The sequence below is a fragment of the Lagenorhynchus albirostris genome, chromosome 10 (genome assembly GCF_949774975.1).
Source record: "Lagenorhynchus albirostris chromosome 10, mLagAlb1.1, whole genome shotgun sequence".
In the NCBI taxonomy this organism is placed as follows: Eukaryota; Metazoa; Chordata; class Mammalia; order Artiodactyla; family Delphinidae; genus Lagenorhynchus; species Lagenorhynchus albirostris.
Window position 1 is genome coordinate 43,430,302 of NC_083104.1, and position 229,229 is coordinate 43,659,530.

Genomic DNA, 229,229 nt, shown 5'->3' on the forward strand with positions numbered 1-229,229 from the left:
AAAAAATCAGAAAGGGAAATTAATGAAACAACCCGATTTACCATTGCATCAAAAATATAAAATATCTATGAATAAACCCACCTAAGGAGGCATAAGACCTGTACTCCAAAAACTATAAGAAGCTGATGAAAGAAACAGAAGATGACACAAAGAAATGGAAAGACACACTGTGTTCTTGGATTGGAAGAATAAACATTGCCAAAATGACCATACTACCCCAGGAAACCTACAGGTGCAATGCGACCCCTATCAGATTATCAGTGGCATTTTCCACAGAAGTAGAACAAAAAATTTAAAAATATGTATGGAAACACAAAAGACCCTGAACAGCCACAGCAATCTTGAGAAAGAAAAACGGAGCTGGAGGAATCAGGCTTCCTGACTTCAGACTATACTACAAAGCTACAGTCATCAAAACAGTATGGTACTGGCCCAAAAACGGAAATATAGCTCAATGGGACAGTATAGAAAATCCAGAGATAAACCCACACACATACGGTCAACTAATCTATGACAAAGGAGACAAGAATATACAATGGAGAAAAGACACTCTCTTCAATAAGTGGTGCTGGGAAAACTGGACAGCTACATGTAAAAGAATGAAATTACAACATTCTCTAACAGCATACACAAAAGTAAACTCAAAATGGATTAAAGACCTAAATGTAAGACCAGATACTATAAAAATCTTAAAGAAAAACATAGGCAGAACACTCTCTGACACAAACTGCAGCAAGATGTTTTTCTGTTTGTTTGTTTTTTTGCGGTATGCGGGCCCTCTCACTGTTCTGGCCTCTCCCGTTGCGGAGCACAGGCTCTGGACACGCAGGCTCAGCGGCCATGGCTCACGGGACCAGCCGCTCCACGGCATCTGGGATCTTCCCGGACTAGGGCACGAACCCGTGTCCCCTGCATCGGCAGGAGGACTCTCAACCACTGCGCCATCAGGGAGGCCCGCAAGATCTTTTTTGATCCACCTCCTAGAGTAATGAAAATAAAAACAAAAATAAACAAGTGGGACCTAATTAAACTTTTTTAAAAAAAATTTTTGGCTGCATTGGGTCTTCATTGCTGTGTGGGGGCTTTCTCTAGTTGTGGAGAGCGGGGGCTACTCTTAGTTGTGGTGTGCGGGCTTCTCATTGCGGTGGCTTCTCTTGTTGCAGAGCATGGACTCTAGAGCACAGGCTCAGTAGTTGTGACACATGGGCTCAGTGTGGCTCACCGGCTCTAGCATGCAGGCTCAGTAGTTGTGGCACACAGGCTTAGTTGCTCAGCGACATGTGGGATCTTTCTGGACCAGGGCTCGAACCCATGTCCCCTGCATTGGCAGGCGGATTCTTAACCACTGTGCCACCCAGGAAGCCTGGACCTAATTAAACTTAAAAGCTTTTGCACAGCAAAGGAAACCATAAACAAAATGAAATGACAATCCACAGAATGGGAGAAAATATTTTCATATGAAGCAACCGACAAGGGATTAATCTCAAAACTATACAAACAGCTCATGCAGCTCAATATCAAAAAAAAACCAAACAACCCAATCAAAAAAATGGAAGATCTAAATAGACATTTCTTCAAAGAAGACATACAGATGGCCAAGAGGCACATGAAAAGATGCTCAACATCACTAATTATTAGAGAAATGCAGATCAAAACTGCAATGAGTTATCACCTCACACTGGTCAGAACGGCCATCATCAAAAAGCTACAAACAGTAAATGCTGGAGAGGGTGTGGAGAAAAGGAAACCCTCCTACACTGTTGCTGGGAATGTAAATTGGTACAGTCACTCTGGAGAACAGTATATAGGTTCTTTAAAAACTAAAAATAGAACTACCATAGGATCTAGCAATCCCACTCCTGGGCATATATCCAGAGAAAACCATAATTCGAAAAGATACATGCACCCCAATGTTCACTTCAGTACTATTTACAATAGCCATGACATGGAAGCAACCTAAATGTCCATCAATGGAGGAATGGATAAAGAAGATGTGGTATATTACTCAGTCATAAAAAAGAACAAAATAATGCCATTTGCAGTGGCATGGATGGACCTAGACATTATCATACTGAGTGAAGTAAGTCAGACAGAGAATGACAAATATCATATGATATTGCTTATATGTGGAATATAAAAAAATGGCACAAATGAACCTATTTACAAAACAGAAATAGAGTCACAGATGTAAAAAGCAAACTTACCGTTACCAAGGGTAAAAGGGGGGAAGGGATAAATTGGGAGATTGGGATTGACATATACACACTATTATATACAAAATAGCTAACTAATAAGAACCAACTGTATAGCACAGGGAACTCTATTCAATACTCTGTAATAACCTATATGGGAAGAGAATCTTAAAAAGAGTGGAGATATACATATATGTATAACTGAATCACTTTGCTGTACACCTGAAACTAACACAACATTGTAAATAAACTATATTTCAAAAAAATTTTTTAAATGGATTAAAGACCTAAATGTAAGACCATATACTATAAAACTCCTAACGAAAAACATAAGCAGGACACTCTTTGACATAAATCTCAGCAATATCTTTCTGGATCCATCTCCTAGAGTAATGGAAACAAGAACAAAAATAAACAAAATGGGACCTAATTAAACTTAAAAGCTTTTGTGCAGCAAAGGAAACCATAAACAAAATGAAAAGAAAACCTACAGAATGGGAGAAAATATTTGCAAATGATGCAATGGAGAAGGGATTAATCTCCAAAACATACAAACAGCTCATATAGCTCAGTATCAAAAAAACAAACAACTCAATCAAAAAATGGGCAGAAGGGGCTTCCCTGGTGGCGCAGTGGTTGAGAGTCTGCCTGCCGATGCAGGGGACATGGGTTCGTGCCCCAGTCTGGGAAGATTCCACATTCCGCGGAGCAGCTAGGCCCGTGAGCCATGGCTGCTGAGCCTGCGCGTCTGGAGCCTGTGCTCCGCAACGGGAGAGGCCACAACAGTGAGAGGCCCGCATATCGCAAAAAAAAAAACCAACAAACAAACAAACAAAAAAAACTACAAAAGAGCTACCATATGATCCAACAATCCCACTCCTGAGCATATATCCAGAGAAAACCATAATTCAAAAAGACACATGTACCCCAATGTTCATTGCAGCACTATTTACAGTAGTCAAGACATGGAAGCAACCTAAATGTCCATCAACAGATGAATGGATAAAGAAGATGTGGTATACACTCACATGCATACAATACACAATGGAATATTACTCAGTCATAAAAAAGAATGAAATAATGCCATTTGCAGCAATATGAATGGACCTAGAGACTATCATACTAAGTAAATCAGACAAAGACAAATATCATATGATATCGCTTACATGTGGAGTCTAAAAACATGATACACATGAACTTATTGACAAAATAGAAAGAGACACACGGACATAGAAAACAAACTTATGGTTAACAAAGGGGAAAGGGGGGTGGGGGAGAGTGATAAATTAGGAGGTTGGGATTAACATATACACACTACTATATATAAAATAGATAACCAACAAGGGCCTACTGCATAGCACAGGGAACTATACCCAATATTTTATAATAATCTATAAGGGAAAAGAATCTGAAAAGGAAAAGGAATCTGTATGTATAACTGAATCACTGTGCTGTATACCTGAAACTAAAACAATGTTGTAAATCAACTATACTTCAATAAAAAAGTTTTTTAAAAAAACTATCGCTGGAAGATACCGAAGAAAAAACAAAAGCAGAAGTTCTGGAGGGGAATAGACCCCTATGGGAAGAAAGTCACTAGGTGAGTTTCCTTTTTGTGTGTGTGTGTGGCTTTGGTCCTTTGGTCAACCTCTGTCCCTCCCAAGCAGGACAGCTAAAACCTGGGTAGAATCCAGTGGATCTTCTAATTTGAAGAACAAGAACTAGTTTGAGGCAGTTTAACTAAAATCACTTGTAACCCCACTAGTACACACTGGCAATCATCTCACACAGAGAAAGAATTGTATTTCATACACCTGTCCTCACAGGTACAAGGATGGGAACGTGTACCTGAGATCGTTCAAGGACAAAGGACTGACCTCAGGCAGCACATGGAGGCTGTACAATGACTGTTCCCTTCCTTTCTCCTCTTCCTTCTCAAGGAACACAAACAATGGTCTCAAGAGTCCACATTTCACACCCCCAGTTCTCTTTTGGCCCCTTCTCTGAGCTCAGATAGTCTAATAAAACTTAAAAGAAGGGCATCTGTCTGTGATGATGGTCCCATAAATATTACTGAGCGGAGAACCTTCAAATACCAAAGAAATCTTAAATTCAAGGTGTTGCTAGAAAAAAACAGAGTAGGACAAAGTCACTTTGGAGGGATACTTAATATTCAAAGGAAAGAGAAACTTGTAACCACTAAAGGAATTAGGCAGCAAATTCTTCTTTCATCCAGAAACAGGGCTGGGACTGATAGGATTAAGGCAACTAGCTTTGGGCCATCCTTGGGAGATTTAAAGTGGTCCCTGGTCCTGGCCACCATCACAACCAGGCCTTCATGATTCTATCTTCCTTGCTTATTTTTATGCATTTGTCTATTTTAACAGTGTGGGTTTAAGAAGCTGCCTTGTCCCACCTTCATGGTGGCTCATTCTTAGCAGTAAAAGGCACAGCTCTCGTCTGGCAAGGCCTTTGTCAGGAAAGCTTTTGGGAAAAGTGGACAAGTCTAGCTGATCTCAGCCTGACATGGGGAAACCCTGCCCAGGAGCTTGGTTTGGGGGGTTAGGACATCTCAGGGCCTTCATAGGCTCACATCATCCCTTTGTTCCAAATCACTGAGGTCAGGCTTGGTCTTCAGTGTTCCAGCCATAAGCACGCAGCCTGTGGGTGAGAACTGGCTGGGCAGTTGGCAAGGCCTTTTGAGCACTCACCCTTAGCCAGTGCTGGGAAGAGCCCGTGTTAGATGAAAGCAGTGGGCTTATAAGCAGCTCTTTACAGGAAACTACCCTTGGTAGGAAGCCCCTTTTCCTGGCACTTTAGCAAAGCTGTATTGGAACTAACTTTTAAACCAGGCACCCCCACGATCTACTCATCTCCAGCCCAAGCATACCTTTCAGATCCTTCAATCACACACAATACCTGGCCTAACTTGTAATTAATAGATGACCAGATCTCTTCCCTAGCTTCCCTTTCAGTAATCTCCCAAACTGTGTGAATAAGGCAACATCTAGGGACTTCCCTGGTGTTGCAGTGGTTAAGAATCCGCCTGCCAATGCAGGGGACACGGGTTCGAGCCCTGGTTTGGGAAGATCCCACATGCCACGGAGCAACTAAGCCCATGCGCCACAACTACTGAGCCCACGTGCCACAACCACTGAAGCCTGCACGCCTAGAGCCCGTGCTCTGCAACAAGAGAAGCCACCGCAATGAGAAGGCAGCACATTGCAATGAAAAGTAGCCCCCCACTTGCTGCAACTAGAGAAAGCCTGTGTGCAGCAACGAAGACCCAATGCAGCCAAAAATAAGTTAATTAATTTTAAAAAACACAAAAGAGCTTTTTAAAAAAATAAAACATCTAGAGGGGGAATTCCCTGGCGGTCCAGTGATTAGCGCATTCACTGCCAAGGGCCCGGGTTCCATCCCTGGTCAGGGAACTAAGATCCCATAAGCCTCGAAGTGTGGCCAAAAGAGAAAAAAAGAGAAAAAAAGAGATAACATCTAAAGGAAGATCACGAGGAGTCGACAAGCCTACACACAGTGGGGGGATGGCGACGACTCTGACCCCCTACCTCAACGATTAACTGAGATTACTTCCCTGTTTTCCTTTAAAAAGTTTCGTGAAAAGGGAACCCTCCTGCACGGTTGGTGGGAATGTAAATTGATACAGCCACTGTGGAGAACAGTATGGAGAGTCCTCAAAAAACTAAAGACAGAACTACCATATGACCCACCAATCCCACTACTGGGCATATACCCTGAGAAAACCATAATTCAAAAAGAGTCATGTACCACAGTGTTCACTGCAGCTCTATTTACAATAGCCAGGACACAGAAGCAACCTAAATGTCCATCAACAGATGAATGGATAAAGAAGATGTGGCACATATATACAATGGAATATTACTCAGCCATAAAAAGGAACGAAATTGAGTTATTTGTAGTGAGGTGGATGGACCTAGAGTCTGTCATACAGAGTGAAGTAAGTCAGACAGAGAAAAACAAATACCTTATGCTAATGCATATATATGGAATCTAGAAAAATGTTACTGATGAACCTAGTGGTAGGGCAGGAATAAAGATGCAGACGTTGAGAACGGACTTGAGGACACAGGGTGGGAAGGGGAGGCTGGGACGCAGTGAGCAAGTAGCACTGGCATATATACACTACCAAATGTAAAATAGCTAGCTAGTGGGAAGCAGCTGCATAGCACAGGGAGAGCAGCTCGGTGCTTTGTGACCACCTAGAGGGGTGGGATAGGGAGGGTGGGAGGGAGACGCAAGAGGGAGGAGATATGGGGATATATGTATGCATATAGCTCATTCACTTTGTTGTACAGCAGAAATCAACACAACACTGTAAAGCGATTATACTCCAATAAAGATATATTAAAAAAAAAGCTTCATGGCTGAGCAGAATCTTGGGAGGTGGTTTTTGGGGGACACTGAGTCCACCATCTCCCCAGATTGCTGGCATTCTGATTAAAGGCACCTTTCTTCTCTACCATTTATGAGTATGTAATTGATTTTGTAAGCGGCGAGCTGCGGGACCCGATTTCTTTGGCAACAGGCTCAGTTTTCTCTTAGGAACTCACTTTTTAGAGGAGGGGGGATAGCAAAGTATGCAGTGGTGAAATGGTACACTTTATTCTCTTTAGGGCACAAATCCTGGGCTCTTTTTCTTAGAAAAGCAAGCTCAGGAGCACTGCAGCGAGGGAATTAGTGTAAAATTAATTTCCCCTTAGTTGACTTCTCAATGCAAAGTCAAAGGTGAAGACCATTTTCCAAGACCTCACCTTGATTCCTCCTCCAGCTTCATTTTCAGTCTTCAGAAGTCCCTGGGCTGAGTGCATCAGCCTGAGAGAAGGCTGGCCCTGAGTCAGCCCTGGGGTGGCTTGAAGGAGAGCACTGACCCATGGAGAGGAGGAGATGGGGAAACTGGACTTCTGCAGCTCTATCCAGCACATGCTGTATGATGACCTCTTCCAAATTCCCTAAGGTTATCTTCTTGGGTCAACGTCACGTGTTACCGAGCCCAAGTCTGTACTGCTCTTACTGACACGTTCTTGATATTGAAGCCCACGCTGTCCCCAGGAAGGGCTTTACTCAAAGCTTCATGGTGCATTTCAACAGACTTTACTTCAGCTGTAACACTGACTGGAGCAAAGGTGATCACCATGCCAGGTTTGAGAACACCAGTCTCCACTCGACCCACAGGGACAGTACAAATACCACCAATGGTGTAGACGTCCTGGAGGGGCAGACACAAGGAATACACTGGCTGGTATTTTGACAAGTCAATCTATGGGAGAAGGGATCCTCTTGCCTCAGAGAAGGCTGTTTTAGATGAGGTGTCCCAGCATCCCTTTTTAATGGGATTCATACTGGCCATGTCTTTTGGCCTTACCTGGGATGCTGTTAGCACACACTTCTGGTCTTACCTCTTTGTAGACCTCGGGGGGTCGGGGGAAAGAGCTCTGTCTCCTTTCCTGGGGTTTTCATGAGTGCCATCTGTAGGCTTCAAGCCTGTTCTGGTGGGACTCTGATGTCAAGCTGTTCTGGTGAAAAACTTCGGGTGAAGTCTATCAGAAAGTTAATCAGCTCATTCCTCCACTGTCAATTTACCCAAGGCTCCTGTGGGAAATTAGGTGCCTCAAGTCCAAGGGCGCCCCTGGGCCTCTTCTTTAGAGTCTTCCTCCCCACCATATGAGAGGCTCTTGTCTTATTGTTTTTCTTATGTTTTAGCCTAGGGCAATCTGTTTTCCTTCCCCAATGGTGACTTACAGCCAAAAATTTGGCATTCCATTTTCCGTCTTCTTTCTTCTGTTGTTCCCTGTCGAACACTTGAAAAGCAACATCTACCAAGAAGGGTTCATTCCAAATGCACTATCTAATCTTTGCAACTTTCTTCTGATGTTTCAGGCACTTTGCTCCCCTCCCAAAAAGGTCAAATTTACCATTCTAATATACTCAGGGGCCTCGGGATATGCATTAGTATGACATCTGTAGGCCTGATAAATCCCTTCCAAAAATTCAGAGAGGTATTCATTTGTTTTGCTGAATCTCTTGAATTTTGTTCAAATTCTTGATTTGGTTCCCTTTTCAAAGCCCGTCCAAGATGCAATAACATGTTAATGCTCTAATAAGGGCACCTCCCTCATTGGGGCCACAATTTGGTTCAGCTGTGGGTGCTGCCAACTGGGCTTCAGGTGTAGAGGATCCTCCCTACAAGGAGGGTTGTGATATTTCCAGTTAAAAAGTCTGAGAAACTCAGCTGGCTGGTCGTTTGCATTTAGCCCCCTATATGAGGCAATAGCAATGAAAACTGCCCTGCCCTGGGAGTGGCTCCTGGACCAAGCCGGGTGCCCTTTCGGGTCTTAGATGGTGATACCAGACCAAGTCCCCGTACTCCAGAAAATAACACAGGATTTTCTAATTGATCCTTATAAGGAGGGACAGTCCTGAGCCCCAATGTCGGGAATTGGGGCTGGATAGGAACGGAAGGTGGTGGAAGGGGTGGATATATTGGCATAGCGGCCAGAGTGGCTGGGACAGCGAGCTCACCTGGAGGAGTGAAGGTTTGAAGCAACATATCCTCACTTTCATTCCCTTCCTTTTCTTATTTTCCTTGATGTAATAGCACAAGTGCTTGCACATAAAGGATTTCATCATTCTCCCCCACTTCCTCACAAAATAGCTAGAGAGTCACTCAAAAGCCACAGTAAAACCATAAATAGCAATTGATCACCTCTAACCATTAAAAGGATGCCTTTTTGCTTTGGTGTCAACCAACCTGGTGACAAGGCAATTGAAAAGAAACTTTGTCACTGCACTGATGTACAACAATTTAAGATAATTACTAAAATTATGACTGATATCATTTACCAGGATATACTAGCATCTTAGGAATTCCATATAATTTCTAGAATGTGTATATTAATAACATTTACCCACATGGTATGATCTAAAAAGTGTTATCACCACCTATTTGACACTGCTTATCACATAATTTAACATATTAAACGCCTAATTAGTATTTCTCTCTTGAGGATGGAGAGAAAATAAATAATTTGAGGTGTTCCAGGGACCCTTTGGAAAAACCTCAAAGTTAGCTAGAGGTCAAATGAACTTCATTTGGAATTCGATTTTTGGGAAGTTTGTCAAAATATAAAAAAGTTTAAACCAGTGGTAATAAAAGATCTTAATGGCAAATACAAATCACTTAAATTCACAATTACCAAAAGTGGTTCAACGATTACCAAAAGTGGTTCAACATTTTAAGAGAACTTTGTCCTCTTTGAGAAACAGATTCAGGTTCTGTACCATTTGACCTTTGACATTCATTTTCTTAATTAAATTCAATCTAATCTTAGCTAGTCCTGACCATGCATAAAACCCTTTCAGTGTTCTTCCTCCGCAAACCTTCCACAATTTTCTGTATCCGTACTAATCTGTCCCTCACTTTCTTTTCCATTCAGAAACAACTAGCTCGGGCTTCCCTGGTGGCGCAGTGGTTGAGAGTCCGCCTGCCGATGCAGTGGACGTGGGTTCGTGCCCCGGTCCGGGAGGATCCCTCATGCCGCGGAGCGGCTGGGCCCGTGAGCCATGGCCGCTGAGCCTGCGCGTCTGGAGCCTGTGCTCCACAATGGGAGAGGCCACAACAGTGAGAGGCCCGTGTACCACAAAAAAAAAAAAAAAAAAGAAAGAAACAACCAGCTCGAGGACAAAACCACCTTTTTCCCTTTAACAAAATACATTTTCATTCCTCATACCTTCTTTGCTGAAAACACACATCCTACCTCTTTGCATAATGAAATGTTTCCCTCATCATTTTACTCTCAGTGAAAACCAAGAGGCAAGTAATTGTAAACTGTTATCATACCAGTATCTCCTGATTGACAAACTTATGCTTTCCTCTTCCTCCCTGCCCAGCAACTAATGTTTGAATATTTTATCCTATTTGAAATGACCCAGATATTCAATGAATTCTCTTCATTGAACTTAGTTTAAAAATTTCAAGTTGTGAAAATCTGGAGAGACTATTTTAGATAGACATTTCCAAAGCATAAGTATTCCTAGAGAGTTTACCTAAAACTCTTACCTCATTTACCTCTATTTTGTTTATTTAAAAGCTTTGTCATATTGTTATTTTTCTTGCTGACAAACTTTGTAACAGGAATAAGGTCTTATTTAACTTCCAGTAAACCTAGGCACAATAAAAGTATTATACTTAATGTTGATTACTCAAAAGACATGTCTGTATTAATCACACCAACAAGCTTAAGCCAACTTTAATACCAGATATTAATGCAATACTGAATATTTCCTAGATCACGTGAACCCAAAAGTCTTTCTGGTCGGTCTCCTCCATATTTGAACATGAATATAAGCACTTAATTTCCTTCAAGCCAATCAAACAGAGCCCCCACCCCCACCCCAAATCAATTGTGGCAATGTCGCACATTTACAACTCACGTACAAACTCAAACACAGGGACCTCTCAGTTCCCATTCCAAAATTTCAGCCATGAATCAGGTACAACAATATAAAATCCATCAGTTACAAAAGAGGTTGGATTCAAATTGGGTTTCTGGCAGATGGGACAAATCAAGGTCACGTGTCTAGATGGCTCAACCCTTTTTACTAATATTTATGGAAAAGGCACTTCTGTTTCTATCTGTAGCATTTGGTGATTTGGGGAACCAAGTGGAACCTTTCTCTTCTTCCTGGGAATGTCCCACTTTTAGCCAAGAACAGACAGGGTGTTTTGTTCCTTTCCTCCATTTGACATCAGTAAAAATTTTAAATATCAAAAAACTGATTTGATATCAATTTTAAATATCAAAAAACTCTAAATGGAGAAACAGTACCAAGCAAAATGAAATGAAAAAACCCAAAGGACAAACAGAAAATCCTAAATGAACCCTCAGGTTTGGTCTTCGGGTTTTACATATACCAAGGACACAGGAGGCCACAAATGACAGAATTAACACAGCAAGGGTAGCAGCGCATGGTGCACAGCGTCCCAAGGTAACCCTGCCTAAACCCCTTGTGCAGATCCTAACAGGTACTCTGGCCACACACGGTTACAATAAAATATCATCTTCCTCTCACCCATGGGTTCATGGCTGTAATCAGATCACTTACCCAAAATGTGCCTCACAGCACTTCAGGGATAGTTGAAACATTCCCCATTTTTAAAGACAGAAGTTCAACAGAAACAAAACACAAACTGCACACACAAATGCTAGCATACAAACAAACAAACAAACCAGTTCACAAATCAGGGAAAAGTCCAACAACTCTTTCCTCTCTCCAACAGGGCACCCCAAACAAACTGACTTATTCTGGGGAAAAAGCCTCAAACAGAGAGGAAATGCAACTATCTCCAACAGGGTACCTCAAACAAGTTGGCTTATTCCGGAGAAAGAGCCCCAAACGTAAGGGAAATAAAATTCCCAGCTGTACACAGGGGAACGACTTACCCTACTGTATCGAGCCCATCAGTTCCCAAATGTCGATTCCTTCCTCCAACTGCCAAGCGCTGGGGTAGCTGGTGCTGCTGGTGCTGCTTTGGGGAATTTTGAAGGGTAGATCCTCAGGACAAGTGGTCCCGGCAGCTGTTAGGGCCTTATCTGAATATTTCCAAACCAGGGCCAGCTAGCCACGAGTAGCAAGGCTCCTGGCTGGCTGGCTGGCCAACACTTGTTTCCAAGTCCAAGCTCCTACTGCTTGCTGCAGGGCAAGCCAATAAATCAAGAGACGAGTTGCTGGGGCAAAGAATGGCGACTTTGGTAGGGAAGCCAAAAGACCGAGAAGATGGTGGACTTGTGTCCCCAAAAAACATCTTGACTGAGTTGGAACTCAGGTTTCTTTCAACTAAAAGGAGAGGGAGTCGAGTCAAATGCTTCCTGCCTCCCGTCAGCCTCCGGTGGGGATGTGTTACTTTCTTCCTCCCTGCAGTCATTCACAGGTGGGCCTGGTCAGGATGATTCCTGTGAGCTAAACAAGGGTATTTTAGCTTAATGCTTGTTACCTACCTGGGAGACAGGGTTCCCAGAGATGGGCCAGAATGTTTAATTTAAGCTTATAGGCAACATCCCTTTACTGATTAACTTGTATAGAATACAAAGGTTTTTCCCTATTACACAGGGACTAGGGCAAGGAAGCACACTGCAACAACTGTGGATGAGGAAGGAGAACTGTTAAAGTGTGTCCAGTGGGACAGAGGGACTTATTAAGTTGTAGATTCTCATCCTGCACTCCCAAAGATTCCCAGCGATTACCAGGACTCACCATTTCCAAAAGATTCTCCAGGTGATTCAGATGCAGGGGGGCCTGTGTAAAAGTTTTTTGGGGAAACATTTCTTTAGAAACGCTACTGGGGTTCCCTCCAGGCTTGTTGTCTAGAGTGACAGAATCAGGATAAGAGATGGGAGTGGGGGGGTGGAGAGAACAAAGGGATTTGAGTAGCATATAAGTCATCTGTTGCTACATAACAATCTATCTCAAATCAACAGCACTTATTTAGCTCGAGTCCACTGGGCGATTCTTTTCACCTGTGCTAGCTCAGCCAAGCTGCCATGGATTTACTCACATGTCCGGGGTCAGGTGGCCAGTGGGCTGGATGATTCAAGATGGCCTCTCTCTCAGCTGGGTCTTTGGGGGTCCTGGACCATGTCATCTAGCAGAATAGTCAGGGTTTGCGCACATGGAGGCAGATTCCAGGAGTTAACAAGAGATTTTCAAGTTTCCTCTTGCCTCACCTTTGATATCTTCTTCTTGGCCAAAACAAGTCACCTGTCCAAGCCCAGCCTCAGGAGGTGAGGGTTCCCCAAATCGTGGATATAGGAAGGCATGAGCAAACACAGGGGCCGAAGTCTACCCCATGGAGGAATGAGAAGACCCAAAAGACAACTAATTATAAAATAAAAATAAATAGGAGGTTCCTGAGATTGAGTGGGGCAGGTGATCTCGACCCTGACTTCAGAAGGAAAGAGTACTGGCCAAGGCACCTGGAGCCCAGCTCCGCTGGAGTGAGGGTTTGGAGGAAGAGCTAGGGGAGCCTAAAGTCAGGGAACCTCCCTCTCCCAGTCCTCCACAGCCTCTAAAACTGGAGCCTGGACTCAAACAGGTCTGAAAGAGTCACAGTAAGACGGGAAACTGGGTCCAGTCCAGGATCCCTCGCTGCTCCTGTGGGTGCAGGGCTGAGGCCGCTGGGGCTTCTGGGCTCTCAGCAGGTGCGGCCCCGAACCCGGGAGCCAGCTGAACTCCCTGCGGGCCCGACTCTCCCAGGAACAGTCGAGGGGCCTCGGCCTCCTCCGTCCACCAGACCTACCCCTCGCTGGAGGCCGCTACCCGCAGCCGGCCTGGAGGACGCTCAGGAGCGCCCTGGCTCTTGCTTATCTCCTGGTCTCGGTCTTTCTGCGGCTGGCGGGCAGGCGGACTCCCTGTCGTATTCCCTCACTCCAGGTCCTGGTCTAACAGGGCGCCTACTCCTTGGCTTCCTGGTTCCGTTTGCCTCAGCTCTCTACCCTGGACATAGGCGGGACCTCTCTCTGCAACTATGGGCAACTCCAAGGGCCTCAGCCAATCCCCAACTGTCCCAGCCAATCAACAAGGGCCCCAGCCAATCAACAAGGGATGCACCAATTCCCCCCACCCCCCCCATGGCTCTAGCCAATCAACAACGGCCACAGCCAATCAACAACAGCTCTAGCCAATCCACAACGGCCCCAGCCAATCCACAACGGCCCCAACCAAACCCTAAGGCCTGCTTCTGGCCCCCAGTGACTCTCAACGACCCTGGATCTTAACCTTTTTTTCTGGCGGGGTGGGTGCTGATGCTGGGCGGGCTCCTTAGAGGAGGCAGTGTTGAGGGGGCTGGAAGCTGACAAGTGAAGACGGTCTTCAGGGTGTCGTGTCGTAAGCTAAGGATAAGGACGACGTGATATCCTGGAGGGGTGCCTGGAGAAGGTCGTGACTTTGGAAACCTTTCTGGTCACTAGTGTGCGGCTGGACCTTAGAAGCAGAGGAGCGGTTGAAGAGAGACACGAATGGGTAGGAAAGTAGAGGCTAGATCGTGAGGCCTCCATGTCTGGAAAGAAGAGGGCTGAGGGGTGCCATCAGATGTGTGATGTAGAAGGAAGTTCTGGGAACACTGAGGGCAATGGACAAAGTTCTCGGGCAAGTATGTGACAGGAAGCTGGCCAGGAGATTGTGTGGGTGACCTAGGTAGAGGGGAGCACGACCTGGGCTAGGGATGGTCCTTACGGTGGAGAGTGGCCGACTTTTTTTTTTTTTTAAAGCTATAAACAAGAAGTATGAATATATGTCACAGACCAATCATTCTGATGGGGTTGGGCTGGGAGGACATCCAGCCAAGGGTGAAGATGGCTGAGTTTAGTAGCTGGCTTATCCCCTGCCCTTAGCTGAGATGGGGAGGCAGGGGTAAAGGAAGTCGGGGGTATGCTGGAGAGAAAGGGGTGTGTACAGTTCAATTTGAGAGATGCTTCATTTGTAAACAGAGATACTCTGGGCTCACCCAAGATTCACAGGGAGAGGGCCAGTGTGTGGACAGGGCATCAGAAATGGGCTGGATTCATCAACATAAATGTGGAGCCACAGAACTAGATGAGATCTGAGAGAGGTGAGCTCAGAAATTAGTGGGCAGCCCCATCCCAGGGCCAGGTAGAGGGAGAGAAACTTCGTCGGAGTCTGAGGAGGTCAGGGGAGAGAAAATGAAGAAAATCCTAAGTAAAGTTGTCTTAAAGGCTGATGAAAAAACCATCAAGTTTGGAACAAACATTTGGCAACACTCATGGAAACTGAAATGTGATCCCACTTTTCCGTATCTACCAGGAAGTAGGAGGCATGTAACAGCAGAGGTGGAGGGGAGGGCAGCAGTCTACTCCCACTGGCAACAGGAGTGCGTGGTGTAGACTATAAAAAGTCACCTCACTTAAAGCCTTTCCGCTAATTATCATCATGAGAAAGAAATTCTAGAAGTCCTTGATAAACTGCTTCTCTCCACTGTAGCCAACTGCTGCCATATACCCCTCCAGCTTGGCCTGGCACTGGGTACCAGCATTATTGCAGCAGCATTTATAATAGAGGAACTTGGGGGAAAACCTTCATGTCCATCCGTAGGGGAAAGGCAGAATCACAGATGATATCTACATGTGATGACACAGGACATCCAGCAGTTAAAAGGAATTCACATACCTGTACATCTGAATAGATGCTAAAAACACTGCTGAAAAAGCCAAAAGTGCACAAATATATTCATGTTGACCCCTACTAAGAGGCAGTACCTCACATGTATTAAGGAATAAACATACAAATCTGAATGTGTAATGAAAGGACTGGAGATCCTCCACGTAGCAGTTACTACTGAGAAGGACTTGAGGGCTCTGAGGTTGGGAGTGGTATTAAAGAGGACTTGACCTTGGAGTTAAAAAGAAAGAAAAAAGACAAATGTAAGTTACTGGTATAATTAAGTGATACAACTGAAAGTAAACAATTTTTTTCTAAGTACTTATGAAGAATAATGGCCTAAGCCTCTTACTCCACTGTTTAGAAGTTTAGATCGCTGTTTGATCCTCCCTTGTGTTGTCCTTTGCCTTTATCTTGTGGATAATTGCAAATTCATACCAATCAGGTATTGTGAACAGCAAGCAGAAATGATAAGTTCTGAAATATTTGAAAGCTGGGACTCATTGCACCAAAAAAAATCCATAACAGTATTTTTTATGCTTATTAAATGAGGGTGGATATATTTTAGATAGTCTGCTAATTTCTGGACTGTTCGATTTTGTAATTATTTTTGTTAACATAATAAAGACCTTTTGGTCTGGCATGACTAAATGCGCTAGTTAGGATTTTGCTCTGAGTTTTGCAGGCTGGAATCTGGATCGTATAATCAAAGGCAGGTTTTTCATCTGAAAGCATGTTGAAATGCTTTGGCTAATAAAGATATCCCTCAATAGGATGGGTTGCATTTTCTTTATCCCATAACTCAGTATTCTTTACAAGGTTCTCCAGCAAAGCAGCCCCTCCCCTTTAGCCGGGGAGGAAAAGAGGAGCTTGCACTCAAATCTAACAGGGTCTGGGAAAGTAGCCCAAATAAAGAAGAATATTAATTCTTTAAAAGCTCTTGTTTCTTTATAAAAATAAGAAAATTTACTCCATAATACATCTGAGTAAAATTGACACTGCATGCAAATGCATCATTTTATTCCTGAAATCCCAAATACCCCTGGGGTCCTCTTATGCTCCACCGCAATAAACACAGCACGAACGTATTCTGGAAACTGTGTGTAGAATCCTAACATTGTTTGAGAATTTACAAAACATAGCTTAAACATCTTATTTAAAATCAGGGATAGGAGAAACTTTCTTTTTATGTAACTTCATCTTAAACAATACTAAATAGAGGAGAAATTCAATGTTTTTTTTCCCCCAAATTCACTGAATTTGCAGAAAAGATTAGCGGGTGAATTTGAAACAGAAGCAAAATCCTGTGACAATTTGTATTTTTGAAATAACAAACTACCAGCTGAGTTCTTTCCTACAATGCCAATTTGGATTACTGAATATCAACAGTAATCACTAATGAATTATCATGTTAGCTATGGAATTACTATTAAATTGTTAGGTGTGATAATAGCATTTAAAAAGTCATAATTTGTTAGAGATACATACAGTACATAGTGCAGATTTGTGGGTGAAATAATATGATGGCTGAGATTTGATTTTAAAACTTCTGATCCACCCCCAGCAAAAAAAAAAAGTGTATGTGGGAGGGGAGAGGGTGCGTGAGGATTAGGTATAAATGAAACAAGAAAGGCAAATGTTGATAGTTACTGAAACTAGGTAAAAAAATACGAAAATTCCCCTCCTAATCTTGTGTACCTTTAAAATTCTTCATAATAAAGACAAACTACCAAGTTATGTTGAACACTGTCATTCACTAAAATTTCCTAAGAAAAAAAATAGAATTAACCAATATCATATATTTAAATAAAAATACTGACCATAAAATACAGCCTGCACAGTGGGTTTCCTGAAATATTCTGTTTTCAACCAAAGTATTTGTGGGATCTTGCTTTTCAGCCTTTTGGGTGCTTTTTAAAATCAACCACTGCAATTAAATAATATTCAAAATGGTAATAATTTGTGAAGACATTAGAATCCCATGTCATAAAATGATTATGATTGCGACTTGCTGGGCTCAAATCTGTACAAAGGCTGATGGCACTTGTAATTAGAATGCAAAATCACACTTTGTATGATTAACAAAGACACTGCAGATGCAGAGAGATGCAACAAGTTCCTTATTTGCAAGCCTGGATGCCCGGCCTTTCAGTGTTCAGTTCTTCCAATCACTGCTTCCAGGAGACCAAGTCTATAGCCTCACATGTGAGGACTTAACTGCTTTACTTGTATCACTGGAATTGGACATGCACTTATTTGTAATCTCCAAATGGTCAAGCATAAAGTTATTTTCCTTTAATAATCAAAACGAACATTACATATTTACATACATATGCTATATATTTACATATATACTATACAATTTAGTATATACTGTATGTATAATCTGTTCATATTATTTTAAAAAAGAGTATTTTTTGACGCTAATAAACTAAAACTGAGTGGCTGGGTAATACTTTCATAGGGAGATGTCCTGAGTTTCAGCAACTGTTAATGGACTTGCTAAAGCAGAAGCTGCTAATAGGAACAAGGCATCTGATTTGGCAGCAAACACTTGCCTAAATCATGCCAGACTTCAGGATGACCTGGGGCTAGGTTAGGGTTCCGGATGGGGAAATCTGACTTCCCATACAAGGTAGATACAGACCCCAAGTTCGATGAGGCCCCCAATTATATGAACAAATAAAGGGCAAGGCTCACAGGAAGACTGTCCTGTGGTCTAGCCTTAGATTGGGTCCCACCAGGAGCAGACCCAGGGACAAGGAGTCTAGTACAAGTAAGTTATTGGGGAGGTGATGGCAGGGGGCCCCCACAAGTAGGGGAGCGGGGAAGGGAGACGGAGCTGGGCACCTCACTGAGCAGGCAACTGGGGCTGCAGCCACTGGGAACTGAGAGGCAGCGCAGAAAACGAGTATCTCAGCAGAAGGGTGATGGCGCAGGGGAATAACAAGTTTCTCGGGTTTAACGATAACTGTGATTTGCTGAAACTTCAAAGACAAGTTTTCAGTGCTCCATTCTTTGAATATTTTACTTAAGGAGTTCTAATTCATTTTGAACAGAACGCAACCAAAATTTAAAGTAATTCATTTACGAAAGTGAGTAGGGACACAGTTTGATTTATAAAGTAGTTTTTCAAAGGCTCAAACTTTTCTAAAATCTGATGATTAGCAGCAAATTTCAAATGAAAAATGAGCAAACTGAAAAGGGCCGTCATTTGATCTTCACAGAATGCTCTGTAAATGCACGTCCTGTAGCTGCACCTGTTTAACTACCATTCTAGGACGCAGTCTTCTTAAAATACTTACTTTTGAAGTGGACACTGATGCTTTGTCAGCGGATTTCTCTCATTTTTGGGGGGTGTGGGAAGATCAACGACATCACCACAGAGCCTACAGTGGTATGTAAATTCTTATATACATTTTGTGCAAGTTACAGATTCATCACCACCTTTCTGGAGAAAATGAGATTCAATGCTTAGTTTTCTATTAAACCTTGGCTTTCATTTATTTGAGCTCTTTGTCATCAAAAACTTTACTGCAAAATGCAAAAACCATTGCCAAATAGTTAAATAGTTGCATATTTATATCATACAGAGAAATCTAAAAACCACTGTAGCAAAAGCCATCAGACTGCTCTTTGTCACTGTGCATCTGGCTGGTACTCAAGTCTCCCGCCAGAGGCAGCGGCTTGGAGTACTTCTCTCACCATCTGAGATAAGTAGGTATTGACTGTTCCCAGGTCCTCGAGTCCCAGCTCACTATACTTTCAGCAAGTGTCCTGATGCTGTTCTTGAAAGGGAGGTGTTAGTTAAGCTGCTGTTTCTGGAAAGAGTAGAGAAAAGAGAGATAGTTACTGGGATCATCTTTCAGACTTAAGCACGTCTAAGCGAGAGTTCCTTTCGCTGCACGCGTGTCTCACACGCCAGCAGGAGAGATCATGGCAGAATCGGATGTACACGGTGGAGGCCTACCAAACTCGTCCTGGCTTATTCCAATGTAGGGATTAAAAATAATATTTTGTTACAAAATAAAAATTTCACACACATGATAAACCAGAAGGGACACAGGGAAAGGAGACACAAACTACTCCTGCCCAGGCCCATGGGGATGTTTGCTCACCTGTCAGGCATGTCATCCGGCTACAGCTGCTTGTGAGCCTTGGTGGAGTGAGGAAGGTGTTTGGCTAACACCTCACCATTTCTGCCAGGCTGCAATCTAGAAAAATCCCATTCCCAAGCCAGTAATAATAAGTACTCCTTATTCCATACATTTTATCTCCATCCTCCTGGCAGTGATGACTTTCTGCTGTTTCTTCCGGCTCGGCCTGGCCACATCCCGTGTATATAGCCAGGCAGATACAACCTATTATAGCCATGTTCCCAAGATAAATGATAACTGGTCCTCAAGTAAGAGGGCTTGCCAGCACCTCTTAAGACAGACATTTGATAAAAAGGACATTTGATTCTTTTCAGGGGTGAAATATTTCAGAAGAAAGAAAATGACACTGTCCCAGAACTTTCAAAGATATCACAGGCGCATTTGGTTTGTGGACTTTGTCACACACAGTTCATCCTATATTCAGCTGGTAATTGGAGTGACCATCCGTATCAGCTAATTGGCTTTATCCAAAGGAAAAATAAAACTTCCTGTATCTTTATGAGAGGAGCTTGGGGCGCCATCTTCCTTGGTGATGATATTTCAAGAGTCGGCTCCCAGGTCCCCGAGGAAGACACTCCTGAGCTGGAAAGCTGGCAAGAGGCTTAGTGAGCTTTTAAAACGATTCATATACATTTTGAAGAGACAGAGAAAGAACGTATATTTACACATTTTCTAAAGTAAATTCTCTAAGAAGAAGGGGTGGGGAGAGTCCTTTATTTTCAACAAGTAGAATTAAGTCTCTTAAAAAATCTGGGACTTCCCTGGCAGTCCAGTGGTTAACACTCCACGCTTCCACTACGCGGGCCTCTCACTGTTGCGGCCTCTCCCGTTGCGGAGCACAGGCTCCGGACGCGCAGGCTCAGCGGCCATGGCTCACGGGCCCAGCCGCTCCGCGGCATGTGGGATCTTTCCGGACCGGGGCACGAACCCGTGTCCCCTGCATTGGCAGGCGGACTCTCAACCACTGCACCACCAGGGAAGCCCCTTGTTTTTAATTTGTATTTATCCTTACACAAGTAATGTAGGCAGCCTCCTCAAGGAACGCAAGCTGGGAAAGGTAAGGGAACATTGTCTTCCCTAGGGTCTCCAAAGGAATGGAGAACTCTGAAATGCCTTCCAGAACTGTAAGATAATAGATTTGTGTTGCTTTAAACCACTAAGTTTGAGGCACTTTGTTACATTAGGATTAGGAAACTAATAAACTCCTAATCATATGATAAGAAAAGAAATACTATGTATACAGAATAGATCACTATTATATTTTATATATTTAGAATCTATACTAATATATATATATATAACATGCTAACATAGTATATATGAAAATCACTTCAGAAATATATTTGACATTTTTGTGATTGCTAGTGTTTTCATCATCGACTCTGTCTGCTGAAGTAGATCACAGAGTTTTAGGTGAGATACATTTAATTTAAAAATTGATGTATTAAAGTTATATAACACGAAAAAATTTGGTTTTTTTTTTAACATCTTTATTGGAGTATAATTGCTTTACAATGTTGTGTTAGTTTCTGCTGTATAACAAAGTGATTCAGCTATATGTATACATATATCCCCATAACCCCTCCCTCTTGCGTCTCCCTCCCACCCTCCCTATCCCACCCCTCTAGGTGGACACAAAGCACCGAGCTGATCTCCCTGTGCTACGCCGCTGCTTCCCACTAGCTAGCTATTTTACATTTGGTAGTGTATATATGTCCATGCCCCTCTCACTGTTTAAGTTTTATGACATGAATATTTATTACACATAGGAGTCAGTTCCAACCATGTTGCCTCTCTTCCATTCCCCGTGGAGACCAGCTTCCATCACCTAGAAATTGTTTAGCTGCTAGTTACAGAGGTCTCAAATAACTGTGCCTTAATTAAGATGGGGACATATTTTTCACTCTTTTAAAGTGACTTCCAGAGCTAGGCAACCTGGAGATTGTTTGGAGGCTCTGTCTGGCTGCTTTCAGTGTTGCAGGGTCCTCCTTTGTTGTTTTTGGGGGTGTTTTTTTGTTGTTGTTGCTGTTGTTTTGTTGCTGTGTTGTTGAACTGAGCGGCTTGTGGGATCTTAGTTCCCTGACAGGGGACTGAACCGGGCCCTCAGCAGTGAGAGGGCGGAGTCCTAAGCACTGAACCGCCAGGGAAGTCCCCAAGGTCCTCCTCTTTGCGCTCTGCTGCCTTGGTTTTTATTCCCACGGTTGTAAGATGGCCACTGTGGCTCCATTTGAAATACCTCAAGTTACAGGCAGGAGGAGGGGGAAAAGGGAAGGGGCAAGGGCGCCTGCCAGCTGAGCAAGTCCCCGTAAAGAGCCCCCCGAAGCCCACCAAGGTGTCTGCTTCCACAACAGGGGACCACCACGGGTGGCAAGGCTGGGATGTGTAGGTTCTTTTAACAGCTGAGCACATGGCTGCTCCGATATTAGAGGGGTTCTGTGACAAAGAAGGAAAGGTGGAGGAGGTCTTGGGGGGCAATTAGTGGTTTGTGGTACAGGGTTCCTCCCAGGTAGCCCAGGACATTTCAGATGCTCTGCCCTGCCCGCCAGCTGTCACACCCAGGTGGGACTGATGTGTCTGGATCAAGGGTTTAGAACAATTCTTGTCTGTTAGTTTTTTGTGCTGTTCTCTGTGTTTTTCATACTGCTGCTCTAGGAGGAAACCTAGGGCTCTTCAGAGTCGCTTCAGGGGTTCCACAGATAATACACATTTTTCTAGTAAAAGTAAAGACAACGTTGTGTGGCACACCTCTCTCATTTTTGTGTTTTATATCAGAAATTCTTGAGCATCTCGGTTCAAGGAGCTTTTAGGGTTTCTGTAATTTTTTCACAGCACCCATAGGCCAAAAGAAATCCCTAACAGTTCTTTTTATGAAACAGTTAGGCCCAAATAACTTCATAAGAATTTATGTTCTAACAACGAAGCAGCAATTTGAAAAATACACATAAATTGAAAAGAACAGTAATATTTTTATTTTATTCTTAGATAACCACAGTTACCTACTAACAGGCTTTGTGCAGGAATCATATTGTGACAATGCCATTCTCATTTCCTGTTCCACATGATTGTCCTGCAGTACTTGCTTTTTATCAAGCAAATATCTAAAAACCCACCTTTATAAAGAATATGACATCATCTAAAAAAACACAGTACAGGGAATTCCCCAGCAGTCCAGTGGTTAGGACTCCGCACTTCCACTGCAGGGGTCGCAGGTTTGATCCCAGGTTGGGGAACTAAGATCCCGAAAGCCACGCAGCGTGGCCAGAAACAAAAAACACCACAGTGTACTGTTAAAATGGTGAACTATCTCAAGCTGATGGGCCATGGGGTGTTGGACAGAGGTCTGTTGAGTTTTTCTTGACATTTTAAATGTTCCATGGCACACTGTGAGCCTGCTGTGCACACCAGGGATTCCTGCAGTGTTTGAGAACCATGGGTTTTATACATAGAAGTGCTCTGTGACGTGTTACCTGGGATCCTGCAGTGGCCCATCACAGCTTGTTGGCTTGGGAGGAGCAAACCCTGAATAAAGGGCACACCGTGGAGGGGTGAACAGGACGTGGCCACGAATGCACCCGTGTGCAAATAAATCTTTACTTTCCAAACAAACTTATTGTACTTTCTAATACAACTCTAAACCTGGACACTCACTCCATTTGCCCTTGTCACTGTGAAGATATGGACAGCACTGTGTGAGAGAAGAAAATGCCACCCAATGACAGGACTCAGACAAAACCAGAGGAGTTAAGTCCCCACCATTATTTTACTTGGAGTGAATGAGGCTCTTCTTTACAAACAACAGCTGCTTGTGACAAATGTTCAATATATGGGTTTGACCAAGGACAGAATTTCATTCTGCGATTTCTTTTTATGAAGTGGAGAGATGTTGCTCTTCTCTTTACTTCAAGTACTGTGTGAAATTCTCTCAGGTGCTGAATGAGTTCAAGGTGTGGTATGTCAGGCTCCCAGCTCTTACCTCCCTCAAAGTTATGGTGAAATAACTACTGCACACGATCTGTGAAGAATGACTGAACGTTTTCCCCTCACATAGCACTTTAAAAGTAACTGTCCATTTAATTTTTTTTTTCTTTTGGTGGTGCCGTGGGCTTGCGGAATCCTAGTTCCCCCACCAGGGATCGAACCCGTGCCCCGTGCAGTGGAAGCCTGGAGTCCCAACCACTGGACCGCCAGGGAATTCCCAATAATGGTCCATTTAATCCCCTCTCTGGGATTCAGGGCACACTCAGCCAAATTTACTGGAAATGTAAACCCACTGGTAACTGGCCTCACCAGGCACTGAACTTTGAGAACAATTTCAATCAGCGGGGACCCTTTTAATTAAAAAGAAATCTTGCAGAAGTCTTGTCATACTCTTAGCCCTCTTTGAGAATTCTGCCCAGTGGAATTGATGAGGCAGGCACTGCTGAGAGGAGGGGGAACCTGAGAGGGAGCAGACGAGGACGGTGGGACGGAGGATTACCACAGTGAGACGGTCTTCTCCCTGGAGAGCGAGACTGGCACTGGTCCCGTCTCACCCTAGGACAGGATGCAGATCTTTCTCACACCAGACCACACCAGCCGAGAAGCTGAACTTGACATAAAAGGAAGAGAGTCAATGGGAACTTTGGGTAAAAACTTCAATGAAGGTTATATTAAATACAGGCTGTTTTCAGTTTAGTCACATGTGTGCTGTCTACACTTTATTATGGATTTCAGATTAACAGGATCAGGAATCAGATTTTTAGTTTGTGAAGGGGCAACACATTAGAGAAGGTAGCTTCTATTATAGAGATCTTACTGTGTGTCAGGCAGTGTGATGGGCATTATTATTACTTTTTTTTTAAACTGAGCCTGATAATGAATTCCAATCTATTAACTCAAATGGTGACAGATCACCCAGGATCTGTGCTTTTCTCAAGGCACTTTCATGATGAAGGGGAGCAGAATATAACACTCTAAAATGTGTCACCTTGGGGCTTCCCTGGTGGCGCAGTGGTTGAGAGTCCGCCTGCCGATTCGGGGGACACGGGTTCGTGCCCCGGTCCGGGAAGATCCCACATGCCGCGGAGCGGCTGGGCCCGTGAGCCATGGCCGCTGAGCCTGCGCGTCCGGAGCCTGTGCTCCGCAACGGGAGAGGCCACAACAGTGAGAAGCCCGCGTACCGCAAAAAAAAAAAAAAAAAAAAAAAAAAAAAGTGCCACTTTGGCTTGTGAGTTATTTTGACAACATAATGATAGGTGCTTGGTAGCTTGGTAAGCATAGAACTAAAACAAAGATAGTTCTCTTTTTTCAAAGATTATTTCCATTAATAATAATTAATATTATTAATAATTAATATAATAGTTGAGTCCTTCACTTCACTCTTGTCTCTGGATAACTGACATCAGGATTTAGAATCAAAGGGTTCCACCACTGCAACATGCTGACATCTGACAAAGACCCTCCTGGACCAACTTTAGTCAGGCCAACTCTGAACCCTCTTCCCAACTAGGCCTTGACCTTGGGACCTCAATGTCTGTCTTTGTATCACTTAGTTTTTTTTTTTTTTTTTGCGGTATGCGGGCCTCTCACTGTTGTGGCCTCTCCCATTGTGGAGCACAGGCTCTGGACGCGCAGGCTCAGTGGCCATGGCTCACGGGCCCAGCTGCTCCGCGGCATGTGGGATCTTCCCAGACCGGGGCACGAACCCGTGTCTCCTGCATCAGCAGGCAGACTCTCAACCACTGCGCCACCAGGGAAGCCCTGTATCACTTAGTTTTAACAAGAATCTTGCTAAGTCATCTTAGCAAGAATCCCCCACCCTCAATATCAGATCATTCTCAATATCTGGTCCAATTCCTCATCCCTCACCATCCACCAGATGATGTCTGGTCACCCTGGCCTGATTTCAGCAAGAATCCTATCAAGTCAGTTTAGCTAGAAATCCCCTCCTTACCACTGATATTTCCTCTTAGTAATTTTCCATCCACCAGCTCCTCCTCCTCCAGCGTGCTCCTTGGCTATTAATCCCCACGTGTCCATACTGTATTTGGAATTGAGCCCAGTTTTATAGTGAGATCTCTTTTTTCCTATTATAATAGCTCCTGAATAAAATCTGTTTTTAACACTTTAATTACTATTCAGCTTTGGTCTTCTTTAACACATCACAACAATATATTCTTATTCTGAATCTCTCCTTTTGCTAGAATCCTTGCATATTGCTACCCTGTGTCCACCCTTTCCTTTTCTAATGGTAATATTACAAGGGATAAAATCGCTGGGTTAGGTCCAGAAAGTTGAACAGCAGAAGAATGTCTTGTATAGAGTTGAGTTTTAACACAGCAAGTTGGATAAAACCCAGTCCCTTAAGTATGGAACATAATGTACATTTACACAGGTCACCACTGGCCAGAACACAATTGTAACTGAGCCCAAGCACAGTAGAAAGAGAGAGAGAGAAAGGGAGGGAGGGAGAGGGAGGGGGAGGGGGGGAGAGAGAGAGAGAGATTCGGTGGGGTTGTGGAGCTTGGGAACACACAGAGGCTTTGTCTGAATGGCTGGCAGCTCAGAGGGTGTCTATTCCTCTGATTACCATTGAAAGCTGGGGACTGTATAGCTCAGAATCTGTGAGATCCAGGTCAAAGTCTTAGAGGAGACAGATTTGCTCTCAAAGTGAGGATTGAAGGGCAAAAAATGAAGAAACCATTTGGTTTCTCTCAGATTTGATCAATTCATTATTATTTACCTTGCAATAATTAAATGGTCTTATAGCTATTTATAAAGGTCATTTTTTTTCATATTTCTACAGGAAAAATAGGATTGTTGTCATTAATCTGAACATCTCTTGGCCTTTTAAATTTTAATAAAAAACAACATTTACAACACATATTTTGGTACATAATTTTGTTAGGTAAACAACAATTGTCTGATTGTGGATATGAGTTCATGCACATTTAACTTTCTAGGAAGAATATGGAGATGTCCTTCTCTCACCAGTGTCTTTCCTAAGGTAACGTTTTTCTGTGGATGATTCACTCACTTTGTACTAACTTTCAGTGATTCCCCCTAACACGATGCTCGCCACACCCTCTAACCCCTTTTATGCTTGACTCTCTATGTGCTGATATAAACTAGTATTATGTTTCACTGCTACAGTATGGATTTATTTTTAGAGTGATGAAAATGTTACGGAATTAGATAGTGGCGATGCCTCCATAACCCTGTGAATTTATTAAAAGTCCCTAAATTTTACACTGTAAAATTGTGAATATTATGGTATGCAAATTATATTTCAATAAAAAGCAATTACTTCTTTTTCTTTTTTTGGTTAAAAGTGGCAGGTTAACTACACGTGCTTATTTTATCTACTTTTATCTCCCCCCAAATTACTAAAATTATAGTAGTAAAATATTTTTAAAGGTAAAGAATTAAAAACAATTTTTACTCCCACAGGGGCAGTAGAGAATTTTCAAAAAGGTTTTAACCCATCAAAGAAAAGGAGACACCAAAACATGAGTGATTATAACACAAGTTGGGGGGTAGAAATGAGTGGAGGGCAGTAAATGGCTTGGCCGACTGGAGGAAGTTCCATTTTAATAGCTGGCAGGGGCCATGCCCGAGAAAAGCATGTCAAAAGGATGTGTCAAAAGACCAAGCGTCTACAGGCTTGGGGGACCAGGTATAGTGGAAAGCAGGATTAGGTGTGGGGAAGGTGCACATTCTGAACAAATTTCCAACTTCACTGCACAGCTTGCCCTAGTTCCTGGAAGTTTATTATGGAGAAATTTCTAGACTCAGAAACTGTGGAGAGCAGTGTGATGGGCAGGGCTTAGAAAAGGAAACATCCACATACTCACGTGGGTCCCTTGCCCACCCTGATCACAGAATATCAATAGTAAGATATTCAAACTCCTCCACCTTCCCTACCCTGCCAGGCTGGAAAATGGATTGCTCTTTCTTGAAGAAACTGAATGACCCCAGGGGAAAACCCTCCAGCTACTTGGATTTTGAGGTCTGCCCATGTGAAGGCCAGCATGGCTGCCCATTCCACCACTCATCAACAAGCCTCGGGCTTGTACTTGGAGTCATAGTCCTGTGACCATCCAGTGTTCAGGACCACCAGAGCCCATGCTCTGAACCACCTCACTCCACGTAGCCCTCAAGCACATCCACGGCAGCACAAGCAAAGCCCTGGCTTCATCGTAGGAGTGAATCAGCCAGCACACATTTATAACTCGTTAACTTGCTACTCAGAGAAAGACGTTAGCGTACAATGAGATTTCTACTGGCTGTTTGTAGTCTCACTGGATGCCTTTTCAGGGTTCCCTAGGTGATTCTTTTTTGCATACAATGAGACGAGAGTCTAAAAGGAAACTTGATGGCAATGTTGGCATTTTTACCTCACCGTCAAGCAAGGCGTTCTGGGAATTCAAGAGGCAAGGCTGCTGTTGGTTGGATTAGTTTCAGAAGTGTCCTTCCCTCTTTCAAATCATTAGCGTGTAGTTCTGCATATACAAAATGAAGTTTTGCAGAAGCACAGGGTTATAGGACCCATGAAATTTAACAGAGTCACAGAGCTATAGGACTCAATAGTGTGATCCCCAAATTTTAGGACAATGGTAAGAAAATGCAAATGTCTAAGACTGAAGCCAATATTATCATGTTAATTGAATGAGATTCATCATTTACAGAAATCATGTACCAAAAGTGGTGATTTTTTAAAAGTTTTCATATATTTGAATGCAAAGGGTAATTGTCACAGAATCTTCCAAATCCAATCTCAATTGTGACTAGACTGGGGTAGTCTTGCTATGAGGGTATGTGTATATGAGGGTAGGCGTGTGTGAATGTTAGTCTTGGGGGCATGTGTATGTAGGTGTGTTAGCGAGGAGAGTGTGGATGGGTATTTAATCTGCGTAGAGTATGGAAATAGAAGCCTAAAAATAAAGATCTGTCAGTGTGACTCCAACTCTGTTCATGGCTTGTGGGTTCGGCATGTGGTGTGTGGTGTGGCATATAGTATGGTGGGGTGAGATGGTTGCTGTGGTGGGGTGGTTCATTGGTGGAAGGGTGTGTGGTTTGCTGGGGTGAGTTGGTGTGGACTGAGCTTTAGTGAGGGGCTTGACATGGGGTGTTAATTATGTGGGCTGTGGGAGGTGGAAGACCAGAATATGCGAGTGTGTGTGGGGATAGTGTGTAGATATGGTGTGTGTGTGCATGTAGATATGGTGTGTGTGTGTGTGATACAGTTGTAGCTTAGCTTAGCTTTTGTTTAGATTTTCTTTTGCTCTTTGTTTTGGTCTTTGTTTTTGTCTTTGTTTGACCTTTGTTTTGTCTTTGTTTCATTCTTTGTTTCAACTTTCTTTGGCTTTTGTTTGGTCTTTCTTTAGCCTTTTGTTTAAACCTTGTGTGGCCTTTTTGTAGTCTTTGTGCAGCTTTTGTTTTCAAGTGGATCTTGGCTGAGAACTCATCAAAAACACCTTGTGTAATGAAAACCCCGGATATATAATCTGTCCCTATATATTCTGCATGCATTGAGGTAGCCTCAACCCCCCCAGGGACCTGGTGCAGACGTGGAACCTGTTTCACACAACTGCTACTTGAAGGTAAGGTGATGCCACTGGTTTTCATCTCCCTTCATGTTCTGCTTCATCTTCAGGTGGCAAGTGCACATTTTTGTATGGGCTGTTTCTTTATATCCCAGGGGAAACGAGGTAACAACAGTCAAGAGTGGGAGGAGATAGAAGAATGGAGGAGATAAGCACAGAGGACACCAAGGTTATTCCACTGCGGGCAGAGGGCCTTCCTGGAAGGTTCTGGCTAGTGTTCGGGATTGTCTGAGACTCAGGAGAGTCTCCGAACCTTAATCCAAGTTCTCCTGGGTTTAAAGTCTCATGTTACTGGAGCTAGATCAATAGCATTTACTGGCTTTTTCTTCTTTCCCCCTATTTCTTCTTTTATTGCTTGTCATAATTTGAAAAAGAGTTTTTCTTCCTATGTAGGAAGAGTTTCTTTCCTCATACAGCCGGGTTTATGTGTGGGGAGTACTAGTGGAACAACAAAGCCTAAATCTTGCTAGAATTTCGATCCCTGTAGACTCGCAGCCTTCAATGGAAGGACGCTAATGCTTTGTCTTGTACAGAATTTCCTGAAAATCACAGAGTTTTTCAATGTTGTGGTTGACAGAAAAAGGAATGAAAAGATTATGTGTCAGGGGAATAAAGTAATGAACCTGGCTAGAATACTAGGAGGAAAATGGGGGAAAGTATTTTGAATGCTTTGTGAATAAAACATGAGAGAGAACAGACCGCCGTCAGATGTGCAGCTATGCCATTTTACGTTCATCTAGAAAAACAGGAGAATGCCTTGGTGGGTGGATTTAAAAATTTTGTCGGATTTACAAAAAAATTACCAACAGTACAAAAATTTCAGATGTACCCCCATCAGCCAAATGTTGACATTTTACCATATTTGCTTTATCACTCTCTCTCTGTATGCACATTTATATATTTTTTTCTGAGACTTTTGAGACTATATTACAGACATGATCCAAATCAGAAAACTAACATTGAGAAAATGGTGTCGTCTAATCTACAGACATCTAGATTTCATCAATTGTCCCAGGAGTTGATCCGGGATCACCCATCACCTTTAGTTGTCACGTCTTTTTAATGTCCCTTAATCTGGAAGGGTCCTGAGACAGTCTTTCTCCTTCATGATCTTGACCGTTTTGAAGAGTATAGGCCCGTCATTTTGTTAAATGCCCTCCATTTGGGTTTGGTCTGATGTCTTCTCATGATTAGGTCAGGAGTATGCAGTTTTGGAAGGCAAATTCATTCTTGAATTGTACAAGCTTAAATTGTACAAATTTGAATTGTACAAGCTTGAATTGTACAAGCTTGAATTGTACAAATTTTTAATTCGAGGTCCTATTCATCTAATGGTAACTAGGATTTTAAATGAGTACCTAAAATTTTACAAGAAAATACAAAAAAATTAAAAATCCAGAGCTTTTACATGTAATTCTCAAGTATTCACCAAAAGTGTATGTGTTGTCTTTGAATTATAAATGGTTCTTACAAGGATATGTACATGAACTTGATAGGCATGTAGTGAAGTATTTATCAAGATTCTTCATGTGTGTTGGATTCATGTCTACTGCTCTATGAGTATTCATTTCGTCAATGTGATCATTCTTTTCTAAGTAAAAGCATCTGCTAAAAACAGAGTTCAATCAAGAGCTGTCCTGATTAGCAACTTTGGGTTCACTGACGTTTAGCATGTTGACAGGGTATCTGGTAGAGAAAGAACTTTCATTTTGTTTGTTTGTAAGTGGGAAAACTTCTGTTTGGAGGTATCTGGCAGCTATCATTCCAGAAGTGGAGACTTTGATTTCCTAGCACACTTCCTTTGTTTGGGGAGTATTACTAAACTGCATTCCTTAGATAAGCAAATATAAAGCATCCATTTTTTTTTTTCTCAGAGGAAACTTTGAAGTCATCATAAATCTGAACGTGGGGCAATTGATTAAACTTGATATACGACCTCTGTGGTCAAGTGAATGTATTATGGTTTTAACAGAACTGTTCCCTGGATGAGGTAGATAACTATTTTCTTTTCTAAACATGGAGTTCGATTAGAAGTTTGGGGTTCTGCACGTGGTGCAATTTGATGTTGAGGAACTCAGCTTTCGGGAAATGTAGCATTACTTATTATGATTGTTTTATCTGGGCCATCGAAGTCACTCTGGAGGTTGAGGAAGTATTTTGACTTAAAGGGTTATGTGTTCCCATGATGAACATTTTCCTTTATCTTCCTATCTTGTAATTTTATTGTATGCTGAACACGGTAGGTAGTAGACTGTAGAGCTTCTGGATTATGCTAAATTACTGGAGGATCACCTTGATCCTGTCCAGGCTTGGTTTTAGGCCTTGTTAGGGCAGACTTACTTCATCTTTGCTCTTTCTCCTAGGCGTATAAGACCTCTTTGTTTAAACAACACTTCCAAGATCTGAGATGTATTAGGAAAGAAGGGACAGATGGTATGAATAGTCACATAAACCTCCGTAGTGCATGAGAAACCAATATTGATATTTTCTAGAAGTTCTCAATGTGATGCCTTGTCAAAGCGGATCCTTCATTGAGTTTATAGTGCAAAAACTACATCATGATCCTTCCTAGGGCTGTGATTGTGAAGCTTGGTGATTAAGACACTTGATTTAACTACAACCTCAGTAATCAAAACACTAAATTAACCAGAACGCATTCTACTGCTTCAATTTTAGGGAAAAAAGAAGCCAATGATACCAAGAAAAGCTCATAACAGAGATCTATTCACCAGATGTGTATGGATGAAAATACAGGTACAAATGAATCTATTTTACTCTTTTGGATCGGCATCTAAATTCCGGTATAATGATTACTAGTATTCAGAATGTCAAAGTAGAATGTAGAATCAGCAAAAGATGGAGCAATCAAACTTTCAATAAGAGTTACACGCTTTAAAAGACTATTCCAGGTGTCTTTCAGTATTCTAGGTTTGGGGTATAGAAATATGAGAAAAACACTTCCTTGCATCAATCGGAGGGACTATGACCTAAGCCACCATTTGTCCACCTTTGACGAACCCATGTACCACAGTGTGTAGTCAAATGGAAAAGGAGACTTCATCCCCTGTAGCCTCAAACTCTACTCAGGAGATTCCTTCCATCTCATTATCTTAACTGAATCCAGCCAGTCTTCTGAGAACAAGGCTTCATCTGTCAGCCTCTCAAGTGAAGGCCATTTTACACTCCAAGTAGCTCCAGATCTGAGAGTGGGGCAATGTTCTCCCCATTGCCACATTCAGGCCACTGCTCCTTCACTCTCTAGTTATTCCTCCCTAATTTGAAGCTTGTGCTCCATTCCCTGTGTCAGTCTGCATCTGACTTCCCAGTCACTCCTCCTCTTTCACTGATAATTTCATAACCAGACTCCGTACTCCCCCACTCCCTCTCCACTTCAGCTCCATCCATCGACTTAGAGGACTTTAGGGTCCATGTGACTAAACTATCACTACTCCAGTGAATTATCCACTCTGTCTCATCCATCCACCGTCGTGCTGTGGAACTTAGCAATACTCGAAACTACTCAATCTCTGAATCAAACAGTGCAAACATCTAGCATCTCATTCACAACCTTCCTTTTTTCAACTTTATTTGTTAAGTGCCCCACTACGACTATTCTTTCACTAGGTGCTTCTGATTGACTTGCCCCTTCACCTCCCCATCCATTTATGAATCTACTCACCCATCCATTCAACAATTCATTCACCCATCCATTCATCAATCACTCATTTCTACCTTTTATTTTCTTCCTATTATGAATAGATGCTTGGGTTTATCACTTCAATTTTTCTCCTGCAAATTCTCTGGCAAACTCCAATCCTAGATGAACCTATATGTCTTCTCCATGTCTCCACCCAGGCTGCTAAGAACATCTGGAGAAAAACACAATGAAGCAGACTGGTACCACTGCAAATTAACGATCAGTGACCTCAACTAGGCCATCAAAAATACCCAGTAGCTTGGTCTAAAAATTTATGCAAAATCTATTTTAAGCCCATTCTATTCTTCTTAAATCTCCAACTCTCTCTCAGCTGATAACCTTGCCTCTGTTTCACTGGAAAAATGGAAGCTATTAGTTGGGAACTTCATACAGCCAGTGTTTTCCCTCTTCCAACAAAAGCCAACCCTTCTACATGTGCTCCGAACTCTATCTCCTTGGGTTTCACTCAAGAACATTAATTACTTTACCTCTTTCTTATTTTATTTCAATCTCTCCCTCTCTATTAGACCCTTTTCCATCAGCATTTATGCACGCTCTCATCTGTCTCATTACAACAAAAAATAAAGCAACAAATGAACAAATCACCATTCCCCACCTCCACCCCCCCCCCAAAAAAAAGCCCCCTGGAAACCACAGGCTTCTCTATCTTCCACCAATCTCCTCCCCTTTACTCTCAAATTTCTGGCCTAAGTTGCCTATAGTTTTCTCTTTCCAATTCCTCAGCCCCGTTTCCCTCCACAAACCCTCTAATCTAATTTGTTTCAACCACTCCATGGAGGCAATTCTTGTTAAATTCACCAAATATTTCCACATCACTTAAGCTAATGTACTTTTTATAGTCTTCATATCACACCACCTCTCAGAATCATTCTACAACTTTGACCACTCCCTATGTTGAAATAATCCTTCCTCTGGCTTCTATGATACCACATGCTCCAGTTTCCCTCCTTCCTCTCTGATTCTTCTCTTTTTCCTTTGCCAATCACTGTTCCTCCACCTAAACTGCAAATGTGGGAGTGCCCCAGGACATAGTCATATCCTCTTCTCATTCCACGTTCTGCCACCTGGGCAATCCCTTCCACCCCACGGCTTCAATTGCCACCTATACTCCAACAACTTTCGAATTCTATCTCCTGCCCACACTTCTCTGAACTCTCCACTTGATGTCTTTATCTAGATGGCCCTCAAACACCTCAACTCGAATGCATCTAAAACTGAACTCATGATTTAGCCTCTTCCTTCAAAGCTTCTCCTCCAATGGATGCTTCCACCACCGACGTAGTTGCTCAAACTATATACCTTGGAGTCACCTTTGACGACTCTTGCTTCTTTGAGGAGGTGAATGATTTCAGTAAAATATGGTAAATACAAATTGCAAAATGGAACAAAGATAAGTGGCATTTCATCAAACTGAGGAAGTCTACCGGTATCACTGCTATTGGCTGACTCGGTGGCCTAGGACACAAAATTTGGGAAAAGGTGTGGATGACAATCAGTGCTTATTTCAGCTCATCTCTAGCCTGGTCTCTTTGTCTCCCTGAGACTGACGACCTTGGAGAACACAAAGGCAGAACCCGAGGCAGATTAGAAGCTCTCACAATAGCTGTCAGTGGAGCAATGAATCAGTCCATCGGGTAATTTAGGTTCTCTTCTTTAGTACCCGCCCCTATGACTGTAGGCCAAATTAACATTTAGGTTTTTCTATAAGACAATGCAAATCTGGAAGATTGATTTCCTTCTCCATCATTCAGGAAGAAATTATAAGAGAGAGGATTTGTGTAACCTACATATGTGGGCATTCCAGAATCCCATCATTTTCACAGAGAAAGAGAAACATAATTTCCTTATTTCTTACATCACAAACACTGGATTAAGAAAGACAAATAACTTAATTTTTCGCACCTTGAAAAAATAACAAAATAATAAGATGGTCTCTGTGGAGAGATCATTTTATGTTAAAACCTTAATTCTTAGCATAGCCCTGCTGGGAATCTGACAAAAGCATCTGGAGTCCTACATGATATCCCAGGGGACAGAAGCCCCTGGGAATTTTAAAGACACTTTCAAATCAATCACGCTTAATACTCATTCATCTAGTAGAAGAAGCAGCAGAACCCTGAGGATTCAGACAGAAATCCTTCCCTCAGAGAGTTCAAACTCAGGTCACAGACCTACAGCCAATTATTATAACATAGTGGGATGTGTTCACCAACAGAAGTATGTACAAATTATAGCCCAGAGGAGGGGTGGATCCTTTGACAAGGTGAGACCTTAGCTGGGTTGTTCAGAATGAATAGTTTACTACACAACCATGATGGGGAAAAGGCATTCCAGGAAAAGGAAACAGTATGTTCAGGGGCATATCTTTTGATCATGGGATGATGCTTCTGTCCTAAAGCAGTTGCGGGGGGCGGGGGGAGGTGGGAGACAAAGGGGAAAGGTGGACAGGGACCAAATCATGGGGAGTCTTATGTGCCATATTATTAAAGAAGCAAGGACTTTGCTCTGTAACTGGGAAGAGTCTCCGTGGTTTTGCGTAGGGAATATGGATAGATGAGGAGACAGACTCATGTTTTTGGTTCCTTCTCCTGGACTCTCTTGTCCCCTGTCTGTAGAAAAGTATGGGATTATTCATTCACCTACAATCCTAGTGTAAGTTCTCTTGATAAGCTAAAACCATGTATTTTGAAATTTTAGATGTAAGAAAATGAAGAACACTGTGTTATTAAAATTACATTCAGAAAATTACTGTACTCCTTACATGTTTATCGAGCTCTGCTATAATAAGCAAGGTTTTCACTCCTAAAACATTTTCTAAATATATTATCTTTGTGCTAAGGATACCAACCTTCGGTCACACTTGTTTCCTTCCCTACAATAGCCGAGGGTTAGGCAGAGTTTGTTCAATCAGAAAGGGCTTTTGCATGGGTCTGTGAGATAGTTATCTGTGCGCAGTGTGGTCCTTGGACCACTTTAATTTGTCTTTATCACCTGGAAACAAAGCAAAGCAATGAGGGCTTTGTTTTGTCTTGCCAAATGAGTTGCCAACTTCAAGACAACAGTATCCTCTTATGCTATTATGTTTTCATAGCTTCAGCAGCTCCCCAAATCAGTGCTGGAGCTTGGCAAGATGACGCTCTCTGTGGAAAAGCACTCTCATTCAAAATAAATATCTGTATGAAGCTTTCCATTACCGGGGGGAACTGGTTTCCCAACAAGAATGTACTGTGCAACATTCAATTAGTCGTAAACAATTTGGTTGCCAAGGAGACAAATGAATAAATGAGTACAAATGGATAAAGCCACCCTTAGAGACATCCTGTGGACCAATCAACACGGAAGCCATTGTCTTTTACTGTGTAAATCTACTCTCAGGGGAAAGCATTAGCCCCTGACCTGAGAGAGAATTAGCAAGGTTTAAGAAGCTATTCAAGATCTCTAAGGGAGGTGGTGAATGTGAAATGAATTTGCTCCTCAGTGATAGTGGTTTTCACAGCAGAGGATTTGGGGCTGTGCAGCCTTTGGTAGGATGTGGTAGGGCTACGTGAAAGAAGCCTGGGCCTGCAGTGGAACTTTTGAAGCCTCAGTTTTTTATTCCAGAAACAGCTCCTCAACAAAGCACCCAAGTGCATTCCTCACCTGCAGCAAGCGTGCCCTGTGGCAGCCTGGGACAGTGCCTTGAGCACTGAATGCACCAGCCCCTGTGCCCCTCCCTGCGCTCTGATCGGCTGCCTTTCCCCCTCCTTCAGCAACGTTATCCCCTCACCCCCTTTTCAGGCCAGTCAGAAGGGGCGTGAATTGACATTCCCTTGCTGCTATTGTCTCTTTCCTTGAGTTCTACAGAATTAAATGTATTTGTATATGATTACTAGCTTTTAAAGATTCGTCTCTTTCTATTATTTGCCCATTTAAAAATATTTGTAGCTTGTTTTTTCTTAAACATTCTGATTATTAAAACTTTATACTTCTATGTATTCTACATTTTCTTCTCTACTGGCACAGGTCTTTTAACTTGTAACCACAGTGGTATCTTTTATTCTATAAAATCATAATCTTTGCTTCCCTCCTCTTCACGTGTGCTGAGTTAGAAGCTGCATACTGTCAGGATTAGGAATACAGACTAGCCTACCTTGGTTGGAATCCTGGGGCTCCCATGTTCTAGCTCTGTGTCCTTGGGTGGGTTATCTGACTTCTCTGTATCTCAGCTTACTCATTTGCAAAGCGGGGCTATTGTGAGGTCGTGAGAATTAAGTGAGTTAAATACATAAAGCCCTTGAATAGTGTTTGGCTTCCATCTCATGACATGTTTGCTATCATTTTTCTTGTTGGGGTCTTTTGTCTACTTCATTTTGTCTCCCTTTTGAGTAGTTAAACCATTTTCCATTTACAAAAAAAATGCCCCCTCTGTTATGAACCATGCTTCTATACATATGTGGGTCTGTTTCTGGGCTCTCTATTCTGTTCCATTGATTTATTGGTCTATTCTCAAGCCAATACTCTACTGTCTTAATTAGTATAGTTTATGATGAGCGTTGATACTTGGTAGGGCAAAACCCTATTCTTATTCAAAACTGTCTTGGCTCGTCTTGGTCCTTTATACTTCCATAAGAACCATGAAATCATCTTGTTAATTACATGAAAATCTGATATATTTATTGGAATTGCATTAAATTTGTAGATTAAGAGATAGCATACTTAGGATATTGGCTATTTCTTTTGCAGCCTTCAAAAGGATTTGCAAATTTCTTCATGAAAGTCTTGCGATTCCTTTATCAGATATACTTCTACCTGTAGGTGTCCTATGGTTTTGTAGTCAGTGTGAATGGCTTCTTTTACTTTTACATTTTCAAATTGGATCCTCTTGACCTACAGAAATGATTTTGATTTTGGCGCATTGATCTTGGGTCCAGAAATCTCACTGGACTTTCTTTAAGTTCTAACAGCTTGTGGAGTCTCACGGTTTTTTGTTTTGTTTTATTTTGTATTTTGTACCAGTTAGGATTTCGGGTGCCATGTTGAATAGTAATGACAGCATCCTTCTTGGGGTGTCTGATTTGGATGAAAATGTTTCTAAGATTTCACCAGCAGTAAGCTGTGATTGTGGATATTTTGGTAGCTAGCTCTTTATAATGTTAAGGACATCCCTTTCCCTTACCACTATGCTAAGGGTACTTATCAAGAATGGGAATTGAATTTTTTCCCCACAAGAATTTACACATATAATTACTGCTTTATTTCTAGGTATCTAAAGATTTTTGTTGCTACTGTGAATAAATTTTTTTCTAGTTATCCTTTTCCATTTCTTATACTCTCTTTCTCCCTGGCTGTTCTCCTGTGTTCCCTTGGCTGTAAATCTCATCTGTATGTCAAATACACTTAAATTTATTTCTCATCCTCTCTCTCTCTCGAAATCTCCTGACCCATGTGGCCAATTACTTCCTTTCACAGCTGCTTGGAGGCTTCATAAGTTTCTCAAACTGAACACACCTCAGACTAAATATTTGACTCTTCCCTTTCCCCATCCCTAAACCTGTTCCCATCTTAGCAAAATGATTCATCATCTACCTTAATTTCTCTTGGAGAAATCCTGTTTGTCCTTCCTTCCTGCCTACGTTCAATCTATCTGCATGTCCTGTTCATTGCCGGGCTTCCTTTCCTGCTCACTCTCTACTCTGACCTTTAGCAATTTTGAGGAGCTGAGAGGACACCTGGACCAGAATAGGAGGCTGCTGGGTAGGGGCCCTGATGACTGGTGGCTTTGGTGGGTCAAGTGGTCAGCAGTAACATGTGTCATTCATGCCAAGGGGCCGGTGAGACCAGACAAGGTACCTAGGGCAGAGTCTGGCAGAGAAGGACACCACAAAGACCAGCCACTCCTTCCCTCATTGCCACGAGGACTCTTGGCTTCCCCATACTCTTTTCCACCTTGAGAAGGCATAGAGGGAGGTAAGGAATAGTCCTGATAAGGAGCTGAACTTTAACTGACTACTTATTAGCAAGAAACAGTTTATGCCAGAAACAATCGAGGCAGTATGAATTGAGAGGTTCTCCTGCCCTGTCCCTTCTCCTTTCTTGTAGTATTGTATCAATTATACAATTATAAAGCAATGAAAAAGTTATGTGATTTTTTTTTGGTACAACTGAGCTGAATTTTAATAAATCTGAAATTTCTTGCTTTATTAACTTAAAAATTTTTTCCCAAGTATATATTAAACCACCCCTTCCTTAATCCATGTAACGTATTAAGAGATCTTGGGACTGATCACTGTCCTCCTTTGGAGTTTTGATCTCTGAAGCCAGAATATTGTTCTCACAGAGGGTTCAGGCCTTAGGTAGTCGGTTGCCTCCTGTCCTTCCCATGTTGAGTTCTCTAATCACAAGACAAGGGCAGCCTTTGCTCATGGTTCTGAGGGATCTGATTGACAAGAATTGGAGAAATGTACTGTCTTCCAAATACTGACCTGCATCCACCCTTCACTTGGTAGAGCCTGTACCCATTTCCATGTCTGAGTTCCCGTGACCCCATGGAGATGTAGCATGGCAACTTACAACTTGCACTGTCTTTCTTTCCAGAGGACCACCTGGGACTAAGGGCCACATGCTGCTTCTATTAAATAATTACCCCACACCCCAACTGCCTTTTAAAAAAGATGGTAGAAAGGAAGTAAGTCTGGATGGAAGGAAGAAAATCCGTTTTATGTTCACGGTTCTCATTTCCACCTGCAGTCTCCTTAGGGAATAGTGAGAGTGTGTTTAAAGATACCTATGACATTGGTAGGTACGTAGAGATGCTAGTGCCATCTCTAGAATATGTAATTGATTTACGCTTGCTAATTAATTTGCATGAATTAAAAAGTTATAGTGGGCTCACAACCAATCAGAATGGCCATTATTAAGAAGTCTACAAATAATAAATGCTGGAGAGGGTGTGGAGAACATGGAACCCTCTTGCACTGTTGGTGGGAATGTAAATTGGTGCAGCCACTGTGGAAAACAGTATGGAGGTTCCTCAAAAAACTAAAAATAGAATTACCAAATGATCCAGCAATCCCACTCCTGGGCACATACCCAGACAAAACTATAATTCAAAAAGATACGTGCACTCCAATGTTCATAAGCAGCACTATTTACAATAGCCAAGACATGGAAACAACCTAAATGCCCATTGACAGATGAATGGATAAAGAAGATGTGGTACCTATATACAATGGAATATTACTCAGCCATAAAAAAGAACGAAATAATGCCATTTGCAGCAACATGGGTGGACCTAGAGATTATTATACTAAGTGAAGTAAGTGAGAAAGAGAAAGACCATATGATATCACTTACATGTGGAATCTAAAATATGACACAAATGAACTTATCTACGAAATGGAAACAGACTCACAGAAATAGAGAACAGACTTGTGGTTGCCAAGGGGGCGGCAGTGAGGGAGGGAAGGATTGGGAGTTTGGGATTAGCAGATGCAAACTATGGTATACAGGATAGATAAACAACAAGGTCCTATTGTATAGCATAGGGAACTATATTCAATATCCTGTGATAAACCATAATGGAAAAGAATATGAAAAAGAATATATACGTATAACAATCACTTTGCTGTACAGCAGAAATTAACACTATAGTATAGTATAGTAAATATAGTATAGTAAATTAACTATACTTCAATAAAATTAATTTAAAAAAAAAAGAAACGAAAAAGTGTAGTGGGTTCACAAAGCCTCTTATTTTTTCCTAAAGAGCCCAGTTTTATAACTTTCAAGATCAGTTAGAAAAGTCCCTTCCTGTGTTGCCTTTTTCATTCATCAGACTCTGTTGCCTGAGTTAGTGGGACTGCTAAAGAGCATCTGGGGACAGGCAGCGACAGGCTGAGGGCTCCTGCAGCCATTGTGAGAGGCATCCTTTGTTCATGCTCTCGTTACTCAAGCATCTACTGAACACCTGTTCTGAATTAGGCGTCAAACAAAGCTCTGAGGGCAGAACACTTAAGGGCAACCCTACAGGTTCCAGATGCTCTCTTAGAATTATATACAGCACACAAGGCCAGGGCACAAAAGAGGGAGGAGTGATCATTTCTCCTTGGGGGAAGGGAAGGCTCTGGAAAGTCTCCCCAGGAAGTGACTTGGCTTTGGGCTGAGCCCCAAGGTGTTAGAAGCATTTGCTGTGTAACTGTTGGTGGGAAGGAAGTAGGCGGAAGGAGCCCTAAGGCTCAAGGTCCAAAGGCTGAAATAATCCTGCCTCTTGGGGGCCAGGAAAAGCTGGGTTGGGACTCTCTCACCAGGGGAGAGTCCCTCCTTGAATAAAAGCCTTATTATTGAAAAAAAGTTATCTTCCCCATGGACTTTTGCCTGCATCTCCTTGGCCAGAATGTGGTCACATAGGGAGTTGTATATATTTAACTGGGCATATCATGCTGCCAAACAAAATCAGGGTTTGTTATTGAAGGGCAGGGCAGGTATTGGGTAGTCAGTAATCATACTGGCGATTATGAGTTTTCTATTATTATTATTATCATTACTATATGACTTTGGTGAGTTTACATAACTTCTTCAGGTTTCAATTTCCTCATCTCTAACATGTGGACAGTAGGGACTACCTGGAGGGTTATATTGAGAATTAAAAATGACAGATATAAAGCATCTGGAGCATAGTAGGTGCACAATAAATAGTGAGAGGAGGTTCTTGTTCTCCCTTTGGTTCCTCTCCTTCACTTCCTTTTTCTCCTTCTTCAAATACCTGCCTCACTTTCCCCTCCTCTGTAGTTTTAGAGTATATGGAGACATCTGGAAAGCCTAGAAGAAATTATACTTTACAGTTTCAAGTTCAGTCACTTTTCTTCTCCTCATCCTGATAGACAGTTTATAATGATATTTGCTTTGCAATTAGGTAGTATAGTTTGTGAAAACATCATGTAGTGTTTATAATGATTTGTTTTTAGCCACGAAAGTAAATAATGATGTCTTTACTTCATTAAGCATTTAATTAATGCTTAAATTAAATGTCATGTGAGATACATAAAACGTGTGTCTGAAGAAGTCAGTAGAATTAGGTCAAATGAATTTGAATGAATTCTTAGTGAAAGGAAAATGGAGTTTATGAAGCAAGTTATTTGTATTTGGTAGTGCTAGGTTCTTCACCTACTTTATTTTATTTAATACTATCAAAGCCCCTATGAGTTAAATGTTATTATTATTTTTTATTCCCCTCTGTTATGGACTGAATTCTTGTGTCTCCCAAAATTCATATGTTGAAATCTAATCCCCAGTGTGATGGTAGTTGGAGGTGGGACCTTTGGGAGGTGATTAGGTTATGAGGGTGGAGACCTCATGAATGGGATTAGTGCCCTTATTACAGAGACCCCAGAGAGCTCCCTCGCTCATTCCACCATCTATGAACCATGAAGTGGGCTCTCACCAGACACAGAATCTGCCAACACCTTCATCTGGGACTCCACAGCCTCCAGACTATGAGAAATAAATTTCTGTTATTCACAAGCTGCCCAATTTATGGTATTTTTTATAGCACCCAAACTGAGGCAGACACCCTCTTTTAGGTGAGAAAACTGAGTATATTAATTCAGAATTGTATTTGACTGTTTGTAGCTGAAATAATAGTGGTTTAAACAAGGTGTAAGTTTGTTTCTCCTGTAAAACGTGGTCAGTGTTCAAGGATCCAGGCCTAGAAACTCTGTCATCAAGGATTCAGGCTCCTCCAGCTTTGTGCTCCACCAAGTGGCTTTATCTGCAAGGTTGAGCTATGATCCAAAAATAAATCACTAGATTGTAGTTTGTGCCCAAGAATAAACTGCTAGATTGTAGCTTGTTCACATTCTTATCTTCCGTAGATAATTCCAAATTGTTTCTGGAAATACACAGTCTTTCAAAGCACACATGGAACATTTAAAAACGTTAACTGTGAAACATGAAGCTCAACCAATATCAGAGTCATTATCATACAGACCACTCTCTGACCAGAATGCCTTAAAATCAGAAGTCAATGTAATAAAAATAACTTCATACACTTGGAAATTTTACAACAGATTTTTAAAAGTAATTGATGAATCAAAGAAGAACTCATTCATATTTAAAATGAAAATTTTATATTAATATTGTGGTATTCAGCTGAAGTCGTATGAAAAAGTTATAGTCATAAATGCATATGTGAGAAGAGTTTGTCTCAAGAATACGTAAAAAGCACAAGAACATAAGCCTAAAGAAAACTGAAAAGAAGAAATAATAAATGCACTCAGAAATTAATGGACTAGGAAAAAAAAGAACAAAGACAAGCAGGAAACCCAAGAGCTTGTTTTTGAAAAGAATTGTAAAGTGGATAAGTTCTGGCAAGATTAATCAAGAAAATGAGAGAAGATGCAAATATATGATATAAACCATAAAGGGGGCTGCAACTATAAATTTATCACAGATTTTAAAAGCTATAGGAAAATGCTATGAGTGACATTATGTCTACAGCTATAAAACTTTATTTAAAAAATGAATGATTTTTCCAAGTATATAATTTGAAAAGTATGTAAGGTATGGTCTGACTTTTTATTAACTATATATTTACATGTAAATATTCTCAAGGCAAAAAATACGTTCAAATATTTTTATGTGGTTAACTATGAGATAAGAATTTTTATCATTTTCCTTCATCCAAGTTTTTAAATTCTCAACAGTGAATAAGGTCTTAAAACCTACTAAGGACTGGTGAGGGAGGGACAGAGGAAGCACCCATGGGTCACACTCCCCTCAGGACCCTGCCTGAGTTTACAGTGCAGCCCCCCCACTGTGAGCCTCGGTGCTCTGGCAGGAGGTGCTGGCCACCGTACTGTCCTGATGTCTCCACACGCCATCCTCTACCATTCCTTTCTTCAGGGAGCTGTTTCCCCAACTTTCAGTCTTTTTCACCCTGGGACATGGACCCATGCATTTCTGCAGCCTTATTCCAATCTTGGACCCAACTCCTGTTCCCCAAAGTCCAGGCTGGTCCCATCGCCTGGACACCTGCTCCCTAGAGAGGAGGGCTGAGCACAGGGAACTCAGACCATGTTGAGCCTGGTCAGACGGCACCAGATGCTGGAGTCACAGGGACCTGGGTTCAAATCCCTGTTCGCCTCTTACCGGCTCTTTGAACTTGGTCATATTCCTTACTTATCTCATCTTTAGTTTGTTGATGATAATGCCATATTAGAAAAATGAGGTAAAGTATATAAAACAACCACCATATAATAGGGCATCAGGAAGTGTGAATTATTTCTTCTGCCGTTAGTTATTTGCCTGTAGTTACAACTAATTTACTAGGAAGCCTGGTATGGTGGGAAAGGATGGCTCGTGTGTATGTTGCTATGGCTCAGCATGTGGACCTTAGCATTTCTAAACTGGGGCATGGTGTGGGGCAGAGTTGGAGGGGAGTATATATAACCAACTACAATGTACCCCAAACTAAACGCGGTACTTCTGCTACCACAGGCAATAGTAGCCAGAGCCTTTCCACTGACTGTTAACATTTTACTAAAGGAAGAGGGGAAATGCTATGTTAAAGCTGGGTGAATTTTCAGTTGGTTAATCTAGAAGAATGTCAGGGGTCCAGGGCAGAGAACTGCTTTTCCATTAGGGACACATGTGGTGAGTAACAAGCGGTTAGGCTGCTCCCTGCTGGACACAGTGGGCAAAGGCGGAGAGTAAGGAGAGTTGCCAGGGAATACTTTGAGAACTTTCCCCTGACATGCTGGGGAAGAGATGGCTGGGAGGGGGTCTAGATAGGCATAGAGTGGGCCCAGGCATCTTGTCAGGTGGGTGGGAATTGAGAATTCAGTCAGAGCAGAAATTTAGAGTCACAGGAGACTTAAAATCTCCCTCTTACCCCATGCCGGTCATTCATAAAAATTTGGGGCAAGTGCTAGATTTTCTGTTATTTGTGATGAGTGCCTGAACAATCTGGGGAAAGATGACCCCAGAAGGCTGGAGGAATGAGGGATGTCTGAGTTGCCTGTGAAACTGAGTAACATCATCTCCACGTGCCGGGAGGCTAAAGAAATGACTCCTGCTGCTTAGTCCTGGAGTGTTTCATTTCATTATTTCCCACGGGAGCAGAAACTTGAGCTGGACTTTGCCACATGTGCAGGGTTTGGTAGGGCTTCGGCAGATCTTTAGGGTCGTAATTGCAATGAATCAGATCCTAAAAATCAATTTTAGTTTCTCATTGGTCTAAAAATGCTTGTTTGTACAAAGCGTTTTTTTATTTGTTTGTTTTTTTTATATATATATATACTGCTGACCATCTCCTCCTCCTGCAAATTTGCAGATTTCTCTTCTTAGAGTCTGCTACTCCTCCCACCTCCCTGGCTGCCCCTGCTGCTCCTTCTTCCCTAGCTCTTCTTCCTGGAGCTTGAAGGTAGGCCCACTACTCCTCCTGGGAACCTTCCCTGGCCTGGCTCCTCACTCAGCTCACACCCAGTACATCCACTCCCAAGGTTGTGCCTCTTCCATGAGGTGAAGGACCCTCGAGCCGACAGCTCTAGCTCCTGAGTTTCGGATGCCCATTTCCACATGGATGTCATGAGTGCCTTAAATTCATGATATCCCAGACCAATGAGATGATCTCCCTCCCTCTCATCTATTCAGACTCCTGATCAGCTGATGGCATGACCACACTCCCAGTCACAAGGGCTAGATCCTTCGCAGTGATGGGTAGCTCCTGTGTTACCTCATCACCTGTGTCCTGGCACTGTCACCTCTCCCACACTGCCCTGAAGACCGGGTGGGCTCTCAGGTGGACTGCAATTCACCCTTCTGTATCTTTGCTTAGGAATCAACTGTTCCCAGTCCTCCACAAACCCTTATCTCTGCTGTCCAAATCTCAGGGCCAGATGTTTCTACCCATGTTTTACCTGCTTCCCCAGCCCAATGTATCGCCCCGCTCTTGTGGACTCTCCGTGCCATTGTCTCAGCACATTCTCACGTTCCACAGCATCCCTTCCTTGTATTGCACTTACTAACATTTATGCAACATTCCTCCATCTACAAGATGTCAGCAGGATGTTTAGCTGATCCATCCCCTCAGTCTCCTCAGAGACTTGTACGTGTTTGGGGTCAATAGGTAGGTTTTGTGGCCATGAGTACACCATGCGCATCCTTGCCCATCTTCCCAGCTGGTGGATACTTTTCTTGAGGATGGGACTAAACATGATTCAGCTTTGCATCCCCTACAGAGCCTGAGCACTGTGTCTGGTACAACCTAAACATATCATAAATGCTGAAGTGGATGCTTGAAGGTAACCCTATTAATAATTTAGTATTTATTGTACCTTGAAGAACTCTAACATTAAAAGTTTTGGATAAAGCAGATGAGCCTATAAGAGAAACTGAGACAGAAGGGCTAGAGATGGAGGAGGGAATCTAGGAGAACATGGAGTGACAGAACAGGGAAGCATTTACATGGAGAGAGAGATCGAGCAAGAAGACGCTGGTCTGGCAGCATGGAGGTCTTTATGAGAAACACGTGTCTTTGGGAGGTAGGAACAGAAGCCTGATTGGAGTGCACTGAGGGGGAGGAGACGTAGAAATGGAGAAAGAGAGTGTTGATAACTTCTCAAGAACATTGCCTATAAAAGTTAGGAGTTATAGAGAGGAAAAGAGACATGAAAGTGAGATTCAGAGAGGATTCTCTTTCAAAATGGGATATTTATGAGTATGATTAAGAGCTTCTGAAGTAGGGAGGACTTTCTGAACTCAAATATAAAACCCTGAGTAAGAACTAGGAAACTTAATTACATAAAAATTAATTTTTTGCATGATAAAAGCAGGTGAAACATTGGGAAACAGCATTTGCAACATAACAGGTGTAACACATAATATGGACTCTACAGACTGAGGTGCAAAAGGTTGTATTTTCTTCTCATAACTACACTCAACTTGCTCCTCAGCCCTCACTTCTATCTGTAGCAGAAGACAACCCTATCAAAAAACAAAAAAGTTACACAACATTATAAATCAACTATACTTCAATAAAAAACAATAGAAACCAACCAACCAACAAAAAATCAAAATATCCCCTCAGAGTAACTTAGTTGTTTTTAATGTATTCATCCTTAAAACCCAGATCATCTTCTCTGTCTTCAAAGAATCCATCCCCTTTTCATGGTTTCCTTTATCTTTATACATACTTCTGTTGGTCGATGTCACCGTGTCTTGTAATTGTATACTGCACGTCTGTGTGTACAACTTGACCTTGAGTTTGTTGAGGGGGGGACATTCTCAGTGGCCGGTATATGCACATTACCTGTGTATATTTGTAGACTCTTGTTGGTTAATAGTCATTTAAGTACCCTGTGTGCTTCAGTGTTTTGGAGTGTTAGGTAGGACTATCTCTGCATGTGTCACGTTTCCACAAAGGATGTTGTAGTAATTAAGTTTTTACCCCCCTTTCAGAATATTTCAAGAATCAAAACTCTCTAGTCTCTCCTCTTCCTCCTCTTACTTTTCCTTTTTAACTGAGGTAAACAGTAAAATGCACAAAAATTAAGTGTAGAGCTCACTGAATTTTTACATATGTATACACCTGTGTAGTCATCTCCCAGATCAAGATCCAGAACATTTTCCGCCCCCAGCAGGCTCCCTCCTGCCTTTTCTTAGTCAGACCCCACCTCTTCCAAATACAACTATGTTCTGATTCCTAGCACCATGTACTAGACTAGTTTTGCCTGTTTTTGAACCTCATATAAATTGAATCATATAGCGTGTATTCCTTTGTGTTTGGCTTCTTTTGTTCGACATTATGTTTGTGAGATTCAAACATGTTGACCTGTGTCTTACAGTCTGTTCTTTCTCATTCTGGTGTAGTATTTCATTGTATGAATAGAGATTATGCTTTCAATAACAAAGCTTTCTTGGTTTTTTAGAGAAACGGCCATTCCTAAATCTAGAATATTATTTTGCCATAGATGTGTTTGGCTTTGTAATATTTTTTCCTGTCCTAAGTGGGTGGCTAATAAATAAGGGAAAAAAGAGTCCATTTTCAGAAAACATGATTTAAAAATAAAAATTAAACTCTTCCCTTATATTGCCTAGGTACAAACTCTTAGGTGTAAGATAGGCTACAGGGATGTATTTGTACAACACGGGGAATATAGCCAATATTTTGTAATAACTGTAAACGGAGTGTAACCTTTAAAAATTGTATGTAAATTTTAAAAAAAGAACAAACTCCTAATTGAGTTCATTTCCATAGAGCTGGGCAGGAAATTGACCTTCCAGATTCAGGATGGAGGATAGCCCTGAATGTTAACTTGGACCATGGGAGTAGCAGGGAGTGGGTTCCTTGAGTAGAAAGCTCCCTCACATGAATGTGCTGTTTTATGTCTCCCCACCTCCCCCCGCATCACTGATTTCCAGTGAGATGAGTCAGAAAGTGGTTAAGGAGGGCCCCAGACTCTCCAAGAACCAGAAGTTCTCGGAGCACTTCAGCATACATTGCTGCCCGCCGTTCACCTTCCTCAACTCCAAACGCGAGATTGTGGACCGCAAGTATAGCATCTGTAAAAGTGGCTGCTTCTACCAGAAGAAAGAGGAGGACTGGATCTGCTGTGCCTGCCAGAAGACCAGGTGAGTGGTCTGCGCTGCCACCTGGCGCCTGGGCTGGGCGTTGGCCTCTGTCTCTCAGCTCTGAGTTCCCCCTTCCTGCTCTACTCTGCGATGCTGGGGCTGAGGCTCTGCAAACTGCGCTTCCCCCAATCCCCTGACAGTCGGCTCCCCCGTTAGGCTCAGGCATTGGAAGGTACTGGAGGGAGACTGGAAGGTGGGGCGGGGGGAGGAGCAGGGCTGCCTTCCTATTTCCAGCTCCTGTCAGCATCCCTTAAAGCAACAGAGGAGAGCCATTGCTCCAGCCTCCAGCTTCTTTTGGCCCTCTCAGCACCAGCCGCCGCGCAACGTCCCCTCAGAGGCCCAAGCGCCAGCCAGCTGCACCCCCCGCGGTGGTCAGAGCACCAGCCAAGCCACGGTCCCCTCCGAGGTCCGAACGTCAGCCACGCCCCCGCCCAGAAGTCCGACCTCCACCAGCCAAGCAGCGTTCCCCTCAGAAGGCCAAGAAGCAGCCGCGCAGCAGCCCCCAGAAAGGGCCAGGCACCAGCCGTGGGGGGTCCCCCAACAAAGCCTCTAGGTTCTGGTAACACCACCTCTTCCCTTTTGCTCCCCAGCCCTAAGGTTAGTAGCTGCTTCCTGTGTTTACTAACAATAGGTTATCTCAGTGGCCCTCCTTCAGCCTCACCAAACCTGTGTAATCAGTTCCCTGCATTAAATCCCCTTGTTTGAAACACCTAGTGTGGCTTCTGTTTTCCACATAGCCACTGTTGGTACAATACTTCAGATGGCAGCACCAGTTGCTTCCTTTGTCTAGTAGGACTGGAAGTGATTAATTTATAAATTCAGAGTATGGACCACAGTAACAGATTGAATAAATGAGGTCCTCGATTCCTGTCCCTCAGAGAGAGAAGGAATGGTGGCTCTAAGGAGTATCTGTGTATGTGCAAAAGGAGAGGTTCAGCCAGTTCATCCACCCCTCCTCCCAACACACTTCATCTGATGTTAACTTCAGTGGCAAGATCATTCATTCAACAATCTTGACTGCATATGTATAGAGTTCCACATACTATGCTGGGGGATGGGAACGTGGCCAGAACAAGCCAGGTTGTTTGTGATCCACCAGAACCAAACAAGAGAATAGTTAGTCACAGTGTAGGGTTAAACGCTCTAATACTCTCATAATCAGTATGTGCATTGGGCTATGGAAGCCTGGAGAATGATTCTGCCTGTCTGGGGCTTCGAAGAAGTTAGGTTAGAATAAGTAGAGGATAAAAGGGGATGATGCCTGTAGAGAGAATAAGTGAGCCAAACAGCATATGTTCATCAGCTCCATCTTGGGAAGGTCAGCCTGTTTTTTTTTGTTTTTTTAAATAGACTTTACTTTTCAGAGCAGTTTTAGGTTCATATCATAGTTGAGCAGAAGGTACAGAGACTTCCCTTATACTCTCTGTCCACACACACGGCAGGCCAACTCTTTAGTCCTTTTAGTATTTGAAAATGAACCTGTTTTATAAGTTAACAATGGATATAAACTGTATTTGGGATTCTCATAAATACTCTGATGCTCAGAACCTGCATAGCACATAATAGTGCATGCATGTCTCATGATGTTTACAGATTTAGTATGTAGAAGAATCAACTGGGGAGCATGTTAAAATGCTCCCAGAGAACCTAATTCCTTGGGTCACTTGTGAGGTTCTAGGGATCTGCACTGTCAACAAGCAACCAACCCACCCCCAGTGTAGATCAGGTGAGGTTAATTTGGGAAGGAAGTAACAGACTGGTGAGTGACTGGTAAGTCACTAAAACTGTAATAGGAAGTTGTGCGTCAAGTTACCTGGTTGTTAATGTATGCCTTCCTGAGGGGCCTGAGTAATAAGGTCCTAGGACAGGTGAGCTTTGAAATATGGAAGTGGTTAGGAAATGTACAGAGCAGAGGAAATTAATTGTATATGAGGCATGACATCTATGGTGGTGGCTTCAAGCCCACAATCTCCAGTGAGCTATGTGATGGCTATTTGGGTGGCCGGGAGTTGAATGAACCAGGACATGGAAAGGAGATGGAAGACAATGAAAGCCAATTTCATCTGAGCCACAGATTTGTCTGGATTCAGCCTTGCTGAATTCACTTAAACTCAAGAGATATTTTAGTGTTGGTGTATTTTGACTCCCTCAGTTAACCATCCTCGGTGGGTATCAGGGAAGACACCTCTATAGTCTGTCACTGCCTCCTCAGCTGTCGTCCCTTCCCTGGGACCAAGGGACCTGACAGGCTCCATTCATAATGTCCCACGACATCACAGATGCACCATCTGAGCCCTTCCTACGATACTCATTCTCCCTTCTCAGGTTCCCCAAGGTCCTAAGGTAATGCATTAGAGACATTGCTTCGCCATGCTGTATGCGCTATGCATACATACTCTATTGACACTAAGTGACTGTCCTAAATCAAAGGGGTGGGAGGAAGATTAATGGGAAGAAATTCACTCTCAAGCAGAGCTACTAAATTACATGTGAAGAAAGGGTCAAAAAAGTTTTCCTGAAGCAGGCTTGCTTTCTGAAATGGTGCCATTCTTGAGGTCTGACCCTTTGAGGTCAAACAATTTTGACAAAGGACTTTTGTGTCCTTAGTAATTCCCTTGGATACATCTTTTCAAAAACCAGTGAATATTTAAATCTTAGGATCCAATAGGTATGATTCCTTGCATCCTGATTGAACATGCCAGCATTCTCATATTTGATGGAAAGAAACCATGGCATCTCCCTTTTAGTTTGTTTTACTCTCAGTTCTTCAAGGTTTTAGTATTTCACAGGTCATCCCGGCCTTTAGGGTTAAGACGTGTTTCCGGAGCTGAGACTCTTCTGGCTCCTTTGTGCTCTGCTTTCAGGAGCTAAGATCTGTGGTTTTCTGAAAACTTCTGTGGCTGCGGCTTTGAGTGACTAATTTGGGGCCAGTCACACATATGTGAGCAGTACTGTGTGTGCCTTTGATGTGTTCTTTCACAGCGTTGTCTTGTACAAACTGCGCCCTGCACACAAGAAGCCTGGAGGCCCAATCTATTTCCACATGTATTTTCAAGCCTGGTCATCGAGACCACGTGTACAGCACTGCACCAAACTCTGGGCAATCAGGGGGAATGATGTATGCCCCTGGTCCCGCTGCTCAGATGGTATTTATGAGTGGCCCATCTCTCAGTGATGCTGCTGTTCCCCTGAGTAACAACCCTGAGCTCGGGAGTTAGCCCACAGTCAGTGGTCGCACCTGTATATAGTTTTCGGTTTGTTGGCAATGACCAGGACTGCCAAAGGAAAATGCAATTATAAACATTTACATACTTGACAAGCTAGGATTTACTTCAGAAGAGTGCCAACCCATGAGCAATTACTGTGAGGGGTCCGAGAGTATGCACTAACAGACCCAGGCTCCGGGGCCAGCTGCTAAGTTTCAGGCTCTTAGATAGAGGTAGTCTGCCTGCTTTTCAGGTCTGCACACCCAAACTTATTCCAGACACTTTCTATGATGCGACTTGTCCTCCTTTTGTCTTCCTGATGCCAAGAGGTACATTCTGCATTTTCACCTTCCAGAAAACCAGAGAGAACTCTCTTTCTTTGTGCAGGATTGGGTAAACTAGCCCTTCCACTTCCCTTGATTTTTCCATCTTGGTCTTCTTTATGAGTCCTTCCTTTTCTGGCAACACTTCACCTTGGGATCCTCTAGGGTTTTATTCTGAGCCCTCTCCTTGATTTTGCCTTCTGTTTTTTTTTTTTTTAATTATTTATTTTTAAAATTTTTATTAGAGTATACTTGATTTACAATGTTGCATTTGTTTCTGCTGCACAGCAAAGTGAATCAGTTATACATATACATATATCCCCTCTTTTTTAGATTCTTTTCCCATATAGGCCATTACAGAGTCTCTTATGGTTTTATGGGTTTTTTCAGTTGTAAATATATATACACATTTTTAATATTCTTTTCCATTATGGTTTATAACAGGATATTCAGTATAGTTCCCTATGCTATACAGTAGGATCTTGTTGTTTATCCATTCTAAATGTAATAGTTTGCATCTACCAACCCCAACTCCCAGTCCCTCCCTCTCCCTTCCCCCCTCCGCCTTGGCAACCACAAGTCTATTCTCTATGTCTATGAGTCTGTTTATGTTTTGTAGATAGGTTTGTTTGTGCCGTATTTTAGATGCCACATTAAGTGATATCATATGATATTTGTATCTCCCTTTCTGACTTACTTCACTTAGTATGATACTCTCTAGTTGCATCCATGTTGCTGCAAATGGCATTATTTCATTCTTTTTTTATGGCTGAGTAGTATTCCATTGTATATATGCACCACATCTTCTTTATCCATTCATCTGTCGATGGGCATTAGGTTGTTTCCATGTTTTGGCTATTGTGAACAGTGCTGCTATGAACATAGGGGTGCATGTATCTTTCTGAAGTATAATTTTGTCCAGGTATATTCCCAGGGATGGGATTGCTGGATCATATGGTAATTCTATTTTTAGTTTTCTGAGGAACCTCCATACTGTTTTCCATAGTGGCTGTACCAACTTAACATTCCCACCAACAGTGTAGGAGTGTTCCCTTTTCTCCACATCTTCTCCAGCATTTGTTATTTGTAGACTTTTCTTATGGTTTTAAACGTGACCGGCATGGTGATGACCTTTAAACCTTATTCCAGCCCTGGCATTAAACTCATATATGGGCTTGATTGCCCAGCAGATCAACATGGATGTTATCAAACTCAACTCATCTCCACTTGACTTCTTTCCCATGAACACTCGCTCTTCCTCTTATCAACAACCTCAGCAAATAACACCACAGCCCCTCTAATCAGCCCTACTGGAAACCTAAGCCCCACCCTGACTTCCAACCTCTTGAGATACACACATGCCTGCCAATTCTACTTTCTAGAATTTTTTTTGTTTTTTTACCATAACTTAAAGTACATTAAGAGCTGATGGGAAAGGGTGCAGAAGTGAGGGTGAGATTGGAAACAAAGGAGAGGGGATGGAGATCGTGGATAGAGTGAGAGAAGTAAGGCTCCTTCATAGTACGTGTGGAGGGACAGGCCACTGATGGGAACAGGAAAAGCCGTTTGGTTTTGCAAAATAGAGACCCATTAAATGGTCGTTAAGGGGACTTCCCTGGCAGTCCAGTGGTTAAGACTCTGTGCTTCCAGTGCAGGGGGTGTGGGTTCGATCCCTGGTTGGGGAACTAAGATCCCACATGCCTCGCAGCCAAAAAAATACATAAATAATTAAAAAAATTTTAAAACATTTAAAAAAGGATGAAGGCAAGTCATACCCCGAGGATGAAAGAGCTGGAGGTCTGAGAAGGTTAGGGTAGGTTTAGAACAGGCCGTGAGGCTGTGCTGAAGGCTTGCTGAGCTCTGCCTGATGGAGCTGCATATGAACCATCTGTTCTTTCAAAGTTTATTCTCCAATGAGGGAAACAAATTGCCGTCTCTGAAATCACCAGTGGAATCATCCAACTCCACATCAACCGTCTGCTTTTCTTCCAGCTTGCTTTGTTAAGTGTGCCCACAGCAACTGTTCTTAAACTTCACCAGGTGCTTCTGGTACTCTGAGCCCTGGCTTTTCCTTCTCCATCCATCAGATTCCTTTTTTCTTCCCTGGTATTTTGATTTAAAAAATGTTTCAAGTTATCATCATTTATTTATTAATTTAAATTATTTCCTTATGAATTATTCAATTTATTTAAAGTAAAAAAACAAATCGAAACAGTTTACCAATTTCTCTCCCCCTGCACCCCTGCCTCTGTTCTCTGTATCTATGAGCTTGTTTTTCATTTGTTTGTTTATTTAGATTCCAGATATAGAAGAGATCCTATGGTGTTTATCTTTCCCTGGCTTATGTTACTTAGCACAATGCCCTCGAGGTCCATCCATGTTGTTGCAGATGGCAAGGTTCCATTCTTTTTTATGGATGAATAATAGTTCGTTGTATGTGTGTGTGTGTGTATATATATATATATATATATATATATATATATACACACACATATATATCTATATCTATCTCACAGTTTCTTTATTCACTTGTCCACTGATGGACACTTGTTTCCATATCTTGGCTATTATAAATAATGCTGAAATGAACATGAGGGTGCATATATCTTTTAAAGTTAATGTTTTCATTTTCTTTGCATAAATACACAGGAGTGGAATTGCTGGACCATATGGTAGTTCTATTTTTAATTTTTTGAGGAACCTCCATACTGTTTTTCACAGTGGCTGCACCAATTTACATTCCCCTCAACAGAGCACAAGGGTTTTCTTTTCTCTACATCCTCACCAACACTTACTATTTCTTGTCTTTCTGATAATAGACATTTTAACAGGTGTGAGGTGATATCTCATTGTGGTTTTGATTTGCATTTCCCTGATGATTAGTGATGTTGAGCATCTTTTCATGTACCAGTTGACCATATGTGTCTTCTTTGGAAAAATGTCTATTCAGACTCGTTCTTTCTTCACTTTCCTCCCTCTCCAAATTAGAAACCATGGCCCAACATTTTAATCTCTCTCAAAAATACCTTACATTCCCCTACCCTTTGAATATCTATCTCATATTCTTGGGAAAACCTCCAGCCTTGTATGAAGCCAACCATCTGCCTTCACCCTGTTTCCAGGCAGTTTTGAGCATTACTGGGAAAAAACACACAGCAGGGCAGTAGGAGTTGGGTGGAAAGCAGGATTACGGTGATTATATCACTAAGCGCTGTTTTCTTTTGGGAAGTCATAGTTCAGTTACCTGCATTCGGATAAAGGAGAAAGCCACAGACCATGACACAAAAAGTGTCACGTATGTTTGTGTAATACACAAGGCACATACATACACACACACGCACGCATACATATATCAGGTTTACATGCATGCAGTAGAATTCAACATTTTCAGCAAACAGTTCTATGCACAGAGTCATGTAACCACCACCGCAATCAAAATATAGAATACTTTCATCAACTTCCAAATTTCCCTCATACTTCCCCTTTGAAGTCAGTCCCCAAGCTCCTGACAACCACTGATCTGTTTTCTGTCCCTATAGTTTTGTCTTGTCTAGAATGTCACATAAATGGAATCATACAGTATGTACCCTTTTGAGTCTGGCTTCTTTCACTTAGCATAATGCATTTGAGATCGAACCACGTTGTTGTTGCATGAATCAGTAGTTCTTTCACTTTTATTGCTGAGTAGTATTCCACTGTATGCACGAACCTATCAGAATTTTCCATTCACGAGTTGAAGGATATTTAGGTTGTTTCCAGTTTTTGGTAATTATGAATAAAGCTTCTGTAAACATTCATGTGATTGTAAGTTTGCTTTTCTTTGAGTAAATAACTAGAACTGGTATTGCTGGGACATATGGAAGGTGTATGTTTAAATAAATATAAAACTGCTAAATTGTTCTCCAAAGTGGTTGCACTACTAGCAAAGTGGTTGTATTCCTACTAGCAAAGTGGGATGCTCTGAATTCTTGTCAGCATTTGGTACTGTCAGCTTTAAAAATTTAACCATTCTAATATTGTGTGTTGTGGTACCTCACTGTAGTTTTAATTTTGTTTTTTTCTGTTGACTAATGATGTTCTTTTAATGAGCTTATATATCATCCACCAAAGACATTTATTGGTGAAGTGTGTGCTCAATCTTTTGCCCACTTAAAAAAGTGGGTTATTTAATTATTATTGTGTTTTGAGAGTTTAAAAATATATATCTGGATATAAGTCCTTTATCAAACACATGTTTTGCAAGTATTTTCTCCCAGCCTGTGGTTTGCTTTCTCATTTTCTTAATAGTGTCTTGTGAAGAACCAAAGTTTTAAACTTTGGCAAAGTTCAATTTATCAATTTTTTCTTTTATATATCATGTTTTTTGTATTGTATGTGTGCTTTTTGGATTGTATGGAAGAGTTCTTTGCCTAACCCAAGATCACAAAGATTTTCTCCTGGAAATTTGAAATTTTAAGTTTCACATTTATGTTATCTATTTTGAGTTAATTTTTTGGTAAATGGTGTGAGATATGGATTGAGGTTCCATTTTTTTTTGCATATGGATATCTAATAGTTCCAGCACAACTTGTTGAAAAGATTCTCCACTGAATTACTTTTGCAATTTTGTCAAAAATCAGTTGACCATAATGTGTGAGTTTATTTCTGGACTTTCTATTCTGTTTCACTAATTTATATATCTTTTCTTTCATCAACTTGATTACTATAGCCTTACAGTAAGTGTTAAAATCAGTTTAGTGTAAATTCTCCAACACGGTTTTTTATTTTTGAAATTGTCTTTGGCTCTTCTAGTTCCTCCACTTTTCCATAGAAATCTTAGTGTCAGTGTGTGAATTTCGACAATATATCCTGGTGAGATTGAATGGGATTATGTCAAGTTTATAAGTCAGCATGGGGAGAACTGTACATGCTATATCTCCCCATTCATTTAAGTGCTTTTTGTTTTGCAGTTTTCAGCATACAGATCACATACATATTTTGTTTGCTTTATACTTAAGCATTTCATGCTTTTAGGTACTATTAAAAATAGTACTTTTTCAATTTCAGTTGTTCACTGCCAATATATAAAAACATATTGATCATGTACCCTGTGATCTTGCTAAACTCGCTTATTCTAGCTTTTTTTGGGGGTAGACTCTGGGATTTTCTACACTGATAATCATGTTGTCTGTAAATAGAGACAGTTTTATTTTTTCATTTCTGATCTGTATGTCTAGTTTTTGTATATGGTTTAAGCTGCTATTTCACTTAGAACATTTTCTTTTTAGAAAAATATTTTAACAATATTAAGTCCTCGCCAAATTGGCTTTTTGAATCATTAAAAGGAGTTAGAGCGGCTTCCCTCGTGGTCCAGTGGTTACGACTCGAGCTTCCACAGCAGGGGGCACGGACTCGATCCCTGGTCAGGGAACTAAGATCCCATATGCTGTGCGGTGCAGCCAAAATATATTAAAAAAAAAAAAAAAGAAAGAAAGAAAGAGAAAAAGGAAACAAAAGCAATAATTACTGTACATAAAAACAGAAGATATTTTAAAGAATATCTTTCCTAGGCTCAGGCCGGAAAAAAAAAATTATCATATTATTTTGGCCAGATATTTCCAGAATTGAGAAGTTTCCAGAATTGAGATTTTAAGGCTGAGTTTAGCAGAAGAGTAATAACCGCAAAGGTAGTCTATAAATTTATAATTCTATTAACTGAGCATGGAGAAAGAGCACATCACTTAGCAACGCTGGGGATTTTTATGTTTCTCTTTGTAAACCAGATTGAAAAAGAGGACCAAGCCGACCCCTCGGAAGAAGTGATGGAGGAGTTTCAAGTGAATGGACGGCCTCAGCTCCCGGACTCACTGCTTCTCAACCCACGTGCCCTGGGACAGGTTATCTGGCTTTGAATATGATGCAGGGGCACACACCTGCTGATGCGGCCACAGCCGATGCCCATAGTCCCCATGGCGCGGGGGCCACCGGGCAGCCTGCCTGGAGGTGAGAGGGGACACGTCTGTGTGTTATACTCCAGGCGGTGGGTCCTAGCAGCAGCCCTCAGGCTCCAGAGCTCTTTTGGTCTCAGCTACAGACCTTTCTCCCCCAGGATGTGCACAGGCCTCCAGGATCTTTGGCTCAGGATGGCTCCAGTGCCAGCCCATGTGTTGTCTTCCAACCTCTAGTCCCCTCCATCCCGCATCCTGTTGCCTAGTCTGACTTTTAACCTTTGACCTCTTTCTTTGTAATTAATCCTCTACCTGGGTTCCTCTCTCCCCCTGTGTCCTTTGGTTTCCATTTGACCTCCTTAATCAGTCCTCTGTACTAGCTCACAGTCTGAGGCACAGCTGGCTTTGGGGAAGATCCAAGTTCTTTTGTAATAAGATATTAGGCTACCAAATGGTCCAGAGATGCAAGGAGATTCCCAGGGAGGGTAGGAGCTGTCTAACTCCACATGTCAGAGGCAGTGGATGTGCTGTGTCAGGAGCTGAGAGGAAAGTCATGAGGAAGGAGCTCTCTCCCACTCCCAGGCCCCTGTCTCCAGCCTCACACAGGGATTTGGGAGTGTCTCCAACTGATCCTCACCCCGGTGAGAGCAAACCCTCTTACCAACCCATCTGGACAGTCTCAACTCCAGAACTAATTGCTTTGCAAAATGTGTAACCCTGGGTGAGTAATTTGGGCTCACGCACAATGCCCTGCCCACTTCCCCTCTCCTGAGGGCTCCTGGAGACAAGGCTGCAAAGATGGCCCCTGTGTCCCACCCTCCCCACCTCAAGACACAGGCAATGGCCCCAGAGCACTTACAGAGAACCAGAGGGCTGCTCTGAGAGTTGCTGTTTACAGGCCATAGAGCCCCAAATTCCTGAGAAGGGCTGAGGCCTGGTTCCCCTCCCCCTCCCCACTCTCCCTGGCTCAGCCCCTTTACATACTGTAGAGGAATCAGGAAAACTAGGAGAGGAACTTGGCCTTGGGGAGAGGATAACTAGGTCAAGGAAGGAGCGAGTTAGGCCAGTTAAGCCGTCCAAGACTTCCCTCCCTGCGTCTGAGTACATTCTGTGGTGGTGGGGTCTGAAGCCAATTATAATGGACCAGGGTTGGGGGTTGACTTCTCATCTCTTCTTTTTTTTTTTTTTTTTTTTTGCGGTACGCGGGCCTCTCACTGCTGTGGCCTCTCCCGTTGCGGAGCACAGGCTCTGGATGCGCAGGCTCAGCGGCCATGGCTCACGGGCCCAGCCGCTCCGCAGCATGTGGGATCTTCCCGGACCGGGGCACGAACCCGTATCCCCTGCATCGGCAGGCGGACTCTTAACCACTGCGCCACCAGGGAAGCCCTCATCTCTTCTTTTTGATTTGCTCCCACTATCTACAGTCCCAGGCTCTGGAAAAGGACTTTGATCTTGAGTATGGGCTCTCGATCAGGGTCACAGGAACTAAACCTCCACTCCACTCTGGTTCTACCACACCCCCTATACACACATACATGCTGGGGGTCATTGCCCCCAGGTTAGACAGAGGACCCATAGATCACCTGTGTTCCTGTGGATTGGGGTGTGTGTGTGTGTGTGTGTGTGTGTGTGTGTGTGTTTGGGAACTTGGCTTTGGGAGAATATCTTTGGGCTCATTTTGTCTCCCAGGCACAAATACTGGAGAGCCCCTCCAAGTCCAGGACCCTGACCACTGAAGCTGATCATGAGAAGACTGAACTCTAACACACTCCCTTCAGGGGCTGACCTTGACTTTGGGTTCCACTGTGTAGCCAGCAGTGGCCTCGTAGGAGCCCCTCTTGGGCTACTTTCCCTATCCAGCTCAGAGTTGAGGGATCAAAGGAGAGGGGTGAGGGGATCCGTCTCTCTTCAGGCTCCAGCGGGGTCCATTCCAGAAGCTCTTCCAGCTTGTTTTAAGCTGGCTGATTTGCTTATTGGCTTCTAAAGTTGGATTTGAAGGGTGGAGGAGGCGGGCAACAGACCCTCCTCCACTCCTCCAACACTTCTACTCAGGAGGCCCGTGGAGGGGAGGTGGAGCCAGGCCCCAACCCAAAAGGGTACAAAGCTCATTGTTCTTCCAGACTTGGTCCACTTTACTTGTGGCTCAGAAGCCCTTTCCCTACCCAGCAAGAGCACACTCTCTTGCCTCTTTCTGGTCTCTCCTTTTGTACATGTAAACGATATGTTGTCATATCTATTCAGTGCTTGTGCCAACCTCAGGGCTCCGTTCTTGCTGTTTATTCTACCTGTGACATTCTGGCCCAAGATCTTTGTACTCGTGCCTTCAGCTCAAATATCATTTCAGAGAGGCTTCCTTTGGAACTCAGTGTGGTTTCCATAGTTACTCTCTATCCCATCACTCTAGCACTTATCACCTTATGGAATTATCTTGTTCATACGTTTCATTGTTTATGGCTTGGGTCCCCATCTCCTCCTAATGTAAACTCCACAGTTGCCAACACCTGTTTACTGCCACATTCTAAGTTCCCAGCACTAGTCAGAACTCAATAAATGCTTGTTGACTGAATGGATGTTTGTTTGTTATTTTTTAAATAGGAATAATTTTCCAAAAGTTTAGATACTTTTGAGAAGTCAAAGGTGTCTATTGTGTTTAGCAACAAGGAATCTCGTAGGGCGACGACCTTGAAGGGCGACCTTGTAGGGCATCCTCCCTGGGAGTCAATGGGAGGTGAGGAGAGGAATTCGTGTAGATGCAACTCCCTCAACTAAGCTCGACCATGAAGGAAGGCAGAGGATGGGGCAATAGCTGGAATGCTCCATGAACCCAGTTGATACTTGGGCCTGTTGAATGCTACTGGGAAAGAGGCAGTGGAGTGGGTGTAAGAGGCGGAGGAGGAGATAACTGATGGAGTCAGGGACTGAGGAGGTTGGCGGGAGGGATCTGGGACACAGGTAAGGAGATCAGGCATGGAACAGGGGTTCCTTCTCATTGGAAAACAGGGAAGGAGGAAAGGAGAGCACAGATTCTTGTGGGTTTGCAGGAGCCTGAGGCAGTTCCTGCCTGTGGCTTTGATTTTCTTTTGAAGTAGGAGGTGAAGTGGCCTGTTCATAAATGGGAGTGGCAGTGGTGGCGGTGCGGCAGGGGTCAGAGATATGAGGACAGTGGAGAGGGTTATAAAGAAACCAATTTATCTAAGGTCTTTGAAATCTTCTTAAAAAAACCTGTCTCCAGATGACTTTCATTAATTAATTAATTAATTTACGGCTCAAGGCAATATGGTGCCACTAAGTCGTTGCCTACAACTTCACATTTAAATGTAAATCTAAGATCTAAATCTGAGACCCACATAGTCTCAGATGGAAGATGTAAGAGTTGGAGGAAAAAAAGGCAGAGTCTAATCTTCCCAAGGAATACAGAATCATGAGGAAGCTTTCACTGTGGGAAGCTGCAAAAATGCTGACAGATCACAGCGAGATGGGGCTGTGCTGTGAGAAAGTAATTTGCTGAGCGTCCATCTGGGCTGCTGTTCGTTCTAACACCAGAGAAATGTGGAAAGTCATTCTCCCAGGAGAGCGTCTTGCCTGACTCCATAGCACATGTCTCGGCCCCATTAATAACATCACTAACAGGTACTTACTATCTCTGCTGAAATAAAATGAAGTGTTTTTAACAGACAAAGATGATGCTGTTGACCCAATAGTAGGGTGTATATTTGCAATTTGGAGGGATTTTGCATACTCACTCTTCTTATTTGTAACACAGGTACACACTTGCAAGAATGCTGGTTAAGAATACTGATAAAAATTTCTTTCTATTGAGTATCAACTGTTATCTATCTCATACCACATAGTGTTTTATGTTTGTAAATGGAAGAAGTTGGTTATGGCCTCCGTGGCCATTGAAACCATGACCTTGACCTTATTGCTATTGTGTTGTGACCTAGAAGTTGCCAAACTGAGCTTGGTGGAGCCCTGGGGCACTCGGAGATGCCACCTTATGAGATGAGACGGATATGGAGCTGACAGGCTACCTCCATGTCAACTAAGGCAGCTTTCAGGGTCTATGTTGACTTCTAATTTTATATAGATAAAGGGTTCCACTGGGGTAAAGGAGCCCAACAAAATCCACTTTCACGGCTGAGAGCAAAAATTTTGGGGTGTGTGTGCCATGTGGCTTATGGGATCTCAGTTCCCTGACCAGGGGATTGAACCCGTGCCCTGGCAGTGAAAGTGCCAAGTCCTAACCACTGGACCACCAGGGAATGCCCAAACATGGAGAGAATACTTATGTTAGTAATTTTCTAAGTGATTTCTTGAAGAGTGTATTCTTTGGCATCACATTGCAGGTTTGGGTTTAGTTGATGGGTATTTCAGTGACTACTTATTTCCTCTTAGGCAACAGTTCACCTACCACCAAGCTGAGTGTTTTGACTTTTGATCAAGGTTTATGCAAAGTATGGATGAGCAAAAGAACATAGATTAGCAAACAGTCATGATAATTATTCCTACACTTTTCCTTTTAAGCAAATTTATGAAAAAGTGTTATATTCAGCATATATTATATTAAAACCCATCTCTGTCGCGCAAGCTACGTTAACTGTATAAACTACGTTAGTACATAAAACAGGTTTGAGGAGAGTGGAGAAAGTGAGAGACATCAGCTCAAGTGGTGGTCATACTTTATAGTAAATCAAATACCTATCAGATTTGAGTCATTTGGTTCAAAAAGATCTCTTAACAACAAAACTAAGTTCTAAGAGCGTTAACCTAATTACCAAAGTAACATTCACATTGGATTTTGAAACACCTGAACTATCCCAAGGGTCCATTCATAACCTGAGGCTGGAAGCCTGGGGGAGCAGGTAGTGATATCTGGAGAAGCTCCTCTCTAGAACCCAAAGGTTGTATGTATTTTGTAGAGGGAGGAAGGTAGATAATCTCAAGTAATTAGGGTCAAGAAAGAAGGTACTTTCTTAGGGCAAGAGGATCTATGTTTCTAAAGTTTTCTTGAGCAAGGAGCTGTAAGCTCACCAGGAAGAAAGGTTGGGAATGTGTGGGTCCATGTTTGAGAAGATGGCTGATGGCAGTGTTAGTGGTTTATATTTATGACAGATATTCCTGATAAAGATAGGAAGTTAGTGGCATCACCATTAGCTAAGCCAGCCCTCCCTGGAGAAAGTAAGAGCTCTTAGGGCCATTCTTTGTTAATGAAACCACACCAAGGCCAATATTAGAGGCAGATATTTTAACAGATCCTGAAAATAGTCCTTTGGTCCAGGTGGTGGTCCATGTATAGCCCTGTGTTGACCTCCAGGCAAGTCTGTTTGATGAATGGTGAAGTGGAGATATCTCGATTGTGTCCACCATCAAGGAAGGTTGGGTAGTCTGTCATTCAGAGGGTGTGGGATTCAGTAGACATTCTGGCAGTTTTTCATCAAGTCATGTTTGCAGATCAGAGGGTAAAGTTTTCCTGACACCTCATAGGTCCCTCTACCCAGGTGGCAGCCCATTCACAACGCATTCACTTGTAGGCATGCCTCTTCCATAGCAAGAAGGATGTGAAGGGCACAGTGGGGTCGAGGGCCCCAGTACTCCCAGGGAGTGTGCTCAGGGAGCCAGCCTGTCTCCCAGGACCTCTCACTGATGGGATTTACTTCGTGATCTTCCTGGATCTGGTTTATTTCTGAAATCTCTGAAGTACACCAACCTTTGGGTTTGCTATCTGCGATTTCTATCTCTGGAAGGCAGCATCTCTCTTCTCTCCAGGAAGAAATCTTGATGCATCAAAAAGAAAAAGCCTGGTGTCTTGGGCTTTTTTTCCCCACAGGGTGATCCAACAGATCTTTACATAATCTATCTTCACCATAATTTCTCTTCTGTTTCTTGAACTCTCTGTGAATATCCCCTTCTGCAGCTGACAGCTTCTGTTCTTTCTCTTCTGGCTTATAAGTTTTCTGAGTCAGACCCCTTAACAGAATCTTAGTTTTTTGCTGATGGAGATCATTAAGAATCTCTACTGCCAGCTGCAAAATTTTGCATTTATTTTCAACTAGAGCTTTGGCTGCAAGCAGTGAAAAAAAAGAATCATTTTCCAACGTTTTTCTTCCAGCTGATGCCTTGCTGACACCTCATTATTCAGCTTGGAATGTAAATGGTGTCTGTTTTCTTCAACTTTTGTTAATGTGGATTTTGGTCGCATTTGACTTTCCTGACTTTTCTTTCATCTTCTTACTGTGGTAATCTGCCAACCAAATCTTTATTTTTAAAATGATCCTGCTCATTTCATTCCCTATGATTTTCCTCCTCTGATGCAAAGATCATGATTAAATGGTTTTAGCTGCATAGCGTATTTATTGAGAACTTCAACTCCATTATTTTTCTAAGCCATAGCTTCTTCCTGAGACTTGAGATCGCTCACCGATCCTAGTGGGTAGGGCTGGGAACACAAAAAAAGCTAGGGGCAGAAGGGGACCACTCTGCCCCCATTGAACTGCTACCCTTCCTCTCCTTCTAGCTCCTGTCTTCCTTCCGTCTCTTTCCCTCACCCATCTGTTTTCTCACAGCTTAAGTTCACAGAAGATCTTGGTGTTTAGATTTCTAGCAGAGCTACTAACAATTTTATGTATTTTTATTACTCTGTGTTTCACACTGTCTTTGCTGCCTTCTCCAGATCTTGTTCTTAGCTGCTAACTGAGATTCCACCCAAACCAGCACCACTATGATACATGCAGGTCCCCACGGTCAGGTGACCAAGAATGACCCTGACAGGGGTGCTGACCCACATCCAGGTGCATTCTGGCTCCAGGCCTCTCCAATCCCAATTTTCTTCGCTTCCGCAAGTGGCCTGGTACAAAGGTACCATCATGTCACGCAGATGCGTTCTCTTGAGTTAGGATGGTTGCGTCATTGCTGAATCTACCTCTGTAACTTGCTTTCACCTACAGTTTTAATTTGCTGCTACTTTCATTGACTCAGGTCTCCAAAAGTCCTCAAATACTTGAATGCAGCTTCTCACGTGATACCTTCCCTTTTCTTCTGGTGTTAGTTTCCCTTCAGTGAGCTTTTGAAGTCCTCATAAGAGAATCTCTGGAGTCCTACTGAAGAGCTGGGAGTATTTAGCACCAAACATGTGTGTGTGTGTGTGTGTGTGTGTGTGTGTGTGTGTGTGTGTGTGTGTGAGAGAGAGAGAGAGACAGAGAGAGAGAGAGAGAGAGAGAGAGATTCTTCCCTTTTTGTGGCTTCTTTCCTTCTGCTGCTTCATGTGCTCTGGGGGAGGTTGGCTCCCTTCCTTCCATCCTTGATTCCCTGTCACCCCTGCACGCAAGATCACATGCAGATGGGAGGTACTGAGCTCCTGGCAGGGTAAACCCAGCGGTGCTCCTTGCCCAAACAGCACGAAGGTTTGGTTGGCATGTCATTCCAATATCCTCTCTCTTTCGACTTGTGAATGGAAAAGCATTAGTGTACATGTATCACCCAACAAAGCTTTATAAAGCTGCTTCTTAAGGCAGCTCTGTTTTCTGAACACTTCTAACCCCTACTGGGATATAACTGATTTAGAACAGGGTTATACAGTGACTTTCTCATACAGGGAATTCATTATGCCAATGAAATTGTTTAACCCAGGACATTATTTACACAGGGGAAAAAAATCAGGGGTGTGTGTGTGTGTGTGTGTGTGTGTATTTTCCCTTCCTAAATAGAGAACTCATTTTGTCTCAAAATCTAAGGCCCCCATTTAAAATTTTTAGAGGACTACCTGACCTTTGCTCTCCACCCATGTGTTTTAGGAGCTCTCCTCTCACATGGGACCCTGGAGCAGTAAGCACTTTTTAATTTATATCTAAGAGATCAAAACAAAAGGGTCTGTCCTCAAGTTCATGGACAAGTCTTCTCATCACCAGTGTCACTGGCCAACAAGGTCAATATTTTCTGACTGAGTAAATAATGAAAATATACTGAAGAGAAAATTATTTAGAGATTTATTGAGTAGTGTGTAAGTAAAGACTCAGAAATGAGAATTCCAACCATCAGGCAGAGGGCCCAGATGACAACGTCAGGTGCTCAAGGTCACACAACTATTCCAGAGGATAGCTGAGCACACCTAAGGGTACGCTACCACCTCCTCCATCCATATGGGGCTGGATGCCTAGATTCACAGGGGCATTTAGTACAGCCTGGGTCGGCTAGCGCTTGCGTTATTGGTTGATGGGCTCATGGGTGGGAGGGTGTAGGGACGGGTCTGGGCCAAGGGCACAGATCAGGGCACCTCTCACACTCTCCACAGAAGTGGGAGTTGACTATGGCAGCTATCACTTTACCATTGTTAGGAAAGGTGGTGTGTGCAGTGATTCAGAGTGAGGGAGCTGAAACACACCTGTGGTCAAACCCCTGTCTGTTATTGGTTGTGTGAACTTGGATAAGTGACGAAAGCTCTTTAGGCTTCATTTTATAGATAAGGACAATTAAGTAGGAAGAACATGCAAGGAATGAGCGTAGAGCTGGCATGTACAAAGTACTCACTCAGTAAAACAGGGAAACATGACACTCATTCTCATAGTCATAGTTCTCTTCACTACTTGTATTTACCTCATGTACTTATTTGCATACTTATCCCCTGTCTTTACCCCTAGAACGCTGTCCTCATAAGGTCAAGGACCGTGGTTTCATACCCCTGCGTTGTTTCTCATTCCCCTCGATTACATGATATGGACAACTGTCATTTTCTGGGATTTATGGAAACAGCTTTGAAAGCATGGCCTTGAATCTCCTTTTGGCCCCTTTTTAAACCTTCATTTCCACTATGCTATTGATTTGGCAGAGTGTGGATGTGGTCTACTTTCCACTCTGCTGTGGTGAGCAGACTCTACCTAGAAATGTGCCATGTTTGCAATTCCTTTTTAAAAGATAATAATAATAGTAAGAAAAGCATCATCATTAAAATAAGTATGTCATTGTCTTTCTTAAGGTGCGCTTAGTAACAGCTTGTACACAAAAGGTCCCCTATGCTGTATGACTTCCTGTAAGACACTTCCTCCTAAAACTTTCAGGCTGCTCTCATCCTCCAGCTCATTTACTCAGGGATTACATCTGTGTCTTAGAGAAAAATGTGATTATTTTCCATACCCTGGCCCTAGTGAGGAATAAATCATTTCATCTGAGGAGCTGCAGCTGCAGACTCTATGCCAGGGGAAGACTAAATGTGAACTCATGCAATCCACTCAGAAAGACGAAATGGGCAGAGTCCTTCCTCTGTTGCAGGGTCCTCTGCCTTCATTTGTCAGAGTATCTAGAAGTAGATAATGATATAATGTCAGGATCCCACAAGGATCCTTGCCACTATTCCAGAGGGTAACTCTCATGATCAAGGTATTCGATTTTACTTAAGCTTTCAGAAAATAATAATCTATTGAACTGAAATTCTTTGATTTTTCAAATATTTTTTTCCTCTGCCCTGAGCAATATTTCTGAGTATTCCTATTTAAGCTTTATCTGCAATGAGTATTTATAAAATAAGATTTCATTTGAATATGCTAACCTCTCAGTATAATACACATCTTGATTTTTAAAAAATTAATTAGCTGATTTCTAAACATACACTCAATTTCTTGATATTTCCTATCTTGCTGTCTACATTTGGCTATTTTGCAAACATATAATACCTTCACATAAGAGTGAATATAGGGGGTTTCCCTGGTGGTGCAGTGGTTGAGAGTCTGCCTGCTGATGCAGGGGACACGGGTTTGTGCCCCGGTCTGGGAGGATCCCACATGCCACGGAGCGGCTGGGCCCGTGAGCCATGGCTGCTGAGCCTGCGCGTCCGGAGCGTGTGCTCTGCAACGGGAGAGCCCACAACAGTGAGAGGCCCGCGTACCGCAAAAAAAAAAAAAAAAAAAAAAAGAGTGAATATAGTAAATTAATACGTTTTCCAATTGTTGGCATTGAAAGTAGTAGGTCAAAGAAAGTTTCAGGAAAATGGGCAAAAATCCCTGGATTCTGGAAAGGGCAATTATAACAAAAACTGGGCTCAGACATGGTTTTGTTTCTCATTAGCTGTATGACTTTGGTCAAGTCATTTGACCCATCTGTGTTGTAATTTCTTTATTTGTGAAAGTGAAAGGATGACGCCTACCTCACCTTCCCTTTCTCACAGGGCTACTGTGCAGACCAAAGAAGATAAACTTTTTGAATCTAAAAGATTTAGCACACTTAGATGGAAATAAATTTTCAGAGAGGCTTTTGTAAAGGAGGCTAGTTGACAGAGGTCAGCTAACCACTTTGTAGTCATCTAGAACTCTAGGAACCTGACTGCTGTGATGACTACTGTGATCAGATAGAGTCTAGGCAGTCTATTTATTGATATAGAACAAGGTCTGGAGCCAAACTGGGCTGAGAAAAGGATATATTGGTCCCCATCTCTGGACCTAGAACCATGTATGCACTAGGGCTAAGCAAATTGAACAAAGCTCCCTGAGGTGGGGCAGGCTTTGGGAACATGAAATATTTGGTTAACCAAAGAACTCTGCCTTGCCAAGTGGTATTTACAATCCTGGGGTAGAGCCAAACGGCTCTGGACAAAGGAAGGGAACAATCATATGACCAGAAGGCATGAGGTTCTAGGATTTTCCCAGCTTCAGACACCTACCCTCAGTATGTATTTCTGAAGAAGGTGGGGGAGGTCAATTGAGGATGCACAGACACAACCACTGGGAGAATAACACAGAGTTTTAGTTTGACAGGTTTTTTTTCCCTCCCAACAGCATTTTGAAGATATTGTCCTATTGTCTCCTGACCTCTGTAATTGCCAATGAGAAATGCGTTGCCAGTCTGCTGGTCCTTCCATTGTAAGTAAGCTGTATTTTCCCTTTGGCTGATTTTGAGATTTTTAGTTTTGTCTTTGGTATTCTGAAGTTTCACTATGACATCACTAAGTATGGATTTATTTTTATTTATTTTGCTCAGGACTCAAATTTCTTCAACCTGAAGATATGTGTCTTTCTTCAGGGATGTGCAGAAAAAAGATATTGTTGTACAACCACCATAATGGCAAAAATTAAAAATTATCAAGTTTTGGCAAGGATGTGGGAAAAATTCTCATAAGCTACTTATGAGAATTTATAAACTATTACAACATTTCTGGGCTGCAATCTCGGGGTACTAGCAAAACAAGATATATCCAAGAAATATAATCCAAGAAATATCTATCGTCTTGGAAATCAAAAAGAAGATATGAAATAATTCCTGGTTTGAAGAAAGAACAGAATTAAAAGCTATATGGAAATGGTCAACAGTATTAGCCAGACACAAACATGCTTGGGGAGGTAAGGGAGACTACTCATTAACCCGGGGTCTCTCCAAGGTTACAAGTCTTAGAAAACAAAGATACTTGTTCAGAGTCAATTTTTTATCTGGGTTGTACTGTGGTTTCTGCTCGTTTCTGACATGGCAAAAGGGGGAAGAGTTAGAATGTACCCCTCCCTCTCTCCCAACTTTCCTTTGGTAACAGGTAAGAAAGCACAGTAGAAGATAATGGAACGTAGTAGAATGTGGAGGGATGTAAAATGGACAGTATTAGGTGGAGGGAAACTCAGAGCACAGGAGAGCGAGGGCATCGGGGCCGGCATTCTGCTGGGAGCTGGGGCGGCCAAGCACAGGCAGATGCCTGAAGCACCAACCAGGCCATGGATCTGTGTCCTTGAGAGAGCACAGCCAGACCTAGCCAAGCTTAAAGGGCAAGTGAGAATCTGGGGGCAAAGCCAGGGGAAGTCCTGCTCGAGGTGTGGGGCTGGGTGAGAGGGAGTGCCAGAAGTAGGGAGGAAGCATGCTAGACTCAGATGGGCTGTAGCTCAGATCGCCATACTCCCGGAAAGAGGAAGCAGGACGAGTACTGTCCCAAGGCAGCTGGAGGGACAGAGTGTCCTGGCTTCCTCACTTGGGGAGGCCACTTCTCTGTGGAAGTGGCAATAACAAGGCAGGGAATCAAACTACACAGAGCCTTCAAGTAGAAATGTTCCCTGCCTAAATTCAGGTGCTAAATGAACAACAAAAAGAGAACCTCTACCATGAACAGTTTCCAACGATGAGATACCTGAGGCCATTACATTCCTGGGAATAACACCAGGGGTGCCATGACAGACCACCTGAAAGAACAAATTAGTGGGCCAGCCCCACTCAGACCCAATGAGGAAACTTCACATTCCTTTAGCTCGTTTTAGATTTTGGTAAAGCCAGACCCCATGCTCCAAGTTTGCTGGGTTCTATCCTCCATATCGTCCAGATGATACACAGTTACTACAGAATGTGACATCGAGGAGAGAGCATGGTGTGTATTAATTCATGTAAAAAATTGGATATCACACAGAAATGTTAATAACTAGAAATTACTGAATTCTCTATGTTGTCTGTTGTGGAAATAAAGGCCTCTGGGGAATGGATCAAAAATATCTGGAAGTTACTTGAAACTGGTGAATAACTAAATGGAATTATAACTAAAATGTATTATAACCCAATTGTACTTTTTGTCTTTCAAGGGTTGGCTCCAGGGAGCACTACGCAGTGAATATTACAAAAATTACATAAAGCTCCGAAAGCTACTTTATGTAAATTTCTTGAGTGGGCATTCTCAACCATGTTTGGCATATTATTCTGATAATTCTATATCAGAATATAGAATTGTATAGTATATCAATTGATTTTTTGTTCTGACATTTTGACCGGTTTTGATAAAACTGAGGTGTGTACCCAGAGTTGTCCTGATATATGCTTAAAAACCAGCCCTCTGGGTGGAAAGTCCTGGTTGATAGTGTTTGCCTATTTCCATGGTGTAAATACTTCCATTATGGCTGATTGTAAGCTACAAACGTGATATCACTGAGTGCAGAATTGGGAAGAGATGTGCAAAGTTGACCCTTGTGAGTCGGTACAGGACACTGTATATACCTATGGGCCTGTATGAAACTACAATTTTTTACTAAAAATGTTGCCCTGTAAATATATGAAGGCACTATTGAAAGAAAAAATATAAAGAGAAAATAAATTCCAATTGGGAGCTCAAATGGAAAAAATTGACAGAGGATTTTTTAAACTTTGTATTCTACGTTTTATTATTATCTTTTATTAAGCAAACAAGCCATCTATGTGTCACCCTGAGTGTTCCAAAATCTTAGTTTCTTTGGTGTTCCCCTAGATGGAGGCTAGGGTCTCTCTCCTTTCAGATACTGGTGCTAAGACGATGCTGACCAAAGAATCGATGGGACCTGCTCACCATGAAGCTAGTTTCAGGATGGCTGAGCTGAGGGTGGAGACAGAAGAAAAGATGTGGAGGCTTCTGAATTTGGGGAGGCAACACTGATATTCAGACTTCTGGTTTGGTATGATAATATATTGCTTTTAAGAAATTAATACTCATGGAAACAAGAAAAATCAGTTGTTCAAAAATTGAAAAAAAAAGAAGAATGGATTGGTAACCTCTTCTGTTAGAGCAAGCCAAGAAGAACTTATTAAAATTGAGATGAATTGGAAATATCAATGGACATATTTTTAAAGGAGGCTTTATCTGTTCCGTCCCTACAGTGATTTATGCTGTTGGATATTTTTGCTGCCATCTGCCAAATTCCAGTTGGAATGTGGGACAAGCTTATTTGTGGAACTAGTGCTTGTGGGTTCTAAAACTATTCTCCAATGAAAGGAACAAATGCCCTTGGAGGATAGTTGACTCCATATTTCTGGGCAGGGAAAAAAAAAAATCAGGATTAGTTTGTAGATTCTAGATGTTGAAAGAAAACAAGGTTGCATTAAGGTATCAGAGAGTCATAAATCCATAATGATGCAAAAGAGAAGATAAAACAGAATTGCCTGAAAAACACACTCTCTGAAATTGTTTACTGAAAAGGCTGTGTATCAATTAATAAAAATTATGTGAAGCCTACACTTAAGTTTTTCTAAGCAACCGTTTGCTTTTGTTTTTTGTTTTTGCGGTACGCGGGCCTCTCACTGCTGCGCCACCAGGGAAGCCCTCTCCGGTAGTTTTTTGACACTGCCCTCCTTCTTCTTGGTTTTTGCTATCACCATCTGAACTCTGGGTGGCCTAACCCAGCTTTCCCTCCAGGTCCTGGGCAGTGGCTTCTTGATACTGAGAATCTGGACCATCTCTGCTTTGGCTTTGCTCCTCTACCTGAATTCTATTACATATGGGCTTCCATGCTGCCCTCCCAAGATACACACACAACATACTGATCATCTCTCATCATGTGCTCAGTCTCTCTCTCTGTATTCTTACATATAACAGAGGGCGTTTTGCCCCAGTGAATTCTTCACTAACATTATTTTTACACAGAATGGATCCTATAGTTTCTCATAAGAGCCGGTGACATTTTGGAGTCAGAAATATCCTCATGCACAGTTGTCATCTGAGTCTATAAGACAATGAAGGTTGTAAAACCACTCCCTTCATCCAGACCTGCAGAACAAGTACAGACATTAGACTTTATATAGTCCAACATGGCTAATTTATAGGTGAAAAATGGAGTCCCTGAGAGGGTAAATGATCTGCCCTGAGTGTCTAAGAGAAACTGTGATGAAGGCACACACCCAGACCCACTGTTCAAAACTCTTTCCATCGTGAAGAGCAATTTAGTAAGTGACATCATTCTGGAGGCTATGAGGACAGAGTTGAGCAGGGAGAGACCAGCAGGAAGAACATACAGGAGGCTGTTTAAAAGTCCAGAAAGTAGTTGAGGGAATGGACTCTAATGTCAAAAACACAGAATATATCTGTAAGAGTAAATCACCTCACCAGCAAATGACACAAAGACCCATCTGCCCATCCCTACACTCCCCAGGGACCAGGCATTCCTAGCTGAGGCAATACTGTATATGGTCATGCAGAGGCAGGAAGGTGGTCTCTGAGTGATTAGCATGGATGAGGTTTAGGAGGCATGAAGAAGCAAAGCAGGAGATAAGGCCACTTCCGTAGAATTAGGACTTCCCTGCAAAGTCTGGAAATGTTCATTGTACCTAAGAACTCAGCCCAGAAGAGGATCCAACACATGGTGGAAATATTGAAAGCCCAGTAATAAAAGGAATGCAAACACAATCACCCACGGCTTCTGTCTGTGAATGAGGAGCCATACGTAACACACGGGGCAGAACCATGGAGAACCATGATGGAAGCCACGAGGAGGCCCTGGAGTAAGGTGTCCCCAGACCATGGGCAAACCATAGAGCAGTACTGCTAATGCAGAGGAACTCAGGGAGCAGCCCCTAGAGTGCCATGGTACGCCCAGTAGACCGAGCACACACAGAGTCTTAATGATACCTTACAGCACCAGAATCAACTCACCACACGCTGGACATAATTAAATGTTTAATCACAACCAACAATGCTTCCAAGTGTGGTTTCTGGAATAAACTAAATTGTTCACATGCCCACCAGCCATTCACCCATCAGCACACACTGTACAAACACCATTTCCCTCCTTCCACTGACATGTGTTAAAGATTTATTGAGCTATGCCCTATCAGGTATTTCATAAGATACCACATTACCTTATTTATTCATAATGTAGCAATTTAAAATAGCATTTTAGATGAGAAAAGAGTAAAGTTCAGAGACTCACCCAAAAGTCACATAGCTGATATTTAGAGGATCTGAGATTTTGACACCCATGCAAGTTCTATTCCCCATCTCTCTTCTCCTGGTCAATCTCAATGAACTGACTGGCATCCCCCCAGGAGGCCTTAGGGGTGTCTTCCCTCGGGACAGGCGATTCCTGCTGTTGCTGCTCTCTCTCCCCCATGTAAGGGGCCAGGAAGCTCCTACATGCTGTCTGGCCAGTGGTGGCCACTGGTGATGAGTCACGGGGTGTTGTAGGATAGTGGGATGACCCAGCTACTCCCCACTTCAGATCCAGGTAGGCCAAGACTAAAAGCCACAGGCCACAGCTTCAGATGGGAGTATCTGTATTGAGGAGACCCTGGTGCTAAGCCCCTTCTGGCCAGGCTCCTGGTTTGCACTGGATCCTGATCCCCACAAGGCGTACTCCACCATCCTCTGCTTCGTATGCATGAAAAATAGTCATCATTTCCTGAAGGCTTACTATGTGCCAGGCACTGATCTAAGCCTTTCAGATATACTTAATTTTCACAATGACCCTTTGAAATACATAGCTTTATTACCCAAGTTTTGTAGAAGGAGAAATAAATCAGCCTGGAAACATTAACAAGTTGCCCAAGATTCCATAATTAGTCAGGAGTGAAGCTGGGATATGAACACAGCAGCCTGGATTCTGGCTTTCTTGACTTGCATATTGACCTGCCATCCCCTGGGGTTCTTGATTTTGCCAACTTGACCAACTCCAGACACTGAGCTCTTCTTCCTGGTTTCAACTCAATGACTCACAAACAACGTGGGCTCCTCAGTCTCCATTTGTGATCCTGTGGTTTTTGAACTGATGATGCCCTGCAGCTGGACACTTCCCGTCTCCGAAGTTTCCTGAGGCTCACTGGCAACACTGCCAAAGTGTTCTGGGCTTAACCCTTTGGAGGATTAACTAATCCCTTGTTCCAGCTGAGACCTACTCCAATGTTGAAAAGAAGGACTAACTAGTTCTAAAGCCAGGAATGCCCTGAATTGCTGTTTGCTGGGTGAATGTCTGTCTAGACTATTTCCCATCTGTTAAAAGCCCTGCCAAAATCCAAATAGAAAATATGGGTTTACTGTGCTTTGTGTCGATCGCATGTATTATTTAGGCTATACTAGGCTGAAGTAACAAACACTGATTGATGGATCAAAGACAATCAAAATTTGTGCCTCGGCTCAGGTGACAGTCCTGGGCAGGTGTGTGGATTGGCTGGACCCCTCTCCCCCACATAGGCATTAAAGGACCTAGGATGAGAGAGGCCCTGCCATCCTCAGAACAGGGCTTCCAAGGTCACTACTGTCCTGTTCTTCCCAGTGAAGTGGAAGGAGGAAAGAGTATGGAAGAATGCAAAGGAAGGGTTTCATGGACTATGGCCACAAATGGCACATACAACTTCTGTTCACATACCCTTGGCTGAAAATCAAACTGCAAGGGAGGTCAGGGAGTGCAATCCAGTTGTGTGCCCAAGAAGAAGAAAAACAGATTTTGGTGAACAATAAACTGTTCCTGTCACTCTACTTCTGATAAGTAATAGTCTGCACATTCATATTTTGACTTTCTTCTTCAGTTTGCTCTTCTGCATTTTCCTGAATTCAGTTTTTATTTCTATATTTACTTTTCTACTTTACTGTGTTTTTTCTTTAAGTCTTCTACGGAAGGTGGCAGAAAATAATTTTTTTTTTTTTTTTTTTTTTTTTGCAGTACACGGGCCTCTCCCACTGCGGAGCACAGGCTCCGGATACGCACGCTCTGCGGCCATGGCTCACGGGCCTAGCTGCTCCGCGGCATGTGGGATCTTCCCAGACTGGGGCACGAACCCGTGTGCCCTGCATCGGCAGGTGGACTCTCAACCACTGCGCCACCAGGGAAGCCCAGAAAAGAAATTTTAAAAAATGAATGTAGTAGAATGTAAATCAATGAAGTTAGAACACCCGCTCTCATCATACACAAAAATAAACTCAAAATGACTTAAAGACTTAAACATAAGACATGACACCATAAAACTCCTAGAAGAGATCATAGGCAAAACATTCTCTGACATAAATCGTACCAATGTTTTCTTAGGTCAGTCTCCCAAGGCAATAGAAGTAAAAACAAAAATAAACAAATGGGAACTAATCAAACTTACAAGCTTTTGCACAGCAAAGGAAACCATAAAAAATCCATAAAGACAACCTACAGAATAGGAGAAAAGATTTGCCAGCAATGTGACTGACAAGGGCTTAATTTCCAAAATATACAAACAGCTCATATAACCCAACAACAAAAAAAACAAACAACCCAATAGAAAAATGGGCAGAAGACCTAAATAGACAGTTCACCAAAGAAGAAATACAAATGGCCAATAGGCACGTGAAAAGATGTTCAACATCGCTAATTATTAGAGAATTGCAAATCAAAGCTACAATGAGGTATCACCTCACATGGGCTAGAATGGCCATCATTAAAAACTCTACAAATAATAAATGCTGGAGAGGATGTGGAGAAAAGGGAACCCTTCTATACTGTTGGTGAAAATGTAAATTGGTGCAGCTACTATGGAGAACAGTATGTAGGTTCCTCAGAAAACTAAAAATAGAATTACCATATGATCCAGCAATCCCACTCCTGGGTACATATCCAGACAAAACTCTAATCCAAAAAGATACATGCTGTCCCTAGTTCACAGCAGCACTATTCACAATAGCCAAGACATGGAAACAATCTAAATGTCCATTGACAGATGAAGGGATAGAGAAGATGTGGTACATATATATAATGGAATACTACTCAGCCATAAAAAAGAATGAAATAATGCCATTTGCAGCAACATGGATGCAACTAGAGATTATCATACTAAGTGAAGTAAGTCAGACAGAGAAAGACAAACACCATATGATATCACTTACATGTGGAATCTAAAACATGACACAAATGAACCTATCTACAAAACAGAAATGGACTCACGGACATAGAGAACAGACTTGTGGTTGCCAAGCGGAAGGGGGTTGGGGGAGGGATGGAGTGAGAGGTTGGGGTTAACAGGCATAAGCAATTATATACACAATGGATAAACAACAAGGTCCTACTGTATAGCACAGAGAATTCAGTATCCTATGATAAACCATAATGGAAAAGAATATAAAAAAAGAATGTGTGTGTGTGTGTGTGTGTGTGTGTGTGTGTGTATGCATAACTGAATCACTTTGCTGTACAGCAGAAATTAACACAACATTGTAAATCAACTATACTTCAATAATAATAAGAATATATATATAAATATAAATGAATGTAGTAGAAAATGACAGAGTATAAAATGATTTCTCTTATATACATAGATGGGAAAGAAAAGGGGAAGATAGCTAGTTTTTGCTTTTGTTTTTGTTCCTAAGGAAAGGCCTACATTTGGGTAACATTTGCCAAGATTTTACAGATCTTAGGTCATACCCTGGACACAGTTCCCTTCTACACAGATATTCCCTTAATTGTAATATGGGTAACCGGATTCCCTTCTTGTGGTTATGCACATTATAGATGTAGATGACTGAAGAATGCCAGTACATCCATGCTTATCTGGAATTCTAGTTACGATTTTTTTCATGAAGACAGAGCAAATAAAAATCATTATATTTATAAATATTTTGTATAAAAAGAACATTAAATGTAGGGTCTTTGTGACAGCTTTAAGTATTATTCATCACTAATTAATATATTCTATTCTGCCTTCAGACTTGAATAAAGATTTCTGGACTTGAATTTCATTAATAAGATGTCAAATTAATTATTAGGAATTCACATAAGGGAATAATGTATAATACTTGGAAAATGAATGAAAGCTTTATTCATTATTATTGAATAATCTCCAAGACATATAAATGAAGAAAGCAAGGTCCAGGGAAACCGAGATGATATAGAAGCCTAGTTTAAAGAGTAAGTCCTGGTTTTTATTTGTAACAATTCCTGCTCATTTTCAGATTTAGGGGAATGGTAACATGGGTAGATGGTGGATCATTTTTACTTCCTTCCCAATGATAAAGTCAATACTTTTGTGACAGCCACATAATTGGGTTTCCACTCAGGGATTTCTGGGAGAGAAAGGATCAAAATAAACCTCTTTGAAAAAAAAAACACCTGAAATTCCAGTATGAACCTGTCTGTGTGAGACAGTAAGTAATCTTCTTCTCTTGTGTATCATAAGAGCCTGGGATTGTTTACATTCTGCTCTAGGCTACTGAACCAAGTCAGCCAGAAAATAGCCATTGAAGAGCATGTTTTGGACTGAAAATCATCAACAGCCTCTGTGATTAGTGAAATAACTGGAGAGGCTGTCTTACTGGTTTGTGGCAGAGAATGACTCAGAGTGACATTGTGGTTATAATGGAAAAGGCACAATATTAAAGGTCAGTTCTATCTGCGGGGATCAGGGCATCAGTTCTATCTGTGTATTGAGCTCAGGATATTGGCTCTGTCTCTCAGCATGGCAGTGAGGATCCCATCAAATGAGGTAGTAAATACGATATGTAAAATGCAAGATCAATAGAGTTGATATTACTTTTACTGAATATATTTATATTTAATATTATTTTATATGATATTTTTAAAAAAATCAGTGGTCACAGATCTCAGTTTTCTTGTGTTCTTTACTGTCAGCATGACTTGACAACTAATTAGTCAAAACCACCCATGAAGGTAGGCAGACTTATGCTTCAAGGAGAACTACCCCACACTGTAACTGACTGTGTAATAGCAGTATTTTTTTCATGTTTTTTTTCAAAGTGCCTTGAAATCAATTGTGTTAGTCAGAGTTCGCCAGAGAAACAGAACCAATAGATTGTGTGTGTGTGTGTGTGTGTGTGTGTGTGTGTAATATATATATGGAATTGGCTTGCCTGATTATAGAAGCTGAGATCTGCAGCTGTGAGCTGAGACCCAAGATTGCTGATGGTGTATCTAGTCTGAGTCTGAAGGCCTGACAATCAAGAGAACTGATATTGTGGGTTTCAATCCCAAAGCTGCCATGTTCAAGACCCAGGAAGAGCCCATGTTTCAGTTCCACACCAAAGGCAGGAAAAACTGATGCCCCAGCTCAAGAGTCAGGCAGGAGGAGTTCCTCCTGAGAGACTGTCAGCCTTTTTATTCTCTCCAGGCCTTCAACTGATTGGATGAGGCCTACCCACCCTAGGGAGGGAAATCCACTTTACTCAGTTTACTGATTCAAATGTTAATCTCATCTAAAACACACTCACAGACATACCCAAAATAATGTTTGACCAAATATCTGGGCATCCTGTGGCCCAGTCAAGCTGACATATAAAATTAATTATCACAACAGGTAAGTCTTGTTTTAAAATCATCTAGTTGCAAAGGTAAATAATGACTCATTAAACTATAATTTTTAAAGTCCTCTTTAAAAACTATAGTTTTTAAAGTTCTAAAAGAACAGGGGTTATTTCATTTCCCCCAGACTTTGTTCTCCAAATAAATAGCCATTAGAGGGAGCTCTGGTTGCAGCATAGAAACAAAATTATCCTCCATGAATTGATAATGTTAACTTGAAACTGTTTCCAGGTTTTAATGGAGAGACAGAGAATATGTATATATATATATATATATATATATATATATATATATATAAAACGCAAAACAACACTAAACTAAGAGGTATTAAGTATGCTTTAGCATCACGATTTTGTATATCTGAACGGAGTGAGACCAGACTTGCTTCATGGAGTGCAAGAGACGAAATGATACAGCGACAAAGCTGGGTGGAATGACATAGGCTCTGAGCTTGAGTTCCAGCCATGCCACGGAAGCAGCTGAGTGCCCTTGAGTCAGTTGCTTCCCATCTCTCCTGGCCTATTTCCTCCCCTGAACAATGAATATGACAGAGATTAGTGTTTATCACACATTGGTATCTGTGGATGGGAGAAATTAAAAAAATTTTCTTTTCCCAAAAGATAACCTTGAAAATGTTATGTTCTTAAAAGCTGATGCTCTTGAAAGAATTATCTTAAGCATACTCTCAGTCATATGGATGATACACTCACAGTCAACCCAGCTTCTGCCATGCAGTTTATGAGCTATGTTGACATTATGTGGGTACCAAGCGATCCCTGTCTTGAAGTGACAGCACTGAACTTTTAATCTGTTGCTAAGTCTCTTCTGGATGACTTTAGGTTGGTGCTGTCAAAATGACAACAGTTGACTTATCACCATTGTACCGATAAAGACAGATTTTCTCTTTCGCAGAGATAATATTGAAATTGAAATACTCTATGACAATGCAATTGAAAGCACTGTCATAGAATAATATTTTAGAGTCATAAGTCATCTTGCAAACCGAAAAGGAACCCTCCTACACGTTGGTGGGAATGTAAATTGGTGCAGCTGTTACGGAGAATAGTATGGAGGTTCCTTAAAAAACTAAAAACAGAGTTACCATATGATCCTGCAATCCCACTCCTGGGCATATATCTGGAGAAAATTATAATTCGAAAAGACACATGCACCCCAACATTCACCGCGGCACTATTTCCAATAGCCAAGACATGGAAGCAACCTAGATGTCCATTGACAGATGAATGGATATAGAAGATGTGGTGTGTATATATGTATATATAAAATGGAATATTGCTCAGCCATAAAAAAAGAATGAAAATGGAGGTATTTTAGACTGAGGAGCACATATGTATTTTTTCTTGATGGATTTTTTTTTTTTTTTTGGTACATTGACAGGAACTCATGATTTCACATCACTACTTCTGAAGACCCTGTTGGGAATGAGAGAGGAAGCATTGGCTCTGCACAGATATGTACACATGCATGTACCCACACATACATGCAAAAGTACTGAACAAGTTGTTACCCCCATCTTATCCAAACTTCCCTTTCTCACCAGTATGTACAGCCTACTGCTGTGAGGAGGTAAAAGGAAGAGAATGATGGAGAAAGAAAGAGACAGGGGAGGCAGGAAGGGAAAAGGAGCAGCAAGGCGTGGACCTGGGAGCAGCGGGCACTCCGTCTGAAGTGAAGAGAAACACAGGATACTGTGGCCTCCCTTTGTCTTCACTCCACATATTAATTAAAACTGACAGACATGGCCAAATGCAAGTTTCTGAGCATCCGGTGCCTGTACTGAGCTTGAGGGTGTGTTTCATGTATTAAACCCACAACCACAAAGCCTTCGACTTTGAAGTTCTGCAGAGCTACACGAAACCCTCTGTTCTCCCCTATTGTTACCCTTTGTGGATAAACAGGGGCTGAAGCACGAGTAGCCTTTGGCTTTCTTCTCCGTTGGGCGTAAGCCTGTTCAGCCACAGTTTGATGGTTATTATTAATGTATCTCATCTAATCTAAGATTCCTTCAACTGTAAGTCATACCATTATTTTATGTGCCACTAAAAAAGAGAATAAAAAACTACTGTCAAGTACGCTAGGACACAGCCTTAACAATGTTGCCACTCAATGCATGGATGGGGCACAAGAGCTTGCTGGTGCTTCGAAATGCCTTTTATCTGTTCTGAGGGACTTGGCAATCTCTCCTGCCTTTGGTCACACTGTGCTGGTGGGCAATAAGCCATCCTTGTGCATTTATCTCAGTAACAAGATGTACCTCCATTTCTTCTACCTGAGGGTTTCTAAAGCACTTGGTTATTGCTTTGAAAGAAATATGAGATTGCAATCATTCCTTTAACAAAAATACCGGCTTCATTAATATAAAATATATACTCCACTGCTCCATTTCCATGCCTTTCTGCGAACACAATGACTTTTTCGCTTGCCAAATTACAGCGAAATCTTTCTGAAGATATTTTCAATAACAAATTCAACATTTGTAGCTCTGACAATGCATATAACTCAGTTGAAGTGACAACATCAGGAACAGCCCTGGCCAAGTTTGTTCATGATAACTACAATGATTCTAGCTGCCAGACTGTGAATTGTGAGACACATCCTGATTTCACAAATGTTAAACTATGAAGAAAAAACCACATGTTTTAGAAGCAAAGAAATACCTTAGATCTGCTTCATTTTAACAGTTATGCTTTTCCTCCTTGAGCACTTTCTCCAGCAGCTCTGCCTTCCACCAAGAGCCCTCTCACGTGGCCAATGTGTGCCTGCACCCCTGAGACTCAGCATCGGTTCAGGGGACGGTAGGTGCTGGGGCAGCCTCCTGCCCTCGGCGGCAGCATCGCTGGCATGACTGCACATGCCGCTGTCACTGACCTTCATGGTGGGGATACAGAGCTGTCTTGTTCTGGGCACACAGAGCAGCAAGAAAAAGAATCCTCCTTATGGAGGTTTAAGAAAAGGGGAATTATTTGTGAGGCCTTAACAGGCAACTGCACAGGCTTCCAAGGGCTGAAAATAAAGTCAGCCAGGCTCATGGGACAGAGGTCTCTAACTCTTGGCCCATAAGTTCTCCCATTTCTGCTTCTGATTCCTCCATGTAATAGACACTCAGTAAATGCTTGAAGGACTGTGGCTCTGGCTCACCATGGCAGCAGCATGGGCCCGACGCTCCATGGCACAGGGTCTAGTCACAGCGTCTGGGCTTTGTAATTCACATTCTCAATAGAGAAACCTACGACTCAGCCCAGCCCATGGATTTGCTCTCCCCACCATCTTTCCCCACCACGGGGTCAGATGTTCATCTCTGGTCAGCTCTGGCCAACCTCAGGCTATCCCTTCAGTAGGAACTGTGGGAGGGGTCACTTCTCCCCACCACCAAATGCTGTGGGCAGAGAAGTAACAACTGGCTGACCTGGTACAGGATTCGTGCAGCTTTTAATCTTTCATCAGAACCCCTGAAAGATGCTGCATGGGCCTAGCTCAGTACTCTGTTAAATCATCTCAAGGCAAAACTCAGCTTCCATAGAAGCTGAACTGTGGTGACCAGGTCACATCTGGCTGAGAAGCTATGATAAAGGAAGAGAAGAAGGGACATGGGTCTTATTCTATTACTGTTTTCAGTGATGCCACTTCTTGTTTAATGTAGACCTACATAAACCTATCAAGCATGGATGCTTTCCCTATGAACCTAAAAGGCATCTAAGGTTACAGCCTACCCCACCTGCCAGAGCCTCCATATGGAATTCTGTGATCCCAGAAGTGATAAACAGTGGCAAAGTGAGGGTGGGATGGATATGGGGAGTGGAGAGGTACTTCCATGGGTTTCTTCCATGGACATGGGTATGTCGGTGGGTAGGTGACTTTACAGCAGAATATTTCTCTTTAAGGATTTATCACAGGGTTTCTTTCAATGAGCACATTTATAGGGTGAGTCCTGTCACAGGCTGATTGCAGCTTCCACCCAGCACTGGCATTGCCTGAGGGCAGATGTACTGGTAGAGTAAATAGGACACCAGCCTCACAGTAAGAAGTCACCTCTATCATAGAACAGCGCTACGACCTTGGTTATTGTCCTGGCTGAGGCCACACTTCCAACCCCCTCTCCATACAATGTGGGGAGATGGTGGCTTCTTGCCCAGCTGCCAGGATCCCCGCTTACAAAGAATGCTGTGCTGGGGAAACGAAGGTCCTCACACTATTACCAGCGCTATTTAAATGTGCTTGGCCGAGGGCCTTGCCCATTATAGGATTTCTGCCTCGGTGCCCAAGGCATTCTCTGCCCAAAGATTCTGGTACTGACAGTACATTTTGTTGCTGGCAGAGGCAGAAGAAACCAAGCAGGCTCTCTTTGGCCCAAAAGACCTGAGAGTCCTGGGTTTCCTGCAGATGTTCACTCTAGAGAAACACCACATTCCAAGTCAACTTCCAGATGTTCACCAGCTGGGCCAGTGTGATCAGAAATGCAGAGACAGCCAACCACAGATGTGTCTCCAACAGCCCTGCCGTGAGTTTCTGGGTCCAGAGGGACACAGGGTCCCCTGCTGTGGGCAGATTCCTCCTAGCTGGGCCACTGGATACAAGTTTTCTATCAGGCAGTGGCTGAGCTCATGAAAGGAAGCAAATGACGGGATTTATCACCAGCTACTCCTTCCAGTGGTGGAGAATTCTCAGGTCAGGCCCTTTCTGACTCTATAGAATGTTTCTCCGAGGAGGTGGGGAGGCAACGGTTTAGAGGATGCTGTGAGGGGCATTAAGGGGCCCCTCACTCATCCTCACTTATTTCTCTAAACCTCATCTTGTTCAGAAAGGAGATTTGAGGGCAGTTATAGAAATATGAGCGACACAAAAGAATAAAAAGAAAAAATTGTTTAAAAGAAAGAATAAAAGTAAAAGAAAATCAGAGTGAAGGAAAACGACAGTGAGAAAAAAAGTGAAGGCTGATGGGGCAACACCAGAGCACAGTGTGTTTTCTCTGATGACTTGGTAAAAATTGCCAATCACGGGCATTTAATGCCTCACCTTTGCGGGAGGACACGGATGCTCCCTACCCCGGCCCCAGGGATGGGCAGAGTTCAGTTCTGGTTGAGGCTGGGTTGTTCTCCCTTCCCCCTTACTTTCTTGTTTTTTTTTTTTTTTTTTTGCGGTACGCGGGCCTCTCACTGTTGTGGCCTCTCCCGTTGCGGAGCACAGGCTCCGGACGTGCAGGCTCAGCGGCCATGGCTCACGGGCCCAGCCACTCCGCAGCATGTGGGATCTTCCCAGACCGGGGCACGAACCCGTGTCCCCTGCATCGGCAGGCGGACTCTCAACCACTGCGCCACCAGGGAAGCCCCCCCCTTACTTTCTGGCCTCTCTTCTCCCCCAGGGGTAAGCAGACTGCTGCTGCCACCCGCCGGAAGCTGCCTCAGGTAAACTTTCAGAATAAAAGGATGAGGGTCAGGGTCAGGGGGTTAACCCCGATCTAGAAGCCCAGATCCTATTAGGGGCCCTGGTGAGGAGAGAAGTGGGAGAGCCTGGTCCCAGCTAATCTGCTCCCCGGTTTCTGCAGCAGCACATTGGGGTCCCTTCTCCGACAAGGCTGTGGCTCCTGGGGTCCCAGGGTCGGGGAGGGCGTGGAGGTGGCCCAGTAAAGGCTGACCTCTATAAAGCAACGCGACTTTCTAGCTGCGTAACACTCAGCCAGTTGGTCAGTCTTCTCAAACCTAGGATAGCGATCTTTAGAGTGAAATAAGTTAACGGGTGTTAACTCGTTTACACAGGCCTAGTGAATTAGTTGAATAAGATCCTGAATACAGAAACTCCTGGTTGATTGGAAACTTAGCCTCTCGGTACTAGAAGGAGAGAGAGACAAGGGATCTCCCAGGGAAGCCATGTGACATAAGAGTTAATGGCTGGAGTGCAGGAGGCAGGGCCCTTTCACTTACTTTGGGCAAGTTTCCAAACTTCCTTTAGTCTCAGTTTCCTCCTCTGAAAAATGGGAATAATCATAATTACTTCCATTATGATTTCTGTGGGGATTCAATGGCCCGGTTTAGGAAAGGTGTTTAGAACTCCAATTGTTACAGTAAGTGCTCAAAGAACATAAACTATTGCTATTACAATCACTGACATTCATAAGGGAGGAAATCATTAATTCTCCATGGTGCTGGAGGATGTTGTATACCGCACACCCCCCCCCCCCCCGCCCGCCCCGGCAACTCCCCGCACAGAGAGAAGATACACTGTTCTCAGAAGCAGAGCGTGGAAAGCCAGGTTCACAGAACTGGCAAGAGTTTTTGTTGGAAACTGATCTAATAGTACTCATAATTCACTTTCACTCATTCAGGAGACAGTTGTGGCTGAAGAAAAGAGTAATAAAGTAGAAAACATCTATCTGATGAGTTTGCCCTGTGTCTTGGCCAGCTCTCTGATTATCTACTCTTTCTGCGGAGCTGCTTCATTTACTTGGTGGTGATGGGATCCTGGGAAGTTTCCACAAAGCAGCACGACAGCTCTGGAGGTAATGGAGGGAAGAATTAGGGCTGAACACCCTTTTCTGAAGATGAATGGTACGTGCAAACACAGAAGTTGAACCAGCTCTGTCTTAGAGGTTGAAGCAGAGAAAGCCTGGATTATCCTACATCTTTAAAGAAGTGGGTGGGACTGCATTAAGAAATAGATAAGGCTGATTTATAATTCACATTAATTTTTTTTTCCCTAGAAGATGCTTAGTTTAAGAATGCTGAGGGGGAATTATTCTGTTGAGAAGATTAAACAGCTTTCCTATAATCTCATTTACACTATTCCAGCGCTCAGCAAACGATTTCTTCATGTAAAGGCATTTGCTGGATGCCGTGGTGAGGGGGATATAAAAAAAAAGTGTCGTGGCCCTACCCTTAAGGCAAACTTCTTCTTGGGCTACTTTTAAATTATCTTTAGTAGGCTTAAAATTAGACTACCTGCTCACTCTTCTTTGAAAGATGATGGGTAAAGGAGGGCCTCTTCCTGTCGCTAGGAGTAAAACCAGGTCATTTTGAGCTGCACGAATCAACAGGAGAAGGAAAGTGAGTCGACTTCATGTGTGTGTGTGTCTGTGTGTATAGTGTGTGAGTGTGAGGTTCACTACCATGTACAGGGCCTAGCACACAGTGGGCTGGCTCTCAGTGAATGTTTGCTGAATGACTGAACACTGTGTGTGGACAGGAATTTCTGCATCCCTGGGAGCATGTATGCTTTTCCCTGGGAGGTGTGACAGGGTCTGCAAAGAACTGGGAAGATGGGACAGGATTTAGACAGCAGCCAAGGTTGTCTAGCAGTTCAGGGCCAAGGGACTCAGAAAAGATCCTGCAGTCAAGGTGAGAAGGAGGAAAGGTTCAGAGTCCAACTGCCCTGACTTGGGGTTCCAGCTTTGTTACTTATGAGCTGTGCGACCTGGTCACCTGGCCTTTCTGAAAAGGAGGCTGGTGACAGGTGGACTTCCTGGAGGAGGATGGGCCCCTTTTTCCTAGGCAGGTGTCTTCAATGCGCAGCAGAGCCCAGGATTCCCTTGGCTGGAGCGGAAGAGATTCAGGGCTAGGAGTGTGCTGAGGGGGGCAGAAGCGGCCCATGCATGCTGTGAGCTGGCCCAGCTTCCCATAAGGAAAGGGGGCATGCTTCCAGAGGGACAAGTATTATACAAAGGGCTCTCAGTTTCTCAGGCAGCTGGAAGCCTGGGGTTTGTGGGAGGTTTGAGTGGGGCCAGGTGGAGAAGAAGGGATGCTGGCAGGTGCTGCCTGGAAAAGTTTTAAATTCCACAAGGACAGAACTGAACATTTGTCTCCCCACCTTCCCCAGAGCCCAAGTCAGGAAAGGAGAACAATATTATTCTGGCTCAAAATATGAAGTCATCTTACATCCCTTCCTCTCCTCACCTCCCATGTCAGACACCCAGTCACCAAGGCCCATCACCTCCACTTCCTAGAGCCTGCTAGAACTATCTACTTCTCCTCTGCTGTACCATTGCCACAGTCCACGGTCCCCACGGAATACAGTCTCCAGGCACGGGAAACGTGACTTATCTTTTTAAGAAACCTCTTCCCTACGTCGGCTGTTTCATGGTCCCCGTCATTCATAGAATTCTGACCTGCGTGAATGGGCCCTGCCTCCTGTCCGGATGCTCTACCCCACTTCACTGAGCAAAGAGTTCCAGAAACAGAGACAATATCCTCTTCTAGACGAGCTTTGTAATAAAACCAGGTGTCTCCCTTCATGTTACAAACAAGAGCCTCTGGTGAAAGCTTACTATAGTCAAGGCACTGGCACATAGTGCTCTATGCCTTATCTTATTTCATCCTCACTACAACACTGAACTTTAGGGACTTCTACCGCTCCCATTTACAGATGGAGATGCAGGCGGAAGTTACATAATGTTACCCACATCAGTTCACTAGTCAGTGACGGCGTCAAACCAGCCAGCCTGACTCCACAAAGGGAAATTGTGCCTTCCCTCCTGTCTTGAATTGATCACCTTCGATGGCTGGTCCATGAGCACATATTTGACTGACACATTAACCAATTTGTCTCTTGAAGCAAACCTGGGAAGCGGGGAAGTCAGGGAATATTATCCTTATTTTTCAGAAAGGCAAAGTGAACTCAGATATAATCTCTAAATAGTAACCACGACGATGATAATAATGACATTATGACGAGTGGCTAACACGCACTGCAGAGCACGCTGGCCTTGCCAGGGCAACACTCCATGTGGACCATGTGTGCAATAACTAAGGTCACACGGGTACTCACCCAGGAGAGGAGCCTGGCTAGATTGCAAGGGGACTGTCCAGGGGCAGAAGACAGGGGCAGAGAAGACCCAGAGCCCACAGTTCTTACACCCAGAGGCGACCTGGGAGGACAGGAGGGAGTGTAATAACAAGGGCTGACTGGCCATACTGACAGTACAAAGTATCACGCATACAAGCCCCAGCATCTCCCAAATGGTCCTCGCTTGTCAGGTGGGAGTTCTGATGTCTGGCTTGGGTTGTTTGTCCTCTTGTTTACAGACAGTGCTATAAGTCTGGGGAATCACCACCTGCACGTTGGGCTGTGGTGACCAACATCTCTCCTCTTCTCTGGGAAACTTCTACACTTAGTAATTCCTTTAATGTTTGGTCTCAGGACCCCTTTATACTCTAACAAGTTATTAAGGACCCTAAAAAGAGATTGTTGATATGGGCTATTTCCACTGATATTTACCATGTTAGAAATAAACAGCAAAAAACATAAAAAATATGTATTAATTCATTTAAAAATAATAACCCCTTATATGTTAACATAAATGCTATCTTTTTATAATAAATAACTGTATTTTCCAAAACAAAAACTACTTTACTAAGAAGATAGGCCCTTTTATATTCATGAACTACTGTTGGTGCCAGGATGCAGAGTTTGGCTTTAATAGTTTGTGATTGTGCAGGAATTCTACTGAAAGCATTTCAGACCTCCTTTTTTCTCAGCACTTAGATTATATTTAGATACATTTTAATGGATTTCTTTGGATGCTCAATGCCAGCATCTACACTTCCAATTAATTGTGTCAACTCTGCAGTTCCTGCAGGCTAACAGAGTTACCTGCAAAATGTGCTTTGGCCCGTTGTAATTAATAACGTGACCTTCTGAAACGGGAACCAAAAGCTTCTGGAGCAGGAAAATTGTTCACCTGAGTTCAGTGGATGGTGGCCAGAGCCAGGCCTGAGCTGCAGCGTCTGTCAGTAGTGAGGCTGAAAGTCAGAGCACCTAAGAGAGACGTGTGAGAGCAAATGCAAGAGGAGAAGGAGAAAGCAAGGAAATCCATAAGTCAGGAGTGATGTTTATGTTTCAGGAAGCTCGCGAACATACCAAATGACAAAATAAATGCGGTGGTGGTCTTTGGAATATGCTTTGAGGAAGCCTCTTCTGATCATTATTGGGCTAACCTGGAGTCCTTCCCTAAGCCGCCCAGCCTCCGCGAGTCTTCCGTTGAGGCAGGTCTGTGCCACAGAGCTGTTCTCCACTGACTTCTGCCTGACTGGGGCGCCTGCGTCCTGTGCCCCCTGCCACTCTTCTTCCCCCACGGAGTTCCCTGAGCATACACACTTTTCCTCACTCATCTTTTTAAAATACTATTTTATTGGGCTTCCCTGGTGGCACAGTGGTTAAGAATCCACCTACCAGTGCAGGGGACACGGGTTTGAGTCCTGGTCCGGGAAGATCCCACATGCCACGGAGCAACTAGGCCCGGGCGCCACAGCTACTGAGCCTGTGCTCTAGCCTGCGAGCCACAACTACTGAGCCTGTGTGCCACAACTACTGAGGCCTGCGCGCCTAGAGCCCGTGCACCACAACGACGAGTAGCCCCTGCTTGCCACAACTAGAGAAAGCCTGCGCGCAGCAACAAAGACCCGACACAGCCAAAAATAAATACATAAAATAAATAAATTTATATATAAGAAAACTATTTTATTATTTTTATTTGTAATTGTGGTAAAATACATACACATAAAATTTACCATCTTAACCATTTTTAAGTGGCATTAAGTATACAGTCACGTTGCTGTGCAACCATCACCACCACCATCCATCTTCAGAACTCGTTCCATCTTGTAAACCTGAAACTCTGTACCCATTAGGCAATAGCTCTCTGTTTCCCCCTCCCCTCCAGCCCCTGACTACCACCACTCTACTTTCTGTCCCTATGAATCTGACTCCTCTAGGTTCCTCATATAAGTGGAATCATACAGTGTTTGTCCTTTCGTGACTGGCTTATTTCACTCAGCATAACGTCCTCAAGGTTCATCCACGCTGTAGTACGAGTCAGAATTTCCTTCCTTTTTAAGGCTGAGTAATATTCCATTGTATGGATACACCACACTTTGTTTATCCATTTATCTGTCAGTGGACACTAGGGTTGCTTCTACCTTTTGACTATCGTGCATAATGTTGCTGTGAACACAGCTGTACAAATATCTCTTCGAGTCTCTGATTTCAATTCTTTTGGGTATATAAGCAGAAGTGGAATTGCTGGATCATACGGTAATTGTACTTTTAATTTTTTTAGGCATTGTTTTTCATAGCACTGCATATTTTACATCCCCACTAGCAGTGCACAAGCATTCCAATTTCACCACATCCTTGCCAACACTTTTTATTTTCTGGGGCTTTTTTGATAGTAAGTAGTCATCCTAAAGGATTCTCACTCATCTTTGAATCCTCCACAACAGGACATGATACAGTGCATGGCCCAAGGGATGACCACAGGGATTGGCTTTTAAATGGAATGCCCTTTTGTTTCAATAACATGTTGAACTAAGTCTCCCTCTGACCAGCCTGCTCAACTTCACCAAAGGCATCTTTGTCACTGCACAGTGGTGACCTTTATCAGTGATGAGAGACCTTTGCACCTGAAGACAGTACCTCTCAACACTTCCTGTTCATACATGGGAAGATGTGACATTGTAAAAATGTATATCTTTCCCAAAACAATCTGTAAAATCATGTTGGATCTTGATACCATAATATAAAATTCATCTAAAAAATAAGTTTATGAGAAAAGACAAAAAAATCCTGGCAAGGAAGAATGGGGGACACAGGGAGATTATATTTTGCAGTTATTTAAATACGTTAACACCATGTGCACGGGAATCAGAGCGTTGCTGCCCACTTGATGCAGACATTTCTGTTCATTTCCCCTTCCTTGCTGTGGCCTGAGGTTTACTATGACAAATGCACATCACAGCACTGCTATCAGCTTTGCCCTCAGGGCAACTTCGTTCCTTCAGTTTATTCACTACTTTCTGCTCCCAGCTCTGGTTCTGACTCAGAGTTTTTTCTCTCAGCTCTGGTTCTGACTCAGAGTTTGTTACCCTTTCTTTAGGAAGGAGGGTTCCTTGGAGATTTTCCCTACTTCCTGTAAGCACAGCAATCCCCAAAGTAAATTCCCTTTAAGATCTAGGTGTTCTGAAGCAAATGGGGGGCAATCAGCAAAGTATCAATTATGTCATTGTGCTAAAAATAGATTCATTTGAGGAACTCACATAATACTTTGAACGTTATAAATATCTTGCCTTAGTGGAACCAAGGTGGACAGACACAATGGCTGGGCAGTGGCAGTGCCCTGACCAGACTTCAAGCCCCTAGTGCCCAGCAAATCCCCCTTTCAGATGCTAAGATGTCACATTGCCTTTGTCCAGTGGTTTGTGACTTGATGACCAGTGTTTTGTGATCGGGGAGGCCAACTAGGTCTCTAGAAAAACACAGAATAAGGAATGACCTCATCATTAGCCCCTCTACCTTTGTATTGCTGGACCAACCAGCTCTTCTTTTTATAGATTTTTAAAAAATAAATTTTTTAATTTTATTTTATTTTTGGCTGCGTTGGGTCTTCGTTGCTGCGCGCGGGCTTTCTCTAGTTGCGGCAAGTGGGGGCTACTGTTCGTTGCGGTGCGTGGGCTTCTCATTGCGGTGGCTTCTCTTGTTGCGGAGCACAGGCTCTAGGCGCGTGGGCTTCAGTAGTTGTGGCACACAGCTTCAGCAGTTGTGGCTCACGGGCTCTGGAGCACAGGCTCAGTAGTTGTGGCACACGGGCTTAGTTGCTCTGCGGCATGTGGGACCTTCCCAGACCAGGGCTCAAACCCGTGTTCCCTGCATTGGCAGGCGGATTCTTAACCACTGTGCCATCAGGGAAGTCGTATAGATTTTTAACAGAGGATCCTTCTAGGCTTCTAGACAAGCCAGAATTCCTGTGTTGTGTTTATTGAAAGCTAACTTCACCCCGCCCTGGCTTTACTGAGATATAATTTACACATAACACTGTGTAAGTTTAAGGTATACAATGTGTTGTGAAATCCAAGCTTTTTGTTGTTGTTTTTTGTTTTATTTTATTTTTGGCTGCATTGGGTCTTCGTTGCTCTGCGTGGGTTTTTCTCTAGTTGTGGCGAGCGGAGGCTAATCTTCTTTGCGGTGCGCAGGCTTCTCACTGCGGTGGCTTCTCTTGTTGCGGAGCATGGGCATGGGCTTCCATAGTTGTGGCTCTCAGGCTCTAGAGCGTAGGCTTAGTAGTTGTGGTGCATGGGCTTGGTTGCTCCACGGCATCTTCCCGGACCAGGGCTTGAACCCGTGTCCCCTGCACTGGGAGGCGGACTCCTAACCACTGCACCACCAGGGAAGCCCAATCCAAGTATTTTTAATGCTGAACAATGAGGAGCGGGAACAACCAGACAGACTCCTGCTGTCACCTACACCCTCAAGTTCTTCCCTCTGTGGACAGTGGGCCACGCAGGCAAGTGGAAAATTCCAAGACCTGTTCCTCCCCCAGAGCCAGTTAAGGCTCAGCTAAACCTGGGCTGGGAATCAGGACACCTGGATTCTGGTCCAGCTCATCCTGCAAATACCACTTTTGAACATTTGCAGAAATCTACTGCCCTACCTGGATCTTAAAGCATCTGGATCTTAGAGTTGACTTCATCACAGTATTTAAAGAGATATTGTGAAGATTAAATGGCTACTTCAGAAATGTTATTCAAATGGAACACAGTAGTAGCAGTGGCATCAAACTCTCACTGAACACCTAAGATACTTAGGTGTTAGCACAATGGGACAGCTGTATAATCAGCCTAGGTGGAGAGACTGGATTCATAAATAAAAGCTAAATAACTGTGTGAGGAAGTACATGACAAGTGCTAAGTGCTCTCAGCTATGCTCTACCAGGTTTAATCCTCCTGCTTCCCTAGTACCAGCTTTCCACCCTGGTTCCTTGCCTCAGAGTTCATCAAGCCTTAATTGGAAATAGAAATGCAGCCTCTTGCCTGAGTCGCAGGGTGACAACAAACCAAGATAAATTAGAGTGAAGCTTGCATGATCTTGAGCTTCTCCTGCTAACGAAGCAAATGCAAGCTGGAAATCTGCAGCCAATTTAAAGAGATGGTCCCTGTCACGGTCTGTAGCCACAGGGTAAGGTTGCCGGCTTTTATATTTGTGGCAGCATCAAGCTCCCAAGTGTCTATTTCAGCTTCCTCATCAACCCTTTTTAAAATTTGACTAGGAATAACAACCGTCACACCAAATATTTCCCATGTCACATCACGCAGAATATAAGGAAGCATTAGAGAGTGCAGCCCCACAAATTCAACCCACTTATAATGCAGGTTGCTAATAAGATATGACAGACAGATTAAATTTGTTCATAAACCCCCAGACTCATTTTAGACCATGTTTTGCCCAAACACTCACTATTCTTTTGACATATTAAGGGATATGGGGTGAGTTGAACTTCATTTTTCTTCTATGCATTGCCCCCAAATTGGCCAGAGGTGAGGGATGAGGAAGAGAAGGCAAGGACATAGATATAGAATTAACAGAATTATTAGCATTAATAAGTGAATTTTTAGAATTAGTACATGAATTTTGAAAGTCCTTGAGCTACAAGGGCAATATATAAGTACCAACTGTATTTCTTTATACAAACAACATAGAAAATAAAATTTAAATTTTATTTTACAAGTACAATTGCATAAAATGCATCAGAGATTTGGGAATAAATATAATGAAAGTTGTTCAAGACCTCCACAGTGAAAACTAAAAATCAGGACAGGAGACTTTAAAGACTATCTATAAAAATAGAGGGAATATACAATGTTCATGAAATAGAGCAATCAATATTGCAAAAATATCAGTTCTCCCCAAACTGAAGTACAGATTCAATGAAACCAGAGTCAAATCTCAGAAGAATGTTTCTTGGGGGAAACTGACAGGTAGATATTAAGGAAATGCAAAAGGCAAGAATAGCCAAGCCAATACTGAAGAACAAAGTTGGAGGATATTGAGACTTAATTTACAATTGCATTAATTAATGCAAATTTGGGTAAATAGATCAATGGAACAGAATGGGGAGTCTGGAAAGAGATCCACACAAATGCTTCATTTGACTGTCACAAAGATAACACTGCTGTGCAGTTGCGGGAGGAGGTTCTTTTCAATAAATGGTGTAAAATTCCCTACTTCACACTATTCACAAAACCCAATTCCAGATAGATTACTGATTTAAATGTGAATATTAAGTCATTAAAGCTTCTAGGAGATAGCATAGGAGAATATCTTCATGACTTTAGGGTAGGCAAAGCTTTCTTCAATGGGACACAAAAAGCATGAATACTTAAGGAAAAGGTTGATAAGTTGGAATTCATTAAAGGTAAGAACTTTTAGAGAAAAGCCCTTCTCTAATCTTCCCTCCTCCTTAAAAGAAATAAAAATTAAAAACTTTTGGTCATCAAAACCCCATTAAGGATGTGAAAAAGTACGCACAGAGCAGGAGAAAATATTTGCAATCCATATGTTAATAACATAAAGAACTTCCACAGCAATGAAAAAGGTAACTCAATAGAAAAATGGGCACTTTACATAAAAGGATATACAATACATGAAATATGCTCAACATCAGGGAAATGCAAATTAATCATCGGGGAAATGCAAATTAAAACCACAAGAAGAGGGCTTCCCTGGTGGCGCAGTGGTTGAGAGTCCGCCTGCCAATGCAGGGGACACGGGTTCGTGCCCCGGTCCGGGAAGATCCCACATGCCGCGGAGCGGCTCGGCCCGTGAGCCATGGCCGCTGAGCCTGCGCGTCCGGAGCCTGTGCTCCGCAATGGGAGAGGCCACAGCAGTGAGAGGCCTGTGTACCGCAAAAAAAGAAAACAAAAAAAACCAAAAAAAAAACACAAGGAGAATCCAAACTCTGACCCAGTAATTCCACTATTAGGTATATATATCCCACAGAAGTACCTCTTCTTCCTAGCATCTCTCCCACATTTTCCAGCTCCTAGGGCCCCCTTTTTCCAGTTCCTCTGGCCCGAGAGACAGACCTGCCTGTGACTTGGGCTGCCTTCTGAGCAAAGCAGTGAGAGAAAAGAGAGAGGAAGAAAAATAACCAGCATCCTCCCTGCTTAAGAAGATGGATGTTCTCTAGGGGCAGGGCTGGGAGAGAGAGAGAGAGAGAAAACAAAAACAACACAGGGCTTTCCCCCTGCAGCAGTATGGAAGCGTGGAAACTATAGAATGCATAGAAAGTGATTAGATGGTATACAGGTATAGCATAAACCAGGACAAAAATAAAATCTATAATTGAACATTAAATTTCTTTGTTGCTTCCTGACCAAAAAAAAGAAAAAAGAAAAGGTGAGGGGTGATGACTGCATTGGATTGAATGTTTGGATTCTCTGACTATATCTAAAACTTTGGTTAAAAATTTTCCCATTTTTAAGAACTGTCTTTTTTTATCCTCCAGCAATGGTTTCTGAGCTGGCAGCCAGCTTCCCAGAGAGCCTGGGGCTGCCACAGTGTGGCCAGTGTTGCAGGGAGTAGACCATTTGGCCTCTGAAATACCTGCTTCTGGTCAGCATCAGCTCCAGGTAACACAGGGGAAGCTGAAAACAGATTCACAGGTGTCTCCAAGGGTCCAAGAATCAGAGAACAGGCCAGATATCTGTTCTTTGTTCTATTCATTCATTCAGTATGTGCTTATTAGGTGACCCATGTGTGCCTGGAACTAAGATATTGATTGAACTGCACACTTATTCATTATTCTACTTCCTTAAATTCACACACCCTTTGCTCCCAGACCTGGAATGAGTGCTGACCTTGTAGCCCTTGTCTGAGTGTCCTAAGACCATGGGGTCAAGGAATTGGCACTGGGACCCAAACACCAAACCTGACACTGTAGGCAGCAAAGGAAAAAGCCACATTTGGGACCATCTTCAGGGGGAACTAGCCACTTAGCTAAGTGACCCCAGGTAAGCACTTCACCTCTCTGAATCTCATTCTTCTTGTCTACAAAATGGTGTAAACACAGTGACTTCCTCAGAGGGTTATTGTGAGATTAAATGATATAAGTCTATAAAGTGGATACCAGACAGAGCCGAATCTTTACTCAACCAAAGTGATGCTTTCCCATTTCGTCTCTCCCTCCCCTCCCACAGTCTCTCATCTGCTTTGGCCATCTCCCTCCAGGACCTTGAGACACCTGGCTCCGGAGGACATGCCCTTCTCCCCAGGGGAGCCCTCCTCTGCCTCTGAGAAACATGGGAAAAGCAGGCAGCTCATTCTCTGCACCATCAGCCCTGTCTGGTGAGGACTTCACGAATTTTAAAAATGAGGAAGAAATGTCATAAATGTGTATGTACCTCAAAAAGCTCTAAGGCAGCTCTCCTCAAACTTTAAAGTTCACTCAGACTGCTTGGGAACTTGTAAAATGCAGGTGTGATTCAGTTGGTCTAGGGTGGGGCCTGGGAGTCTGCATTTTTACCAGGCAATGCTGATGCTGCTGGTCATGGATTACACTCCAAACGGTTCTCTCTATGTCAAAGCACACAGACCCAAGCTTCCATGCCCAGTAGCTGCCTGTGTCCCCATGAGCCAGCCCCTTCCCACTCTGCCCTCTCCTGCTCACCCCTCCAGAAGGCAAGCTCTGAGGATGGTCCCTTCTCCTCCCAGGCCAGGCCCAACCACCCTTGGCACTGGTGACCATTGGTTCTTCCCTTCCCTGGGCTGTGGGCTGCTCAGGGCCAATTATCCCGAAGAGTAACCCTACAGTAGCCTCTGCAAGACCTCTGCCCAGGAGCACCAGCAGCCGAGCCCTGAGCCCTGCCTCAGTGAGCTGTCCTTTCCCCCTCTGCCCTGGGCACAGAGCAGAGGAGCTGGGCCTCCAGGGAGCAGAGCTTGCTTTCCAATTTTGGAGAGTCCCCTTAACCCCCTGATCTTTTAGCTTTTCAAGCTCTATCACTTACTGACTATGCGACTTTAGACTGTTACCTCCCTTTTCTGAACCTGAGGATCCTCATTTGTAAAATTAGGAATAAAACTACACACCTGTGTTCATAGCAACACTCTTTCACAATATCCAATAGGTCACCCAAGTGTCCACTGATGGATGAATGAATAAGCAAAATGTAATATATATGTGTGTGTGTGTGTGTGTGTGTGTGTGTGTGTGTATAGTTGACCCTTGCACAGGTCATGCACAGGTCCACTTACACACGGATTTTTATCAACAGTGAATAATACAGTACTACATGATCTGTGGTTGGTTGAATCCATGAATGTGGACCTGTGGAGATGGAGGAAACTTGGTTGAGGCCAACTATAAGTTACATGTGTGTTTTCTTACCCTCTCTTCACTCCTTCTGACAGCTTCATGCTCAGAACTTCTTTATAGATCCAGAAAAAAAAAAAACCCACAAAAACAGTCAGCTGGAAGGTGCTTGTATATGCTCTTTCAAATTCTGAGTTGGACATGAAATTCCCAGTGTGCACCAGCCCCACGCTTAAATGGGAAGTGGACCACTGACCGTCAGAATCAGTGCCAAAGATTTTAGGAACTTAAATCAGTCACCAAGGACTAAGTTTGTCACTACTCTGCAGCCATTTATACAGCCATTATTCTTGTCAAGATGACTAGTGAGTTGACCCATGAGCAGCTTAGGGGCTGAATGGCAGCCAAATACCCAAGTGATATACTTAGGAGAAGCTCCAAAATCACCAACCAACTCCAGCTCACGGAAGCAGGTGAACCTACACTCGGGTGACTTTGGCTGGAGTGACAGGCTAAGACATAAAGAGCGTGTGCTTTGAAATCAGGCCCACCTGGGCTTAAATTGAACTTTGTTACTCACTAGCTGTGTGAAGATGGACAAGTTACTTAACCTTGCTGAGCTGAGTTTCCTTAAATGTAAACTGGAGAAAATACTGGCATCTATGTTTGTGGGTAAAGTGTGTAGCAGATCTCCCAAGACAGGGAAAATGCTGAATAAGCCTGACACCACGTGGGTACTCGAGATCTGGGAGCTACTGCTGACGCTGTGTAGGATGAGTGGTAAGAAGGCTTCCAAGGAAGGTGATTCAGAAGTAGGGGAAAGATGAATATAGATGCATCTAATCTTGTCTGGAAATTTGCTTCCTTGCACAGTCCTCTCCTCGATAGGCTGGGGCATGGCATCCTCCAAAGCCTTGAACGTTCTCCTTGGAATGCCCTTTCTGCACTGCTTAGTGGCCACTATTACATTTTAAACAGCCATATTGATTTTTCCTTCCCTTTACCAGCAAAATCCTCCAGGCTCTGTTGACAGACCAAAGCACATGCTCTACTTCTTTCAAGCTCTCTTCAAGGGCAGGGCACTGCATCAGCTCTTTACGCCTGGACTTCTGGAGAAAGCAGGTTGGGGATGCTGAAAGATCTCTTCAGATCACCTGTCCATTCCTGGCCAGAGCAGGCAAATCAGAATCACGCAAGACAGGGATAGTTGGAATTGACTTGGGGAGATGTGTAGGCTCTTTTTTATATATTTTTTCATGGTAAGGCAAGGGAGTCGGATGAAATTCCAGAGCTCTGGCTCACCTGTCTTTTCCCTTCAGACAGGCATTGTGTTTCCACACTCACTACTCTAGCTTGTGAGGGCAGGCGGCTGCTGCCAGCTCTTGCTGATACAACGCCCAGGATGCTAGATGCTGACTCCTCACCTTCAATGCTTGTGACTCAGCCTGAGTGCAGACATGTAGAAGGTGGCAGCAGGGCCATGTTGTGAGGACTGACCCTGGTGGTCTTGCCTGATGCCTCCCTCTGCATGTTTGCTAGAAACACCTGCCCACTGGATAATGTCCACTGGGAGTGATGGAGAGAAGAGCCCTCCAGTGTCCTCACAGCCAGAGTTTTCCAGAGAAACAGAACTAATATATATATGGTGACTTTGTATCTATAAAGCAATTTACTGTAAGGAAGTGGCTCATGCCATTATAGCCAGTGACAAGTTCCAAGGTCTACAGGGTGAGTCATCAAGTTGGAGACCCAGGACAGCCAATGTAGTTCCAGTAGGAGTCTGAAGGCCTGAGAACCAGGAGGACCATCCAAGGGCTGGTAGGATCGAAGCCCAGGAAGAAGTTTCCATTTGTGTCCAAAGGCAGAAAGACTGATGTCCCAGTTGAAAAGCAGTCAGGTAGGAGGAATTCTCTCTTATTCATGAGATGGTCAGCCTTTTTGTTCCATTCAGGTTTCAGCTGATTGGATGACGTCCACCCACATTCAGGAGGGCAATCTGCTTTTATTCAGTCTACCGGTTCAAATGTTAATCTCATCCAAACACCCTCACAGAAACACCCAGAATAATGTTTGACCAAATATCTGGGCACCCTGCGGCCTAGTCAAGGTGACACATAAAATTAACCATCACATCAAACAATTCATGTTTGTTGTGATTATGACATTCTGAAACACTGATAATACACACCCAACCAGTCTGGCTACAAAAATATCAACTCTTATTTCCTTTCATTTTCAAGGAACTAAATACTGAAGCCAGAGGGAAGAAGCAGCTTCCACTTGAACCCTATCACATGAAATTTTAGGATTTAGCATTTCCTTGGGACAATATAGAGGATGGTATACTGAAAAGAGCTTGGATTTATGGTGACATGACATAGATCCAAATCCCAGCCCTGACACTTGCTGGCTATATCACTTCGGGCAAATGACTTAACATCTCTGGATCTTGGTTTTCTCATCTGTAAAACAGGATGACACAACCTCCCACCCACACTGTTCTGTAAAAAATGAGATAAGGTAAAAGAGTGTCTGAAAGATGATCAACCAAGCCAACACCTTCATAACATGACATTGAAATGGAGGAAAATTCCGTTGTGAGACCAGAGCACAGAGGGTGTGTTGATTTAGTCCCAACATAACTGCTACATGGTAGACACTAAAGAAATATTGAATGAATAAATGTATACATGAATTTCAGGCCCCACCAACTGTGAGCTCTTAAAAAGCAGGTACCAGGGGCTTCCCTGGTGGCGCAGTGGTTGGGAGTCCGCCTGCCGATGCAGGGGACACGGGTTCGTGCCCCGGTCCGGGAGGATCCCACATGCTGCGGAGCGGCTGGGCCCGTGAGCCGTGGCCGCTGAGCCTGCGCGTCCGGAGCCTGTGCTCCGCGGCGGGAGAGGCCGCAGCGGTGAGAGGCCCGCGTACCGCGAGAAAAAAAAAAGCTGATACCAATTTTTGTCTTCCTACGTTTAACACAATGCTGTGTTCACATATTAAGCTCCCAAAAATGTATTAGGATAGGTTATTAAAGCTTGAAATTCAAAAAACAAAGGGTTTGTTCATAAGCAATTCAAATCTGGGAGATTGACTACTTTATAAAAATGTGAAACTATTAGATATTCATTTTTTGTGTCATTCCTCTTAGTGTGTCAGAGATTAAAATCACACTTAATAGCTTTTTGTTATGTTCACACCATCCAGCCACATTTTCAGTTCAATAATCCACCCACTACTGAAGCCATTACTTCTCACTTGGGAGAAGAGAATAATTCTCTTTCACTCAAAGAGGGCACGGTGGTCTATTTTACTCCCTCCAATATCACCTATAAAATAATTTCTGATTTTCTAGTTTTCATTTTAATGTGGCCTTTTTCAGTAATGAATAAAAATGTGTTCATCAACTAATCTCAGTGAATTTTCTTTCCGAAAATGAATGCCAGGGCTCTATGCAGAGACTTCCTTGTTATGTTAACGAAAGAAAAAAGGCTGAGTCACCAGGCTTATGATTCATTGACTTAGCAGGACAGTGAGTCAGTTGGGCCCTGACTGGAGATTGTAAGCATAACAAGGGAGCCAGGTAGATCTGGGCCCCTCGATGTGCGAATATGGAACAAGGGAGCAGGTCTACAAGGGGCAAAACATTTCAATATACATTTCTCCAAAAATTATATATAAGTGGCCAATAAGCACATGGAAAGATGCTCACTATTATTAGCTATTAGGGAAATTCAAATCAAAATCACAATGAGATACTACTTCACACTCACTAGAATGGTTAGTTATAATCAAGAAGTCAGATAAGAGCAAGTATTGACAAGGATGTGGAGAAACTGGAATGCTTATATATCACTGGGGTGAATGTAAAATGGTGTAGTCATCTTGGAAATGGTCCGGCAGTTCCTCAAATGGTTAAACATAGAGTTAAAATAGCAATGCCATGCCTAGATATTTACCCAAGAGAATTGAAAACAGATGTCCACATTAACACTGGTACCTGAATGTTCATAGTGGCATTATTCATAATAGCCAAAAAACCGGAACAATCAAATGCCCATCAACTGATGAATGGATAAGTAAAACGTGATATCCACACGATGGTATATCATACAGCGATAAAAAGAAATGAAATACTGATACATACTACACATGGATAAATCTTGAAAATGTTACAATAAGTGAAAGAAGCCAGTCACAAAGGGCTAGAGGTTATATAATCAGGTTTATATGAAATGCCCAGAATAGGCAAGTTTATAGAGATAGAAAGTAGATTAGCAATTGTCTAGGGCTGAGGGGGATGACAGTCATGACAACTCATGTTCACACAACCTGTACATGAATGTTTATAACGGCCCTTTTTTTCTTTTATTTCTTTTTGGCTGCGCTGCACGACTTGCAGGCTCCTTGTTCCCTGACCAAGGACTGAACTCAGGCCCTCAGCAGTGAAAGCGCGGAGCCCTAACCACTGGACAGCCAGGGAATTCCCTTCAGCTTTATTCTTAATTGCCCCAAACTGGAAACAACACAAATGTCCTTCAGCTGAGGAATGAATAAAAAAACTGTGGTACAGCCATGCACAGGAATACTATTAGGCAATAATAAGAAGAGAATATTAATATGTGCAACAACAAGGACGAATCTGAAATTCATTAGGCTAAGTGAAAGCAGCAAGACTCAAAGGCTACATACTGTATGAATCCATTTCCATGACATTCTTGGACAGGCAAAACTATAGGGACAAAACACAGATCAGTGGTTTCCAGGAACTGGGAGTAGGGGGAAAGGTTGACTACAAAAGGGCACAAAGGAATTAAAATTTTAACTGTTCTATATGTTGATTGCAGTGATGGTCACATGCATTTGTCATGTATTTGTCAAGGATGAATTTGTCAAAAGTCACAGAATTTTATACTAAAAAGGGTGACTTTACCTGTTTGTAAATCTTTTCTCAATAAAAAATTTTTTTAAAGATAAGTATTAAAAAACTACTAAACATGCTAAAGTAATATAAGGGACCCTTATTTTTGTTTACCATTTTGTTGAAAATATTTGCCAAATATGTAAAAACATGAAAACATACTTATGATATAATAGCATATAAGGTAATCAAGTGATTATATTACATAGTTATAGTATAAATACAAATCTTGTATTTAAAAATTCTCAAGTATTAGGGATGAAAAGACAGAAAAAATTAGCCAACATGTCAATAGTAGTCATTTATGACTGGGGTGGGGGAACCATGGATGATTTTTCTAGCTTATAAGTTATATGTAATAAGTATGTATTGTTTTTCTGTAAAGAAAATGACAGATCACATTTATGAAAAAGGATTTGTGGGAGTCAGAATAATCCTTCCCAAATATAAATATGTGCTCAGAGTATATGTATATTGGTCTAAAAAAGATGTTTATTAAACAAGCCGCTATTCTTTGTGGCTTAAGTTTACTTTTCAGCAGAATGAGAGGAATTCGTATGAAATTTTTGCTACTGCTCCCCTTGAAGGCAAAATAAACAAGCAACAGCTAATTCAGAGTGGGTGGAAAAGGGAGTTTGTAAAAACAGAAGCATTCATTTGCACATCTGATTTAATTCACATTCTCAATCAAATATTTTCTAGTTTCATGTTTCGCTTTCCAGTAAAACAGTAAAGCTAAGCAACATGTTAATATGAGCCACACTCTCTCACCCACCAAATCTATAGCAATATGCCCCATAAACGAAGATCCACCAGCCCGGTTCTGTTTCCATAGCACTGACCAATAGTAAGCTATTTGTGACCAGACTTACAAAGCAGCCTCTTATTATCAAAGACCTCACTGATACCATCTAGTCCTGAAGGAAAATGGATCCTAACTCTCCCGTCTAACCTCACAGGGGCCCCCAGTGCTGCTGCATCACCTATGGGATTAAAGGATGGTTTGAGCTGAACAAGAAACAAGAACATCCTGAGTATTTTTGAAAGATATTTTCTCTGAGCCAATATGTGCTTTATGACCCAATGAGGGAGAGACTGCAGGACTACTGTAACGTAAACAAACTGTCAGGAGGTGGCAGGGCTATGAAATCAGATAGATCTGAGGTCACTCTGGCTTCTACCTCAAATTGGTGGTAACACATAATTTTTTAACTTCTTTGAGCCCCAATATTCTCATAGGTAGCAAGGGAGATGATAAGGCCTATCTTTGAAAATTATGGGGATTAAGTGGGGGTAAATGAAAAGTGCCTGATATGTAGTAGGCACTTAGTAAAACGTTATTTCTTTTCCATGGAGGTCCAGGATGTTCTGTGAAAAATCATAAGGAAGCCTAGCTAACTGTTCTAGACAGAACAATAAGAGTGTCTGTGTGTGTGTGTGTGCGTCCGTGTGTGTGTGTCTGTTTGTGTGTGTTAGGACTAGTGGGCAGAAAGAATCATGTACAATGGTGTGAATATATAATTAGAGGTGGAAACTGAAACCTACAAGACCTGGGAGAGAGGCTTCCAGACTCCTAGTGTAAAAGTTATGAAGAAAGAGAAACAATTAGTCAACCCATTTGAAAAGGTTGGCCAAACCTAATTATAGGATCATAATATATTCTAATTGAAAGATATTTTCTTTTTTCTTTTTTTAAAATTTTTGGCTGCGCCGAGCGGCATGCAGCATCTTAGTCCCCCGACCAGGAATCGAACCCGCCCCCCCTTGCACTGGAAGCACAGAGTCTTAACCACTGGATGCCAGGGAGGTCCTGAAAGATATTTTCAAATTATTTGTGTCCAATTTTCTCGTTTTTCAGGCAAAACAACAACAACAAAACACACCAAGGTTCAGAGGAAATAAAGGAACTTCTCAAAGTCACACAAACTGTGGGGAGCAAAAATGGGACTAGAACATTCCCAGTCCCATTTTTCTGGGGAGGTAGGGCTCTCCTCATCCTCTGAGAAACTGCTGGCCCTTCTTTGAAATGCCTCTGCAAACAGGTCTGTGCTAGATGCTGGGCGAGGCAAGGTATATGCCCACCTCTCAGTGCCATGCCAGGAAGGAGAAGACAGGAAGATGGGGAGAGGGGACCACAAGCTGGAAGATGGCACAACCACAACTGCCAAGTCATTAGGAGCTGGAACTAAGCACACGTGCACACATTCGTGCATAGATGTTTACATTACTTGGGGTTGCAGCAGATTGCTATTTGTCATGGAAGGTTCCACGGAAAAGATGTATACCCTGCTCAGCAAGGAGAATATGGGTCTTGAGGAAATCACTGAAGTGGGTGAGTGATGACACTTGATGGAAACTAAAGAGATATGCGAGGATTGCAAGCATTCTGGGAGGGTTTATCAGGCCATGTGACCTGAGGAAAGTCACATGACAACCCTCTCTTCACCTTCCTTATGGATTATGTTGTCTTCACCAACACGGGACTACAGTTGAGGTCATGGGCATGCCAATGGATAAATAATTTAGAGCTGCTCATTGCATATCCAGGACTCAGAGACCTTTTCCAGCTTCTTCCCTCTCCTGGGGAAATTCTAGGTCTTCTTAAGGAAGGTATCTGAGTGTTTCACATAGAATTTGAAGCCAATGTCTCTGCTGCACTGTGTATCAGGTGCCTCATTCCTAAAAGGATGAAACTAATAGAGAGGGCTTCATATTACCCTGAGATATTAGACTTTGAGCTGTGTGTAGGGTCACAATGGGACTTTAGGTTGTCTCTCTGGCAGAAGAGGTTTTGGATGTTCTCTAAGCAAAAAGAAGAATAAACTGGGTATTTGATAGACTGCCAGACTGTGGTAGTGACCACTAAGTGTTCACCAAAATGTCTTTCATTTTTTCCCCAGGGTATACAATGAAACTACATTTCCCAGACTCCCTTGCAATTAGGCATGCTCACATGACTAGTTCTAGCCAACAGAAGATGAGAAGAAATTATGTATGTTATGGCTAAATGTAGAAGGATCTAAGGATCTGCCTGAGGGTGGAGCTACATGATGGAAAGATCATGAATCAATATATCACTGAACTACATGAGCAAGAAGTTATCTTGTACTGTATTACACTACTAAGATTTGGAGGTTGAGCTGTTATAGCACTTAGCCTGCCCTACTTATATTTCATCAGTCCTAAAATGCATATATTTCCATATTGTAATACTTCATCTTAGACTTGATGACATACAGTCATATGACAATGCTAAAAGAAGCTTATCAATATGCTCGCATTCACACAGCTAGTGTGATGCTGATACTCCAAGTCTCCTCAATATTGGACCAGAAGTTACTACAGTTGACTAACTCACAGCTCATGGTCACAGTGCATGGAACCATGGAATGTTATTCTTAGCATTCCGAATACTAACTATCTGGATTCTGTGACCGAGGTAGGGATCAAAGCTTGAACATCAGCTAGATTTGGGAGTGGTGGAGGGGAGGCGAGGTAAACCTGGTAAACCACTGAGAGCCCAATTGTGTCCAGAAAAGGGGAAGGCTCTTCTTTGAAGAACTGAGCTCAATTTCAAGTCCTGTCAGAATACAGAACAGAGATGCCTCAGCCTCTAGCGTTAGCGTGTGTTCCCGTCAAACTGCCTTTGGATGTTAGATCTGCCATCTGTACCATGGTGTCTGGTTGCCAGGGTTACAATGCTCTCCTTGAACAGAAAATCAAATAGTTTCCTAGAACCCGCAGGTAAAGGTCAGAGCGGGCAGAGCATGCTTCGTTTCTTGGTATATAAACAGAAAAATACGCTGTATGGAAAGCAAGTACTTTAGATTCCTCCTTTGAGGCCAAGCCGGTAAAGATGATCTGGGTGGAAACTTCAGAGATGAGCTATATATAAAAGAGCATCTTGATAATGCAAAAGAAAATCCATAGCTGGACACTGGAAATGAATGCTGAAAAATTGAACCCAAGATCCCATGTCTTTAAGGGGTCATGGTCTCACATGAATCACCCCACGTTCTCTACTCTCAGCTACCCCGTTTCCTCTCCCAACTTTTAGAGCGAATAAGTCCGTATGGCTGAGGAATAGGAAACACTACCTAAGTAGTGATGGAGCAGTGGAAGAAGTACATTTCCCAGATCCTATATGTGACTTAAATGTGGTTTGATTCTCTGCCTTTTCAGGGCTCAGACAGACTCAGCGGTAGCAGAGTGAAGGGGAGGGGGATATTCTCTGGCCAGGATAATTTAGTTTTGCAGTCCATGCTTGAAGAGACAGAGCACCTCTGGCTAGAGGAGTAACAGACTTTTTAAAGACTCTTAGAGAAAGGGGAAGAGAGTTACCAGCTGTCCTAGGCTTGTTGCTTTTTATTTTTCTTATTGTAATTTTTACTACCGTTGATGCTTCTAATAATTTTGCTACTACTTCTGCTTCTAATACTATTAGTATTTATGACCCCTAGCTCTTCTAAAATAATTTCCAGTGAAAGTATTATAATTGTAATATATGCAAGTGTAACTGTACAGAAACATATAAAATGAAGTTCCCTTCTACATATCTTGATACCCAAGAACTATTCCTTATCAGTGATCAATCTAAAACATTTCTTGTGTTACTTCAGAAATATTCTATGTTCACATATAGACATATAAATATATTTGGACAGATGTGGGATTTAATATATACTGTTTCTCAACATATTTTTATCACTTAGCACTGTGTCTTGGATATATTTCCTTGTTAGCTCCTGTAGAGCTATATATATGTGAGATACAAATTTGCAACATGGTTCAGTAGAAAGAGCATGAGCTATAATTAAGGATATTTGAAAAGATTTGGCTAAAGGATGACAATAGCTTCATTCGTTACAATAGCAATAGTTTTGCAACAACCCAAATGTCCATTAAAAGGAAATTCACCATAGTATCATCATAGAAAAATATATAGCAAAACAGCCTTTTTGTTTGATATTAAATTTTAATTACATGACGCAAAAGAGTTCTTAACCAGATTTGGGACAATTTTTCTTTCTCGTGCTTGATATTTGTAATTGATTCTTTCCTATAACAGCTTGTTCAAGCTTCATGTTTCAAAAATTCTTATCACTCTGAAGATATGAATTGAACATACTTTATTTATTTATTTATTTATCTGCGGTACGTGGGCCTCTCACTGTTGTGGCCTCTCCCGTTGCGGAGCACAGGCTCCGGACGCGCAGGCCATGGCTCACAGGCCCAGCCGCTCCGCGGTATGTGGGATCTTCCCGGACCGGGGCATGAACCCGTGTCCCCTGCATCGGCAGGCGGACTCTCAGCCACTGCGCCACCAGGGAAGCCCTGAACATACTTTAAATTCTTATTCTGTATGATCCTCTAATTTGGTCTCCCTTAGTATAGTTCATTCAGTCTGCTTTTCTTAAAGAGTACTTATATTCCTTAGATGCTGGGTTATTTTGTTTTATGAATTAACTTGGCTTGATCCAGGAAGAAAAATATAATTAGCCTAAAAACCTTAACTTGAGCAACTCTTAAACAACGTTATTAGCTGAGTTAAGAAATGGGGTGGGAACATCTCAGGATGGAGAGGGAAGGAGTAGGTGTTGCAATCTGGGTTTAACTAACCCTTGCAAGTGTCTTTTCCAAATTTCTCAGGTGACCATTACCCTCATGGTACCTCTGTCCAGGAGCTTTCACTCTTTCTTGTAAGAGGTTCAACCACTGGATCAGGGATGAAGGAACTGTGAGTAGGGGATGCTTAGAGGCGTGCCAATCTGCTCGCCACCGTTACTATCAGCTCTGCCACCCCTAGCCAGGTGCAGCACTAGGGTGACCTTTGCGTGTGTAAATGAGATCATTAACTCCCTGACTTGAAATCCTAGTACAGCTTACCATTATACTGGACTAAAACCAAAGTCTTTCTCATGACCTGCAAGGACTTGCATGATCTGACTCCTGCCCATCTGCCTTATCTTCCTCTTCCCAATCTCCAGGAATTCCCATCAGTCCAACCCAACTGGAAGCCAGAAGACAAGAAAATCTATTAAGGTAATCCACAGAAGTCAGCATTCTGGTGAAGAGAGGAAAATGGCAGGGGTGAAAAGTGGCTCTGAAGGGGAATGAAAGGGATCCCACATGATAATCCCCAAAAGTTAAGAGGCACGGGCCTATGGGGCCAGTGGTTACTTAAGCTGGAAATCTAGGACTTTCTTGAGGAGCCATGCCTTACCTTCCCGCAAAGGATTACGGTCATCTAGTGTGAGGAGAGAATGTATTTGGGGAGGGGTGCAGGGATGCTGACACTCCCCCCAGTAGACTCTCTTCTCTCGAAACTTCCACCCCATGAAAATCAGAAAATGCCTAAATAAAGTGAGGGGGATATTTTCATTCCCTCTAGGACAGGCATCTTGGGAAACCTTAAGAGTCAATGAGCCTGCTCCATCCAAGGTAAGCAGTTTAGTCTGTAAGTGGAGCAAGCTCATAACATCACTGAAACCTTAATCAAGGTCCTCTTGATCATCAAGATTCATGATTTAAAAAAATTTATTTATAAGTTGAACATTTTCCAAGCAATCCATGCAGAATTCTATTTTTTTTTTACAAGAATAGAATGTAGTTTCTCTGCTTAAGATGTATGAGTGTGTGTACAAGTGTGAGTGTGTGTGAGTATAAGGAGGTTAGCTGGGGTTTTGCCCGCTCTTCTCCCTTTCCTTATCTCAGCAGCACCTAGACAGCAGATTGGAAAATAGTAAGAGAATTTCTGATATAGTCCAACTTCACTGCATGGACAGGAAGCCCAGTCCTAAGACTTCAGTCCAAGATCATGCAGGCACTAGAGTTTTGAATCTCCTTAACACTTGGTCTAGGGCTCTATCAGGCTCCCTACCCTGCTTCCCATATGGTCTCTGGTACACTCACAAGTACATCATTAAGCAGATCCAAAGCATCTTAGATTTGGGAAACGTATCACATGGAGTGATGGGGTTAGAACAGGCAATAGAACAGATTGGGGGAAGGAGTGTGGTGCATGTCAAAAGAAAAAAACAAAGACATGGAGCAAATATTAAACCCAAAATGTATTTTCTGTTGACTTTTTTTTCTCAAAGCTGCCAAATACTTATGATTAGGGATGAGTAAGTCTTAATGCCACCATTTTATCAACTCATTAATCAAGAGGAAAGGCTTCTCATTCTCACAGATGTTAAGGATGAAATATTCTCAAAGCATGCAAGCCATAGATGACAGGTACTCCAGCAGGCTGAAGTATTTTTGGAAGCAGTGGAAGTCAGTGAAAACTGACCTGGTTACTAGAGTCAGTTGGAGTGCAAAGCTATTTTGATGGTTACCACAGGAAGCAGCTGCTACTGAAGAAATCATTGCCCTATCTGTTAAAATAATCTAATTGGGTATTGGCTGTTGGGCTTTTTTAAGTTTCCATAGAATAGAAGACTGAAGATCTTACTAAAGCTGTTCTGAGAAAAAGGCCAACCTACCTTTGAAATTTAAAGCACAAACCAAGTTGTCCACACAATGAACTTTTGGGACATTCTCTTATTGTGTCTCCACGCTTTTGAATTTCCAAGTTTGGCCTCCACACCTACCACTTCTGATGTGTCTGCATTTTATTTTCTAGAAAACCTCTAAATATTTACTGACACTTATTATCAAAAGTAAACATTTAAAGGAAACAGTCATTGCAGGGCTGCTGCATTGGATTCTAGACACTTGACTGCTCCCAATTGTGCCTTAGTGATTGGGAGAGCTTGGGGTATTGTTATTGAAAGATGGACACTAAGTCTTGTTCCAAACTTAAACCATCTGTGTCTATCAACCAGTGCCCAATCATCTTCACCGTTTGTTGTTTCTCTTACATAAAGTTAAGTCTAAGTTCTTGAGTTTGTCATCTTCCCACTCAAAGCCTATTTATCCTCTATATTTTTAGATAAATTTTAGAAGCAACCCAACCTGACGATATACTAAATATTTCAAAATGAGAACACTCATGCTCCCTCTGAGTTTTAAGTGCTTACTGAAAATCCAACAAATCAAGCAAGTCCCTGCGACTAAACTAGACCACCTAACAGAGAGTCACAGCTTTCCCTCTGCAAATTATTTACATCAACATAAAAATCATTGGTGTGTGATCCAGACTCTCTAGCTATGATTCATCAAGAATGAACTTTAGTTAACATTAAATGCCACACTACCTTTGGAAAACTAGGACATTCAATCCAGATTCTACTTAGAGTTTTAATGCAAGAAACAGAACATTTTCTTCCATCGTCAGAGTGTCTAAGAACTCTAGAAATGAGTTTTTGTTCAAAAACACTACGGTTACAAAAGGCAGAATCTGAGGGTATCTTTGCCTATGACCAGAGCATGTCAGATAAAAGAATAAGGCACCATCAACTAATAAGTGTTTGTGAGACAAAGATTCCACCCTAAGAATTTTCATTTCTGGTAACAGTGCTTATGTGGTTCAGACCAACCTCTCACCAAGAACAACTAGAAAAATAGCAGAAAGCATTTTTAAAGCTGTTTGGAGGCATCAGAGAATTAAGAAGATAGTGAAGAATTGTAGCTCCAGGAACTGGGAGGAGGACAGAACACAGAGAAATGAACCCAGCATTTGGGGCCACTTTTCCGTAGGGTTAGTTCATGGGAGGAGAGCCTGTTAGTAATTTTTCAGCTGATCTGAGTGCAATGGGTTAGAGCTGCTCACCCGACGTCTTTCTCACTCAGTCTCCTTCTGATTCCTTTGGAGAGCTTCCTGTCCATTCCCTGTACAACTAGTGGGGATTTTAATCATGACTTCCAGTAGGATAGGCGTATGGCCCAAACTGGAGGCAATCAAACAATATGCCACCAGGAGAAAAGTATTAAGATAAATAATATGGTTGAGAACTGAAATTTGAAATCCAACCCTTAGAAGTAGCTAGGAGAAGGGTAATAGGAAAGAAGTCAGTCAGCCAACGTGTGACCAATACGCTTAAGAGTGGGTGGTGTCATGGAACCCAGGAGAAGGCAGTGTTTCGTGAAAACCATGGAGGTCAACTATGCCAGATGCTACTGAGTGGTCAGGATGACAACTGAAAGGTATCCATTATATATGGCAGTGTGGAGGATGTTGGTGATTTTTGTCAGAAGAAATTTCAGGAAAGTAGTAGGGGAGAAGCCAGATTGGAGAGGGAAGGAGAGACACCAGGTAGTGAGGAAACGGAAACACTGAGTAGACAATTATTTTGTGGTTTGGCTTTGAAGGAGGTAGAAATATGGCCACATCTGGAAGTAGATAAGGAGTCAAAGGAGTGTTTGTTTTGTTTGCTTAAGATGAAAGACATTCAGGCATGCTTGTATGAACTCTCTGAAGTCGACTCGATTTTTATTAAATGTGAAACCACCTTTTGTCCTACCTTTAAGTTCTTCTCTATTTTGTTCTCTACGACGAACTTCTTGGTATCAGATGTTGACAAAAAATAAGTCTATAAGTCATGCATTTGGATGTAAATATTCGGGATCTTTAGAATTGTCATGAGATGGACCCCAGGTCTTCTAATCCGATCACAACGTGCCTTGCTAAGGTCTTATACCTAGGTAATGGCAGGATCTCCTCCTTGAAGACTAGCAAAGCCAGACATAGAACTTCAACTTCACTGCTGAATCCAATGGCTTGCAGGGCTCAGGTTCACTCTCAGAGCTGTCATAATTATATAAAGAAAACAGTCTGAAGTCCTCCTTTTACCAGTCTCCTGAGAGTATGACACGCGTGAGCTTGTTCTTGAGACCATGGTCATCTTTGGGATACTGATAACATTGAGTCTCTGGACTGTAAATCTGGGGGTTGGACCTTAAAACTGGGCAATATCACTGATGTACATTATGAGCCCTTAATTCATCAGTTGGAATCCTCAGCTAGCATGCCTATTTGAGGGAGGGGAGTGCTCAACATTTAATATTCTTATTTCTTAATTAAATAATTGGTTCAATGTGGTTCTTTCAGCTCTAAGTTCTAACTCAGAATCTAGACAAAGTTGGCGGCAAAGCAGTCAGTATATGATGCTATTTAGGAGCCCTTTTAGCAGGGAAGTGCCAAGAAAGAGCAAAATGTGTGAGCAAGAAAACAAAAATAAAACCTAAGGGTAAATTAAGATGAAGTAATCGAAGCTTTTCAAAAACTTGTATTTAAAAAAGAGCAAATGGATGAATATCTCAAGCAATGTCAAATATCAGATTCTGCCTACATGGTTGAATATATCATAAAGACCTTATACAGCAAAAGCAAAATTACAACTTTATCATCTCCTCAAAAACTTACTTCCCAAGTTCCTGTCATGGTCTGAAAACTTTTCCACAGACACAAAATTACTTGAAATAGACTGATGCCCTCATCCCAAGCAAGCCACCTGATGCAAGTATAGCTAAGACTTTACAAAAACAAGTAGTACTTTCAGCAGGATGTTAAACATCGGGCTCAAGACTTGAAAATCTATGAAACTACTAGACTGCTATTTCTGAGAGTGCTAGGCTACTGAGTACATTTGGCACGCAGGCCGGCGGTGGGGAGCAGGGAATAATTCTATATTTGAGCAAGGCGTATTTCTTGGAAAAAAAAATCAGCTTTTTAGGATTTCCTATTTTCTTTTGAATTATCCAGGTTATTGTGTTTTTTTCCTCAAAAATTTTCCCCTCAAAAAAAGATGCAAATAAGCTTGCATGTGCACACACACACATACACACAGTATATGAATTTATTTCTAGAGCGATCAACAATGCAAATTCTTGTAGTTTTCTTTTCTTAATAATACAAATCTTGATGAAAGACTGGGGAACATTAAGTTGATAAGATTGGACCACTTTCATCATGGGAATGGCAGTGATTTGTCCTCACTGGAATAACTTCTGTTTAGAGAATGGACTTGCCTTCTCTGCTGGCACCAGCACCACCATCCATGGACTCACTGAGTACCTCAGAACCCATCAGATATCCCTCACAACACAGCTTCTGTCTGAGCAACCTGTTTCACAGCATAAAAGTTATGACACTTTGCTCTCACCTTTGGAGTTCTCTGGACTCACCGTCTACTTCATCACCAAGAAGGAGCTGTCCACTTAAAGTGGTTGTGTTGCTAACTGGGAAACCTGCATGGTTGGGGTGCTGTCTTCCAGAATGTGGTATATCTTCTCAACCTGCAACTGACACACAGAGTTTGAGAACAAAGTAACACAGTAGTAGTGATCCCTCTCATCATTACACTTAATAACCCACTGGCAGAGTCTTTGCTTCCCATTCCAGAACCTTGGGTTCTGTTGATCTGAAGGTCTTCATTCCCAAGGGAGGGATGCTTTCACCAGGGGACACAGAATGGCCCCATTAAATCTGAAACACAGGCTATCCCCTGATCAGGTTGGGTTCCTCATGCCATTGAAACAACAGGCAAAACAGTCATTGAAACAGGGCTGATAACGGTCTGGGGTGATTGGTTCTGATGAGCTAGAGGAAACTGGATGAGGTTTCCTGATGAGGTTACTTTATGGATTGCCTTACCATCTCAGTTTAGCTTCTCAGCTTTTCTATCACCCGTGTAAAACTTCCTGCATTAGGGATTTCCCTGGTGGTGCAGTGGTTAAGAATCCGCCTGTCAATGCAGGGACACATGTTCAATCCCTGGCCTGGGAAGATCCCACATGCTGCGAAGCAACTAAGACCGTGTGCCACAACTACTAGCCTGCCCTCTAGAGCCCGTGTGCCACAACTACTGAGCCCCCGTGCCACAACTACTGAAGCCTGTGCACCTAGAGCCCTTGCTCCACAAGAGAAGCCATCGCGATGAGAAGCCCGTGCACCACAATGAAGAGTAGCCCCTGATTGCCACAACTAGAGAAAGCCCGCGCGCAGCAATGAAGACCCAATGCAGCCAAAAATAATAATAATAAAAATAAAATTTAAAAAAACTTCCTGCATTAAATTTCCTGTTTCAAATATTTAGAGTGCTTCCTTAGGACCTTGATTGGTATAGTTTTGGGTAGCAGGAGTGGTCCCAGGAAAATTCCCTCAAGAAGGGATTCTAGGGATTGAGTTCTTATCAGTTTGAGCACAGTTTCAGGGTTGTCCTACTTTACACATGAAAAACGAGTTACTGGTACCCTTGGTATCTCGCCTTCTTCCTCTGAGTAGAACCTCTATATATTATCTGGGCTCATGGCCACCCAGAATAACCATTAGCCCTGACCAGCCTGACTTGCACCAGGTTTAGCCAGGTGACAAAGTTCTGGCCAATAGAATATAAACGGAAGTAGTATGTGAAACTTCCTGGAGCCATCTTTAAATGGAGCAGCTTGCACTTCCCTTCCCCCTTGCTCCTTTCTGCTGACTGGAATGCAGACATAAAGATATCTTGGATTATCCCTTAGGACAGCAGAAGTGAAAACTTGAAGGAGCCTTGGTCTCTGATGAATTTGAAGAACCTTCTTATCAGCCCAAAGGTTGGACAGAACCAATGACATGGTCAGTGGCCCCAGGGAGACCAGAGGCTCTTGCCCAGAGATAAGCAAGATCCGATACCTTAACTGGAGTGTATACGGACCCAGAATATAGGGTGTAAAGAGGCATCTCCTCTCCCATAGAAGGTAGATTCCTAAGTTTCCCCATTTGCCAAGTTGAGAAAAAGGAGATAGAAGGGAAGAACTTCTGTGATAAAGAGAGGATCTTCAAATTCCTTGAATATCTACCCTCCAAAGATTCAGGGATCCAAAGGAAATGGTTTAAACCAGAAGAGACTGAGAAACCATCCACTGGAAGATTTAGGGTTTGTTTATTTGTTTGTTTGGTTTTCATTGCAACCCAGTGGGTGGGGACTTAAGGACAATATTAGATCAGTCATGGGAAATAAAGAATCAACATCTTCTTTGAATATGTGGAATATAGTGGGTATGAACATTTGATCAAACTGAGTTTCATATGGCTAGCCTGGCAGAATGCTGGAGTCATCGTTAGGGAAGAATCATGCATGTTAAAGCCAGCAAGTCCACAGATCATAGTATGGTTAAAGCCATCAAGCAGATCATGGATGTCATTTCTTTTATCAGGAAATCCTATGTGGTAAGAAAAAGCCCACAGTGATGAAACAACAGAGAATCTGATGAGCTTTACACATAGAAGAATAATTCATGGGCTTCCCTGGTGGTGCAGTGGTTGTGAGTCTGCCTGCCGGTGCAGGGGACACGGGTTCGTGCCCCGGTCCGGGAAGATCCCACATGCCGCGGAGCGGCTAGGCCCGTGAGCCATGGTTGCTGGGCCCGTGCGTCCGGAGCCTGTGCTCTGCAATGGGAGAGGCCACAACAGTGAGAGGCCTGCGTACCGCAAAAAAAAAAAAAAAAAAAAAGAATAATTCAGATACCCTGTAGGGAACTCTGCCAATACCAGGGCAAGAAGACATCTGTAAGCAAGTTGTAGAAACTTCAGAAAATGCAGCCCAGTCCCCAATAAAACCAAGACCTTAAACCTTGGTGACAAATGTCAGTCTTCCCACACTGGAGCCCACGTTCCATGAAGGCAGTGACCGTGCCTGCTATTGTGTGCCCAGTGCTCAGAACAGGGCCTGGTACCTAGTAGCTGTTCAATAAATATTTGATAAAAAATGGGTACATAACTTTTTCCTTATTTTCAAAACTTTCTACCATAAGGAGATGGTGCATTTCTATTCAGAAGGAAAAGATTATTAAAAACTTCTTCAGAAATATGAAGTATAGTACTTTAAAATATTCCCTACTGATACCTCGTAAAGAAAATACTAGAGGACGGTGGAGTAAAAGCTACATACGTTGGAGGAAGAAAGTTGTGACTTAAGCAGGGGAAGCAGTGGGGGGCTCAAGGGCTTCTCAGGTTGGCATCAAGAGCCAGGGGCCCATGACTGCAACAGAGGTGAGGTGGGGGAACCAGAGGCAAGGACGGGCACTGTAGTCTCGTACTGGCTTATATTTTCTCCCAAATATTTGGCGTGGTCACTAGCGGCAAAACACTGTTCTGGGCATTTCATCTCTGCATCTCCTTTAATCCTCATAGCAACCCTTTTGGTAGGAAGAGTCCCATTTAGCATGATCAGAGAGATTAAACAATTTTCCCAAAGCCACACAGCTGGAGGTACACAGAGTGAGATCTGGACCAAGACTGTTTCATCTGCAAGCTTGGGTTTACATCTCCAGCCTCACCTGGAACACATTCTCAAGGGAGTGCTCACTGGCGATCTCTGCTCCTCACTTATCCCTGGATCCCTCTTCTCAGGGTCAGCTCAGTGCAGCGAGAGGCTCTCAGCCTTCCCTTTCGTTAACACCAGCCCTATCTTCAGAAAAAGCCTGGATGTCACTGCCTCCAAGTAGTTCTCTTTGATCACCCCTAACCGTGCTCTGGCACAGCCCTGTCACAATTGCGATGCTACATTCCATTGTGTGGTTATTTCATTAACCTGTCTTCCCCACTACGTGGAGACAATATTTGTTTTCACTCTCCATTGTCATCCTAGTGTCTAGAACAGTGTCTGGCACGTAGCAAATATTGATAGGTATTTGTTGAATGAATAAAGTAATGTTTTGAGTGTGAGAATCTGCTGCGGGGGTCATTTCTACAGTCCCTTTATTGATTGATTTCCTAGGACAGTGCACTAGGACACCCCTGTGTGACTTTTGATATGGGCCTCTGTTGAACGGAGGCCTGGGCTAGACAAAAGGGAATCAGGGCATAATGTTGATCAAATTCTTTTTAAAAATGTAGTATACAGTTAATTTTTCTTCCAAGATTCTGACACAGTTACTCTGCTCTGAGGACGATGCATTATTAACGAAATTCTTAAGACACAGAGAAAAATGAAATCATTCCTTATTAAAATTAAATTACTGAAGTGAAATATTGGAAAGTTTCATTATCAAACATAGATCTTTGGAGATTAGTTTATACTTTATAATCTAGTAAAATAGCTTACAAACTTTATACATTCCTTGTCTATCAATAACTCAATCTTGGGAAAACAAGATATTTGTGCTCTAAAAGACTCACACTCCTATGAATTGAATCAACTATAAACATCTTAAACTTTTAATGTTCAAAAGAAATATACTGCAAACCATATGTCTGATAAGGGACTTGTATCCAGAACATATAAAGAACTCTTGCAACTCAATAGTAAAAAAAGACAATTAACCCACTTCAAAAATGGGCAAAGCAACTGTTTACAATAGCCAAGACATGGAAACAGCCTAAATGTCCATTGACAGATAAATGGATAAAGATGTGATATATATATATAATGGAATATTACTCAGCCATAAAAAGAATGAAATAATGTCATTTGCAGCAACATCGAGGGACCTAGAGACTGTCATACTAAGCGAAGTAAGTCAGAAAGAGAAAGACAAATACCATATGATATCACTTATATGTAGAATCTAAAATATAACACAAATGAACTTATCTATGAAACAGAAACAGACTCACAGACACAGAGAACAGACTTGGTTGCCAAGGGGGAGAGGGGGCTGGGGGAGGATGGATTGGGAGTTTGGGATTAGCAGATGCAAGCTAGTATATACAGGATGGATAAACAACAAGGTCCTACTGTATAGCACAGGGAACTAAATTCAATATCCTGTGATAAACCATAATGGAAAAGAATATGAAAAAGAATATGTATATGCATAACTGAATATATATATATATGCATAACAGAAGAAATTAACATGACATTGTAAATCAACTATACTTCAATAAAATAAAAAAATGGGCAAAGCATTTGAATAGATATTTCTCCAAAAAAGCTATAAGAATAGCCAATAAGTACATGAAAAGATGTTCAACACTATTAACCATCAGGAAAATGAAATCAAAACCACAGTGAGATGCCACTTCACACACACTTGGATGGCTATAATCAAAAAGACAGATAGGGCTTCCCTGGTGGCGCAGTGGTTGAGAGTCCACCTGCCAATGCAGGGGACACAGGTTCGTGCCCCGGTCCGGGAGGATCCTATGTGCTGCAGAGTGGCTGGGCCTGTGAGCCATGGCCACTGAGCCTGTGTGTCCGGAGCCTGTGCTCCGCAATGGGAGAGGCCACAACAGTGAGAGGCCCGCGTACCGCAAAAAAAAAAAAAAAAAAAAAGACAGATAATAACAAGTGTTGGTGACAATGTGAAGAAATTGAAATCTTCAACTGTTGGTGGGAACATAAAATGGTGCAGAACAACTTCAGAAAACAGTTTGGCGGTTCCTCACATAGTTCAACAGAGTTATCATATTACCTAGCAATTCCACTCCTAGATTTATACCCAAGAGAAATGAAAACAATGTGTCCACACAAAGACTCATCCAGGATGTTCATAGTGGTATTATTCACAATAGTAACAAAGTGGGAACAATCCGATGTCCATCAACTGAGGAATGAATACATGAAATGTGGTATGTCCATGTAATGGAATACTATTCAGCAAAAAATAGGAATGAAGGGCTGACACATGCTACAACGTGAATGAACCGTGAAAACATGATGCTCAGTGAAGAAGCCAGGCACAGCAGGCCAAATATTGTAGGATTCCATTTATATGATATGTCCAGAATAGACAAATCTATGGTGACAGAAAGTAGATTAGTGGTTGTTAGGGACTAGGGTTTGGGAGAATTAGGAGTGACTGCCAGAGGGTGCAGCACAATGAAAACCAGGGCAGTTCCCAGAAATCCATATGGATGACAGGTGGGCAGGGGTCCCAGACAAGAGAGTTTCTGTCACACGGTCACATATCAATTTCTTCCAGATTTTCAACTTTATTTCTATGTTTATTACTATGTTTAGTCACCGACAAAGTCTATTTTTATTTTTTAAAATATTTCTTTATTTATTTGGCTGTGTCGGGTCTTTGTTGCCGTGCACAGGCTCTTCACTGCAGCACACGGGCTTCTCTCTAGTTCTGGCATGCAGGTTTTCTCTTCTCTAGTTGTGGCACACGGGCTCCAGAGCGCGTGGGCTCTGTACTTTGCAACAAGTGGGCTCTCTATCTGAGGCGCAAAAGCTCAATAGTTGTGGCACACGGGGTTAGTTGCCCCACGGCATGTAGGATCTTAGTTCCCTGACCAGGGATGGAACCTGCGCTCCTTGCATTAGAAGGTGGATTCTTTACCTCTGGACCACCAGGGAAGTCCCAACAAAGTCTACTTCTTATACGACTGTTAAGAAATGCTGTATATTTAGGTGGGCTTTTTCTGCAATCGTAGGTTCTGGCAGTACTGACTACTCACTATGTTCTGGCAGTACTTCTTTGTAGCTAAGAGGACAGACTCTGGAGCAACATGAACTGGGTTAACACCCAGCCCCATCACTTGCTATGTGACCCTTGGGCAAGCTGTGTGAGCTGGGATGAGTTATGCAAATGTGCCCTGGCTGTTTCTTCAGCTGCAAAATGGGAATAGTAATATGCACTGATGTCTTAGGGCTGTTGTGTAGTGCTTAGAGCAGTGTTGGTGTATGATGAGTGTTAACTATTTTTCTTTCTTTGTTAATTATAACAGAATTTAGTCCTGTTTATTATTGTTTTCCCTGCCCCCAGGGAAACCTAATTTATCAGTTCTATTTTATTATGTTCACTTCAAAAAAATTAATAGACTTTACTTTTTATAGCATTTTAGGCTTACAGAAAAATTTAACATTAAGTACAGTTTCCACATCTGCTGCCCCCTCCCAACACAAACGTAGTTTTGCTTTTAAATATTAACATCTTGCATTTGTATGGTGCATTTGATATAACTAATGAGCCAATACTGATAGATTATTAAATAAAGTCCGTAGTTTATATCAGAGCTCATTTTTAATACTGTATAATCTCTGGGTTTTGACAAATGTATAACGTCACATATCCACGATTACAATATCACATAGAATAGTTTCACTGTCCTACAAATCTCCCGTGCTTCACCTATTCATCCCTCCCTCTCCTGATCCACTAGCAACCACTGATCTTTTTACTGCCTCCAGAGTTTTGCTTTTTCCAGAATGTCATAGAGCTGGAATCATTCAGTACTTAGTGTTTTCAGATTGTCTTCTTTCACTTTCACTTAGTAATATCTATTTAACTTTTCTCCATGTCTTTTTGTACTTTGATAGTTCATTTCCTTTTATCACTGAATATTACTTGATTTTTTTTGGATGTACCAGTTTGTGCATTCACCTAAAAAAAGTATATCTTGGTTGCTTCCAAGTTTTGGCAATTATGAATAAATCTGCTATAAACATTCATGTGCAAGTGATTGTGTGGACATATATTTTTAGCTTATTTAGGTAAATGCCAAGGAACATGATTGCTGGATAGTAATGGTAAGAGTATGTTTAGTTTTCTAAGAAACTACCAATCTGTCTTCCAAAGTGGCCATTATGAATTCCCACTAACAATGAATGAGAGTTCCTCCACATCCTCACCAGCATTTGGTATTGTCAGTGTTTTGAATTTTGGCCATTTTAATAGGTGTGTAGTGGTATCTAACTGTAGTCTTAATTTGTAATTCCCTAATGACATATGATATTGAACATCTTTTCATGTGCTTATTTGCCATCTGTATATCTTCTCTGGTGAGGTGTCTGTTCAGACCTCTTGCCCATTTTTAAATTGGGTTGTTCATTTTTTTTATTGTTGAGTTTCAAGTATTCTTTGTATATTTGGATATCAGTCCCTTATTAGACATGTGTTTTGCAAAGATTTTTCTCCCCCTCTCTGGCTTGTATTTTCTTTTCTTTTTCCTTTTTAACATCTTTATTGGAGTATAATTGCTTTACAATGGTGTGTTAGTTTCTGCTTTATAACGAAGTGAATCAGCTATATATATACATATATCCCCATATCTCCTCCTCTTGCGTCTCCCTCCCACCCTCCCTATCTCATCCCTCTAGGTGGTCACAAAGCACTGAGCTGATCTTCCTGTGCTATGCGGCTGCTTCCCACTAGCTATCTATTTTACATTTGGTAGTGTATATATGTCCATGCCACTCTCTCACTTCGTCCCAGCTGACACTTCCCCCTCCCCGTGTCCTCAAGTCCATTCTCTACATCTGCGTCTTTATTCCTGCCCTGCCCCTAGGTTCTTCATAACCATTTTTTTGCGGGGGGGGGGATTCCATATATATGTGTTTCTGGCTTGTATTTTCATTCTCTTAGTGTATTTGTTTTTTAAAATTCCTTAATAACTTCTTTAACCTTGATGGAATCCTCCTGCTCTTTTTCAGATGTGTTTTGTTTATTCTAACTTCATGAGCCAAATGTTTATTAACTTAATTTTTATTTGCTTTTGTTTGAACATGAAAATACACATTTTCTGTAGTTTCTTCTTGGTGCACTGTTGGCTGAATCCTATATACTTTTTTTTAATAACTAGGGTTTTTTTTTGGTTTTGGTTTTTTTAAATTATAGCACATTGGTTGAGTGCTTTCTGAAAATTGTGCATGTTTCCACAACCATTTTAATTTTTTAATTATTTTTTAAAATTTATTTATTTTTGGCTGCGTTGGGTCTTCATTGCTGTGTGCAGGCTTTCTCTAGTTGTGGCAAGCGGGGGCTACTCTTCGTTGTGGTATGCAGGCTTCTCATTGTGGTGGCTTCTCTTGTTGAGGAGCATGGGCTCTAGGTGCACAGGTTTCAGTAGTTGTGGCACACAGTCTCAGTAGCTGTGGCTCGTGGGCTCTAGAGCGCAGGCTTCAGTAGTTGTGGTGCACGGGCTTAATTGCTCCGCAGCATGTGGGATATTCCCGGACCAGGGCTCGAACCCGTGTCTCCTGCATGGGCAGGTAGATTCTTAACCACTGCACCCCCAGGGAAGCCCAATAACTAGGGTATTTTAAATAAGGATGAAAAGTGATAGATACACAGGCATTTAAAAAATAGTGAAGTAAGATTAAAAATGAAGACGTGCTACATGATGAACAGTTACTGAAATTAAATGATAGGGGATTGCCAGTTCCAGATATGATGCAGCGACTTGCAACAGACTGATGCTCTCCTAAGATTGACCAGTGTAGCTGGATAAAATACAAAATTTCATCTGTTTGGAGACCACAGAGAACTGCTGAGCAAACAGGACTCAGGGTCAGGATTCTGGAGGAACGGAATTACAGATTGGTGAGCAAACATTCTAGAACTACTCTGCCTTCAGGGAATTTGCCAATTCTTGGCACTGATTGAGGTAGAAGGCAAAGAAAGATAGAGAGCCACTGTTTACAGGCAGAGAACCAAGTAGAAATTCTAGCAATCTCAGAGACCTGGGGACAAAAAGTGGAGTTTGGGACTGCCCAAATAGCCACAAGACCCCAGAAAGAGAAGCTGGGACTTCGAAGTGAGTCTGATGCTGTCAGTTTTCCTGGAGGCATTTGTCAATTTTTAAACTGCAGGGAAGAAATATAAGACACTGGGAAGAAAGACAAAGGGCAAAGCAGAATTTTCTCCCCTTTCATAGTACTGAGAAAATTAAAAATTGAGGTTAGAACTGGCCATGAGAGAGAGGACCAATTAACAATCCAGGAGCTCAATTAGAAACCCCAAAGGACCACACGGCAGAAGCAGAGGGAACCAGAGGTAGACTAACTTGTGCCCAAAGTGCAACCCAACCTTGAATTACCTCAGTCCCTGACTGGATTAAGGTAATTCATCACCTCATGACTTTCTGAAATGTGCATCCAATCATTTACCTCACCTGCTCACGACCACCCAGTGAAGCCCATTTCACAGAGAATCGCATCCTGACTTACAAGGCTCCACATCATCTCTCTTTTTCCCTTACCAGAGGAGTGGTTGAGCATTTTTAGGGAAAGAAAACACCATTCAGAGTTTCTACAGTTTGACACACAATATATAGCACTCAATAAGAAATTAAAAAGTCTTCCTAAGAAACTGGACCAAGAGAAAAACAAAAATTAGAAGCAGATGCCCAGAAGAGATAACATTGGAGCTATCAGAGAGGAACATTAAAATTTGTATGAATAATATGTTCAAGAAAAGAGAATTTCACAAGAGAAATGGAATATATAAACAAGAATCAAATAGAAATGCCAGAATTAAAAATTATTGAAATTGTCCTATGACCCAAGAATTCTACTAAATATACACTGAGGAGAAATTTGTCCACGTATTCACCAAAGATATGTATAAGAATATTTTTAGAAGCTTCAGTTCATAATATTCCCAAACTGGAAAGTACCAAAGTGTCCATCAATCGGTGAATGAATAGACAAGCTGTACAACGGAACACTACTCAGCTATATAAAGGGAAGAACTATTGATACACCCAAAACTAAACCCTTCTTTCCATATTCCCTCTTCTCCTCTGTCAAGCCTGCCCCTCCCACTGTTTTGCTCAGAGTAAAATTCATATAGTCAACCTTGACTACTCTGCCTCTTGCACATACAGCAAATAAAGTTGGCTCTGCTTTCCAAATGTGCTTCTTTCAAAGTACCAGCTCCTTTCATGACTCCCAGCCCTACCACACCTACATAAACCATGAGCATTTCTCTCCTAGAGCCTTCAGGTGGGCTGCAGGCATCTGTACTTTCTTATCTACCACCCCCAGATGTGGGCCTTCTGAAATGCACATCCAATCATTTACCTCACCTGCTCACGACCACCCAGTGATGCCCACCTCACAGAGAAATGCATCCTGACTTACAAGGCTCCACATCGTCTCTCTCTTTTCCTTGCCAAGCTTCAGATCCACAGGCTTCCTTAACCCCAGACTCCCTCTCAGGAATTTTCCTTGTTCTCTGTGACCTTCTCCTCAGAATTGCCATTGACTGAGAACCTCCTCACCTGTAAATGCCCCGGATGTTGATTCCCCACCCTGTGGGGGGCGGGGGACAAAGATTGACGGGAGGCTACAAAACACTGCTTGTCTTGAGGTGGGGGCAATGCTGGGGTGAAATACACGCTCCAGAGCTGGCAATCAGGCTGTGGCTGGACTTTACCTGGAGACACGTCCCTGCTCAGCCATTTCCCCTGCCTCTTCTTGCTTCCCTCCTTCGCCTTCTCCTAAGAACACTCCCCCACCTATATGGGAAAACAATCTTAAAAAAAAAGAGTGGATACGTATATGTATAACTGATTCACTTTGCTGTGTACCTGAAACTAACACAACATTGTAAATCAACTATACTCCAATTAAAAAAACAAAAGGACACTCCCACAAGAAACCATGTACATCAAATTCTTATCTCAGACTCTGCTTCTAGTTAGCCTAACCTAAGACACACAGCTACTGCAGAAGAAACTGCAGTGATTTGGCTAGAGAAATAGGCTTCAGTAGCCAATTTCCTGTACTATTTGTGTGGACATTGCCCATTCCATACAAAATGTCCAATTGGGGTTCACAGGTTTTGGAATCCCAAAACCCCAAATCTGCAATAAACCTACTAGTTAGTTAACAACATTTAAACAGAAATCGATGTATCATAGGTAAGGGATGAACTCTCAGAAGTAACTGCAACCAGGACAAAAGCCTTGGCATACTGTCAACTTGGAAAGTTAAAAATTCTGGAAACTAAGTCAAAAGAGAGAATACCTAGATAAAAGGTCCATAAATCTTAGGGTAGAAGTTCTCCCTTTACCCAAAGAGTAAGGAGTAGTTTTTTAAAGCACTTCCTTTGAGTAAGTCTACACTGAAAGAGGCTTAATGGAAAAATTCTAGGGACATTCACAGAAAGATAGACAAGATGAAAAGGCAGAGGGCTATGTACCAGATGAAAGAACAAGATAAAACCCCAGAAAAACAACTAAATGAAATGGAGATAGGCAATCTTCCAGAAAAAGAATTCAGAATAATGATAGTGAAGATGATCCAGGACCTTGGAAAAAGAATGGAGGCAAAGATGGAGAAGATGCAAGAAATGTTTAACAAAGACTTAGAAGAATTAAAGAACAAACAGAGATGAACAATACAATAACTGAAATGAAAAACACACTAGAAGGGATCAATAGCAGAATAACTGAGGCAGAAGAACAGATAAGTGACCTGGAAGACAGAATAGTGGAATTCACTGCTGCAGAACAGAATAAAGAAAAAAGAATGAAAAGAAATGAAGACAGCCTAAGAGACCTCTGGGACAACATTTAAAGCAACAACATTCACATTATAGGGGTCCCAGAAGGAGAAGAGACAGAGAAAGGACCCAAGAAAATATCTGAAGAGATTATAGTTGAAAACTTCCTTAACACGGGAAAGGAAATAGCCACCCAGGTCCACGAAGCGCAGAGAGTCCCATACAGTATAAATCAAAGGAGGAACACACCAACACACATAGTAATCAAATTGGCAAAAATTAAAGACAAAGAAAAATTATTGAAAACAGCAAGGGAAAAATGACAAATAACATACAAGGGAACCCCATAAAGTTTACATCTGATTTCTCAGAAGAAATTCTACAAGCCAGAAGGGAATGGCATGATATATTTAAAGTGATGAAAGGGAAGAACCGACAACCAAGATTACTCTTCCCAGCAAGGATCTCATTCAGATTCAATGGAGAAATCAAAAGCTTTACCAACAAGCAAAAGCTAAGAGAATTCAGCACCACCAAACCAGCTCTACAACAAATGCTAAAGGAACTTCTCTAAGTGGGAAACACAAGAGAAGAAAAGGACCTACAAAAAGAACTCCAAAACAATTGAGAAAATGGTAACAGGAACATACATATCGATAATTACCTTAAACGTGAATGTATGAAATGCTCCAACCAAAAGACACAGGCTTGCTGAATGGATACAAAAACAAGACCCATATATATGCTGTCTACAAGAGACCCACTTCAGACCTAGGGACACATACAGACTGAAAGTGAAGAGATGGAAAAAGATATTCCATGCAAATGGAAATCAAAAGAAAGCTGGAGTAGCAACACTCATATCAGATAAAAGAGACTTTAAAATAAACAATGTTACAGGAGACAAGGAAGGACATTACGAAATGATCAATCCAAGAAGAAGATATAACAATTATAAATATATATGCACCCAACACAGGAGCACCTCAATACATAAGGCAACTGCTAACAGCTATAAAAGAGGAAATCGAGAGTAACACAAGAATAGTGGAGGACTTTAACACCTCACTTACACCAATGGACAGATCATCGAAACAGAAAATTAATAAGGAAACACAAGCTTTAAATGACACAATAGACCAGATAGATTTAATTGATATTTATTGGACATTCCATCCAAAAACAGCAGATTACACTTTCTTCTCAAGTGCATATGGAACATTCTCCAGGATAGATCACATCTTGGGTCTGGGTCACAAATCAAGCCTCAGTAAATTTAAGAAAATTGAAACCATATCAAGCATCTTTTCTGAACACAACGCTTCGAGATTAGAAATCAATTACAGGGGAAAAAAAAGTAAAAAACACAAACACATGGAGGCTAAACAGTACATTACTAAATAACCAAGAGATCATTGAAGAAATCAAAGAGGAAATCAAAAAATACCTAGAGACAAATGACAATGAAAACACGACAATCAAAACCTATGGGATGGGCTTCCCTGGTGGCACGGTGGTTGAGACCGCCTGCCGATGCAGGGGACGGGGCTTCGTGCCCCGGTCTGGGAGGATCCCGCATGCCACGGAGCGGCTGGGCCCATGAGCCGTGGCCGCTGGGCCTGTGCGTCCGGAGCTTGTGCTCCGTGATGGGAGAGGCCACAGCAGTGAGAGGCCCACGTACAACAAAAAACAAAACAAAACAAAAAAAACCTATGGGATGCAGCAAAACCAGTTCTAAGAGGGAAATTCAGAGCAATACAAGCCTACCCCAAGAAACAAGAAAAATCTCAAATAAACAATCTAACCTTACACCTAAAGGAACTAGAGAAAGAAGAAAAAGCAAACCCCAAAGTTAGCAGAAGGAAAGAAGTCATAAAAATCAGAGCAGAAATAAATGAAATAGAAACAAAGAAAACAATAGCAAAGATCAATAAAACTAAAAGCTGGTTCTTGGAGAAGATAAACAAAATTGATAAATCATTAGCCAGACTCATCAAGAAAAAGAGGGAGAGGACTCAAGTCAATAAAATTAGAAATGAAAAAGGAGAAGTTACAACAGACACCACAGAAATACAAAGAATCCTAAGAGACTACTACAAGCAACTCTACGCCAATAAAATAACAACCTGGAAGAAATGGACAAATTCTTAGAAAGGTATAACCTCCCAAGACTGAACCAGGAAGAAACAGAAAATATGAACAGACCAATCACAAGTAATGAAATTGAAACTCTGATTAAAAATCTTCCAACAAACAAAAGTCCAGGACCAGATGGCTTCACAGGTGAATTCTATCAAACATTTAAAGAAGAGCTAACACCCATCCTTCTCAGACTCTTCCAAGAAATTGCAGAGGAAGGAAAACTCCCAAACTCATTCTATGAGGCCACCATCACCCTGATACCAAAACCAGACAAAGATAGTACAAAAAAGAAAATTACAGACCAATATCACTGATGAATATAGATGCAAAAATCCTCAACAAAATACTAGCAAACAGAATCCAGCAACACATTAAAAGGATCATACACCATGATCAAGTGGGATTTATCTCAGAGATGCAAGGGTTCTTCAATATACGCAAATCAAACAATGTGATACACCATATTAACAAACTGAAGAATAAAAACCATATGATCCTCTCAATAGATGCAGAAAAAGCTTTTGACAAAATTCAACACCTATTTATGAGAAAAACTCTCCAGAATGTTGGCATAGAGGGAACCTACTTCAACATAATAAAGGCCATATACAATAAACCCACAGCAAACATCATTCTCAATGGTGAAAAACTGAAAGCATTTCCTCTAAGATCAGGAACAAGAAAAGGATGTCCACTCTCACCACTCTTATTCAACATAGTTTTGGAAGTCCTAGCCACAGCAATCAGAGAAGAAAAAGAAATAAAAGGAATACAAATTGGAAAAGAAGAAGTAAAACTGTCACTGTTTGCAGATGACATGATACTATACATAGAGAATCCTAAAGATGCCAGCAGAAAACTACTAGAGCTAATCAATGAATTTGGTAAAGTTGCAGAGTACAAAATTAATGCACGGAAATCTCTTGCATTCCTATACACTAATGATGAACAACCTGAAAGAGAAATTAAGGAATCACTCCCATTTACCACTGCAACAAAAAGAATAAAATACCTAGGATTAAACCTACCTAGGGAAACAAAAGACCTGTATGCAGAAAACTATAAGACACTGATGAAAGAATTAAAGGTGATATAAACAAATGGAGAGATATACCATGTTCTTGGATTGGAAGAATCAGTATTGTGAAAATGACTATACTACCCAAAGCAATCTACAGATTCAGTGCAATCCCTATCAAATTACCAATGGCATTTTTTACAGAACAAGAACAAAAAATCTTAAAATTTGTATGGAGACACAAAAGACCCCAAATAGCCAAAGCAGTCTTGAGGGAAAAAAATGGAGCTGGAGGAATCAGACTCCCTGACTTCAGACTATACTACAAAGCTACAGTAATCAAGACAATATGGTACTGGCACAGAAACAGAAATATAGATCAATGGAACAGGATAGAAAGCCCAGAGATAAACCCACGCACATATGGTCAACTAATCTATGACAAAGGAAGCGAGGATATACAATGGAGAAAGGCCAGTCTCTTCAATAAGTGGTGCTGGGAAAACTGGACAGCTACATGTAAAAGAACGAAATTAGAACACTCCCTAACACCATACACAAAAATAAACCCTAAATGGATTAGAGACCTAAATGTAAGAGAAGGCACTATAAAACTCTTAGAGGAAATCATAGGAAGGACACTCTTTGACATAAATCATAGCAAGATCTTTTTTGACCCACCTCCTAGAATAATGGAAATAAAAACAAAAATAAACAAATGGGACCTAATGAAACTTAAAAGCTTTTGCACAGCAAAGGAAACCATACACAAGACGATAAGACAACTGTCAGAATGGGAGAAAATATTTGCAAATGAATCAACGGACAAAGGATTAATCTCCAAAATATATAAACAGCTCATGCAGCTCAATATTAAAAAAACAAACAACCCAATCCAAAAATGGGCAGAAGACCTAAACAGACATTTCTCCAAAGAAGACATACAGATGGCCAAGAAGCACATGAAAAGCTGCTCAACATTGCTAATTATTAGAGAAATGCAAATCAAAACTACAATGAGGTATCACCTCACACCAGTTAGAATGGGCATCATCAGAAGATCTACAAACAACAAACGCTGGAGTGGGTGTGGAGAAAAGAGAACCCTCTTGCACTGCTGGTGGGAATGTAAATTGATACAGCCACTATGGAGAACAGTATGGAGGTTCCTTAAAGAACTAAAAATAGAATTACCATATGACCCAGCAATCCCACTACTGGGCATATACCCAGAGAAATCCATAATTCAGAAAGACACATGCACCCCAATGTTCATTGCAGCACTATTTACAATAGCCAGGTCATGAAAGCAACCTAAATGCCCATCGACAGACGAATGGATAAAGAAGATGTGGTACATATATACAATGGAATATTACTCAGCCATAAAAAGGAACGAAACTGGGTCATTTGTAGAGACATGGATGGATCTAGAGGCTGTCATACAGAGTGAAGTAAGTCATAAAGAGAAAAACAAATATTGTATATTAATGCATATATATGGAATGTAGAAAATGGTACAGATGAACCGGTTTGCAGAGCAGAAATTGAGACACAGAAGTAGAGAAAAAACGTATGTTCACCAAGCGGGGAAAGCGGCGGCGGGGGGGGTGAGGGTGGTGGTGTGATGAAATGGGAGATTGGGATTGACATGTATACACTGATGTGTATAAAATGGATGACTAATAAGAAAATAAATAAATAAATAGTAAAAAAAAAAAAAAAAGAACTAAAAAAAGGAAAAGTTCTAGGGAAAAGGCCAAATGTTCCCAGAGGAAAGGTACAAGGCCTGTCTAGATCCCATCCCTGCGAAGTGGGGGTTTAATCTCTCAGGCCACTGTCTGGTGAGGAAGTGTCCACCAGCCAAGGGCAATGTGGGGAGCTCACCCATGTAAGCCATTGGCTGCAGCACCTCCATTCATTGGGGATGGGTGTGCCAGGTGGTAAAGGGAATTAAGGGGGTCAGCAACAGAGCCCACCATACCTGCCTCCATTAAAAGCTGTTCAGACCGTGGGATATGAATCTCTGAAAGAATCATTGGAAACCAATTTCTTACATGTCAGTAAAAGGTAAATCAAGCATTCAGGACCCCTGCCCTTGACCTCTCTGGGGTGGATATGTGTTTGGAGACTTTTCCTTGCAAATATCCAATTCTTTCTTCTTGGGTTTCCCATGACCAGAGTTGTTCCCCATCACCCCCAAACTGGGGCTATCATAAACTCCTTACTCTTATCACCCAAAGTATTACTTCTCACACAAGCATATTCAGAGGACTGTCCTCATGGAGGGCCTCTGGAGCCCCCAGGCTAAGCTGACTGTCCTCCCATGCTTATCTCATAACCTTCTCAGTCATGGTGATATACACTATCCCAGAGGTTTGCTATAAATCATAACTTGAGCTGAACTTCCTGATGAGTCATATATCAGTTCCTCCACTCTCCTTCTTTTAGTTTAATTTTATTTGACTCCAAGTAATACACTTATACAGATTTAAAGGTCAGTGTCCTCAGGGAAGAGTCTTCCAGTCTCCTTCCTGAGATGCACATGTTTGACACCAGAGTTCCTGTATCAGACAGGGAACAAGGTCTATGAAGCGTCACCACCCAGAATGCAAGCTTGACTCCTTTGTACAACATCTCTCCCCATCCTCAGCTGTGCAGATCTCCAGAAGGCTAATTAATCTCCCTTCTCCTGCGAGCCTGTCCCTGGGCTGCCTGGGGTAGGGAGACTGATCTGAGAGTGGGTTCTAGCAGCTTCACATTCGAACGATCAGCAAATCCTTTTCAGCTTTACCCTACAGACCCTCTCCTCTCCCATTAGAGGTAACTGGTGTCTCTAATTCCTGCATCTTCCTTGGGTTCTGTGCTGGCAGTTCATCACTTATTTCTTGTTACCTTCACCACCTGCAGTCCCAGGTTTAAGATTTACCTGGTTGGCTAAGCCAGTTAACAGGTAACCATTTCACGTTCAGCCTTTCAAAATTCATAGAAATTTGTGTAATCTCTGGTTTTATTTGGCTGAACTCCTGTTCTCTTTGTTCTTCTGAATTCATGGCCTTTTTATTCTTTAACTCTCACTTTAATGGGGTTCATAAAAGAATAGATATACACGCTTGGGTGCAGCCTGCTGTATTTCTGCTGCAGACTTTTCAGAATTTTGTCTATTAGTTGGCCTTCCTCTGTCGGATTCTTGCTCAAATCGGTAATACATATCCAGAGGGCCTGAGGTGTATTACAGAAAAGATACGATTTTATTTTTTTACTTTCAAACAAAAACCCAGGGAGAAAGAAGGGGCAAAGTCTGGGGTGGGGAGAGGCCAACTAATTTCTACCACATTTCCAAGTCAGCATCTTTTTCTGGTGTTCTAGAAACATTGTTTGGGCTGACAGCGCCCCACCTCCCTGTCCCAGGAACTGAACTTTAAATAGGCTCTTTCAAAAGCCATTAGAGCGGGGTTTTCGGCTATCCTAGACCTTCCTATGTTCAAAGCTGAGCTGTTAAAGATTGCTTCTGTTAATTTGTGCTGTGAACACTATCCTTGCTCTTTAAACTTACAGAGAGGTTATTCAGAAATAGAGATAATCTGTCATTTCTTTGTGGTCATAAAAAAACACACAAGTCCTGCCAAAGAGCACCCTTTGACTGAACTTGCCTGAGTCCAGCATCTAGACTACAATTTTTCTTGAAAATACGGTCTTATTTCCAACTTGGTTGCTTTCTAATTATGAAGTGTAAGCCCATGGATAACCATTAGGGGGTGCAAGAATTTTAATGTAAGGTCCTCCTAAAGGCCGCTAATCAGACCTTTTTCATTTAATGGGCAAAGTGGACTTTTTCTTACGATTTTTAGAAAAACTTTTCAAACCACCATACATGTAAATATTTTTTGTCAGATTACCAAATTCCAAGAGAGTAAGAAAGAAAAACTAATAAATAGACTACCAGTCCATGTTTTAATATGAAACCTATTTACTCATTCATTCAACAAATATTTATTAAGCACGTACTACACACCAGGCACTGCACCAGACATTGGGGATTCAGCAACGAACATGCATTCATGTATGCCTCATGAGTATTCAACTTGCTTTCTCTCTTCAATATTGCTTATCTGTAAGAATTCTTAATTCATTCACAGACTTTTTGCAGATGACATCAGAATATTTTAGGAGAAATTTTGGCTAAAGATCAGAAGAGAATCATTTTGCTTAGCTAGGTATCAAATGAACTAACAGGTACCTTTAAGGTCATGAGGAGAAGATTTAGAACTTTAAAGACATCAAGCAGAAGATGTTTTAGACAAAATTCAATACTTTCCCTATTCGAGATACAATGGGTAGAAATTTGACGATGCCTTCCATTTTTTCTCCATTCTCCGCTGGTGACACAGCCATCCTTTAATTGTTTCAAGGGGCAATTGTATCTAGGGATCACCCTACCCCCCGTCTTAGGAGGAGACAAAAAGTACATCTACCATGAAGCACCGCGGACACAAATTAGTCAGTGCTTCTCCCCCAAGATAACCTGCATCCCTCTTTTGTGTCCAGGATGACTGATAGTGATAACATCTTTTCCAGGTTCTCCTTTTACATTTGACGCTTTGTCTACTCTCTAAAGGGGTATTTCAAAGTAGCAAGTGAGCAAAAATTTTATGTGGTGGTGCAAGAACTTCGCATTCATTCTTTCATTCTCTGCCTTTGTCCTAATGTAAAATTAATCTCAAGGAAATGGAGCGACCTAGGCATTGCTGTATGCTGCTCTCCTGTTGACAATTTACCATCTCATATGTTCACAGATCAGGACACTCTTAGCCTATGGCAAATGGTCCAGAAGCCCTCTGGGCCTGACCAGGAAGGGCTGTGCTGGGATCCCAGACATATGCTCATCTTTGTATCTGCTTTGGTGGGAAATAGGGCAATGTCTCTTATTAATTCTACCACTGGAAAGAAACTGATTAACTTTCTCAGTTCCGGTGCAAACATAACTATAAATAAATAAATAATCAGATGCTAATCCTAGAATCAGCAAATGTGACCAGGGGAGTGGAGCTATGGACAGATCTTGGATGGGAACCGCATGGCAGTGGTGGAGGAGCAGTTCCCAGAAACAGGGGCATGTTCTCAGAAGAAGGGGCAGGCTCTGAAGACAAGGCAATAAATAGCCATTGTGGCAAAGTTCACTGTCCCTTTTTACTACGAAATTAATTCTGGCTTTTGGATACAGAGCTATTTTAGGCATGATTGATACGGAAAAAACGTTGACCTTTTTTCTGATTCAACAGCAACAGGCAAAAAATTTCAAGAATGGGTACTATTTAAATTATACTGTGAAATCATTGGAATCATCTCATATAGTACACTATAACAAGATAAAATGTCATCAAATATCACTGATTCCAGCAAACCTCAAAAATTAGTCTTTCATCTAGCAAAGACGAAACTTTGCACAATTCCTGGTAAAAGACACACTTTCCCTGACCCCACTAAATATCTCATTTCCAAACCCCTTACATTCTCAGCTTTGATATCTGAGGACAAGTGGCAGCAGAATTGAAGCTTATTTTTAATTGCCCCATCTATAGAAAGAAGGGTGATCTCTAGAGAAACACAGTTTGAATGTATCTGAATTTAGCACCTTTAAGTTATCAGTGGCAAACAGGCAGATCCTGCATCTGGCAGGGGAAAGATTTTCAAGTATGAAATTGAATTGGTTCTTGCAGTCTGCAAGAGCCCTAAATATAAAACTCTGGGAGAGGCATAAAAGTATTTGTGGCTGCTTTGTTTGAGGAATTGGTTTTTGCTTTGTTTTTATGAAAAGATTCATCCTTTAATTAACAAATGTGAAAAGGAATTTTTAAAAAATTTAATTTCACATTCAAAGTTAAATTAAAATGGTTTAATTCATATATCCAAAGATTAGAGCTAGACTTCATTCTCAAAGATTGTTGCATAATACCTACTTAGAAAATTTTTTTTATTGAGGCTGAACATACATCTCAAGCATGCAGTTGGATGAATTTTTGTATTGTTGTGTCTATATCTGTGTGGCACTATCCAGATCAAGATATAGGACATCTCAAACGTCACAGAAGACCTCTTCATGCTCCTATATGGTCCCACCCCTACCCATGATCCCTGAGGTAACTATTATTCCAATCTTTATGACCATTTGAATTTCATTAAAATGTAAAAATTCAGTATATACTCTTTTATGTTTGGATTCTTTCACTCAGTATTATTCCTCTGAGATTCACCCATGTTGTTTCATGTAGCAATGATTCATTTGTTCTCATACTCAATATTATTTCTTTGTATGAATAGACCACAACTTCATTACCCATCTATCATCTTTTGGTAGATGTATGCCCTCCTTTTTCTCACATATACCCTAGCAGTGGACTTGTTGAGTCACTGGGAAGGCAGTTGGTTAGCTTGACTAGATAATGCCAGTTAGTTAATTACCCAACATGATTGCACCAATCACACTGCAGCAAGGAGAGTTCCAGTTGTTGCACATTCATAACACCTCTTGGTTATAATCAGCCTCTTTAATTTTAGCCATTCTGGTGAGCACAGAGTGCTTGCTCACTCTGGACATTTGGAAACAACTCAAATGTCCTTAAATGGGCAAACAGTTAAACAAACCATGGTAGTGCCCTACAATGGAATGCTACTCAGTAGTCAAAGGGAACAGGGTGGTATCTTACTGTGGTTTTACTTTGCATTTTCCTGATTCCTACCAATGTTATTCTTCTTTTCCTATGCTCCCATACTTATACTAAAGTCTTAGATGGAGGGCTAAAAAGTCAACAAAATGCAAAAGCTCAACAACATTACAGCCACAATATCCAGCACACAATAGAAATTTTTGAGACACACAAAGAGGCAGGAAAATGTAAGCAATAATCAGGACGGGAAAAAGTCAATAGAAACACACACATAGAAAATATATATTCTGGAATTAGCTGACAAGGACTTTAAAAGTTTATATAAATAAATTCAGGGATATAAAGAAAAAGACACACAATATTGTAAGTCAACTATACTTCAATTAAAAAAAAGAAAAAGACAGACTGAATGAGCGAACAGATGGGTAATCTCAGTGAAGAGATGGAAACTATTTTTAAAAAGAACTAAATAGACATTCTAGAACTGAAAAATACAATATCTGAAATTAAAAATTCACTAGATGAGCTTAACATAGAGTGGATGCTGGAAGAGAAACAATCAGTGAACTTGAAAAAAGATCAATAGACACTATGAAAATTGAACAGAAAGAAAAAATATTTAAAAAAGAAATAATCTTCAGCAACTTGAGGGACAACATCTAATGGTCTGATATATAACTAATTAGAATCCTAGAAGGATAGGAAGGAGATTGGGCAGAAAAAAATGTTTGAAAAATTTCTAGTTTTGATTAAAAAAAATCATTTCAGAGATTCAAGAAGCTCAACAAACTCAAGCAGGTTACACACAAAGAAAATCACACCCAGACACATCGTGTTCAAACTGATGAAAACCAAGAAAAAGAGTAAGTCTTGAAAGAAGCAGAGGCAAAATACACATTATATACATGGAATAATGATAAGAATCTCTACTTATTTCTTATCAAACACAATGCTACCAGAAGCCAATGTAACAGCACCTTTAACTTGCTGAAAGAATAAAACGGTCAACTTAAAACTATATATCTAGCATAAGGACCTTTTAAAAATAAAGTAGACTTTACAGATCAACAAAAGCTGAGGGAATTTATTGCCAGCAGATCTGCACTAAAGGAAGTCCTTCAGCCAGAAGGGAAAAAATTAAATAATACCAGAGATAAACCTGGATTTACACAAAGGAACAAAGATTACTAGAAATGGTAAATATGTGGGTAAATAGAATTTTTTTCTCATTCATAATACTAAAAGGCAAATAATAATAATAATGTATTGCAGGGTACACAACTTCTGTAGAAATAAAATGGGTGACTAGAAGGGGGTGGTCAATGAAAACATTTTGTTGTAAAATTCTTAGATTAGATGTGAAGAATTATGATATTAAAGCAAGGTATACTCTGAGTAGTTACAGATATGCAAACACGAGCCATAAGAAAGGCAAAGTCTCTATATTAATATTAAAGTAGACTTCAAGACAAGAGGGATCTTTCAGTTCATAAACGGCATAACCATCCTCAATCATTATACATCTATTAAAAGCAATTCAATATACATGAAGCCAAAACCGACAGGACAAAAAAGAAAAAGAAATAGACAAATCCATAACGATAGTTGTAGATTTTATGACTCCTATGTAGTTATTGTTAGAACAATTAAGTTAAAAAGTAATGTATAGGGCTTCCCTGGTGGCGCAGTGGTTGAGAGTCCGCCTGCCAATGCAGGGGACACGGGTTCGTGCCCCGGTCTGGGAAGATCCCACATGCCGCGGAGCGGCTGGGCTCGTGAGCTATGGCCGCTGAGCCTGCACGTCCGGAGCCTGTGCCCCGCAACGGAAGAGGCCACAACCGTGAGAGGCCCGCGTACCGAAAAAGAAAAAAAAAAAAAAAAAAAGTAATGTATAGAGGACTTGCAATACTATCAAATAATTTAGCCAACTTGATATTTAGAGAAAACTTCACCTAACAACTGAAGAATACACCATCCTTTAAAGGGCACAGGGGACATTCACCAAGATACTAGGCCCAGAAAAAGTCTCAATAAATTTAAAGGTATTGAAATCATACAGAATACATTCTCTGATGACAATGGAATTAAATTAAAAATTAATAACAAAATGATACGTGAAAAATATCCAAGTATTTGGAAATTAAACAACATACTTCCATATGACCCACAGGTCAAAGAAATAATCTAAAAGGAAACTGTAGGGGCTTCCCTGGTATCACAGTAGTTAAGAATCTGCCTGCCAATGCAGGGGGCACGGGTTTGAGCCCTGGTCCGGGAAGATCCCACATGCCACGGAGCAACTAAGCCTGTGCACCACAACTACTGAGCCTGCGCTCTAGAGCCCGCGAGCCACAACTACTGAGCCCATGTGCAACAACTACTGAAGGCCCCATGCCTAGAAGTCGTGCTCCGCAACAAGAGAAGTCACCGCGAAATACCATAGAAGGAAACCTTCAAGATGGCGGAAGAGTAAGACGTAGAGATCACCTTCCTCCCCACAAATACATCAGAAATACATCTACGTGTGGAACAACTCCTACAGAACACCTACTGAACGCTGGCAGAAGACCTCAGACCTCCCAAAAGGCAAGAAACTCCCCACATACATGGGTAGGGCAAAAGAAAAAAGAAAAAACAGAGACAAAAGAATAGGGACGGGACCTGCACCAGTGGGAGACAGCTGTTAAGGAGGAAAAGTTTCCACACACTAGGAAGCCCCTTCATTGGCGGAGACGGGGGGTTGCCAGGGCAAAGCTTCGGAGCCACGGAGGAGAGCACAGCAACAGGGGTGCGGAGGGCAAAGCGGAGAGATTCCTGCACAGAGGATCAGTGCCGACTGGCACTTACCAGCCTGAGAGGCCTGTCTGCTCACCCCCCGGGGTGGGTGGGGCTGGGAGCTGAGGCTTGGGCTTCGGAGGTCAGATCTCAGGGAGAGGACTGGGGTTGGCTCCGTGAACACAGCCTGAAGGGGGCTAGTGCTCCACAGCTAGCTGGGAGGGAGTCCGGGAAAAAGTCTGGAACTGCTGAAGAGGCAAGAGACTTTTTCTTGCCTCTTTGATTCCTGGTGTGCGAGGAGAGGGGATTAAGAGCACGGCCTAAACGAGCTCCAGAGATGGGTGCGAGCCGCAGCTATCAGCGCGGAGCCCAGAGATGGGCACGAGACGCTAAGGCTGCTACTGCAGCCACCAAGAAGCCTGTGTGCAAGCACAGGTCACTATCCACACTGTCCCTCCCGGGAGCCTGTACAGCCCGCCACTGCCAGGGTCCCGTGATCCAGGGACAACTTCCCCAGGAGAACGCATGGTGCCTCAGGCTGGTGCAACGTCACGCTGGCCCCTGCTGCTGCAGGCTCACCCAGCATCCATACCCCTCCCTCCCTCAGGCCTGAGTGAGTCAGAGCCCCCGAATCAGCGGCTCTTTTAAGCCCGTCCTGTCTGAGCAAAGAACAGACACCCTGTGGTGACCTACACGCAGAGGCGGGGCCACATCCAAAGCTGAACCCCAGGAGCTGTGTGAACAAAGAAGAGAAAGGGAAATCTCTCCCAGCAGCCTCAGGAGCAGCGGATTGAATCTCCACCATCAACTTGATGTACCCTGCATCTGTGGAATACCTGAATAGACAACGAATCATCCCAAATTGAGGCGGTTGACTTTGGGAGCAACAATATATATATATTTTTCCTTTTTCTCCTTTTCTGAGTGTGTATGTGTATGCTTCTCTGTGATTTTGTCTGTATAGCTTTGCTTTTACCATTTGTCCCAGAGTTCCATCTGTCTGGATTTTTTTTGGTTTGTTTTGTTTTTTCAGTACAGTTTTTAGCGTTTGTTATCATTGGTGGACTTGTTTTTTGGTTTGGTTGCTCTCTTCTTTCTTTCTTTTTTTATTACTTTTTAATTTAAAAAATTTTTAATAATTATTTTTTATTTTAATAACTTAATTTTATTTTTTCTTTCTTTCTTTCTTTTTTTCTCCCTTTTATTCTGAGCTGTGTGGATGACAGGGTCTTGGTGCTCCGGCTGGGTGTCAGGCCTGTGCTTCTGAGGTGGAAGACCCAAGTTCAGGACATTGGAAAACCAAAGACCTCCCAGCTCCATGTAATATCAAATGGCGAAAATCTCCCAGAGATCTCCATCTCAATGCCAAGACCCAGATCCACTCAACGACCAGCAAGCTACAGTGCTGGTCACCCTATGCCAAACAACTAGCAAGACAGGAACACAACCCCACCCATTAGCAGAGAGGCTGCCTAAAATCATAATAAGGTCACAGACACCCCAAAACGCACGACCAGACACGGACCTGCCCACCAGAAAGACAAGACCCAGCCTCATCCACTAGAACACAGGCACTAGTCCCCTCCACCAGGAAGCCTACACAAGCCACTGAACCAAGCTTAGCCACTGGGGGCAGACACCAAAAACAAGGGGAACTACGAACATGCAGCCTGTGAAAAGGAGACCCCAAACGCAGTAAGTTAAGCAAAATGAGAAGACAGAGAAATACACAGCAGATGAAGGAGCAAGGTAAAAACCCACCAGACCTAACAAATGAAGAGGAAATACGTAGTCTACCTGAAAAAGAATTCAGAATAATGATAGTAAAGATGATCCAAAATCTTGGAAATAGAATAGAGAAAATGCAAGAAACATTTAACAGGGGCCTACAAGAACTAAAGAGGAAACAAGCAATGATGAAAAACACAATAAATGAAATTTAAAATACTCTGGAAGGGATTAATAGCAGAATAACTGAGGCAGAAGAATGGATAAGTGACCTGGAAGATAAAATAGTGGAAATAACTACTGCAGAGCAGAATAAAGAAAAAAGAATGAAAAGAACTGAGGACAGTCTCAGAGACCTCTGGGACAACATTAAATGCACCAACATTCAAATTAAAGTGGTCCCAGAAGAAGAAGAGAAAAAGAAAGGGACTGAGAAAATATTTGAAGAGATTATAGTTGAAAACTTCCCTAATATGGGAAAGGAAATAGTTAATCAAGTCCAGGAAGCACAGAGAGTCCCATACAGGATAAATCCAAGGAGAAACACGCCAAGACACATATTAATCAAACTATCAAAAATTAAATACAAAGAAAACATATTAAAAGCAGCAAGGGAAAAACAACAAGTAACACACAAGGGAATCCCCATAAGGTTAACAGCTGATCTTTCAGCAGAAACTCTGCAAGCCAGAAGGGAGTGGCAGGACATATTTAAAATGATGAAAGGGAAAAAAACTATAACCAAGATTACTCTACCCAGTAAGGATCTCATTCAGATTCGAAGGAGAAATTAAAACCTTTACAGACAAGCAAAATTTAAGAGAATTCAGCTCCACCAAACCAGCTTTAGGACAAATGCTAAAGGAACTTCTCTAGGCTGGAAACACAAGAGAAGGAAAAGACCTATAATAACAAACCCAAAACAATTAAGAAAATGGTAATAGGAACATACATATTGATGACTACCTTAAATGTAAATGGATTAAATGCTCCAACCAAAAGACATAGACTGGCTGAATGGATACAAAAACAAGACCCGTATATATGCTGTCTACAAGAGACCCACTTCAGACTTAGGGACATATACAGACTGAAAGTGAGGGGATGGAAAAAGTTATTCCATGCAAATGGATATCAAAAGAAAGCTGGAGTAGCAATTCTCATATCAGACAACATAGGCTTTAAAACAAAGACTATTACAAGGGACAAACAAGGACACTGCATAATGATCGATCCAAGAAGATATAACAACTGAAAATATTTATGCACCCAACAGAGGAGCACCTCAATACATATGGCAAATGCTAACAGCCATAAAAGGGGAAATCGAAAGTAACACAATCATAGTTGAGGACTTTAACACCCGACTTTCACCAATGGACAGATAATTTTTTAATGTGGAAATGAATATTGTATAAATAGTAAAAGGCTTACAACCTAAGCATTTTAAGCTTTGTTGGTCAGTTAAACTTCAGAGATATTTTGTTGCCTAGCATTTAAGTTTCAGAGGATAAATAAGAATCACCTACATTCAAAATAGCTCAACAACTTTCCGAAAACTCCTGAAAAAGACAGGCAATGGGTGTGAACAGGACAGGTAATATAGGTAATAGGTTGAAAGACCTGTATCTAGAAAAGGTGATGAAATGTTATTGTTTTTTATTCTTCATGTAAGTTACAGGTAGTGACAGTTTTGAGAGACTATCCTGTTTTTGAATGTACTTAAGTCTGTTATTATTATAACAAATAATAATGAAAATAAATAAGGAAACACAAGCTTTAAATGATACATTAAACAAGATGGACTTAATTGATATTTACATGACATTCCATCCAAAATCAACAGAATACACTTTCTTCTCAAGTGCTCATGGAACATTTTCCAGGATAGATCATATCTTGGGTCACAAATCAAGCCTTGGTAAATTTTAAAAAATTGAAATCATATCAAGTAACTATCCTGACCACAACGCTATGAGACTAGATATCAATTACAAGAAAAAATCTGTAAAAAATACAAACACATGGAGGCTAAACAATACATTATTTAAAAACTGAAGAAATCAAAGAGGAAATAAAAAAATGCCTAGAAAAAAATGATAATGAAAACACGATGACCCAAACCTATGGGATGCTGCAAAAGCAGCTCTAAAAGGGAAGTTTACAGCAATACAATCCTACCTTAAGAAACAAGAAATATCTCAAATAAACAACCTAACCTTACACCTAAAGCAATTAGAGAAAGAAGAACGAAAAAACTCCAAAGTGAGCAATAGGAAAGAAATCATAAAGATCAGATCAGAAACAAATGAAAAAGAAATGATGGAAACAATAGAAAAGATCAATAAAACTAAAAGGTGGTTCTTTGAGAAGATAAACAAAATTGATAAACCATTAGCCAGACTCATCAAGATAAAAAGGGAGAAGACTCAAATCAACAGAATTAGAAATGAAAAAGGAGAAGTAACAACTGACACTGCAGAAATACAAAGGATCATGAGAGATTACTACAAGCAACTATATGCCAATAAAATGGACAACTTGGAAGAAATGGACAAATTTTTAGAAAAGCACAACCTTCCAAGACTGAACCTGGAAGAAATAGAAAATATAAGCAGACCAATCTCAAGCACTGAAATTGAAACTATGATAAAAAATCTTCCAACAAACAAAAGCCCAGAACCAGATGGCTTCACAGGCAAATTCTATCAAACATTTAGAGAAGAGCTAACACCGATCCTTCTCAAACTCTTCCAAAATATAGCAGAGGGAACACTCTCAAACTCATTCTACGAGGCCACCATTACCCTGATACCAAAACCAGGCAAAGATGTCACAAAGAAAGAAAACTACAGGCCAGTATCACTGATGAACATAGATGCAAAAATCCTCAACAAAATACGAGCAAACAGAATCCAACAGCACATTAAAAGAATCATACACCATGATCAAGTGGGGTTTATTCCAGGAATGCAAGGATTCTTCAAGATATGCAAATCAATCAATGTGATAAACCACATTCACAAATTGAAGAATAAAAAACATGATCATCTCAATAGATGCAGAAAAAGCTTTTGACAAAATTCAACACCCATTTATGAGAAAAACCCTCCAGAAAGTAAGCATAGAGGGAACTTACCTCAACATAATAAAGGCCATATATGACAAACTCACAGCCAGCATCGCCCTCAATGGTGAAAAACTGAAACCATTTCCTCAAAGATCAGGAACAAGACAAGGTTGCCCACTCTCACCACTATTAGTCAACATTGTTTTGGAAGTTTTAGCCAGAGCAATCAGAGAGGGAAAGGAAATAAAACGAATCCAAATGGGAAAAGAAGAAGTAAAGCTGTCACTGTTTGCAGATGACATGATACTATATATACAGTATCCTAAATATGCTACCAGAAAACTACTAGAGCTAATCAATGACAGCTACATGTAAAAGAATGCAATTAGACCACTCCTTAACACCATACACAAAAATAAACTCAAAATGGATTAAAGACCTAAATGTAAGGTTAGATACTATAAAACTCTTAGAGGAAAACACAGGCAGAACACTCTATGACATAAATCATAGCAAGATCCTTTTTGACCCACCTCCTAGGGAAATGGAAGTAAAAACAAAAATAAACAAATGGGACCTAATGAAACTCAAAACTTTTGCACAGCAAAGGAAACCATAAACAAGACCAAAAGACAACCCTCAGAATGGGAGAAAATACTTGCAAATGCAGCAACTGACAAAGGATTAATCTCCAAAATTTATAAGCAGCTCATGCAGCTCAATATCAAAAAAACAAAAAACCCAATCCAAAAATGGGCAGAAGACCTAAACAGACATTTTTCCAAAGACAATATACAGATTGGTATCAAACACATGAAAGAATGCTCAACATCATTAATCATTAGAGAAATGCAAATCAAAACCACAATGAGGTATCACCACACACCGGTAAGAATGACCATCATCAAAAAATTTACAAACAACAAATGCTGGAGAGGGTGTGGAGAAAAGGGAGCTCTCTTTCACTGTTGGTGGGAATGTAAATTGATACAGCCACTATGGAGAACACTATGGAGGTTCCTTAAAAAACTACAAATAGAACTACCATACGACGCAGCAATCCCACTACTGGGCATATACCCTGAGAAAATCATAATTCAAAAAGAGTCATGTACCACAATGTTCATTGCAACATTATTTACAATTGCCAGGACATGGAGGTAACCTAAGTGTCCATCGACAGATGAATGGATAAAGATGTGACACATATACACAATAGAATATTAATCAGCTATAAAAAGAAACAAAATTGAGTTATTTGTGGTGAGGTGGATGGACCTAGAGTCTGTCATACAGAGTGAAGTAAGTCAGAAAGAGAAAAAGAAATACCGTATGCTAACACATATATATGGAATCTAAAAAAAAAAAAAAAGATCATGAAGAACCTAGGGGCAGGATGGGAATAAAGATGCAGACCTACTAGAGAATGAACTTGAGGACATGGCGGGGGGAAGGGTAAGCCGGGACAAAGTGAGAGAGTGGCATGGACATATATACACTACAAATGTAAAATCGATAGCTAGTGGGAAGCAGCCACATAGCACAGGGAGATCAGCTTGGTGCTTTGTGACTACCTAGAGGTGTGGGATAGAGAGGGTGTGAGGGAGGGAGATGCAAGAGGGAAGAGATATGGAGATATATGTATATGTATAGCTGATTCACTTTGTTATAAAGCAGAAACTAACACACCATTGTAAAGCAATTATACTCCAACAAAGATGCTAAAAAAAAAAAAGAGAAGCCACCGCAATGAGAAGCCCGCGCATCCCAACGAACAGTAGCCCCCACTTGCTGTAACTAGAGAAAGCCCGTGCACAGCAACGAAAACCCAACACAGCCAAAAATAATAAATTTAAATAAAATAAAAATAAAATAAAAATAAAAAATAAATAAATTAAAAAAAAAGGAAATTGCAAAAGAGTTGAAAATTAAAATCCAATATATCCGGTAAACAACAAAGATTTACTATATAGCGTGGGGAACTGTAGTCAATATCTTGTAATAAACTATAATGGAAAAGAATAGAAAAAAGAATATAAATATATACATATTTATATACATATATGTGTGTGTATAACTGAATCACTTTGCTGTACACCTGAAATTGACACAATATTGTAAATCAACTATATTTCAAAAAAAAAATCAGCTGAAGAAGTCCTCACATGGGAATTTATAGCTCGAAATGCTTATATTAGAGAAGAATGTTATAAAATCAAGGATGTTGAGTTTCATCTCTTCTAAAGAAAGGTAGAAAATAAGAGCAATTAGATTTTTAAAAAAGCAAAAGAAAATGAATAATATAGAGCAGAAACCATTGAAATAGAAGACAGCCAAACAATAGAGGAGATCAGAGAAACCAAAAGTGGAAAGATCCATAAAATTGATAAAGCCTAATCTAAATGGACCGCTAGCTGAGAGGAAGAGCAAGAATGAGGGACGGAGGGAGGGGGAGAGAGAGAGAGAGCGCACAAATTACCAGTATCAGAAATAAAAGAGGAGATATAGCTATAGAACTTACAGATAATAAAGCATTAATAAGGAAACTATGAATTTCTTTATGCCAATAAATTACTTAGATGAAAAGGATAATTCCTTGAAAGACAGAATTACCAATAATGACACCAAAAGAAATTAAAAGTCTGAATAGCCCTGTGTCTATATTAAAGATATCGAAATCAAAATTAAAAAGGAATTTCTCAGAAAGAAAACTCCAGACCAAGATGGCTTTCCTAGTGACTCCTAGCAAACATTTGAGGAAGAAATAATACCAATATTGAACAGCTCTTTAAGAAAATAGAAAAGAAGAGGACACTTCCCAATTCATGCTTGAGGCCAGCATCACCCTTAGAACCACACCAGATAAAGATGTTTTTAAGAAAAGAAAAAAAAAAATTAAGAGGCTGGAGGTACTGGGCTAAGGTAGTGTGATGGCTTTTTGATGTGTCAACTTTTTGAGGCTCTAGTCCCCAGTTGTTCAAACAAACAGTAATCTAGGTTTGGGATCTTGAAGATGCAATTAAAGTCCCTAATCAGTTGTCTTTAAGTAAGGAGGATTATCTGGATAGTCTGGTTCAGCCTGACTTAATCAGTTGGAAGTCCTTAAAAGCAGGACTGAGGTTTCTGAGAGAGAGCTAGAGAGGAAAAAAATTCTGCCTGTGGGCAGTAGCTTCAGCCCACACCAGTGGAGTTCCAGCCTCCTCCTGCTCAACCTCCCCTGGTTGAATCCTACTGCTACAGGAAGGGCAGTATTAGACGTTAGAAAAATTCACAGAGCCAATTATGCTAGGCCTTAAAGGCCTTGTTAACAAGAAGGGATTTTGTAAGTTAATTGGATATGAGTAGTTGTACAATCTAAGAGTTTTCTCAAAAGTTTGCTTAATTAATACCAACTTCTGCCCATTGAACTAGAGAAACAGATATCACAATGTTGGTGGGTTCAATAAAGAGAAACCATAATCACTTTATCTGTGGAATTATATCCCAGGGAAATAATTAAAATTAAAAAATATTTTCTACTGCTGCATAATAAGTTATCGCAAACTTAACAGCTTCAAAAATGTCACCCGGTTTTCCCTGGTGGTGCAGTGGTTGAGAGTCCTCCTGCCAATGCAGAGGACACAGGTTCATGCCCCGGTCCGGGAAGATCCCACATGCCGCGGAGCGGCTAGGCCCGTGAGCCATGGCCGCTGAGCCTGCGCGTCCGGAGCCTGTGCTCCGCAACGGGAGAGGCCACAGCAGTGAGAGGCCCGCGTACCGCAAAAAAAAAAAAAAAAAAAAAAAAGTATTTGCTAGATAAATATTAAAAAACAACAACAACAAATGGGCTTCTACTGTCTTTACCCTTTTGGGGTTTCTGCCCATGCGAGGCAAAATTTTCAAAATAATTGAGTGGAAGTGGACTGAACTTGGCAAACACATGCCATCAGTTGAGGCCAGACTCCCTGATCATTTCAAGGCTGTGTGAAGCCGCCTTACAGAGGCAGGGCTGGTGGGGAGCCGCGTTCCACAAGGAAGGCGGAGGGGTGGAGGGACTAACCTCTCCAGGGCTCCCTCCGCTGTGGCTCTGCCTCCCCCTGACTGTTCTCTTCACTTCTGAGTCACTGATTGTGAGTGACAGCTGGAGTAAATACAAAGTCCTTCCCTTCTCTCTTGGGTCTGCCGTCCAAACTCCCTTCCCCTCTGGCTTCCAGGTGCGGGTCCTAGTTGCTGACTGATCCTTCCAGGCTTTGGACAACCTTCCTTCACACTTCAGGCATCAGGCTTCATTTCACCTGCTTTCCCCAGCAGACCTCCCCCATTGGAGGGGGAGCGGGGGAGCAGGGCCCGAAGCTTGCCTTCACACTTCAGAGAGTTTGGTAAGTGAGTTTTTCTTCCCAACAGTAAAAGCACTGGGATAAAGGGACCGTGTTTATTTGAAGCTTGTAATTCAGACATCCATCTTCTTGTTGAATCTGTGTTTTAAATTTTCTCAGAAACCACAGAATAAGCTAAACTTCTTAGGAAGTCCCCAGACTGCTTTCAAACAGTACAAGTTGGGAAACGAAGGTTCCATGATGTTTGCTCCCCGTAGCAACCTGCCAGTTTCTGCTCCCCATGGTTCCCCAATTCATCCTTTAACCCTCTTTTCTCCATTTCATAAGAATATTTTTAAGCTTAAAAAAAACCTCTCTCCCTTCTGTTCCTGCATGTCAGAGAGAGCTCTGAGGAGCAAAGTAAATTTTCCTGCTTCTGATATCTACAGTAATTGGAACAAATGTGGGTGGGCTGAGAAGGAGATCTTGATGACACAGAAAGGCATAGGGTTTTTTGTTTTCTTTTCTTTTTTTCCAACTCCAGGGTCCCGTCGCTGACTTTCAATCAACACTGTTCTGCACCTGTTCACAAATGTAGGCCGGGCATTTAGGTCCACCACAATTGAGGTATTTTGTTTGAAAACTTCCTGAAATCTCCGTTAATCTTGACAGCGAGTCTCTGAGCTAAGTGTAACATCTCTGAACCTAAGATTCTCCAGGCTGGTGACTTACCCCATTTTTCAAATAAGAAGCAGGCCAGTAGAAGGGCCAGAACATAATTACTGAAAAAAAAAAATCCATGAAATGAGAAGACCTATGACAAATGAAGACAGACATTTCCTAGAGAATATAAGAGAAAAAAATGCAAAGAAGGTTCAATTGTTAAATGTCAAATTGCAAAGCTTTCTTTCCATTTGTCCAAAACAAAAGGAAAAAAGAGAATATGTCTTTATTGCAACCAATTTGAAAAACAGTTTGACAGTTTCAAGTGTTAAACATATGTTTACCATGCAACCCAGCCAATCCTGGATATTTACCCCAAATTAACAAAAGCATATGTCCACACAGGGACTTGAAGATGAATGTTCACAGCGGCTTTATCTGTCACAGCCACAAACTGGAAACAGTCCAAATGTCCAGCAGCAGGTGAATGAATAAGCAAACTGTGGTTCATAATACAATGGAAAGCTACTCAACAATAAAAAAGATGAACAATTGATATACACAATGACATGGAGTAAAAAAATCCTTCTGGTAAATGAAAGAAGTCAGAAAAAAAGAGAATACAGGGACTTCCCTGGTGGTCCAGTGGTTAAGGATCAGCCTTCCAATGCAGGGGATGCAGGTTCAATCCCTGGTCAGGGAACTAAGAGCCTACATGCTGTGGGGCAACTAAGCCTGTGGGCCACAACTAGAGAGAAGCCCACGCCCCGCAGCAGAGGATCCTGCATGCTGTGATGATGATCCCACAGCAGCCAAAAATAAATAAATATTTTTTAAAAAGAGAATACATACTGTATGATAGCATTTTTATAAAATATAAACTATACTGATAGAAAGCAGATGACTTGCTGCTGGGGGAAGAAGTATGAATTACAAAGGGCATGAGGGAACTTTGGGGACATTTACCTTGATCGTGACAATTATTTTATGGATGTCATCAAACTGTACATTTTAAATACATGCCCTTTTTTGTATCAGTTGTACCTCAATAAAGCTGTAAAAAACATGGCAGTGATTCTTTCCTTCTATTTGAAATGAAAAGAAAAAAGAGTATGCCTATGTGCTCAAGAACTTTGAGATAATTTTGAAGCTTGTAATGAACAGTGGCATAGACTCTTTTCCTCTGAATGTTTGGCACTGTTAGAAAAATAATTTCTACTGTTCAGGCTCTCAGATAGTACATAATTATCTGATTGGGTGGTATTGAGCTTGGAATGAACTTTATGGCTTCGTGTCCTATGTTTTCATGGATGATGTACTTGTAGAATAGGAGATATCTTTCTATTCCTACTACAGATATTCCTGACTTGGTCCATGGAATAGGATTTGTCAACATTCCTACTAATCAGGAAGAGGTGGGGAAAAGCTTTTGCCCTTACCCCCTCTCCATGGCAGGAGAAGTAACTTATCTCATGGATGAGATAAAAAGTGTTCTTCTTTCTGGCTGACCAGCATGGAGGCAGGCTATTTTCTTCCCTCTCCCTATCCTCTAGGTGGTAAATACACCTAGGTTGGGCCTCTTGTCCATCTGATGTGATGGGGCTTGAGATACACCCAGATCCTTCATCCATGTGACTGGAGGAGTAACCTCTGTGGACAGAACTCTCCCACTGTGTGGTGGCAAGGTCTAGACTTGAGTTGAGGTGGAAAGAGGTCATTGAAAGCTGAGTTTGTCTTCAAGTCTGAGTCATAGTCTACAATCTGGCTGATAATAAAGTGGATACTATGATTCAATTCCAACCTCTAAATTGGTTCAGAATCCATAGAGGAGGGAGTTGTGACTAACCAGATGATGGGATCATATCAGGTGGTACTGCTACTGCAATAGCATTCTGCATGGAAGGGAATGATAGGTGTGTTGTCATATTCCCAATGGGAGGAAGACTCTTTCTATAGATAACATAAAAAGCAAAGGACTCAATTATACTCCAATAAAGATGTCAAAAAAAAAATAATATAAAATTATACTTTTAATTATAAAAAAAGTAAAGGACTTCCAGTCATAAAATAAATAAGTCATGGGAGTGTAATGTACAGCATGGTGACTGTAGTAAATAATACTGTATTGTATATTTGAAAGCTGCTAAAAGAATATATTTAAAAAATTCTCATCACAAGAAGAAAATTTATAATTATGTAATGTGCTGTGGAGGTGAGCACAAAAATTTGTAACTATGTATGGTGATGGATGTTAACTAGACTTACTGTGGTGATCAGTTTGCAATATATAAAAATATATAATTGTTATGTTGTACACATGAAACTAATATTATATGTCAATTATATCTCAATTTTAAAAAAGAATGAAAAAAGAGTTACTAAAAAAGTAAAGGAAGGGACTTCCCTGATGGTCCACTGGTTAAGAAACCATCTTGCAATGCAGGGGACGCCAGTTCAATCCCTGGTCGGGGAACTAAGATCCCACATCCCGCAGGGCAACTAAGCCTGCGCGCTGCTTAGCCCACGTGCCACAACTACAGAGCCCACGTTCCCTGGAGCCTACACGCCACAACTAGAGAGAAGCCCGCACACCACAAGGAAGAGCCCATGCACCGCAAGATCCCGTGTGCCGCAACTAAGACTCAAAACAGCCAAAAAAAAAAAAAAAAAAAAGTAAAGGAAGACACAGGTGAATTTTTTTGTCACATTACTAAGTTAAACAGAGTTTCTCTCATCTGGCATTTTAATATATCAATTATAAAAAGCATTACACCTTTAAATCAATATATTCAAGGAAGAGATTAATCACACTTCTAAGCTTAGAATGTCAATGCTACTTGAGAGTATGCTATACAATTTTAATATGTGAAGGTATTTTTGTTGTCATTCAGTTGCTAAATTATCAGAATAATTTGGAAGAAGGAGTTGAGGATTTTGAGGAAGCATTATTGTATAATGTTTAAATGATTAAACCACTTATTAGATGATTTTTCCTGAATATTTTGTGATTTCAGTTCTTTAAAATGGAAAAATCTAAGGCCCCCCAAAATTAAAAAGGGAAATACTTAAAGCCACCCAAAGATCCTTTTTACCTTGTCACACACCTCTCCATTAATTTCTGAACTTATCATGGCTGAGGAAGGGTTGGAAAATTTTTGCACAGGTAGAGCCAGAGAATAGAGATATCATGTGCACAGACACAGAGAAATGGTGCTGAAGAAATGCAGTAATAAATAAGAACTGACTGTTGAGATATGGACTCAGAGTAAAGAAAAGACAGGTGTGATAGCCCCATGGAATGATATGTCCTCCATCACACCACATTTTCATGTCATGGTTCACTCATGAGGGAGCTGAGGGACTAACAATCTCAATGAAGTATCTGCCCCAGATGGGGCAGCTTTGTGAACAGTTTCCACCATACATTTGCAGGAGTTCTCTTGTCTTCTCCTATCATCTGCCACTGAGAACCAGAACTGCCGCAAGAGACCTCATCTCCCACCATCCTCATCGATTCTCCATCCCTTTAACCATCTTTATTTTTAAACCAGCTCATCCAATACCTATGTTTGCTTGTTTTAAAGGGACATGGGAAGGTCTCTCCAGGTGCAGTGGGGAGGGATTCCAAATTCTTGGGTTGGACAGGTACCATCAAAATGGTTTACAGTGCAATAGTCTATGCCTCATACTTTCTGTATACTTCTAGTAAAACTGTCTGCTGTCCTAGAGCAAAGAGCCTGGAGAGTTTATTGGACTTCCTCAAAAGCAACAGAGTTGGGATAACAGAACCTCCATGAGGAAAATGAGGTTACGTAAGTTGCCTTTTCCAAAGAAGAGAAAGCTAGATCCAGCCAAGATTTGAACCCAGCTGTGTCTGAGATCAGAACCATACTCTTTAACCACTGCTTTCAAACGATCTCCCTTCTAAGGAACAGTCTGTCATTACCAGCCCTAAGTAGGTCAATATACTGCATTTGTTTCTTACAGATCTTCACGTTTTCATAGTGAGCCTGGCCGTCCATGGCACTCTTTGATCCTTCTCCTTTAGGAGTGATTCCTAGGGCCAAAGCCCTTCTAGTCTTCTAGGTTCAGTAATTATCTCAGGTGTAACTCATAACTCAAGAAAGATGCCAGGAGAAGAGATTGGTTCAAGATGGCAGAGTAGAAGGACGTGGTCTCACTCCCTCTTGTGAGAGCACCGGAATCACAACTAACTGCTGAACAATCATTGACAGGAAGACACTGAAACTCACCAAAAAAGATACCCCACATCAAAAGACAAAGGAGAAGCCACAATGAGATGGTAGAGGGGTGCAATTACAATAAAATCAAATCCCATAACTGCTGGGTGGGTGACTCACAAACTGGAGAAAAATTATACCACAGAAGTCCACCCACCGGAGTGAAGGTTCTGAGCCCCACGTCAGACTTCCCAACCTGGGGGTTCGGCAATGGGAGGAGGAATTCCTAGAGAATCAGACTTTGAAGGCTAGTGGGATTTGACTGCAGAACTTTGACAAGTCTGGGGGAAACAGAGACTCCACTATTGGAGGGCACACACAAAGTAGTGTGCACATCAAGACCCAGGGGGAAGGAGCAGTGACCCCATAGGAGACTGAACCAGACCTACCTACTTGCTAGTGTTGGAGGGTGTCCTGCAGAGGCATGGGGGAGGGTGGCTGTGTCTCACCATGATGATAAGGACACTGGCAGCAGGAATTCTGGGAAGTACTCCTTGGCGTGAGCCCTCTCAGAGTCCACCATTAACCCCACCAAAGAGCCTGCAGGCTCCAGTGCTGGGTTGCCTCAGGCCAAACAATCAACAGCAAGGGAACTCAGACCCACCCATCAGCAGACAAGTGGATTAAAGTTTTACTGAACTCTGCCCACCAGAGCAACAGCCAGCTCTACCCACCACCAGTCTCTCCCATCAAGAAACTTGCACAAGCCTCTTAGATAGCCTCATCCACCAGAGGGCAGACAGCAGAAGCAAGAGGAACTACAATCCTGCAGCCTGTGGAACAAAAACCACATTCACAGAAAGACAAAATGAAAAGGCAGAGGGCTACGTACCAGATGAAGGAACAAGATAAAACCCCAGAAAAACAACTAAATGAAGTGGAGATAGGCAACCTTCCAGAAAAAGAATTCAGAATAATGATAGTAAAGATGACTCAGGACCTCAGAAAACAAATGGAGGCAAAGATGGAGAAGATGCAAGAAATGTTTAACAAAGACCTAGAAGAATTAAAGAACAAACAGAGATGAACAATACAATAACTGAAATGAAAACTACACTAGAAGGAATCAATAACTAGAAGGAAGGAATAACTGAAGCAGAAGAACTGATAGGTGACCTGGAAGACAGAATGGTGCAATTCACTGCTGCAGAACAAAATAAAGAAAAAAGAATGAAAAGAAATGAAGACAGCCTAAGAGACTTCTGGGACAACATTAAACGCAACAACATTCGCATTATAGGGGTCCCAGAAGGAGAAGAGACAGAGAAAGGACCCAAGAAAATATCTGAAGAGATTATAGTGGAAAACTTCCCTAACATGGGAAAGGAAATAGCCACTGAAGTCCATGAAGCGCAGAGAGTCCCGTACAGGATAAACCCAAGGAGAAACATGCCGAGACACATAATAATCAAATTGGCAAAAATTAAAGACAAAGAAAATTATTGAAAACAGCAAGGGAAAAACGACAAATAACATAGAAGGGAACTCACATAAGGTTAACAGCTGATTTCTCAGCAGAAACTCTACAAGCCAGAAGGGAGTGGCATGACATATTTAAAGTGATGAAAGGGAAGAACCGACAACCAAGATTACTCTAGCTGGCAAGTATCTCATTCAGATTCGATGGAGAAATCAAAAGCTTTATAGAGAAGCAAAAGCTAAGAGAATTCAGCACCACCAGACCAGCTCTACAACAAATGCTAAAGGAACTTCTCTAAGTGGGAAACACAAGAGAAGAAAAGGACCTACAAAAAAACCCCAAAAAACAATTAAGAAACCCCAAAAAACAATTAGTAGGAAAATACATATCGATAATTACCTTAAATGTGAATGGATGAAATGCTCCAAGCAAAAGATACAGGCTTGCTGAATGCATACAAAAACAAGACCCATATATATGCTGTCTACAAGAGACCCACTTTAGACCTAGTGACACACACAGACTGAAAGTGAGGGGATGGAAAAAGATATTCTATGCAAATGGAAATCAAAAGAAAGCTGGAGTAGCAATTCTCATATCAGATAAAATAGATTTTAAAATAAACAATGTTACAAGAGACAAGGAAGGACACTACATAATGATCAAGGGATCAATCCAAGAAGAAGATATAAGAATTATAAATATATATGCACCCAACATAGGAGCACCTCAATACATAAGGCAACTGCTAACAGCTCTAAAAGAGGAAATCTAGAGTAACACAAGAATAGTGGGAGGCTTTAACACCTCACTCACACCAATGGACAGATCATTGAAACAGAAAATTAATAAGGAAACACAAGCTTTAAATGACACAATAGACCAGATAGATTTAATTGATATTTATAGGACATTCCATCCAAAACCAGTAGATTACACTTTTTTCTCAAGTGCACATGGAACATTCTCCAGGATAGATCACATCTTGGGTCACAAATCAAGCCTCAGTAAATTTAAGAAAACTGAAATCATATCAAGCATCTTTTCTGACCACAATGCTATGAGATTAGAAATCAATTACAGGGGAAAAAAAGTAAAAATCACAAACACATGGAGGCTAAACATTACATTACTAAATAACCAAGAGATCACTGAAGAAATCAAAGAGGAATCAAAAAATACCTAAGGACAAATGACAATGAAAACGCGATGAGCCAAAACCTATGGGATGCAGCAAAAGCAGTTCTAAGAGGGAAGTATAGAGCAATACAAGCCTACCTCAAGAAATAAGAAAAATCTCAAATAAACAATCTAACCTTACACCTAAGGAACTAGAGAAAGAAGAACAAGCAAAACGCAAAGTTAGCAGAAGGAAAGAAACCATAAAGATCAGAGCAGAAATAAATGAAATAGAAACAAAGAAAACAATAGCAAAGATCAATAAAACTAAAAGCTGATTCTTTGAGAATATAAACAAAATTGATAAATCATTAGCCAGACTCATCAAGAAAAAGAGGGAGAGGACTAAAATCAATAAAATTAGAAATGAAAAAGGAGAAGTACAACAGACACCACAGAAATACAAAGCATCCTGAGACTACTACAAGCAACTCTACGCCAATAAAATAACAACCTGGAAGAAATGGACAAATTCTTAGAAAGGTATAATCTTCCAAGGCTGAACCAGGAAGAAACAGAAAATAGACCAATCACAAGCACTGAATTGAAACTGATTTAAAAATCTTCCAACAAATAGAAGTCCAGGACCAGATGGCTTCATAGGTGAAATCTATCAATCATTTAGAGAAGAGCTAACACTCATCCTTCTCAGACTCTTCCATGAAATTGCAGAGGAAGGAAAACTCCCAAACTCATTCTATGAGGCCACCATCACCCTGATACCAAAACCAGACAAGGATACTACAAAAAAAGAAAATTACAGACCAATATTACTGATGAATATAGATGCAAAGATCCTCAACAAAATACTAGCAAACAATCTAACAACACATTAAAAGGATCATACACCATGATCAACTGGGATTTATCCCAGGGATGCAAGGATTCTTTAATATATGCAAATCAAGCAATGTGATACATCATATTAAAAAAGTGAAGAATAAAAACCATATGATCATCTCAATAGATGTAGAAAAAGCTTTTGACAAAATTCAACACCCATTTATGATAAAAACTCTCCAGAAAGTGGGCATAGAGGGAACCCACCTCAACATAATAAAGTTCATATATGACAAACCCACAGTAAACATCATTCTCAGTGGTTGGTGAAAAACTGAAAGCATTTCCTCTAAGATCAGGAAAAAGAAAAGGGTGTCCACTCTCACCACTCTTATTCAACATAGTTTTGGAAGTCCTAGCCACAGCAATCAGAGAAGAAAAAGAAATAAAAGGAATACAAATTGGAAAAGAAGACGTAAAACTGTCACTGTTTGCAGATGACATGATACTATACATAGAGAATCCTAAAGATACCACCAGAAAACTACTAGAGCTAATCAATGAATTTGATAAAGTTGCAGGATACAAAATTAATGCACAGAAATCTCTTGCATTCCTATACATTAAGGATGAACAATCTGAAAGAGAAATTAAGGAATCACTCCCATTTACCATTGCAACAAAAAGAATAAAATACCTAGGAATAAACCTACCTAAGGAGACAAAAGACCTGTATGCAGAAAACTATAAGACACTGATGGAAGAAATTAAAGATGATACAAAGAGATGGAGATATATACCATGTTCTTGGATTGGAAGAATCAATATTGTGAAAATGACTATACTACCCAAAGCAATCTACAGATTCAATGCAATCCCTATCAAATTACCAATGGCATTTTTTACAGAACAAGAACAAAAAATCTTAAAATTTGTATGGAGACACAAAAGACCCCAAATAGCCAAAGCAGTCTTGAGGGAAAAAAATGGAGCTGGAGGAATCAGACTCCTTGACTTCAGACTATACTACAAAGCTACAGTAATCAAGACGATATAGTACTGGCACAGAAACAGAAATATAGATCAATGGAGCAGGATAGAAAGCCCAGAGATAAACCCACGCACCTATGGTCAACTAATCTATGACAAAGGAGGCGAGGATATACAATGGAAAAAGGACAGTCTCTTCAATAAGTGGTGCTGGGAAAACTGGACAGCTACATGTAAAAGAACGAAATTAGAACACTCCCTAACACCATACACAAAAATAAACTCAAAATGGATTCAAGACCTAAATGTAAGACCGGACACTATAAAACTCTTAGACGAAAACATAGGAAGAACACCCTTGGACATAAATCACAGCAAGATCTTTTTTGATCCACCTCCTAGAATAATGAAAATAAAAACAAAAATAAACAAATGGGACCTAATGAAACTTAAAAACTTTTGCACAGCAAAGGAAGCCATAAACAAGACGGAAAAACAAGCCTCAGAATGGCAGAAAATATATGCAAATGAATCAACAAAGGATTAATCTCCAAATAGAAAAACAGCTCATGCAGCTCAATATTTAAAAAACAAACAACCCAATCCAAAAATGGGCAGAAGACCTAAATAGACATTTCTCCAAAGAAGACATACAGATAGTCAAGAAGCACATGAAAAGCGCTCAAAATCACTAATTATTAGAGAAGTGCAAATCAAAACTACAATGAGGTGCTTCCCTGGTGGTGCAGTGGTTGAGAGTCCGCCTGCCGATGCAGGGGACACGGGTTCGTGCCCCGGTCCGGGAGGATCCCACATGCCGCAGAGCGGCTGGGCCCGTGAGCCGTGGCCGCTGAGCCTGCGCGTCCGGAGCCTGTGCTCTGCAACGGGAGAGGCCACAGCAGTGACAGGCCCGCGTGCCGCAAAAAAAAAAAAAAAAAAAACAAACTACAATGAGGTATCACCTCACATCAGTTAGAATGGGCATCATCAGAAAATCTACAAACAACAAATGCTGGAGAGGGTGTGGAGAAAAGGGAACCCTCTTGCACTGCTGGTGGGAATGGAATTTGATACAGCCACTATGGAGAACAGTATGGAGGTTCCTTAAAAAACTAAAAATAGAACTACCATACGATCCAGCAATCCCACTACTGGGCATATACCCTGAGAAAACCGTAATTCAAAAAGAGTCTTGTACCACAATGTTCATTGCAACATTATTTACAATTGCCAGGACATGGAAGCAACCTAAGTGTCCATTGACAGATAAATGGATAAAGAAGATGTGACACATATACACAATGGAATATTAATCAGCCACAGAAAGAAACGAAATTGAGTTATTTGTAGTGAGGTGGATGGACCTAGAGTCTGTCATACAGAGTGAAGTAAGTCAGAAAGAGAAAAACAAATATTGTATATTAATGCATATATGTGGAACCTAGAAAAGTGGTACAGATGAACCGGTTTGCAGGGCAGAAATTGAGACACAGATGTAGAGAACAAACATATGGACACCAAGGGGGTAAAGCGGCGGGGGTGGTGGTGGTGGTGTGATGAATTGGGCAATTGGGATTGACATATATACACTCATATGTATAAAATGGATAAGCAATAAGAACCTGCTGTATAAAAAATAAATAAAATTCAAAAAAAGAAAAAAGAAAAGAAAGATGCCAGGAGCCCTGCACTTTCAATTCTTAGTGTAACTTATGTGCTGGTGCTCCCACTTCCATTTGCCATGTGTACCCAGCCTCTGGTCTTACCCGAGGCCAATCCTGCAACAGTATTTATTTCTTTGCTTGTATAATTCCCAATACCAAATTCCATCCACAAATGTAGATTTGACTAGAGATTTTGTAAGAGAGGCAGAAGAGGTAGTTTATGTTGCACTACAGATAGCATTTCATTCAAAAATTCTGGGATATCTTCTAATTCTCTCTTCTTGGACTTGCAGCCATCTACCTTCCAGGCTTCTAACCATCTCTTCTCGGTTCATTTGTGGAGCAATTTAGCTCTCTCCCTGCTTTCATATCCAAGTTTACATACCTCCACAAAACCATTGAGAATATTGTCAAGTGGATCAAATGCTATTGTGTCTAAGGACTGTTGTTTGAACTGAGCCAAGTAAATGATTCTTAATCAATGAATAGCCAACCATTTAAAGACAGTGAGATACTGTAAATATTTAATGTAGAAGGAAGCAAGGTAATAGAACCACCTGAAACCCATCTTGTGCAGGAGAGATGAGAGGAGAGATGGTTAGGTTTTCTGAAGAGCCACTCCTGAAATCTTTACAATGAATATGCCTTTTGTTCTCATGGAACCATTTGTTCCTGGGGAGGCTTCCTCGCCTGAAAAGTGAGGAGGCTGGAGAAGACCTTTTTTGACAAATCATTCATCTTCATGAGGCCAAGACAGGGACCACTGGGCTGAAATTCATGTGTCCAATCCCAGAGACATAGTGGGAAAGTCAAGGCCTCCCCAGGAGAGGGCTCAAGCGCAGCCCAAACTTGGGTGTAAAAGCCAGTATTGCACTTATTTCCAAACTAGTTTTTGTTTTTTGGGTTTTTTAAATAAATTTCTTTATTTTATTTATTTTTGGCTGCATTGGGTCTTGGTTGCTGCATGCGGGCTTTTTCTAGTTGCGGCGAGCGGGGGCTACTCTCCGTTGCGGTGCACGGGCTTCTCATTGCGGTGGCTTCTCTTGTTGCGGAGCACGGGCTCTAGGCACACGGGCTTCAGGAGTTGTGGCATGCAGCCTCAGTAGTTGTAGCTCACTGGCTCTAGAGCACAGGCTCAGCAGTTGTGGTACATGGGCTTCGTTGCTCTGCAGCATGTGGGATCTTCCCAGGCCAGGGCTCAAACCCGTGTGCCCTGCCTGCATTGGCAGGTGGATTCCCAACAACTGTGCCACCAGGGAAGCCCTCCAAACTAGTTTTTAAGCAGCTAAGACATTTTGTCCAGCAAGGCAAAACAAAGATAATGTGGACTAGAGTCAAAGAACTCCATCCATGTAGACACACATTCTGGTATCTTTTTGTCTTTATCAACACTACCTCCTGCCATGCTGATGTGGAGAAGAACAGGGTACCTTTTGTGAGGCTTTGCACAGAACTATAGAGAGTACAGTAAGCTTCCTAACACCCTGCTGTCTCCCTTCATGGTCTCTCCTAGACTCCCAGTACCTCAATCCACTTTTCTCTCTAGCCTGAGAGAATTATAGAAGAGGCTCAGTCCTAGGATTGTGGTCATTCAAGATGTGGTGTTTGTAATGGAGAAGCAACTACAATGGAGGAATGTATTTGCTTCCAGCCATTCTATGTCCAAATGTTGACAAACTGCTTCTGCCAGCTACTGAAGATCCTTGGGTTGTGCTATATAAACAAGAATTAGCTCTCCTCCCTCTGACCCAGGATAAGAACCTGAGAATCTGCATTACTCACAAACTTCAGTAGCTAATTTTTATGCAATTTAAAATGTGATAACCATTCTGATACAGAGGAGGATTATAGATGGAAGCTATCATAGAATATATTGGGAAGGGTGAGGGGGTGGTGTTTGTTATGAGTGGGCCAAGGGTGGTTCGGCAGCCTAGGATGCCGTTTAAGAGCTGAGAAATTCAATGATCAAATTTTGGTGGTTCCTCTAGCACTTTCCTATCCATTGTCCCCACTCCTCAATCTCCGTTTTGGGTTGACATACATTTGGCTGGCTGCAAAGCAAGACTGGCAAAGGTCTGTTACTGTCCCTCTGTCTCCCTCTTTCCCTTAGACACAGAGCTGCTGAGATGAGCTGGTTCATAGTCCCTTGAAAGGACTAGTGATGACACATTTGCATTAACATCTGTCCATTTGTTTCCAGACACAGTCTGGGTGGCGTCATTTAAGTAGAAACTGCACACTGGTAGCTTCCTAATTATCTTCTGCACCTATGTGTAGTCTTTGCAGCTGTTCTGGGGTCTCAGGGGGCTTCCACGAGGCCCTTACAGGTTCCCTGCCCACCTGTCAGCCTCTCCATCCCTACTTGACAGTAGGACTCAGCTGTAGCCAGAGCACAGAGGTCAGGGCTTGAGCTGGCCTCTACCTGCTCCATAATCATAGCCAGAAATGGAGAACACTGTCTTGAGTGAGTAAGCTTGGCTTTGCTGAGGCTCACTGAGGCTCCCCACCTAGGGAATCCCGAGACCTTTTCCCTGGGAAGAAGAGAGGAGACAGCAAAGATAGCTGATGTGCTCCTTAGAAGTAGAGCTGAGTCAGAACTTTGAGTGGCTTGGCTCCTGGGGTCACACCCAATGAGAACTCAGACCAGACTTGGTAGCTGTGGGGAAGGAGGGGTTAACATCTGTTTCAAGGCTTTCTCCTGTCTTGTTAACTTTGTATGACCTCCTTTCAAGCTGAAGTGGGGAATGGTTTTCATCTTGCAATAGACTCTGAGAGGCAGCCCTTTGGAGCACATTCTGGCTGGTGCCCTGCTAGGTGGGGTCTGCCCTCAGGAAAAAGGAAAAGCATGTTCTCTTTAGGGAACAAGGTCAGGCTCTTTGAGCACAATCATTCCCAAGATCTTAGACTCAAAGGTAAGCTTCTCTGATCCCTACTAATAGGATTCATGAAGGACTGATGGATGTAGGGAGAAGGGAAGGGCGATAATAACCCAGGGAGCTTAACCTCTTGGTCACCAGTGGAATGAGAAGTGTTAGAAAATTCTCCATATTTATAGAGTGGGGCATGTTATCAGATACGTGCTCATCTGTCTTGAGTTGGGTTTCCTAGAATAGAGCCTGCGAGAGACTCAAGGTTATGGGATTTATTGAGGGTAAGTTCTTCAAGAAAAACCTGTAAGTAAGGGAAGGAGCTAGGAAAGGGAAGGGGGAAGAGCTGAGGAAGGACGAAGTCTCAGCGTGATCAATGGCAAGGAATACCCGCTATCCCCCAGGTTTGATTCCACTTCCTGATGATGCTCCACTCCTGCTTCAACCCCTGTCTACAACCTTCACTGGGTGCTGGAGATGGACCAGGTCCTGGAGATGGACAGTGCCCCTGTCTTGAAGGGCTCAAAGTGGTCATCAATGCCTATAGGCAAACAAGTATCTATGCTATTACACTTTTCACTATCACTTTTCAAGTATCTATGTTATTACACTTTTCTATGTTACTTCCATACCTTGTACCGGGAAGTGCATTATTTCTAGTCAATCAGTCTCTGCTCTTGGGCACACCAGTTTACAAATACATTTCACACCTAGTTTTCTAATGGTTCTGAAATAACATTCCCCCCAAATTTTGTTCTGGGCTAAAATGATGGGTCATTATTTCCATAAAAAGAGCTGCGAATTTTGTTTTCCACTTCAAAATCCACTTATATTTTTAGGCGAGTTTCTTTTAATTTGATGTTTTAAAAATGATTAACATATTGAGGTTTGTGCATTTGTAACTAAAGGTTAACTTCACTTCAATTAAGGTGATAAAATCAATGTGTTTATGCCATAATTCAGAACATGGTAGTAAAGTTAATTTTATTTTAAAATTAAAATTGAAAGCTTTAAATTATGTCATCTATTTGTTTAGTGTGTATATTTAAGTGTACATATAAAGGTATATAATTAATGAACAAAGGAAGCTTATGAATAATGAAGAAGAGAGAACTAGGAGCTTAAAACTGATGTTTGGAGTATTCAGTTGGCTCTTACTAACAGGGGGTAAAGAGTTGTTCTCCACATTTTGTGCGACCTGCCCAGAGAACAGAGGTTCCTCATCTCCTCAGAAAAACCCTCACTTGAAAGCTGGATAACTTTGTGTCTTGGTGATGACATGTGTCATGCTTTGGAATTATTTTATAAGCAAACAACGTAAGTTCCTTGCTTCTAAAAGAGCTAGAGCTTCTAGGTTACCTTCTGCTATGTCTATTTGAAACTCTTTTATTACCATTCTGGTTAATAAAGGAGCCAGGCTATAAGCATATTTTATCCTCAGGCCCCTATGCTCCTATCATAATCAAGTGGCCAATCTCCGGCGAAGACTCTTTAACGTTGTGCCTACTTAACAGGATGGATTGGAAGGCCCTGGAGATTTGTTAAGGCTCTCCATGGCCATAATATCTTCTTACCTTCAGGATAATTTGGTCTGATCTGTATAAAATAGTCATGTATACATATGTTTTATCCATGAAAGGATTCTATCATCCTCTACTTTAAAATCGTGTTTGTCACTAACAAAGTAGAGTCATTTCATTTTGTCATCAACAACTGGATTCTCCGCTCTCCTTTCATTTTGCCTGAAGGTCTGTTATAAGCTACAGGCCAGAAACTAGGTCTTCCTAAAGTAACAACAACAAAGGACAGGATGGGAGCATCGGTAGGAAGGACTGCACCAAATGTGATAATCTGACAATTATCGATACTGTTGCAGGTTTCCCAGAGAAGCTAACCTCACCACTGTGAGAAGTTGTGTCAGACTGTGCCAGGGACATCAGTCAGAGCTTCCAGGACTCTTGAAACCCAGAAGTAGATGACATTATGAAAGCAGACAGCAGATCCAAGGTTGGATGAAACAAGAATTGATTATGTAGACAGAATGAAATAGATGAGAAAAGTATTATTGTATTTGTTGGCATTGTCTTTAGTGTTCTGTTTTTCAGGGGCATACAAAGAAGCCCCTTTTCTGTATTCTTGGGACGTCTTTAACCCTCGAAATAGCTGGCTGGAGTTGTGTAAACTGGAATGAAACTGAATGATGCCTCATCCCAACTGACTCCTCAGAATTCATGAAAGACATTCTAAGGGAAATCTTAATATAGATACAAGCTAAAGAATCACAGGAGAATGTAAGGACAATGATGCCCCTGGTAACTGGAATGCAGATGAATGTTTGCTTAGTTAATAATAATAGCACCTATCTTACAGTGTTCTTGTGAGGATGAGACCAATAATCTGTGAAAAGAGTTTACGACAGTGCCTGGCCTGAAGTAATTCTCAATAAATATTATTTTTTAAGGTTATTATCACTGATATAATTGCGTTTGATTCTCATAGTAACTCTGTGAGATAGGGCTGTAAAAATGAGGAGACGACTGGCAGAATGGAGTAAGAAGGGATGTTTCTTCCATAAGCATGCATAGATGCTGGTCATAGCTCAGTCACTGGCTGCTTCTAGAACACAGGGGACAGGTGTCCTCTGTGCTTATGCAAGGCACAACATGCACAACTGTACATGGTGGTCCTAGTTTAGAAGCTGACATTGGGTAAATATCTGAAGGTGATGAAGTAGCAAATCTTGCAGATACTTTAGAGAAGAGCATGCCAGGCAGTGAGAACAGCATGGGCAAAGACCTCAGACAGGAACATATCCGGTGAGATTGAGGAGTGGCCAGGAGGCTAGTATGGTAAAGGCGTTTGAACGAGAGGGAGAGTAGATGGTGACGAGATACGGAGTCGTACGGTGTCCTGACCATTTGGCTCCCGCAGGTCTGGTGGGGGGCCTTTGGCTTTTACCCCAAGTGAGATGAGAGCCATTGGAGGGTTGTGAGCAGAGGGGTGATGTGACACTAAAAGCTCACTCAGGCTCTTGTGGTAAGGGGTCAGTATAGAAGCAGGGAGATCAGTTAGGAGGCTAGTGCAAAGGCCATCTCGATGTTACAGGCACAGGATACAGCAACAAATAAAACCAGGCCAGTCTTCATGTTGGGAGATACGGGCGGTAAGACAAAGAAGCAGGTTGAAAAGCAGTATGTCATGAAGACGAGTGGGTAGAGGGTGATGGAAGATGTCTGTGGCAGGTCAACAACGCTCCCGCCATTAACTGCTAAAACAGCCAGAGACAAACACTAAAGACATGTTTTTGAAGGCTTCTGAATGCAACCAAAACTGGGGGCAGAATCCTGAAGCTGGAATCACAGAGAGATATATTCATCAGCTGCTTTTACCCTTGGGCACTGGCCAAAGTGTCAGACAAGAGGTCCCATTAAAATGTAAGCCAGATCATGTCATTCCTTTGGTCCACACCTTCCCATAAATACTCATCTAATTCAGCGTAAAGCTAACGTCTTTTCGATAACTACAGGTCCTGCAATTGGCCCCCCTTTATTAGCTCTCTATTTCCTATTATGATTTCCCTTTGCGCCTTCTGCTTCAGCCACCTGAATGTTTTGCTGCTCCTCAAACCTCCCAAGCACATGTGTGTCTCAGGGCCTTTGCACACCATGCATTTTAGCTGGAATGCACTTCTTCCGGAGATTAGCACTCCTATCTCCTTGTCCTCCTTTCTCATTGCTACCTTTTCAATGATTCCTTCCCTGACACACTACTCAAGATTACAACACTCCCTTATATTTTTTCTCCATAGCATTAATCACCATAGTCTTTATTACATACTTACTTATTGGTTTTGATTACTCTTTCCTCTCCCCACAAAGCAAGCTAAGAGGGAATTTATTTTTATGTTTTGCTCACATTACCTAAAACAGGGACCGGCCCCTTGCAGGGCCTTGATAAATATATGTTGCAGAAGTAACTGAATCAATGACCTACATACCACCAACACTGCTAAGTTTCAACCATATAGAGTTAAATTAATTTGAAATTGAAGGAGATGACAGAAGCTGACACAAAACTCTCCTCCTTAGGAAGTTCAGTGTTATGGGAGAAGATTCCAGCAAACCTCACTAATAATCCCTTAGATTTTAAAGTTAAAGCCTGAAGACATGGATGAACTGTAGGAAAGTCAGCAATAACCTTTGCCTGCTATAGATCAATTCAAAAGGGCTCAGAAGGAAAAGAACGTGGTCAGGCTGTTTTTCTGACTTGGTTTCCAAATGGGAGCTTGATCTAGCTTCTAGATGTGAGAGAAAGCCTCCTACCCTGGAATGAAATAATCTGCAGAAAGAAGTCTCAGTAAACAACCTATCAAGAGCCATTTTCACACACGTAGACAAAACAAAAAAGTGATGGAAAATGTAAAATTTTCTTCAGTCTCATCAAACAGTCCACAAGCCTTTTGAATTTGTCATTCATCTTTTCTCCCATGTGACCTGTTCACCTAAAAGTAGGCCATCTATTGTCAGTCCTAAATCACACCTCCCTATTGGACATGGGATTTCACCAGCATATACTAAGCGTTCACTAAATTTTAGTTGAATGAGGCTAAAGGCACAGCACACAGAACAAATGCATGTACTCAATGGTGATATTCAAAATATTTAACCATGGGGCTTCCCCGGTGGCGCAGTGGTTGAGAGTCCGCCTGCCGATGCAGGGGACGTGGGTTCGTGCCCCGGTCCGGGAAGATCCCACATGCCGCGGAGCGGCTGGGCCCGTGAGCCATGGCCGCTGAGCCTGCGCGTTCGGAGCCTGTGCTCCACAACGGGAGAGGCCACAGCAGCGAGAGGCCCGCGTACCGCAAAAAAAAAAAAAGAAAAAAGAAAAAAAAAAAAATTTAACCATGCACATGGCTCAGAAAGAACAACCCCCATAAACAACCAGTACAGCTATAGCAGAGAATACTGGTTGAAAATCAGCCACACGTTTATCACCTCTCTCTCCCACCCCCAACATAGATTCAAACACCACTGTATGAGACACTGTATCTAATTGTGACAATGTCCTTGACCCTTCGGTCTTCAGCCTTTCTTATTTCCTAATGCATTCATTCACTTAGAAAAAGTAAACTGAGTCACCTATAAAGTCCTGCCTTTCTAGGATGTAGGCTTCTTAATGTTTTGCTGACTTCTGAGTAAAAATTTTTCATCACTAGATATTAACTGTTTAAGTTCAGTACAAATATACCCAGGTTCTAGGCCAATAAACCAAAGGAGATTTGTATGCCTACCCAGTCTGATCTTTTCATTATCTCAGCAAAAGTAATTTCGCATACAAGTAACTTACTAATAATTTCTACTTTTATTATTCAAAGAGCTCTTATAAGTACATGTGTCTCTTCAATGATATAAAACTTCCTTTTCTTCAAGATTAAATATAAAACTTTAATTAAAATACTCAAGGCAATAAAGTCAAATTCTAATCCCTTTAAGTAGTCAATGAAATGGAATTGAAAGAGAGAGGAATGGTGGATTGATTTTCAATGATCCATTCAATCTTTTAAAATTTTTCATTATCTTCCAAAAAATAAGTTATCTGAGATAATAAGTTTCTTCTTTACAGGAGGCAAAATTTTCCAATGAAACTGTTATTATTCACTCAATCAATATTAAAATAATCAGCTACAGGGAATGGTGCATCTACAAAATAAATGCCCGCTTTGGACACATCATCTTTTTGTAGACTGTTTCTGTGCAATTTTATTTTATGTATGTCTATCTCATCTCAGCATTCATTATGGAAGCAGAGACAATTTTCTAATTTTACTGACTTCAATACACCAGCAGCAGCAACCGTGCAGGTGTATAACTTCACCATTTGTTCTACAATATTTTAACACACACCATCCATACCTCCAATTTCCTTCCCTATGTCCATAAAAAGTTGTTTGATCCAGCTGTCATGAAAAGTGTTAAAGTTCATTTGAAACTACATATATAGGGGACTTCCCTGGTGGTCCAGTGGCTAAGACTCCATGCTCCCAGTGCAGGGAGCCTGGGTTCTATCCCTGGTCAGGGAAGTAGATCCCGCATGCCGCAACTAAAGATCCCACACAGGGCAACGAAGATCCCACGTGCCGCAACTAAGACCCGGCACAGCCAAATAAATAAAGATAAAAAAAAAAAAAAGAAACTACATATATATGTACAATGGTAGGTTTCTCTCCATCACCACAATTATGCTATTACATATCTTGTGTACTGTGAAAAATAAATCAAACAATTGTGTCTCTTCTTGCACAAAGTTGCCAGCTCTTTCCTTTATAAGATGAGAAGACTTTTAAAAATTAATATGTGGCTATTAAAAATTATAGCCAACAGGAGAACCATCATCTTGAAGATTAGAAGACAGAATAGTTTTTGAAAAAATGACTTACTATAGACAATAGAACAAAACTTAAAAAACCGTCATGCTAAAAAAAAAAATACAAAAAACCAAAAACCCACAACTGTCATGCTTTATGGAACAAAAGGAGAAGGCATGAAATGGAGGTGACTGTACCTTATTCATGAACACATATTAGAGTATTTGCCACATAGTAGTCACTAAATAAATATTTGTCAATTTAGTAGTTGAAGAAAATTTTTCTGAAATCACACCAGGATATGTGTATCAACACTAAACACATCTTGGGTAAATTTTTTTTTTTTTGTATTTAAAGAATGAAAGATCGGTAGATAAATAAATGAGAAAGGGAGGAAGAAAGAGTGTTCTATAAGCACTGAGTAAAGGAAAAAAAATTAGGAATGGAAATTAGACTGGGCTCAGATTTCTCTGGAAATACTAAATTCTAAAGGACAATGAGGAAACCTCTAAAGAGTTTAAGAAAAAGTTGTAACCTCTCCCAAATTTATATCCTGCCAAACTTTTATGTCTAAAGGCAACAGAAAAATATTTCAAGCATTTTATTCTTATAATCATCTTGAAATATTACATAAATATTTCATACCAGCAGTCTTCAATATCACATACACTTACCTCAGGAATACACAAAATTTTTCAAGGAGATAAATGGGCACAGATGGTTTTATAGGAATCAATTCCTAGATCCTGAACATATGTATTGTTTATCAAAACTAGTTCACTTGGTTCTTCTTTCTAAACTACCATTTAATAATCACTCCTTTCCTACTTGATAGAAGAAAGATCAACCTCTTACCCACCCAGAAAATTACTATTCTACAGGATTGCTTTTCATGTAAATATCTCTGGAACAATTCAGAATAATAGTATCAGGACTGAGAAAGTGCATGACTCTGAAGACTTAGTAAAAAACACTTTTGCAAATAAGGGAAGTAGCATCTGTTGTCTTTAATAAATTGAATGTTAAGCTGATGGATCATTTAAAAAATTATTTCATACTAGTGAATGTGATTTTTGGCTTCTAACACAGGACTCTAAAGAACTGAGTAACAACGTTATAGAAAATACTTTCTATTCCTATCTAATTAAACATTAGTTTGCATTTCCTCAGCTTTTATATAAATGTACTCTTTTTAGTCCGACTTCTTTCAGTCAGCATAATACCTTTGAAATTCACGTCTGTTGTTGCTTACATCAACAGTATTTTTTGTTAATGAATGGTCTTCAATTATATGGATATACTACAGTTTACTTATCCACTCAGGTATTGATGTACATTTAGGTTGTTCTGGCTATTACAAATAAAGCTGCTATGAACATTTGTGTACAAGTTTTTGCATGAACACACATTCTAATAAGTATGTAATATGTAATAATGATTTTCTTTTGCATGAATATCTAGGAGTGGAATAAGTAGATCATATGGTAGGTGTATATTTAATGTTTTAAGAAGCTGACAAACTATTTTTCAAAGAGGTTGTGCCATTTTACATTCCACCAGCATTGTATGAGAATTCCAATTCTGCCATGTCATCACCAATACATTGTAAGTGGAAGCTTAAGCAGTGTTTAGAGAAAATTTTATAGCTTAAGTGCTTATACTAGAAAAAGAAAGTCCTAAAATCAGTAATCTACCCTGCCAATGTAAGAAACTAGAAAACAAAGAGAAAATTATATCCAAAGCAAGCAGAAAGAAGGAGTTAATAAAGATAAGAGCAGAAACCAGTGAAATTAAAAATACAGTAAAGTCAATAAAACCAAAGGCTGCTACTTCATAAGCATTAATAAAATTGGTAAATCAGATGTACTAAAGAAAAAAGAAGATACAAATTAACAATAGAAGGAAAAAAGAGGGGCCATCACTACAGATCTGACAGACACTAAATAGATGCTAAATTCATCTGTGATAAACATAATTAGATAATAAGGGAACCAAAAAGATAAGGGAATATCACAAAAAACAACGTCCACAAATTTAACAACTTAGATGAAATGAATCAATTCCTTGAAAGACATAAACTATCAAAATTCACTCAAGAAGAAGTGTAGATAACTTGAATATTGCTATATCTATTAAAGAAATTGAATTCATAGTTGTTGTTGTTTTAAAGTAATAAAGAATCTTCCAGGCCTAGAAGATTTCACTGGCAAATTCTATCAAATATTTAAGGAAGAAATAATACTGATTCTACACAATCACTTTAAGAAAACAGAATGAAAGAAAATACTTCTCAAAGACATAAGAAAGAAAACTACAGACCAATATCACTCATGAATATAGATACACCCCCAAATTAGCAATTCAAATTCAGCTATATATAAAAAGGATAATACATCACAACCAAGTGGAATTTATCATGGGAATGAAAGGTTCGTTCAACATTTTAAGAAGAATCAATATAATTTACCATATTAACAGACTAAAGAGAAAAGTAATATGATCATTTCAGCAGATGCAGAATTTGATGCTTCCATCTCAATAATACCTAACAGTGGGCTCAGGTCGATGTACTTCTCAGAGCAAAAAGAACCAGTCATCTGGTTGATACTTACATGGCTAGAGGTGAGCTGTGCTTGCTTATGTGTTCTAAGGAATAAATACTGCATGGGTATAAGGACATCACCCAGATAATAATCTTTCCAAATAAAGCTCCTTGAGCCCTCTGTTAAGGATGGAGGCAAGGAGGGGGAAAGGTGGGAAGGCAGATGCCCATTTCAACAAAATATTTCTGACTTTGACATCAGCATTTTATAAAGATACAAGTCTTAGAAGAAATAAATAAGGGAGGAGGAAATTGGAATACCTCAGGGGCCTTCAAACTTCTTTTGATAATGCTTTAATGAGATTTGTGAATCTCATTTTGTGACTTAAATAAAAGTCTTTCTGCTGAGAAGTTGAACAATGCTTTTTTAGACTTTCTCTTCTGTTACGAGACTGTTATGAGAGGGCACCGATGAGTTCTAAACATTTTTCTTGATGAAATTCCTTCTCTTTTCTTTGGAATGTTTTCCCCTCTAGCCTCAGGACTACATGCTCTTACTTTAGCCTTTGAGACAACAGTAGCAGAGTGTTTTCTAGTAACACCTGGAGCAGGGCTCACAGTGGATCCATTCTAATAATAAGGGCTTGAAACTAATTGTAGTTATACATTCCACTCATTTACCCATTGCTACCAACGAAATCCAAAGTTGTTATGGTTCACAGGGACCTAAAACTCCAGCTCCTTCTCCTGTAGCTCTGCCCCTTGCTCTCTAAGCTCCAGCACAATTTCAGTTTCTCAAATTCATAAATCCTTTGTAAAACCTATGCCTTCAGACATGTTCCCTCTGTTCGAAGTGCTCTTCCCCTTACTCCCCACCTGGTTAACCCCTCCTCATGCTTCAAGTCAGCTTAAATGTCTCGTCCTGAACACGTTCCAGTCCATCTAGGAATTGTTCTCCATTACACTTCCTCTTAGCACCTCATACTATTTCTTTATTGTACGCAGCATGACTTGTTGTTCCATATCCATTTCCTTGGCATCCTTCTCCCACTAGGTTGTAAATTCCATGCAGGCAGGAGCAATATTCACTTTATATACCATTGTGTTTCCAATGCATAAACAATTCCTACCACATAGTAAGTGCTCAGTAAATCTGTATTGAGTAGATGCTGAATAGACTATCACTATCCTTCTGTACTCTAATACTTGATCAAAAGTGAATACCCCAGTTTTTAAGCCTCCTCAAAATGTTACTATAAAAATATGTTACTATAATTAATTTTAACAGCATAGCATGCCTATTAACATTACATGCACTACTAGAATGCTAAAAAAAATATTGTTGCCTGAAAGAACAAGGCACAGTTTTGAATGTGAAGATAGATGGGAGCGTTAGAAACTCAAGCAGCTTTACCACCTGTTTCATCCGGCATTATCACCGTGGGCTACAACCACATGTGATCAGGTAGCTTAGAGTAAAAACAGTTTTGTAACAATTTCCAATAAATTCCTTTACTTTTCTGTACTCTCCCCAACCATTTCTTCATAAATGCTCATGAAATGGAAAAAAGTTAATAATTTGATTTTTTTTAGTGGACTCCTAAGGTGTGCTTGACTCAATGATAACGATCAGCAAAGAGAATCCAAGAAGTGTGTAATATGGATTGTCTCCTCAACCACTAAATATAGGATCATATGTTTGTGTTCATTTGTTATCTCATTGTTTTCCATTTCAAATAGCATCCCACAGTTGGGGTTAACAAGATTGAAATAACCAGTCTATCCTTCCACTGACAGCCCAGTCACACATCTAAATATAGGATCAACCACTAAATATAGGATCATATGTTTGTGTTCATTTGTTATCTCATTGTTTTCCATTTCAAATAGCATCCCACAGTTAACAAGATTGAAATAACCAGTCTATCCTTCCACTGACAGCCCAGTCACACATCTCTACTTCCATTTTTTAGTTGCTAGACAACTACTGTGTCTAGCTACAGGTGTGACAGTGATAAAGAAATTAATAATGTTGACATTATTGCTCCTAGCCTAATGTTTTCTTTAATTAATTGGTTGTCAGACACAGCAAATACTATTTCAATGCCCTAAGACATCCATAATGGGGACAGCAAGCTCTAAGAGACTCAGAATCCATGAGCTAAATGGGACTTTATTTGAGATCAGCCCGAACTATAACAACAGCATTATAACTTCAATATAAAGACACAGAGTTTGATAAATAACTTGGGAGACATTAGTTCATAATTTTAAATTAGAATGGTTCCAGGAACTCTGAGAATCAAGTTATCCTAGCTAAAATGTATCGGTCTTTCTCTCTTCTTTTAAGAAACCAGTGGCATAATGAGTATTTCCAGCATCCAAGGCATCTTCCTAACCAATAAAAAGTAAAGGGGCAGGGAAATGAATTAAGTTCCTCTCCAGTCTCATTGAGAAATCAGGAAGGGGATTGGCATGAGACCACAAGTAGAAGAAAAACCATCAAAAGCCTGCATGATGCCAGGACCCACAGAATTGGAAAAATCAGCAACTATGGCTAAGAGTGAAAAGATAGTGACAAAAAGGCATCTGGTCACAGGGAGGATCAAACCGAGTGATACAGTAGAATTCTATGCCCATGGGCAGGTAAGCATCTGAATGGGGTCCCATATGTGTGAGGTGAGTGTGTTTTGCAAGCTTTCACACAGAAATTCCAGTGGGTACATATACATATAGATATGTATATAGATAAAAGATTTTCACATATTGAGGTATGGGGAAGTCATACAGGCTTATACATGAGTTAACCTGAATTTTATACTAAATAAAACAGCCAGTTCGTGACCTATTGAGACAGGCTGGGACCTGGGACCCTTTGCTGGGACCTGGGCCCCTTTGCTGCAGTGCTGCAGTGCTTGCACCTGGACACACCTCTCCTCGAGCAACAGAATACAAAGAAACCGTATGGGACTAAAAATAACTGCATGCATGCACAGTTGGGGCAAATTGTTGACCCAAAAGATGCAAAGAGACCAAAAAACCCAACTGCCACTTTTGAAGATCCTGGAGCAAAAACGGGGTGTCAGGAGCAAAAGCAGGGTACTGCGCATATGCCCCCTGCGCTCAGTACCACCTAAGGGGTGGGTCAACCACCTAAGCCACCCCTCTGGCCCAACCACTAGACACACCCCTACCCTCACCCCACACCCCTTTGGGGAGCAAGCAAGCAAGCAAGGGAACCTGTTGTTTGTTCTCACTGCCCCTGCTGCAGCAAGGGCCCCAATAAAGCCTTGCCTGAATTCTTGTCTGGTCTCTAGTCAATTTCTATTGCTTGGGGAAGGCCAAGAACACTGGTCCGTAACACTATCAAACATACATTGTACATCTTCTTTAATTATTAAGAAAAGGGCACACTGATGAGAAGTAAAGGATGTCCATGTTAAAAATAAAGATTAGGACTGCGTGGTTGTCAGACACGGGTGGCTTAGTGGTTAAGAATCCGCCTGCCAATGCAGAAGACACGGGTTCAAGCCATGGTCTGGGAAGATCCCACATGCTGCGGAGCAACTAAGCCCATGCACCACAACTACTGAGCCTGCGCTCTAGAGCCTGCGAGCCACAATGAAGAGTAGCCCCCAGTCACTGCAACTAGAGAAAGCCTGCGTGCAGCAATGAAGACCCAACGCAAACAAAAATAAATAAATTTATTTTTTTTTAATTTAGAAAAAAAAAGAAAGATTAAATGCCTCCTTTCCTGGGACACAATGCTGGTACTCCTTCAAGGATAAGACTCCCTTCCCAGGTGCCAAAGTCATACTGACTCACTGTGTATGTGCTGCCTTCTGGGCTGTAGTCCTCAGCCTGCCTCAAATAAAACTCCTTTCTATTCCTATTATAGATTGTTTATTGATTATTTCCATTGACAATATACATATATATACACAGACACATACTCTGCCATATATCAATATATAGCATATGTGTATATATATATATGATATCATATACCAATACATATATTGAGATAGGGAGAGAGAGAGAGAGAAGTATTTTCTGTTATTTAAATACTGCTTGCCCAATGTTTCAAATAATCTTCAAAGTGTTGGGAAAGGGAGTTGTGGTACCTGGCAACAGTCTATGAAAATCATTATTTTCTCTTTCATTCTCTCCTTTTCTAGAGTAACATCAAACTTATTCACTTATTAATACAGCACAATTCTGCCCACAACCCTAGCCCCTGAGTCTTCCCCTCTTTTCCGATCCAGTTCCCTAAGTGGAATTCCAGAAATAACTATGGTTATAATTGTTGTAAATTATACAGCTGAGTTATATCACTTCCAACAAGTGACATTTAAGAATATTCAGAGTTCTTTATGCTCATTCTTAGGAGAAAGAAAGCCATGCATTAGGCTGGTGTAGTTGATTTTGGGGTCGCCTGTCCCAGATCCCCTTTATGGAGTGGACCCATCTCCCAGCTGCTGTGAATGTCGGCTGCTCATGGCTCTCAGCTGTGCCTCTCTCTGGAGAAGAAGTCCTTTTGGCCAAAGGGACCTTGCTCTGGAAATGCCTGGAAGGCTGTGCCCTCTCTCCAGGGATAGGCACCCATCCCCTCATGACTGATTGATGCATGATTAAACGACTAACTTGTTGAAACTAGAGGAGAAGGCTGAGCAGGACGATACAGGAACTATCAAAAAGACTTTGCTTCTTTCCCAGGGGTGATCCTTTATGGCTTAACTGCCCAAAGAAGTAAAGTGTAATGTCTGCACCAACGCCACGTCCACCATGGGGAGAGGGCATACAACTGGCTGAGCAGGAGACACAGAATCTAAGAGCTAAAAAACCCTGAAAATGGCAAGAAAAGCCATTTCTGGGGGAAATCAATAGCCAGCAGCCAGAACTTTGGAGACAGCACTTAAGGATACAATCCTCCGTAGGAAGAGCAAGGATGGAGATTCAGGGCTTAAAAATGCATTTGGAACAACTGTAGAAGCAGAATTCAAATTAGCTGCAATTGGTAGTAAGACCCTTTACACAAAAATATCAGTAATAAAAAGTAACAGTAGCTATTGTTTTTTAAATTAAATTAAATTTTTTTTATACAGCAGGTTCTTATTAGTTATCTATTTTATACATATTAGTGTATATATGTCAATCCCAAACAATAGCTATTGTTGATTGAGCACCTGCCAAGTACCGGGCTTGGTGCCAGCTTCTTTACATTTATTCATCATAATCCCTGCAACAAATCTGTAAGGCTGGAATAAGGCCAACACCCATCTCTGCACAATGCTTTGTTGCCTCTTATTTCATTACAAACTCTCAGTAGGAAAGAGTAGTGTGGAACAGGCAAAAAAAAAAAAAAAAAAGAGAAAGGGAACCCATAGTGTAGTAGGGAAGAAGAACAAATCTGACTCCATATTGGATCTGTCTCTTTAACTTTTGTATTCTATCGCTTTTGCTACTAGTTAAGAATGTTGCCTATAGCCTGAAATATATAGGATAACCCATTCTCAAGGCTCTGACCTCTAAAGGTCACTTTTCCATTCGTATAGAGATAAAAGGTTGCAGAACAGAGAATAACACTTGTCTTGTTGGAGGTTTATAGGAACTTGTGACCAGACTTATGTGGCCAGCTGCAAGAGCAAAGGATTCCTACACCAACACGTTTGCAGCAACCAACCTCACCCCTTCCCCTTTCAGTATAAAAGAAGCCTGAATTCTAACTCAGGGAAGATGGTTCTTTGGGACACTAATCCACCATCTTCTCGGTTGGCTGGCTTTCTGAATAAAGTCTCTATTCCTTGTCCCAGCAACTCATCTCTTGATTTATTGGTCTGTCCTGCAGGTAACAGGACTCGGTAACAATAGCATCATTTCATTCTCCTTAGCACACAGCACAGTGCCTGGCACATAGTAGTCACTCAATAAGTATTTGTGGAATGAATGAAGAAGAGGAATTTATATATTAATACCAAAATTTTAATAATGGTTAACTTTGGAGGGTGGGGCTGGGAGTTGCATTTTCCTGTGGGTTTCCCCAAGATTTCTGCATTAAATTTATACTTTTGTAAATTGGAAAATTATGAGCATATATAACTATATGCAATGTTTCAATATTTTGAAAATTGTGATCAATTTAATTCTTAAATGAAGAGGTTTTTTTGTTTGTTTTTGTACATAGAAAATCTTATTTAGATTTCCCACAGATCACTTTAGGCTGTGATTTATTAGTACGCATAAATCCAAGGTTGTATAAATGCCTCTTAGAAATCAACTTTTAGCACCAATGACAGCATCTGCAGAATGCCACTGTGAAGGTGGCTCTGAATCCCACATAGAGAGAGGGCTGCTGGAGAAGGGAGCCACTGTTCAGGGCACCTCTTTTGTTCCCTGAAAAGGGAACTTCTACTTTCATCTATGGCCATACAGATCTTAAAAAAGAGAGAGTCCTAAACATGTTCCTTAAATCACCAGTTGGGGAAGGAAAAAGTTTTCCTCTACCCTTCCTAGGTTCTTCTGGCTGGTCTAAGAATTAAACTGATGTGAGATAAATTAACAGGAGAAAATAAAATTTAATTACACACTTACAGGGTTCCCATAAGAAAAATGAAAAAAGGACGATTCAGTCAATTGAGACTTATATGCCATCTGGGAGAAAAAGAGGGGGTAGGGGCTTGGACTTCAAAGGGGAGGAAGGCAATTCACATGGAGATGTAAAAGTAAATGTTTGGTAAACAAATGTTTGCTATGCTATGCAGAGAGGACACAGAGAGGACTCTGGTCTCTACACCCTGCTAAGGTGCCCCTAACACACCTGGTCCATATTCTCTGGAGATATTTCTGGCTATAGTGCTTTCCCAGACCAGACCCATTATCTAAATTCTTTTAGGCAGTTAAGGGGGAGGTAAAAAGAAAGACTTCCTGTGTTTTCCATTTACTAAAAATAATCAGCCTAGAATAATCCTCATGCCAAAGAGATACATTTTGGGGTTCCCCTACATCCGTAACAGCCAGCAATGAACAAAGGAAACCCCAGCAAATACAATGGCAGACAAATACAAACATTAGGATGCCAAGAAATCTGCTTAAAATATGCCTGAGTGTTACGGCATAACTCTGGAATTATGCCCTAAAATTCTATCCTTAGGTGGGATAATAAAAATGCTCTAGAATGTCAGTTTCTTTCCCCCAGTGAACCACTTTCTGATAAGCAATTTGATCCTCTGCTAGCTGATCTTGACCCAGAAACTGTTTGAACTGCACTCCTATTTTACAGATGGAGAAACTGAGGCTCAATATAAAAACAACAACAAAAAACCAAAGAGAAGAAACTGAGGCTCAGAGAACTTGAGCCCTTTGCCAAGGAGCACAGCTAGTCGAAAGCAAGTCTGAAAGAAGACTGCAGGTTTCCTGATTATCTAATATTTCCATGGTACCCACTACAGAGGAGGGTTTGTCCTGGTTCTTCTGGACATTTCACAGTCCAGAAGTCACTCCACACCCCCCTCTCATCCAGGTCCTCTTCATCCACACCATCACCACCTGCTTCCTGGAAGAATTCAGCATCTGGCCCATCTTTCCTTGTAGCCCCTTCCCCATCCTCAGCTGACATTTCTCCTGCCTTTAGCCTATAGGGGTGGAGGTGCTCCTTGCCTAAGGGGCTCTGTTCCACAAGCTCTGTGGACAGGCCCAGCCCTCTGAATGCCACTTTTCTCTGACCCCTCTTGGCAAGTAGCTCCTTTGTGGATGCTGCTCCTTGCAGGATGGATGCTTTCTTTTAGCTGTAGTTTAATGAAGGTCAGAGTAGGTTCTAGCCAAGCAGCCTAGGTCAGGAGCTTAGAAACAAAGCAGCTACTTACACTTGAGGCTTGCCCTGCTCTCAGCCCAGCTTTTCTGACAAGACAGCATTTTATATTTTTTGCCTCATTTGTAGCTGTGTGGCCCTGTCCCCTTACCGCATTCACGAGATCCTGTCTCTAGGATCTGCCAGCTTCCCCGTTTCCTATGCGTTTGGGGCTTTTCTTTGCTGGGCCTCCTGGATAAGGGTTCCTGCCTCTTAACTCCCCCTGCTGGTTGCTGATTACATATTAGGTTAAACCACGTGATCCGTATTTGCTACCTACAAAAATGTCAATTTCATTTGGTTTAACTTAATATAGGAAAGTCCTACATGAACACCAAGACACTGTTGAACTGTACCTGGGTGAAATTTGGAAGCAAGGTTATCTTTCTGGTGTTGTACTTTCATTTTTGCAGAGCCTGACCTTTCTAGTCACATTCATACTGTATTGTCATACGTGTGACTGCGCATGTGTGTGTGTGTGTGTGTATAAACACATGTGTCTTGATATCTGTTTATTTTATTTTCACTGACTAACCTTTAACATGGGAACATATTTGTTTGTAATTAAAAACAAAGCTAAGGCCCTAGGTCCTGCCTCTCAGCAGACACGGAGGGCTCCTGTTCACAGCTGTGCCCTCGGTGGGTAGATTTCAGCAGGGACCACAATATTTGGATGTCCTGAAGTGGACACGGCAATGTCGTTCTGCCATAGGCTTGGTTCCCCGCCAAGGGAGCAGCTGAGCTCCAGAACAGAGGTGCCAGCACATCTGTCTGCTTGGGAGGGAGTTTTGGCTCAGTCACCACAGAAGGTCTCAAAGTGAGGCTGGAGCAATTTGCAATTAGATATTCTCATTTGCATTTTTCTTACTAACAGCTATTTAGAGAAGAGCTTTAGAATGCTGGCTGATGATTCTGGGAGCTGGGTCTGCTTCTATCCACAGACCTGCAGGCAGAAGGGATTTCAGCCGTGCTAACACTTAAATACTTAAGGGAAAACACTTAAAATGCAGCTATTCCACCTCACTTTTTGTGTTAGTGATAGTGTATCTGTTCTCAAGACTGTTTACTATAGCAGACACAGGATTCCTCCACATTATCTAGATGATCTTATACAAGGCATTCAACCTTTCTAAGTTTCAGTTTTCTTATCTGTAAAATGGGATAATAATGTGTTCCTTATAGGATTATTGTGAGGGCTACTTAGATAATGTTTACTTTCTAGTGGAGCAAGCAGACAGCAAACCATGATTCAACTGGTAAGTGTTTAGTCCTTGTGATGCTGATGAAAAGGAAAATTCAAGGTACCAGAGAATGACTAATAGGGATATGGGTTGGTCGGGGCTACCACGGGAGGCTTTACATCTTGGGGAAGCTGTATTGAAGAACGATGTCATTATTATATCTAGTTAGGAAAAGACAAAATATAAGCATCTTGAGATGATTGCAAAAATTTAGATCTGGAATGTATGGTTTGGGGTAAAGGAAGCAGGTGAGACACAGTGACTATCAATAGGCACGTTCTTATTCTCTTAGTGTTTCTAAATGTGCTTGATTAAGGAAACTCAAGGAACTGAATAAATTGGAAGGAGGTTCTTATGTCTGGTGCAGGGTTCTCAACAACGGCACCGTTGACATCTTGGGTGGGATACATCTTTGCTGTGGGGACCTGTCCTGTGCATTGCAGAATGTTTAGCAGCGTCCCTGGCATCTACCCACCACCCCCAGTCATGATATCCCCAAATGTCTCCAGACATTGCCAAATATCCCCTGGTGGGCAAAATCACCCCCAATTGAGAATCGCTGCTCTAGTGAATTCATCTTAGAATTACATAGCATTTGGGGCTTCCCTGGTGGCACAGTGGTTGAGAGTCCGCCTGCCGATGCAGGGGACACGGGTTCGTGCCCCGGTCCGGGAAGATCCCACGTGCCGCGGAGTGGCTGGGCCCGTGAGCCATGGCCACTGAGCCTGCGTGTCCGGAGCCTGTGCTCCGCAACGGGAGAGACCACAACAGTGAGAGGCCCTCGTAAAGCAAAAAAAAAAAGAAAGAAAAAGAAAAAAAAAGAATTACATAGCATTTGCAGTATATAAATTAGTAATAAATAGTCCCCCATCTTTGAGGACATGGGAGAAAATATAAAAACAAAAACACAGTCAGCCTGAGCCTTGATCAGAGTCTGGGTGGGTCATTTGGGATGATGAATTCTGCCTGAGACCTGACTGCGCTGCCCTGTTGTCAGTGTCATAAGCTGGAACTAGCTTGCCCAGAAGCCCCATCCCTGAGTGGCTCCAGGTAAGCCTGGTCAAGAGAGGGACCTGTACAAAATTTGGGAGGCAGGTGAAGCACTGGCCATGACTCTCAGGACTTCAGGGTCTGTTACAGTGATGGACAGTTGCACTGCTGACTCCAGCTTATCCTCATTCTCCTCCACTCCTTGTCCAGTTCTTCCCAACAGCTGGTCCTGCTGACCACCAGCAACCCCACCTCCCCACCAGAAATGTGACTATGGAAGTGCAGAGGTGGGAGCCTCACAGTGACAACTTTCTGGGACAGTTCTGTTTGGGTAACTAACTGGATGTACTTGGCTTCTCAGAGTTCCCTGCAAGCTCTGACTTGTCCGTCAGACGAGTGCTTCAGGAGGTCAGTTAGGGCTTACCCTCTAACCCCATATCCCTCTTCCAGAACTGCACTTCCCCATCTCCTCCCACAACTGGGTAACATCAAATTTCTATCAAAAATCCAACCCCTTATCCCATAACACTCATAGTTAATTGAGTGATTGAATGCTGATAATCTCTCTCTCTCCTTAGCCTTGCTCAGAACCTGAATTTCAGAAGCAACTGCCGTCTAAGCCATTGTTAGTCACATTCATCCCCAGGGAGGAAGCTGAGGACGTGAATCATCACCCAGAACAGAGGCGGAGAGAAGCAGGACAAGCAGTCAACTTCCTTCCTAATTCAAAGGGTCCTAATAAATTTATCTCTACTATGCCTGTTCCAAGAGCTCAATTTGTTTTGTCTGCACTGGAAGATTGTAGACCAGAGGAAAATTAACTCTTTGTAGGCTGAAAGAAGAAGGCTTTCCTGTGAGCGTCCTCAGGTTTAGGATTTGAGCTGGGGTGATAAGTTCAGCCGAGCAGGGCCTCCACATCCCGACTGAAAGTGGTGACCACACTGCATCCTTGACATTGCCTGTGTCTTAGTTCAGGTTCCCCAGAAGCAGACCCAGAGATAAGGATTTGAGGCAAGCTGTTCACTTGAGAGATGTTGCCAGGAGACCCTGAGGGAGGCATGGGGAAGTGAGGCAGGGCAGGGCAGGCAGCTAATAAAGGATTTGTTATCCAGCTAGTGACCACATGGGTAACTGGAGCTCAATTCCATTGGGGAGCTCTGGAAACCAGTATAGAACACACTGAATTATCCCAACTGGGGCTGATGACTCTTGGGGAGGAATTCTTGTCATATACTTCTGACCTGCTCTGCACATAGGCAGAAGATCCTAGCTGCCAGAGATACAGATGCTGGGAGCTGGACATTGGCCAGTGTGCACTAAAATGGTGAGGCCCAAGAGCATATGCAAAGAGGCAATGACAGCATCTATTACTCCCTGCAACACCAGAATTTGTGCATAAGACTCAATACTCAGACAGAAACCAGATCTCAGAAGAGACGAGCAGCAAAAAATTAAAAAGGGTGTGTCCTGGGTCTTGCCTCTAATCTCAGGAAGAGGTTGATAGCACTGTCTCTGAATCTTAAGCCTTGCAAACTGGAGTCTTCCCTACTCACATTCCTCTGGTCAATTTAGAACAATGTGGAACATACTCCATTTATTTGCTCAGTTTATTTATTTCCTATTCTTCCTGGCTTTACATCATCGTCAGACTTGATGGTCATTCCTGTTTCCTCTTCCTTTGGTTCCACTGAACCAAATAGAGGAAAGAGGTCTGAGGATACTGGAAGTGGCCTTTTGGTGTGGAATTTAGCTTCTTAGGAAAACTGATCACACAACATTCTGATCTCCAGGAGGGCCCGCCTCAACCTGTACCATGCACATAAGGGCACGCCATAGAGAAATGGTCCCCTAGTTCCCTTCTCCATACTGTGAGTTGGCTATTTGATAGAAAGGACAAAGAGCTTACAGGAGTATCTTTGCACATTCCTCTCCTGCAGGAAGTGCCTTTCGCCTTTGAGGGTCTTTCATGCTACATGGTTGAGATAGGCCAGGGCAGGGTTCTGGGAAGCCGATGGTTGACTTTGGCACCTGAGGACTTGCTCGGGTGGAGCTTTTAATGGAGGAGGGCCAAGGGTCTTGGAGGTTCCTGTGTGGCCCAGGGTCACTCTAGAGCATAACAATGTATAAAGGGATCCACGGGAAGGACCAAAATAAGAATGAAATGTGCCTATGACTGGAGTGTCACTTGTCATGGAATTCAAAGGAGAGAGAGTGAGGGAGGTATGAGAGAAGGAAGAAGGGGAAGGAAAAGAGGGAGAAAGAAAGAATGAAGTGATGGACGATAGTGTTTTCTGCTGTGCAGTCTGTCAGATGGTGTCATCTTAATTTTGAGATGACATCCCTGAAGCTCAGGGAGGTCAAGTGACTTTCCCAAGGTGACATAGCTAGTCAGTGGCAACACTGAGATTCAAACCTGCTCTGACTTACTCCCAAACCAATGCGTGTTCCACTTTGCACACCAACACAAGCATTATACTTGGCTGGAAGCTGGATGGGGTGCAGCTCTAGCAGAGGTGAGAAGAACCCAATAAATGCAGCTACCCAAGTGTTACTCACTACCTCTTCATTCACATTATTAACAATAACTGAGTAATACATAACATTTGAGAAATTACTGTGTGCTATAATACTCTGCATGACACTTAATCTTCAGAACAGCCTGACAGCACATTAAAGAATTACTTGGGGAGCTGTTATTTTTTTGTTTTTTATTTTTTAGGCCGTGCTGTGCGGCATGTAGGATCTTAGTTCCCTGAACAGGGATCGAACCTGTGTCCCCTGCTTTGGGAGCTTGGAGTCTTAACCACTGGACCGCCAGGGAAGTCCCCTTGGGGAGCTTTTAAACATATGAACACCAGGGGGTCCCACCTTAAACTGTTGTATATTAGACTCACTTGGGGTTGGAACAGAACATTACTGTATTTTAAAAGTCAGCAGATACTTGTGATGAACAACCAGGGTGAAGAACTATTGCTTAGAACAGTAATTCCCGGACTCTAACATGCATAGGAATGCCCTGGAGGGCCGATTAAACAGACTTCTGGGCTTCACTCTCAGAATTTATGATCCAGTGAGGTAGGGACTATAATTTCATATTTTGAACAAATTCCCAAGTGACACTGACACTGCTGGTCTGGGGACCTCCCTTTAAGAACCACTGATTTAGAACAACTTTGAGGATGGTGTTAGAGTGATTTCCACTTTACACATTAATCAACTGAGGCTTGGTGATGACCAAGCCAGAACTCGCTCTCAGGTCTGTGATCTATGCCCTTAAAAATCTATGCTCTGGGGCTTCCCTGGTGGCGCAATGCTTGAGAGTCCGCCTGCCGATGCAGGGGACACGGGTCTGTGCGCCGGTCAGGGAAGATCCCACATGCCGCGGAGCGGCTGGGCCCGGGAGCCATGGCCGCTGAGCCTGCGCATCCGGAGCCTGTGCTCCGCAACAGGAGAGGCCACAACAGTGAGAGGCCCGCGTAGCGCAAAAAAAAAAAAAAAAGTCTATGCTCTGTTTGCCTCATCTTGTACACAAGTTGATCGGGCCTGACTTTACCAAATGCTTCACTAGAGAGCAGTTATGGATGAATCCCAGCATTGTGTAAAAGTCTGCTGCATTAAATCAGTTCCAAACTCTTGCCTGCTAGCAGTGAGGAAGAAGCATTAGAGATTATGAAGCTAATTTAACTTCATTAATCAGGATAACATTAATTGCTCCAGTCTTCTTAATGAAGGACCGCTAATGCATGCAAAACACTTCATCCAAGACAACTTCCAAGCGCCTCCTCCCGGGCCTGTGCTCAGAGACCAAACTCTTCCAGATAAATGTTCTCTCCTGAATGGACTCAGCTCTCTGTACTGCCTGCCTAGGCAGCTAGGACGTCCCTTAGAAAGTACAACTCCTGTTCCAGGTAATCCCTGGAGCAAGCCTCAGATCCCACAGTGACGGAGGGCTTTGGCCTACATGGCACTCAGGATGGTCTCCCGGGTCCATTTAAATCCTTTGTAAATATTAGAAGGTAAAGCCAAAGAGCACCATAAGCAAAATGATTACAAATTCAGTTTCCTCCAGCATTTTTTTATTGCCATAAAGGTGAATTTCAAGACCTCAGATATCTAAGTGATTGCACTTTCAACTTTAATCAATTTACGATTTCACTTCTAAGACAGACTGAGGGCCTCCAAGATTCTTGGAGGAGGCCAGCCTCCTGTTTGTGTGCTCTCCCTCCCACATCCTCCTTCCATACAGGCTTTCTCCTTAGAATAGTGGTCTTTTCATTTAGAAAAGGGGTATGGAGCTGAGAAATGCCTTGATAAGAGTATTCCCTGACTCTGCTCCTTCCTTCCATTTTGTCCTTGCTCCATGATTTTTTTTTTTTTTTTCTTGAGAGCCATACAACCAAGAAGCTGACAATAAACACAGGAAACAGTCTTGTGTAGATTCTCTAAAAGCAGAGCCTGAGACGGACTGCTGAGCAAATGATTGAGGGGCTCTTTTCAATTTCCCTAAGAATAAGGAAATCAGGCAGGAGAGGGAAAGAGAGTGGGAGTCAAAGTGTGACTTCAGCTGAAGTCTAACCTCAGCCTGATCCCACAAAGAGCTCTGGAGCATGAGTTATATCAGGATATTCCTTCCTTGAAGCAAGGGGGACAGCCTTTTGTACTTTGTATCAGTCAGTGATGGGCTGTGGGTCATTGATGGGAAGGGCATAATATCCCAGGCATTTCCAAAAAGTGATTCCCAACAGACCAAGGGCAAATCTCAGGATACAGAGGCAGCTGTCTAACACTCACGGAAGCTGGTGACAGGTGCAACTGCCAGATAAAGGGGATCTGGGCACCAACGGCATCTACCATAGGAACTTTGCAGAATCAAGGTGACTCTTCCTCATGTGTATGTGTAGCAAGCGCAACTGGGAAGTAGGTGATGTTTTCCTTCTGTCGCCTTTCTTCAGGACTTGCTGGAGCCCTTGCTGGAGGGAAAGCAGTGGCTTTCCCCCTCTCTGTATTCATACCTCTGCTGTAGTCCTTAGGTATGTTAACATGTTTTATTGTCAGTGTCCGTCTCCACATTGACAGCAGGAGCTCCTTGTGAGCTGGAACCCTGACCCACTCATTTTGTATCCTGAGAAGGAGGGCAGCACCAGGCACAGGCAGGGGCCCCCTAGTTTGCTAATAGCATGACCCAAAGCTTTCCTGTCCCTCCTCTTCATTCACACCTCTCAGTTCAGTTCCATCAGGGCCACTTTCAGTGAAAGAGACAACAACCAAGACCTTAAGAATGCCCATCTCTGGAGCTTGAAAAGTGCTTAATGTAATTGCAACTGTGTAGAAATAAAATAAAGACAGATGGTCTCTGTAAACAGATGACAATGCACAGAAGGTTTAGTCATTCTTGAACTCATTTTGGTCCAAAGAAAGACCCACTTAATGGCTCTGTAAAGCAAGAGCAACAACCTGTACAGATATAAACAAGAAGGGACAGACCATTCTTCAAGGTATTAACAGGTATTTGGAGAGACAGCATTTGCTATAAGGAGTAAGAGCAGCAAAACAACTTAGGAATAGAAGCTTGTTGCGCAAAGCTGGTAATCTGTAAGGAGGCACCACCCTGGCATTATTCTGATATGTAGAAATTGGTTTTTTCAAGTATATTACAAAACAACATCCTCTAGTTAAACTAAAGATCTCCCCTTTCCATTCATAAGCATGAAGAATTATCACTGCGGTACAATATTCATAAGCAAAAAATAACTTGTGCAAAAGTGATGCAAATATTACTTCAAAAGAAGAAAAGATTGCATCGCGAGGGCAGATTAAATACATGGTTTTGCTTAAAATCCCCCCAAAATTACCAAAAAAAAAAAAAGCAACAAAATCAAGTTCTTGATTTTGAGCAAGAAAAGCTCCATCTAGACACAGTGTTTCTAATTAAAAGATTATGTGAATGCTGAAGGGGATTCTCTCATTACGTAGCCACTTAGCCATTGTGATGTTCTCTTCTAAGATATGTGGAAGCTGGGTTTTGTGCCTGAACCTAGTACCATTTTTGTGGTCTAGGAGGTCTTCATCAGAAGGTGGTTTCCCTGGACCAAAGGCAGATCCTCTCGTCCTGCCCTGGCCAGTACCACAGCAACTTCAGCAGCTAGAGCACTGTACTAGAAGGAAAACGCCTCCTAGCACTTGCGGATATCAGGGCTCTTTTGGTAGGTCTCCACTCCCGCCCACTTTTCCTGGACTCCATTCCCTTTTTGATGGTTGGTGGTGAGTAGGAGGAGGAAGCTGCAGTTTGGGGGGATTTATAAAGAGAATTGCTAACAGATATGATGGAGATGGGGTTGAGGAACTCTGAACACCTCCAACAAGCCATGGAAGGATGATTCCTGGTTTTTTTGATTGTTAGGATTCCTGGGTTTCTAACCCAAGGACTGGCCCTGGAAGGAAAGCATGTATGTCTAACACGCCCCTCAACATGTGCTCTCATTGCAGTGGCTTCTCTTGTTGCGAAGCACAGGCTCTAGGCGCGCAGGCTTCAGTAGTCATGGCTCGCGGGCTTAGGTTCTCCGCGGCATGTGGGATTCCCCGATCAGGGCTCGAACCTGTGTCCCCTGCATTGGCAGGCAGATTCTTAACCACTGCACCACCAGTGAAGTCCCTGATTAGTTTTGACATATGTGTATATCAACCTGGGAAGTTCCCTCATGCCCCTCCCACACATTCCCTATATCCCCCTCTCCCAGAGGCAACCACTATTCTGATTTCTTTCACCATAGACTACTTTGGTCTGTTCTTAGCTTCATATAAATGGATGCTTTTTTGTGTCTGGCTTTTTGCATTCAACATAATTCACTGAGATTTATCTTTGTTTCTGCATGTATCAGTAGCACGTCCTTTTTATTGCTGGGTGGTATTCCATTGTATGAAAATTCCTGTCCTTTTGAGCATAAGCATTTCTACTTTTCTTGAGTAAATATTTAGGCATGGAATTGTTGGATAATAGAACAGGTGTATGGAAATCACTTCTTGTTCCAAAAGAAAGATGGGTGTCATTGACAGTGATTTAAAACTTACTTGACATCTGAACTTCCCTGGTGGTGCAGTGGTTAAGAATCCACCTGCCAATGCAGGGGACACAAGTTTGATCCCTGGTCTGGGAAGATCCCACATACTGTGGTGCAACTAAGCCTGTGCGCCACAACTACTGAGCCTGCATGCCTAAAGCCCATGCTCCGCAACAAGAGAAGCCACTGCAATGAGAAGCCCACACACCGCAGTGAAGAGCAGCCCCCGCTGGCAGCAACTAGAGAAAGCTCCTGGGCAGCAATGAAGACCCAATGCAGCCAAAAATAAATAAATTTTTAAAAATAAATAAAAATGTTTTAAATCTTAAAAAAAATAAAAATAAAAATTACCGACATCGAAAGCCATGTGTTACAGAAACCTAGCCTCTTCTCATAATCAAATTTAACTATGGGCATGAGCTGAGTTGAACTATAGCCAGCACCTCCCTGTTCAACAGGAATAGTAGCCATATAAGGAGAGCAATCAGAAATAGCTAACTACCACCTCCAGAGAGAGATTCCCTGGCTGTGGTATACCTTTAGAACATGAAGAATTAGAAAAGGGGATTGAGAGAGTAAGGTTTACTCTAGGGGATACTAAACATGGTACTCTGGCTGAAACCATTTCATGCAGCAATGTAGCTCTTTGCTGAAAGGGTTAAGGAATTTCCTGTGGCCCAGCATGCCTTGGCTATGGGCAGGGGCAGTACTGGATCATGAGGACCCTTATCTGTCAAGCCAAACAATTTCAATGTTATGTTAAGGCAACAGAAAGCCATTGATGGTTTATAAGCTAGAAAGTAAGAGGATCAAATTTAGGTTATAGAATGATCTTTCTTATCATGGGCTGGACAATAGATTTACAAAGGAGATGCGTTGGAGGCAGGGATAATAGCTGAGAAGATGGCGGGGCTGGGGGCTGTCATCTACATGAGAGTCAGGAGTGTCTGAAACCAGGGTAGACGCAGTGAGGACGGGGAGGAGGAGCCTGAATCATAGAGTGTGAAGGAGACCGAATCTCCCCTGAAAGTAGGGCTGCTGAGGCTGAGAAAAACAAGGCGGTAGGAATGACACTCTTGATTTCTGACTTGGCTATTTAAGGGGATGCAGTGCCATTTGCTGCTTCCAGAAACAAAGGAGAAACAGGGCTTTTGCAGTGATGGAGGCATAGACAGGAGTTGAGTTTTGGGCATGTTCAGTGGAGATGTGCCCTGTGGGACAACCAAGTGCAAGTGCACAGGAGACAGTTGATATTCTGGTCTTTATCTCAGTAGCAGACCAGGCTTCATGGATGTGCAACCTATACAGTCACACAGGGCCCTGTGCTCTGAAGAACCCCTTGCTGGGCATAATGTTCTGTTGTCACCATCTTGAAATTCATGATCATTTTAGAGCAAGGGACCACACATTTATATTTTGCACTGGGCCCCACAAATTCTGTAGCTGGTCCTACCCCGTATAGTGATCCATTCTGGGGATGAGTTTGTGAGTAACCAGCATACACAGCCAATGGAGTAAAGAAGAGTATACATAATTTGAAGTGAGAAGAGAAGAATCTAGGGGTGTCCCCTGAAGAAAGATATATTTAAAGGATGGGTGAAAAGAACTGTAAAAAAGATATCAGAGGAGAAAGAAGCCATGGATCCCATGGACACAGCATCTAAGAAGGTGGACAAGTACAGGCACATTACAGAACCCAGAGAAAATTACAAACAGATTTTTTACTTTTTCTCAATGCTATACACTGGTCTGTATGGAGACCTCTATCAAACATGTGAGTCCCTTTTCTCTGTTTTTCCTCCCTCTTCTCTCCTCTTCCCAGGACTCACCTGTCTTTTCTACACCTCTGCTCTTCCTCCGGGAGCTTGATTGTGAAGTAGCCACATGAGGTTCTGCAACTGTGACAGCAGTTCTTGATGATGGAAACCTGGGGTGGCAGGAGAGTAAGGGGCAGGGGTGAAAGGGAAATTGTAGCTCTAGGTCATTCAGATTCTTGAGACTTGTATAACGATGCACTTGTCACTCATGCCAAAAGCAAACAAAACTGCCTGGAATTGATATCTAATCATATCCCGTCATAGCTAATATTGGTTGAATGCTTACTACATGCTGGCCACTCATCTAAGATCTTTACAATGCGGTATTTCCCTCAGCTCTCACTCAAACAGGGAAGGTACTATTAGTCCCCAAGTAAACCGCTCTGAAGCATAGAAAAAGCGATGACTTCCAAACTCTTTTTCTGAAGCCAACAAAGCTCAGATAGAAAAACCTGACAAAGAGCACATGCAAGAAGGAAGGAAGGAAGGAAGGAAGCAAGGAAGGAAGCAAGGAAGGAAGGAAGGAAGGAAGGAAGAAGAGGGAGGGAGGGAGGAAGGAGTAGACCAATCTCACTTATAAGTAGTGGCAAAATATTACAGGCAGGAAAAATTTAAGAATCATCATCACTGTTGTTATATAACAAAGACATGTAATATAACTAATATCTAATACAATTAGACAAGAGAAAGAACACTAGGTATAGATATCAGAAAGGCACAGGCAAACATATTACTATGTGTTAATGATATAATTTCATATTGGAAAGTTTAAGAGACTCCCTTGTATTTTACAAATCAATGATTATATTTTTTCCTTGAAGGCATTTTTCTTTATGATCTAGATTTCCCTTCAATTTCCTTCATTTAAGCTTTACAGTCACAGTGGCTTTTCATTGCTACAGTCGGGTCTTCTGAGCTAAACAGTGGAGGCAACAGTGAGCTCTCAGCTAAAGGGCTGCACGGCAGGAACACTGGTGACCGTGTTCAGAGGTGGGTACCTGGAGCCTGGGGTTAACTGAGCCACTCTCCCCTTTGCAAACTATTTCTGTGATTGATGGATATTTTAGATGAATCTGCATATTAGTAAAATACAGTGCTGCCACCTGTGTCCCTTTCTGTAATCAGAGCAAACAATGCATTTTCTCTGCTATGAGAAAAAAAAAAAGGAGAAACCATATAATAGCTTCCTTTGCTGTGATTTGAGTCATAATTGTCAACTCCCTAATACATTAAACTGTAAAGATTTTGAAGGCAATATGCGTCTCAGCTGGGAAGCCTAATGTAGGAATAAACAGAAGGAGTGTGGGATGGAAAGGAAGGAAATAATCATGCAGACTATCTTCAACTCTCAAAAAAATTTTTTTTGAAAGTAAGCGTTGCCACAACAGGAAATATTAGAGTTATTCCAAATGCCCATTAAACATATCATCAACCTGTCTGAACAAAGCTGGGATTGCTTCCTGGGAAGCAGTAATATTTCCAAAAAGAAAAAGGAAAATATTATTTTTGCCAGTCAATGCAAATATTGAGAAATACAAACTAATTACAAACAAAAGAGAAAAGATCATAAGAAAGATGGAAGGTATCAGGGTGCTAGTGAATTTTCCTAGTTCCTCTACTCGTTGGCTTCATGAGCCTAGAAGAGTTACTTAACCTCTCTGAACCCATGCTTTTACATTTTTAAAATGGAATTACTACGAATAATGTAGTGGTAGAATATTATTAACATGAATAAAGCAAATGAAACAAAAAGTGTACATATAGTATGCTTCTTTTATGTGAGAGAAATAATGAAATAAGACACTAAATAAGCACCTGTTTATTTTTGCAAAAGGAAACACAAGAAGGATAAACCAAAAACAAATGAGATAGCTTACCTAAAGGAGGTGTGTGGAAAAGGGTGGAAGGGTTGGGGGACATGAACTGACACTCCTCTGAGTATTTGGGTTTTATATAGTTTTGACTTTTGGAACCACGGTCGTGTTTTTATATAAACAAAAAGTTTAAAACTCAACAAGCGTGAGGAGGGAAACCTTAAATTGAAATACAAACAAAACCAAATGTATTTAACTATACTTCAAACAAACAACATAACCAAACTGAAAGGGAAAAGAAAAAGAACTGACCCATGTGACTTTGAACACAGTATTTTGACTATACATCCTCAGACTAAACTAAAAAAGAACTTTAAACAAACATTGAGCTCTAGTTAGTAAGAACCCAGTCCCACAGTGTGGTGTGTCAGCAATTCTAAAACAACTCTTTATACATTCTAAGATTAAGAAAATAAGTAAACATATTAGGGATGGGGAAGCTAAAATCAAATTGGTGGTTCTGGATTGGAATTGAAAATATCAGCATAAACTCATGGTTTCTAACATAGTGATAGATAGGTGATAGATAGGTGATAGATAGATGTGTGTACATTTACATGTACAAACATATATTTCACAGCTCTGTCCACTGGGAGTCTAGAAGCTATGACACAGCAATAGCAATGAGTACATCCAATGCCCAGACTTTAGTTTCTAAATAAACTAAACATCTAATAAAAGAAACCAGAATTCCTTGGAGAACTGGCTGATTCCACGACTGGGGCTAGGAAAGTACAAGGTGAGCTTTGAACATTATGTTGTGCCAGGAAGCAAGAAAGTGCTCAAAGACTGATAGTCACGCTAAAATGACGTGAGAACTGACTCAAAGGTACACACTTGGCCAAATACAGGACAATCTGAGTACCAAATAGAATAATGACAGTACGTAATGGATTGGAACACACTGAATTAGAAAAGAATCCATGAGTCTACAGCAATAGCCAAAAATAGAGACAGGGGAGGGAACCTCTTCTTTACAAAAGAAGACTGGCTAATAGATGTAGAAGGAAAAGTAGAATTGGGGGCTGGGGGTTGTGGAAATACCATTTTGCAACCTCACTGTAATAACTGATTCAGCCAAGAATTATCAATGGATATGAACATCATTAAGGGAAAAGTTCTTGGGAAACAGAATATTCAAATGGTTTCAAATTGTCTCCCTGCAAACTACTCAGTTGCAAAGGGAAAAAACTGTTTTCACAATGGGGGATACACAGAAACTACTTTTGCTTAAGAAAGTACCTTGATCAAATATTATATGTAAAGAAGAAGGAACAAGAGAGAGAGGCCTGCTCTCTCATTTAACACACAAGATTATAATATAGACCTTTGTCACTGCGATAATACAAGACATAGAGATAAGAGATATAAATGTTTTTCTGAAAAGATTAAACTCTATATGTACATGATATGACTATGTGCTTATTTCAAGAGAATCAAATGAAAAACTATTTTAACCAATAAGAGAATTCAGTAAGGTAGCCAGAAACATAATCAACAATCTAAAAATGCTATCATTTTCTATACATCAGAAAATGTAATAGAGAAAAAGACTGATTCACACACACACACAAAAAAACTATAACAAAAACAAATGACACTCAGAATATGTGCAAGACTCATATGAAGGAAACTATTCAATTATCCAAAAGACACAGACTATCATGACCCTGATGGGACAACTCAGTAATGTAAAGTTAACTGTTCTTTCCAGGTTAATCCATGATTTAACCCAATGCAAAGCAAAATCAATGTTCATCAAAATCCTCAAAGTATTTAAGTTTTTTTTAAAGTTTATCAGATGACAAAATTAGCAAAAATTACCTACATATTTTTGAACTGCTTTATTGCTATGAAATTTACAAACATAAAGTTTACCTGTTAAAGTGCACAATTCAGTGGTTTTTAGTAAATTTATAGAGCTATGAAACCATGGGAATGTAAACTGATGCATTTTTAGACAGCAATGTGGCAACATCTATCAAGATTTTAACTTGGGATATTCTTTATTGAACAATTCAACAATTGGGAAAACATTCTAGAGAAATGCTCTCACTCATGCACAAGGGTATATGTACAAGGATGCTAATTGTAAGTTTGGTTCAGAAAATGGTAAACAATCTAAATACCCGCAAAAAGGGAAATATTATTCAGAAAATTGAAATCTGTCTAAAAAGGGAAAATTTTAAATGAATAAGTGAATGAATATATGAACTAACACACAAGTCTTAAAAGTAGGGAAGAGATAGGTAGATGGAAGATAGATAGGTAGCTAGGTAGATAGGGAAGGATATGCTTACTGTCTTCTCTTCCTTTAACATGATTATTGTCCCTGTAATTTCAGAAATATAAGCAACAACCAAGGGAGACAAGTAATGCAAATAATGTACTTTTTTCCTGTTGACTTATTTGCCAAGGTTTCTATATTTTGAGATCCTTGGTTCATAAATCTAATTCTTTGTAAATATCTGAACTTTATTAACTCCAGGAAGACCAGTACCTTCTTGTCTTTAACCATCTTGAAATAGAAAGAATATATTATTATTTTCACCTTAAATGAAATCAAGATGCTCTGCATTCTGAGTGAGTAATGCTGGACGAAAGCCAATGCTTTTGTGTGGTCCTTTGGTGTTTTTCATGGGTGTGTCTTTGTGTGTGTATCGTGTTTTGTGTGTGTGTCTATGAGTGTCTGTGCGTCTGTGTGTGTTTTAAAGAGGTGCTGGTTCTCACCAGTCCAGGAATTGTACAAATCCCCTGCTATCCTTCTCTTCCTGGTCCCCTCTCTCCACCCATGGCAGCTGCATTGACATATGAATGTATTTGTTCTGCCCATATGTCAACACTGATTGTTTTGAGCAGACATGTGTCAAACTCTATCAGGGGCAAAGGAGAAAGACTGTTCTCAGGTGACACCTACACCCACTATCCAGGCTAGCCCCTGATCAAAATATTTCATTCTCCCTATAAATCCGAAAAACAAGCTTTGTAAGATTACGTATCTCACTTAAAGGTTCAAAAGATATGGCTGTTAAAACCATATGAGGAGGCTTCCGGGAAGATGGAGGAAGAGTAAGACGCGGAGATCACCTTCCTCCCCACAGATACACCAGAAATACATCTATACGTGGAACAACTCCTACAGAACACCTAGTGAACGCTGGCAGAAGACCTCAGACCTCCCAAAAGGCAAGAAACTCCCCATGTACCTGGGTAGGGCAAAAGAAAAAAGAGACAAAAGGATAGGGATGTGACCTGCACCAGTGGCAGGGAGCTGTGAAGGAGGAAAGGTTTCCACACACTAGGAAGCCCCTTCGCAGGTGGAGACTGCGGGTGGTGGAGGGGGAAGCTTCGGAGACGCGGAGGAGAGCACAGCAACTGGGGTGCGGAGGGGAAAGCGGAAAGATTGCCGCACAGAGGATCAGGGCCGACCGGCACTCACCAGCCCAAGAGGCTTGTGTGCTCACCCGCCGGGGCGGGCGGGGCTGGGAGCTGAGGCTCGGGCTTCGGTCGGAGCGCAGGGAGAGGACTGGGGTTGGCAGCGTGAACCCATCCTGCAGGGGGTTAGTGCGCCACGGCTGGCCGGGAGGGGGTCCGGGGAAACATCTGGACCTGCCGAAGAGGCAAGAGACTTTTTCTTCCCTCTCTGTTTCCTGGTGCGTGAGGAGAGGGGATTAAGAGCGCTGCTTAAAGGAGCTCCAGAGACGGGCGCGAGCCGCGGCTAAAAGCGCGGACCCCAGAGACGGGCATGAGACGCTAAGGCTGCTGCTGCCCCACCAAGAAGCCTGTGTGTGAGCACAGGTCACTATCCACACCCCGCTTCCGGGGAGCCTGTGCAGGCCGCCACTGCAAGGGTCCCGGGATCCAGGGACAACTCCCCCGGGAGAACGCACGGCGCGCCTCAGGCTGGTGCAACGTCACGGCGGCCTCTGCCGCCGCAGGCTCGCCCCGCACTCCGTGCCCCTCCCTCCCCCCGACCTGAGTGAGCCAGAGCCCCCGCATCAGCGGCTCCTTTAACCCCGTCCTGTCTGAGCGAAGAATAGACGCCCTCCGGCGACTTACAAGCAGAGGCAGGGCCAAATCCAAAGCTGAGCCTCAGGAGCTGTGAGAACAAAGAAGAGAAAGGGAAATCTCTCCCAGCAGCCTCAGAAGCAGCGGATTAAAGCTCCACAATCAACTTGATGTACCCTGCATCTGTGGAATACATGAATAGACAACAAATCATCCCAAATTGAGGAGGTGGCCTTTGAGAGCAAGACTGATGATTTTTTCCCCTTTTCCTCTTTTTGTGAGTGTGTATGCTTCTGTGTGAGATTTTGTCTGTATAGCTTTGCTTCCACCATTTGTCCTAGGGTTCTATCCGTCCATTTTTTTCTTAATAATTATTTTTTTATTTTAATAACTTTATTATATTTTATCTTACTATATTTTATTTTACTTTATCTTCTTTCTTTCTTTCTTTTTTCCTTCCTTCCCTCCTTCTTTCCTTCCTTCCTCCTTCCCTCCCTCCCTCCTTTCTTTCTTTCTTTCTTTGTCCTACTTCTACTAATTCTTTCTTTCTACTTTTTCTCCCTTTTATTCTGAGCCGTGTGGATGAAAGGCTCTTGGTGCTGCAGCCATGAGTCAGTGCTGTGCCTCTGAGGTGGGAGAGCCAACTTCAGGACACTGGTCCACAAGAGACCTCCTAGCTCCACATAATATCAAACGGTGAAAATCTCCCAGAGATCTCCATCTCAACACCAGCACCCAGCTTCACTCAACAACCAGCAAGCTACAGTGCTGGACATCCTATGCCAAACAACTAGCAAGACAGGAACACAACCCCACCATTAGCAGAGAGGCTGCCTAAAATCATAATAAGTTCAGAGACACCCCAAAACACACCACCAGACGTGGACCTGCCCACCAGAAAGACAAGATCCAGCCTCATCCACCAGAACACAGGCACTAGTCCCCTCCACCAGGAAGCCTACACAACCCACTGAACCAACCTTAGCCACTGGAGACAGACACCAAAAATAAGGGGAACTACAAACCCGCAGCCTGCAAAAAGGAGACCCCAAACACAGTAAGATAAGCAAAATGAGAAGACAGAAAAACACACAGCAGATGAAGGAGCAAGGTAAAAACCCACCAGGCCTAACAAATGAAGAGGAAATAGGCAGTCTACCTGAAAAAGAATTCAGAATAATGATAATAAAGATGATCCAAAATCTTGGAAATAGAATGGACAAAGTGCAAGAAACATTTAAAAAGGACCTAGAAGAACTAAAGATGAAACAAACAACGATGAACAACACAATAAATGAAATTAAAAATACTCTAGATGGGATCAATAGCAGAATAACTGAGGCAGAAGAACGGATAAGTGACCTGGAAGATAAAATAGTGGAAATAACTACTGCAGAGCAGAATAAAGAAAAAAGAATGAAAAGAACTGAGGACAGTCTCAGAGACCTCTGGGACAACATTAAACGCACCAACATTCAAATTATAGGGGTTCCAGAAGAAGAAGAGAAAAAGAAAGGGACTGAGAAAATATTTGAAGAGATTATAGTTGAAAACTTCCCTAATATGGGAAAGGAAATAGTTAATCAAGTCCAGGAAGCACAGAGAGTCCCATACAGGATAAATCCAAGGAGAAATATGCCAAGACACATATTAATCAAACTTTCAAAAATTAAATACAAAGAAAACATATTAAAAGCAGCAAGGGAAAAACAACAAGCAACACACATGGGAATCCCCATAAGGTAAACAGCTGATCTTTCAGCAGAAACTCTGCAAGCCAGAAGGGAGTGGCAAGACATATTTAAAGTGATGAAGGAGAAAAACCTACAACCAAGATTACTCTACACAGCAAGGATCTCATTCAGATTTGATGGAGAAATTAAAACCTTTACAGACAAGCAAAAGCTGAGAGAGTTCAGCACCACCAAACCAGCTTTACAACAACTGCTAAAGGAACTTCTCTAGAGAAGACACACAAGAGAAGGAAAAACCTACAATAACGAACCCAAAACAATTAAGAAAATGGGAATAGGAACATACATATTGATAATTACCTTAAATGTAAATGGACTAAATGCTCCCACCAAAAGACACAGATTGGCTGAATGGATACAAAAGTAAGACCCATATATTTGCTGTCTACAAGAGACCCACTTCAGACCTAGAGACACATACAGACTGAAAGTAAGGGGATGGAAAAAGATATTCCATGCAAATGGAAACCAAAAGAAAGCTGGAGTAGCAATTCTCATATCAGACAAAATAGACTTTAAAATAAAGACTATTAGAAGAGACAAAGAAGGACACTACATAATGATCAAGGGATCGATCCAAGAAGAAGATATAACAATTATAAATATTTATGCACCCAACATAGAAGCACCTCAATACATAAGGCAAATACTAACAGCCATAAAAGGAGAAATCGACAGTAACACATTCATAGTAGGGGACTTTAACACCCTACTTTCACTAATGGACAGATCATCCAAAATGAAAATAAATAAGGAAATACAAGCTTTAAATGATACATTAAACAAGATGGACTTAATTGATATTTATAGGACATTCCATCCAAAAACAACAGAATACACATTTTTCTCAAGTGCCCATGGAACATTCTCCAGGATAGATCATATCCTGTGTCACAAGTCAAGCCTTGGTAAATTTAAGAAAATTGAAATTGTTTCAAGTATCTTTTCCGACCACAATGCTATGAGACTAGATATCAATTACAGGAAAAGATCTGTAAAAAATACAAACACATGGAGGCTAAACAATACACTACTTAATAACGAAGTGATCACTGAAGAAATCAAAGAGGAAATAAAAACAATACCTAGAAACAAATGACGATGGTGACACGACGACGCAAAATCTATGGGATGCAGCAAAAGCAGTTCTAAGAGGGAAGTTTATAGCAATACAATCCTACCTTAAGAAACAGGAAACATCTCGAATAAACAACCTAACCTTGCACCTAAAGCAGTTAGAGAAAGAAGAACAAAAAAACCCCCAAAGTTAGCAGAAGGAAAGAAACCATAAAAATCAGATCAGAAATAAATGAAAAAGAAATGAAGGAAACGATAGCAAAGATCAATAGAACTAAAAGCTGGTTCTTTGAGAAGATAAACAAAATTGATAAACTATTAGCCAGACTCATCAAGAAAAAAAGGGAGAAGACTCAAATCAATAGAATTAGAAATGAAAAAGGAGAAGTAACAACTGACACTGCAGAAATACAAAAGTTCATGAAAGATTACTACAAGCAACTCTATGCCAGTAAAATGGACAACCTGGAAGAAATGGACAAATTCTTACAAATACATAACCTGCCAAAACTGAATCAGGAAGAAATAGAAAATATGAACAGACCAATCACAAGCACTGAAATTGAAACTGTGATTAAAAATCTTCCAACAAACAAAAGCCCAGGACCAGATGGCTTCACAGGTAAATTCTATCAAACATTTAGAGAAGAGCTAACACGTATCCTTCTCAAACTCTTCCAAAATATAGCAGAGGGAGGAACACTCCCAAACTCATTCTACGAGGCCACCATCACCTTGATACCAAAACCAGACAAGGATGTCACAAAGAAAGAAAACTACAGGCCAATATCACTGATGAACATAGATGCAAAAATCCTCAACAAAATACTAGCAAACAGAATCCAACAGCACATTGAAAGGATCATACACCATGATCAAGTGGGGTTTATTCCAGGAATGCAAGGATTCTTCAATATACGCAGATCAATCAACGTGATACACCATATTAACAAATTGAAGGAGAAAAACCATATGATCATCTCAATAGATGCAGAGAAAGCTTTCGACAAAATTCAACACCCATTTATGATAAAAACCCTGCAGAAAGTAGGCATAGAGGGAACTTTCCTCAACATAATAAAGGCCATATATGACAAACCCAGAGCCAACATCGTCCTCAATGGTGAAAAACTGAAACCATTTCCACTAAGATCAGGAAGAAGACAAGGTTGCCCACTCTCACCACTCTTATTCAACATAATTTTGGAAGTTTTAGCCACAGCAATCAGAGAAGAAAAGGAAATAAAATGAATCCAAATCGGAAAAGAAGAAGTAAAGCCGTCACTGTTTGCAGATGACATGATACTATACATAGAGAATCCTAAAGATGCTACCAGAAAACTACTAGAGCTAATCAATGAATTTGGTAAAGTAGCAGGATACAAAATTAATGCACAGAAATCTCTGGCATTCCTATACACTAATGATGAAATATCTGAAAGTGAAATCAAGAAAACACTCCCATTTACCATTGCAAGAAAAAGAATTAAATATCTAGGAATAAACCTACCTAAGGAGACAAAAGACCTGTATGCAGAAAATTATAAGACACTGATGAAAGAAATTAAAGATGATACAAATAGATGGAGAGATATACCATGTTCTTGGATTGGAAGAATCAACATTGTGAAAATGACTCTACTACCCAAAGCAATCTACAGATTCAATGCAATCCCTATCAAACTACCACTGGTATTTTTCACAGAACTAGAACAAAAAATTTCACAATTTGTATGGAAACACAAAAGACCCCGAATAGCCAAAGCAATCTTGAGAACGAAAAACGGAGCTGGAGGAATCAGGCTCCCTGACTTCAGACTATACTACAAAGCTACAGTAATCAAGACAGTATGGTACTGGCACAAAAACAGAAAGATAGGTCAATGGAACAGGATAGAAAGCCCAGAGATAAACCCAAGCACATATGGTCACCTTATCTTTGATAAAGGAGGCAGGAATGTACAGTGGAGACAGGACAGACTCTTCAATAAGTGGTGCTGGGAAAACTGGACCGGTACATGTAAAAGTATGAGATTAGATCACTCCCTAACACCATACACAAAAATAAGCACAAAATGGATTAAAGACCTAAATGTAAGGCCAGAAACTATCAAACTCTTAGAGGAAAACATAGGCAGAACACTCTATGACATAAATCACAGCAAGATCCTTTCTGACCCACCTCCCAGGGAAATGGAAATAAAAACAAAAATAAGCAAATGGGACCTAATGAAACTTCAAAGCTTTTGCACAGCAAAGGACATCATAAACAAGATCAAAAGGGAACCCTCAGAATGGGAGAACATATTTGCAAATGAAGCAACTGACAAAGGATTAATCTCCAAAATTTATAAGCAGCTCATGCAGCTCAATAACAAAAAAAAAACAACCCAATCCAAAAATGGGCAGAAGACTTAAATAGACATTTCTCCAAAGAAGATATACAGACTGCCAACAAACACATGAAAGAATGCTCAACTTCATTAATCATTAGAGAAATGCAAATCAAAACTACAATGAAATATCATCTCACACCAGTCAGAATGGCCATCATCAAAAAATCTACAAACAATAAATGCTGGAGAGGGTGTGGAGAAAACGGAACCCTCTTGCACTGTTGGTGGGAATGTAAATTGATACAGCCACTATGGAGAACAGTATGGAGGTTCCTTAAAAAACTACAAATAGAACTACCATATGACCCAGCAATCCCACTACTGGGCATATACCCTGAGAAAACCATAATTCAAAAAGAGGCATGTACCAAAATGTTCATTGCAGCTCTATTTACAATAGCCCGGAGATGGAAACAACCTAAGTGTCCATCATCGGATGAATGGATAAAGAAGAAGTGGCACATATATACAATGGAATATTACTCAGCCATAAAAAGAAATGAAATTGAGCTATTTGTAATGAGGTGGATAGACCTAGAGTCTGTCATACAGAGTGAAGTAAGTCAGAAAGGGAAAGACAAATACCGTATGCTAACACATATATATGGAATTTAAGGGAAAAAAATGTCATGAAGAACCTACGGGTAAGACAGGAATAAATACACAGACCTACTAGAGAATGGACTTGAGGATATGGGGAGGGGGAAGGGTAAGCTGTGACAAAGCGAGAGAGAGGCATGGACATATATACACTACCAAACGTAAGGTAGATAGCTAGTGGGAAGCAGCCGCATAGCACAGGGAGATCAGCTCAGTGCTTTGTGACCGCCTGGAGGGGTGGGATAGGGAGGGTGGGAGGGAGGGAGACGCAAGAGGGAAGAGGTATGGGAACATATGTATATGTATAACTGATTCACTTTGTTATAAAGCAGAAAGTAAGACACTATTGTAAAGCAATTATACTCCAATAAAGATGTTAAAAAAAACAAAAAACAAAAAAACCCATATGAGGGGATACTGTTCAGCATAAAGTGGACCTAACTTCTGATACGGGCTGCCACATGAATAAACCTAAAAAAAATTCTATCACTGAAAGAAGCCAAATAGAAAAGACCACATATTCTGATCCCATTTATATGAAATGTCCAGAAATGACTCCATGGAGAAAGAAAGCAGATTAGTGTTGCTCGTGGCTAGGGGATGAGAACAGGGACTGATTGCAAATGGGCAGGAGAGATTTTGGGGGGTGATAGGGATATTCTAAGACTGGATTGTGGTGATGTTTGCAGAACTCTGTAAATTTACTAAAAATCACTGTACACATAAAATGGATGAATGTGATGGTATGTAAATTATACCTCAATAAAGGTGTTAAAAATCTTGCTACAGTCTTGAAAAGACAGAACAATCAGACTGCCCTATATTCACATTGCTGGGTTCTGTATAGTACAGAACACCTCACTGAGGCCTAAGACTAGATTACATCTGTATTCACCCAATGAGAGTTTCTCATTTGATGGCTTACTCATTCACTGGGAAGTCTCAAAGGTAACAGTAGCAGCTGGCCTTCACCCATGGGCACAGGGAAGCACTCGCCACATGGAAATCCTTCCCTTTACACACTCCCTCTTCCAATCCCCTATACTCACCAACTGATATACAACCAATCAACTGAACAGAGAGTCCCAACCATCAATATCAATATACAAAGAGGTTTGGACAAGGTAGGCAAAAACATGATTAAGAAGAATCCATTCACATTATTATTGGGCAAAAGCAAGCCCCGTTAGAACTGTCCACTCGACTTCTAAATTGAGTGACAAGCAGGAATATCTACAACAAAACTAAGGACAAAATAGTTTGCAAAATAAAGATGGAGAAAGTATATGGGTTATTGTAACAGACCCCACACCCCTGATCACAGAGGCAGAGCCGTGGCCCAGGGTGGGCCAATCTGTTCTTTATCATTTGGTGACACTCATTGGTGTAGGGGTATGAATGTAACCAGGCTGTTTCCTCAGCAAGTTTTTTACTCTAGCTAGAGGGAAATTGTTTTTTATTCCGTGATAATGGGGTGTTTGGCTGAGAGCCTGTAGGGACCAGGTATAAACTGGGAGAGAAGGAAACTAATACAATGGGATAAGTACAGGCAAGAGCCAGAGAGGGTGCTGATAGATTGTGCCCTCAACTCCAGACGCCCCTAAACCCAGCTCCAGCCCTGCTTCTCTTAGAGTGGTTATGTGACCCAACACATTTCTCATTTGTCCTTAAACTGCTTTGAGTTGGATTTCCATCAGTCATAACCAGAACCTTTTCTAATATAAACTCACATCGGAAAAAGAAGTCAAAGAGAACTGGCACTCAATAAAATAGAAGTAAAAGAAGAGACACTACACTTCAAAGAATGAATATAGCAACAGAATGGGATGTAAAAGTAATGAGCAGAATAAAATAAAGGGAGGGCAGAGAAACCTAAAACTGTCTCAAAACTAAAAATTCAAACTAGAAGCAGCAAGAAGTAGAATTGACAGTGCAGGAAACTGTATCAGGGACGTGCAGTACAGGCTTGATGACAAAAACCACAGAGCATTCAGAAGGAAAGGATGAATAAAGCAAATTTTCTGAGATAAAAAGATGACCTGCACCTGGAAAGTGAAGGGATCCATAGATTCCAGGAGAATGAGGGATAGTAACCTTGGACCCATCACCAACCTTTACATGCTGGCATGGGTACATTTACAGAGGAAAATGATCTAGAGCAGCCTCAGAGAGAACAGAACACACACAGAATTCAGAAGAGACAAGACTGTGCGCCAAGAATTCTACATCAAGTGTCAGCTACACAACAGGAAGGTATAATGGAATTTAAAATGACATGGGGAGTGTTGAGCATACGCTCTTTGCTTATTTTTTTGGTCTTTTATTTATGATTTGTTAAATTATGATATATTTGTGGATACACACGTAGGAGTTGTAGCCTAGCACTAGTCAGCCTTGTGCAAATACTGGCATGTCCTCTGGCATGTGAATGGATTCAGAGGTCTATGCTGAAAAGGAACAAGTGAGAGTCATGTATGTATATGAATGTGGGTCAAAAATAATCTAAAACTCTGACTTAGACAAATCTGAAGAGCAAAGAAATTCCAAAGGTATTAGGTCACAGGATTTACCTACTGATCTTCCATCTCTACTCATGGGCTAGTCAAGGACCTAACCTAAGTGAGTGTCTTTGACATGTGGAAGGGAAGGACTAAAGACTTAAAGCCCCTATTCCAACTCAAATGTGTTAGGCCTTTGCAATCCGTTGTGGTCTGATAGTTCCAGGACACACAGCTGAAGATCCAAATCAGCCCTCAACACCTCCCCAGTTGAATAATTATGGGATTCAGCAACGGCTGGGTGTCAAGAGCAGATATGAAAAGACACAATTCCCCAAGATTGTGGAATTCCATCCAAAGGAGTACCCTGTTGAAAAACAGGAAAAGTGGAAAAGAAATAGTAGGTGAGGTTCTATTATGATACCGGTAATTTGTATCCCAATAAATGTATTGGTTCCCCAATAGCCTGGCTTCCCCGAGAGCTCCATTTTATACATTTAAGGCTGATTGGGAAGAAAACTGGAAATCTGTGACTCCACCCTGACCAAGGTCATCCACTACAGAAGACCCGAGGAAGATGTGATCAAATATGCCAGGAAACCTAAAACTAATGCTCCCTAACTAAAGAATTTACTTCAGGATATAACCCAGCCCTCTCAGAGGAAGAGGGAGAAAGGCAAGGGAGCAAAAGGATGAGAACTCACAAATCGAGAAGCTGTGGCATTAAAGGGCACAGGAAGCCTTGGCTCCGTTTAAATATATTATTATAGCGACTTCCCTGGTGGTCCAGTGGTTAAGAATCAGTCTTGCAATTCAGGGGACGCCGGTTCAACCCCGGTCAGGGAACTAAGGTCCCACATGCTGTGGGGCAACTAAGGCTGCGTGCCACACTATTGAGCCCATGTGCCACAACTAGAGAGCCCGTGTCCCGCAACTATGGAGCCCACGTACCACAACTACTGATCCCACGCGCCCTGGAGCCCGCGTGTCACAACTAGAGATCCCATGTGCCACAACTAATGAGGCTGCACACTCTGGAGCCTACGCGCCACAACTAGAGAGAAGCCTGTGTGCTGCAACGAAGAGCCCACACGCTGCAATGATAGATCCCACATGCCCCAACTAAAACCTGACGCAGCCAAAAAATAAATAAATATTTTTAAATAAATAAATATATTATTATAGTACCGCAACTAAGACCTGGCACAGCCAAAATAAATAATAAAATAAATATTTTTAAAATATGAATTATTATATATAAATATATATCTATATATGATATATAATTAATATATTATATAAATATATAATAATATATTAATACACTTAATATACAATCAAATATACACATCATATTCTAAATAATTATAGTAACATTGATTATAAACATAATGTATTTGTATAGTTCTTAAATGAAAAGATGAATAATGTAAAAAATAATTTATCTTTAAGGCAGAAACATAGCTCAGAGGAGACTTGCAAATGAGAAATGGGGACAGAGGTGGGAAAAAGTGTAAGTTGCTAATTTTCCCATCTTAATTGGGAGACAACAGAAACCTCTTGGTTTCTGAAGTTGTTCCATTGGTGTTGGTATTGAGGTTATTGATTTTAATAACCGAACTCTGATCTAGCAATATCATAGGCTCTCATGAACCGCCAGTTGGATTGTAACTGGTTGCCACTTTTCTGGAGAGTAAAGTGGCATAATGTAGCAAAGGCCTGAAATTCCTTCGTAACCTTTGACTCAGAAGTTTTACCTTTTGGAAATTATCCTACAGTAATCAGATGTACACACAACAATTTGTGTACACTCCAAATCCCGTACAACCAGGAGGATGGCAATGTAAGTCACAGTTCAAACAGGGGAATTTCTGAGAGTGAAAGTCAGTGCTATTAATAATACACCAGGACAACAGGTGTCAACAGGGTTGATGCCAAACAACCCAGCATGTACTACAAGACCACAAAAATGTATTATTTTTATAATCAGGAAAAGAGAGTTACTTTTTTTTTTGTCTTAAGTCTGAGACATGTAGCATGTGGGATCTTAGTTCCCTGACCAGGGATTGAACCCACACCCCCTGCATTGGAAGCACAGAGTCTTAACCACTGGCCCGCCAGGGAAGTCCCAAGAGTTACCTTAAAATCTACTAAATTGTAAGAGAAAACAAAAGGGCAATGAACAAAAACAGTGCAGGAGTTATGGGGCCTTCCAGCTTGCACAGGCTGAGATACTGCCAGTCTAGCATCGAAAGGAACAGAGCGACTTGGAAGAGTACTCCTGGCTCCCTCTCAGGACTCGTCTGCCCACAGTCTGCTGTTGGCCAACATGACCCTTTCGTGACTCTCTGCTGTACACCTAGGATCTTTTCATCCAGAGTTTTCTTAACCTTTAAATCATCAGAACAATCTAACAGAATCTTAACTACATAATGAATCGAACATCCAATAAAAGAAGAGTTACTCAATAACAGGAAGCCATTCACACACATCTGTTAATGCACCAAGAATGACCACAAACAGACAGAGAGAAGCTCTTATACAGTTTTGTCCCAAGTGTCATGGAGGCTCAGAGGGCTGTCTCATTTGGTCAACCTTCCCTGAAAAAAATAAGATGAGGGAGGCTCTCAGAGAGGAAGACAGATTGAGGCAGAGTTTTGAAGGAAGTCTTCATTTTCAGGGACTGCAAGGAACTTAGTGTAGCTGGTGCATGAGATATGAGTTAAGAACCCAAAGAGAAGATTCCAGGAAGAACAGATTGAGAAGGGTACATGGGTCCTTCTACTCCTCCATCTCCCACGATAACTCTCAGGTCTCAAGCTTGGTACCTAAAAAATCATCTCTGATTGTGTCAGGGGTGTAAGTGCTTTGCTGAGCCAAGAAGGATCTATGTTTCATTAGATGTCCATGTTGACAGCTTCCTTGGGTATAGATAACAATACAAAACACACAACTGCTCCAAGTCACCTTTGTCCTAACTCTAATGGGCACAGGATATGAAAATACCTGTTGGTGGTGTAGCTGCTAGGAGATGAGGATGGGGGGCGGGGATTGGGGGGAGTGGATGCTCTTTGCACTGCCATTGTCTATCCAGAGAGAAGTGGAATTAGCAAGTCTCTTCTACAAATGGGAGCTCTTTGAACTCTGCTCAGTATGAGCAGACACAGTGGGGCCGATGTATAGGAGCGGTGTTAACAGCAATGGGTTGTCCAAGATCACTGAGAGGATCAGCACTTAGAAAATAATCTCATTATGGGTGGTGGTGTCAGACAAAGGAACTCAAGGGCAACATGATTAAAGGTTATATTGTAGCTCATATGAAGATCCAAGGCTGACTTGCCTCCTCTCCCTTGAACCCATTTATCATGAAAACACTGAAGGAGCAGAACTCATGGGCATAACCATAAACCAGTTTTACTTTGTTTCCCACTGTCTCTTTAAAGTTTGCTCACTGGGAGAAATTCTCCACCTGGAGTTTAAAAACTCAGACAATTACTGTCCAGTCACTCACAGATAATAAAAGATCTTATGAACATTTAAAAATAAAACACAGGATTTCAACTTAGAAATTAAAATCCTAGTCCCATATGATAATCCAGATTCCAAACTTGATTTAAAATTAAATCTTGTGGACTTTTCTAGTGAGGGCCTTCTGCGATCTTTCCCTCCTATCTCTCCTTCTGCCTAGTAACCTGATTTCTGACCTATTCCATTTCCTTTGCGCTGACAAATTGCGTTCACAGCTTGATTACTAAGCAGCCTCTTCAACTTGTCAGAGAGCAGCTAGCCGGCCTGTGTCTCACCCTTTGCTTTTTTGGGTCAGATCTCAGTCCACTTTGTCTCTCCAACCAGAGATGACACTCAGAGTGCTGACGGAGAGTTCCACTGAAATCCTTTCTCTTGATTTGAGGTTAAGAGGGATGTACCCTCTGCTCTACACCCTTGCTCACAGCTCAGTAACAGCTCCCTGCAAATAAGTTCTATCTAACATAAGCTTCCTCTGATGCCCAGAAACTCAGTCCTTTTATACTCTCAGTGTTGGTTGAGGAGATGAAGAGCCATGTAACTGGTTTCTACTTATTTCCTTTGAAAATGCTCCTTTTGGTGTAACACGTCACTTTAGTACCTCTCTATCCAAATGTGGTCCAAGGACGTGGCAGCATCAACATCACCTGGGAGCTTGTTAGAAACACAGAAGCTCAAGCCCCACCCCAGACCTACAAAATCAAAATCTGCATTTTAGTAAGATTGCCAGGTGATTTGTATGCACATTAAATTTTGAAAATCGTTGCTTTTTCAACGTTCTTGGCGACTCAGTCAAAATTTTCTACTTAATTTCCTGTTACCACATTTACAGTTCAATATTCTAATGTAGTCGTGTGAGTTCTAATTTCAGAAAGGAGGAGTGCCCATGTCTGTCCTTTGCAAGTCCAGATCTCAAACCGCCTAGAGAACTAACTTAAATGTCTTTCTATCAAATTCAGATGTTCCTCTGTTATCGGGCTGGCCAAAAATTCTGTTCGGGTTTTTGTAAGAGCTTACAAAAACCCGAACGAACTTTTTGGCCAACCCCCAATACTTCAAATTCAACATAATCTAAACCAAAGTCATCATTTTCCCCCAAACTTGACCCCTTTTCCTGACACTTCTTACCTATAAACCTACCTATTTTTCAAGACCTGATAAAGGTCAATCTCTGCCAAGCCTTTTTTTCTTGACCATTAGAGCCCACCCTGGTCACTCCCCAGTCTCAATTCACACACCATGTCATCCTTGAGCACTTGTTATGTCCTGCTATTTTTCATTTACGTTATACTGCCCTGAATTGAAATTTTCTTTCATTCAATAATATTTATTGAGCACTTTTTATGTGCTTACCAATGTTCTAGGAGTTGGGGACACAGTAAAGAACAAAACATTAATTTTCTGCCCTCATGAAACTCATATTCTTGGGGGAGAGAGAGACAAAAAATAGATAAACAGAAAAATATATAATCTCATATCATAACAACGACTATCAAATTGAAATCACCAGTCCCAACCTCTCCCTTTATCTGCAGCTCTTATAGTCAACTCTCTGCTCAATATCTTCACTTGGATGTCTATATGCATCTCAGATTTAACTTATCCCAACTGAACTCTGGATTTTCACTGGAACACCCTCTTTTTCCAGTGTCCTACATCTCAGCAAATGCCATCCCCATCCTCATAATCTTCTCTTTTTCTCACACCAGACCTTCATTTCATCAGCAAATCCTGGTAACTCTACTTCTAAAATATTACCACTTCTCTCCACCTCCTCTGCTACAGCTCTGACCAGGTCACCAACAGCTCACCCGGACCTCTGCTTCCAACTCCATCCCTCTGCTACAGTATGGTGAGTACGCTACATGGCAGCCTGAGCAATCCATCCTTTTAGAGAGTAAATCTGAGCATTCCCTAGCTCAAAACCCTTCAGTGGTTTCCACTGCACTAAGAATTAAACCCAGAGACCCTACAGACTCTGGAATCCTTGTTATCACTCTGACTTCAAATCCCATCACTCTCCCATCCCTTTCCCACCCGAGCCACTGTGGTCTATGTGATGTTCTTTGAAGCACACAGCAGGCTCCCTCCCCAAGGCCTTTGCAATTTGCTTGGACCATTTTTCCCCCAGACACCAGAGGCTTGCCTTCTCACTTCCTTCTGATCTCTCTCCACTCAAGTATCACTTCCTCAGAGAGGTCTTTCCTGACTGATCTATTGCCCAAGGCACTCTCTCATCTTCTCCTTTTCTTTTCTTTATAACATTTACCTGTAACCGCCCCCCACACCCGCATACACATTTGTTGATTCTATTTGTTTACTGTCTGTCTCCTCACTAAAATGTAATTACCCTAAAATGTAATTTCCATGGGGAACAAGAAATTTTTTTTTCATGCCCAGCATCTAGATCAGTGCCTAGAGAGAGTAGACATTCAATACATATTTACTGAATAAATGAACAGCAGCTAAAGTACCTAAGTTTGCAAATTATTTAGTTTGTTTAATAACAGCCCAAATTATTCCTGTAATTATGTCACTGCACTAACTTGCATTTTTAAATACATCTTTAAATAGAATTACAGCTGGGAATTGGCCCTTGCCTGTCACAGCAGGACAGTGTCATGCCCGTAAATACTGTTCATCACATGTGTGGCAATAGAAGAAAAATTTGAGAACTGTTGCTCTAAAACACAATTTCCAAGCTCACTGTGCAGACTTTTTTTTTCTGGAGGCATTTGGTGACAAGATGGGGGGCGCAACCTCAGGAAGCTGTCCACTGACCTTCTTTGAGAAGGTGGGAAGATGTTGCCGCCCTCATTCCATAAGGAATATACATGCTAGCACCTTACCTGCAGCGGAGCAAAGATGCAGACATCTTTTTGATGGTGAGGTCCTTTCTATATGGCACTAGTTGTTAACCATGACTGCATTTGAGACCCACACAGGAGCTTTTAAGAAATAGCAGTGTACCACCACACCCCCAGAGATTCTGATTTAATTGCTTTGGGTGCACCTAGGGGTTGGTATTTGTTAAAAGCCTTCCTGGTGATTTTTATGTGCAGCCAGGTGGCTAACCACTGGTGTATAACCCGCTGGTGCCAGGGTAACACTGAATGAATGCACATTCTGGGCAGAGCCAATTACAAGGCACTCAGGGATGGGACCCAGGAACCGGAGCTGATCTCCATCCCCCTTGAAGAACTCACAGCCCTGAAGAGGGTGTCACAGTTGCATGATCACATCCCAGTTAGAACACGGTGAACACTTTGGTGTTTGATGATGGCCCTAGAGGTGTGGAAAACTAGGAAGATTCAAGAAAAGAATGAATGAAAAGATTTGAGGAGTTTGGAATATAAAACATGTGAGGCAAAAGTCAAAAGTTAGATTGATTTAGCCTGGAGAAGTGGAGTCGGTAGAAGAAGGTTAGTAGAAGTAAAATTTCTGACTATCTTTAAGTGTATACATCTATCCCCCATGAAGAAAAGTCTAGTATGCAAAAAATTCATATGTGCAAAATAGACACAGGAGGGCGTAATCATTTACACCTGTACTACGTACACAAATACATGCAGATTAATTACAGGCAGATATTTACATAGAGTTCTCCACGGGCTGGATGCTGTTCTAAGTTCTGTGTAGAGCTGTGCATATATATTCACTCATTTAGCCCTACGACAACCCTATGAAATTGATATAAATATTATTCTCATTTTAGGATAAAGAATTTGAGGCACTGACATGTTAACTAACTTGCCTTTGTTACCATATGGATCTGGAGTTTAAATCTAAGTAGACTGGTTGCAGAGTCCATACTCTTAACCATTATTTTGTACTGCATGCATGTGAATACATATGTATATATGTGTGTGTGTATGTATACATATGTATATACATATGTGACATACACTGTGCATGAGTATATGTGTGTCTAACATACTAGATAGGTAGCTATGTACTACTGTGTGTGAGTACACACACACACAGATATACATATTATATATATGTGTAGATTATGTTTTAATGAACATATATACACACTTTGCTTTACAAAAATATGCACAGTTTCCTTTAAATAATAAGTATACTTATTTATACGATAATTTATAATATTGGAATTTACAAATAAGTAAGCAAGAAATTTAAAGAGAAAAACACTTCTGTTATCATGTGATAACCCATTACAAATCCCTTGCAGTGAAAGTTTTTTGAGACAGATTAACGGGAAGGCACAAGTAGTTCAATGGAAGGTCTTGTATATTTGTTCTGGATCATTTTAGCATGTGATGAATAAATTCGTTGAAAATGTATTCTTTCGGGATTTTCCTGCTGGACAAGAAACAAAAATAAAAGTCTGACTTTTGAATATTAAGGCTGCAGTTCAGTGATTGAATGACTCTTTGTTCTTCTAATTGGCTAACTGGCCTTAGGGGAATGGGGGGTGGTGTAGGGGAGGCTGGCAGTTCCTGCCTGCACACAACAGGACCATTAAAAAGCTTGCGTGAGTTTGGTTTGCTTTTGCTTTGCCTGTTGCTTTTTTAATGAATTAGGCAAGGTGCTTAAAGGATTGTCCAGTAGAGCAGCTGAAATATCATTTTCACAAATGCCATCTAAAATTTTCTTGGAAATAAGGCCTGAGTTTATTGCAACGATCTATTCAATAATGAGTATGCACATGGTAATAAAAATGAACATATTCCTCTATTTCCTATTGATTTACTTAAGAGAAAATTTAGAAACCCTCCAATGTTGGATTGAAATTCTTTAATTTTTTTGTATTTATAATTTGATAATTATAATGAGACCTTAATTGAAAGGTTAATCCTAAATAAACTCACAACATAATCTTTTGGTCAATTTAATTAAATGGTACTGGGTTTAAAGAGTGTGTAGTAGCAATGAAGAAACATAAACTGAGGGAGAGAAGTGAAAGTCTCAGAAACTTGAGAAGAATTGTGAAACAAAATTCATGTTTATGGCAAGACAAGAATATAAAAATTCTTCTCTGCCCTTTGGCCTCCCTCTGTGCACTGTTTATCTGCATTATGCATCGACCAAACCTACCCCATCAGTAGGAATACCTGCTCAACCATAAACTGCAACATTCGCCTAGCACCAACAAAACAACTCCTTAAAAGATAACATTCCTTCTTGATCTTGGCGCTTAAATCTGGATTATGTAAACTGTCAATAATACGTCATTTATTGTACAGCCCTCTGTTTCCAAAAACTTAGATAAACTGTCTTGACTTTTAACGGGCGGAACAGTTCTCAGAGCTTTCCGAGATGCTCTTCCTGGGTTATAATCCTCAAAATTGGCTCGAATAAAATTTTCCAGTTCTTTCTTAGATCAACTGATTAATTTTTCGCTGACAGGATGAATAAGTAGGAAGGAAGACACCAGTTCCACTGGCCTTTGTTTTCATTGTACTGAAGTTGTAGATAGTTAAGGAAATATTGGGGTAGTGAAGATGAGACGAAGATGCTTTATAGAATACTGATGATGAAACTCTTCTTGTGAAAGGGCAGTTGCTCATCTTGGTTAAAACCTATTAAAGACCAAATTCGCCTATTTTTTTAAAAAGAGAAGCCCTGCAGAGTCATTCTTTCTCTAGGCTCACATTTCCTTTGTCTAGAAGGATGCGTGTTATGAATGTAAATGAATTTTTTAGATTTATAAAGTGATTTGTGCAGCATCACTAGCATTTCAATCCTCTCTGTTAGCTGGATTTCCTGGGGGCTGTGTCTACCACCGTTCCCCCCATGCCCCATGCAGACTCCCCTGGGTCTCTGGAAGACTGGGCACATTTTGCCTCTGTAGACTGCACCTTGCCTATTCTTAGCTAAGGTTTCTGTTCAAAACCCCTCCCTGTTTCCTTACCCTGGTGATGGGGCTACAACCCCAGGGCCCCTGCCTTTTTACCTTTTTTTTAAGCTATTGAACTGTACGCTTTATTTATTTTTTTAATATTTATTTATTTATTTGGCTGCATGCGGACCTTTTTTGCCCCCCCCCTTTTCTTTTTTAGTTGTGGTATGCAGGCTTCTTAGCTGCGGCATGCGAACTCTTAGTTGCATTATGCGTGCGGGATCTAGTTCCCTGACCAGGGATCAAATCTGGTCACTCAGCATTGGGAGCATGAAGTCTTAGCCACTAGACCACGAGGGAAGTCCCCCAGGGCCCCTGCTTTTATCCTTCTTGACAAAGACCTAAAGGAGATACAGCTCCTGGCACTAGCCAGATCTTCCCATCAGAGGCAACCTTCCAAGCAGGAGGTACCATTAGATCATATCAGGTCTGGGAGAGAAAGATTGGCCATCAGTAGGAGGAAAGGACTGACAAACTTCTCAAAGGCATAGAACTTGTCTTATTCACTTCACATTTCCAGAGCCACCAATAGTGCCTTACAGTCACAGGTGTTCAGTAAATACTGGGTGCACTGAACTTGGACTCTTCTTCTCTTCCCACTCCCAACTTCATCCTCAGGATCAGTGGCCCACTCTGGGTTTCTTTAAGAAGCTACCATAAAAAATACTTTACTTAGGGCTTCCCTGGTGGCACAGTGGTTAAGAACCTGCCTGCCAGTGCAGGGGACACAGGTTTGAGCCCTGGTCCGGGAAGATCCCACACACCGCAGAGCAACTAAGCCCGTGCGCTATAACTACTGAGCCTGTGCTCTAGAGCCCGCGAGCCACAACTACTGAAGCCCACCTGCCTAGAGCCCGTGCTCCGCAACAAGAGAAGCCACTGTAATGAGAAGCCTGCGCACTGCAACGAAGAGTAGCCCCCGCTCGCCGCAACTAGAGAAAGACTGCGTGCAGCAACGAAGACCCAACACAGCCAAAAATAATGATAACTAATAAATAAATTTATAAAAAAGTACTTTACTTAAATGCCTAGCATGTGATTTGATCCAGGTTAACAAAATTTCCAAAATTTAGATACCTTAACTTCAAAAAAATTTTTAGAAGGTATGGTATGTAATTGGGGATATAAAGTATGATAAGAAATAAATGAGTTTAAAAATTATATATATGTGTGTGTGTATATATATATATATGTTAAAAACTAGCAGTTACCAAAATGCCCTTTAATAGTTGAATGGATAAATAAATTGTGGTATATTCTTGTAACAGAGTCCTACACAGTAACAAGAATGAACAGTCTACAGCTACACACAAAAATATGAGTGACTGTCACAAATATAATATTCAGAGAATGAAGCCAGATACAAGTGGAGTATTTATATAAAGTAAAAAACAGGCTAAATTAATCTATGCTATTAGAGGTCATAATAGTGGTTACCCTAGAGGCAGTGATTCTCAACCAGGTATAATTTGATCCCCAAGGGATATTGGGCAATGTCTGGAGAGACACTTTTGGTTGTCATACTGAGGAAGAGGGTTGCTACCAGCAGCTAGTGGATCGAGACCAGGGGTGTTGCTAAACATCCTACAATGCGCAGGACAGCTCCCCGCAGCAAAGAACTGTCCAGCCTAAAACATCGACAATGCTGAGGTTGAGAAGCCCTATCTATCAAAGGGGTAGTGGTAACATTGTTTCTTTTTTTTCTTTTTTTTTTTTTGTGGTACGCGGGCCTCTCACTGTTGTGGCTTCTCCCGTTGCGGAGCACAGGCTCCGGATGTGCAGGCTCAGCGGCCATGGCTCACGGGCCCAGCTGCTCCGTGGCATGTGGGATCCTCCCAGACCAGGGCACGAACCCGTGTCCCCCGCATCAGCAGGCGGACTCTCAACCACTGCGCCAACAGGGAGGCCCAACACTCTGTTTCTTGATCTGCATGCTGTTTACACAAATGTGTGCAATTGGAAAATTCATCAAGTTATACACATATGGTAGGTGTACTTTTCTATAGGTATATTGTCTCTTAACAAAAAGTTTAAAAAATGTTAAAAAGCTACCTAAGGTTTAGAAAACCTTTAGTTAACAAAAATACATCCTAGGACTCAATTAAATCTAGACTTAGTAGAAAATAGAAAAAAAAGTAGAAAACCCTAAATTTTAATGATAAAACACAGTGTAAATAGTTCACTCATCATATCTTGTACTAAACATCAGGATTTAGGGTGTACTCTAAAATGACAATAACAACTTCAAAAAAGCATCATGCACTAATAAAAAATGCATGAATGTTTTATTTACCAGAAAATCCTGGTTGATCTGTAGATAGGAATCTGGCCAAGTCACTTAGAACCAGGATTTGTGTTGTCAGCATCTGCAGAGACCAAAGAAGAAAACAGCTACTTAAAAAATGCTTTACTGCCTCTTTCTGGGACCCTTCTCTGCAGCCTGCAATCTGTAGCATCTCCTGTTCTGTGACTGTTGGTTTGCAAACTGGGTCCCGCACACAGAGGGCAAGGAGGGACTGAAAAAAGAGAGGACAATTCCAGATTAGTAGGTGGCAGGTTTAATGAGCAAGGGAGTTTACACAGGAGGCTTGTCTTGGGTGGCTGCAAGACAAGTAGATCTCATCTGCTTGTCAGAATGTTAAAAGTTTATATAGAGGCCTTAACTAGGTTCAGTCACATATACTGTCCAGGTGGTCTCAACAACACCTTATGCTCTTAAGGCTGGATCCTTGAAACAGCTCCTAGTGTGGCAACAGTGGGCAGAACAAACATTCCAAGGACAGGTCCAGCTTGAGGGTCAATTGTTATGTCCCTCAATGACTTTCTCCAACAGTGATGGGGTCCTTTGGTCTGTGAAATTTACAAAGTTTTTCACAGCATGAATTGTCCTTGACAGAGTATTTTGAATGGGAAAGTCTATTTTGGTCATCTTGTCTATGTTTCACATTTGTATGTTGGGTGGGTCTTTTTAATTCACAGGCCTCCAATCAAGGGAGGCCTCCTGTGGCAGAATGTCGGTCCCCAAATCATGGACTCCAATCCAGATAGAAGGAGGTCTTGGGAGGAGGTAAGTGTATTTTGCACGTGGAAAGGACATGAATAACTGTGGCCAGAAGATGGACACATGGATGGAGATTTATAAAAAGACCATAATGATTTTGTTCCCCTTATCTAGGCCTCCATGCGATGTGACTTGATAGCTCTTTCTACATGGAGATGGAGTCGATTTCTCCACTGCTTTAAATCCAGCCTGGACTTGAGACTTGTTTTGACAATTAGAATGCAGGGCAAGTGAGGTCACCCCAGTTGAGAGCCTGGTCCTCAAGAGGCCTAGCATGCTCCTGCTGACTTTCTTGGAATCATGACTCTGCCATACGAGTAAGCCTGAGTGGTCTGATGGATAATGAGAGCCCACATGAGAGCACTAGAGACAAGCCATCCCTTCCTAGCCCAGCCAGGCCTGCCCATTCATGTACGAAGTGAGTCCAGCCAAGACCAGCAAAACCACTCAGCTGAGCCCAGCCCACACCGGCAGCCCACAAAATGATGAACCAAATAATTTAGAATGATTTCTTATGCAGCACACACCTTTGTTCTCAGAAAGATGGCTGTAAGCAGCTCTGGCACTTATTCTACTCATGTCAAGCCCAGTTTTATTAATAGTCCCTCCTTCTCAATAGTGGAGTGAAAGTCCCTCAACTGAATATTAGTGATCTCACTTGAATAACCCAGCTCAGGGGGTTAGACACGTGGTGGCTGTACCTGGGTCCTTCCTAGAAGCTGGAACAATGAGAGGGACTGTGAAGAAGTGACAATTGCCAAAAGGTAAAAAAATAATAGATATCCAATGCATAGTACACTCTGTATCTCATTGCCTCTAATGTGAAAATTCGGCTGCTGTGATGTTTCCAACTGGTTGATCGCTCACAGCTTTGTAGATTCTGCCATCACCACCGGCACCAAAGCAAATTCACTCATTACTAATTCTACTTGCATAATTTGAAACATAGAAGATCACTAGGAAAAAAAGCCCATTAAGATCAAATTTTGTATTTTACGTGCTTCAGTATTTGGATCTCTGGATAACTTATTTTCTACCATATTTTATTCCTGAAGCATACCAGAGCTCTTCATTTTCTCCTGAAAATGAAGGAAGGATGTGTTGCCAGTTTTATGCCCTGACGTGTTATGGAATGAGATGCATTCTAGGGAATACTCCTGTTTTTATAGAATGTAGAAGGACGCTAAGTAAAATGTGAAGCAAGAGATGTTGTTGATGCTTGAATAGTAAGTATAGAAAGAATTGACAGATCATGGACAAAAGAATACCATTTCCTTTAATCTTATTTAATAAGCCCTGTCTTTGAGTCTTTTGATTTTCTCTGGCTGACTTATGGATGAGCTTGACTTGAATTCATTTACCCTCAAAAATAATGAAGACTAGGAGGTGGACATGGTATGAGTGGGAAATCCGATGGAAAGAATTGACAGGGCTTAATAATCTTTCAGCAGATGAACACTGTGTGGGCTCCTCCTGTTAAAACACTGGTTTTGTGATGGGTAATTCACCAAGTCATCCCAGTGAATGAACCACTCAGGGATGAACGATAATATATTCATAGGATGGGTTAGTCTGCAGCTGTTAAAATAGTGTTTCTAAGGAATATTAATTGACATGGAAAAGTGTACATAATTTTTTGTCAAGAGAAAAATATTTCTAGAAGTGTATTATGTCATATATATATATGTATATAACAAAATATTACCACTGGGGTTTCTAAAGACAGATAATTTGAGTGCATTTCTCCCTTTAATGCCTCTTTATGTTTTATAGGCTCCCAGTGTTATAACATGTTACTTTTGTAATTATAAAATACAGAAATGAAAATGCAAAATGTATCAATTAACTATTGTAGTACCACACAGAAAGTCATGCTGTCAAAATATTTGCAACCAGGATAAAACAATTCCCTACCTCCTCAAGATGTGTCCCTTTTGTATGCATTTGAAATTAGCATTGCAGTCTGATGGGGATATTCTTCTGAGGGCTGCCAGATCTAAGTGAAATGAATAATTACTGACACTTCAGAATACACCCTATATTCCAGACCCTGTTCTAAGTATTTCACATGCTTTAACCCATGTAATACTCACACCATCCTATGAAGTAGTTACTATTATTACCATGTTATGTTATACATGAGAAAATTGAAGCATGGAGATTTTAAGTTGAGATGGGGTAGAGTCAGACTCCAGAGTTCTTGCTCTTGACAACTGTTCTACAGTTCTCTCCTGTCTTGTGAGAATGGATTCCAGGTACTACTCATCTTGAAAAGGAAAGATGTCTCAGAGAGAAAGAAGAATTGTAAGTGCAGAGTTCAAGTAGTCATGAGAAAGCCTTGACCTCCTTCTCTTTGTCTATTCATGGAGGAGTTCATCTTGAACTTTGAGGACAGCATGTACTATGTAGAAGCTGAAGAGGGATGTGGGAAAGAAGAGACGCCAGCACAATCTCTGCCTTATGGGGTCCATTTGTAATGGCTGAGGTACAGTACAGGTGTCTAAACTGGTATCATAAGGCAGGCTGTCCATAAAATATTGGTTGTGTGCTAAACTAAAGGGTTCCATGCTTTCATAAACTTGAAAATCACTGGATTAGGAAAAGCTAGAAGTCTGTTGCAGGACTTCTCAGAGCCTTTATTATGCTCATGTTATGTTTTAGTATATATGGAGCAGGTATAGCGTATACCATTTCCCAACTTTGTTCAACCAAAAAACATCTTTCTCATGGAACATCTTCTAATAGTTCCCCAAGTTAATGTTCTGTGGAACAAAATTTGGAAAACACTGGTCTCAAATAATGGTACTCTCTATATTATTTCCATTTCCCCCTGATTGTCAATGACGTTTTAAAAAATCTTATCTCAAGTGTCCTCTGGAGACACAAGGAAAGGATTTGTATCCCTGTTTGGATATGTTTATTGGAGGAAGGGTAGCAATCTACTGAGGTCAACATGATAGATGCAGCCATGAGCACCTATGGGAAATAAATTTTAGTGATGGAATAGGAATGATGCCTAAAACGTCACCCAGTCCTCTAGGAATTGTCTCTCCTTGTACAGTAAACCCTGGGAGGCTCTTTGTTAGTGAAACAGGGTTTCCTTCTAGTAATATTAATTGAGCTTGGTTCATTGAATTGCAGGACTTCCTGTATGATATACGGCCATCACATGGGAATAATGCTACATTCTCATTTTTCATATGGCAAAGAAATAAGAGAGCTTCAAATAACTGAAACGTCAGTGTGGACAGCCCCTGTCTCCTGCCCATGCTTATCTTAAAAAATACTGTAGAGTCTGTAGTGTGTTTGAGTTTTAAGGTCATACATGGAAAGAAGGTGAAAATTCATGTTAGAAGGAGACTGCCAGGTAAATTATTCCTAGGAGCATCACTGTGCTTGCTGATTAACTGATAAATATTCAAAAATGTTTTTGTAAATGCCTTGAAAGTGCAACTCTCGCTTATTTTCAGAATGGTGGAGAGAGAACGAAAGTAGTGAAGGAAAAGCACAGAAAATCACTAAAAGGAATTGTTAGATGACCTCAGTGAGTGAGCCCATCCTAGATCATTCAGCCATCAGTCAACCTACTTCCTGAATGGGCCTAGCAATAAAAGTCGAGCCAGTCCAATTCAAGGAACCACCCAGCCAACCCATAGAATGATAAGCTAAATAAATGCTTACTGTTTTAAGTTGCTAAGTTTTGAGTTGGTTTGTTACACAGCAACTAATATAGTGTTCTTGGCATGGTGGATTTGGGGTCTTTCTATTGATGACCTGACCCTGCTTTGGCTCTTAATGTCATCACAGAGCCTCTGAATTTCAGACAAATCCTGTATCAGTTCCAATGGTAAACCACCTCACATCCCCTGCAGCAGTATTGCCCAGTGTCCCCCAACAGTGGCCCCTACAAGCTTGCTGGCTCTCTCAACTCCTAGTACCGTCCACATTCTTTCACAGGGAGTATATAGAGATTTATGAATTCCTTCCTTGCTGGATAGGAGCCAAGGGAGTACCACGGTGCCATCTCCTGTTCTTTCTCACTTTAAATCTGCCACAATTCCATTCCTATTTGGCAGCAGCTGCTCTGTGTTGCCAGATGGGATCCAAGTGAGTCTGTCTCCTTCTAGAATTCCAGATGGGCTGTGGACATAAATGGAGACCATGCAAATGAGAAGCCACCATCACTAGTGTTTGGTAGAGTCAAGGCAGGCAGGAGTGTAGAAAAGCTTTATACTGAAAGAAAAAAGGAAGGCTTTAGGTATGTGCTGACTGAAGGTTTTGTTGGCATAGGAAATCTGGCTGCAGGCTAACTAGAAGTGGGGCATCTTACGAGCTTGGTTTGGAAAGCATGTTTGGCTTTCTTTGGTTGGTCCTCAGTTGGAAGCTGGGGCAAAAAGTTGGTAATCATTAACAAAGTGCTAATTGTTCTAGGCCAATTGCTGTACAGGTTGTGTTTTCACTCCCTGAATTGGCTGCTGCAGAGGTTCTGAGTCAATATTCTACTGCCCTATATATTGTGCTGGCCATTATCCATTTGTATATTCAGTCTCTCAGTCCCCCTTTCGGTCATCCTTTCACTTGCATGATGTTCAGACCAACTCAGGAAAGGCTACAGATCCAGATCGTCACTGTTTGGCAATTGTTCAGTTGTCTTCATGGTCAACTGTATTGCAAGATCATCTTGAGCTTTTTGTTGTTGTAGCATCATGCTGATTAGCTGGCGAGAGAGCAGTTGTGCAGGGGGAGTCATGATTCTGGACAAAATGCAAGGGGTCAGTATCATGATCTCTGACAAAGACAAGAATAATTAACGGTCCCTATAAGATAAGAAGCTTTAGAACCAGGAACCCAATTGCTCAACCTAGGCCAAGTGAAAAAATTCTATGGGCTATGAGGAACAACTTTAAAAAGCCAAGTAGTTTTCTCCAGAAGGCAACGTATTGCCTGTTCGACTTTGCCTGTTTCATTAATCTAAGTGGAGCAAGAAGTGTTAGCAATGGCACAGACACCTCTCTGACTAGCCAAAGAGAAATCTAGAGCAATGCAATTGTTCATCACTACTTGTGCCGATGAGTTAAGATTGGTCTGTATTTCATCTGCCAAATGGAGATGGTAGTGCTAATAACTTCTGCCAAAGTTAATACGCTTCTTAGATTACTTTCTACTTGAATGATTCACACCATTGGGAACACTGCTCTGATTGTTCATATAAACAATTAGTAATTTCCCCAGTTGGAATGCTTGAATCATCAAGGGTAGGCTCATTTGGGAACTTGCATCTGAGTTGGAATTGTCTAAGTTGGTGATATATAGAATTAGGGTCTTCCTGAACAGACAAGTCTTGGAATACTATTCCTAAAGTGCTTGAGGTATTAGCCTGAGGAAAACAAGACCAGGCATCTTGGTTGCAAGGGAAATAGTATCCAGTAGGGGGCACATGGAAATCCAGGAGAAAAAGAGCTGTCGACAGTGGGAGGTCAGAAGAAAGGCTTTCAGTAGCCGAGTTACATACTTGGATCGTTATTAATCTCTTCCAGGTGGCAAGTAATTGGCTCATCATCCCATAAAGGCTATTGAATGCAAATGTAGAACCAGTTGTAATAATTGGTTCTTTTTCTGGGAGAGACGACACTACCAAATTTGCATGTTGATTTATTTAAGTTCATTTGTTTGTGTAGATGCAAATGCCATTGGCCGTAATTCCCTATGATCTTGCTTGATAAGACTGGAATTGTCCAGAGTTTTTTATCGTAATGATCATGGTGATGGATGAAATATTCCTGAATCAGTAAGATTCAGATTAGTGGCTACTGTTTGGGTGTTAGAAAGTGTGCTTTAATCTAACAATTGTAATAAAGAGGAAAGAGAAGAGAAAAGGGGCCAGGATGGATGGACAATAACCAGAGGTTTATAGAAAATGAGAAGAATGGTTATAACCAAGTAGATGAATAACAAAATGGGATTTTAGTCCCATGTCTTGGGCAGAAGCTGTCTACTATCTGTATATTCCAAAGGTCCTAGGACAACTGTTTACTTCCAAAAGTTGGCTATGAGTAGAGGATTTCTGAGAATCCTAAATTTGCGGTCCCTTACTGGAACAGCCTACCAGCTGTGTGGAATTCTGAATTGTTTCTTCAGTCGTGAAACATGGACCCAAGGACTGACTCCCTGGAGTTTCACTGCTGTATTTGTTGTCACAGTACCTGATGAAGTCCCCTTCCAATGAAGTTCAAGAGTAGTTTTTGTCCAGTGTCCCTTCCAATACATGAAATCTCCTGGTTTCAGATCACAAGGAGGCTGAGGCTGTGTAGGAAGATGTTGCGGGAAGGCAGCTTTAACCTGTTGATGATAAGATTGAGTACATGAGTCCCTTGCAATTTTTTGCCATCTCTGCATGCAGCAGGGTAGAATATCAGAGGTGAAACTCCTAAAAGCATGGGTCTTCCAGTTACCAGATCATGGAGGGATAACTGATGTATCCCTGAGGTAGTGGATTGTATGGCTGTAATCACCTACAGTTTCCTCTTTTCTCTGCGTGCATGATTGAATTATCTAATCAAATTTTACTGAGAATATTTTGGGTATGGCTTTTTGCCCTAATTGGGAGGCCCCTTTTGACCCTTGGGTTTATTGTAAAAAGAGGGACTCTGTAGATTCCTTTCTGTGTTAGTTCAATCAGTTTTTGCCATCCAGGATTGAGCATCTGAGATTTTAACCAACATGTGTACAAGTTAACATAATTCAAGTAACCTTGAGACATACATATCCAAAGGAAGTCTAAATTCTCCAAATAGTAGCTGTCCTTGTCTGGGTTAGAGAAATTCTGAATTATAACTGTTAATTCAGCTCAGGCCCCAGGCACACCTGACTCATGGGAGGGATGGATTTTTAGAAACAATTGGTATACGAGGTTTTAGGAGAGTTAGTAGGAAAAGGTAGGAGATCTGGACAAGGGAACGAAGAGGGAGGAGTTGACAGAAGTGTAGAAGGAAAGAGATCAGAAGGATAAGGGGGAAGTGGGGGACTTCCCTGGTGGCGCAGTGGTTAAGACTCCACCTGCCAGTGCAGGGTACATGGGTTCGATCCCTGGTCCGGGAAGATCCCACATGCTGTGGAGCAACTAAGCCTGTGCGCCACAACTACTGAGCCTGCACTCTAGAGCCCACGAGACACAACTACTGAAGCCCGCGTGCCTAGAGCCTGTACTCAGCCACAAGAGAAGACACTGCAATCCTCAATGAAAAGCACGCACGCCGCAAGGAAGAGTAGCCCCTGAAAGCCCATGCGCAGCAACGAAGACCCAACACAGCCAAAAATAAATAAATAAATTTATTTTAGAAAGGGGGGATAGTGGGAGAGCTGGATATAGGGAGGCAACTGAAGGACAAAGAGGGAGAATTTATTTAGGACATGAGTCTAGTTTGTTGTTGCTTAAGTTTGTCAGGTTGCTATTTAACTTTGGTCAAAGGATCTTTCAGTGAGGCAATTTTTTGATCAGAATTTCATTTGGAGGCTTCTGCATGAAAAAATGCTGCCCATTAAAACTGAGAAATCTTAGTCCCTTTATTTTCTAAGATGCTTCTCAAATGAACAATTTTGTTCAAGTCAAATGTTCCCAGAGTGGCTACTGAAGACCCAAATCATCACTGATGAAGTTATGCTATTTAGAGCAATAGGTACAAGAATTAGGATTATTAACAAGAGTTCAGGTAGAAAGGAGGAGCTTCTCCTGGACGAGGGGGAGAGGACTGAGACTTAGATGATCCTTAAGAGCAGGCAACAGTGAATCCAAAGTGATGCATATGCACTTTGTATCTCGGACTCCCAGCCTGATGGTTGGCTGCCTCTGATCGCAGGTCTGACAATTGGCACCTCCAGGAAGGTGGAAAACCAAATAGAACATCCTCTTGGGATAAGAGCCAAGCTCTCAGAACAAACACATATTATAGAAAGAGAACCGCACCTAGTTTTATTGGTAACTTGGCAAAATTTGTTTAATTGGACTCTGGTTTAGTGAGAACCACAAATTTAAGCTTATAGGTCCTATGCCTGTGTTCTCCCCTGTGATTGTCCTTCATAGGACACTTTTAGACGACACTATGCAAAACAGAGAGCAAAATGGATTGGAAAAGAATGACCTGATTCCGCCAAGGATGCCAAACAAATGGGGACCAATAACAAAACCGAGAACAGATAGCTGAGGAATTCAACACAGAGAGGGTGGAGTCCAGACCCAGGGCTGACTTGCAGTGTTGGTGAGCACTTGACAAGCCACAGGTGGCTCCTGTGGGTATCGAGCCTGGTTGAAGGCTGGGGTCTGCAGTCGTAAGCAATGCGGAATGTCTTGGTGGGACCTTTAGGAAAACTATGGAAATAAATGAAGACCACCAAATGAGAACAAACAGAAGCTTTTTATTTAGAGTTTGTGTTTGGCAGAAACTCAAAGGCAAGCAGGGGACTAGGAAAGCTTTATAATGAAAAAGAGGGAAGACTTCACTCATGCTCTGATTGGAGGCTGTTGGCACGGGGAAGCTGGAGGTAGGTTAACTAGGAGAAGAGCAGCCTATGTGATTGGTTTGGGAGCATATTTGGCATTCTCTACTTAGTCTTAATTGGAAACAGGGACAAAAAAAATAAGGAAGCTGGTAGCCACTGGCCAAGTCCACTGAGGGCTGATTGCTGCAGAAGATGTGGTCTGTCTTCCTGAGCTGGTTGCTGGAGAGGTCTTGGGTCAGAGTCCTGTTGCCACATATGGTCTGGCTGCTGTCCATTTGTGTATTCAGTCTCTCAGGGGCTCAACTCTACTAGCCCCTTCTGCATTCAGGGTCCACTTCAAATGCTCTTTTGCTTCCATTTTCTCATCACCCTTCCACATTTCTGAAAGGACCAAGAAACGATTTAGTCCTGGATCCTTGGGAGAACGAAGTAGTGTCTTTCCAGGGTACTCACATTGCTTCCAAATTATTCTCTTCCTCTCCTGGAAGAGAGAGTGCTCCTTTTTTTCCTCTCTTCCTACAGAGTAGAAACTTCCCCTACATTATATCCTCCTTTCCCTCACCCTTACTTAGGTTTTTATGTTCCACGTAAAATCCACTTTTCTGTCTCCTGGAGCCAGAAGCCTCTTGGCTCTTTCTTAAAGGTGGTGGTGCTGGTGAAGGGGGGGATTGCTGAGCGGAGGAATATCCTCAATGAACTGGTAATATCATTGCAAAGAGCATAGAGATTCTTCACTTCTTGAAGGAACTTTAAAATACATGAAAATTCAGGTCACCTGATGAAAAAAAATCAGTATGAATATTCAGCACATGCGAAAGCCTCTGAACATCTTTGAATTGTAAATGGTGGTGTAAATTTTCTCTGGCATCTTCATTCATTCAGTACGTATTCATCCAGCACTTCCTTTGTGCTAGGCTCTGTCCAAGGCACTTGGAGATACCTGTGAACAAAACAAAGAACTCTGCCCTCCCATAGCTTATGTTCCAGTGGGGGAAGACAAACAATAAATAGGAAACAGAATAAGAGAGTTAATAGTGTGTTAAAGGGTGACAAATGCTATGGAATAATGAAAATGCAGAGCAGGGTAGGGAGGATCAGGCAGAGGGAAACAGGGCAGCCTCATCTATTTCCTTTTCCTTGGTGATGCCTGACTTTGCCATGTCAATAGCAACGTTATTGCTAAGCCTCAGTGAATAAGATCAAGATAATTAAACCAAGCCCCAGGGTTTGAGGATTGTTATGAAGGAGATGCACACTCACACACAGGGCCCTAAGTTTCTGGGTATTACTGCTAATTTTATTAATCCTTAGCACAGCTGCAGTCTGAGTCGGCTGCCAAGGATTTGAACTGGTTTGGGATTCAGAGAAGCAGTGTATCTGATTTGGCTATAGAGGTTATTACCAAGTCTGGGCTTTATTGTAGGGACCCAATTTATAGTAAGAAAAATCATAACAGGAGAGAGTCACAAATCAAGACTCTGTAAGTCAGCAGTCACCTATATGCCCTATAAAATAATACCGTTATTATCATCATCTCTCAGCAGCATCAGGATCCCTTATTAGATGCCCTAGTCAGTGTAATGACAAAGTTTCTATTATTACATGTACATTGTCCTTCCAAGATAGAATCCACTTTATTGCAGAAAGCAGCAAAGCTTTTTAAAAGCTGTTATTTTGTAGGAAACAAATAGCTGTATAATAATATATTAATTCTTCTAAAAAAATGGAAATAGTTCTAAAAAATAGAAAAATACTGTAGATACTAGAAACAATAAATTCTTTTATCTGCATTTCTATTTAGTCCAGTATGATCTGTTTCATAATTTGAGATACACATTTGGTCATATGTCTTTTATTTTTCTAATTCATCACTGCTGAAGAGCAGAAAATCCAGGATTTCCATTTTGAAGTTTTCCCCTGCCTTGAGTTGTCCAAAGACATGAGTGTTTACTTAATCCAGTGAGGTCCATCTTGTTTCCTCATTCAACAGGCAAACTAGATGTGTGTCGTGGTCCTCTCCTCTTCTGCTGTCTCATGGTAGGGCTGTGTGTGAATTGGCTTGTACAAGTTTTTGTGTGAATGTAAGTTTTCATTTCTCTAGGATAAATGCCCAAAGTGGAATTGCTGGGTTGTATGGTAGGTCTGATTTTCGTTTAAAAAAACCCAGCCAAACTATTTTCCTAAGTGGTTGCACCATTTTACATTCCCACCAGCACTGCATAAGTGATACTGTTTCTCTGTCTTTTCCCCAGCATTTGGTGTTTTTTATCTTACCCGTTCTGATAGGTATGTAGTGATATCTCATTATAGTTCTAATTTACATTTTCCTAATAATGTTGAGCATCTTTTCCCGTGCTTATTTGCCAGCTGTATATACTCTTTGGTGAAATATCTCTTGACGTCTTTTGTCCATTTTCTAATTGGATTGTTTGGGGGGTTATACTGTTGAATGTTGAGAGTTCTTTATATATTCTAGATACAAGTCCTTCATTGGATGTTATTTGAAAATATATTACCCAATATATCATTTGTCTTTCCATCCTCTTAATAGGGTCATTCACAGAACAAATGTTTTCAAAAATTTTGATGAGGTCCAATTTTTCAATTTTTCCTTTTACCCATTTACTTTTCATTTAACACATAATTATTGGCTGTCTACAATTTATCAAGATAATGTTCCAGGTGCCCATAGGAAACAAGGATGTGATGTGGTCCCAATTTCAACACATTTCCAGTCTAGCTGGGAAGACTGGAGATGTACCCAAATATTACATAAGAAGTGCTAAGTGGCATGGAAGAGGGAGAGATACATTTTTTTAAAAATCAGATATTATGTTTCAGCTGATAGGGAAGTAGTGGGTGAAGGTCTCACGACTTCTATGCCAGAGAATGCCACAAAATGGCATAGAAATTTCCCTTATAAGTCCATTTTTCAGGTTAAAAATTGTAATTTTTAGAAAACATATATTAAATCTTATTATGTGCAAAGCAATTGCACATGCATTGTATCAATTAATAACAATCTTGTATCAATTAATAACAATAAAGGGCAATGGAGAGGATTACACCATATTTTACATGTAGGGAATCTGGGATTCAACAAAGTTAAGTAACTTGCCCAAGGTCACACAGACAGGAAATGGTAAGGTCAGACTGGCACCCCAGTCTTGTGATTAATGCTCTTTTAATTCTACCCAGAATCCTCCTGAGACATGTCCTTTTCCTGCCAGTATAAATTCATCAATCTTACGGCTAAGAAACAGACTGTCTGAGTCACATTTTAAAAGAAAACACAAGGGACTTCCCTGGTGGTCCAGTTGGTAAGATTCTGTGCTCCCAATGCATGGGGCCCGGGTCTGATCCCTGGTCAGGGAACTAGATCCTGCATGCATGCCGCAACTAAGAGTTCGAATGCCTCAACTAAAGATCCCGCATTCCACCACTAAGACTCAGCACAGCCTAAATAAATAAATAATTTAAATAAAATAAAAGAAGACACGATACATTTCCTTGGTGCACAAAAGTCAATGAGCTCTTCTTGATAAAGGAAGGATCCATTAAAACTCTTACAGTGGTCAAGATCACGCAGAAAATGGAAAGGCAAGCACAGCCTGTGAGTCATGAGGGGCCAAAGAAGGGGTAGATATTGCTGGAACTCAGTAAAATTTTGCTGGATGACAGCTCAGGATGGAGTAATCGTGGAGGGAACATTTTAGGTCATATTGTTGTCAGCTCATTGTTACCCAAATCAGCTTCAAGTGCAAAACTTTTCATGGGGAATGTTTAAAAAAATGAATAATAACTCCGGTGAAGAACAAAAGCCTCTTTCTGACCTAAAGGATGACAGATACGGAGCTGGGGCTCTTTCTGACTCATAATGTCTCTGGATTTCCATCTGTACTTTCTTCCTGTTTTATTTGTGAACTTGCCCAAATCATTCAACTATTCTGTATTTATTTGTCTTTCTTTTAAAATGTTTATAACTTAGGGAAGATGTTAGGACCTTAATTCTGAGTCTGTAAAGAGGTAAATTTATATATTAGGTCAGTTTTGCAAACACCTGTATGATGTCAAATAACCTTTGAACCCCGTCCCCATTTTTGTCATGATGCAGCCACTGGCAGGCCGCATGTGGAGAGTAATCCTTTCACATTCTACATGCCAAACTTCACCCTGATGGCCTGGGATCCAGCTGCAAAAGCAAAGGTCTTCACAGTGTCTGGACATGAATGAACACGAGCATTTACATGTGGCTTAGCAATGACCAGTCATGAACTACCTGCAAACATTTGGGCGAACTTACTTCCAACACTGTGTCCATCTCACTGACCTTGCAAACAATCAGAATACCCAAGTCTCAGACTGCTCACGGGGTAAAGGATGACTGAAAGAGGGCAAATAAGTCTTCTTGGGCAATTTAATTTGCATGCTGGGAAAGAAAAGACTGCCTCATTCTTGGATCCTAACCACTGAGAAGACAAGCCTGAAGGTGGAGGGGCCACCATGGAGTAAGTCAGCTTAACAATGAAGCCCACAGAGGAAAGCAGAGAGGAGAGGAGGAGCGAGAGAGGAGGGAAGGGGGAGGGAGGAAGAAAGAAAAGGTGGGGGCTGAGATTCCAGTTCTATTGATACTTCTGACGTCACTTGAGAGCCCCTGAATCCATCTGTGCCTGAAGTTAGACCTACCATTTTGTATAACAAAAGGTAAAAATAAGAATATTAGAGAAATACATTTGGTTGTAGATTCTCTCTAGGAGGGTACGCACGAAGGTGAAAAGCAATGGTTGCCTCCAGAAGAGAAACTGAGAGGCTGGGAGACAAGGGTGGCAGGGAGACTTGCTAACCGTGTATTCATTTGCGCTTTTAAATTTTCGTACCACTGCCAATGTTAATCAAGCACAGACAAATAAAGTTAAAATTGAATGTAAATAAAATAGAAACAAAACACAAACTTTCTTCCACTTTAACCAATTTGTGGATAATAAAATCGCCTTGAGAGGAAACCAGATCTTTAGAGAAATCAACTCTTTACCTTCCAAGTTCCCTTCGTAAATGTTTTTTCGTTTTTGCCTTTTTGGCTGCTGCCGACAGATCAGCAAATGAACCGTCCATTTCTACTGCGCAAATTTACACGGAGAGAACAGCCTCAATCCATGGTCCTGAGAGACGGTTCCCAGGGTTTTAGGAATCACCCACGTAGCTGTATTCCGATGGCGCGACTTCCGTCCTGCAGCGAAAATTGATAATGTGCTTCCACAGGCGAGTTGTTAGGGCTGAGGCAGTCCGTTTTAGAAAGATTCTGGGCCCTGTGTCCTGACGGATGCAAACGCGCAATGAAGCGCTGGCCTGAAGGGGAACCTTTCAACTCCCAGTCCTTCTTCCGGGACCCGGAACTCCAGGCAAGAGCCCGAATGCGGTCCTCACTGGCAGCAATCTTTGGGCGTCCTTGTGACAGCGCGGGCTCACTAGTCCTGCGGTGCGGCAGCGACGGGGGCTTTGGGACACTTGGGAGAGCAGTAGCCTGGGAGATCCAGCTCTCTGAGCCAAGAGCGAAACCAGTCAATGTGTGTTGAACGAAGGAGTGTCGTTAGCACAGTAAATTCAGGAGAGGACGAAAGGAACCCAGACCAGGGGATGGGTCACCACGGTGACTTTAAATAGCCACGCACTATGAAGTGAGGAAGAGCTGTCTTTGGAGACACGCCGGCTTCGGTGAGGCTGGGGAGGGATGGCGCCCACACTCCGGAAGCCAGGCCGGCCCCGGATTCGGGTTACCAGGCATTCG

At 41.6% G+C, this 229,229-nt stretch overlaps 1 protein-coding gene and 1 long non-coding RNA gene across 3 annotated transcripts; one reads left to right on the forward strand and one right to left on the reverse strand.

Annotated features, from left to right (window-relative positions):
- Positions 1 to 18,882: 18,882 nt before the first annotated feature.
- On the reverse strand, positions 18,883 to 214,256 carry LOC132527110 (uncharacterized). Its single transcript, XR_009542857.1, has 4 exons — positions 214,181 to 214,256; positions 188,302 to 188,399; positions 112,937 to 113,075; positions 18,883 to 19,225 (listed from the first exon to the last, which is right to left on the reverse strand). It is a non-coding gene; the product is annotated as an uncharacterized LOC132527110 (long non-coding RNA).
- On the forward strand, positions 48,264 to 57,874 carry MOBP (myelin associated oligodendrocyte basic protein). 2 transcript variants are annotated; one of them, XM_060164067.1, is made up of 3 exons: positions 48,264 to 48,469; positions 48,777 to 49,066; positions 57,761 to 57,874. In XM_060164067.1, the coding sequence occupies exons 1-2, from the start codon at positions 48,264 to 48,266 to the stop codon at positions 49,030 to 49,032; spliced, it is 462 nt and encodes a 153-aa protein (XP_060020050.1). In that variant the 3' UTR covers positions 49,033 to 49,066; positions 57,761 to 57,874. The 2 variants fall into 2 exon arrangements, with proteins under 2 accessions (XP_060020050.1, XP_060020051.1); XM_060164068.1 differs by lacking the exon at positions 48,777 to 49,066 and having other exon boundaries at positions 57,761 to 57,800.
- Positions 214,257 to 229,229: the final 14,973 nt, after the last annotated feature.

Excerpts from the sequence above, each read along its gene's own strand:
- MOBP (XM_060164067.1), top strand. The coding sequence starts at position 48,264 with ATGAGTCAGAAAGTGGTTAAGGAGGGCCCCAGACTCTCCAAGAACCAG. Across the intron at positions 48,470-48,776 it reads TGTGCCTGCCAGAAGACCAG|CACCAGCCGCCGCGCAACGT; the intron begins GTGAGTGGTCTG and ends TGGCCCTCTCAG.